The 270,367-nt window shown below is 39.5% G+C and overlaps 3 protein-coding genes across 6 annotated transcripts; 2 read left to right on the forward strand and 1 right to left on the reverse strand.

The window, feature by feature from the left end:
* Positions 1 to 7,316: 7,316 nt before the first annotated feature.
* On the reverse strand, positions 7,317 to 191,081 carry syne2 (spectrin repeat containing, nuclear envelope 2). 4 transcript variants are annotated; one of them, XM_002933717.4, is made up of 118 exons: positions 190,701 to 191,081; positions 168,866 to 168,982; positions 155,216 to 155,277; positions 154,413 to 154,508; positions 154,252 to 154,329; positions 154,063 to 154,155; positions 153,018 to 153,193; positions 152,153 to 152,349; positions 151,116 to 151,216; positions 148,905 to 149,006; positions 146,547 to 146,675; positions 145,093 to 145,257; positions 142,458 to 142,570; positions 142,088 to 142,250; positions 138,883 to 138,973; positions 138,501 to 138,685; positions 137,792 to 137,938; positions 136,701 to 136,844; positions 133,781 to 133,954; positions 133,147 to 133,305; positions 132,511 to 132,684; positions 131,391 to 131,525; positions 128,389 to 128,547; positions 126,541 to 126,758; positions 125,505 to 125,580; positions 125,206 to 125,276; positions 124,240 to 124,363; positions 123,224 to 123,381; positions 122,459 to 122,600; positions 121,376 to 122,005; positions 119,332 to 119,942; positions 118,122 to 118,292; positions 115,949 to 116,099; positions 113,270 to 113,428; positions 112,037 to 112,198; positions 110,255 to 110,356; positions 109,936 to 110,091; positions 108,894 to 109,033; positions 108,311 to 108,608; positions 107,727 to 107,891; positions 105,863 to 106,171; positions 104,636 to 104,737; positions 103,474 to 103,638; positions 102,252 to 102,421; positions 101,346 to 101,496; positions 100,545 to 100,685; positions 99,575 to 99,694; positions 97,570 to 97,788; positions 96,782 to 96,925; positions 96,114 to 96,343; positions 92,784 to 94,845; positions 90,915 to 91,243; positions 89,673 to 89,817; positions 89,146 to 89,364; positions 88,369 to 88,628; positions 87,999 to 88,167; positions 86,813 to 86,959; positions 86,171 to 86,311; positions 85,095 to 85,277; positions 84,222 to 84,359; positions 82,571 to 82,756; positions 81,731 to 81,853; positions 81,160 to 81,342; positions 80,974 to 81,066; positions 80,561 to 80,749; positions 78,965 to 79,036; positions 76,273 to 76,377; positions 68,993 to 69,172; positions 68,078 to 68,257; positions 66,867 to 66,962; positions 65,843 to 65,937; positions 65,536 to 65,683; positions 62,444 to 62,581; positions 61,485 to 61,622; positions 60,368 to 60,577; positions 59,292 to 59,387; positions 58,848 to 58,967; positions 58,551 to 58,751; positions 58,063 to 58,230; positions 57,683 to 57,814; positions 56,379 to 56,575; positions 55,653 to 55,785; positions 54,612 to 54,794; positions 53,610 to 53,756; positions 51,662 to 51,838; positions 49,751 to 49,906; positions 47,118 to 47,267; positions 45,961 to 46,131; positions 44,089 to 44,222; positions 43,014 to 43,218; positions 40,941 to 41,120; positions 40,353 to 40,487; positions 39,747 to 39,901; positions 39,297 to 39,444; positions 39,071 to 39,162; positions 38,039 to 38,273; positions 36,567 to 36,761; positions 34,885 to 35,010; positions 32,571 to 32,726; positions 30,407 to 30,565; positions 29,067 to 29,233; positions 21,723 to 21,885; positions 21,329 to 21,516; positions 20,067 to 20,217; positions 19,018 to 19,200; positions 17,881 to 18,018; positions 17,195 to 17,389; positions 16,098 to 16,377; positions 15,854 to 15,922; positions 14,876 to 15,012; positions 14,060 to 14,174; positions 13,346 to 13,557; positions 12,350 to 12,550; positions 11,784 to 11,912; positions 10,985 to 11,176; positions 9,356 to 9,412; positions 8,726 to 8,760; positions 7,317 to 8,206 (listed from the first exon to the last, which is right to left on the reverse strand). In XM_002933717.4, the coding sequence occupies exons 2-118, from the start codon at positions 168,948 to 168,950 to the stop codon at positions 7,981 to 7,983; spliced, it is 20,931 nt and encodes a 6,976-aa protein (XP_002933763.3). In that variant the 5' UTR covers positions 168,951 to 168,982; positions 190,701 to 191,081; the 3' UTR covers positions 7,317 to 7,980. The 4 variants fall into 4 exon arrangements, with proteins under 4 accessions (XP_002933763.3, XP_031747156.1, XP_031747155.1 ...); XM_031891296.1 differs by having other exon boundaries at positions 39,747 to 39,895; positions 125,496 to 125,580; XM_031891295.1 differs by having other exon boundaries at positions 125,496 to 125,580.
* Positions 191,082 to 238,043: 46,962 nt separating this feature from the next.
* sgpp1 (sphingosine-1-phosphate phosphatase 1) lies at positions 238,044 to 246,699 on the forward strand. The gene is given in 3 exon segments (NM_001016286.2): positions 238,044 to 238,746; positions 243,931 to 244,020; positions 244,699 to 246,699. Coding segments are annotated over 3 exon segments (1,227 nt in total). The 5' UTR covers positions 238,044 to 238,161; the 3' UTR covers positions 245,251 to 246,699.
* A 13,512-nt stretch (positions 246,700 to 260,211) lies between these two features.
* wdr89 (WD repeat domain 89) lies at positions 260,212 to 264,372 on the forward strand. Its single transcript, NM_001016604.2, is given in 2 exon segments — positions 260,212 to 260,242; positions 263,073 to 264,372. A coding segment is annotated over 1 exon segment (1,152 nt). The 5' UTR covers positions 260,212 to 260,242; positions 263,073 to 263,104; the 3' UTR covers positions 264,257 to 264,372.
* Positions 264,373 to 270,367: the final 5,995 nt, after the last annotated feature.

A 270,367-nucleotide genomic window follows, 5' to 3' on the forward strand; every position in this document is an offset into this window, starting at 1 on the left:
ATAATTGTATATGCAAACTTTTATACTTTGATATCTGTAATTGCATTTAGTGTTTTACCCGGTGTGGCATATATTTTTATTGCTTGTTCCTTTTGATCAGAGGACTGGCAGGGATTTAGGAAAACAAGACAAGAGAGCACTAAAGATAATGTTTTTTTTTATGACAATACATGGATCTGACAGTGGGCTGAGGCCAGAGGTTTGGTACATTTACCAACAGTAAATGTACAGTGTGATATTGTGATTCAAGCTGTTCATGGGCAGCTGTACTGAAGTACCTTAGGGGTTTGTCCTTGGTTCATTGTACACACAGGATATTTGAGCAATTTGAATAACCTTGTGAAGTAGGCAGCCAATTAATAAATTAGGTTAAATATTGATAAATGCAAGATGTTATGACACCCCCCCACGGGTCATAAATGACTCCTAGGGGCTAATTTACTAATCCACGAGTCCGAATCCTGAAAGGGAAAAAATCGTATTGGAAACAGAAATTTTGCCGTCACGATTTTTTGTATTTGTCACGACTTTTTCGTCGTCGTCGCGACTTTATCGTATTTTGCGTGTCTTTTTCGTCACCGTCACGATTTTTTCGTATTGAGCGATAGTAAACGGCGGAAAAACCAATCCGATTTTTTCGCGACGGCGACGAAAAAGTTGCATAAGATATATGAAAAGGTCGCGACGGCGGTGAAAAAATCGCAGGACATACGGACGGAAAAGTCGCAAAAATACCAATCATTACGAAAAAAACGCGTTTGGACGCTTTCGGCCCGTTCGTGGATTAGTAAATCTGCCCCCTAGTGTATGATAAAATACTATATTGCATACAAAGAGGCAGCCAATTAATAAATTAGGTTAAATATTGATAAATGCAAGATGTTATGACACCCCCCCACGGGTCATAAATGACTCCTAGGGGCTGATTTACTAATCCACTAGTCCGAATCCTGAAAGGGAAAAAATCGTATTGGAAACGGAAATTTTGCCGTCACGATTTTTCGTATTTGTCACAACTTTTTCGTTGTTGTCGCGACTTTATCGTATTTTGCGCAACTTTTTTGTCGCCGTCATGATTTTTTCGTATGGAGCGATTGTAAACGGCGGAAAAACCAATCCACTTTTTTCGCGACGAAAAAGTTGCATAAGATATACGAAAAGGTCGTGACGGCGGCGAAAAAATCGCAGGACATACGGACGGAAAAGTCGCAAAAATACCAATCATTATGAAAAAACGCGTTCGGACACTTTCGGTCCGTTCGTGGATTAGTAAATCTGCCCCCTAGTGTATGATAAAATACTATCTTGCATACAAAGAGGCATTATAGCTTCATTTTGCCTCTGTGGGGCCTTACTTTGGGTATGCAGTGCAATCTTGGGCACCAGTGCCCAGTAAGGATATTAAAAGGAGCTTAAAGTGGACCTGTCACCCAGACATAAAAAGCTGTATAATAAACGTCCTTTTCAAATTAAACATGTCAATCATATATTGCTTGCCCCGCCTCTATGCCTTGGGCATAGAGGCGGGGCAGACAATACCTTTAGCTTTCTGTTCAGCACTACCTAGATATCACTGCACATCTCACTTTCCCCTCCCTCCTCCTCATCTAATTGTGTAGCCAGTGCATGGGTATGGGCATCAGGTCCCCCATTCTGGCACAGAAACAAGATTTTGGCATGATACAAAGCTTGCCTTAATAACAGTGTCCACAAAATGGTGCCTGCCTGCTTGCTTTGATTGAGCAATTCCAAGACGGAAGGAAACAAGATTTATATTATTTATATAGAGTAAGTAAAATTTATTTTGCTTAACTAACAATATAGAAAATAATTTAGAGTTATTTCTTAGGGTGACAGGTCCGCTTTAAAAGAATGCATTCATAAACAACTGAACAATGAGTTGTTTATGTGTTTAGTATATCTTATTTGTGGCTTGTTTTTTATGGAGATGAGGTGCTTCAGGTGGCACATTATCAAACTACAAATATGTTAGAGGGCATTATAGACATAGGCCATCCTGTTATACTGAAGGATATGTATTTTTGTCTGGAGCAAGGCAAATGGTAATTCACTGTGAAGGAGGTGAGGCTACAAATGCTCTGTCTGGTTTTTGTGCCTATATAAATATATTTTACACAAGCAGCTGTATATGAGAGAGGCATCAACAATTGGTTGCTTTAGCTGAGGAGTTTTTTTCCCGAGGGTTGGTTCTGCTATTTTTTTCAACCCAAATGAACTATGAATGTTTCTGTCGATGGACAGCCAGACATAGTTTTGTGTAAGATAACTGCATAGCATAATTATTTGCTACCCTCAAAATGTGTTGCTTTAGAGTTTCACATATAAAGGTTTGGTTTCTAGCTGTGTAATAAATATTTAATATCCAATTCTTTATAACTGTGAGTAATATTTGCAAGTTGTAAATGGTTGTTTTTTCCCACTCTGTAACATATGGTGTGGGCAAACAAGTGTTGCTCTGAAGTCCAAAATGTTTGGGCATCTGTCAACCTGAGTTTCCATGACAAAATGGCTTTTTGTAATGTAATGTAGTGGATATGCCCTACAATTGATTTTGGGTAGGTTGGATACTATGTCAGGTCTATCAATATAAATCACGACTTGTCATAGCACCAGGTGAAAAACCAAAGATATATAGCAGTGTTTTTACTAGTGATGAGCGAATATTTTCAGCAGGCATGGGTTCGCAGCGAATTTCCGCATTTCATCATTGGCAAATTGTTTTGTGAAACTTCCGTGAAAATTTGTTGCGGAAAAATTTGTTGTGCGGAAATTTTTTTGTCGCGCGTCAAAAAAAGGCTTCGTCGTGTCAAATCAGGCGTGGCAGGGGCAAAATTGGGCGGGCGACAAAAAAGACGTGGGTGACAAAAAATTGCACGACAAATGCGTTTCACGAAGCGTTATTAGTCCAAAATCTTATTATCCGTATTAGAAACATGTTTCTGTGTTAAGACTTAGCAGCAATAATAAGCAAGTCAAAAAGTAACACAACTTATCTTGTAATTAGCTGTAAGTTACAAACTATGCTGGGTTGCCACTATTTCTGACCAGGGACTCCACTTAAGGGGGGCCCCTCACTGCAGTTTTTGAGAATTCAAAAAGCAACCTTTTATTCTATTCATGCAGCATGGTGTCTCTGAAAAAATTATAATAATAACAATAAAAACAAATGTGATGAAACACAACTCTGAGCACTCGTGAGTACAACCAGGCAGAATAGAATGGGATCAATGAGCTGATGGGTTTGATGCGCTCAAACCTGGGTCATGTCAAAAGCACCCATGTGTGTAAGAGCCCTTAAATTCCCAATGATACTGTATGTCAAATCTGCAACTCCTATCCCCAAATTAAACAGCCATTAACTTTAAAGCTCTGGCATATTTGTCTCTTAATTGAAAACTATGCCCCCGGAATGAATACTTAACTAACACTTTATATCATATGAAGTGACCTATTAAAAAGTTTTACCAAACTGGAATATATATCAGTAAATATTGCCCTTGTGCATCTTTTCACTTGAGCCGCCATTTAGTGATGGGCTGTATGCTCCCTCAGAGATCACATGACAGGAAATAATGCAGCTCTAACTGTAACAGGAAGTAGTGTGGGAGTAAAAGGCAAAACTCTGCCCATTAATTGGCTGATGGGGCCTAGCATGTATGTGTGCCTTGGCTTGTTTGTGTGCACTGTGAATCCTATGATCCCAGTAGATGGCCCTTAATTCTTAAAATGGCAATTTACTATTTAGAATTACCACATGGCACATACTACTAAAAAGTGTATTTTTATAAAAAAGACTTACATATGAGCTTGTTTATGCAATATGTTGTTTAGAAACCAACATTGGGGGGTATAGTTTTCCTTTAAGCATTATTCTGTGATGTTTCTGGCAGTTAGACAATAACCCCCCCAATCATGCCTTGAGTCCATCAGTCAGGCCTTGGGGAGCTTAGCAGACTGCTTAGTAGTTGTTCCAAAAAGGAATTCAATAAGTAATCAACATCATTTGAGCCACACTTTGCTAAAGAAGTGAAAAGCAGCTTTTATCCTTTTTCCCATTGCTGCCAGAGAAGAGAAACAGAAGAAACATCCCCATGTTTTTTATACTTTGTGTTGCATTATGTAAAGCACTTTGCAATGGCTACATCCCTTTTGTGGCACTGACATTTACAGACAATAAGAAATACCCTGTACTTACTTGGTTGACAGAAAGTGCTGTGATAAATCTACCTCTATTCTATGAATAAACTGTCGTCGATGATTCTTGGATGGAAATTGAATTGAAAAGTTTGTCATTTTGTATAGTAATTCTGTGATTGTTCTAAAAATAAAAACCTGTGTATTTTCATGCAAAATTTGACTTTAAATAATGTGGCTTTCCAGTACATATAAAATGTAAAGATTCATGGATTGGTGCCTTTGTCCCCAGATAATCTTTCATGTTGTTTTTATGACACAAAGTCTATGTAGAGAATCGTTTCTAGCCTGATGCTTGCACTGTAAAATAGGCATTAAAAGCTTTTTGTCTGAAATCCTGTCACCGTGTTTATCCATAAATTTGGAGAGAAATTAATCTGGAACATGTGCTAAAGGAAGGTTTTCTATCAAAATCCACACTGCCAAATATTTTCACTGTCATTTATATCAAGAAACCTAATTCATCAGTATAAAAGTGGCGTCGGTGATGCCAAGTCATTGCATTTGGTGCTGTAAACTGAAATGTGGGAATAATTAGCTCGGAACATGAGAAAGAATTAGCTGTTCCCTTTGCCATTGCAGATAAGGTTATGCTGCCCAAGGGCCAGGCCCAAACATTAGGAATTTGTTGGGGATTCAGACTACAACTTGAGCATATTATGTAAGCATGGGTATTACTACTGGCATCACTAGTCCAATTGTTGTCTCTACTGCTCATTTGCTTTCTCCAAAATAGTGTAAGGGTTAGGGAATTTATGTCAGGGAGAGAGGGTGGGAAAAGCATAAAGCCCAGCAAATCCAGGTATTTTCAACTAAACTTCTATAAACCTTACAACTACAGCAACAGCCAAAGGGATCACCTTGGATGCATAGAGATATATCCACCTAGTCAGCATTGCTTGCCTTTATTATTGACTATGGGGATACTGCAACATCCATTTGTATTGTTTACAGTTCACTTTAGCTAAAATACTGTTCCCCTATAGAAAAATCAAATGCTACACTTAAAGGAGAAGGAAAGGCTAAGTCACTTGGGGGTGCCAAAATGTTAGGCACCCCCAAGTGACTTAGATCCCTTACCTGTTCTCTTCGTTCAAGGGCACCAGCCCAGGGTAGCAGCGAGCGCTTCCTACTTCCTATTCGCATGCGCCGGCCCACGGATTTCGCCAGCAGAAGAGAGAGGAAGGAGGAAGCGCTCGCTACAGGTACCCCGGGCTGGTGCTGTTTTCTCCTAACAGGGGCACCAGCCCAGGGTACAAGGTTAGCGATCTAAGTCACTTGGGGGTGCCTAACATTTTGGCACCCCCAAGTGACTTAGCCTTTCCTTCTCCTTTAATTTATTTCAACCTTAACATGTAAGGATTAGGTTGATGGCATTCTAACAGGATCTGGCTTAAAGGAGAACTAAAACTTAACTAAACAGGCAAGACATGTTGTACATTATGTTTTGGCCTTCTGTACCAGCCCAAGGCAACCACAGCCCTTTAGCAGGGAAGATCTGGCCCTCTGAAGATGCCCCCAGTAGCTCCCCATCTTCTTTTCTGCTGATTCACTGCACATACTCTGTGCTGCTGTCACTTACTGAGCTTAGGGACCAACAATCAATATACTGTATAACTTATATATTAATACAGATAATTAGTACATGGCAGCTCAGAAACCAGTGCAATTAGCATCAGAATTCAATAATCAGAACAGTAGCATCAGTTTATATGACAGGCCAGCCTCATTTTCTGCTTGTTAATTTGCTCAGCTTCCTCACAGCTGCCCAGAGCTCACTGAGTATGTGCACCATCCAGGACAGTTCTAACAGAACCCAAGATGGGGAGGTGTGGATTTCCTTCAGTCTCGGATAAAAGTTGTCCACCTAACTGCACACAATGTTTCTTAGCAGAGCCATAGTTTTAATCAGCTGGGAGAGCTCTAAAATATGGTTTTCACTACTTTATGATGAAGATAGAGTAGAACCTGTTAGAAAAAGCTAATTTAAAAGAGTGATTGTGCTTTTTTCTCCTGGAAATGGCAGTGCTGTTAAAGAGACACAATGAAGCCAATTTAGGAAAACATTAATCCTAAAGAACAGGCAGTAACAGGAACCTTACCTTCATGTCATTTAACATGCTTCTTAAAAGTACACACTGGATATATGAATGTCATTTCCCACAGAGGCACAAGTTACGCCTTTTTTTGCTGTCTGTTTTATGCAGTCGGCTTTATTAACCTTTGAATTTTCAAGGTTTTCATATCTGATTGGCTACAGGTTTGTCTGACCCGGTGGACCTTGATTGTAAACAGACACAAACAGAGATTACAATGGATGGTCACACCTCAGAGAATGATGCTTACAACTATATTAAGGCTTACTTTAGAGAGTAGTTTCCTACCATTGTCTGTGGCAGCTGCAATGCTTTTACTTTAGAATATTTGTAAAACACTTTGTTGCACTGATTCACAATAAGGACATATACTTTGCAGGTTGAATGGTGCCAATAACTTTTTAATATAGTGGTCTGTTAGTGGTGGATCTCCCGTTTATTTCAACAGCTAGGGAGTGACAAGCTTCCCTAAAAGGGCAGGCAACCAAACAAACAAGAGCCTTTTTTCCCATTTGTGTGAGGTGCTACCTTTTGGAAGTTTGAATAAAAAATGTAGGTGTTGGAACATTGAAAGGTGAAAGGGATATTTATCTAAATCAGATCAAACCACAAAAGGGCAACCATTATGAATCCACTGGGTTAGCTGCAAGGGAAGACTGGCTCTCCAGCGGTAGCAAAAATACTCCCACTAAAGTCTGCCTATCCAAACCAGTAAGTCAGCAACATAAAAACACCTAAAGGTAGCATTTTGGAAATTCTAAGGCTGACCCCTGTGCTGTACTGCAAGTGCTCAGAATAAATGCCAGCAGTGCCACCTAACAAAAACCATTACTCTTATACTTATATATGTCTCAGATAGTTTACATTTAAATAGCCTGATTTTCACCTACTGTGTAGTAGAATATGCACCAATAATGTATGTGAAAATGAAACTAGTGGGTTGTATAGACTTATAGTTCGCTTTGCATTATTATCAGTTTCTTTAAAAAACAAATAGGCAAAATCTATTTATTAGAAAGAATATGGGACGTTTATTGAGATGCATTTCGATTCATATAAACATCTTTTTCTCTGCTGGTGGGATCTGCAGTAAATACTAGAAAGGACAGGAACTTGTTTTGGACAGGCAGAACCTCACCCAATACTTTTCAGTGTTGTTTCTAAATGGCTTGAAAGAGTAACATAAAACATCTGACTATTGTACAACCTGGAAGGAGAAAAACCTGAATAATAATAAAAAAAACAACAAATCAAACTGTACATCTAATTTTTTGGTAAAGATATATCCATATATAGCAAAATAGGAGCTAATTTACACAGTAATTAACATATTACAATTCTGCATAAATAAAAACACATTACAGCCATGTCCATGCAGTAAAATCTCCTTAGAGTCATTTACATAAAACTATGGAAAATTAAAAACAAAAACATGTTATTGCTTTGCTAGGCGTTTAACATGGCATTTGTGTGACTTGCCACCACTTATAAAGTTACTATGTGCATGCAGAACATGATTAGCTTCTTAGGGTCATTTCCTTGGAGCACTGTCGTTAGACAACAGTTTCATGGTATCCTACATGATATTGTTCAAGTCTGGCTAGAGACACGGATAGAATGTAACCTTGCTGGTTTGAAATTCACTTAATCCACTTGATTCTCTTGCATGTTATGTTGGGGGAGGTCCATTGGTGTATCTGAGCATTGGGTAAAAGGACCTGGCAAAGTTGTTTGCATGAGCACAGCTAAAGTCTTCTTCTGAGAATGGGATCATGCATGCAAGGAGCAACAGCAGAAGCAACAAAAGCTGGAATGGAAAAGCTGCTCTCAGCACTCGATAGAACAACGACCGCTTCTTGGGAACCTCTTGGACTGAGCTTGACTGTTCAGTAATCCTGCAAATAGAAACACAATGTTTGTCTTTGCACCAGACTTGAAGCTTAATTGAAATAGAAATAAATCAGGCATAAAGCTTTGTAAGATCAAGTGTTGAGTAAAGGTTGGGGATGCATATACTCTATCAAAACATGTAGATGTGGAAATGATAAAGTCTGTTAGTATTTAATACTAAGAGATTATTAAATCCTTATTAGAGACATAAATCTCCTACTGGGTTTATTTCATGTTTGAAGGCTTTTGAGCAGACTTGAGGTATGGTGATCTAAATAACAGAAAAATCCCCTAACTGGAAAACCCCAGGTCCCAAGCATTCTGGATAACAGATTTCATACATGTATTCGGATTCCTGCCACTGACAGTAAACGGACACACTGACCCAAAGTGCTGGTCTTTTGATACCCTGCTGTTTCACCACCATGTTTGTAAAAGCACAACATGTTCAGTCCCTAAAATGTGTCGCTAATTTCACTGGTGGCAGAAATGAATGTCAATTGTGTGCAACAAATTCTTAGTACCTTGCCGTGCTTTTTGATGCTGCTTCCACTTCAGCCTGAAATAAAAGGAATAAACAATATGATGCTAAAATCAATTCTATGGGTCTAAAAGAAGAAAAAGCATATAGAATTCTGCTTTGTGCAACCTCAGCGCAACGCAGAGAAAACGCACTGCTTCTTTTCTAGATAATAATGATTTGCGTTGAAGTGCAGTTCTGTCAATTTGAACTCAGTTGCAATTGCGTCAGGCACATCTTCCTCTGGCAACTGCAATTACACTGGTATTATGGTAAAAAAAAAAAAAACTAAAAGTAAAACCAAAACACTGCATTGTGAGAAAAACAAAGCGTTTGCGCTTGAATTGCAATAAGTAAATGACCCATAAGGTGTGAACCGTGCCTCAGTGGGAGATTTACAAGGGGAAGAGAAAAAGTGGTGTGGTAAAGCGCAGTAATGAGGGAGCGCCAACAGTGTCCCTGGATAGGCTACTGCTCTGACAAGACAAACTCTCTATCAAGCAAGAAACACAGTCTGGAAACCAAAATAAAATATACATAACTACTTAAATACAGGATCTATCATGGCACATACAGCGTAAATAGAAGAGTCCTTTTAATAAACATATAAAAGTTCAGTGCATTGCCTACTTACCTGACTCTCTGAGGGTCCTGAATCCAGGGAATCAATTCCATGATGTGGAGAATAATCCTAAACAAATAAAAAGAGATGATGCATTCTTAGTTTTTAGGGAATCCAGATTACATCATAGTTATCTGAGAAGAGCAGTAAGAAAGAAAAGAGAAACCCAAACCTTCAGCAAATAATGAAAGACATAAACGCAGTGAGGGAAATAATCAAAGGACTAAGCTGTTTAAACACAGTACAGTTCTGTTCATATCAGGTTCATGGGAGGAAATGAAATCCATTTTGGTTGTTGCTCCCAGCAGAGCTCAGAATGTCATCAGCTCATGAGGCTTCCAAATGCCAACTTGTTTCTTAATTATTAACAGGATTAAGGAACAAGATTTTGTTGCATTGCATAACAACAACAACATAAAAACTCACATAATCAACATCATGGAATCATATGTTTAATGGATTTGTTGCTAGTACATATTTTTAAGCAAAAGGATCCTACAATGTATAAAGGGGTAATGTATGGTAAAAATGCAGTGTGCAAAGTGTAAAAAAGGTTGCAGTTGGCCAGTGGCTGAACCCTTGAATAGACTGATGCCTGTGGCCGGCAGCAATCTATTCAAGAGGGGCAGGAGGGGAGGCACTTAGACACTCCTCTCTCCCCTTCAGCCTGCGCCGGGTCCCTGTTCTCACAGCCTGTCTCAAGATAGCAGAAAGGACAGGGCTCAGTTGCAACTCCTGATGCTGCTCTCTGTGCCGGATTTTTGGTCTATTGCTTGGTGCTGAGAGCAACATTGCCCAGGGTGCAAGTGCTTGCATCTCTTAGCACTCAAGTGTCTAATGAGACAAATGACTTATAATATATAGTAATGAGGGATTCCAATAAGAATCTGTGTCCAGGTGTCCAAGTGGAGCTGGGCCCCCACACCAAGAATCTTTGTAGGGGTCCGGTATGCACTGAAAATGATGTGCTTCCTCCTCAGTGCCTGATCACGTGTGCACTCCTGATCTCAGTTGAAAAGTGCCTATAGAGGAAGCTGACCCTGCGGTCCAGGTCCCGGGCCCCCCTACCCCCACCTTGCCCTGCCCCGACTGTGGCATCTAGTTCCTCTATAGTTACACAATTGTTAACACCTCAGACTATAGACTATAGCTCACAATGGAGCACTGTGGTCTAGGCATGCAGGAGATCTCTTCACGTCCTGTCTCCTGTGCTCTAGTGTAAGCTCAAAAGACGTGCTTGTGCCTGATCCTAGGGGGGCGGGGTGGGGGGTCGGTAGAGTATGCCAGCCTCTGGGCACCCAGTAGAGAAATCTAGCCCTGTCTATGCTGCCTGTGTGTTCCATACTCAGGCTGCCCTATGCTGCCCGTGGGAGGTAAAACTGGTGGTGGTGGGGGGGTTTGTCAGTATTCAGGAATAGTTGTTGGAGGGTCTCTAAGGTGTGTAATTATATGCTGGGGGTTGCTGTGCTATCCACTGGGGAGGAGGAGATATATGGATTTAAGGGTATGTCTGAATATGACAATGAACTTTTTTCACGAGTGATATCACGAGAGAGGTTCTAGTGATGTGATAAACACCTCAAATGCATACTGTATAAAATAGGAACCTCACTTCAGTGTGTGTCTCTGCTGGCTACTCACCAGGGCTTGCTGGGCAGTCTGCAACTCTTGAGAAACCCCTTTTAATAGCTGTCGCAGTTTCATTCCCACCACTCGAACCTTCTCTTCGGCTTCATTGTGCTCATCCCCTGCTGTTTTATTCAGCAGGCAACAGGAAATATCTTGTAAAGTGTTGACTTGCCCTTGCAGTCCTAGTAGATCATCTTCTAGTTGCTAAAGAGATTACAGGCATTTTAAAAGGTCCATAATATGTAGTTGTGCTTTAAAATATGTACTTTTTTAAATATCTGCTTGTAAACAATCTTTTAGCACTAAGTCAAGCAAGGCCAAACTTTAGATCTCCACTTGCTAAACTATTACTCCTATTAATATTAGCCAAGTAGCATTATAGGAGCTGGATTATAAAAAAAAACTCCTGGAGGCAGTGGAATATGTATAATATAGCAGAACCTGTACAATTAGTGGTTCTAGTCTGCCATCTCAGATGTTAATTTATAGGCTAATTTATAGGGTCACTGTAGCATAAGTTAAGGTGGGTCTATAGACATGTAGGATAAACGAAAAACCCTCTAACCTTGTAGGCAATTATGAATATTATATGGTGCTGGTTTCACTTTGCTCAGCAAATACTATCTGTAAAAATGGCCCCTTTATTGGAATTTAATGGTTAAAAACGTAACCAACAACACAGGTCTCCCAGCAAGAATCACCCTTCCCCATCTGCAGCCACTGCTTATTGCAGAATGTGGCATTGTCAGGCAGGGACTGCTTCAGTGTGCTCCTTCCCTGAGGCCACTAAATAATTATAGTTGATATTTACCAATAGCTCATTTTGTCTTTCCAGGAGTACATCTGGATCCACAGTGATGTCTGTGACTTTATTTCTTAGTCTCCTTTCTTCCGCTTTTGTTAGCCAAAGTAAGAGCTTATCAGTTGTTCCGTGAAACTCCTAAAAGGCATATTGCATGATATCTTAAACATATGATCTTCCAAAACTAAACTACACAGCAGGAAATGAAAAAATTATACTTTAATCAAATGGGGAGAGGCAGTATTGTTTGGCTGATAAATATAAATTATTATAAACTGGAGAATAACATAACTAGACTGGAATGTGTCTACTTACGTTATCAGCTGCTACGTTGCTGGTGTGATGAATTTATATATATATATATATATATATATATATATATATATATATATATATATATATATATATATATATATATATATATATATAGACATTTAATGGTCAGGTATTGGTTTGGGACAAAGGCTTTGTTATCTGCATGTGCCATTTATTGTTAAAGTTACAGGGTGAGAGATTATCATTGGCCTGTGTACGTGTATCTATCAAAAGAAGCATATTGCTTGAGTTTAGCCTACCTCACATTGCATTAGCTCTCTCTGTAAACTCTCCTTCCATTTGTCCCGTTCATGGCATGCTTTATCCCAGCGCAGGTTCACCCCATGAAGTCTGTTCAGAACATCTCCAGATTCTGAATCATTTTCATGTTGGAGTTCTTTACAGCTAAGGTTAGCGGAGATCACCAGAGCTTTAAAGTTATCAAATGCTTTTAGTGTATCCTGAAAAAATGCATAGAAATAACCTTCAGTCATTGGTTGAAATGCAGTTATCATTTCATTACTATCCCTTATAAAGGGAGTAAGTAAGTTAGACGTAGAGATTGCAGGAAGAATAATGCTTATCCAATTCTCTGGCCACAAGCCCAGTGAAGCAGTCACACAGCTGTGTCACCTGTGCAGATTTATTGGAAGCGGACTTAATCCACAGCCCCTTGGCGGTCTCCTGACAATCTATCAAAATCAGGGTCGGACTGTGGGGATCTGGTCTGGGCCGGTGGGGCCCACCAGGTTTTTTCCTGGTGCCCTGCAAGCACACTATGACCCTGATCAAAATCTGACCAAGTCCCAATCAAATATCTATCTGATAGGGTTGCACTTGTCTCCATAACTCTGTAGTCCTCTAACTTTTGGACTAGCAGCCTTCAGGATGGTTTCTTTGGGGATTCACTAGGTATTTAAAAATAAGCACCTTGTTTGAGGTTCCTAAAACAACATCAAACAGGTCAGTAAGCAATATGTTACTTGCGAGCCACTGGTTGGGGTGGGAACTGGTCAGGTGTGGCAGATCTGGTTGAGTACGGCCAACTTTACTTGATATAAAGCCATCATATTACAATGACGGAGACAGGAGCGGTCGGGAGCAAGGACTGCATTCATTGAGCCGATGTGGTTCCCTATCAGACTACAAAAAAAACAACCTGCCATATTTTTGGGCAAATATCAGTCAAGTAGGGATGCCAAATCAGTCTTAAGGACTCAAATCTGCCCCTAGACGCTTTCAATGTAATTACACACCTTTAGCTTTATTACTTTCTGTTGGAGTTCTTGTATGGTGCATGCCGGTTTCACTTTGCTCATACTGTTGAAATCAGTCTCCATCTTATCTAGCCACAGAGTGATATCACTGAAGTCAGAGTTTAATTGCTGCCATTGTTGTAAGCTTTGCTTCATTCGTAGTTCATCACTTAGGCTTTGAGCCTGGAAAATTTCCCATCGCTCGATCACACCTGTGTGTAGGGTGGAGGAAATCTTTGAAAAAACACTAGAAGACTATGTTGTTATAGCTACATAGAAATAATATGCTATTATTCAATTCACAGCAAGATCAAAGATGCACAATCATCCTAAGGACAAAAATAATAAATTATACTGCTGCATTTTAGAAATGAAATTTTATCCATTTTAATATGTCTGCAAATATCAATTCAGAATGTGCTATACATGCTTTGGGGATGATTTAATAACTATAGGTAAATCAGAAATAGTGCAGTAACCCATTGCAATCACTCAGCAATTATCTATGTTCAGCCTCCAGCAGGCAGAAAAGAAAATCTCTGGTTGCTATGGGGTATGGTACCAGGGCAAGTTGTCTCAGTGTTAGTAAATAAGCTCCTTTGCCTGCTGCAACTGATGTATAGTTAGTAAATTATGGGATTTTGCATCTTAACTCAAACCATAACATAGTATAATGTTGTTGATCCTGAAGCCTTACTCTGCCATTAACATTACCTGTATATGTCTCTGGACTTGCTGTACCCAAAAGGCCCTTCTCCTTACGTTGCTCATTTTCAGCACTTGATGCTGTATGTTGGCTGCCTTCTATGCCAGCAGTGCTCATTACGGACTACAAACAGATTGAAGAAAATCAGTCTAAATCTCTGATAAAAATACCACACTTAAAAAAGAGAACACACAAAATAGATTTGCAGTAGAAACATTCTGAAAATTATCTACATTTCGAACACATTACAAGGCGGATTCTTCTTCTTCTGCTCTGTGAAATTGTGGCACATGCAGTCCCAGGTTAGCATGTTGACTGTCCATGCACATACACAACAATCATGGTCATTGCAAGGCCTAGGTATTTGGTTTTAGGGGTTAAACACTTGTACACACAAGTTTGTCCAGCCAAACCTTTCTTTTAGTTTCCTGCCACACAGGGCAGATTCTCAGCCTGCAGATAAACGCAGGCAGAGAATCTGCCCCTATGTTTTACCTGACCCAGGGCAATTGCGTTGGCCCAGGTGTACGTACACAAAGCAGATTTCAGCACATAACTGCATAATCGGGCAGCTACATGCTGCAATCTGCTTGGTGTGTTTGCACCCGGGCCAACACAACTGCCCTAGGACAGACATAACAATAAGCTTTTTTGAGCATAGGAGCAGATTGGATAAACACAGGCCTGAGAGTCTGCCCTGTGTGGAGTTGACCTTAGGGTTAAAAAAGCATAAAATATGTTAACTGAAAGGCATAACTGCAACCAACACCCAATCTGATTTTGCAGACAAGATTCATGCAAATCATTGTTTTGGGAAGACTTACATCTGCCAGATCAAAAGTTGTGTTTGTTCCAGTTGTAGCTGTGACGGGTCCCTTTGTATGCTCGCGCTCTGAATGCTTTCTGTGAGACCTCCGTTTGCCAGGAGAATGCCAAGGAGTAACTTTGACATCAGGTTGACCTAATAAGTACATAATACATTTCTTATGATTGAAGAGACACAAATGTCAACATACAAGTTGTTCTTATATGAGACATTTAATGGCAAGATAAAATGACCAATATTCTGCCTTGTAAGGAGCCATGAAACAGTGAAAAGTGACAACAAGGCCTTACCCTCCTTCAACCTGCTGTAAAGAGCATTTGTCAAAAACACACCTCAGCATCTACTTTCATTTCAAAATGCGCTTTCATACAAGAACAAGATGTATTTTAGCCAACTATGCAATAAAAGGGTTCCAAGAAAGTTTATGTATGGTGCACCAAGAAGCCAGTCCAGCGCGTTAGTTGGCATCACATGCATCCCGCAATCTTCCCAGCCACAGCAATATTAAACATTATGCACATACAATGTTTATATGATAGTACTGTGAATAACGAAATATGGTATTTAAGAGATGGAGTTGTTATGGCAAGGGCACCATGATAGCTGCCATGGCAGCAGGGAACACAATTTATATATACAGATCATTAAATGTGTGAAAGAGGCAGTGTAGCCAAATCAACAAGAAAGAATACACAAGTGTCATCCATTGTGTATGTTAATATTTAGCACAGAGTAGGCCAATCTAATATGCATGTTCAAACATTTTCATATTTCCACAGCATAGAAACCACCATGCCACCTATCTTCTGTTAGAAACAAGGCAGATGTGTTTTTTTACACCATAGAATGTGGGTTTAGAAATATGGTGTTGACACAAAGCAATAGAGGAGATGCCATAAATGAAAGGACATGAGATGGGTAGCGTGCATCACAACCATGGTGCCAGGTTGAGACCCATGCAATGGCAGGTGCCTACCAGAAGATTCTTGAACAGATTTTGTGGTCATTATGAGATAAGCCTCAGGATTTTCTGGAATTTCTACATCTGAAAGACAATAATGTCATTTTCTGTGTATGCCATATACATTTTGGGAAGAACCAAGGTTTATAACAATTTATAGTTATAGACCAAGAACCAAGGTTTAAAAACCTCAAATAGAAGGCATATTTTTACAGACAAATTCAGCATTAATGCACTCAGCCTAACTATCTGGGTTTACCTGATAAAGCAGTGAAGTAAGTGCCTTCTTCATCATCTTCATGTGAAGATGACCCCCCAACATCGCCAGTATGGTCCCATTCAAGTGGAATTGAGTCCACGCTGACAGGAGTTTCACGGCCAGATCTATCATGAGGAAGGTTTGGAGGCATCAAGTGGCAGATGGACGGATGAGAAGTTTCAGATCCATGGATTGCCGAATGCCATGAAGAATTTTGCAGCTCTCTTGAATCTTCTGCATCTGTATCATTTTCAGAGGTTTCCCTTTCTTCATCTAACAGCTGGAAAGTAAAAAAACAAACTATTATGGAGAATATTTATCAATAAAGAGAATATAAACCTTTTGTAATCGGTTATCGTATTGTATGTACTGTACAGAACATCTTCACATAAGTACACATATCATATCATAGCTGTCACACTACTTTCCATATATATTTTCCTCTTCACTAGAGAAAGCATAGACCAGCTGATGATGGATGTTTCTAAGTTGCTCACTGAAATGCTCAGATAAGGCAAACAATTTGGAAAATCTATTAAGTCAGCAGAAGTTCAGGAACAAAACATTTAGTGTAAATAGCAAGCCTTGCCTACATATATTACCCTTTCTGCCATGAGCTCATTCAGTAGGGCTTGTGTAAAAAGGTGCATAAAAAAAACTTTCCAAACAGACTTTCCAGATTGAATGGAAACCATTTCTTCACCCGGCTTACAGTTCCATGCAACTCCGCCCTCATATTGTTCCATTGTAATGAATTCTGGGACTTGAAATCTCTCTGCTTTCTAGAAAGACTTTGCATCACCCACTTTGGAAAACTGACAGACCCAGAATCCATCACTTCACAATGGAACAACATGAGGGAGGAGTTGCATTACACTTTGACACAAAGGGGGCGAGGAACAGGTCCCTGCAAGCACAGAAAGATTATCATGGTTTCCTTTGAATCTGTTCAAACAGGTATTATTTTCTGAAGGTTCAGATAATTTTTATGCCCCTTTCTACATAATCCCAACTGCATGAGCTCATGTCAAAACGGGGGCTATTTCCTTGCTATACTGAATGAAAAATGCATGTATGGAAGACATGTTTATATCTACCAGATTTCTGGAGGTCAGTCTTTGGTGGAATCGAGACACCCGCCCAAAAACTTCTTGGCGGTATTTGAGCATTTCTTCTATTTCTTCTTCAATGACCACTGCATCCATCATCTCACTTTTCTGTATGAGGTGCTCTCCGGAAACAATAAGATCATCTATCTTGTTGATGTTCAGTGTGATCTGCTGCTGAAATTCCTACAAAACAAAAAGGCAAGATTAAATAAAGGAGACATTTTGTGGCAGATGATGCATTCATGCATATTTCTATTAAGACTGAAGGTTTTGTTTTTTTTCCTATATAATTCTAATGATGCCTACTGGACCATCCAGATTCCTCCAGATCTTGTCCTGTAATTAACTCACAGTTGCTCAAACAAATAGCACAATGAAAAGAGAAAAACTCCAACTCACACCTTTCTAAATCAAATGATAAAAGAAGCAACAATACCAACTCCTATTGTTTGATTTCAAGACCCACTGGTGACCCAAGATCTGGTCATAGACACCCTATGCCTCAAAACAAGGTTACAGATATAAGAAAGCATTGCTGTAGCTTCAGATTATCCGACTGTAAATAAAATAGATTACCCCTGTATTAGGTGTCAGGGTGGATTGTGGGAATATACACAAGAATCAGCAAATAAACCTTCACACACCCCAAATCTCATGGTACCGATAACACTTACATTTAACTGGCGCATCTTTTCTTCAATATCACTTTCAGAGAAATGCTCCACATTAGTAAGCTGAAGGTCCATCTCAGTCAGCCAGACAAGGATAGAGTCTCTTGTTCCCTCAAACTCTTCTCTTTGACTGGTAAAGTGCTAAAACACAAACAAATTGTAGCCAACTGAAAATGCCCATCTGGTTCCATACAAACAGTGACAATATCAACTGTAGAGTTGTGTTCGATAGTTAGAATATATACATTTTAACATATATAAAAAAGACAAAAAAACTTCTTTTGTATCATGAGCTGTTGAGACTTTGCATATTATAGTGAATGTCTAGTGCAAGTTAAACAAATGATTGGACATATGACTGATTAAAAATGAGTTTTTCATTTAAATTTCCCACCTTTTACAGAATACTGATTAAAGGAACTTTGTCAGTAGGTATATATTTGCCACCTGCAATTTAGCAATATAACTACTAATATCCTTCTATTTAAAAAGATACAATTGTTTGCTGTGTTGGTCCTAGAAGTAGGCGGAATGAGATATGGTACCAATCAATCTTTGCATAATTAAAGTGACTACCTACAGCAGTGACCCCAACCAGTGACTTATAAGCAACATGTTGCTCACCAACCCCTTGGATGTTGCTCCCAGTAGCCTTAAAGCAGGTGCTTATTTTTGGAAATTCTGGCTTGGAGGCATTTTCAGATGCATAAAAACCAGGTGCACTGCCAGTGCCAACAGAACCTCCTGTAGGCTAGCAGTCTATATAGGGGTTACAACATAGTCTATAACAGCCTTTATTTCTCACCCCCATGAAAGCTTTTTGCTCCCAATTTTAACATTTGAATGTGGCTCAAGGGTAGGGCTACACAAGCCAGAATGTTATCCTGTGTATGGTGGAAGCATTGAATCTGCCCAGGTGCAGGCACACTTAGCTATCCGCCTACTAATGCAAGACTTGGCATTTGCAGGGTCTGGGCATCTGAGTGCAGGCACAATTAGAAGATTTTTCAAGGGTGGGGGGGGGTTATCAGACTTTGCTTATACATAGGCTGACAATCTGCCTCATGGCGCCTTACACTTGTAAAAGTTGGGGACCTCTGATCTACACATACAATACATACAGCACATTTAGTCATTAACCTTGAGTCTTTTGAGAATGGCAGCCACTCGTTTCTGGAGGCTGTCCCATCGCTGATTTCCTTGGTGTACCATGTGCTTGAGCTTACTGGCGGCATCTGTACGGTTCTCCCGGGCCAGTCTCCTGTACTGCTTATTGACCAACTCAAGGTGAGTAAGGCGTTCATGGATTTGTCTCTGGAATGCCTAAAAGTCACAGATTGTAAAATGTCATAAATGCCATGTGCTCTGTACTACATTTTAATGTACACAGTGTGTTACAGGAAGCAAAGATAAAAACAATGTGGAGCTGCAAGACAGGAAATCACACTACCTTGTTTCAATGGCCATTGATTGCAATAGTGGTTAATCAAGGTGACAGAAAGCCAAAGAACAGGATATTTTTTAGGGATTCTGCCTTTTTCAGCAGGATTCAGATTTGGTCGAATCCATGCTCCTGGCCGAACTGAATCCTTAAAATCATGTGATTTTTTTGTCACAAACACACAATGCACGCACCCCTCTTTAATCCTTCCGTATCCTAATTTACATATGTAAATTAGGATTCAGATTCGGTTCGGTATTTGGCCAAATCCTTAACGAAGGATTCGGGGTTTGACCAAATCTGAAAAATAGTGGATTCGGTGCATCCCTAATAGTTTTGCACCCATATTTCATTACTTAGTACAGTTAATCCACTTATTACATCCTTATTTAGAACTAAAGTAAACTATATGCAACTGTACCTTTAATATCAGTTCTATCTCTGTACTCTGTAGAGATAGCAATATCACTGCACCCCCTAAATGTGGTGCCATTTTACATATACATGAATTTTTGATGTTTCTTACAGTGACTATATTTATCTCATCTTGGACCATCACGGATTCAAAGGCCTTTTAGGCAAGGTCTTCAGAATGTCAAAATGAATTTGTCAGCCAGAATGTTAATAAATGAATACAAGTACAAAATCAGCATTAGCTAAATATCTCTTGTAGACTATGCAAACTTAAATTTATCATCAAAAACAATCACTGACACAGGGAATAAGCAGAAAAACGTTAATGACTAACCTCAAACCTCTTCTGTTCTTCTTTTGCACGTGTATATAACACTTCAGAGGACTCAGGGGAAGCAGCTGTAGCTTCCGCTTCTTTAAGCCAATCGTCAAATCGTGAATAGTCTTCTAAGAATTTCTGCCATAAGCGCCAGGTTTCCTCAATTCTGCCAATAAATGTTTAATATTACAGACTGAACTTCACCTAGATAGGGTTCACAGGCCATACATGGTAATTTAGGATATTTTTATTGCCCCCATCTTTCCCAAGGGCTCAAAACACTTTGTTAGTATGACTTTATCAGTGTATAGTAATTGGACACCCTATGTGTTTTAGTAGAAAAATAGGAAAACCATTGGACTTTCCAGTTTTGTTTAAGAATCATTTTTGAAAGTTAATATGACTGATTAAAAGAGAGGATGATAAAAGTTAATGCTAAATACAGGCAAAGGGAAATAAACCACTGCATTTTATTTTGTGGACTTGAGATCTTAGAAAAAATTGCATAGCACTATAAGCTTACATAAAAAGTAGACTGGAAAATGCTAAGGCTTATACAATAATGAATCTAAAATTGATTCTCTCCAAGACATATATAAAAAAAACAAAACACTTTCCTTTAGCGAGACTGTCCAAAACCACCCGACAACAAAGCTTGGGATGCATCAAATTCCTAATTTTTGAATTCTGCCAAATATCAAATCATTCACATAATATTCCTTCAAATACAAAATCCAAGGCCAGAAGATTTTAAAAAAAAATTCCATTGTGATGTAAACACAAAATTGTCACATTCAGTTGTTCCGATCACTGAAGTGACATGAGTTTAAAGGTTTGGATACAGTTCATACAAATTCTGATCTGTACAAATCGAAAACCTGAAAAAAGTTCTTGGATTTGAATACCTAGATCCTAGATCCAGTGTCTTTCAAGACAAGATTAGTACCTTGCATGAAAAGCCTTCCGTGAAACGGCCAGCTCTCAAGAACCATCTGCTGAGAGCTTTTACCAAAAATAAAGTGCATCTTACATAATGAAGCCCTTATATATTTTATGCACATGCGGTTTTAGAAATACAACCTGTGTTCACAATTTTGGTTTGATCCAACATTTTACCTGGCTCCCAATAGTTTATGAGGATACAGATATATTGAATTTTAGTTTATGAATTTCCAACAGAAAATAACAGCCAAGACTGGGCTTGTACCCATCCACTGCTTTGGACCCCTCTAAGGCGAGAACTGCAGTGTGGAGACTTATAAATCTTAGAAGGATACCTCAGTCGTCTCTCCATGGACATTGCACAGATGTTTCGCCACCGTTTATCAAGACTCCTTGTTGTCTGCTGGATGGAGTCACACTCTGTTTCATTTGCACATGCATCAGTATCATGAAGAAGACGCTCACAAATATTTAACACAGAGGCAACACCAGAACTGTGCAGCTCAATATCTTTGTGTAGGTCCTGTTATAAAAAAAGAAAAAAGTTAAGCCTAAATCTTAAATTATTCGCCATAGTGTGTATACAAATATATCCCATGTAGATGTCAGAAAATCAGAACCCTGTAAGTGTCTTTTACCCTGTAAGTGTTCTTATACACTTCTGCTGATCAGTGGTTCTGTTCAGTCTAGCAAATCAGATGAAATGGTGCAGACAGAGGGATATCTAACCTGTTGCTCAGAAAGCTTCTTTTGTATTTCTTGGTCATTGCATATGCTGTAGATGACAGGCTTGGATAATTCAGATTCAATCTGGGCCAACCAGGTACGGAGGTTACTCATATTTTTGTCTAATTGCTGTATAATCACAAGTGTTTCTTTCAGTTTCTTTACCCTGTGAAGTCATATTAAGAACAGATAATGCAAATTAGAGTAGGAACCAGGATTTTATAATGTTCAGACCAGAGAGACATAGCTCGCAATACACCCAAAGATCCACTCGTTTGGAGGGGTTATCAAACCTCTGACACACTGGGCCAAATCGGGCCTGTAAGATTGTTTGGCCCTGGGCCAATGATTGGCTCATACAGCAAGCCTTCAGAGAGCCATTGGCAGGGGACTGCAACAGAATGACAATGAAATGCTGACATTTTCTGCCAGATATTGGTCATATTGGGAAGGCCCCATACACAGGCCTTTAAGCTGCCAACTCTGTCTGGGAGGGTCAAGATGTCAACTTTTATCAGGCCTTGTGTGGTTACCATAAGCCTCCCTGTCCGTTCATACAGGAGTATAATACTGATGAACTCCTGTACAGTGCTGCATATCCTAGAATCGCTTTATACATAAAGTTATTTATACATACTAACACACATGATCACAGTAATAACTAGCTTTAACCCATTAAACGTAATCCGTGCCTTTTTTTGAGGCCTATATTGCTGAATTTCTTCATTCCCTATGTGATACAGATGGCTGAAAATATTCTTAAAGGAGCATACACATATATACACATTTGCTCAACAGCAGCACAATAAATAGCAGCACAACCCCTAATCCTTTGCTATTATAAAGCACAAATATTGATTTACTCTGAACTCATTCCTCCCATTCCATTAAAAAAGGACTTTGTTGAACAAATAAAAGCAGCTCCCACCCTTCCCAAAGCTGCAGCCTTTATTAGGCTCTGAGATAAGGAGTATTTTTTTTATACAGAGAGCTGGTTACTTTTAATTCCTCATCAATGTTTCTCATTAAAATCAGAGGAACATACAGCTACACAGTAATGGGTTACTTCCCATGGGATACAATGAGAATTAATAGTAGGAACGCAGGTATGTTATATTGTGTGTCTTGCCTGTGAACCAATGGAGACTCACCTCTTTGAAATGAAAAGTAATCCCCAGCTATTTCCTGGGCCACAGCAATAAAATACTACAACAATCCCCTTAACAAAAACTCAAAAGTGGATTATTTCCAAACATGACTTTGCCTTCCACAATGCCATTTTAGCCACAAATAAAACAACTATTTTGAAGACAGTTTTCCTTTAAGTCTGACCAATGCACAGCAATATCAGTTAAGACACACATTTATTCACAATATCACTTTTGTGCAAGTCCCAACAATCACTGCTGCAAAACGTAACAATGCTATCTCTCCAAGGAGGTGTTACATAACATTAACAACATGCAGCGTAAATAGTAGCAGACAACACACTATTATAATTAAACCCTTAGTATTGGTTACCAGCACCAGACAATTTTCTGTATTTGTTGGGGGGGTTTATAGAGAGACACAATATTTTGGTGCAATTGTGACTAAAGGAAATAGCAGGTACATGCAGAAAACATCCCTACACCCACAGCATTGCCTGCCTCATTGGTAAAGGCCCCTTGCTGAAGTACAGGATACTGATACGCCAGTGACTGTAACGCCACAGCACTTAGCCATGAATCAGCTGCACAATATAGGGATATCGGCACAAACCTTGCTGCAGTGTCTGACTCACGGATGCTGCAAAGAGCTGCATCTCTACAGAGAACATGCCTTACCATAAAAGCAGAAAGGGAGCAGCATCCCTGATATACTGCCCTGAGAGGGTACAGCATTCTATTCCTTGCCTGATACCATGCAGGAACACAGCGTAGCCCCAAAGCACTTATATCTGTGTGTGAGCCAACACATAAAGGGCTCCTGATGGAATGAAGCAGCCTAATTAATCAGCTTCTCCCCTGAGCCAGCCATTCATACATCTGCACATAGTAGCCCACCCCCACCCCCCGACAGTGCCGTGCAGAATGTCTGCATGGTATATACTAGGGGAGAGCCATAACAATGTACTCACAGCTCCTCAGATTACAATTTCATCCATCTTCACGGGCAACCTTGATATCACTACAGGAACCATACAATTCTCGTAGAGAGTGAGCTCCTCCCACGGCCTAGTTATTCATTGGCTAGGGTAAAAAGACCACCTAACATCACACCAAGAATAGGATGCAAAATAGAAAATACCCAGAAATCCTAGGAAAACAACTTGTTTACATGAGGGAGTTAGGCGACCGAGATGGCTCAACACAAAACTAGATCATTTTAGGAAATAAATGTAACAATTGTATGCATTAAACCATAAAATATATAAAATCTTGCCCATATTCTCAGAAATATTGCACAGGTAATTTAGAGTGGTCATTCTGTATGTGTTTCACACTTTGCACTTCAATCTAACATGGTTTTATTAAGCCTTGCTGGGTTATAGCAGGTTCCAGCATGTTGTGTAAGGTAAAAGGACATTTTACCAAGAGGACAATTAAATACAATTTGCAATCAGAACACAAATTGTTTGCCTGGAAACAATATGTAATATCTGAAAACATTTTTATTTGCTGGTGAAAATGGTATTAGCACATTTTGTATATGCATTGGGAACCAATATATTGGTACTCATTGCCATTTGTCTTATTTTCCTGGCCAGCAGGGACACGTTTCTGTTCCTGTATCTCAGTTTGGGGGGGAACCTACATTAGGGCACAGGAACAGCTGAAGCTACTGGATACCATTCCAGGTATATCACACAGCTCTGCAATCCCAATGCACTTGTGTTAGTGCTGCTTCAACTTAAGAACTTGATTTCTTTTTAAAAGGAAGATACTGTATATCCAATATATTTTAATGTTCTGTATCTTTAATAAGATTGCTTGGTGGACTGAGTGCATGTTTGGCTGGTCTTACTCTGTCTGATCACTCCAAGTAAACACCTGCTGTGTATTTCTTCAACGGCAACAAAAGTGGCACTTGGCATTAAGCCTAATAAAGCTTTGCAGCCCTTAATCCCTGCAGTTGAAGGGCTGTGAGCTTAGCCTGGGTTTGTACCACAGAAATGCTCAAATATAGAACAGCCGACAGAATACCAGCACTGAGCTGCATTCAGTAAAATGCTATGGAAAGAAAATCAACCTTTTATGCCAGTAGCATTCACAGAGCTTGCAGAACTGGATAAAAAAAAAAAAAACAAATACACGGATACCCTGCAAACAAAATTGAGAAATACAGGTATGGGATCCACTATACAGAATGCTTGGGACCTGTGGTTTTTCAGACAATGGATCTTTCCGTAATTTGGATCACTATAACTTTTGTTCAGCTAAAAAATAATTTAAACATTAATTAAGCCCAACAGGATTGTTTTGCTACCAATATGTATTCACGAAGCTTAGTCACCATTAAATATTGTTTTATTATTACAGAGATAATGGTTTTATGGATAAGGGATCAATACCTATATTGATATTTAAATGTCTTGTCCAAGAAAGTTTTACTTACATGAAAACTAGGCTGACTACATACTGAGTAAGATGATCATCCACTTAGAGACATCTTTCATTCAAACTGGCCAGTTGTACCATGATTAGCTCTAGTTGTCTGCTTAGTCCCTTACACAGAGCTCAGCCATGGAGCTTTGGCACCCAATGCAAAGTTTGTACTCCACCTCCTCAAGGTACTACCGTGCCAGCTTTCTCACAAAGTTAGTGGCAGATACAGATTGCTGAATGCCAGTGAAACGGACGGTGCATGCAGTATGTCATCTGAGGGCGGGAAATAACAGTCTCCACCCCAGAAAATGCATGCAAGATATGTTCTAATTTCCAATCCAGGTTACGACACTGTACACGTTCCAGTCATTTGACTAGTGACTGAATTAAGAGTAAAGTGCTTATTTCCTGTCCTAAATATTAGTATGACTATAACAAAGCTACTTGTACTGGCCATGTCTTCCTATATCAGTAAATATATTTTGGAGCTTAGTGGGTGGCTTGACCAAAGGTCTGTATAGTAAAGCCAAACTTAAAGGAGAAGAAAAGGTAAAAACTAAGTAAGCTTTATCAGAAAGGTCTATGTAAATACAGCCATAAGCACTTACAGTAATGCTGCACTGAGTCCTCTATCAAAAGAAACAGGATTTCTTGTCTCTTTTTTGTAAACATGATATTCTATTGTCTGACTTCCTCTCTCAGAAACATCCTTAATTCCAGTGGCCAGAGTCTGCTCAGTTCTCTCCTCTCTCCTGCTCCCCCTCCCACCAGAATGCTAAGAACTTCCTCCCCCCTCCCTTAGGAATGTGTGATCTCAGCTATAACAGCTAGACTGCAGGCATGGAGCTACTTAAAATGGCAGTTGCTATCTTAAGCAAATGGAGAAAGCTTCTAAAGCTGTTTACTCAAGTATGTTAATGGTTTCTGCAGAATAAATATTTTGTTCTAGGTGACACTAATGTGGCAAATCTATTGGCAGTAAAATGCCAAAATGACTCTCCTTCTCCTTTAACATGTCTGAAACTCTTTTGCTTAGAGTAAAAAGTATAGAAATGTACTGAACAAAAGTGATGTTGCCACCATACAGCTAAGGACTAACCCCTATATGTAAAGGAGGCACTACATTTGCCCAGAAGCAGTAACCCATAGCAACCAACAAGATGTTTGCTTTAAACAGATGAACAGTAAATGTCTTCTGCTGATTGGTTGCTATGGGTTACTGCTCCTGGGCAAATTATTGTCTTTTATTACATAACCCCATAATTGTATTCATTATTTAATATAAAGACAGACTGGGTGGGGGCTCTATACAACCACTATTTAGAATGACCAATTCACAGAGTGTCCAACAAAATTCTACATTGAAGTCCACAGAAGGATGATGGGATTTCTGGTAGAGCCTTAATTGTGCATATGAAGAGTAGAAATGTTCCATGCATTAAATAAGCCATTTATTTTCTGAGTTAGAACAGTTTGCATCAAGAAATAATGATTCAGATGGACATTCATGCTCAGTGCAGTGCTCAGTATGTGAAATCAGCTAGTAACTGATGTACTGCTGATGTGTGTACATATAGTACACTAAAATTACTACTACCGTGTACAAATTTCAAATTTCTTGGAAATGTACAAAACCAGGAAGACCCACAAAAATATTTATTTTCTAATCATATATTTATAATCATTTATTTTCATGGAATATAACCACCCAAAAACAAATACATTTACATAGCCAAGCACAGGCTTCCACAGTGACCAGAAATCAGTACAAATGATGACTGAAACAAAAGGTGCTGTTGGTGAAACCTATTGTTGTGTTCTGTGTGTACCACAGAATGGGTCCCCCTCCCTTTCCTGGCTGCCTCACAAAGCTTCATCCCCAAATACAAATATAGTGTTATTCAAGGACCTATGGCGCTTGACAGTGTGATCTCCCCACCCAAATCCATTGTTAACAAGTTAAATTGGCCTCTGCAAAGAACATTTGGGGGGGGTGAAGAAAATGAATTGCTTTTTTTTTTTCTAAATATATATCTATAAAGTATATAAGTATACATATAAATATATACATTTGTAATGGATACAGCAGAAATATTCATTTACTAGGAACTGTATATAAAATAAAACATTTACAAACATTTTTTTTGTGATTCAACAGGACCAACATGTGCCATTGGTTTGAGTTTAAAATGGTGCTTAGAAAACCTGAATGTAAAGCATACAACTCAGTTTAAACACAAACACATGGCATAGCCGCTTCACATAACTACCCTAGTTTTGCCCATTATACTTCAGAAGAAGCAGATGCTTGACCTCAGCAGTTTGTACAGCGGATCTGCTCCCAACCCCCCCTTCATTCTGCATCAGGCTCCAGCCAGTAATCAGACCTGACAATGCTTTTTGAATGGCACAAGCCCTTACACACGCACACAATACATGTGAGGGGAAATGCGACTTGTAATGGTGCCATATGGCCGAGCTGAGCCTGATGTCATGGACTGAACCACTCACAGTAAGCCAATAGGAAGAGGGGACCAGTGCTCATCAGCTTTGCAACAGGCACTCTCACAGGTTATTTATACTCAGCATTTTTTTTGAGAGATAATACAGTGGGATATTTTTTTTTATCTAAAATGAAAAATTTTATTTGTATCAGACAAAAATGTTTGTCTGCATCTATACTTTTATTCCAAATTGTGTAGTTTATTCTTAGCCCACCATTAGCAATTAGGGACAAAGTGAAAATGCATTAGTTAAGTAAGTAATTGCACAGTACACTTGAACAGCCATATAATTAAAATAGGTATCAGACAGTTCCAGACAGGATTTGTCTAAGAAAAGCTTATGCAAGCTTTTTGTTCAGTGGGCAGGGACACAATTCACTAGGACAAAAGTAGTAAGAAGTTATAAAATAGGGTCATATTTACAGTAGAGCATATTAGAAGAGCAAAGCAGCTATGTCCAGCCCTGTATCTGCTGCTAAACTACCACCTTGAGCATTCTCAGATGTTTCTCACAAACTGTAGAGCAATGGCTTCCCCCCTTAGTGGGTCATATTGCAGCAGCTGAATTACCCAGCCTTGTGGCCATTTAGGGTGACATTGAAGACTGGCTATTTAGTCTCCTAAATACTCTTAGAAACCCAGCCTAAAAGCCACCTTTTCTTTTGTATATACGTGTATTTAAACAAGAAGGAAAGTTCTAATTCCTGAAGGAGGTGCGCCAAATGTTAACCATCCCGCAAGTGATTATACTGTAATTGCTTATACCCTGGGCCAGTGCTCCTGTTAGTAGAAAACTGCACCGGCCCAGGTACACCAGTAGGCGCACCAAACTGCGACCTTCTCTTCTTCCTTCTTCGTGCTAGGTATGTATGCTCAGTAGTGTGAAAAGCAGAAAGCTGGATTTTTCACTCTACTGTGTACACATGGGCCTTGGGCCTTCAAAGAAAGGAGCGGAAGAAGAGGATTGCTCTGTCATGCTCATACAAAACCACTCCAAAATCTCTGAAGTTGTGTTGCTTATATTACTTTTGCAGTAAAATAGTCTCTATTATTTATATTATACAGCGCCAACATATTATATATATATATATATAATAAATAGGTGTATACACTGAACAAACAGATTTATATACAAAAATAACCAATAACGATACAAGTGGTAAAAAGGGCTCTGCCAGATAGCTTACAATTTAAAAGAATGAGGCATAGGATGCGGGAACTGGTCAAGTCTTTAGAGACTTTTAGAGTTTCCTTACCGTGAGTTAATAATATCAAAGAGGTGCTGCCAACGTTCATTGATTTTATTGAGCTTGTTGTCAATTTCTGTAGCCCTTGCTTTGTTGCTTGCGATGATCAGCTGGTCACCTATTTGTTTCAAGTGATGCTTGTTCTCACTGAAAAGGTTAATTTCTTCCATACAGTCCTAGTATGAATAGGGAATAAAAAAAGAGTTTTAAGAAAAATCAATAAAATGTAGAAACTATTTTATTCCAATTGTAAGAGACAGGAAGTTTAAGAAGCATTGCTTAGCAGCTTATTATTAGTACTCGGGGGACAAGGAGTTAAAACAATGGGCATGTTTAATGCCAGTACCAGACACTGAACCATCTGCATTCATCTAATCTTATAAATTTGCTGTCTGGATCATTCAGGAGCACTGGGAGAAAGTGTTACGTAGCACAGAGGGTGGTAGGCTCAAGCAATATTCTTCCAGCTGGAATGGCATGGCCAAATGCAATGAAATTAAGTACACCAAATATGAAAGACAAGTCCATCCTGACTATGACTGAGCTCATCATTGTCACAAGAGAATATTGGGATTAGATGGGACAATTATTTCCTCTGTCTCATTACATTTACCCAATGCAAAGAGGTCTGCTTGCAATGGGTTAACAAGTAAATCTCTTGTAATGAAGTCATGTAATTGTTCAACCCATTATATTATTGCATCTTTACAGGAAATGCCTTTACAGACATAATGTATGAAATGGAGGTCCAGTGGGATTGTATTTATCACAGAATAATTCCCTCACATACTCTGGAATGGTTACATGATTCCTTGGAATGTATCCCATGTAATGTTAGAAAAGTATTTATTTTTCCCAGAAATTCTCCAAAGACTTTGTGCTGTGTCAGTATATAGTGGGGCTAAATATACATACAGTATATAGGCACACACAATGACTCTAAACTTAAAGATCATTGTTGGGATGTGAATGGGTGACTAAATGGGTGATATTTTGCCCAAGTATCATGTGAGAGCTCAGACGGCTCTGGACACTTGCTATGCAAACACTTGCTATAGCAGTTTCTCCCAATCTTCTGATTTTTTACTACAAAGTTGCACATCAACTTAAAATCTTCTATTACTTTTCAGCATTATTGGGGAATGAGAAGATGACAGCCTGAGCCGGTTGTTTAAACTACAACTCCCATCATTCTCAGATAGGAGATTATGATTATGGTCTGAGCTCCTGAGGGGCACAAGCTGGATCCATTTTGTTTAAGAATCTGAGATGTTTTATTATAACATACCTGCCACTATCCTACTAGTAATATGTACTTTTTTTGCAATACATACAGAAATTCACCTTACCTTCTGCAGTTTCTCTATCATTTCTTCGATGTTGACGTCTGCTGTTTGCAACACTTTGCTTTCCATTTGCGTCAGCCATTCACACAGCTCTTTATTCTTTTCATTGAACACATTCCAGGCATTCAACCTGTCCTCTATCTCCTGCTTCCGCACAGACACCTATACCATAGGAATGGTCACTATTGGTTAGCATTCAATATGTCATTTAAATCAACAACTAGTTACTTTCCCAAAACAAAGTACCCTTTCCAACGTTAGACTTGGTGCTATCACAGTATATAGAAGTTATTTTCTTCTGGACCCATATGGTAATAGTTTGGGAATTTCTAATGTCATGTGATAAACCATCTAAATTGCAATAAACAACTATTATTTAGACTCTTGCTGCAACAAAATCATATCAATAGCTTGCGCATTGGCAGAGTGCAGTTGCGGCCTAGTAGCTTGCAAAGGACAGATTTGTGGTTCAGTTGCCTGCAAGGGGGGACAGTTGCAACTTAACATCATGCAAATAGTAAAGGTGCACGCTGTCACCTTGCATGGAGCAAAGTGGCCAAGTACCCTGTGTAGAGTAGAAGACATGGAACCCATTAGGCTGTGTGTACAAGATAGACAGTAGTATATCACATGACATAGAAACTGCTGCCATACTTACCATACCCATGGCATTTCCTACTGGTATATGCCTTATTAGGTACATGGGAGGTTAAAAACTAATAGAACAGAGTTTGGTAAAAAAAAAAACAACAGGGCTGCAGTTCTAGATAATTACATACTGTAAGCAACAACCTGTCTGGACTATTTTTAGTATAGGCTATTGTTCAAAAAGGGAAATAAGCTGGTTCCCAATAGAGATTCTTTAACCACTGACAGTATGATCAGTAATACAGATAGGGTAATGATTCCCTTTGTAGGCAAAACATTTAAATGTATGTATATAATCAGTCATAAATAAAATAAATAGAAACGTTATATCATTTGACACATTCAAACAGAGTGATGTGTAAATTGGTGCAGTCAGTTTATATATGAATATGCTGCAGACAGACATGAGGACTGGATAACTATTGGTGCTTCCTGCATTTGACAGAATATTAATGATTAATCAGACTGTGCTAATTGATTGGATTGCTATGGAGCGGTGGTCCAACCCTGATCTTGGTTAGATTATGATCCATACAAGTGACAATAGTTACTTTGTTTTTTATTTGTGATCATTCAAATCTGGTGAAACCCTTAAGGTAATTGCTCAGGAGCCACACAAAATAACCAATGGTGAGTAAAGTTAGTTGGAAATATCAGGACTTTATAACCAGTTGCATGTGTGTGTGTACAGCTTTAATCTCTAACAAACTGCTATCAGATTTTAAAAAATGCAGTGCTGAATGGTGCTGAAAGACAAGGCACTTAGCCAGGAGTGCTAGAGATAAACTTAGTAAACAAAGGAAAACCAAACACATAGCAGGGAGGAAAACCACATTTCATGAAAACGTGGAACTAATAAATAGTGGTAAACTAGGTTCAAACTCAGGAGTAGAACAGTACTTGGCCCTATCATGCCACTCAAATAATTGAATAAATCATAACAGCACCCCAATTATATTAGGCCCCAATGGGACCTCATCATGACAGCCCTGTCAGTGGTAACCAGCTAATCCCCTCTAAGACCATGCCCTTACAAGTTAAATAAATGTACAGTGTATGTATCAGGAAACCAATACTATAAGCTTGTATTTGTGAAACAATGTCAGTAGTACATGCAATATTTCATTAGCATACAAACTCATGTCTGGAATTATCCTGATTAGTTAATAACCACCAACCAGTGCAAAAAAAGTCCAAAAGCACAAAAAATGAAAAGTTCTTGTTTACATTACACAAGCATTTGAGAAAATTAACTGTATTTATTAGAAATTACCAGCATCCAGCCTAATTACATGGGTTAAACAACCAGACGCAAGGTCTTTTCCCACTTTAAGTATCACATAGCTATACTATACCAAGCTATACTATACCAAGCTATACTATACCAAGCTATACTATACCAAGCTATACAATGCAGCATGCACTTTTGTGGCTCAGAAAGGGTTACCATCCCACAAAGTGTGCGCTGAAGGCGGCTAAGTGCTAGCCCAGACCCCAGGCATTTCCCCACAGTACTCACCCTGAGGCACAGCTCTTCCCACTGCACATGCAGAGCCTCAATCTGCTTCTTTAGAACCACTCCATCCTCAGCCAGGATATACTGGGATAAGTCTGATTTCATGTTGCTGAGCTCCTGTAAACTCTGCTTCCACTCAGCCAGCGACTCCTCCAGCTCCTGCATTAAAGCACAGGGAACAATCCCTCCAGCTTAGCACTGGCTGTTTTTTTTCCCCTTTGCAAACCTGTTTAATCTTCTGATTGGTCAGTGGGGGGAGGGGTGGCAGAAAGGGGCCGGCTATTTACACATGCCATATACAGAGTGACACACTGGGAGACTAAAGCCTGCTCTCCTCTTGTCCCACTGGCCGCATGACTGGCAACCAAGGCTAAAGGGCTGCGCTGCAAGAGTTAAGCCTGTGCAAATAATAGGGCCACTTTGCAGGAATAGGAAGCTTTAACAAACAAACAGCAAACTATATAAAATGCACAATGCTTTTTTAAAAAAAAAAACCAAAAAAACTATTCTTTCTATGTGTAAGCTCTTTGGGCCAGAGACCTTCTTCCTCCTCTGTCTCTTAGCATGTGACAATTTTTGTAACTCTGTATTTTTTATATTTATTTATTGCAATGTCTGACCTCCGTGTTTACACTTTAATGCTATTGCACAAATACACAAATATTCACATATGCATACAAATATAATTACATACGTGCATGAGATCTACTATCTGGAACCCTTGGGATTTCTGGTTGCAGGGACTTAAGTAATTTGAAGCACTATGCATTAATGTTACCAAAAAACTTTTGAATATTAAAAAAGTGTATGGTTTCGCCAAGAATGTGGATTTATGCTAGCTTAGTTTTCATCCAGTATGGTACTATGTTCTGTTTAACTATTACATAGAAAAAGCACATTTAAAAAAAAAAAAAAAAAAAGGGGGGGGAATGGCAGTGTTGTATTCTGGAGAGACAGTGGGGCTCATTTATTAACACTGGGCAAATTTGCCCATGGGCTGTAACCCATAGCAACCAATCAGTGATTGCCTTTTTTCAGCCAGCTGCATGTAGAACAATGAATGCAACAATTTGATTGGTTGCCATAGGTTAATACCTGTGGCCAAATTTGCCCAGTGTTGATAAATGACCCCCAGTGAGTGTTGAAGAAAGGGCTGTTCTTGGGCCTGGTGCTGCCCTAGGCACTGGACCTTTAGCCTGACTTGAGAATGCCCCAGTCACTGAAAATACAGGTACCCCCAGCTACCTGCTCATTGGATGCTATGGGTGATCAGACATGTAGCAAACTTTGAACCATTTATTACATATAAATTATAAAGGGCTTACAAGAGAAACATTGTCAGACTAGTACAGTATATTACTGCACTTTTAATTACTGTACAGTACTGCACATGTACTCAGCTTTAATCAGGGTGCTAAAAGAAAGTACTCTGAGCTGGTACAATTTTTAAGGAAGAGGTGCAACAGCCCTGGCCAAAAGGTCAGATATTTCCCTAACTGGAAGGCCATGAAATTGCTGTATGCAAGGTAGGTGAATCACATAATCGTACATTCTGCACAATTATACAATTCAAAATATAAGGTTTTTAGCTACAGTGACAGGTATCAGCTCTTATGGACCAAGCACATTTTGGGATGCCTAGATCTTTCTTTAGAGTGTGGAAAAGTTTCCCATGAGGTACAAAATAACCTGTATAGAGACAGAGCTCAATTTAAGGGGGTGGTCTTTTTCATCTGTCAGCCTCCATTTGCTGTATTACAACTCCCAGCATACACGAAAGGCTAAAAACTGAAGATCAACAAAAGCTAAAGAGCTATGGGATTGGCAACCCTGTGTTATAATGATAATATAATAAGATAATATAATCACACTATTTGCCCTATGCCTCTACCAACACTGCCTGTAGGCCACACCTCCTACTTTAACTTTTAATACTTTCCACTCTTTTGGAGATTTCACAAAAAAAAATAATTATGAACTATTTTTCCAGGTAAGCACCTGAAATTATTTCCACCTGGCAGTACATTGTGCGATGGTAGGTACAAGTTGTGTGTTATAAGCACATGGGGAGAGAGAGTTTTCTGCATATTTACAATAAAATGCGCTGTACCCTGTTGTAAAACTACTTAAATGTCACTTTAGGCACACAATGGACTCTGCAACAAAGCTGATACTGTTACTAGGAATATATTACAAATATGTTGCAGGGCAACTCAAGATGCAGAATGGGCCTGATTAACCCTTTGTGCAGCTGTGATGTATTTGTACACAGCCCAGAACACCTTCAATATAGAACCGTAAAAATGTGTCAAGGTACCTTTATGGATTCTTTAGCCTTCTGTAGCTCTTCATGCAGTATAGGAAGAGGTTCATTTATTCTGAGCTTCTGCTCGTGAAGACTGTTCCTTCTGTCCTCGGCAGTCCATGCAAAGCTCTGCCATTTCTAGACAACAACAATAAACAGACATTTGTGAAAACCTTCAACAATAGTTGGTCATCAATACTACAGTCCTATCCCTTAGGGCAGGTCACATGGGTGCTTCATTGTCCGGTGGGAAATCTCCTCTCCCATGGGTGATGATTGCCCAGTTATACCAGCCTGGTCACATTACTTGGATTCGCTGGATGTAAAACACATTACGTGTGGTGATCCTGAGTAATCGGCTGAAAATGTGAAATGAGGCATTTTTAAGCGTTTACTCGGCATCACCGCATTTAACAAGTGGTATTGTCCAGCGCTTCATCGCCTGTGGTAGAGGATATTTCCTGTCTGGCACTAAAGTGCCCCATGTCACAATGCCCTTAAATTACACAGTCAGAGGAGCTCTAATTCTGTGTTATGTCTTTGTTCAGAGGCTACATTGCAAGAAATATACAGATTATAACATCCCGGATCTGTACTCACACTCTCTCCTTTTAATCTGACCTTGGGCAGAAGAAACAATAATGAAAACAGTAAACTTTGTGTTTCTATATGGATAAATATATCAATATTTACTTATACTAATACATGTTAATAAATGAAGCCTTTATTATCACTTCCTGATGAGTTTAACATAACAGATCACAAGTTTCTGACCAGGAAAGGGGTCTCATTGTAGCAGAACCCAAGCTGACACACATCCTGTTGAATCTTTGCCAAAAAGATTGTATTAAATGTATAAACATGGGAGCTGGACAAACTCCAAAGAAGCACAGGCAAAATGTGCTTCCATAACATATACATAAGCCACAAGACATAAAGCCAGTGGAATTGCAATTGTGCACATAGAGAAATGCAACAGCAGAATACACTTTGAGCAGCCATTTTTATTCTTAGTTTAATCTAAGGGGCAGATTTATCAAAATGTGAGTTTAGAGCTTAATACAAAAAAACTCACCCACATTCTATTCATTCCTTTGGGATTTTTAGAAATGTATTTATCAATGGGTGAAAGTTAGAACTCACCATTTGATAAATATGCTTCTAAAAATCCCATAGGAATAAATAGAAAGTGGGTGATATTTTTTTGTATTAAGATCAAAACTCACATTTTGATAAATCTGCTCTTAACTGTTTCTTAACAAAGATGCTGACTTTAACACTCTGGCTTACAGGAAAAAACTGTGCAGTACAGAATTCCTCCTGCAGGTCAAACCTCTAAGTCATTCACTTACAGATGTTTTTCTGCTGTACAGACATCCAGGCACTGATTTACAAACATACACATTGGTACTAAATTATACCAGAGCGTTTGTCCACAGCAACCAATCAGATATTTGCTTTTTTTCTAACAGGTATTATTTAATTGCTCATTGGTTGCTACTGGCAACTGGTGGTTGGTACTGGTGCAATTTAGTACTTATAGTAGGTTTGTATATAAGCCATCCTTTGTATAAAGTAAATAAGTGTGCGGATGCTAACATTCTCTTTGGGACAAAATATGGAGTAGTCCATTGCATTTCAGAAATATATTTTTTCAATTCATATATTTTTCAAACCAAAAGTCTAATTCATACCTGAAGAGTGGCAGTGTTTTGGCTCAGAATTGCCTGTAACTGCTGCTGTGTGCTTTCCCATTGTTCCTGCAGTTGGGTGACATCATGTTTCAAGGCATTTTTGCTTTCAGGGTGAGCCACTGACACCAAGTCTTTGCCATGATCTAGAGCTGTGGAATAGATGTTCCTCCATCTGCTTAGGTGCAGTTCTTTACTCTGTAATGATTGAAATAAAGGACTTAGCTGTTACATACTAACAACATATTTACGTAGAGCTAATTACTGCAGCTAATTACTGCCAAGATAAGAGACTCAACAAAGTCTCTTAGCTTGTGTGTGCCATTTCTGGGGCACTGTGTTCCCTGCAGCTGTCTGCCTTGACGTTCTATGGATCTATGGATGTGATTCACCACCACAAGAAAGTGCTCTAAATTGTTTCAATGACACCCTCCACAGAATAAGTTTAGATAGGATCTGACTTATGATGACAGCCTTAGTTGCCAGAGGCAGTTATATTTATTGTCTTTATATAGTGCTATATGTAACATAACAAGTACACCCGTCCAGAGGAATTAAATGACTTAAACAAGGTCTCAGTGGATAAGGCACAATGTCATATATTTTTGCTTGATAAGAAAAACATGTAACAACTCTCAATAACAACAGCAATATCCATTTCTGTGGCATCTCTGACTGCTAATGAGATACTGTAGCATTATGGGGACATTAACCCATTGAGAAAGTGCAGCCCACCACGTCACTTTTGGCCTGTGGGTACATGACTCCTTGTGCTGCTGGTAATGGCTTTAACACACTATATCAAAATACTGAAGGGATCTTGCTTCACTGCAGCTGGCCTGCTGAACCCACTCATTCAGACCTTTAATCATCATGGTGTTCTACAATATTGACACTGCATCACCATATGTAAGCACTATACTTCCTGATTTCCTTTGCAGCCTTCTGCCCCCACTTCCCTGCCCACACACAAACCATTGCTCTGCTGGTTCCACTCACATTTTTTTTCTTGTCATCTTTATTTATATCATGCTGCTGACATGTAATGTATATATAACAAACCGGGAGACTACAATTCTCTCTTTATTACTTTGCCCCAGGGTGATTAGACCAGGGTCCCCCAACCAACATTAAATAAAAGTAACAACAATAAAGTTTTAGCCAAAATCAAGGAATCCCAATTTGAAATTAAAACAATACAAATAAAGACAAAGTGAAAAGTTGCTAAAACAGAATGTTCTACAATATACCAAACGTTAACCTAAAGGTGAGCTACCCCTTTACATTTTATAAAGAATTATTTATTGGATCTTAAAATGTATCTGCACTGCAAGTAGCCATGTTGTGTCCTTCAAAGTCAAAAAGGAGGCCAGTGATGGATACCAATTATAACTTATTAACACAAGCTATAATAAGAGTGTTTCCATATCAATGGGACACCATAGGTTTTCCCTAGCATAGTTTTTCTTTCTTACCTTGAAGTCATGTGTCATTTTTCTTGTCTGGAACAGACTGTGACATTTCTCATTGCTCACACTTGCCATATCATTTTGTATCTCAGCAAGGCTATTTCCAAGCCGCTGCCTGGAGCAGTTGAGGAAACACCACTGCTTGAGCAGGGCATCTATCTCCCTTTTTCTTTGATGGACCAGACTAATAACACTCTGCCATTTCTCTTTCAGGGCTGTGAGCTTTAAAATCAACTCAGAACTGCAAGAAAAAAGGGACTGTAGCTGTAAAAGTTTTAGAATAAAACAAACATTAATTATTTAAGGAAAATCTATTGCTCACTTTCAGATGCAGGTATGCAAGACTAAAGTCACCTAGGGTCCCTAGTTATCCATTGTTGTCTCCATGGCCATACATAGGCAGGTAAAAGCTGCTGATGGACCAAGTTGGCAGCTTATTGCCCATGTGTGGTGCCTTCAGATGGGCCAAACAATCATATCAATCTGCTGGCTCCCACCTCAAGGTGGACATATGGGGGAAAGATAAACTCAGTTTATGGCCACCTTTAGGTTATAAGGTGGTAACAATGTAACAGAGCTGTGTCAGGAAAAGGAGCTTAAAGGCTAATGCCAGACAAGGCTGATTCTTGGCCAGCTTATAAACGCAGACAGATGCTGGCATCATCCTTTCCCTGTGTCTGCATCCGGAGCCACTGAATCGGCCTGGTGCAGGCCTCCAAACGCAAGTATACATTCTGGAGCAGAAATCTGAGTGCAGGCACAGGGGTGCAGCGAAAGTTTGATGCCAACATAGGGGCTTATTCTTAGCCTGCATTTATCTACAAGCTAAAAATTAGCCCCATGTGGATATAGCCTAATTAAAGAACACCACCCCAATACCTATAAAAGACTAAACTGTAGAAAAGTAGCACAGTCTGGCCAAAGCTTTAGTAACAGTTCATCTATGTGACCTATTTTAGTAAGAGTACCTATAAACAGTCTATTCGACTAGAGCCGTTTGAACCTGTAAGTATATGTGGAACCACAATGTTGTATTACCTGTTTTCTTCTTCTGCTTCTAACAGCGTCAATGCTTTTCTTATGAAACAGGGTAAGATGTGTTCATTTATAGCAATTTCAGCCAGAAGTCTCTAAAGGGGTAAAAAGCATATATTAAGTCTGCTAATTAATTAGAAGTGGTCAATTTCATCAATGCCAGCTATGTGACTGCTGATACAGCAATGAAATAAAGATGGACATATTACTGCTATAGCAATTCACATACCTCATAAGTGCACTGTTGCTGCTTTAACTCTACAAAAGTTCCTGCTATTCCTCCAGTGAGATTGTCCTCCAGCTTCTCAAGAGAGTGCAACCAGGCTTTATAGTTTTGAACAAAGTTATTTTCTTCCATTTGATTTATCTGGTGTTCTCTGCAAAACCGAAATGTTAGATTAGTAACACTTATAACAATACCTACACACATAATTCTAAAAGTAGGTAAAAAACGGTAAAAATCTGTATTTATTCAGTATATCAGTATATATTTATATAGACACATTCCATAATATTGTATTTTTTTTTTATAATAGATCAATTCCATTAAAGCATCACTCATTTCCTTGTGTTCTTCATACAAACATAAATACAAACACACAAATAGCTCTATAAAGGAAACTGCAAAGATGACCGGATGAGATTCAGGCAAGAGAACTAATGCTGATTTGGGCCTAACCTGCATTCTTCCAGGGCACTTTCCGTAGTTTTTGTCCACAAACGATTTAGATTCAGCAGCAGCTTCAGAGTCGCATCATCAAGTGGAAGTGTGAAGCTCTCCTCATTCAAATGCTCAATGTCTGAAGATAATTCACTGAGCTCTAAAAGCTGTTGCTGTAAATAATATACATCAAGGGATGAAGATAATTTAATATTTTTCTGTTTTTGATTTGTCAACATGTCCAATTCTAATCTGCACACTTCCATGCAAGGGGCTCACCAGAAAACCTTAGACCATAGGCCCAATTTCCAAATGATTTTTCCTCCTGTCCTCAATTAATCTCTTTTTTTCTCTTACTCTCTTTTTTACATACTATAATTTCTCTTTCCATCTAGTTAGCTTATTTGTGTTCATACAGAAATAGGCCAAATGGCTAGAAGCAGAAGGACCCACTGACATCTTGGCCCATGGGGAGTTTTCCTGGTTTCCCAAAGAGCTGGTCTGCCACTGCTTCAAACACAGTTTTGGACCCCTACACACAAGTCGATGTGAACCAGTTTGAGATAAACTAGTTAAATTAGATCTACATGTACCTAGATTAAGTGACCATGAAAGAAACTGTACCTTTATTACATCTGATTTTTCTTCCCTCTCTTTCCCAGACAAGAAAATAGTGCTAACAATATTAGCAGATGACTGTACTTGTGCTTGAATGGTCTCCAGGTTTTTCTTGAATGCCTTAACATCATTCATAATCAACTAAAAGAAATGAAGGATGTTATTATTACACTGTATAGGAACAAAGAAATTGAGTTGTTGTATCAATTAAATGTACATGAAATCTTTCTTTAAGTATACAGTGTTAAAAGGACTTCTCATTATGCCTTGCCAAACAGGCCATTAAAGTATGTTGGGATTCAATTTAGTAGTCAATTTAGTATGCAAACATAATATAAGTTGTGTTGTTGCATATATGATCATAAGCAATAGGTATCTTCATGGAGTTTAGGCTAATTATGGTGTCCTGAAAGGTACCGCAAATAAACACCATGGCTTCTGACAATGCAAGATTATAGGGTTACATTCTAAATAACTATAGTAATTATAATAATTTTTTATTGAATGACCACCCTGTATTTTAATACATTTTGCTCTCTTAATTACACGAGGCTAAACAGTATATTTGTTCAAACCAAATATTTAATGAAATACCGTCAGTTCAGCAGATCTGGACGCTGCTCTTCTTTCCAAGGCAGCTATTCTCTGAGAAGAGTCTAATCTCTCAGAAAGAATAATATCGGAAGCGGCAGGATCTTGCTCTAACACTTTATCTGCCAGCTCTAACACCTGCGTGACACGTGATCTTAACTCCCGAAGAGCTTGATTATACTCCTATACAATAAGAAAGCACATAAATGTAAGTCTGCAAAAGTCTGCAAAATATCCCCAACCTGTAGTCTACTGAGTAGGGTACCAAGAATCTGGGAATACAAAGACCATTATCAACTGATCATGTGACTGTTTTAGTGGCAGGGGTCTCTTGAAAAATACTGTGATTTTTAAGTGATTTTTTGCAGCAAGCTTAAGAGTAATAGAAAATACAGTTGAAGCTCTAAAACAAAAACCTCAGCATTTGCAAAAGTACAAACCATTGGAATATGTGTATGTATAATTGCATAACAGAGTACTTTCATTTGCTGCATTACTAGTCCTAGAACAAAGCAATAACTCTGTATTAGAATATATTTTATTGACATCCATATCAACACTTTCATTGCAATGCGTTTCTCCTTTTGAACTGAAGTGTACACAGTAGGGAGATACCTGTTGTGTGCATTCAGAATAAAACCAAGAAAAAGCAGGATCTGGCTTCCTTGGAGAGGTGCATACACATTTTATTCAAATTAATAAGTAATAAGTGTTTGTAAAAACACATAATTTATCATTTAGGCTCTTAAACATGACCATTTTGCCCTGCGTTCTCCCGAGGTGGATTTCTCCTGCGTTCCACCACAGGGGAGCGCAGGATGAAACGCAGCATATTCTTTCTTATGACCCTGCACTGACACAAGCGCAGGGCAAAATGCTCATGTGCAAGCATGATTAAGGGGGGAATATACAAGATAAACCTTTAATATAAGATAGAAGTAGCCATTGAAAATTACTAATTCAACTTTAGATACATTTCACCTTATTAAAAATGGTTTCACATACTATAAAACATAGACGAAAAAGGCTAAAATGCATTTTAGCCTCAGGAATATAATAACTGGTACTGTATATGTAATTTCAGAATGCAGATCTGAAAGGTTCCTCAAACAAGAGCTAAATGCAATATCTACATTAAATCCTTGGTTACTAGAAAACAAACTCTCTAGAAATCAATTGAATACATGCAAACAGTCCTTAGGCAAGCCTGTGCTACAGGAATGGCAGGATAGTCTCCAAACAGCCTTCTTGTTACCTGTAATGCTTGGAACAAACTTTTTTAGGTAGCTATTATCTATGCAATTTCAGTGCGATCACAAATGCAGACATAAGTACAAAGCTCTCCAGGCTGCAATTCCATGTATTACAGAGTCTTGCCCAGTTGCCATTTCTGCCCTATTCATTTCTTCTTTACTTGAATACACAGATTGATTTTGGACTATGAAAGGAATAATTGGGTGCATCTTCTGATAACTTGCCCTTACATTTTTATGGAGGTGCAGCCCTACAGAGGCTGTCCACATTGCATCTACTTCAATAAATAAGTTCCTCTGACCATAGCCCATAGGCTCACATAATATGTATTTTCTGGTTGTTTGGGTTACTGACCCTGACTGATTAAAATGACCCAAATAGAGTATAAACACAACAGCATAAAACTACTTAATGGTGGCTGCCCATCTCAAAACATGAAACAAATGGAGCATTATATTTAACACCAAAATACAAGGCATAGAATACAAATATTTACCTTACTAAACCCCTAATGTAGCATAACTTGTCCTCCATATGAGTTCAGTGACTAAACAACAATAAAACTCTTACAAATTCAAAGCACACTGCCCCCTCCCCTTTAATTAGGTCTTAAAACCTGTTTGGCTGCTATACATAATGCCATACTACACTAAGTAACACAAGCCACAGAGTTATGCTAAAAACAAACAAGTGTCACAGGAATTTTTGGACTGGCACATCATTAAATTATGTTGAACAGATTAAAATATAACAGGGCATGCACTGCTCCCTGAGTGTTCCATATATTGGTTGTTTCAAATGAATTGAACCTTTTGCACAAACCTGCAGATCCTGTATCTTCCGCTGCAAGGTGTCAGTCTCCTTGTCTTCAGAAATCTTAGCATATACCAGCTCACTGCATTTTTCTTCAAGCTGCTCTAGCTTTTGTGTGTGTTCTAGGTAGGAATTGTGGTACTGCTCCCATAGCTGTAGTAAGATCTGTGCAGCCTGTATGTGGCACGCAAGTTCTTGATGTGCTGTGTCCCACCTAATAGCAATCAGCAGTTTACAGGTTAATGCATAAAGGAAAGATGCACATTGTGCTATAATGCAAAGCTTTATTATTGAAAAATTAAGGGCCAGATTTATCAAAGTGTAAAATTATAGCTCACCACTCTAATTCCTATGGGATTTTTAGAAGTGTGTTTATCAAAGAGTGAACTGCTACAATAAAAATCCTATAGGAATTAATAGAAAGTTTGTAAGTTTTTCTGTAGTGAGCTCTAATTTCACACTTTCACACTTTATCACAATGATAAATCTGCCCTAAGTTGCTACATTAACTGTTACATGCACTGTAACTGAATATGAAGAATACTTTTTGTTTTTTAGAATGCTAGGGGGAGAAGTTTTACTTCCTCTCCATATATTCTGCTTTACCCTAAGCAAAGAAAGTGCACATCATTATACTCTATGTAAAATATATTCTATGCACACATATCTCCATACTTTATATCCATGGTAATATGTAAATAATATATGTCCCTTAGTAATCCCAAGCAACAATATAATAACTTTGTGTGTGAACTACTGCATCACTGAGCAGTGGATGGAAGCAGAAGGCATGGAATCTGAAGCACTCGTCTAATTATGGGCTGCCAGAAGAGACTCAACTGGTACTTATATACCTATAGAAAAATCACACTGCTTATTATTCAGCTGCTGTTTCATAGCACATTCTACTCGTTTTAAATACTATGTGGGCCACAGAGTTCCCTTGTGCTTTAAAGACAGAGCGCACCAAGTGAAGTGGATATTTAGTAATATGACTCTTAATAATATACCACTGAGATTTCATTTTTAGTTTTTTGGTTTGAATAGGTTTTGTCATCTTCCATACAGACAAGCACAAACCCACCTTGCACGTGCCTCCGATTGCTTCTCCTGCAAGATAACTACAACTGATGGACTGCACAAGTCTGCCATGCTATCCATAGAAAGTCTGAGCTTGATCCATTTCTCTTCCTGTTGTTCCACCTCCTCCAACAGAGACTAATGGGGAAAGAATCAGTACATCATGCTATAAATCAAGAACCAAGTTCTGCAAACCAAGTAAATGTGGCTTCCCTCACTGTGCTTCCTATTCTATTTTACTTATCAAAGTGTGATTTTAGAGCTTACTGCAGAGAAACTTACCAATTTTCCATTTATTACCTACAGACAAATACACTTGAAAGTGGGTGAGTTTTTCTGTGGTGAGCTCTTATCTCACACTTTAATAAATCTGCCCCTATGTGTTAATGATGTGACTGGCAAAAGTGTGGTAACACAAAACTAACCAACTGGCAACTTATCAGTTCCTGCCAAAAGGCCATACCCAAATCCACCTGCTACTCAATACCTCCAGCATAGTGGGTACATTGAGTCACCCACCTAAGACCACCAAATACTGAAAAAAACCTCCCAGCGATATTAACCCCTTAGAGAGGAATCACTGTTCTAACACTTGAAAATACAACTGTAACACCAAGCAATTTAATTCAATTTTTACAGTTGTCAGGTACCCACTACTAACTTAACGTCTAGCTAATCTTGGGCCCTTTTAGTCTAACTGTTAACATTTTCCTTGTTATTTGGCCACTATCTTACAACACAGGATAAAAGTAAATAAAAGAGGGTGGGGTTTCTAAATTGTGCTACAAAATGTCTGCTCTGCCCCTAGCAATCTGCTTAGTAGTAAACCTAACCACTCTCAGACCCATTTGCCCTATTCCCCTCATAGACTGTTGTGCTCTAACCAGAGCTCTGTGGCTTCTTTTAAATGTTGCAGCCTTCTCACTGGAAAAGCCTACCCATATGTAACTACCATCATTATAAGCTGCACTCATCCCAAACTTCATGTGTTGGCTTTCTCAATATTTTGTTTCATTCATTTTTTTTTATCATTTTCAGTCATTTAAGGGAAAGTTAAATTTGTATATTTTTACAAACAGGAGTCAATACAATAACAAATATGATTAGTACACAGTACAGTTACATTTAACCTTAAGACCTAAGTGTCACAGAGACAAGAGGAAGGAGATCACTGTACCATAGCTTACAATCTAAGTGGGTGGCTGATTTAGAGAAAAAAATAGGAGGGTATAAAGTGCTGCAGGTTAAGGTGCTCCAAAAGGGAGACTGTGTTTGGTTCTGAAGAGACTAAGAATTCTCTACAGAGGAAGGGATGGGATGGCATTCCAAATGCAAGGAGCAGCAATGCAAAAGGGTTTAAGGTGGGAAACAGCAAAAGCAGTCGAGGGCGCAACAAAACATTTCTTCTGAGAGGAGTAGAGAATGTACGGAGACACAAGGGTAGAGATGTAGTGAGGTGCAGAGGAATGAAGAGCTTTAAAGGTTAGGGAAAGGAGGAGGGGCCTGTACCCTTTTGGATGAGAGGAGAAGAATTATAGCAGCAGTGTTGAATATAGACTGTAACAGATAGAGATGAGAGTCAGGAAGGCTGATTAGTAGAAGGTTGCAGTACTCTAGCCAGGAAAGGATGAGAGCATGCATGAGGGTCTTAGCTGTTGCTTAAGATTTCTAATTATTTTGTTTCACCTTCCCCTAACCTGAGTACACATAGATACAAGATATAAGTTAAAGTTAATTTTAATTATTAGAAAGATTAAAGACAGTAATGAACTGTATATGTGACTACATGAAAATAGAAAAATAAAATGAAATTAAATCCTACACCCTAGTTTAATCAGTTGTGTATACATTTCTGCACATAAACTAGGCCACTGACCTGCAGTCTTTTTAACCGGTTCCTTAGCATAGGCTGGGAGGACACAGATGGTTTGTTTTGTCCTAAAATATAAATTATTTTGACTGTCAACTTGTTCAAGTCTTCATAATTTTCATCATATGTTTTCCAGTGCTGTAGGATAGAGCCCATGTGGGATTTCAGTTCTGCAACCTGAAAAAGGAACCAGCAAATATCAACACTAGAGCAAGAATAATAAGACCAAACCTAAGCCAATGACAGAAATTAGATGAAAGGGTTTAATAATATAATATTTTGATACAAGCACAACTGTAATATGAAATCAATATGAAAGTTCAGAGACAGAGGTGGAGAAATATACTGGTCCCTGACAATGCTGGAAGGCTGTGGCCATGTGACGGGAGGGGGAGGATATTATTTATAACTGTAGTATGCTGAACTACAGCTGCCAGTATCCCCCACTGTTCAACAATATGTGAAGAATTATGGACTGGAAATCCATGTTAAATACAATGTACAACTATGAAAATATGTTCCAAATGTTGGACAAGCACATGCAGTTTAGGAACTACCCTAAAAGTAGACTCTGGCAGCCCAATGCAATTATAATGTAAGGAAAATTCCAGGACGAATTATTTGCATTACATTTAAAAAAATGTTGATTATTATTGTCAAATACAATGGTTTTGATCTAGAGCAGAGGATTTGTGCAGCTAGGAATTATCTACCAACACCTTCCCCCATCTGGCTAAGACTAATAATATTGTCACCAATGTTGAATTTCTACTTTCCAGCTTTAAAAAGGGCAAAGCTGCATTGCATTTATTATGAATCATAGGAATTGTATAAACATTTTTTTTCATAAGCAGTAAATCACATGTATTCTCCACCTTCAACACAGACACGAGTCTACAGCTAGATCCAATACCTAAGGATACCTTAGTCCTCCTCTAGTAGAGCCTCAAGATGCTTCATGGCATTACTGGTAATGGAAGACTGGTTTGCCAAAATGTCCCTTGGTCTTGGGCGTCATACTATTCTGGAAAAAATGTACTAGCTCTGGCATGTTCTGCTTTTCTAACATCTGGAAATATGGGGAAGTTTATATCTGGAAGTTTCTTTTGCTTTCTACTAGAAATGTGTCCTGTCCTAAACAAAAACTGGCAAAAAATACAGACCTGGCTGGTAATAGAGTCTCTCTTTTTTAATAAAGTTTCTGTCACAGCACAGCTTTCCTTTTGACTCTGGTCATCAATAACAATCGGCACCAAGTCCTTCTTCAGGTTTTCTACCGTTCTTGATTTCATAATAAGTTGCTTATCCAGCTCCTTTAATGAAACACATTCATCTGCATCATTATGATTATTTGAACTGAATATGAACAATCTTTCATGGAAAGGTTGCTAAATAGCCATTCAGTAAAGTTTCACTAAACGTTAAAATTAATTAAACTGCTGGATTCCTCAGTTTGATCTACATAAAATCAAATGTACAAGTCAAAGCATGTTTTTCTACATTTTTAAAAGCATGTAATCTTCAAGACGCCAGATATATTTTCAGAAGTTTACTTTTCCTGAGAACAATATTTGCCTGACATTTTTCTTCTAAAAAGTAGGGAGTATTTTGCAGCTTTTTGTGGAGAAAGACATTTGAACAGAACACCTAAGGGTACTCAGCAGAACTGAGGCTCTAGTTTGCCCTGTGCTATTAGCAAATTGATCACTGCATTAAAGCAACAGACTGCCCTACAGTGACTTTTCAAAGCTAAAAGCCAAATGGATTGCCATGGTAAAAATAATGGTTTAACGCATTAATCCCAAACTGCATTTAAAGCAAAACTATAGCCAAAATAAAAACTGCACTGGCTATTATTTGGTTGTTATTTCCTACAGCCCTAATTTTCTAGAAGGACCTTGAGCATAAGTAGAACTGAAGAATTAAAATTTGCCAAGAAAAATAGCTTCTTGCTGCTAAAAAAACATTTCACATGCTGACTTATATACCTGTCCTTATAATGGACAATTTTACGTTTTTTATTTTTCTAAAAAACTCAAAAACACTGAAAACATAATTTTACAATGTATCTGCCAAATTTCTAATTAACCTCAAAAACTCAAAATAGCTTGGATTTCGTTAAAACAACTGCATTCTACATGAACTCACCAGCTTCATATTTGTGTTTTTGCATTTACATTTATTACATTTTTTTGTACTTAATAAATCGTAAAGATTCGGGTTTCGGAGCCTCTAATATGAATCTGCAATTTCCAAAAAAAGTTGAATTTTAATGTTGATAAATCTGCCTGTGTTCTAGATTCTATGTATTTCCATTTGTACATAATAGATTTACACCTTTTAGGGAAGGTTAAATAATCCTTTAGCAAATCAGATTTCATTTATTATTGTAACCCTATTTTGGCTACTATGGTACTTATAATACGCAACTCCCTGCATGTGGCGCTACAGGAGCCCTGAGTCCCCGCTTATAATGGGGGACAGGTATGATATAAATGAATGGCGTGCCTCCACCCAGGGTAGGTATAGGTTGAACTATATGTCTCCTCCCTGGGAAAACTCTATGAGGTCCTCCTTGGACCCAGACTCCCAACAACTCCCGGTACCTTGCCCCTCCCTTGGGGTAGCTGCTTACCAGGCAGTTGAGGATCCTCTGTGTAAGAACAGCCAAGACACCAGTTAAAATGGTGAACCAGATGAACTTGTTTTTTGTTGATGCAGGCAGAACTTTCAGAGGATCTCACACAGACAGCTCAAGTCACAGTCTCTCTCTTGGGCTACCCCCGGTACTCTCGCCAGATGATCCCACCTAGGAAGTCACCCCGGTCCACGCGTAGGGCCCCTTCACCGGGAACACTCCCAGGTGCTGACTTGGCTCCCCTTACTACACACTACAGGTCCTGAACTCCAGCCATGAGTGCTGGGGGGTTTTAACCCCTCTCTCTCCTGTTGGGGCTATCTCTGCCCGTTCTCTCTAGCCTGCCTGTCACTCCTAGAGTGACCTATTACAGTACCTCCTGTACTAGAACACTTGCCTGTTGTACACCTCCTTACAGAGGCAGTCCCAGGACTAAGACCTCCACAAAATGGTCATCCCTTTTAATATTGCAGCACACTGCCACCTAGTGGTTGCTGCTTAACAACAGGGAAACTCCCTTTTCACACATAAACAGCTAGGACCACCTTTAGGTGTCCATAACCCAAAAGGCCACCCTCATGGTGCATGTTTAAAGGGGAACTCATCCTGAAGGGGCCCAATTCTTTGGGGTCCCACCATTATCATTATCATTGTGTATTTATAAAGCACAAACATATTCCACAGCGCTGTACAATAAACATACATATTTACTGTATATGCAAAACAACAAAAAACTGATACAAGAGGTAAAGTATACCCAGTCTAAAAGAGCTTACACTTTAAAACCTGATAAAACCACCTCTTCACAACTTGATAACCTGAGCCAAACACTCTACTGGAGCTTATTTGGAAACCTGATATGTTGAATCTGGTCCAAAGCAACAGCATTTCTCAATACCTTCAAGTGTGTCCAAAAATATCAACCCCCCCCCCTCCCCCCAAATGCACATTAACAGGCAGCTAAACAGGTGTGAAAGACTAAACAGTTAAAAGATTAAATATTCAGCTTTGTAAAACTCATTACCTAAGAAAATGCAACAGATATATCTACTGCTGAGAATAAACCTGCCCTTTGCTACAGCTCCTGTTCTTTTCTCATGGCTGGGTAAGGAAAGAGTGAGACAAGGCTGATGATCTCACAGCCACTGTGACACTTACCTTGCAGTCAGCCAGGGTGCACTCAGCAGCCAATTTACTTATTGGCCTTTTTAATTTCTCCACTCTCTGCTGTTGGACATCAAACCAGTTGCTTAAAGCTTTCATTTCATTTTCCTTTTCTGTTGTAATGTCCAGAGTACGTTCCAGTTGCTGAATCTAATAAAACATTGATGAAAATACTAAATATGCTGCTGCTGATGATAGTAACAGTCCTAATCACACAAAAAGCAGCTCTTCAGCGGTTCCTAACCACCACTACTCAGCTAGTACAGCAGGGAATAGGCACTAGGAATTATAGTTCAGCCCCAGCTATAAAGGTGGTACAAATTCTGTTTCACTTGTCTAATTTACCTGATGGAAATTAAACTGCTAGCTATGTATCAGGAATTTAACTCCCCTTTGTTACTATTATTATTAAGAGGTATTTATAAAGGGTGAACATATTTCACAGTGCTGTACAATAAGTGGGTTTATACATTGGACATACAGAATTACATACAAAGCAACCAGTAACTGGCACAAGAGGCGCCTGCCGAAAAAGAGCTTACAATTTTTCTCAATGCCCACCCTTTCAGACAACATTAGAGCAACTTCCTACATTTACAATAAATCAAAAGCAATGGTTCTGGTGCAAATGAACATATGTGCTTGATACACACAACAAATTCCAGTGCCTTTTCACCCCCTGTGAGCGATCACATAGTTTGTTTATGACAGTTGCCTCTAGATATTTATAAGCTATCCTTTTCACTAACAGTTTGACACTGCCACAAAGGACATAAAATGTGAAAGCAATTATTTTAATCATTAACAGATTTCTGTTTTGCCCATCAGCATAAGAGGATTCAGAATGCTTAAATACACACTATATAAATGTTATATTCTCAGTAGTTAACTCATTCCATTAAATGGCCAATATATGTTCCTTTTTTATTTGTCTTATTGGAATATTATGTAAATCATGTAAATTTAAAGTCACCTATTGGTCATGTTGACCATTTTTTCGCTGATGGGGCTGCTTATATAAGCAATTCTTACTTGAAGTTCCTAAACCTGACTGTTTTGCCAACCTGACTGTCCCTTCTCAGCCTGTCAGTTATAGCTTCTAATGCTAATGGCCTATTGCTGCACCAATATGGCTGCCCCCTCATAGAGGAACATGGGGATTGGAAAGTGCCATTATAGGGGCAGTATGTCCCATGTTTAACTTGAATTTAATAAAAAGGGCTTGTGCAGAATCTACTTTTTGCCTAATCATGTTATTTCTTAAACTAAATAGGGCAAACAGGGAAATTAAAGTTACTCCATGTTTGGTCCTTGCATCAATTTCCATTTGCCCTGTGTAGTTTAAGGAATAACACAAACCTTAGATTTGTCTTGCAATTAAAAAACAGGCAAAAGCCCTATTCATTAAACTCATGTTGAACAAGGAACACTTAACAAATAAAAGCAATATACTAGGTCAATACATTATTTTCTTCTCTGTGCTCCTTGCTGGCCGCTGCAGATTGCACAGGAAGGCTTCTGATGCCTGTAAATGAAATTAAACTATGGGACTGCATATCTATTAATGAGGCTGCTAATGCTAACTGAGCAAAATATGCAAAAACTGATCTGTATTTTTTGTAGTTTAAAAACAATTTTTAAACAAAACAAGTAAGTGGATATTGTTATATATGGCCACACTGGTAGATAGCCAAATTCCCCAGATCTGAGCAACTGTCTTACAGCTTGATTGTTCAGAAGACTATGTTGATCCCATAGATGAATACATGCCAATTTTAGTCAACTTTTGGCTGAAAGACTGAGGTGTCCAAAAAAATCAGGGAGAAATCAAAGTGCATTATAGAGATGGGATCTCCAGAGCAGGAATTCAAAAATATGCAAATATAAAGGTAGGGCAGATCATACCTTTCTATTGAGATTGCCTTGCATTTGGTGCCACTGTAGGTTCATGGTGCCCAGGCATTCTGCAAATTCTGTTTTCTCATACCTTTTACTTTCCACATCCCCAGCACTCAACTGAAGTAATGACTGGTTCACAAAATCAACAATGCACTGTTTGTGGTTCATTTCTTTTCTGAAGTCCTGCAACAGAATACATGAATACATTGTGTCCTTTTAGTAGAAGCATTTAAACTGTAATCCTATAGTCTGGCTGGCACTTTAGCACTTCTGGCAACTTTGCAACAAGAAGTTTGTGGTCTTCATAAATAACTAGTATAAAGACCACAGTTTGATCTAAGAACTGTTCAGCTGAAAGGTTAGAATGTTTACATTTCCAGTCCATTTCTCTTGGTAAATCAAGTATGTTAACTGTACAGCAGGCAACTCAATGAGAGCTCAAAGAACTCTAGTTTGGCTTCTAACATCCACACAAATTTTCCTGGCTGTGTATATTATCCATCTTAATACATACATTATACATTTGGAACTGATACTGCAATTAACATATTACCACTAGGCTTTATGCCTTTATAAGGGTCTCAGTCATGAAACTGAAACACTTGTTAGCTTTAAAAAACATAATAACAATAAATACGATCTAATTACACAAATATAAATATCCCAGATATAATCACGGTTATAAAAGTTATAAATGTCACCAGTTATAAAATGTGGTTAATGATATCACTGGTATTTGTCTATGTCTATTTTCTGAGCCAATACATGACGACTTAGCACATATTACTACAGAACGGGAGTGCTGCAATCCTTGTGAATCGGAGTCCAAAGGTATGTGAAGGTGACATATTATGTTGCGTGCAATCCTTTGAAAGTTAACTTACATGTGTGCTGGAAATCTACTGTGAATGTGGACTGCTATATTTGGTATTAGATAGATAGACAGACAGATAGACAGACAAACAGATAGATAGACAGACAGACACATATATAGATAGATAGATAGACAGACAGACAGACAGACAGATAGATAGATAGAGATATACATTGATATGCACTAATCTTTCAGTATGGTTCAAGGTAAAATCATGAAGCAGGAAATTAATCATTAGAAACAGGACTATTTCACCATCAGTACCTTTACAAAGTTTTTTTTTCTATTCCAAAAAAAAAAAATCATTAAATATAAGAACTGGCTTAAATTGGCTTACATAGGACTTTATGAAAAATGGCATACCTGTAAGTTTGAGCTGTCTAAATAATGGGTTTCTGCATAATTATTATCAAATGTATATTGTATACTTATTGTATAAGCTGGGTTACTACTTGTTGCATGAGATATTCCTATTTGTAGTTATCCTGTTACTATAAACAGAAACCGTTTTTAAGCCTTTAAAGGACAATGAAAGGTTAATATAAATTAAAAGTAAGTCTAAAGGCATTCTTTTTAAGTACTTACTGCATATCTAAATTCCCTGATCCCTGCTTGCTTCTCTGAGATATGGTGCTGGCAGCCTACAGCAGTGTGAAGACTACAGTGACATCACTGAAATCTCTCTAACCTTCCTGTAGGTGCCAGCGGCAGCCTTCCTATTCTCTGAGCATGTGTGTAACTTGATCCTGTCTCCTGTTCTGAGCTACACATGCCCACCAGCCAATCAGAAGCGGATCTGCCAGAGGGGAGGGGGGGGAGGGAATGAAACACATGTGCAGTATGGAGCAAGGAGGGAAAGGAAGGGAGAATACCTTTTTAGAGATGGCTGCCTGTTCTAGAAAATGTGAAATAAGTGTGACTGAGTAAATATTTGATTAGGTGAGCCAAAAGTGTGGCGTTTTTACTAAACAATAGGAGGACTATTGGGCAGTATGCTTTTTACATTTTGACTTGCATTCTCCTTTAAGCTTTAATTACCACAGTAGAACCATTTTGCTCCTAAAACTCTTTCGTTCTTACCTTACATTGCTGAAGAAATGAACGTACGTGAGATGCAGATTTCTGTTTTTTTTCTTTATCAACAGTATCCTTGGCATATTCTGCTTTATCCATCCAAAGCATCAATTCAAAAATAGCCTCTCGAGATGGGAGCTTTTCCATTAAAAGCTACAAGTTAAAGAAATATTTGTTTAGAGTTTTTTTTAGCAGTGCTCAGTTTTAGATATGTCCAGTAAAGATTTAGCAGTTAAAGGGATTCTGTCATGATTTTTATGGTGTACTTTTTGTTTCTACACTGTTTACATAGAAAATAATTCACTCTAGCATTTAAAATGTTATTCTTGAGCCAACAAATGTATTTTTCTAGCTGTAATATTGGTGTGTAGGCACCATCTCAGTGCATTGTGCCTGAGTCTGAGCTTTCAGAAGGAGCCAGCGCTACACAATAGAACTGCTTTCAGGTAACATATTATTTCCTCTACTCCCATGTAACTGGATGAGCCCAAGCTGGACATTATTTCTTTAAATAATGGCTAATGCAATTAAATTACAGTGTTACAGAAAAGGTACAAAAATGCATAGAACAAATAGCATGAATTTCACTTTCAAATCAGGTACGGCACAAGTGGGCACCTTGCTTCTCACACATGCTAGTAGTGGCTGCCACTCACTCCTTTATGTGGTCCATCTACATTGTGAACCTTATGCCAGATTTTTATTTGTTTATAAAAAAATGTCTCCTGGCTCTTTATTTTATACTACATTGTAGAGTAACGAGTTCAAATTTACTTGGATAACCTGGGTAGCATTATGGGATGCATGGCACTGGAGATCCATGAACATAATTCCAGTTTATAAAAGGCATTATTTATTGGCTTGCTTACATCCATGTGAGCTGTTCTCTGTAAGTGACTAGCGCCTATCAAAAGAACCAACGCATGTCTGGGCCCTAAGTGGTGTAATTTAGCATGTCTCAGAAATTCGGTACTTGTGTACATACCCATAAAATATGAGCAGTCTTACCTGCTGAAGTTTTTCTTGGACAGCTGGCAGCCCTGCCATGAGATCTGCCCACTTCTCCTCAAAATTTGCCAAGCTGACTTTCAGAACTGCAGTATCAGATTCCTTTAGGCGTAGGAGTTGGAAACCAGTGCTTAGCACCGAAGTCTTTAAGGAAGATTTCTGATCAATTTCATTTGTGAATTCCTTTAAGCAGACAAAGTCTGGATTTTAGTTGTGCATACAAATACAAGCTTTCACCATAACATTTCTGTTAACATGCAGCCCGAGCCTACTGAAGGATTTTAGACAACTTTTTTGTGTAGTTAGCATATGCTGTAAGTTTGAATTAGGGCAGCATGAAGTAGTCAGTAAAATCAGAAATTAGTCCTAACTTTTACATTCTTTGCGGTTTTATGAATGATCAACTTTTTGTTGTGTACCTCTTCAGTTTAAAAAAAAAATCAAACTGGTTATATGGTTGCTTGTTGGTACCTGTGTCAGGCACACCAGTTACTGGCTGCACTGCAGAAAGTGAACTTCAAGTGCTGTCTAACAATGATCAGTAGAAGAGATGATTAAAAACCACAGACTTTTTACATATAAACAGATGGAACTTTTTTTTAAAAAATAACCTGGGCAATGGGACCCTTGCTTATTTCTGGAAAAAAAACCATTTCTATCCTACTAAGGCTATAAGTTTTACAGGGTAGATACCTCTGGCCTCATGTGTGTATTAGCACATTAATCTCTCTAATTCTATATATTTATACTTATTAAATACAATGTTTGTCTACCCTGTACTGAATTGTAAAAATATACAGCACTCCTTATACAAGTAGTGCTATATAATACAGTATATAGAAAATTGCCCTGTCAGCAAACTGTTAATCTTAACCCATGGGTCAGTATCCAAAAATGTGGTTCTCTGGTTTTCTCCAGAGAAAAGATCTTAGAAACCACTGCTATAGATTATCTTTGCCAACTTTGTCCTTTCTGCCACGCTGTCTCTTACAAGTTTTGTGTTCCACATTGTGTTAAGTATGCAATTTGTTTGGCCCTTACAAAAAAATTGGTGAGATTGTTTCTGACAGTTTCTAAATCCTGAGAGACATCCAGGGATTGCAGCTTCCAGCTGTTCAACCTCTGATGAGCGGACTCAAACCATGCTGATAATTCTGCTGAATCCCTATTGTAGCTGTGGAAACATAAAAAAGCATTAACGCAACTAATAAAAAATCCATTACGTTGCCAATAAAAACAGATAAATATCAAGCATGAAAGAGAATGGAAGGCCAATAGCTGCAATGTGATTTATATTGCAAGGAAATTTAAAGATGGTTCTAAGGTTTTAAACAGAGTTGTGGTAGAATGTGATGAAGCAATATTTGGCCTAATTATATAAACAGGAATATAAAAAATTCCCCCACTCTTCCAAACAAATAACCCTTAAAATGCTTTTACCTTGCATCTTTGTTAGAAACTAAATGCCAGTGGGCTGGGCCACCAAACCAAAGGTGATTTTACCACAGAATTTAGCCTAATGCTACAGGAGAAAAAGCTGATCCCATGCACACCATGGTGTTGGCCTGTGTGCACACGCAGATTGCTAATAGCTGTGTTATCAGAAGCCTTGTACCTTGTCAGTTTGGACAACAAGTAAAGGCTCTTTGGATCAAGTCTCATGACCTGAATAGCAACTGTTGAATCAACTTAAGGCCCAATTTCACTACACAGGGTAATGTCTCTGTCAGCAATGCACATGTTCCTCAGAAAATTAGTAATACTCACCTGCCCAACTGTTTGAGGAGGGATTCCAGGCGATGCAACTCATGGGTGACTTTCTGAGTTAACTGAGACCATTGTTTTTCTAGTTTTTTAATTTGGGTTTCCAGCTTCGGACAATTTACCACAGTGATCAGTTTTTTCCCATCAGCAATAACCTGACGCAGCCTGGACTCTCCATCATCAATATGTCTTTGTATGTGCTGCAACCAAAAAGGGTCAGATACTGTACTAGGAAAATAACATGTTGCTCAACACCCCCTTTTATGTTGCTTCCAGCGGCTTAAAGTAGATGTCCATTTTAAATTTTGCACCGAAGTGAAACGGGACAGATTTGCTCATCACTAGTAATCATCTTAACTACTAACATAAACAACATAATACTCCTTAATTAAATTAGGGTTGCACCGAATCGAATTTGGTTCGGTATTCAGCCAGGATTCAGCCTTTTTCGACAGGGTTCGGATTCGGCCAAATCCACGGTCCTGGCCGAACCAAATCCTAATTAGCATATGCTAATTCGCATTTAGAAGGGTTAATGTTGCCACATAAACATGAAAGTGTAAAATTTTTCCAAATCTTTATTAGCATATGCTAATTAGGATTTGGATTCGGTTCAGTATTCGGGCGAATCCCTTAACATGGATTTGGGGGTTAGGCCGAACATGAAAAACTGCATCCCTAATTTAAATGATAACATGACTGAAATATAACATGTATTATTAACTTGCTTAAGTTGGCTTAATTGTGCCTGGTAAAAGGGTTATACCCCTATACAGATCCTTTACATCCTGCATTTTCTTTTATACACCTTGCCCATGACCCCCCAAAAGTTAACATTTTCCTGGGTCTTTCTACTCTGTTAAAGTTATCTGTCTAATACTGCAATTATTTTGAAATTAAAAAAAGAGCACTGGGGAATGTGCTTGTCCAAAAGTGCTTTAAGAGAACAATGCAAAATAGCAGGATACCCAAGGTACTCTGTGGGGCATAGATGTTAACATTATAAAACCTGTTCTGTGCTATCAGGAACAAGAATTGTGTCCATGTACATCCTTAAGAAGTAAATATGGTACTTGGTACAAGTAACAATTACTTGCCTTACGAACATAAGGAGGAGTGAGAATAAAATTGCCTAATCTCTTGATCCCAATGCAGTATGCTTGTTTAGTCCATGAACTATCTGAGGATTGGACATTATAGGGAATACCTCACTAGTTTACTAGTACTCATTTGCAGATAATATCCGTTTCCAAAGCATACTTTCCCTTAACTGCATTAACAAAAAACTCAAGACAGTGTTTACTTACCTGATATTGGTGGATCCTTTCTGTAACTCTTTCTTCTGACTCCTCCACCAAGCCAATAGCTGGGACAAGAGACATTAGATTTTCTAAATCTTTGTTGAAATGGTCATGCCTTAAATCAAAGTCTCTCCAGTTCTGTTGATATTAAAAGCTAGAGTTATTGTTGTGACATTTGAAAATGCATCAAAAATATAAAAATCGATGAATAAATGCAAATGGAGGGGGGTGGGTAGGTATTAAATTAAAATAAGTTTCTCTCATCTTAAATACTTATAACCCCACTGATTCCCAGGAAAGTCTCTTACACAGATACCCCTTATGTCAGCTCCTGTACAGGGAAAGGGGTTGGTAAAGTACATTATACATGGAAAAACCATTATTACCCTTAATGTGCTCTTCATATGAATTCCATGTGGCTCAGCTTCCTCCTGCAGTGATCTGGTATCATACACAAGGCTTTCTTGGATGTCCTTGCTGAGTTCTTCCTGAGGGATTTTTGAGAAGTAACTCTGCTCTAAAATTACCTGATTATCCAGCATGTTGAAAAAGTTCTGTTTTAAAACAAAATTCCAAAGGCAATTCACTGGCATGCTTTATTGAGGCATAAACATGACTTTAATCATTATTTTACTACAAGGAAGCATAAAGTATTGAATACTGGTCCAACATACAAGCTTATGGGTGAGAATTGGTTTACGTGCATTCACTACAGAGAAAACATCATCTGGATGATAAGTAATGTTTTAAAAAATATTAATTTAAAAGGTAAAGATGGGTATAAATACAGTAATTGTGGGACCAGAGAAACATATATCAGTAATGATCTACATTTCTGAATAAAGCAAAATATAGAAAAGAAAGCAAACCATACCCTATACTGTTCTAATTGTGAGGTAAGGGCTTCAATACACATTGGCTGATGGTCCTTACTGCTGGAAACCTTTTCTTTCCCAACTTCCAGTAGATCTACAATCCCACAACGCAGTGTGTTCCACTGGGATTTGTTTACAGAGGCACTCGTCCACTGTTCCTGTTTGGCTCGTAAAATCCTCCAAGTATCATTCAGCACTTCCTGCAAAGATAAAAGTCAACGGTACCTGTAAGAATATATTAAAAAAACTCTAAATTGGACCTGCCATTTTTTTGGGGTCAGGTTTGAGGTTCTTACCTCTACTTTGTGCATTTCTTGGTTCAAGGCCACAGGTAGAGAGAGCGTCTCTCCTTTTTCTTTAAGTAAAGGCAATTGACCGTCAAATTTTTTGAGCTCCAACTCAAATGTAACAGATTTCTGTTGGAAAAAATAACATTTAAAATGATTTCTGCCAATTTCTCTCATTGTTCACTCCTCTACATACCTTCTACTCCACTACTACTCCAGATACTACTATCTTCTCTCCTTTTTATTCCCACACTAGGCTCTCCTGCATTATGTACTTTTTTCCTGTTCTACACTTTTCTCTCCTATGTGTGCAAATATATTGTCTGCTCTCTGCTCCACTCTCTGCATTATTAGTATCAAAATCATAGAATATTAATTAGTTCATATGAAAATAAGGGAACTTTCAAACACTTGAATTATAAGAGCATAGTGCAAATCATTTAAGGAACTTACCTGAAGTAGCTCAGAAGTCTGTCCAGCATTTCTGGATTCTTTTGATATTTCAGACTTGATTTCAAGCAGAGACTCATATAACTGCTGTATATCGTTCTGCATTAAACAACAATTAAGTATTGTAAAATATATTATTACTGCTATATAGCAATCAGAGCCCACCATATAGACAGACAGATAGGAATCATTTTGTTAATTAAAAAAACAATGAAATGGGTAGTTTAACTAAAATGTAACATTTGTTACAAATGTTAAAATATTTTGCAAATTGTCTGTTATTTTTTTATTTCTTTTTGAGTTTAATGTTTTATAGTAGTCTACAGTTCAGTGGCTTGGAATTTATGCTATGCTATTTGGTTTCTATGACTTACCTACCTTAGTAACCAAGCAGCAGTATAGAAGATGGTGCATTTGAATGACATGCTAGCTCTCAAGGAGGGAGTTTGGACACCATCCCGCATTAATACAGTGCAGCGGAACACAGGCAGCTCAGTATTCACAGGTTCTTGGAAACAGAACACAGAGACCTATGCAGATGGGATATTACCCTCTGAGCCACCCTGAGGCAGCTTCCGCAAAGCTGCTTATTTTTTCTGTGCCAGGGGGAATCACGGGGGGCTGTATAACTAGTGTAGAGAGCTCTACTGCGCTCTCTGCACTACAAGAGTCAAATTTTTGATTTAATAAACAAAAATTTGGTTCTTAAATTTACCAGAAGTGGCTACATCCATTGCTGCTTTCAGCCTGGAAATTTTTAGAGCCACAATACTTTACAAGGCATATAATTTAGGAGGAGCTGGAAAAGTTTATTTAACTCGCTTGGAAGATGGCTTTGGTCTGGAACCTAAAAAATTACCCTAACCCTAAGCAGTGTCGGCTTTAGTACGGTCGGTGGCACAAGGCATGGCCAGATGTTCTCTTTGGAGCAAAGTGAGAATAAAGTGCTGGCCCAAACACTGTCTGCTGAACACAGAGTTTTGTAATACTTACAAACCCACTTACAACAATATACAAAAGCATTGCTAGGCATAGCATTAAGTGGCCAATCCTTATAGAGCCTGCTGAGACACACCCACCTGGTATAAGCTGTGTTTTTCCAGCTCTGTCTGTATACATTTTACTTTGGATTCAGCAGCAGTACGAGTCTGCAATAGCCAAGCCCACATATCACTGTAACACTGTGATAATACTGCTGCACTTTCATCATTATGGGAGACTGGCTTTAAGAGAGCTTCTTTATTATTTGTCATAGTTTCTTGCAGAGTATCTAATTCTTCTGTCAGTTTCTGGGAAGATGCAACAGAGCAAAGGTCATTAAAAATGATATATGGTGGTATAAATAGTAAAGAACTTCCAAAGAAAACACTATTGCCTTCATTTTTTTCAAAAATCCCAAAGATCTTTATTATAAATTCTGTCTCTTTAACCTACTATGTTAAAATGAAAAGAAATCCCTGCCATTTCCGAAGTGGAGGAGATTCCTCAATGCAGAGTGGGAATAAACAGCATGGCTATCTCTCAATATACATACAAGCAGGTAAAAAAAAGGTTTATAGAGGCACACAGAGTATTTGCTGTATAAATAAATACATTTCCCCAAAAATTAAAATATTATAGTGACTCTATTCTAACATTTAAAGACATCTTACAGCACCAATAAAAACTTTGAAGATACTATGAAAATGATCTGTGATTTTACACACACATTTTTTTATGTGGATACACATAAAACAGTCTCACTGTAGCGACCGAAACACTGGACTTTGCACATGATTAAATAAATGGTTTTTTTTCTGCTTATATATATATACAGGTATGGGGTCCCTTATCCGGAAACACATTATCCAGAAAGGCCATCTCCCACAGACTCCATTATAAGCAAATAATTCAAATTTTTAAAATGATTTCCCTTTTCTCTGTAATAATAAAACAGTGTCTTGTACTTGATCCCAACTAAGATATAATTAATCCTTATTGGAGGCAAACCATCCTATTGGGTTTATTCAATATTTAAATGATTTTTAGCAGACTTAAGTTCTGGAGATCCAAATTACAGAAAGATCCCTTATCCAGAAAACCCCAGGCCCGAGCATTCTGGATAACAGGTCCCATACCTGTACACACAAACGCTGTATAAAATTACATATGTGCAGTAAAACAAACAGGGACATAACAGCAAACCAATATGCTCACCTCATACAGGACCTGCTCTGACACTGCTTCCTCTTTGGAAAAAACCTCTCTGGCTAATATTTCATCTGTGTTTTGCAGCCATTGTGAAAAAGCATAAAGCCAGGAAAATAGTGATTCCAGGATATAACGTTCTTTTTCCTGAGTAAAACATAATTTATCAGTTAGAATGTTCTCTTCTACTGTTTGCCATGCAAAGCAGTGATTATTTTTTTACAGAGGTTGAGGAAGAGATGCTCTAACAATACAGTGATCCTTATGTTGGATCACACTAGTAAAATGCTGGACTTGAACATACTCACATACTTGGTCTAATGCAGAGCCCTGGAAAACTAAAGCTGTTATTTACCAGATGATCAGCTGGTGATTAAAAGTATTATTTAGGTCTAATCAAACTTTTTTGTCTTGGGTGTTTGAAATTGATATTTAACCTCTCTCTCCTGCTGTTCTGAGCTCCAAAATAAATAAGCCCTATCTCAATTACAGATAACGTTTGTGGAAATCACTTCCCAAATAAATGTATTTACAAATACCATGAACTTCTGAATGTGTACCATTGGAAGTTCCACTCCATTAATACAATCCACCTGAGACTAAACCAATGGGTACTTCAGCTCAGTTGAATCTTTTTTTAGTTTTGGTATTACTTGCCCTCTAACAAATGGCCCCCTTATGTTAGTTTCTCATTGTATATGAAGTACTGTTGTGCAATATATGTTGCCTGTCACTTGACATAGGCGTGTTCTGGATATAGATAATGTTGGGTGTTGAGAAAGATTACTGTGTGCCCAAAAAAGGCACCACATTGGAGCCAAGTTCAGTTTCCATTCACTGCAAGAAGTTAAGGTTGGTGAGAATGTTACTAGTGGTTGCTATTGGTTTTTACCTAATATCCAGTACTACTGCACATTTATTAGTGGAAGAATTAAATTCTCATTCTCAAAACTCATTCATTATATTACCTGACTACTGAGAGCAGAAACTTCTTTGGCCAGGGAGTTTAGCTGACTTGTCATATTATGCAGTTCTTCAGTAACTGGTGATTTTGTCCTTGTCATAGAAAACCTTGGTACAATGCTTATTTTAACTTCTTTGGCACACTAACAGTCAAAGGAAACAAACAGAAACATAATGAAAATAAAGCTCATGGTTACAAAGCATGAACATGTATAAATACAGTTCACAATTTATATAACAATTCATATTACAGTACATAGAATATTTTATTTTTTTTGCATGGTCTAACTTTTACAGTGATGATTATGGGGCCACTGAAAATTTCACCTACTTTCAATTCATTCCCATGTGATTTTTAGAAGTGTATGTATCAATGGGTGAAATATCACTATTTGATAAAAACCTTTCTAAAAATCCCATAGGAATGAATAGAATGTGGGTGAGTTTTTTGTGGTGAGTTTTAGGGCTCTAGCACACGGGGAGATTAGTCACCCGCGACAAAACTCCCTGTTCACGGGCGACTAATCTCCCCGGATTGCCATCCCACCGGCGAAAATGTAAATGGCATATGCGGCGGCGCAATTTCAGTGAAATCTATGCTATCCCACCGGCGATTTACATTTTTGCTGGTGGGATGGCAACCCGGGGAGATTAGTCGCCGAGACACGGGAGATTTGTCGCGGGTGACTAATCTCCCCGTGTGCCAGAGCCCTTAATCTCACATTTTGATAAATGGGCCACCTGGAATAGTCACCAGAAAAAACAAGTAAAAGCTAGTGAAGTTCAATAGAGGTCAATGGGAATTGTTTTAAAAAAATTAGTTTATTTATTTTCAATTTTAAAACATTTTTCTGCCATAAAACACACGCCAGAATATTCTGTTGTGTTTTATCTTGAATAAGCTAATGTCTAAGAAGAAAAGTTATACAAATTTTGACACGATTATTTTTTTCATGTCCGCATTTTTTTTCATGAACTTGAATATTTCTAAATCTGCCCCTTAGTGCCCCTCCAAAGACTGTCCCCTCTCCAGTCCATAATGAATACTGCTGCCAGGCTCATACACCTCTCCAACCGCTCCTCCTCTGCCATGCCACTCTGCCAAGCCCTGCACTGGCTTCCCCTACCATCCAGGATAAAATTCAAACTAATGACCCTCACATTTAAAGCAGTCCATAACTCTGCCCCACCCTACATCTCTGAACTCATCTCTAGATACCATTCCACCCGCTTGTTACGCTCCTCTACTGACCTGCTCCTCAACTCCTCTCTCATTCCCTCCTCACACGCTCGCATTCAAGACTTTGCAAGGGCTGCCCCCCTTCTCTGGAATTCACTCCCACAAACTGTCAGACTTTCTCCCAATCTCTCTGCCTTCAAGAGATCTCTAAAAACACATTTATTCAGAGAAGCTTACCCTAATCTAGTTTAGCAATACCCTGTGCCACACCTCTCACAACTCTGGTCATGCCCATTCCCACACCTTGTGTCTCAACCCTTTCTCCTTGTAGATTGTAAGCTCTTTTGGGCAGGGCCCTCTTCACCTCTTGTATCGGTTACTGATTGCTTTATATGTTACTCTGTATGTCCAATGTATGTAACCCACTTATTGTACAGCGCTGCGGAATATGTTGGCGCTTTATAAATAAATGTTAATGTAATGTAAATGTAATGTAGTTTAAGGGCCACTGTTTTAATGCACTTAAAGGAACAGTAACACCAAAAAATGTATATATTTCAAAGAAATTAAACTATAATGTACTGCTGCCCTGCACTGGTAAAAGTTTTGTGTTTGCTTCAGAAACATTACTAAAGTTTATATAAACCCTGGTGTGTAGCCATGGGGGCAGCCATTCAAAAGAAGAAAAGGCACAGGTTATATAGCAGCTAACAGATAAACCCTGTAGAATACAATGGTGTCTTATCTGTTATCTGCTATGTAACCTGTGCCTTTTCTCCTTTTTTCCAGCTTGAATGGCTGCCCCCATGGCTACACAGCAGCTTATTTATATAAACTATAGTAGTGTTCCTGAAGCAAACACACCAGTTTTACCAGTGCAGGGCCACAGTACATTATATTTCAATTACTTTAGAACACTTTCATTTTTTGGTGTTACTGTTCCTTTAAATATATATATTGGTATTATTATTTGGTATTATCCCCAACAAAGCCTGAAGTATTTAACAGGGACCAAGCCTAAAATCCATTTGTAATGATATTAGGCTCTTATATTGTGTCCTGGACACTGCTGGATATTGACTGTAACATTAAACATATCTGTAACTTTACTATGAGCTAAGAGGGATCGTGTATTAACCACAAAATTGGGCTTTAACATAAAAACTCCCATACTGTGGAGTGCTACTGCCCTTTTTTGTGGTTCTGGAATAGCACTCACAGTAATATATGCATGTTTCTGCTGTATGCTGATTGGAGGCAGGGGAAGGGATGAAACTACTTAATAAAATAGATCTGTGTCATGCAATCTAAATTGTTAAAAGTCGCTGATGTACAGTTACTGTTCAAGAGGCCATGTGCATGATCAGAAAGGGATGAGGGCAAGGAAAATGTTCCCGCTGCAGGTTTTTGTATATTAAAAAGTTGTTAATGACCAGTGGGGATGATTTTTACAAATTACAAAGGATTAGTTGTAATTTTTTGAAATGGGATTATGAAACTACAGTAAAGCTATGGGCATTTATAAAACATGGGATGTATTCTGCAGACAAAACACCCCTGTTTGTCTGTGATTGCTCCTAATAATATTGGATGGAAAGCCCCCAGCTCATGTACATGGAAGTGTAACAGATGGACCGTAAGGAACAGGGACGGCATTGGTGGACAAAATGACCTGTCTGTCAATGACATTGCAGTCAGACAGGCAGTGGAAGATCACACAAATATAAAATTGTCAGCAGAATAAGTGCATTTGTTTAAAAGACCAAATCATACATTCATCTATTCCAACAGGCAAATAAAAAGGGAAAATAAAAAGAAACTTGAAGTGGATCATTATTTTACAACAGGAAAATCTGACCCAATCTCTAGTAAGGAGCAAAATGTACTAAAAAGGTTGGGGAAAATTATTGTACTTACCACTGGCTTATTCATATAATTTATTCTACATGACAGTTCTTTTTGCAAATAACGCCACTTGCTCCAACATACACCCTTTTTTGCAGATATGGGTATATTGCTGTGGGGTGCAGCATTTATTTCTGATACTTGTCCCAAACTCTGACTCCTATGAATTAGAAATATTAAAGTTCATTAAAACATGGGATTAATATATAAATGCAATGCACTGTGGCATAAATTAAAAAAAATAAATTATTTTTTACTACACAACAATGGTAAAATACTTGAGATAGTTACATGTAAGAATCTATAAAGTATTAATTACCTTGAAGGTGATCCCATTATTACTTGCTCAGAGCTGACCTTGTCCCATGAGTGTGTTTCTCCAGGTACTTCTATAGATGCAGATGCGCCAGAGACCTACATAGAAGCAATACAGAGATCTGTCATAAATATGAGCCACTCTCTCACCCTACTTTCTATTAACCATGAAGAGGGAACATAATGAAGCCTGCCTACTGCCTACTGTAATTGTAACACATTCTTATCACTAGGCAGGGAGGCACATGTAAGCTACAAGTGTTTAGCAATATATTTCCTGGGCATGAATGTGACACAAGCTAAAGGGTGCCATGTAGCAGAAAAAGACACAGCAATAGATAGGCCGGAGGCAGGACAATTCCATGTGAGATGCACACAGAATGGAGTCTCAACAGCAAGAGAATCAGATAAAACATTATGGCGTTAGCAAAATGAGTATGGAAACTGGAATTTTCTTTTTGTGAGATGGCTATATATGTGGATAAATATGTGTAGAGTGGTTCTGTTCCTCCACATCAGAGCAAACTGGAGATTTATGGAACATTAACAACCAGTTTTTCACAATAAAATAGGAGATTTGTTCAGGAGAGACTGAAACATAATGTTATGGGACCATAGAAAGATTTAGTTGTTGTCTCAGACAGATGGTTCTGGGAGTTACAATAAAGCAGCATCTAAAAAGCTACACACCGAACATACCTAAATGACAGAATACAAAACATCAGGGCTCTACTTACAGGACACTGGGCATTTATTCAGGTCAGAGTCGCTCTCCTGTTTTTATCTGGCAGTCCTTAATTATTAATCTACATATCAGATGACATGTCCTTTCTCTTTTATCCAACATTAAAAACAAATATAGTGAATTGTGTGGCAATAATCCCTAATATTTCTTGCAATATTGTTGTGAATGCTCTAGACAGCAAACAGAGCCGGAAAACAAATGACTAAATGACAAATGCTTTTAGACAGAGCGAAATCGAGCTGGATAGAAAGAAATTGATATTCTAAAGGTCAGTTCAACTTACTCTGGGTTTGTCTATAGGGTCAGGCTGAGGGCCTCTCTGCTCCTCTGAATGAACAGCCTCCTCCATCCTTAATGACACATTCTCTTTATTTCGAACCTGTAATAATTAACATATAATTGATTAATTGATTCATTTAAGTGCCAGAAAGTGAGCTATTTATTGTCAACACTATTGTTATTAATACTTTTGATAAAGGGATATTTAATCAGTACAAAGTTTTTGTGCCTAAAAACAGTATATAATGCATATATACATACATACAGTATACAGTATATATATGTATAGACTTAAAATGCCTTAAGTGGGCATATCAGGAGAAAGAACAGCTCATTTGGCGACCTCACCAAATGAGCAGATCTAAATGTGTATGGCCACCTTTACACCCTTGCCATTGCATGACTAACTCAAATTCACTTGCATCTCCTTCTATAATCTGTACTATAACTATGTCCATAGGAATCCTTTACTGTATTTCTATACCTATGAAATGGTACATTGCCTACTACGGATGTTCACTCGGGTTAACCCAACAGGTCCTTTCACTTCTTTAGGCTCTCTCAGTTTGGTTATTCAGCTAAACCTTCACAAATACTGTTCTAAGAACAGCAAGTCTAAATTTCTTTCCCGTGAATATTCAACAAAATACCAGTGCTCTTTATGCTTGCTGGAACTAACATTTTCTTTCTACATTATATCAAATCTCTTGTTGAACATTACTGCAGTGCTGCAATTTTCTAGACAAGTAATACAGGTATAGGACCCGTTATCCAGAATGCTCGGGACCAGGGGTATTCCGGATAAGGGGTCTTTCCGTAATTTGCATCTCCATACCTTAAGTCTATTAAAAAATCAATAAAACATTAATTAAACTCAATAAGATTATTTTGCATCCAGTAAGGATTAATTATATCTTAATTGGGATCAAGTACAAGGCACTGTTTTATTTTTACAGAGAAAAAGGAAATCAATTTTTAAAATCTGAATTATTTGCTTATAATGGAGTCTATGGGAGACACGCTTTCCGTAATTCTGAGCTTTCTGGATATGGGGTTTCCGGATAAGGGACCCCATACCTGTATATTGAAAAAACTGGGAAAGATGAAGGATGGGTATCCATGCTATGTAGCACTCTACTTTTTTTGCATTCCTCTACTGTTTTCCATCAAACATAATAAAAATGAAAGCCATTTTGTTTATGTGGTTATTAATACCTGTTCGTTACTGGGTTTGACTTGCAGCATTGTCTGTACATTTTCTAAACTGCTTTTAAGTGACTTCAGCTTTAAGGACAAAGTTTCAGCCTCTTTGAACACTGCCCCATTTTCCAAGTTCCTGTGTTTGTCCCCTTCCAATAAAGCACAGATCTTCTTTTCAATCTCCTGTAACGTATTCTTGGGGAGATAAAGAAAACAGAAAAGTCAGAAAGTCAGAAAAAATAAATGGGCATGTGGGGGACTGTTTGGGCCTTTGTGTGCCCGAATTGCCAGATCCTATTTTGAATTCCAGTCTGGACCTGGACCACATCCATTGCTTTACTAGCTGTAGTAGACCAGCTCCTCTAATGATGTAAGATAACATCCTTAGAAGTACAGTATAATCAGTTCCTCTGTAGTTATGCTCCTGACTACAGCCCAGGAGTGATTGCTGGAAATTTAACAGTGGGAAAGATACAGATTGGGTACCCATGCTATGTAGCACTATACTTTTTTTTGCAATGTTTTTAAAGCAATTCGATTCCACACTGAATTTTCAGGCACACATACGTTTTTTGTATTCCCTTCCCTGCTTATTATTTTTATTATATAATCCAATCATGAATTAAACACATCTGCCCTCCAGGAAGTGAATTTTTGAAAATGGGGGTTATTTACTAGGGAATACACAAGCAATGTAGAACCTGTATCTGTTCATAAAGCCTGCAGGCTGGTGTCTTCACGCAAATCTTAACTGTGTTTTTTGCCTGCCTTGCACATTACTTCTGAAACTGGAATGTACTTGTGCTTCATGCACGGAACATTTCTGTTTGGTAAAGTCCTTCTTTGGTAGTGACATTGTGTGTTTAAGGCATATTGTATGGAGAAAGCCTTAAGTCTGCATTCTTGTTGAACTCTGGCCCCTTGTCTTACCTGGCAGTCTGCAAGTTGCTGTTCCACTATCTGCTGCATTTCACAGTCGTGTTTGCTTGATTCTAATGATAGATTTAACCTTTGCAGCCAGAGCTCAACCTCTGTTACCCTTTGCTGACACTCACACAGGATCATCTCCAAGTCTGTATGCATGTCACCCGAGGTGTTACCTTCTTCCCTCTGAAAGAAAATCCATAAGGAAGTCATGAAGATCGGAAGCAGCTGGCGAGTACAATAAACAAACAAGCTAGCACAAAGCACCGCAGCTTTCAGCCATGCTTACCCATAGCAGAACCAAGCCATTTACTTAGTCCCATGTGTGGCGAAAAAGAATCTCATGTGACCTAGTGTCAACAGGTTTCCTGGCAGCTAATCTACGTTTGCTCACGATTTTTTTTAGCAGAGAGTAAAGCCAGCTCAGTATATTAACTGCTTCAGGTACATTTGCAAATGAACAGTAAGGTGAATATTAGTTCAGCATCTTTATACTGTGCTGCATCCTCCATGTGCCAGGGGAAGAACCACTAACTAAATTCTGGTTCTTATGGTTAGTAATCCCTTGTGAGCCTGCTCCTATAGGAAGCCACTGGTAACAGTGTGGGCCTGCCTTACCTGGGATCATTAAACTCAAACATGTAACAGCGCATATGGTCTCTAAATAAGTGTACATAGCAGAATCCTTTCCTATATGTTATGTAATTTTTATTTTAAATATAATGGAATCTCATTTAGAAAAACTGGACTAGACAAACAGAAAAAAAAAAAAATCTTTATACTAAAATAAATCATCAATGAAACTTATGCATATTGAGCAGAGAGTACCTTAAACCAGAATGGTGTAGCTATAGCCAAATAACTGTTTTAGGAGGGTGCAGAAATCGATTAGAAAAGCAGCTCGATGTTAAGTTCAGTATATAAAATGAAACTGGTGTTTGTGGTCCTTCCCAATGCAGGAACACCGCGTGTGATATTATAGTAATTATAATTTATGTAAATGGGAGGATCCCAAACATCTTTATACAAAGTGGAATTGCAGCACATGCCTACCAGCTGTATGGCAGCTTTCTCTAACATGCTATGTAATGTTTGTTTGCAAGATACTTTTCCTTCCAGTTTGTATCATGTCAGTTCCTTCTGGGAATAAAAAGGAGTGTGCCAACCTATCTATACCCTTTGGTCTCAGGAGTGCCTCTTCCCTCTCAGCACTCCTCTTAATTGCCGCCTTGTTCCACCCCTGTGTATGCTTTCCCCAACTACACTGCTCTCAGTGCAGAATGTGCATACCTGCATGGGCAAAATCTTATTAGTATGCAGAAGCCATGATTCATGGGCGCACATAATAAAGAATGTGCACTGGCAACAGGAGAAAGGTGATCTTACCTTTCCATACTGACAGCCAGAAAGGGCGGGAAGCCAAATGATATAAACGAATGGCAGTCGAATAGGGCCTACCTACAGTCACAGCCAGTCGAAAATGGGTGGGGAAGTGATTGCTCACTGTAGGCTGAGCTAGGAAGGGAGGCTACTACATTTACATACAAGGCTCATCATTTTGCTCACTGGAGGGAGGGGGACGTGACTATATTTGCATATAGCTGTTAAATTATATATATATATATATATATATATAATAACACAAATATATAACTAAGTTGGCCTTTAACTGAAAAAAGAACCTGTTTCTAGTTGGCACTATTTAAGATGGCTTTTTCAATAATTTTTTCTAGATGCCTTAATCACTCACAATAAAAGTAAATGAGTAAACTTCCATGTTCTAGCTCCAGCTTCTGGAGAACTACCACACTCGGAAACTGGTAGCAGGGAATGCTGAGAGTGATAGTATTTGTCACTGCAAATATAACTCTCACTGTGTCTGTCCATTCAAACTTCACACATGCTATACAGTAATTCTTGTACTGTGGGAATTAACTCTATTTATAGCTGTTAGTCACACACAGACACAAACTGGTCAGACTGGATTGCTGTCAAATCATTTGATCCAGTTTAGCAACCACTGCTTACATTCAGTAAATAATTAACCACTCATTCTGAAAGGCAAGATCTGTAACACAATAACATACATTGGAGTTCTGCTAATAAAACTGTTACTCATTTCCATACAAAATATGGTAAAATACAGAGGAATTAATAACTATTGAATATTACATTTTTTTGAATGATCGTTTATTGAATCTGCTGCACAGGAATATTTTTTAATCTGGCCTATTGTTTTTAAAATTTAACATGTACCAAATCTGCCTTGCGAAAACATTACAAAACACACATGCAAAAAAAAGGGGGGCAGTACAGTACAGTCCACAATATTTGATGCCATTTCTGAATGCAGTCATAGACTGACTAATTACTGGCATCCCAGTAGTACAAGTCCCAAACTGTGAGGCTAGTGCCCCCAAGGGGTTAACAAATATAAAACTAAAATAACCCATGCTTAAAGCCTGTTAGGGAAACATTTAGCTTGAAAGCCTATTTTCTGTCCTTCATATTCATAAAAGCACATCTTTTAGAGCAATATTTTGGATGATTCCTTACTTGATGTCTTATATTTATTAGAACTATGGTTATGGCTAAAAAAGCAATGGTTTTTATATATTTGTAACCTTGATGGGTTCCAAAAGGGAGCTTCTATTAAATTAATCCAAAACCATTGGCATGGAGGGTACCTCAAAGGAATAGTCGACCAACACCATACTAAGGAACTGGCAGGTAACATCTGTCATTGGAATATGGGGTGCTGAGGCTGAATATTTGTACTACATAGTCTGTATGTGTTGATACCTGTGTTACACATCTAGATGTGTTGGCTCCATCAGTAACTCATTGGGGCTGATTTACTAATCCACGAACGTCCGAAAAGCGCCGGAATGCGTTTTTTTCGTAATGATCAGTATTTTGCGATTTTTCCGTCACCGTTGCGACTTTTTTGTAAATTGTCGCGACTTTTTCGTAGCCGTTACGACTTGCGCAAATTGTCGCGACTTTTTTGTAGCTGTCCCGAAAAAAATCGGAAAGGTTTGCCCGCCGTTTACTAACGCTCAATACGAAGTCGTAACGGCTACGAAAAAGTTGCGACAATTCGCGCAAGTCGTAACGGCTACGAAAAAGTTGCGACGGCGACGCAAAAAATACGAAAAAGTCGCAAAATGTTCGTTTCCAATCCGATTTTTTCCCATTCGGAATTCGGATTCGTGGATTAGTAAATCAGCCCCATTGTCATTGTCATTTACTGGCACCCCAGACAGAAGCGCAAGAGAATTAAGAAACATTAGTGCTCATTCAAAGATCACAATGTCCAGAGAGTGGCTGTATTCTATACCTTGTATCAGATAGAAAAAAATTGGGCAAGATGTGCACAGCACCATCAGGGGTGAAAGTCCTGTCCTTACTGGGCTCATTGAGGGGTGTGCCAACCAGCACTACCTAATTTGCACGTCTCAATGACACAAAAGTTAGCGGACAGATAAGGGGCAGGAAGGCGGAATCTATGTGCCTCCTCCTGCCAGCCCCTTGTGAATACAGCACTGCCAAACACAGGCAAGGCTGTATTAATCAGTGGAAGCAGGTTTCCCGACTTGGTTTTAGGGCAGTGGCACACTGGGAGATTAGTTGTCCACGATAAATCTTCAATATTGTGAGCGACTAATCTCCCTGACATGCCATCCCACCGGCAAGAATGTAAATCGCCGGTGGGATGGCATATGCGTTGCTTTTGTTTTCTAAAGTCACCTGAAGTTTCCTTGAGAGGCAACTTCTGGTGACTGTAGCAAGGCATTTACCATTTAGAATAGAAAAAAGTGTATGGACACTTACTAGGCTTTATAAGAGGATTGATGCTATTGTTCTATACATATTGCAGGTCTTTAGGAGTATCCCAGTAAAAGATTATATATATATGCATTATTGACATGTGTGTTATCACAGTTCCTTATACATCCCAGAGGGTGGACTCTAATACTTATAATTCTATACAGCACTAAAAAAGTACATTTTTCAATTAAATTACATGTGGGCTGTTATATGTGATATACACTTATATATATTTAGGGGTAAAGTTTCCCTTTAATAAAGGTAGTTACTTGATTCTTGTGTGTGTTGTCCATTAACCTTAGTGAGTGGTACCTCTACTCTATTTGGATCTTCATATGGCCATACACGCACCGATAATATCGTACGAAACCTCGTTTTGTAAGATATTCGGTGCGTGTATGGTATGTCGGCGAGTCGACCGATATTGCAGGAAGCTGCTGATATCGGCCGACTCGACCGATCGGACCAGTTGGAAAATTTTGATCGGGTGCCATAGAAGGCGCCTGACCAAAATCTCCCTTCAGCGCTGAATTGGCAGAAGGAGGTAGAAGTCCTATTGTTTCTACCTCCTTACCTGCCGATTCAGCCCTGAATGGTGTGTGGCACATCTGACGATGTTTCGTGCGACCGATGGTCGCACGAAACATCGTCAGATCGCCACGTGTATGGCCAGCTTAAGTCTACTAAAAATCACTTAAACATTAAGTACAACCAATAGGATTGTTTTGCCTCCAATAAGGATTAATTATATCAAGTACAAGGTACTGTTTTATTAGGAAATCCTTTTTAATGTTTTGAATTATTTGCTTAGAATGGAGTCTATGGGAGATGGCTTTACTGTAATTCAGGACTTTCTGGATAAGGGGTTTCCAGATAACAGATTGTGTACCTGCATATATTTTTGTCACCTAGTCAACTGTGGACATAATTTTTACTAAAAGAAGACACTAACCCCAAAATGTAGTGCACTTAATAAAATGTGCCTTCTATTCTTCTAGCCTGCACTGCTTGGTAATCCTTTCATGTTTTGTCTGTGTGACAGAGAGCACCTACTGCACTCTATAATTACTAGCCACTATGCCACTTAAAAATAATCAAAACTATCCTAAACATGGTGAAGGTGCATAAAGCGCATTTTACTATTTACCCCATTGGTTTCAGGGATATCTGGAGCATTCATCTGCTAATAAAAAGTGTCTGTTGTGACATCATCCTTTATCAGATACAAAAAAAAAACTCTCTTGGTAAGATAATTCTATTTTGCACAGATTTAGATAGATTCCGTATTTATCTAGATCTAAAGCCTGTAGGAGGAACACTCTCCCTTTGTTCTCAAGAAATATTTTAAAAAATGTGATTTTGAAAAAAATAATAATTGTAGTTATATAAAAATTGATAATGGTCTTTTGTGAAAAAGTGTTTCCCATCCATGTTATAAGGACAGGACTAAATTGTAAGGAACAGGTGTATGTCACAACGATCCTGCCATACCGGTAACAACTTTCTACAAGACGAGGCTCTAAGAGCAACCATTTGTATTCAGCTACACTTTAAAGCCCTTCATTGTCTCTATTTTTCCTCAGAAGCTCGGATGAAGCATCCTCATCATAGTTTCACAATGATCTTGTTAGCACATCTATGTACAGGATAAAAAAAAGTGTATGGTTCTTGTGTCAAGTTGGTCTCTCTTGTCAACTTCAGTCTTCCACTGGGAACAAAAGAAGCTTTGCTTTTAGCAGTGGTTTATTTGGTAAACCTCTCTATCTATGACTTAAGGCAAAAGGTGATGTGACCCAAATGTACCACCTATCCTAGAAAATACAGCACTTTCTCTTTAACCTGTTCATTTCTGAGTGTCTGTAAATGCAGCTGGCACTGTTGGCATAGAAAGGAGGTAAAAAGGGGCAGTTAAACCTATAATGATTTTTTTATTCAGAGAGAAAGGTATAAAAAAGACTACACTGAATTTTTTGAACAGTTCTCTCATAAGGCTGTACCCCTATGGCATCTTAAAGTATTTTAAGTTCAGGGAATAATAAATACATTTTACATACTCTGCTGGCATGGCCAAACACGGTGTCTTCGCCAGACACAGGACAACGCAGCATGCACCTCTCTGCATTTCTCTGAATCTGGCACAGGCATGTTTGTAATGTGTTACATGAACTCTGTGCTCATAGTGCTAAAAGCAGGCAACAATTTGACATGCCGCCATTACACTTTCATATGCAATCAGGGATTCAGCCTAAATCTTATGGCGCAAAAAGACTCATGTAATTAAACTTTGAGCTCTGTGGGACATGAACCAACTACAATTATTCCAAATTTGCTCTTAGCCACTCAGCGAATTAAACCAAATTTAAAATTCAATCAGCATTCGCTCACCCCTTCACAAAATTGTCCGGGACCTTCAGTTAGGGAAAATATTTCCACAACTATTTCTTCTTAGAAAAATTACATAAATCAAAGTTTTTCATGGACACTCACCACACTGATCCAATGGTCTGAGTGCAGCGCCCCAGACCCGTAGCAAAGGGAGACCCAGCAGTCACAAGCACAATTTCTCCGATGGGTGAGCACTCCAAACACAGGTGGTTAAGAAAAAGCTTTATTCACATTAATCCTGACATGTTTCGTGTCTTTCAACATGTAGTCATGACAAACGCATCAGGATTAATGTGTAAAGCTCTGTGGGACATTTGACTGAATGTGGTACTTAAATATTTGTAACTTTATATTTATTGCAATGTTTATTCCCCTTTAGTACTTGTATTGTAAAATTGTACAGCGATGCATATATGTAGTGGTATATAACATCTACATCAAGAGTCCTTTACAGATCCCGGTGCACACTTATCAGGCACTCAGGTGCGAGGAGAAGAGCACAGTGCCCCTTTGTGGCCTCTGCCTCCTGCTGCACCCTAAGTTGCACATGAATGATGCACATGTTATGGAAGGTGGCAGGGTGGGGGTGCATGTCTGACCCTCTTGAAAAGAGTAAACAGCACTCAATTGATGAAGAAGCTAACTACTCTGTTCTCTGAACCGGCCATTCTGCAACATCAAAACATTGTGTGCTATTGCAAAAAATGGCATTGCAGCCTTTTTTTTGTAATTTACACAACATGTTCTGCTCTGTAAAAGACCCTTATTGTCTTCCATTCAGGGACTTTTCTCATAACTTTCTGAAAACAATCATCTCTCTCTCTAAATACATGCAATTGTCATAGACTTTTTCAATTACTACTACTATTATACAGGGGATGGCCCAGTGGATATAGCCTTCCAACGTCTAAAAAAAAATGCATGAATTTGCTTTTATCTTTTTCATTTCTGTTTTATCTTTTTCAATCTACTTTGGAAAGTAGTACTGAGATAATTATATTTTAAAAATTACAATGAAAAATATTCAGTGAAATGATCATACAAATAACTGAAACCATCTGTGCTTTTACCTGGGAGGAGCCAAATAAGGGCAACTGGATCTTGCATACTTTATTTTCACCCTCAGATTCCTTATGGTCATCTTGTTGGCTGGGAACTGTTTCATCTTCTTCTGCCTAGCAAATGATGGTATTGGAAAGAGTCAGGGCTGCTATAATCAGGCCACTTTATGGAAGAAAAGCATACATTCCTCAAATGTGCAAACATGCTGTGACCTGTGTTCCAGCTTTTACAATTTTGTTTCTACAGGTATGGGATCCGTTATCCGGAAACAGAAAGCCCGTCTCCCATAGACTTAATTTTAATCAAATGGTTCAGAATTTTAAAACTGATTTGCTTTTTCTCTGTAGTAATAAAACAGTACCTTGTAATTGATTCCAACTAAGATATAATTAATCCTTTTTGGATTAAGTTTAATTAATGTTTTATTGATTTTTTAGTAGACTTAAAATATGGAGATCCAAATTACGGAAAGACCCCTTATCGGGAATAGCCTTGGTCCTGAGCATTCTGGATAATGGGTCCTACACCTGTATACTTAAAACATTATACATCACTACACAAATGATTTATTATAACAGTATAGTAGGTTCATTAATGAAACATGCCTCCCATGCATCACCTCTTTACTGTTTATTGGCTTAAAATGGCAATCAAAGACTTATGCAACAGTGTTTTATTGTACCTGTACTATTTTCTGATTATAATAAAAATACAAAGGCCTTCATATGTTTATAAACTCTCTCCAAAAATCACCAATGTGTAACCATAACTGTAGACACTGCAGCATATGACATTATGGGTCCTATTTATAACTGTCTAAAATCAGAATGACATATTTTTATCATTTATTTGGGGGCTAAAAAAAGAGTACCTTTTCCTAGATCTAAATCTGTAAATTTCTATGTCAAACATTCTCTTCATTTCCACCTATTTATAAAGAAATTTGGCTAAATCAAAACATTTTATCAGAATCATTAAAACACTAAAAAAGTAAAGAAACTTCAGGGACAATTAAAGGGGACCTGTCACCCTAAGAAATAATTCAAAATTTTTTCTATTGTGTTTTTCAAGCAAAATAAACTTAACTTACAGTATATAAATAATATTAATCTTGTTCCCTTCAGTCTTGGAATTACATAATCACAGCAAGCAGGCAGGCACCATTTTGTGGGCACTGTTATTAAGGCACACTTTGCATCTTGCTAAAATCTTGTGTCAGAATGGAGGACCTTATGCCCATGCACTGGCTACACAATTAGATGGTGCAGAGGGAGGGGGAAAGTGAGAACTGCAGTGACAACTACACAGTTCTAAATGAAAAGTGAGAGTAATTGTCTGTCCCCCTCTATGCCTAAAGCTGCCTATACACGCACCGATATCGCACCAATATTATCATACAAAACCTTCTATGATATTCGTTGTGTGTATATGGCGGATGGATGAGACGACTGATATTGCAAAGGCTATCGGTTGTCTCGTTGATTGGTGGGTTAAGCACCCAAGCAAAATCTACGTTTAGGGCTGAATCAGTAGGTGGAGGTAGAATCCCTATTGTTTCTACCTCCATATCTAATTATTCAGCCCTGAACGTCGTAATTGCTACTTGTATGGTCACCTTAAGGCATAGAGGCAAAGCAGGCAATATGTGATTGACAGCTGGGATTAAATGATTTTACAATGAGTATAGAGGTGTTAATAAAAAAGTGAATTTGGGTTTCATGTTTATTTTGAAAAGGACTTTAATTATATAGCTTTTTATTTGTGGGTGAAAGGTCCCCATACCGCAATAGAAAAATAGTTTCACTTTACATTAGTAATTTTTTAACATTTTATAAACATATGGACATTCATATTCTGCCACAAATGCAGCAAAATCCTGTTCTGTTACAGAGGTTGATCATTAGGGGCCACTCCATGGAGGGCTGAGTTTCTATTGAGGAGAGGTTTTTTTTTCAACATGTAATTAGTGTTACCACATTAACAATTAATTTTAAGAATATTGTGAATATTAAAATGTATAATGTGCCTTCTAAAGTAAACAAATCATAGCTATTTTGTTGATCATACGTTGGCCAGCTTATTCCATGTAAACCCTACAAGCTGATCCTATAAGGCTAGGGTTACAGATAATATAGACACAAATCACCAGATGCACGCAGATCCCTAAAGCACATGTTTTTTCACAGTTTATTGTGTTTCACTACCTTTGAGTCTAAAGCTGGCCATACACGTGGCGATCTGACGATGTTTCGTGCAACCATCGGTCGCACGAAACATCGTCAGATCCGCCACACACCATTCAGGACTGAATCGGCAGGTAAGGAGGTAGAAACAACAGGATTTCTACCTCCTTCTGCCGATTCAGCGCTGAAGGGAGATTTTGGTCAGGCGCCTTCTATGGCGCCCGATCAAAATTTTCCAACTGGTCCGATCGGCGAGTCGGACGATATCAGCAGCTTCCTGCGATATCGGTCGACTCGCCAACATCTATTATCGGTGCGTGTATGGCCACCTTTAATGAAGATATAATACTTTCCAGTGAAACCAAGGCCAAATATCCACATCTTATTCTCCTGCAATGACTTCTTTTTGGCAAAGCAGGCTTATATATTCCATAGCTCCAGTAATAGATGTCTAAGGTTTTGTCTCAGTTTCCTGAGGTTAAAATTAAAATGTTTGTGTCTTTGACTGTTTACTAACCTCAGAACTAAAAGAGACTTCTTCTGCTTCTTCAACCACTGATGGTAAAATGTAGTAATCTGCTCTTTGAACCTATAGTACAGAACAGCGTCAAAGCAAATAAACCATTAGTTGCAAACAAATGGATAATAAAAAACTATATAACTTAATACAACACTAAGGGGCACATTTACTAAGCAATTTTTTAACTTTTTCCCGATATTGTTTATCAAAAAATTCAAGTTTTTCAGAAATTTTCCTAGAAAAATTAGTTTTTCCGACAATAGCTCTCATAATTCGTGATTAAGGTTTAGTTAACTTTTTTTTTGGCAAAAAAAAGTTGGCAGGTTTGAAAATAGTCAGTGACAGCCTGTCCTTGACACATTTTCAAGCTGCAGTTAACCCCCATCACTGTAATCTATTTCACCCAGTTTCAAGGGGACGTTAATCCCATCATTATTTTATTTCATTTCACGCATATTCAAGAGGAAGTTACTCCCATTATTTTTTTCTATATACCCAGGCTCAAGTGAAACTTAAACACATTATTGTTTTGAATGAGCGCCAATGCTCCTAAAACGGCTGCTGGAGCAATTCCTGTATGGAAAAAATAAAGAGGATTCATGGAAATCAATGTCTGTTTCAACTCAAATTTTTCGAGTTTTAACAATACTTTTGGCTCGAAAATTTTGTGATTTTCAAATAAAAGCTCGAAATTTTCACACGACTGATAACAGCATTATTGTGACATTTTATAAATACAACAATGATCAAGTTTAATTTTAATTCATATCATGTCGAGTTTATATGACTTTGATGGCCAGAAAAAAATAAATTTTAGTAAATTGGCCATTTTAACATAAGATGTGCCTTTGCTGTATGCCAACATTCCGCTAAAGGGAATACAGTAAAGGTCAAAGTTTGCCATAGTCCAGTAGCCTGGCCTTCACTGTGTGCAAACAGCCAGCTAAGTGGTAGATTGCAACAGTCCACTAACCCACAGCAAACAACAAACACGCAGTTTTTCTTATAAATGAAAGAGAAGATATACCTGTCTAAAATGTTATGTTGTATTCAGAATATGGATATTTTACATTTTCACACATTTTATTACTATTAAGAAGTTATGTTACATGTACTACTGTTTAGTAGCATTTTTCTCATCTTGCTTCTCCGTGAACATTTCCAAGAAGATTAATGTATGCTCACTTGGGAATAATAAATATTTTGTAGATATATAGCTACAGCTACTATACCTACAGCACAGCTGAGTGAATCAGAGCTGTATTGCCCAAACTAGTCATCAGAAATTAATACCAGGAATAGAAACAGGAATCATACATCAGTAATAATTATCTATTCAGTTAGCCTAAAACTTTTCTGTTATATCTGATATACCTTACTGGATATTGCAAAGCTCCTTAAATATCTGGTTGTACATTTATGTGTTATTCTATGCACATAAAATATATATTGAAAAAACCTTATGAGTAGGATTATGACATATGGCACGCATAAATAGAACACATGGGATACATTTTAGGACCTTTAAATTAAGCTTTAGGTTGTGAACACCTCTTGACTGTTGATAATACTATCAAATAGAAAATCATTGACCTGGGTGTGCAGAGCCATACTGCTGCTGGTGTTTGTCTCTTCTGGTACTATAGAACTCTCTGCCTCCATCTCTTGTTCCAGCAGTAAATGTTCAAGCTGTTCATTGATCAAGGTCCGTGAAAGTGACAAAACTTCTTCTTTCTTTTGGTTTAATCCATCTAGTTTTTCCTTTATTGTTTCACATTTTTCCTAGAAAACAACAGAATAAAATAAAGGTTTTTAAAGTCACTAACCTTTGATTAGCCACTTTATTCTACTGTATGAGGTTAGAGGTGGCTTAACTGATATAGGATATTCAGTGTTCACAACTGTAGGGCTCTATAATTAACAACAGGTAGCCATGAGTTTTGTTATTCATACTGCAGATGGCCATTAAAACAAAAACGACTTTATATTTTATTTCTGTGCTTTACCTTTATATCCATGGCTTCAGTTGTGGAATGCTTGGGGCGGTGCTTAAATTTCTCCTGCTCCTGTTCCAGCTCTGTCATTTCAGTAATGATTGGCTGCAAAAGAAGAAAATAATTCTTGAGACAAATTTCCAGTGACATAATAAAATAGTAATATTTGAACATATTGCTATGCTAACAACTCCTTACCTCAAGGAGATTGTTTTGTTCTTTGGTTGCTTTTTCCAACACCTCTAGCTCTTTCATAAGCTGTCCTGTTTTTCTGAATGCAGATAGAGAGTGAACTCCAGCATCTATTAACGTGATACTTGGTCTATAATCTTCAATCTCAGCAACTGCCCTCTGCATTGACACAATGTTCTGTAGAATAACCTGAAATATATGTAGTATATATATATATTTACTGTAAAACACCACAGTTAAAGCCACACAGTACAGTTAAATTACAAAAAAATGTTACCAAAATTATTCCCATGGTTTGAGATATACTTAAAACCATAAACTAGAGATTTACCCTGACATAAGAAATTGTAGATGAATTGTTCTAAAATTCTTGGGTTAACAGCCCAGATATAGCAGTTAGTTCAGACTCATATATGAAGTCTGTTTCTGTCTTGTTGGCTATACAGTAATCTGTGCAATATACTATAGAGTGGTTTCTCAGGTGTAAGCCTTACACTGGCCAAACTTGTTCATTGTTTCCTCTCCAACTGAAACCCCTGAGAATCTGTTGCCCTCTACAACCTACAAAGATACTCACCTCTCCATTTTTATAATGTTCTTTGGGTGACATGTCAACAATATCATTAGATGTCAAAATAGTCTTTATTGTTTCTGTTTTTTTTGCCATTGCCTTCAACGATCCTTCAATAACGCCTGACTCCTAAAGATACAGAAAGAAAGACATTGTATGCCTATAACATTAACAGTTCCTTTTTAGATCTATTTGTTGTCCTAAAACAATGTGCACCAAAGGGAAATCTCCAATATTATTTGTCTGCATATTTTGATTTTTATATATTTGTGAGAGCTTCCATATTGTTTGCCCCAGCTAAGATAAACTGGAGCATTTCATTAATTTTCACGACTGGTGATTTACAACTGGTGCTTTCGTTATGGCTGCGGTGACATACAACACACAAATTTTAGCCCAATGGAAGGTTTGAATCAAATAGCAGAATGTAATTAAAAAAATACATAAAGTTCTATAATTTTTTAGTGTTCTGGTCCTTTAAGCAAATTTGTGGCATAGGTTTCACAAATCTCTAACCCGGTTATGACCAAGATGCTTTACAAGGTTAATAGCATGTGAGGTGGTAGTTTCCATTTAAGCCAAGGCTAGACAGCAAGGCCAAATTTAAGTGGTTCTCTGGCAGATTAAAAATGCCAGCAGAGAATATGCCCTATGTGCCTTTGCCTAAATGGGTTGACAGCGTACACCACTCCTGGTGAATCTTGCTGGCAACTGTAAAAAGAACAACTGAAGATGGATGCTGAGTTCAGCAAAATAATTTTTCTATTCTTCGCTCTAAATAATGTGCTTAATTACACACATGTAAACTAGTGAAAAAGGAGAAAAAAGTAATATGTATATTCTTACATCTGCCACATATTGGATCACAGGTAAAATGGCCACAATTCTTTTCTGAAGCTCAGTCACATGGCTGCTAATCTCACTTAGGCGTTTTGCTGTGCTGTCTGTTTCAAAGATCACTGCTAATTCACCCAGCTCAGTGTGTATATTCCCCAGAATACTCTGCCTCTGATCAGAATCATCCAAAGCCATCTGTTCAAAAAGGAGGAAGAAAGGTGTAAATAAAAACACTGGAAGGATCAGTGCAAGGTCCAAAATTGTGTCCATACAAAAGCTAATCACAAAGGTTTTACATCAGTACATGCTTCTTTATACTTCTAACTTGCACTAAATTGCCAGTTGCAGGCACTTTGCTGAAAGAGATGAAAGGCGCAAAGCATGGGGCAAAGGGATGCAAGGTAGCCCAAAAAACAACACCTGCCTTTGTGTTTTGTGTCTACACATGAGGCTGACTTGCACCTAATGAATTGTACACAATACGAACACACAGAAATTAAATACACACTGGTAAATTGCAACTATTATGCTGAAATTCTAGAAAACTAATCTGCTTTGTTGGTAAAAACATGGCAGATTTTATTCGACTTTTGCACAGTGAACTTGCTTCATAAATTAGCCCTTTTGTATGATTTAAACAGTAGTATTATTATTTTTTCTACATCTCTTGAGTTTCAAATTTCAATGGCTATTTGGTTGAAAGCCAACATTTTGGAATTTAGAATGGAGGATGAACAGGAGAGGATTGGGACACCTTAGAACAATAAGCAGTAAAAATTAAAATTCAATTGAAACCTAAGGGAGGTGACAGACGGGAAGAATTGTCGTGCCGCGACAAATCTTCGTTGCAACTTCGGGCGACTTCCGGAAATTGTAGTGACACATATGCCATCCCACTAGCGATTTACATGGCATTGGGATGGCATTGCGGGGAGATTAGTTGTGGGGCGACTAATCTCCTCGTCTGTAACCTCCCTAAGGGTGAAGACACACGGAGCTACTAGTAGCAGCTACTTGTCATGGCTACTAAAATAGACAATGCTGATCATTTACTGATAATTGACTCTACATGTGTTTTAGCAGAAGCAATTCTCAGCATTGTCAGGGTATTTTCTGGTGTTTAGTAGCTGTGACAAGTAGCTGCTACTAAGTAGCTCTGTGTGTCTTTGCCCTTAGCATATAATTTTTGCTTTGCGGTGTTGGTTATCCCAAAACCTAGGTAACACTTTAGGGTGAAGACACACAGAGCTACTAGTAGCAGCTACTTTTTCACGACTACTAAAATACTAGAAAATACCCTGCCATAGAAAATAGTGAGACAATAGAGACAATTATCAGTTAATGATCAGCATTGTCTAATTTAGTAGCTAAAACAAGTAGCTGCTACTAGTACCTCCGTGTGTCTTCACCTCTAAACTACTACTGGGATGAGGCCTAATAAAAATTCAAATTATTTATAGACCCTTAAATATAAATAACAAAGATCAGTTCAAATTCTGCCAATAAGAGGTTAGTCTATAATATATAAATATTCTCTTTAGTCTCGACCAGTAGAGGCCTACACAGTTACTTCCAACAACACACAACTAAATAGGACAACCGGCCTGATGGTAGGTATAGCTTTTTTTAAACAATTTTTTATGTTATTTGTAGTACTAACCTCTAGTGCAGCAACATGTTTGCTTAAAACTTTTGCAGAACAATTCTTCATTTCTTCATTCAACAGCTTATCAGTGTTTTGTATCCAGCATTCCATACTCTTTAATGTTTCTTCATACTCTTCTAGCTTGCTAGCTGCCTGTCAATATAATGGGCCAGAAAGGCATTTGGTTATCCAGCACACACTCATACTTTTTTTTAGCTTTTAGTAGATGTATATGTTTTCCCTTTACTGTACAAAACATGATTAGAATTCAGGATTCTTTAGAAGAGCTACAACATATAAGGGCCTTAGTTATTACTATATATTCCGTGGGTTAGTAAATGATGTCAGAAAACACAAAAGAGATTCTAATCTTTTTTTCTTCTTGGTGCAGAATTTCTTTCGCATCAGATGTTTAAAAAAAAAAAAAAAGCTAACTACCTAAAACCTGGCGAACTTTTCATATTTGAGAAAACCTGATCATTCAAAGATAATCCCACACAAAAAAAAAAAACCTGAAGAAAGAAAAGCAATTAATCTCATGTTTTCTGGCATCTTTTACTACAAATCAAGGGATAGAACTATGCCCCTAGGTGCTGTGATTCAGCACCAAACAGATTACTAAAGACTGTTTATCTATGTAATATAACATACACCAACAAACATTACTGTAAAGGCTTTAGACTCATCGGATTCTCAACAACAGTTATTTCTATGGTCAGAATTCGCATCTGCTCTTTTAGGTACAGACCAAGAGAGCAAAATTAGATCAGTTAACTGAGTTAAGCAAAGGAACAAATAAGAAATTTTGAGGTAAAAATTTGTATTTTTTACAGTTCATAGGAGCATTAGAAGCAGACAAACTCTAATCCAGATATCACTGCCCCTCACCTTGTTCAAGTTAGCGGTTCTGCGTTCCACAAGGTATGATACCTGCTGGCATTGGTTAAATGGCTCTGTTAGGTTGTCCATCCATTCTTGCATCAAGCTAGGGTCTTCTTCTCCCATATCATGAACCTCAGATTCCAATGCGTTCAGTTTGCCTCGCCATACATCCATTTCATCCCACATTTGCTGTGCAAAGTAAGTAATGTAACATATTATAATTTTTGAAGGTGGTGTCACAACTACACCTATTGCTATTCACATATTACTGAACAACTATATACTGTGGCACTAAAATCAACAAATTTTGTCAACTGGTATATTCTACCCTAGACACAAATATTTTCAAACCTGTAATTATAAATAACATTTTTTAGTGAGAAGTCGAGGCCTGAATTGGCAGTCTGAATGTTCTGGAAAATGCTAATGGGGCTGCTATATAATCACTATTTGTTGGGCCTGTGGGGGGTTGTTTGGGTTGTACAGGTATAGGACCCATTATCCAGAATGCTCGGGACCAAGGGTATTACGGATAAGGGGTCTTTCCGTAATTTGGATCTTCATACCTTAAGTCTATTAAAAAATCAATAAAACATTAATAAAACTCAATAAGATTATTTTGCATCCAGTAAGGATTAATTATATCTTAGTTTGGATCAAATACAAAGCACTGTTTTATTTTTACAGAGAAAAAGAAAATCAATTTTTAAAATCTGAATTATTTGCTTATAATGGAGTCTATGGGAGACAGGCTTTCCGTAATTCGGAGCTTTCTGGATATCGGGTTTCCAGATAAGGGATCCTATACCTGTACTTCAAATGCCAGGTCCTGCCTTGAATCTCAGTCTGGACAAGGAGATTGCCTATATAAATCTAGTACTTAAAAATAAAAACTCACCCATGTTTAATTCATTCCTATGTAATTTTTAGAACTGTATTTATCTATGGGTGAAAATTAGATTTCAACATTTGATAAATACACTTCCCTAAAATCCCATAGGACTGAATAGAGTGTGGGGGAGTTTTTATGTATTAGCTCTAAACTCAAATTTTGATATATCTGCCACTAAATGTTGTCTTACCTTCCCAAGATCTTTGGCTTTGCTAATGTTTTCACTTTTCTGTGCTAAGAGAATTTCAATGTTCTTCAGGCCAGACATTATCTCCTCTTTCTTCTTGGTCATAATGTAGTAAGGAGAGCTCTGTGCTATTTCCGTTTTGACCTTGCATGACAAAATGCATATAAACAGTCACTTTTCTGATTAAAGAGGTATTTTTGTATTTTTTGTACAACTATATAATCAAATACTTAAACATACTAACATATATAAATGTGTGGTTTACTGCATGTAACACAGCACAGCAACAGGGCAATTACTTGCTGTATTTGCTGCCCCAGTAACACTTGCAATCTAAGGTCCCTATCAAACACACACAACACACCTAGCTATTTAAAAATAAAACAAACAAAAAAACGTATTTAAATCCAAACATTTCTCTTGTAGGTTCTGTAAATTCCCTATAAGTTACATATCTTTGTGTAATATAGATTATTCTTGAAGTAGAAGCAACATTCATTTGCAGTTTAGGTTAGGTGCTTGCAGACTGTCGTTAACAGTACAAAGGATTTAGCAAACAAAGATATACATTTAGTCATCAGCATTGCTAAAAATGTTGCCTTTACCAACGCATCTTAGCTAGAGATATACTGTAAATAGATTTACCTTCTCTTCTGTTTCTTTCCAGTAGTCCTGGCAATCTTCAACCAGAGATAAAAGCTCATCAGGAATGGTCCCACAATACTGGATTCTGAGTTTTTCCATAAAACTATTTAATTTTTCCCCTTCTGAATCGATCACAGTCTGGAGTTTCTAAAATATAATCAGACAGACTTCCATTAACAGAGGGAACTTGTCCAACTTTTGAGCATGCCAAAAATCCAGACAGTGAGTAGAAAAGGGGCTGACTTTATTCCCACGAAATACCAGAATTAAACACCTCTGAGATCTTCTCTGCCGCTACAAATCAATCTCTAACCAATTAAATTATATGTTATACTTTACTCTGTCTTTTTGCGTTCTTAATGACTGTTGAATCAATTGCTTTTAAATACAAGAAAGAATATCTCACAAAATAAAGATGTTGCATTCTTCCAATAAGCAGCCAGGCCAGGCATTGCGGTGTCCTGTTTCATGTAATTATACAGCTCAACAGAGCAGAGACCCATTAAACAGTGGCTTTCTCTTCTATCATTTGAATAAGGGGGCTTCTTTTAATGAGAGCCAAAATGAGACTCGATCTCGGTTGTGCTAAAAACACAATCTAACCACTCTGAACAGACAGCTTCTATAAAAGATACTGAAATGCAAAAAGGATGTAAATATATTTCCTGTAAATGAGCCTTTTAGATAGACAAAAGCAGTTTAATGTAGAATGGACAATGCTTTTATGATCAGTACAAGGCTCATTGGCTTGTAATATTGTAATAAAGGGGGTGAACCTTTATTAATGCTACACATGTTAACATGTTTTACATAAGTACCTTTGCTCAATGTCAGTACAATTAATAGACTTAAAAATGTATTCTACCTATTCTTTCATTAAAAAAAAAAAAAAAAAGGGTCACTTTTAAATGAAAATAATTAGCTCTGTATTAACACACCCCTCCCTCCCCTTAGCTGCTGCACATTATACAAAGGGCTCATCTGCGGACTGGTTTCAGGAAATGTAAAAGTGACAATGATTTCGATTTAATGTTTAGTGCAAGGAATTTAAATAAAACGATATTGCTTATTTAAACAATATGCACAATGTATGTATATCATAGCCATATACATTGAGTTTATGTTAAGTTATGTTTCCTGCTCCTTTAAGGAATGCCAAAAATCACACCGACTACAATCTACAAACCTTGAGTTGCTCCTTTTTCTCAGCTGAATCTGCTGTCTCCATCCTCTCTATTGCAGATGAAGCTTCCTGCATTGATTTTCTTATGTTGGCAATGTCTTCTTTCACCATCTTTCTTTCCTGCAGCTCAGTGCGTAAACCTTGCTCTTTTACTGAAGCCTTGTGTTGCAGTCTACATTAAGAATAATATGTTGTTTAGACTATTAGCAGGGGTAACTAAAATGCAACCAAACAGATCTGAGACTTAAAAATCCCAGATGAATATATAACTGCTGAGAATAACAGACAACTGAAGTTCCCAAAAGCTAAATGAGCATCAAACTGACACCCAAGCTGCAGGTGAATAACACAGAATGAATACATAATGCCTTACTTTTCACACTTCTTCTTCATTGATTGAATTTCTTGGATAACTGGAATCAGTTCGATCTCTGTAGTATTTTCTGGAGTACTTTGGATATTTTGTATTCGAAACATAATAAGAGAAAGCTGGAGCTGCTGAATCTTCAGATTTTCCATAAAGTGTTTGAACTCCTGCACTGAATCTAGAAGATGACAAGTGTCTTCCTTCTTTTCCAGCTTATCTGGTGACTCCTCTTGGAATTTGTCCAGAAGTATCATCTCTCTTTCCATCTGCAAAAAAACAGCATTACAAGATAAGCTTGGGAAAAAATTATTTTCCTATTAGCGTGTGGGAAGGTAATTCTGGGTGAAGTACCACCTCTGGTAGACAGGACACAAGCCAACCATAAATGCTAAGACACCTTTCTTCACCTAGGGGGGTAAGCCAAATTAAGATGATCTGATTGCCTGGTCCCAAGGTTAATAATCAGATGACAGAAACTTTTAGCCCAATTTCCAGCAGTTCAAACTTTTTACATATTTACACTTTCCCTGACAAAAAAATGTTCTTGAAAGCCAGGAAAGTGTTAAACATATAGATCAAAGCACATTATTCTGTCAAATCCTTTAAATCTGTTCAGCACCATTCTGACTTATGGGGGTGTTAGAGCTCATAAGCAGCAATGAGCTCTAACACCCTTACAACTTGTGACATTTACTCATTTCAGAAATAAGTATTGAAAAGACAGTTCCCCCAATATTCTCCAAATGCCCAAATAATCATCCCTGCAATTTCCATTTTGATCACCTTTTCATGAATTAATTTCCATTCTTGTCTCTGTTCTTCACAATGCAGCTCCCAGTTTTGAGCAATATCAAGTAAATACAGCCATTTATCCCATAATGTCATCACTGTTTTTTCAACAAAGCGGAAGTCGTTTTCTTTGAACACTGAACCAAGTTCTCCAGCCACATGCCTGAGGTTCAGCAACTCCTCTTCACAGGTGTATAATTTTGTAACCAAAGCCTAAAAAATAAGCAGATACATTAACACTCAAATACAAAACTGTCCTAAGATATCTCCCAATAATCTAATTTTCATGCACAATAGTTCTCCTGGACCTTCGGTCAGGTTTTCTATATCTGGCTAAACTTTTCAACATTCAAACATTTCTTAGAAACCAATTTATAATGAATCCCTGATCTGGCAACAGATCAGAGGCCAGATAGAATATACATAGCTTCCTGATTGTGAAGTGAAAAGTTCAAAGCATAACACCAGCAAACAATATACCCTTTATGTCAATAAATGCAGACTGCTATGAGTGAACCTACCTTGCCTCTCTCCCAGCAAACTAGTGCTTCTTTGTAGGACACTGGCTTTTGGGAAGAAGTATCACTAATAACTGTTTCCAACTCTTTAAGATCATTGGAGATTTTATTTGATATTTCTTTATAGATCAGATATTTTCCTTGGCAGCTAAATTAACAAAAAAGCAAAAAAAAAGTAAATGTGATTAATAAAAAAACCCAATATCAATCTCATGCATGACTGGCTCATATATTCACTCTACCATTTAAACTTTCATTCTTGAACTAACAAATTATTTTTTTTAGCTGTAATATTGGTGTGTAGGCAGCCAGCTCAGTGCATTGTGCCTGATCCTGAGCTTTCAGAAGGAGACAGCAATAGAACTGCCTTCAGATAAGCTATTGTTTCTCCTGCTCAGTGTAACTGAAGGAGTCATGAATTGGGTGAGCCAGACTTGGATTTTTAACATTTAATGCCATCTTCAAATCTACCACTAGGCTGGGCATGGGAGCATTTTTAGCAATACAGGTGTCAGGGAGCTGCTATCCTGCTTCCTTCCCATTATTCTGCAGATCGATTGCTGGGGGGAAGGGAGGGCTGTAATATCCAACTTGCAGCTCAGCAGTAAAGAGAGACAAAAGTTTATTACAGCACACGTCACATGGCTGAGGGCACTTGGGAAACAAACAACATATCTAGCCCCATGTCAAATTCCAACATGAAATATAAAAAATCTGGTTGCACCTTTAAAAAATGGATTTTGGTGCAGAGTTCTGCTGAAGCAACACTATTAACTGGTGCATTTTGAAAAACACATATTTTCCTGTAACAGAATTCCTAATAAGGTATCTCTTATCCCTGTTTCCATACCAAAACAAAATAATAAAAAGGAAAATTACGTGTACAGAAATATCATGTAATAGGTACTAGGCTTTATGTGGCTCTAAATGCTTCATATTTAAATTCAGGGAATGTAATTAAAGTCATACATCTAATAATTTTTACACTGCAAATTGTTGTACTTGGTACTTTTAAAGGCCTGTTTCAGGGTAAAGATTTTTGTTTTGCAAAATAATAACTTAAAGTTATCTTACCTTTTGTGGATTTGCAAAATACAACTATGAAGCATTACTAAGGAACAAAGATCAATTGTTTGCACAAATGAAAAAAATGCTTTTGTTGCACTTGGCATCTTTTTAGTGTCTTTGTGGATCAATTTCCCAATGTGCAAATGTAGATCAATAAAGTTCCGTTTTAAAACATACCTTTCCAAGTGAGATTTCCTTCTGTCATACAATGTGGCCAGCAGAGCATTCCTGGTTATGATCTCTCTCATAATGTTATCCAGCAGTTCCTTTGCTTCTTGGTTACAACTTATTTTCGCCTGGTTGGACAGTGTTTGAATTTCAGCTATTAAGGAATTTAAATTCTCTTTCGAGGAAAGCACATTTTTGAGCTCTGATCCATCCGGAAGTGCAGTGAGATTCACAGAAGTGTCACACAGTTGAGTTTCAAACTGTATAAAGAGCTCCAGCACTTTGGCAATGGCGTTATGAAGTTTCTGAAGTGTATTGCAGGAATCTTGAACCATGTTCTGCCAAAGATATAACATATGTACTGTAAGTACTCACTGATCCTAACTAGGATCCCATGCATTGCATTTAGTTATGGAAGTCAACAGATGGGTGTTAGGATGAGTATGAGGATTTCAATGAGTGTAAGTGCACTGGTACATACAGAAAAATCAGTTAATCCTATGAGAAGCTGAGGTAATTTATAAGGAAAAGAGACAAAATAAGAGGGGCAGAAAGAAGGGTGTAAACAGGCATCTGGTCACCATTACAATGAACAAATAATTTAAATTATTGTAGGGACCCATAGGTTTAATAACCCCCTATGGCTTTAAATCCCTAGACTTCCTTACTCCTATAGTACTAGGTTGATGCCTTTGTATCCATTTTGCTTCTTTCCATATTTCTATTATTAGGCTTTAGGCTTATGTTGACTTCCTGCCACACTTTAATATAGTGTTTGGTAAGGTGTGGATCTTGCTCTTTGGCCTGCATCTGTTGAACCAGATAGATGTTCACTGAGCCAGAGATCAAGGCCTCAGTAATACTGTGCTGCTCTAGAGGGACCCTACCTCTAGTGAAGTCAGGGAGAAGGAAGGCTTTAGTCAGGTGACAGGTTAACATTTGTTATAGCACTTTATAGAAAAGTCAGTCAGATAGATCTAGCTAGCAAGAGTAGTCTGTGCTCCAACAAGGATTGATAGTAGGGAGTATCCCTCCCCCAAACTCTGCTTGCCTAACTGAAGGGAACCAGGGTACTAACGGATTTTCTCTATGGGATCCTGACCACATGAGACATTGAAACCCTACAAGGTCAACCTTAAAGTTCCCTAAGCTGTCTCCACATGGTGTCACATTGTGCTATCTCACTACACTGACATTTTATCATCTTCGCTGCTGCTAAATCACCTCTATGGATTTGTGGGTATATGCCAAACCCTGTGGAAATTATCTAGGACAATAAATTAGTTCTGTTAGAGTTGCAAAATAATCTTTTGGCATCCTTTATTTATTATTTTGGCACACAAGTTAGTTGTAGTTGCACTACACCTCCTCTTCCATCCTTTTACATAGCGAAGGCCCATTCTTGTGTCTAATTTAACTGACTCTAACTCTAGCTGGACAATGGTCTTTCTAGCCAAGGCTTATATTTTAAACAGTGATTAGAGGGTAACGTAGATAAAAAGCTCAGTTTAACCATGGCTCTGAAACCCATTGCAATCAATAAGCAGCTAACCCTACTGGCTATTTCCAGTTTGAATAATAACCTTAATTTTATGCTGGATTCTATGGGTTACTTTCTCAGAGTAAATGCGCTAATACATTACCTCCCCCCCAAACTGTACTTTTTTCCTTATCTGGGTACAGAGAAGAGCATCAATATTTTGTATTTCTTTTTATTCATGTATCACAACGTTCCTAAGAAATACCACATGCAAAGGAAATGTTTTTTTAAATGTGCATCTTTGTATGGTGAAATATGCCCTTCATACTAGAGCAGTATACAAATAATTCATACTTTAACCCCTGAGTGTAAAAGTTTATTTTATAACAAATACTTACAATGTGTAATGAGATGTTCTCCTCAATGCTTTTTTCAATACCATCTAATTCATGGAATTGCACATTGGTATTAGGCTGCACTGTGGACCTTATGTCATTTATTTCTGATTGGCATATTTTCTTTAGGGTTTCATATTTGATCAGTAGCTCTTGGGTCTTATTTATGTCCAACTCGATCACTAAAGGCTCCTTCAAATCTTTGTCAATTTTCTTTAGGTTTGACAATGGGAGGTGGGAATTTCCATTCTGTCCTCTCTCTCTTTGCATTTCAGCAATATGTTGGCAGAGATATTCATGTAACTGATTCAAATTTTCATTTAAACCTTTTAATTTTTGTTCTTCAGAATGAGTGACCTGGTCACTGGGAGGCATCTGGTCTTGCAGTGCAGAAACTGCTTCAGGAATAAGGCTGGTTATTTTCTTAATTTTTGCACATACAACTTGGGCTTCAACACAGTCAAACCCACTTAAGATGGAGGCTATTTCTTGTTCTACAGATAATGTCATGACTTTAATTTTTTTTACCAATTCTGAATATTTAATTTGTTCGGCTTTAGGTGGTTCTTTCGGGCCAACAGGCTTTTTGGCAAAACTTGAAAATTTGCTCTGTAACTTGCTGACAATAGAATCGTCCCACTGAAGTCCATTATCTTCGAACATTTCTTTGTACCTACTTATTTCAGATAAATGATCTTCATATAATGGGGCAGCATTTTGAGAAATTTCTACCTTGCTTCCAGAATCCTTCCCAATGCTTTCTACCTCATTGTTAAGAAGCTGTAACTCAAGACCTTGCACTAAATTTAATTCCTGACCCAAGGAGCTTGTCTTTTCTTGAAACTCACTGAAGATACTTAAAACTTTTTCAATGTAAGAAATCTTCCTCTCTTCTAGTCTACGAATTCTGTTAGCTCTGCTCTTCAGACTTCTTAATATATCATTTAAATACAACTGCTCAGCCATTTGCAGTTCACCATAAAAATTCTGGCTGCTTCTGAGAAGTGTCAAGGCAAGACCTTCAATTTCCTCACACTGCGTTATCCTGGCCTTCAAATAATTTAGCTGCTCACATAATTCTGAAGCTGTAAATATTCCCTTTTTGACTGGTGCCGCTTCTTTTTCCAGGTATTGCAGTAATTCCTTAAGCTTTTCAATTTCTGAAAAGAAGGTTTTTCTTTTTTTAAGCCCATTCTGTAACTGCTGTAATCTCTCTACTGAGAGCATATGTCGTTCCTGATATAATAGTTGCAATTGATGAAAGAATGAACTTAAAGCTTCAGAAACTGGTGGATCCATGCTTGGTAATATATGCTTTAGCTCCTCAATACTGGAGTCAACAGTCCTCTTTTTGTCCACAATTTTTTCTTGCAAGGTAATACAGTCTATGACCTGCTGTTCAACGGCATCTGGCAAAAGTGGAATATTATGATCCAACTTAGCATCACTATGTGATTTCTTCACCCATAAAAGAGCAAAATAGAATGGTTTTATTAAAGGATACTGCTCTACTAAGACAACTGGCATTCCAGACGATGTAATCTGACAGTCGCTTGTACAATGCTCCAAACTGTCTAGTTGATTTTGCAACTCATCCAAAGAACTTTCTAAACTTGCATAATCATATTGTTCACATGATCTCTTCATCTGAATATCATAGACATTCCTTAATGATGCAAGCAAATGTTTAGTAGTTTGTAAGTCTGCTGCCAAAAGAAGTGAAGTGTGGAGACACTCCTTTTCAGAAGGACCAACAGCAGTTTCCTGTTGTGCTTGTATCATTTGCTCCACCTGAGTTACTCTCTTCTTAAGAAATGTTAGTTGCTCAGTTTCTTTTATTAAAAGATCCTGTTTCTTTTGGAGAGTTGCTTCCGTTTGCTCCCAGTCTTGTTCAAGCTGATTCATTTCACTGTCTATTTTCTCCTTATCCATGGAAGAAATGAAAAGACAGCAGATATCTGGATATTCAGAAAGTAGGTTGTGCAGTTTTTCCTTTTCTTTCAGTACTCTGGCCATTAAATCATTTATTCTGTCCAAATGCTTGGTAAGACTCTCTGATGGCCCCCTGATAAAACAATATACCTTAAATTAGATCAGTTAAAATAACAGCCTTTGCAGTAGTATTTTATCTGAGTATTCTATTTACAGGTATGAGGATTTTTTTCAAATGAACTGCTGCTGATGTTACTTTTACTTGTGTTGGGGGTCTGGCTATGCTCTGCACCTAGCTCTGGACTAGAAATCTGGCACTTGGTGCGGAGCACAGTGCCTACAGGTGCAATGCATGCCTCCCCTTTCTGCTTGGCAGACCAAGCAGCAAATACAGGGTTTCATTTTGGCCTACGCCTGTTGGTGCTCCCTAACTTATGTCTAAATGACATGCAAGTTAGGGGAAGCGTAGGAGGGTAGGGCAGGTTATGCCTATGTGCCCCCCTCCACCTGCCCCTCCTGAATGCAGCACAAATGTAGTCAGTGTTGTATTAATGGGGGATGCAGTTCACTATGGAAAGTTTTCAAGAGGCAAAATGAAAAGTGCAAAAATATGGCAGATTGTGCCCATTTTTTGAACTCTGTACCCTGTCCTGTTATACAGGACAGGGTATGACCCCTCATAGGTTTTTCTAGGCTATATGGAGAACAGGCTCTATGTAGGCACACAACCAAAAAATATAATTTAAAAAGGATTTTCTAGGTCAGTGCTGTCCATAGACAACTATAGAGATTTTGGGCACATTTAATTTAAAGTGGACCTGTCACCCAGACATGAAAATCTGTATAATAAAAATCCTGTTCAAATTAAACATGAAACCCAAATTCATTTTTATATTAACACATCCAAACCGATTATAAAGGCATTTAAAAATCACAGCTGTCAATCATATATTGCTTGCCCCGCCTCTATGCCTTAGGCATAGAGGCGGGGCAGAAAATAACTTTAGCTTTCCATTCAGCACTTCCTAGATGTCACTGCACATCTCACTTTTCCCCTCCCTCCCCATCACCTAATTATGTAGCCAGTGCATGGGCTTGGGCATCTGGTCCCCCATTCTGGCACATAAACAAGATTTTGGCATGATACAAAGTTTGCCTTCATAACAGTGTCCACAAAATGGTGCCTGCCTGCTTGCTTTGATTGAGCAATTCCAAGACAGAAGAAAACAAGATTTATATTATTTATATAGCGTAAGTAAAGTTTATTTTGCTCAACTAACAATATAGAAAATAATTTGGACTTATTTCTTAGGGTGACAGGTCCGCTTTAACTTTCTAAACCTTTCAGACTTGGCAAAGCACAAAATGACAATTCCCAGGGTATAAACTAATATTACTTACATTTCCTTCTCCTTTAACAGCATCTGTAGAGACTGTTTGGCTGCATATAGCGCATTGTAAAATTCTCTGATCGACTGAGCATCCCTTTGCTTTTGTGTCCTAAGTGCCTCCAGATCAGAGAGTAAGCCTTCCCTTTTGGATTCAGCATTAAAACTGACAGCAGACATTGTTTCCAATTGGACTGTTGATGTTCCTTCCATTAAGGGCTGTCGTAAAATATCACAAAGTTTCTATGACAGAAGAACATAAAATTATGATATGAGGAAACACTAAGCATAAAGAAAGACCCACACTTGCAACATTACAATAAAGATATTTAAAACAAAACACAGTGAAAAATGTAAATGTTTTAGTATTTCTAGCAGTTTGCTTTTAACCATTAACATGGTTAATGGCTATGACTTGGGGCTCATCATCAATAGCGATTTTGTCAGGCATATATGATCCTCCAGCTGTTGACCAACAACACCAAGCTTTGGATAAAGTAAACTTTTAAAAGACATCAATTCATTATATGTGCAGCTGAATGGACAAGTTGTTAGACCTTTCCACGCCAACATCATTTAGTCTGACAGAATTATATGAGTACACCAAATATAATTTTTCATTCATTTGACTGCACAGCTACCTAAATCAAGTACATTTTCACATTTTCTTCCTAGTCTTACTTCAATTTCCTGAACTTGCCATTCTGTTTCCAAAACTACTGGCTGTTTTTTCAAGAAATTTACTTCCTTTACAACATTGGCAATGTCAAGTGGTTCTTGATTATCTTCTCTGTTCTGTTTAGTACCATCACCAGTTAACTGGACCTGAAATATAAATTAGAAACAAATGATCACGGCATCATTAATAGAGTGCCAGGATACCAAACATGCCCTCTAGCTGTTAAATAATGCCAGAAGCCAACAAATGGACACAAAACATGTAGTTTTTCCTAGTTCTTGAATGACTGTGACCAGAATAAACATATGTGTGTAAAAAAATTGTTCATTTATTATATGTGATTATATTTCTACACAATTGCTAAATGTAAATCTTTCAGAGAATGGCTTTGGCATTAATACATTAACTATGGTATAATGTAGATGCAGAGATTGTTCTGGATGCCAGACAAAGGAAAATATATCTTCTTTTAAGGCAAACTGAATACGGCTGGCAGAATGTTTTTTGTGTTGGTTAGGATCATTAAGATGATGAAAGGGAGTTTCAGGAACAATGTTCTGAATTGTATAAATGTGCCTTTTTTTCAACCTCAGTGCTTTTATGATATAACCTAGATAAAGCAAATATTACAATCAATTATAAATATCTTTATGGAGATGTGTTCCCCAGAGTTACTTACAGAAAGCTACCTTCTGCAGCACAAGGGTTAAAATAAAAACAGACTTATGAATATGAAAACATAATATTTAATATCATTTACAGCATGAAATATTCGAAGTGTTTGAAATACCTTACTCTGGTGAGCCAACCATTCCAAGGTTGTCTCCTTGGGTGGACTATGTACCTCCTCAATAGAATCAAATACTTGAATTCTGGAAAGAATATCTTCTAGGTTCTTCTGATATTGCTCATTAAGAGGTGTTAGTTCCTGAGCTGAGGTCCCATCTTCTGCCTGCATCTCATCTGAGGGCAACAGATTCCCACTCTCAGTTGGGCGATTGTCTGTTTTCTAGAAAGAGTTAAAAAATCTAATTTGGTGTACTATTGCAAATAATTTACACATGGAGAAAAGACATTCTTGACTGTTCAACCTACAAGGTGCATGCTGCACAAATGCCAATGGCACAAGTGCTCTGTGGATGGGTGCTAAAGGGTTTAAATTTGCTTCTATTTGCACTCCAGAACTTGTACCCATGGGACCCATGAGATTAAAAAATAAAGCCTCAGAGGTTTTAATCTTAAACATATTGTTAAAAATGTGTAGTTTAAAATAATGGAAATCCTTAAACAAAAACAAAAAAAAAAAAAATATATATATAGAGGTAGCACCCAGGTAATTTGAATTGGTTTGGTGTGCTGAAAGAGTTTTGGACTGTATATATATGTGTGTGTGTGTGTGTGTATATATATATATATATATATATTTATTAGCATTTTGTCATTTTTTTTGCTAGGTTAGGACTGACGCAAGGACACTGCCTTGACAGGGCTCGTCAGCTTATGCATACTTTGTACAAACCGTGTAACTAAACGTGTCTCTTTTCACTAAAATGCAGACATTTTTCCTTCAGTGTGTGCAAAATTGGTTTTAAATTTTCTCTTGAAGCTTTATAATTGGGTGCTGGGGTAATGTGTATAGTATATAATACAAGCCACTCACCTACGTGCACCCAATTAGTTTTGATTGATTCATGGGATAGAGCTGTATTTTTTGGATATATTTGTATGGTAAGGGGAAGTGGCTTTCCCCTAATTGAATACTTGCTCTCCCAACCCCGCCCCTTTAAGGATAGCCTTGCAGCTAAGAAGGTATTTATTCGCTTAATCGATGAATGGTTTCTTTGGAATAGGTCATGCCATATAGAGAGAAAAGCAGAAATGGTCTTTCTCCCCCCAAAGAAAATATATTCTCTTTTTTTGCTAGGTTAGGACTGACGCAATGACACTGCCTTGACGGGGCGCGTCAGCTTATGCATACTTTGTACAAACCATGTAACTAAACGTGTCTCTTTTCACTAAAATGCAGACATTTTTCCTTCAAATTGGTTTTTAATTTTGTCTTGAATCTTTATAATAGAGTGCTGGGGTAATGTGTATAGTATATATATATATATATAGCCATTCTATTGAAAGCACTCACGGCATAGGTGTCTAAAAAGTCAATCATGTATTTAAACATACTATCGACAACTATACTCTTGATAGTATTTTTAAATAAATTATTGACTTTTTGGACACCTATGCCTTGAGTGCTTTCTATAGATTGGATGTATTTTGTGGGTCAGCACCTGGGCGTTGCCCTTTGGACTGGTGAGTGACGATTTATGCAAAGTTATATATATATATACACACACATTTCATGATGTACAGTAAGGGGGCCTTAGCAACATTTAAGCTATGTAAGCTGTATTTAAGTTTTTTTTTTGTATTTAAGTTATTGTGCAGCCTGAGCTTCACATCATGGGCTGAATAAAGAGCAAGAAAGAGCAAAGAATACAAAAGCTACTTATTCCCCTTTTTATAAGGAAATAATGGTCCAATTTTCTAACGATACATATAGTAAAGTGCCCATTTTTTAAGCCTGTTTAAATATTACTGTATTTCAGGGTTGTTGGAGAGAATACTGTCACCTGCTAAACATATATATACATTTGTAGTTCTGGAAAAGGACTTGCCACACAATGTATGTGTTTATACGAGTAATTATAGATCTAACAATAACATTAAAATTTAATCTATGATAAATGGGGAAAAACTATAAAGGCTCAAAAAAACAGGATACTCCAAGAAATTACCTTTTTAGATGAACTTGCTTGTTTCTTCTTTAGAGTCTTTTTTCTAACACAGCTTTCTCCATTCTGAACTCTCTCGACTTTAAGCTTAAGTTCCGTGTCATCAGGTTTGGAAAAATACATCTTAAAAACAACAAAACAATTAAATTGAATGTCAAATAAGAAATTAGGTTATATTTTAATATACAAATTAATCCTCGGATTAGAAGTCAAGCAGTCAAGCCAAGATGTGAGCAGTTGTGCCTTGCCTATTAAATGTTTCCTAATAATCACAAAATATACTACAAAAGTTTGGCAAAGACCTTAAGCAGCGCAAAGGATTTTTACGATATCATACATACATCAGCGCTTCAGAATATGTTGGTGCTTTATAAATAAATGTTAATAATAATAATATGTATAACATACACAGCAGTCCATGTCAATGGATACAGTATACTTGCACCTACAGAATCATATGCAGATGTAATTTTGACACCAGGCACCAGAAATGACACAATCCCGACTGATTCACTCTTAAGAGCAATAGCAGGAGTTTTTGCCAGGTGCTCTAAGCAGTCATTACCATTATCACTTGTCCAAATCCTTGACCCCAATGCATAATGCATGCAGAGAGAAATGAGTCAGACTACTATCTAAATGTAAAACAACAGTTTAACAGAATGGTAACTATCATTAACAATGTATTGTAAAATTTACTATGCTATGATAAATCACCCCCTTATTAAGGCTTAGCTTTACAACTAAGAATGTGCTGAATGCTGGATGCACAAACTTCAGGAATCAGTTAAGTCAAATCCCAGTATGTGTTTAGCAAACTTACTCCAAACCCAATAGGTTGAATGCTTCAAAGCTCTGGGCAACAAAAAGCAACATATTTTTCATTTTTTTTCAAGTTTTAATGTGGGTCCTGGTGTATAACTATTTTAATTCTCCATTATTCTATGCTGTCTGGCTCTATAACTGTACCTACCATCTTTTTAGTTACTAGTTTAAATTTCTTGTTCAGATGTTTTCTCCCAGTGGAGGCCCTGCAGGAAATGTTCTGACAAACAGCCTGGTTATACACTTGGTCCAGACGTCCAATATAAGCCTTTACTTCTTCATAAAGTGGCTAAAACAGTAAATAAAACAGATCAAGGGGTTATTGGTGCTTCAGCAAGACACAAACAGTCCTGGGAACAAAATAAGTATTTCTTTCCTTAAAGTATGCAGTGTTGAGAATGCTATTTTCAGCACTGAGAAAATAATTTATTATGATAAACACAAAGATAATTATTAAAAATGCATATGTATAATATGTATAGTTAAATAATATGTATCGTACGTGGCATAAGGAACGCTCTATGTATTTTATACCATTGGTGGCGGTACGGTATCTTTACTACTGTAAGTATGTGCATTATAGGCAGGAATAGCGTAGGGGACTTTCTAAGAGCTGCTTCATTTATATTTTACTGTAGTGAATTCCATCAGTGTAGGCTAGAAAAATCTATTTAATTTCCCCCTAGCAGAAGAATCTGTTAAGCACCTCCGACTCATATCAGTAAATAAAAAATACAAACAAAGAGGACAGGACAACCTGTGACTATATTTTTATGGAACATTTACACCTAAAGTGAAAGTAACCCACATTGAATTGTGTAAATTGAAGGTAAGCCCTGCTAATTAAAAAGGTTATTTCTTTCTAAAGACACCAATCCTGTCACTGCATCTTTATCACATATTAAATGGGCCCATAACAATGTTCCAAAGAATGTAAAACAGTTCTTACCTGGATCTCATGCAGAAGGGAGGCTTTTTCTTTGTCATCTGAAATGGATTCACTGCTAATTAGCTTCTCTTCCACAGTGTTTAGTAGGCTTAAAATGTCATGGATTTCATTGGCACAGATGGCTAAATCAGTCAGTGATGTTTCCAATTGCCTAACCAATTTGAGAAAAACAGAAACAACTTTGGAAACAATTCCACTGACCTCAAAGCTAATCCCTAAGATGTAGGGTCAATGCTTTTGAGCAAGGTGAGACATAACAAACTGTATCTGACTTGTCTACTTATGCCTTGAGTTACACCACGGAAAAAGAACAAGAACTAGAACTCCAGGAATATAGCGTAAAGCCTTTGTCCTGTGCTTTCTGTAAGAGGTAGGTTGCAAAGGCATATCCAATTACTGTGAAACACACTCGGTATATAAGTTTAAAAATGCATTATAGGTCTAGAGTGCAATGTGCGATAAACATAAATCCTAGTGTCACTGCATATGCTGGAAAGCATGTTCTGTGGCTCAAGTGTTTATACAGGCAGTGGCTCCTGTGACCCAGGATGATTATGGGAATCATAACATGAAGGAGTGTAGGTAGAAAACCAGTCTGGGGCTGTTACATTTCACAAACCTTCGTATCTTTATACAATAAAGTAAAAAAGAAAAGATATATTTGATGCCACTGGCTCTGTAATGTAAAATCTCTCCATACTCAGCTTTCAGAATAATCACCCTACAAATATAATTCTCTTCCAGAATGCAATCATCTCCACTGCAGGTAGCTTCATTCAGTAGCAGAATGCAACAAATGAGACATTTTTATTATGCTTCTAATAGTCCTGCCATTCAGTCAGAAAATATTAAGAGAATTCTATTTAGTTAGTAGGTGACAGGCTGGGAAACGTGACTTACACTTACCTCTTGTATGCATCACAGTCAAGCAAAAGGTGCTCGAGTTGACCTGTGGCCTCTTGTTGCCACCTTTCTACTTCTTCGCTTTCTTTTAATGATTTTGTCTCCACTTTCTCACTTTTCTTGTCCATTGCTTGAAGATCAATTTTCTTCTGAACAATTTCATCGTACATATTCTGTCAGGTATTCCGAGAACAGATTTAATAACATTAACAAGCACAGTAATAGTCACTTCACCACAGCATTAAAATTTCCATCTGGATTATACTTTCAAACTGTGAAATTATTCTCTTTTCCCTCCTTGTATGTTAACTGAACTTCATGTCAGCTGAACTTAAACTCACAATATGAGATACAGAGATATATATGAAAAAAGGGTAGATTTAATTTCAGTAAAATTTCAGTTTAATTTGCACATGCTACATTGCAATAAACACAATAAAGTAGCAATATATTACAGCTAAAATCTCACAATGCAGCTGTCTATAAGGCAATGGCAACTAAGCTTACAAGAACAGTCTTCATCCTCAAGCAATGATGTTGAAGAAAAACAAGTTACACAAGCCATCTTCTAGATTTTGAAGTGGCAAAAAAAAATAAAATAGCATTTTAATAATTTTACTTATTTATCCATTTTTGGATTATGTGGAGGTTTGCACCACATGTAAAAAGTAAGCATGTGAAGCATTAGCCCTCGAGCCCATCACACACTCCAGCAGAACAAGGCGGCACCACACCACCCATACTGACCTATGGTCAGATTTACGATCCATAATTCATAAGGAGAATTTTCATTTACTAAATGCATCCAGTACATCATTGTCATACAATTATAAGTAAAAACATGTTTGTAATTGAGAAAATATGCTCTGCCAGTCATCAGTAAATAAGCCATGACCTGGGGGATGGCTAGAGTGTCATGGGTTCCAATGCAAAATCCAGGTCTTCTCCTTATCCTTTTACAACTTTGTCTCCACTGACAATGGAGATGGGACATATTCTTTTATTCAGCCTAACTACATTGCATTGCATGTAAGGTTGTAGCACCTTAATAAAAATGTCTAAATTTTCTTCATACAATGTCTGAATTTTCTTTGCAGTTCTGAACATCTAGTTGTTTGGGCCCATGGACTCCCCTTATGATTCAGGGCTCTAGTAAGGTCAAATGATCCCCTTGTATAAACATTGTATATATGTCTCTTGTAGTTACTGCCCCTGTGCCTCTTACCTGTACTGTGTCTATTTTCTCATTTAATCTTTCCTCATCGCATTGGCTGTTTTTGTACATTTGAAGCTTTATTCTTGAATTCTGAAGCCATTCCAAAAGATTCCTAAAAAAGTCTTCAGTCTGGTTAAAACCACTGTCACAAATGCTCAACATCACGGGAAAAGTCTAGAAAAAACAAGTGTAACGCGTAATGCAGTGAAAAATATAAGTAATATACCTCAACCTCTTGTGGCTCATTTATGAAAACCAGGCATTTTTTCACCAATGTAGGAACCCATAGCATTTAATTAATAAAAAGCTTTAATGGTCTTTTCTACAGACTTGGGGTCATTTATAAATGCTGGGCAACCCATTGAAACCAATCAAATTGTCGCATTCATTGTTCTACCTGCAGCTGGCTGAAAAAAGCTAATCACTAAATGGCTGCTATGGGTTACTGCACATAGGCAGCTGGGAAACTAATTCTGGTGTGGTTAATTAAAATACACATTTCAGAGCACCTTCCAACTAAAGTGTCATGTGACTACCAGTCAATATGCATCTCCATACATGATAAAAAACTGAACTTTACCGTTTAAAAATGAAAGTGTATAAATGTAAATTATAATAATTTTACCAAAAACGACAAAAGTAAAATGTTTTTATTTTGATGCCAACGTCCCTTTAATACACCAGCTGAGGTTAAGGTCAGCCCTAACATTAAGATCAGGGATAGGCATTCTGTAGCCCTCCAGATGTTCATGAACTAAAACTCATTTTTACACCATATGGAAGGACACAGGCTGTGACAGGTCAAAAACACCCCAATAGTTTTCCAGTATAACTAGCACTGGTTTTCAGTAAAGTGACAAGCTAGTTTAATCTTCTTTAATAGCAGAATAACATATACTCTTACTGATGTACCAAAAAATATTATTATTATTATTATCCAGTGAAAACATATTAGGGAGTATATGTTTCTGCATATAAATTGACACTTATGGTCTTGTTTATCAACTGGAAATAGTCCCTTGTAAATCAATATTTACAGAAATATCAAAAAATGACTTCCCATCCTTAAAAAAAAGGATTACTGGTCTAAGCACTGCTGCCACCTGCTGTTTACTCGGTAACCAGACAAATCAGTCCCACAAAACAAGAATGTCACTTTACTTATTATTACCTGCTCCTTTTGTTTTGTTGAGTCGTTGTTCTCTTGGGCTCTTGCTGAAATTTCCGCCTTTCCTGACTCTTCCGGCTCTTTGGGAGTGTGTTCAGCAGACAGCTGTGTGTGGAGAGAAGCAATGAGGTAGCAAGGTTTGAATAAATAAACCCTTGGCTAAACACTGAGAAAATGAGAATGAACTCTAACATGATAGTGTGATTTCTTCCTGCCTGTGACGCTCCCCTGAACTTACAGCAGCACTGTCAGCTAAAAGAACACTCTAGTGTGCACAAGATACACACAATAGTGGGTGCACCTGCACAACAATCTTTTGTATCATTCAGTACTCGGATGTGACATTTTAAAAAACACTTATAGGTATTTTAGTGCTGTGATGTTTTCAACAATAAATACTTTACCTCGTGTGCCTCAGGCTGTTTTTAGGATGCGAGTTAAACATATGCTATATTAATGGCTATAAAGCGCATTAATGTCCGAAGGTCTTGTGAGACACTAAGGTATTGTAGTGTAAAAGGGTGTAGTGTATTTATGTGGTTTGGAGGAGCCTATTTCCTGCTCAAAAAGAGACTTATCTATGTCACATACCTGTGAAAACATTCCAGCAGTCTAGTCACACTTTTTAATTGACTCCTTGCAGAGCTCTTAAAGTGACATTAACAATATCACATGGAGTATATGTGTATATATAGTACGTATATATTGTAATATTCACCAGCACACATGTAAAAGTTTTGGCACTGGTAAAATACACAATATTACAGGGAAATCCTTTTCAAGGGGAAAATAAGCCAATACTCACAGATTATTATCATCATTTAAAGAGAATGAACATATTATGCAGCAGTTTACAGTAAATGTTCATCACTTTCATCAATCTCTGCCTTGGGTGGCTTGTAATCTAATTTTCCTAACACATACAAACACACACATAAGGATCAGTTCCATCACAAAGAAAAATGATACAGACATGGGGACAGTGGTGGAATTAACAGTGAAGGGATGGACATTAACTTGTGACCCCATTGCACAATAGGGTGTTAACTGCAGTGGTAGGCACACATCTCTAGTCACACCACAGCACAGGGAGCAGTGATAACCCCTAAGATCTGTGATGGCCAGATGCACCTGCACTACTAACTGGCCCCCCTGTGCTGGTGTTGGTTCTCAAGGGAATGACCTACCATATAGGTATATTGATGCCAAGCATGTGCTACTCAAACTTACTTTTTTCTTTTTTCTTCCTTTTCCAACTTTTGTGACTGCTGTAACACTGTCAATTTGTATTGGAAGCACTGCCTCCGGAGCCATCTGTGCTAGTATCTCTTTATTGCCCTTGAGTGACGGAGGAGATGACCTATCATGCTTTAGACTTTGCAGCTTTTTTTCCAGATCTCCAATTTTAATCTGAAACTTCCTTGTTGCCTCTTGAATGCCCTTGACTCCTGGTGCAGATGTGCTCTGTTTAACCTGCTCCGCTAATTCCAGTATTTGCATTAGATCTGTGTCCATCTCTCTAATCCACACATGAAGCTTCTTAAAGGACAAAGATAAAACGAACAGGGTAATATTGTCAGCATTTTTTTCTTACTGTTGGATATATTGTAAAAATCAGTCAGGTAACTAAAATCAGCCATAGACATTATAGGATGTTAAAAAGCACATCTTTGCTGATATAACCAACCTAGTAGTTGTCAAAGTACGGTGGAGCCAACTGTTCAGCACTTTGGACAACAAAATGATTTGGGGTTTATAGAGTATCATTTGGCTGCATGCACATTCCTTACAGTTCTTGGTCAATGTATTGTACTTTAGTGGAGTACAATAATGGTGTAATTCTTGCTGTTAAACTGGATTAAAAAAAATATATGGGCTATATTATCTAAAATGATTAAACCATGAAGTTTTACAGATGTGGGGTATTTTCAAGATTTCAAGCACCAAGCCAAATATTTAAAATAAATAGGATTATTTTGCCACAATCATGGTTTTATGTAGATTTAGTTATCAAGTACAACATTTTAGGGATCATTCATGTACCCGAAATGCATTATGCAAGCGCATTGCGTTCGTGTGTGTGCAAATAACTTAAGGCCTGGCACTTGAAGTCTCTCTGCATACCATAGTGTATGGTGCACAGATTCTTTGGAAAGCAAAGTGACAAGTTGCAGAATCCATCACTTTACAATGGAACAAGATATAGGTAGGGTTGCATTACAATGAGTCTATGGGGGGGTGGGAATGGTAAACAGACAGACAGCAAACACACCGGCAGGATTTTATGGTTCCCTTTCAATCAGTGGAATCAGGTCTTTGTTAAATTTAATACATTTATATATCAGATAAAAATAGAATACATTTATATCTCTTACTGCTATCTGCGCTGAGCGCTGGATTCTTCATCTAGCACTCAGTTCGGAGCACAGCATTCAGGGTGCCACTAAGTACGCTAACACTTGCATCCCCAGGGGACATGAATGACCCATCTTGTCTTAATATAACAGAGAAAAGGGAAATCTCTGAAAATTAAGAGAAAATGGCTTTCAAGATATTAGATGCCATATTTGTACACTTGATTAAATATGGCAGTGAGCCATATTTAGTAGTGTAGTGTTTATTTTTGCAAGGCATTAATTCATGTGTAAGCACAACAGTGGAGCTTTACAAATATTACATTCCTTTTACAACATTTGCAGTGTTTTTATGCCTCTTAGAGTTGATGTCTCTTTAAAACTTTAACTGAAACTCTTCCATCTTAAATGGTGCTTTAGCATGATAACTGCTCTTCATTAAGTTGAATAACTCAGCAGACAGAAATGGATGTGTTAAGGAGCAAGCGCCATTGAATAAGATAAATGGAGCATTTGAAAAACATAAGGTGGCTTTTAACAAGAATAGGACTGAAGCTTTGGAATCTGCATTTGTGACTTTTTTTAGAATCCTTTTGGCTCAGGGTGCTTTACTTGAATTGAAACTATCCCAGTTCTAAGACAATTTTCTTTTGGAATATAGTATATTTTAAAGGTTACACACCCAGACACCTAATTGAGCAATGTTCTGCAGTGAAATTTATTACCACAGACAATTGTACCTGTAATTTCTGTCTCCTCTGCTCGCCTGCTGCGCTTTCCCAAGATGAGCCCGTAAAATTAAGAAGCTCTTGAGAAAAACCAGCCATTTTGCTATTTAGAGTGGTTATGAGGACTTCATATTGCTCATGTCTGTGAACTTGGTTTTCTAGTATTTGTCTTGTATCCTAGAAACATGCAAAGTAAAAAAATTGTTAAGTTCCAATAATGTTGGATATAGGAAAACTAGCATTTTGTATCTGGTCTCTACTTCAGGCAGAATTTCACATGAACCAAAAGGGTAGTATAAGATGTAACTGTTGCCCTATTTAACCCACAGCAACCAATTAAACGTAGGCTTTCATCATTCTAATTGCATTTAAAACTAAAATAATTTACTAATCCTTTAAGATCTGATGCTGCTGAAAGAGTAAAGTCTAACATTTTTTACCACCAGCAATACTTTTATAAAGTACATGGAGGATCCTGCAGGCAAATCTAAAAAAACCATGAACAACCATTGTTATTTTCATCCTGTGTTGATGTGCTAATAAACTGTGAAAATTTTTCATAAAAGATGACAAGGTGTCTAGAAATGATCACTTGCCTGTAGTTGTTTGATAAGGTGTTTGTGAACATATTGTATGTCTGCCCACTCATCTACACCAGAGTCAAGTGCAGCAGTAGAATCCTTTGGTTTCAACACCGCCAAGGTATCACTAAAATCATTTACTTCCTGCAAGAAGCACGTAAAGCTTTCCAGCTGTTCTACTTTCTCCTGTAACCCGGGCTGAAGATTGGAGAACAAATATTCCTTCCTCTTCATTAAATCAGACAGTTGCAGCCGTAAAGCTTCAATACCTTTATTTGGAATGGAGGTTTCAGATCCTTTCTGATGGGAAGCCCTGCAATACAGGAAAAACACAAGCAAATCACAGGAGGAAAGAAAGAGGTGAAAACATATTTACATATAAGTATATATGCTATTTCCTAATAGCCTAAGAGTCATCTAGATATAAATCTGCCCATTCCTAGAATTAGGCAAGTTAAACATAAAGCTCTATATGAGCCGTTTTGAATTTTTGTGTTGTGATGGACATGGGACCTACCTAAAGCATGTAGGATTGTGGCATATAAAGCAGTTATGGGGATAAAGAGGTTACAGATAAATGGTTAGATATAAACCATACCTTTGCAAAACTGCTGTAGTGTCTGAAGACATGGCATATACTTGCACATCAGTTTGCTGATCCTCCAGTTCGCCTTCCATAGCCCCGTTCTTCAAAGCATTACCCAGGCTTTCAAAGTCTTCTGTTTTATCTGCATTGTCCTGTATTGATCATAAAATCCATTAAATTCAAAATAAAACTAGCTATACCTCCAGTTAAAGGATAACAAATCTCTAGAAATGAATATGGGTAGCATTGCCATATTTTATACTGAACTTTCAATTAGGCGTATTAGATCATGTGCAGTGAGTCAGCAGAAAAGGAAATTGGGAATGGTGGTGGCACTTGATATAACCAAGGCTTTCAACACTGCTTAGTGGTCCTATCACTGGCTTGTGCTAGGAAAGTTTGGAATTGGCCACAACTTTATTCAAATGGTCAAATTATTGTACAAATACCCAAACACATCTATTAGAGTCAATGGTAAACTAAATGCACCTTTCCATGGATGTTCTCCATATCAACATGTACTGATATGGAGTACGTCCAGGAAAGGAAAATAATGGTAGTATGATACAATTTTCCCTTTTTACACTTGTGAGGGGTACCAGGCAGGGTTGCCCGCTCTCACCATTACTATTTGTTTTGCCCATTGAGGCATTTGCCCAGCATATCCGATCTCACCCAGGGATAACTGGTTTTAAGATTGGGCCCCTCAAAGAGCCAATCCAAATGTATGCTGATGATACCTTACTATACATTGGAGACAGGAGGAGATACAGTTCTAAGAATTATGGAGAAAGGTTTGGCTTAATTTCAGGCAAAAGAAGAAGTAAACCTTTTTTTCCCCATCTTTAAAAATACTCTAAACAACACCCAGAATAAAACACTTTAGTCCCTCCATTCAGTCTGATCCAGTTTCTAAATTAAAGTTCAATTTGAAGTTAAAATCTCCAGCTCCTTTAGTAAATTAAGGAATTAATAAGGAAAACAACCATTCAGAGTGAGAGAGGAAGAGGCAAGGTGCAAATATACACCAGGGTAAGCAAGCGATGGTACATACCCAAAATAAACCATTTGAATGGGGTGCATCCACCTGAGTTGATTCATTTGCTTTCAAGCCTTTCATTGACTGGGACCCATGGCTATCTCCTCCAGGTTCTCTTCCTGAATACTCGTGGATTTGGTCCATTTTTTTCAGAAGAGAGGTTTTAATCACCTAGAAAAAGAAACAAATGATCATTTAATACACGCAGTAAATGAAAATAATGTAAAAGATCAGTTAGCCTTATCAAAAATAATAATGCTGTGCTATATACAGTACCATTATCTCTTTTTTTATACTGACTCCTCACAAAGCTTAGGTCATACATGTGTTTTACCTGTAACTCTAGTGGAGGATCAGATAATTCCAAAATCTTCTGTATTTGAAAGGATTTTGCACTGACGTCTTCTATTTTTTCTACATGAAGCTGAAGTTCAGCCTGTATTAATGGAGCACAGCAAATGTAAATGCTCTATCAAATACCTTTTCCATACTTACTGTCGAGGCTATGTTTTGTTTATCGCTGAAAACCCTGGTTCAGGATCATGCTAACAAGAAGACTTCCATATTCTTTGCCTCAATTGCACTCTCCACAAACTGCAACAGCAACGCACCAGCACTAACTGACTACAGAATTTAGAACATATATTTTAGCAAAATATTTCTATAGCACCACATGATTCACATTCCTTTGCAAGGTTAGGCTCAATAGAGAAAGCCTAAACTAACAAAAGCAACTCAGAAACCCCCAGCCTAGGTATAAGTTATGTTCTGTACACACATTAAAGCTAGCCACACACCAAGCATGTCATCCAGGCTAAACAGTTAGGGGCATATTTATTATAGTGTGTAAACCAACATCACTGGTGATAGCAACCAATCAGCACTTAGATTTGAAGGGTCACCTACAAGTTAGAAAACAATGATCTATCACCGGTAATTTTGGTTCACATTCTAAAATAAATATTCCCCTAAGTGTTTATGTGGGACCCTAAGAAAGAATATTAAATGGTCAAATGATGGTGTAACTGCACCATAGCTGCTTATTTTATTAGAGACACGCATCAGGCCCTTGAAGAACATAGCAGGAATACATTTGTGGTCATACAGTGAAACTGCCTGTAGTCTAGATATTGGACCAGATAAATTTGAACATCCATGTGGATGTAGTGATGTTAGAAATCCCATGGCAGTATATAAGAAGAAATTCAGTGAATAACCAGTGCACACAGGTACACCACACTTAGGGCAGATTTATCACATCAGTTTTTTAATACATAAAAACTCACCCACTTCCTATTCATTCCTAAGGGATTTTAATAAGTGTATTTAGCAACTGGTGAACTCAAACTTTCAACCCTAATAAATATGCTTTTAAACATCCCATAGGAATGAATAGAACATGGTGAGTTTACATGTACTGAGCTCTTAACTCAAATTTTGCTAAGGACGAAAATACATGGAGCTACTAGTAGCAGATACTTGTCATGGCTACTAAAATAGACAATGCTGATCATTTACTTTCCTCTGAAGACAACTTTGGGCGACTGCGGGACATCGCAGCGATGCGTATGCCATCCCACAGGCAATTTACATTCTAGCCGGTGGGGAGATTAGTCGCCCGCGACAATGGAGATTTGTCGTGGCGCAACTAATCTCCCTGTGTACCCCTGCCCTTAATCTGCCCCCTCAGGGCAGTGGCAGACGGGGAGATTAGTCACCCCGCAACAAATCTTTGTTGCTGTGGGCAACTAATCTCCCCGCAATGCCATCCCACCGGCAAGAATGTAAATTGCTGGTGGGATGGAATACGCATCACTACGATTAGCCGAAGTCACTTGAAAGTTTCCTCTCGATGCAACTTTGGGCGACTTGGGCAAATCGTAGCGACACGTATGCCATCCCACCGGCGATTTACATTCTTGTCCCACGGGCGATTAATCTCCCCATCTGCCACTGCCCTTAGACTTCTGCTAACAGAGCAGATACTTTTCTATATATCCGACAAGTGCTGAAAATTATCCACGCCTGAAATGGTAAAATGTCAAACAGGTTTTATAAAAATGCAGTGCACAGACGTGTAGCACAGACGTGTTATATTAGTGCCTTGTGTACTTACTTTTAATGATAAAACATCATGCTCTGTTAGCACAGAACCTTTACAATATTTGATCTTGCACTCAGCCCACTGATCAATGTCCTCTGATAACTGAAGGATTTTATTCCATAGACAGGAAGCACTTTTCAGATTATCACTATAGCTGTCCAATTTTTCATTTGCCTGTGAATAAGTCACAAGGGGATAAACAGGTTAATTTAGTGCATATGGCAAGTACTACTTTGAGCAGAGGAAGACTTTCTCTTGAACTCACACACTCATGGCTTGGCATTACCAAAGGCAGTGGTTCAAAACTTTGGGGCTACCACCTGAATACTAATTAAGGTATTTAAGATACAATGAAGGCTAGATGTCAATTAGGGAGAGATTTGAGAAGAAAATGTATTTGCTGTCCTAGATATTCTTGAAACTATGACTGAATGATTAATATATTAGTGCATCTTTAACCCTGTTATGTGCAAAGGGGAGCCCTGACCAAGGGTCTGGCATCTAAGGGGGGTTCTGATCTGCAGAAGTATGACAACCACAGGTCTTCAGGGTTAGCTGCAATAAATACTCCATTAACATAGAATACAATGCTCACACAGGTTAAAGAAGAACTAAAGCTTAACAAGATAAGCTAGAAATGTTGCACATTATGTTTTGGGGTTTTATACCAGGCCAAGGTGACAACAGATCTGTGAATTCAATGCCCCTAGTAGTTCCTCAATCTTCTTTTCTGCAGATTGACAGTCAATTCTACTGTCAATCTACAATTGTACTGCTGTCAGTTACTGAGCTTAGGGACTGACTTACAATATACAGTATATATAGAATATAAATGCCACAATATAAGGCTGCCTAGTAATTCATTTTGATGTTTTGAAACCAGTTCAATTTGCTTCAAAATGTAATAATCAGCCCTGTATCATCAGGCAAACCTCATTTTCTGCTTAATGAATAAGATTAGCTTCTCAACAGCTGCCCACTGAGCATGAGAGTGTCACAGACACTTCCAGCAAAATCCTGTGCATAATTTGATTATTATTGATTTAAAAGGTGCTGAAACTTTAGGCTTTATATTATGGCATTTCTACCCATATTTGTTTTCATGGTTCAGTTCTCCTTTAAAAAATGTGTTCCTTCCAAAATCCATTGTTCCTCAGTAAAAGAACCTCAGTGGAAGCAATGCTGCTGTTTCTCAAGAATGGAAAGTATATCATGTTATTTAGCACATTAGATTAAGCCACCTACATCCAACCATTTGTCCACAATCATGTGGGCTTCATCCTGAAATGGTGGGTTTCCACAACTTTTCATTCTACTAAGGTGGAACTGCAGTTTTTTACAGATGCTGCTTAGCTCATCAATATTTTCTGAATGCTCATTAAATTCCTGCTTCACGGCATCGACCTGCCAAAAAAAAAACAAAAAAAACCCCACAAATATAAAATGCAATAACATAAACCAATGAACACAAAATTACCCAACCTAAAAACATCTTTCATTTAAATACAAATAAACTAGACCAAGAAGCTTGTTCTTCTCTCAGAGGGCCCATTCAACTAGCACAGGGAAGTGTACATAGACAGTTGGATTAACTATGGGGCTTCATGCGATTCAGGCGATTAGTAGCAGAGGCCATTAAAATGCATGTTCTGGGAAGTGCACAATCCAGGCTGCATCAGTTCCAAAACACACAGCACAACAACACTGCATCAGATACTAAACATTTTTTGTATATATCAGGGATTCTCAGTCAAGCAATTAATAGACTTCAACTTCCAAAACAACTCCAACAGCCAGAAGCTGGAGGTCCATAGATAGAACACCCCTTGACTTATGTAAAATTATGTATGTAAACATATAGGATGCCAGCCTTCCTGCACTGTCTGTGTTTAAATATATTGAGATTAAAAGGTTATGGCACGAGACAAACAATCCAAACAGGCTATGGCACCCCATCAAAGAGAAGCCATTCGTAACGGCTGCAGTGGGAAGCACAGTAAGAAAACTTTAGCACATAAAACACAAAAAAAGGTGACATGGCCAAAAGTGAAATTAATGGTCACAAAAACACCTTTTTTACTGTTAAGAAAATGGCGACCTCTGCTGTCAGAAAACAGAAACTGCCATTTACCTCTTACATACACAGGACCTCATTTAACAAAAAAACAAAAAAAAAAGAAACCACATGCCAAAAACTATGCTCAAATTCATGCATATAAAAAAAACGCAATGTTTTCTTATACCTATTTTTGTGATGTAAAACTAAGTTGAAGTCTGTAGAGGCAAAAGGCAGCCCTGTAAGTTAGACCTGCTATTGACTAGTTACATGGGTCTCTTTGCACATTGCCCCCACACTCACTATTTTTGTACACCTGTGAGAAAAAGTAAAATGTCTTATGGGCAAGAGATTCAAAGTATAGTCGCAAAAATTCTTAAGAAAATGCTAGCATTTGCAGTTAGCCTGGAATTCTGGGTAAATGCCTGGATTGCGGTAAACCATACCCACCAACTGTCCCGCTTTCCGTGGGACTGTCCCGGTTTTAATAGCGCATCCGGCTGTCACGGATAGTTGCATGAATGTCCCGCATTTCCGTAATAGATTACGAAACTGCGGGACATTCATTGAACTATCCGGGACAGCGGGATGCGCTGGCTGGAGCCAGGCGCTCCTGTTCCTTGTGCGGCTCATGCTCCTTATGCGGTGGCGACAGGCCCTTTTATAAGGTTGCATCCTGTGCGTATTGACATCACATGTACGCACGGTGCGCAACCTTATAAAAGGGCCTGTCGCTGCCGCATAAGGAGCAGGAGCCGCTGAAGAAGGAGGAGCATCTATGGGGGCACTGTGTATGGAGGGCACTGTGTATGGGGGGTACTATGTATGGGGGCACTGTGTATGGGGGGTACTGTCTATGGTTACACTGTGTATGGGGGGTACTGTCTATGGGGGCACTGTGTATGGGTGGGTACTATCTATGGGGGCAATTGGGGGCTCTTCCTATGGGAGGATTGTGTTTGGGGGGTACTTTCTATGGGGGCACTGTGTATGGGGGCTACTGTCTATGGGTCAATTGGGGGAACTTTCTATGGGGGGTACTGTCTTTGGGGGCACTTTCTATGGGGGGTACTGTCTATGGGGGCAATTGGGGGCACTTTCTATGTGGGGCACTGTGTATGGGGGGTACTGTTTATTGGGCCTTTGGGGGCACTGTGTATGGGGGAACAAAACTGGTACATAGTTATAACTCACTTATAACTGACTGCCTTCTCTCTATATTTGTATTTTATACGTAGGAGTTGCTATATTGTTTCCCTTAGGTAGTACAGTATGAGGGTATATTACATTTTGCATCTGATCCCACCATTTTAACTGTATAAAAGGAGTATTTAAAAAAAAAAAAACAGGGTGTGGTAATTTGGGCGTGGTCACAAAAGGGTGCAGCACTGCGCACGCCAAATCTTTTTGTCACTCTTATCATTTTTCAAATGTTGGGAGGTATGGGTAAACAACATTGCTAACTGTGCTGATTGTTTTAACTTGGCTTGTGAGACCATACCTCCCCAACATTTAGAAAATGGAAAGAGGTACAAAAAGAAATAGCGCAAGCAGCGCTGCAAATTTTTTTGACCAAGCCCATTTTTGTGACCACACAACCTAAATACCACTCCAATGCTATGCTTGTAACTATAATCATACAAAATAAGTAAATCTATTCTAATTCTATTATTACTTGTGTGTGCGTGTGTGTACGTTATTTCTCATTAACAGTTCACCAGATCATTGATCCTGCATTTTTTATTAATATTTGTTATGAATATTAGTTCATAGAAATTATTTACATTAATAAAGGTTCACCCCCTTTATTACATATATATATATATACACAGTATATTTATATACAAAAATAAATTTACAATCCTTACTTCAGTCAGCTTTTTGTGAACATTTTCTTTTCCCATGTAGGATGACTGCTGTGATACTGTGATTTCCCCTTTCTGAATTAAAGATGACAATGTTGCTTTGCATTTCTGAAATTTGCGCAGAAGTTCCATCACCTTCTCACATTGCTCTTTGCTGAAAAAAAGTAAATACATTTCTTTATGCTGAGGGATGTCTTGATGTATCTAACTGTATGCCTCAGCATACTGATGTAAAGGATAATCCAGACTGGGTATATATACTAGAATTGACAGGTAGAACCTCGCAGGTACAGGACCTTTACCACTGCTCAGAAAAGCACTATCCTTTACTCCCACCTGGGTCACAAGTGCACCCAATGAAGCGGTAGACCTTGCTGACCTACTCATTCAGACTAAAAAACACCTGTTTCTGTCTTTTCTGTCTTGAAATGAACTCAGGCACACAAAACTCGGATTAACACACAAGCTCTAAAACCTAATGTCATTACATAGGTTTTAGACACTTTTTAATGACTGGTAGGAAATGCTACCATGACACAGCCTAATTTTAGCTGTCTAGTTGATTTCTCCAGGTCAGGTTAGCAGCTTATTGGAGTGTGTATGGGGCCCACATATCTATGGAACAGGTTTAAAAATCGTGTCAGGAAAAAACCACATCAGAAAAAAAAGGGCACTGATGTGGTCTTCTCCCAGTGGGTGTACGGACCCTATTATGATGCCATCACTGGCCCTGGACCAAATGATTTATTCAGTCTAGATCAGGGCTGTCCAACTTGAGTACTGCAAGCCGGATGTGGCCCTACGAAGTATTTTTATTGTCCCCAGTCTACTTAGAGGCTCCATAGACTTCATTATATGATATCATCTCTTTAAATGAATCCAGCCCTCTAACATGCTATATAAGATACAATTGGCAGATTCTGTCACTACCCTAGCCGATTGTTTTAACAAATGATTCATCCATCAATGGTTAAAGATACGTAAGGAGACTTCTGTTGTATCATTATCGAGTTGGCTGCAAGATCAAACATACATTAACTCGTGGCTATCAGTTCCTTTATTTACTTTCAAATTTAAAACCAGCTCTAAAAAATTAAGGCATGCGCAGTGAACGTTTGTTTCATGATGATGATTTGTTTGTCCCATCCACTGACAGATTTGATAGTTTCACTACAAAAATGTTTAAACTTGTCCAGTTGACTGTTTGGATGATGTGGTTGGAACGATTATAAATTATAAGATTGTTTGCTTCTAATCAATGTGGTAAGTAGATTATTTAATTGTTGTTTCATGCGACGAAATCTGCTTGTGTATGGTCACCTTAAGGGCTCTGGCACACGGGGAGATTAGTCGCCATCCCACCGGCGATTTACATTTCGCCGGTGGGATGGCAATTCGGGGAGATTTGTCGCCCGCGAACAGGGAGATTTGTCGCGGGCGACTAATCTCCCCGTGTGCCAGAGCCCTAAGGCTGATGTATCAAGGAGCGGTCAGTCACCAGTGATAGAGCTCTGCTATCACAAGCAACTAAACACTCCGAAATGCCTTTCCATCATCAACTATAGGAGTGACCGGTGAAAAGGCCATTTCATTGCAAGTCATGTGATTTTTTTCTCCTGCAGTCAAGTTTGTGTGACTTTGGAAAACCAAAACTAATGTGAAGGGCTTTTCACCGTCGACTCCGCGATACCAGAGATCTAGCGCTGGCGACTGAACCACTCCGTGGGACATCAGTCTAAAGCTACTCCATGTTTGGTCCTTGCAAAGTAGATAATTTAATTACCTTAAACAGACTTTTCCCTTCCCCCTTTATTGTGCAGCAGTCCATTATACAGGGGGATTATCTGTGCACTCTACTTATCAGGTTACATTGCTCAGAGAGTCTAATGGTGGCCATACACATTACTTCCTGCGAAAGATCATAGTCATTCATACACTCCACTAATGTTCAGAGCTGGTAGAAATAAAAATAATTCTACCCCTATCTGATGATTCAACACTAAACGTTTGCCGGTGCTTGGGTACCTTCAAAGGTGCCTGATCAACCAGACGATCGATATCCAAGGCCTTTGTGATACTGGACGGCTCGTCTCCCGCCATACATGTACTGAATATCGATAATATCGGTACTTGTATAGCCACCTTAATTGTAATCATGCTATATGCAATGACTTACCAGTAAATAATATGCTGCCTTGCATCCTCCCACAAAGTCTCTGTGTCTTCATCTCCTATGAAATCTTTTCCTTGTGCAATTTGCAGAAGGTCAGTTAGGCCTTTAGAAATATCCATTTTCTCATTAACATGTGAATCCAATTCCTTTTCCAGCTCATCCAAATGTTTCAATCTATAATCAGATATAGACATAAAATGCATTAATCAGATGTTGATAAAAGGATTAATACTGATCTTTCACTAATTAATAAAGTGAAATAGACGGATTAAAGGAAGTAACTTGATTACTTTAACATTTAAGCTAATGGCACAAAAGGCTGTTTCTTTGCTTGATTAGTAACGCAGGCATAGAAAAAGCTGATCCAAGTCAATTCACTCTGCTCCTTGCGGTTAATGCTGCACAAGAATGGTGTTGGTCTTTGTGCACTCATAGAGTGGATTTTGGCACAAAATGCATACTATTTCAGTTCTGCATTGAAATCCACTCTGTGTGCGCACAGGCTGAAACTGTGCCTGTTGATACACTTACAGCACTGAACAGAATCATTTTGATTGGCTCTTTTTCCATTAGCATTTCTACTCAAGCAAAGAGACAGTCTGGTGAGCCAGTGGCCTTAAGTTTAAAACATAGCACTGGTACCTAGCAACAAATTGCAGAGGACTCAACTACTCTGCAATTAAAAAGAACAATGTGCATCAACTTAAGCTTTCACTGCTGCACCCTACCTTAGGCGAGTGACACATGAGGAGATTAGTTGCCCAGCAATCAATCTCCTCTAAGGGCTCTGGTACACGGGGAGATTAGTCGCCCGCGGCAAAACTCCCTGCTCGCGGGCGACTAATCTCCCCGAGTTGCCTTCCCTCTGCCATCCCACCGGCGAACATGTAAGTCGCCGGCGGGATGGCAGACGCGGCGGCGCGATTTCGCGCAAATCGCCGAAAAAGACTCGCGAGGCTTTTTCGGCGATTTCCCGAAATCGCCCCGCCGCGTCTGCCATCCCGCCGGCGACTTACATGTTCGCCGGTGGGATGGCAGAGGGAAGGCAACTCGGGGAGATTAGTCGCCCGCGAGCAGGGAGTTTTGCCGCGGGCGACTAATCTCCCCGTGTACCAGAGCCCTAAAGGTGGTGACTAATCTCCTCTAAATGTACACAAGTAGAGATAAAAAAATACAAACATACACACAATTATAAAATAACTGTAACAGATACCTTTGCTGTACAGAATGTATTGTTGGATCACTTAAGCCAATTTGATCAACCTTGTCATAAATGTCTTGGACACATTTGCAGAGCTCCTTTTGTCTAACAGCAAGCTTCTCTAAGTCTTCTCTCCACTGCAGGTTTCTGAGCTCCTGCAGAATATTTTCCTTTGCACTTCCAACTCTCTCTGAGAAGCCACCTATCAGGTCCTGGCAGGATGTTTTTCCTCCACTTACTGGATCCTCTAAATAGACACCTGCCATTTCTAGAGAACCATCCAGCAGCTGAGCTTCTTGCTCCAATCGAAATACTTCCTTCTCCAAGATTGTTAGATTAGTCTGCTTATCTTCTAAGGCTGGTCTGTCCCTTTCCAGCACTACAGACTGCTCTTCAATGTTTAACTTAGCAGTCTTCAGTGAAAAAAGGAACTTTTTCAAGACTTTCAATACAGCCTCTCGTTCTTTTACATCTTTGTTTGTTTCCTTTAAGTTTGCTTTGAAGTCATAGAGAGTAGAGTGAAATTCTTGAAAATCTACAGGGCTCAGGCTTTCACATAACTCTGCAGATGTTTGCAAATCCTCACATTTCCGAATTTCATCTTCAACGGAGCTTTGAACATCCTGCGAGGAATGTAGAAATTATATCTATCATATATATTTTTGAAGGAGAACTAAAGCTTCACAAGAATTAGGCAAGAAAAGGCAAACCTTAAGATTTGTGCTTCCATACAAGCCCAAAGATATCACAATTTTAGATGTATCATGCATTATGGATATAATAATGCAGATTCACATTACATAACTTGCTTTTTAGTTATTTTTTGATGATTTCTGATGACCCCTTAGCATGAGCATGTGTTGTGGCAGTTTAGAATTTGGATCAGCTATGGACAAATTTGAAGGCATGGATCACTTCAGTTAAGGGGCCACTGAACCCAAAAGTCTTCTACAGTGACTTTAGAACAAACAAATAGCATTTCTAATCATGTTATTTTTTAGGCATTAGTTCCCTCTCGAAAAACACCTAGAACTGTGAAAAAAGGTCTGTAACCCAAAAAAGGTAACCAGGCATTATGTGGAAAAAGGAGTGTGTCTGCAAGCAAGATTAGTGCTCATGCAGTAGTTCTAGTAAAGAATAGAAAAGAGAGCAATTAATTATTTTATCCCATAAAATTTCTGAAGATGGTTTATGCTAAGCAGTTATGTTTGTGAATAAAGGAAGTAAAGAGAAGTAGCTCCCAGAAGTTAGATTTAGGCAGTGCATCAGCCTCTTCTACCAAGTTTTCAAGTCAAGGACTATCTATATTACTGATAGGCCAAGATGTTAGAATACTCTGTTTGGACATTGTCTGGCATTATCGAGAAATATGTTTAATGGCATATACTAATAAAGTATTAGGCTAATCAATTGCATTATTGTTGCATGTTGTAAAATGTAGTAATCATCCACCCCCGAGTAGTAGAACGCACTGCTTGAGTACCAGGTTCCCAACCTCACAATGTGGATACATCGTCTTCAAACTGTAGGACCCCATGGCCTTAACTGGGAATATGATTTGCACTCAAAATTCAGTTGTTTTTAATTGGATTATTATTTTTGTTTTACAGATGTTTGGTTTTACAGACATATAATTATATGTATGTGCCTCATGAACAATGAATATTGTGCATTTTATCTGTAAAACTTTATTCTGTACTACAGCTATTTTTCATTATGCCACCAGGTGGCACTATGTGGGATCGTATAACTGACCATTTATGAACTAGAAGCTTGACAAAGGGCCGAGCACTGGCACTAAAATGTTGCAATGTCGGAGATATTAAGCCATGTGATACTTCTAAAGGCTTTTTAAGATATATTTTCTTATTGGTACTGTACTCTACATTTTGCTTACAACCTCACTATAAACTACAGTGGAGGGAATTTAAAAGTAAAAGCTGTCAACTAAAAAACAACTAAATAAAATACATCTTTGAGTCAAAATCAAAGGTACTAATGTGATTATTTAGTTAAAATTCAGTTTTCAGTTACATACCACAATTAGATTTTGTACCTTTATTTCTTGTAATACTGAATCCATATTTAATAGAGTGATCTGCTGCAGGGTTTGCTCCTGAGATAGCTGACTGGATTCACGTGCCAAAGTAACTTCTTTTTGAACTGGCAAAGCAACTTCAGATGGAAATATAGCCCCTGCCTCAACTTTCTGATGCAGGTTATTGAGTTCTTGAAGAACAGCTTGTTTTGCACTTTCAACTTTGTCTGGGAAACCAGCAATTAGCTTCTGACAGGAGGTTTCTCCACCATGTTCTGGATCTTCTAGAGAGATCTCTACCCCTTGGAGATGGTCATCAAGTTGTAGAGCCTCTTGATTCAAGTGGAAGATTTTATTTTCCAATACTGTAAGGTTTTTCTGTTTTTCTTCTAATGTTGCTTTGTCCATTCCCCAAACATTGGCCTGTGCAACTATGGAAACTCTGGTTGCCTCAAGGGAAGACAAGAACCTTTCCAAGGCTTTAAGAATGATCTCTTTTTCCCTCATGGTTTCACAAGTTGATTCTAGTTCTGCCTTAATAGACTCAACTGCTTCCATAGCTACATGGTTGAGTTTTTTCCCACTCTGTGATGCAGACTCCAAAATGTCAATTTGTTGGAGGCGATCTTCAACAGTATTCCTAGCATCCTATTGGAAAGACAAAGGATAACTTTCATTTATAAATAACAAAGCCTATAACACACAGGTACCTAAATAAATATAGCCAATAAGAATTATGAAACTAGAAATCGGAAACAAATACAAATCCTACCATACTAAGGAACCGCTCCTAAAGTATTTTGCACAATGGAATTTAACAGTAAATGTACATTATTTATGCCCAATGCTGAAAAAAGTATTAAAAAGATAAACTGAACCACAAAAATAAACATGAGCTAAAAACAAGTTGAAATTGATTAAGAAAAATAGTATTTTATGTTATCGACTGATGGGCCAATATCATTTGGGGTCACATTCGTTTTCTTTAACACCTTCAGAGAGAGTTGGGTTGATTTGGGTAAAAAAGTTTGACTCCAGATAGATACTTTGCTTTTATGTAGCAAACAATGAAATTCCAAGTTTATGGTGAATTTTAATCACCTTTAATTCTTGGCAAGTAGAATCTATATTTGATACGGTGAACTTCTCCAGCTCCTGATCTGACTTGTTTGATTGACAGAGCAAGTCAACCTCTTGTTGCACTGGTAGCAGAACATGTAATGTGACAGATAATAACTGGATCCTGTTTAAAGAGACAGAAAAAATAATTATGAACAAGCATTATAAATCACCATTGTGTTTTATAGCACATGTGCTGCAGTATCCAACATTACACAATAACATAGTAATATAGTGTAATAGTTTAAAATGTTAAACAAAAGACACATCAAGTTGAACCTTTTTGTCTTAAATGACTTTGTCCTTATGTTTGTAAAATAAAATGTAATTGTGCATTAACATTTGAAAATATTTTGCTTTTTAATGCACTGATTCCTGCAGTAGTCATTTCCTATTTTCACTTACAAAATTAACAAGATCCTTAATTTGACCAGGGGGTGCCAAGAATGTTGCATTCAAATGACTTTTTGTATTAAGCCCTGTCCTCAGACCAGCTGTGACAGCTCTCAGCCTGATGCTAGATGAATAACATTGTCACTATTATCATAGAGGGCTAGGTGAATTTTCAATTATCAAAATCCAAGAAAAATATTTCAGACCAAGTTAATGTGAGCAATGCAAAATTTTGCTGAACAAGACTAAGAAAATATTTCAACTGGAAGAAGAGTGCTACACTTCTAATAAAAACCTTCAAATAACTGTTCCAAAAATAAAAGTAAGAATTTGCTGTTTTGGCATCATTCATACCTGCTCTGCATTTCCTCTTTCATGATTTCCATGTTAGACTGAAGTTCAGCTCTTTTTTCACATAGTGTAATGTTATTAGGAATATCCAGCAATTTTTCTGCATCACATGACAATGTTTCAAAGCATCTCCAGTATGTGTTAGCTTGCGACTGTAACAGCTGTAATAGAGTTGAAGAGGAGAGTTTTCAAAACATTCACTGCTAGCAAGGGCCTAAGACCAACTTCCATACAAATGTTAGACAATCAGAGTGATTGTACTGAATCTTTTTCCTAAAAATCATTCAATTCAACACAAGTCTGTCAAATACAGAAAATATTAAAAAATTATGCCTTTATTTTTTTGCCATCAGTTCTAGGCCAAATAAGCGGTTTATATATTTTAAGCTAACAACAGTAGCTAAAGTATCTATGTGGTGTGTCCAACAGATTATATTAGATAAAGCTTCCTGTTCATACCCTAGAATTAGTCAGCACTGTTATTTTAATGATCACCATTATCAATCACTGTTATTCCTACCTGATGTCTTTTTCAAGACTTATGGTCCAGTAGACTAATCAGTAAGTTGTTAATTCAGATTCTCATTACATGATAGTTTGCTGACGTCCCCTAAGCTCAGCTTCTTAACAGTTGCCCAGAGCACACTCGGAATGCAAGTGTCACTGACACTCCTAACAAAGATCCAAGATGGGGAGCTCCTGTGACAAACTGGAAGGCCTGGATCATTACTTCTTATGGTGATGCTAAACCTTAAGACTGTTACAATAAGTTGAGAATATAAAATACAACATTTTTAGCCATATTCATTTTTAGGCTGATGCCTACGTAAAAATGCAGGCCAAGAATCCGCCCCTAAGCTCTATTGTTGTGAGACTCCTAGGGCTGCCTAGAGGGCTGCCTTAAATTGTTCTCCAGAACATTGCATTGGAATCTGTCTTATGGTTTTATGGAAGTACATTTCATAGCTTCACTAATACAAAGTACATATAACTGGTTATATCTTAATTCTCAGCTGTACCTGAAGTTCATGAAGTCTGGTTTGAAGAGAGGACACATCTTGACTATTCATTACATTATCAGTAGTAAAAGTCTGCCTGCAGCAATGCAGGAACTGCTCTAGGTTAGACTCCTCTTGATCGTACCTAAAAAAGCAATACAAATAAATGTTCACACATTATCCAAGTACCTTGCATTATTTCTTCAATTTAATCTGACAAAAAGCCAACAGATCGGTTAAGTGTTTTGTTAAAGCTTTGCTTAATTATTGTTATACTGATAAAAAAAATATTCACTGCAGCACACATATCAACTGTGTAATTGTGTAAACTGGGCTGTGATGAACCAGACCTCACTTTGAGATATCCTACAACACTGACACTGAGGCAAAAGCTTCAACCACAGCTTGAAAAAAATACTGTATGTACAAGCTGCAAATGCTGTACAGAGAAGAATGTCTGAGATGCATGCCATATTAAAATTATGAGGGATCAAGAGGGCATTCTATGCAGAATAGAGTCAGTGGTAATCCTTGCCACGGTACTGAACCAGGTGCCAGTCTACGGGCAACAATAGTTATAATATGTGTAGTTTGTTAGCAATGATATTAATAACATTCCTATAGCACGCATGATAATGTATGACTTTTCAATGTCTTGATGTATGCACTGCTCTCTAGGTACAAAGTGGGATTGCTTCACATAATTCACTGTCACAGCACTGGCTATCTATTGTCTTTTTTGTTGTTGTTGTGGTTTTGTTAATAAATAAAACCCTTTAAAAAAAATTTGACTAGATGTTCATTTAAAGACACAACTCAGAAACATCACCACTATAACTAACTAACAATTGACAAAACTGATCTCAACCTGGACACACTCATTCCATAAATTGTACAAAAGCTTGTATAAAACAACCCTAGCTATATGTGTATGGTCAGATTTAGAATATTATCAGTACAATTGTAAGATCAGTAATATAAATATACCTGTGCAACACAAAACTTAAATTTGTATTGCTTTCTTCATAAGGAATCCAACCACTATCTGTCTCCACAATCTAGTAAAAAACAAACAAACAAAAAAAACCCAAAGGTTATTATGAGGTTTAATGTACGACTGTGCAAAAAATTGACAGATACTCTTTCTAATGACACAGCGGCAGAAGAAATAGGGGCTTTAAAATAATCAAAATGGAGGAAAGGGTAAACCATGTGAACTTAGACAGGTTAGAAGGCCCCTTGTTCCCTAATACATACATACATTCATACATACATACATTCACTACCTCTTGTGATGCATAGGTACCAGTAGACTTGCAGGTTTTAGTTTTCAATCCATTTTCTAAACCAACTGATTTATTCCTGCAAAAAAAACAAATGTTATTTTATTCTCTTAATTGAATCATATATACAGTGTATATATATATATGTGTGTGAAGACTACTCCTGCCCATCCAGCAGATGTCAGTATTAAGCTGGATTGGCAAACATACTACAGGAATTGAATGTTACAAATCCACTTGCTTATGACCTAATACTAGACCAGAGTGCTGTCTAATAAAATATTGCTTTGATCCCTCTAGTATTCAGAGGGTATAACTCATGGGTCTTGTTTATGAACGCTAGGAAAATTTGACATGGGCAGTAACCCATAGCAACCAATCAGCGACTGACTTTTTCTAGGTAGCTACAGGCTAACAATGAAAGTAAACATTTCATTGGTTGCCCAGGTGCAAATCTGCCCATATTTTACTAATGAGCCCAATTGTGATCACTGCTGCCATTGAAAGTATTACTTAACATTATAATGTCAACATATAAAATAAACTGTTTATCCAGCAGACAGTTCCCCAATTACTGATTAGCTATATGTTCAAATTTTAATAAGAATATGACTGTAAAACTTTAACCACTATAAAGAGTATATGGTTTAACAAGCTACAATATAACTATCACAATTAGAAACTCTGAACCATATTATATATCCCCTGTTTACTACATAATCATTAGCTGCTAGATGCAAAATAACCCTGCATTATGTTTCCTCCTGTGACTGACAGGTCCTGCATATGGAATAAGACATTGGAAAAGTAATAAAATTATTTGGTGGTAACAGTTAATATACCTGGGAAAGAATTGGTTTCAGATCTCATAAGAAACCGCAGTAAACAGTGTTGCTTTTTAAACTGAGAATTAAGCTTTGATACCTGGTATGCCCAACCCTACTATAAGTTACCTGTGGCTCATGCTTATCGGGAGTCATATAACATAAAGAGATGAAAAAACTATGATGTAATTGCAACCTAACAATAGCAAACATACTCTTTCTCTGTTATTCTGCATGTTCCCTGGGGAGAGAGCAAATGAAGATAAATATTCCCAGCACGCTTTTCTATCTCTGCTTTCTTCCTCGTACACTCGGAAATGATTGCTTGAGCTGCAGAATTATCTTCTGTATTCCTGGGAGTAGCCAGTAGCAACTCCATGGCTTGTAAACATCTGCACAGCTGGCCTAGACAGCCATCCTCAGAAAAAATCCTCTGTGTCAGTAAATAAAGAAAAGGCATTATTGTGTGTGTGAAAAACAGTTCTTTGCATATACATTTTTACACCAAACCAAATGAAAGCTACCACAGTCAGTACAGTGTCGGACTAGCCCACCAGGATACCAGGAAAACTCCCAAAGGGCCCAGGTGTCAGTGGGCCCTCTTGTTTCTAACTATTTAGCCTATTTCATAGTTATTCCCTATTTTAGTATGGGACAAGGAAGCTTGATAGATAGAAGTATAGAGTATGCCATCTCAGTCCGACACTGAGTCAGTATATCAGCTAAGATATTCTTCAAACTGCAATAGAATATCATCTGGTTCTACAAAAGCTGCAAAATAAAATAGAAAACATAACCAGTTCTATTCTCAGTGATAAACTTATGTCACCTAGAAGTGCCCCATAACAAAGAAAACTTTGCATTTGAATCCAGCTTTGTCAGCTATAAAGACTGGTGAATCGAAGACTCAATGTAATGGTAAAATGTGTAACAATATGTACAGTTAGGTGATCCCTGCGTGTAGGCCAGACGATCTTGACCTATATCTATGTACCATGTTATTGGGCAGGTTCAAAAATTGAATCTGTTAATGCACCAGCGTGCATAAAAATTCCGAAACAAAACATAAATTAAATGATAAAAAAAGAGGGCATTTAGCAAATTTTACCACCCACACCTACATGCAAAAGGTACAGGATATAATAGAAAATGTAACTTTTATTATAAATAGTTAAAAGCATAGTCATATCTAAAATCATTGTAACCAATGTAACGGGGGAGTCAGTGGCAAAACTCAAGCTTTTACCATCTCACATTAAGGGTGACTACTGTCACGCCGCCATAAAAAAAATGCTGCCAAAAATGTGTAAGTATCTACAATGTAGCCACAAAGAGCTGGATAGATCTGATTCACTGGTGACTATGTGTGTATGTATATTTTTATTTATATAGCACTACTTATAGATGCAGCACTGTACAGTCAAACAATAAATTAATACAACAAACGGGGTCTTTAGTAATAATAGGTAAATAAAAACAAAGTACAATAATAAATACAAATGAATAAAAAGTACAGTTGCATTAAAGATTCCAATATAATTCTAAATGGGAGGGTAACTTACAGACACAAATAGAAGGGTATTTAGTGCTGCGGGTGGGTGACACTGGGATATAAGTGCTAAAAAATAATAAAAGACCAGTTATTGTTCGTAGCCAAAAAACTGTTTGGGACGACATTGCTAATAAAGTATATGATAAGCAGACATCCTTCACATTAAATAAAAAGATTGGCTTGAAAGATGAGTTGAAATGTTTTATCATATAGCTTGTACCTTTTGCAGTTCTGAGTAGGGCAGTGCAATTAGCTAAATTCCCCCTATGGCACATTTCCTCAACAATTGTTTGATTGATGTAACTATGCAATTGATTATTACCACATGAAGAATTAATGCTACTTTTCACTTTCCTCTGTTCCTATGATTCAGGATGTTGGCCAAAAAATGGAACAGTAGGAAGGTGGCCATACTATATTAATACTATAATGTATATCAGCAAACAGAATAACACGTACACAAAGAGCCAAGCTTACAGTTTACACATCTTATATATTATGTTTGTAGCACCTTATGTTGCCTTATAAGGTCTTCTCTGTCCCCAAGGCCAACACGTTCCTCTTCGATTCTGAGCCTCTCTTCTGCTTCGCAAAACAGATCATCACATTTCTTTTTCTCTGAATGCAGTTTTAACCGGAACACATAGGATTCCATTTCAGTATGAATTATCTGGAGAGGGGAGAAGGTGGAAGGAAAGTCAGTAACAGGACAAAGTTCATCCAATTCAGGCCAATTGACAATGAAATATAAAAACTCTGCATTCCTTTGCAATAACCATTTTTAAAGAGCAATTCATGTTTGTTTTAGGCTACTTTTCTAGGTGCCTCTGCCACCACCCTCAGAGATCTAGGCCCCAAAGTAGTGTTCCCTCTGATTTGTATCTTTGCAACTGTGCAACATTTAAAATGTTTCCATGTATGCCTTAGTGGGCAAAGCCAAGCAACTACTGAATAATAAATCCACTTCTGACTTACTCATACCATATTACAATCTGCATTGTAATAATAGGCAGTGTGCAGTAGCTGCTATTGTAATACTGTTTGCAATTTTTCCCATCGCTTAGCCTGAATCACAGGTGGCCAGAAGAAGCTTGCAATTCTACCACATGCAATTTTTTATGACAATAAAGCTGTAGAAAGACACTGGTGTTTCTCTGCAAGCATTAGAAACATTTCTGTGCCTATCAGTCTCCTTTTGTCCCATACTATCTGACATTTACAGATTTTTTATATAATAAATATATCTTAAAACTTTATTTTCATTTTATTTGCCAAAATGGAATTAAAACCTCTTTAAAAGTAAACACAAATGTGCACTTAAATATACAGCTCAAAGTTTTAACCGTCTTTAAGTTTATTCTAACCATATCTTGATATTTTGAAAAAAAGAATGCATACATAAATTGCCTCTTTTTGATTATAGCATTAATACTAATACTGTTAAGAAACAAATTGCATTTATGTATATGTGTCAGTGGCTTGGAGCTGTATTGTAGTTCAACAATGGAGAGCTAAGGGTTGGAAACCTCTGCTTCATTTTGTGAAACACATATAATTTTGTGCCCTCAGTAACTTCCTGCTTGATGCATTTTTATGTCTCTGAATAATGTTCATATATGCTGATTCAATCAATTAAGTAGAACCCTGTAAGTCATAAGGAGTCATAAAAACCCTGTTAGTCATAAGACTATGTAGAGAGTGCTTTTGTTGGCAGATAGTGAATCTTTGGCCAGTACGTATAAAACAAATAAAACTATAATTATTTAGTTGACATATAATGGACTACATTTCCATGGAGCTAGCCCTGGCCATTTTATAACCACAAGTAATATACAGTGGAGGAAATAATTATTTGACCCCTCACTGATTTTGTAAGTTTGTCCAATGACAAAGAAATGAAAAGTCTCAGAACAGTATCATTTCAATGGTAGGTTTATTTTAACAGTGGCAGATAGCACATCAAAAGGAAAATCGAAAAAATAACTTTAAATAAAAGATAGCAACTGATTTGCATTTCATTGAGTGAAATAAGTTTTTGAACCCTCTAACAAAAAAAGACTTAATACTTAGTGGAAAAACCCTTGTTTGCAAGCACAGAGGTCAAACGTTTCTTGTAATTGATGACCAAGTTTGCGCACATTTTAGGAGGAATGTTGGTCCACTCCTCTTTGCAGATCATCTCTAAATCCCTAAGGTTTCGAGGCTGTCTCTGTGCAACTCTGAGCTTGAGCTCCCTCCATAGGTTTTCTATTGGATTAAGGTCCGGAGACTGACTAGGCCACTCCATGACCTTAATGTGCTTCTTCTTGAGCCACTCCTTTGTTGCCTTTGCTGTATGTTTTGGGTCATTGTCGTGCTGGAACACCCATCCACGACCCATTTTCAGTTTCCTGGCAGAGGGAAGGAGGTTGTCGTTCAGGATTTCACGATACATGGCTCCGTCCATTTTCCCGTTAATGCGAATAAGTTGTCCTGTGCCCTTAGCAGAAAAACACCCCCAAAGCAAAATGTTTCCACCCCCATGCTTGACGGTGGGGACGGTGTTTTGGGGGTCATAGGCAGCATTTTTCTTCCTCCAAACACAGCGAGTTGAGTTAATGCCAAAGAGCTCTATTTTGGTCTCATCAGACCACAGCACCTTCTCCCAGTCACTCACAGAATCATTCAGGTGTTCATTGGCAAACTTCAGACGGGCCTGCACATGTGCCTTCTTGAGCAGGGGGACCTTGCGAGCCCTGCAGGATTTTAATCCATTGCGGTGTAATGTGTTTCCAATGGTTTTCTTGGTGACTGTGGTCCCTGCTAATTTGAGGTCATTAACTAACTCCTCCCGTGTAGTTCTAGGATGCTTTTTCACCTTTCTCAGAATCATTGACACCCCACGAGGTGAGATCTTGCGTGGAGCCCCAGAGCGAGGTCGATTGATGGTCATTTTGTGCTCCTTCCATTTTCGAACAATCGCACCAACAGTTGTCACCTTCTCTCCCAGCTTCTTGCTAATGGTTTTGTAGCCCATTCCAGCCTTGTGCAGGTCTACAATTTTGTCTCTGACATCCTTGGACAGCTCTTTGGTCTTTCCCATGTTGGAGAGTTTGGAGTCTGCTTGATTGATTGATTCTGTGGACAGGTGTCTTTTATACAGGTGACTAGTTAAGACAGGTGTCCTTAATGAGGTTGACTAATTGAGTAGAAGTGTCTAACCACTCTGTGGGAGCCAGAACTCTTAATGGTTGGTAGGGGTTCAAAAACTTATTTCACTCAATGAAATGCAAATCAGTTGCTATCTTTTATTTAAAGTTATTTTTTCGATTTTCCTTTTGATGTGCTATCTGCCACTGTTAAAATAAACCTACCATTGAAATGATACTGTTCTGAGACTTTTCATTTCTTTGTCATTGGACAAACTTACAAAATCAGTGAGGGGTCAAATAATTATTTCCTCCACTGTAGCTGAACAACTAACATCAGGTGCAGATTATGCTGCTATTCTATATCCAGCCAATATTTATTCACCTTCCACTGACTTCGAAGATCTACACTTAATTTATCCACCACTGACTTCTCATGAGCAGAGGAAATTCTTTTCATTTCATCAGCTGCTTTTAAAAACTCATCAAGATTGTGATTGTCAAACCCACTCAGAGTGTTCTGTAAAAGAAATACAAAAACAGAATGTAATTGAGCTATTCCTGTAGTTATTCCTGCTAATTTGCCACTTTGTTTCCAGACTAAGGCTAATGACACTCAGCAGTAATACATTTAAATTGAAAGTGGTCATCTCTCAGGGAAATGAACCATTAATTGTGCAGTTGCAGAGGCAATTGCACATTGAGCTCCTGCTTATATATTGCCTGTCCCTTTTCTTTACTCAGTTATGCAGTAAAATTTGGGAACTGATGTCCTGTTCCCTATGACATAAAAAGGGCAGCTCTGTTGTTCAGACCTCACAATAGGCAGCTAACTGGCCTCTGGTACTTTATAGAAATATAAAACCTAATTTAAAATCACCCTCCAAAGCTTGTGCATGTGTGAAAAAAGGGCATATGGCATCTCTGGAAAAACAGCTTCTCCTGCTTTAGGGTTTTGTATGTATGTATGTATGTATAACTTTATTTATAAAGCGCTACTTATGTATGCAGCGCTGTACAGTAGAATACATTAATATAAACAGGGGTATTAAAATAGATAGGGTTTTCCCCTTCTGAGGCAAATTTAGAGAGGCTTCAGAAGATTTTTTTGCCTTCCTTTGGATAAACTAGCAGTTAGCAGGTTTTATATAGACATAAAAGGTTAGACTTGAAGTGTGTCTTTTTTTAACCTAACTTACTATGTTACTATGCCAGAAGTAGACCCTATGAGAAATATAGTTAGCATTTGTTTTGCAATTCTCAGCCAGCTTCAAAACAATTCCACAAGGAATATAATACCCTTTAAATGTAAAACGTCTGCCCTGTTCCCAGCCAATAATAATTTGGAAGAGAAACCTCCTAGGAGGTATGCATTCCTACTTGTACACAATTTAATTGAGTGTCATGGTCATTGTTAAATAAATCTCTTCAGATACTGGGGGGAGATATATAATGCAATGCAGTTAAAAACCTCCTGACAGCAGGATAAATGGAGCACCACCAACCTCATACTGGGAAATGAACTCCTCAGGGGTGATTCTTTGTTCCATAAGACACATTGCTGATGTTATGTATGTCTCCAGTTTACTCTTTGAACTCTCAAACTTGTTTTTTATGTCGCTTTCAGATAAATGCAATTCTGAAGAGGTGAGGGTGCTGCCTGATCGAGACATCAGCTCCTGAAATGATCACATTCTGTGTTACCCTTGATTTGTTAGATTAACTGGTAAACTACAGACAAACAAAGCTTACATATACTCCACATGGTGAGCCCATTTTATTTCAACTGGGAATGAATGTTCAATTTTGCAGAATGGTGTTTAACTGTTGCACATAAATTATAAACTGAAACCTACTGTATATAATTAGATACCACAGACTGTAAGTATGATTCTCACAATACATAGTACTTTGGTGCAGTTATTAAAACTCAAATGTCAAATAAAAAAAACATAAGGCATAAGCAAAATGATCCGACAACTTAGTTGTTCAATATAGTACAGTTTAGAAATAGGGTAAATGCTCTCTCTGGTTTCTTTAACTACAAATTACATTATCATCTTGGAGCAGAGGATTCTCAGTATTGGAAGTATGCCTGAATACAATCAGGTTGTACCTTGGAACATGTATTGACTTATTACCTGGACTTGCTGCTGGATAAGTGCAAGCTTTTCCTGAATTCCATCTGTTTTAAAATGCTTTAATTCATCATGGCTGCGGATAACTTGTTGCACTGCTTTCAAATCCTTCTCTGCCATGGAAAGGTGCTTCTGGCAAATTGTCCCTTGTGCATACAGATTCTGGTGGGACACAGTAACAAAGACACTGTATAAACTATAAAGCACAACATAGTGTAATCTAAACCAGGGGTCGGAACTAGAGGTAGGCATAAGGCCTAGGGTGCAACGGTGGGGGGGGGGGGGCACCAGGCAGGTACCTCTTCTTTTACCTACCTCTAATTCCCGACCCTTTCCCTGCAGTAGGGGTGGGGGGGTGCTGGATGATATTAAAACCTCAAGAAACATATTCTACTATTATTATTTTTGACCCACACATTGCTTAGGTATATGGACTGATCCTACATCACATGCATGTGCATAATGAGAGATCTGGGGCACTCTGCTGCCCACACCAGAAGTTTTCTTTCGATGGGGGAAGCAGAATTCTCGCAAGGAGAATTTTATTGATACAATTGTTTCCCCCATCTGAAGAGGAGTAAATCATTTTGATATGATGTGTGCCTTTTAAATATGATGCTATGAGAGCTAACCGCACCTGGAGTTTATTTGTGAGGGACCCATCCATGAGTTTGAGCTGATCAATGCTCTGAAAAAATATCTCAGCAGTAGGAGGCCATTGTGCAGTAGAATCAATGAGGGAGTCAATCTTTTCCACACGGCTACAAATCTGCTTGCATACCTGCTGCAGCGCAGCATTCTCCTCTTGTCCCTACAAGTAACCAAAATGAATTATGCAAACCACTTTTAAATTGGTATACATGTTTTACTACATGCACTAGAATTATAAGTAAGTTGTCCTATGATAATTCTAATTCTACAAAAAGTCTTAAGTCACTAGGCCTAGCCATTTTTTAACAATATATTGGCTTTATTAAGGAAAAAGTCATTCCGTCTATCCAATTGATGGAAACTGCAGTTAATTATATTTATGCAATATACAAGTAACCAAACTTAGTTACGCAAACCATGTTTATAAATTGGTATATATGTTTTATTACATGCACTAGAATAATGAGTAAGTTCTCCTATGGTAATTATAATTCTAAAAAAAGGTACTAAGTCACTAGAAAGGAAGAAAACGCACTCCGCACTCCAAGCTTTAAGTTAAAAACGTAGATCTTTAAAACAGGATCAGACACCTTATGTGATTCAGGGCACATCTGCCTTTAATAATAGGCATATTAAGTCACTAGGCCTAGCCATTTTTTAACATTACATTGGCTTGATTAAGGAAAAAGTCATTGCATCTTTCTAATTGATGAAACTGCAGTTAAGTATATTTATGTAATACACAAGAGCCCTGAATATCATGTAAATAATATCTTTATAAATGGTACTTTGTGATGTCATTAGTTTTAATCAATTTTTAGTGAGGTAATTTCTATCACATGACTATCTGAAATTTGTGTATTATAATAAATGAAATATGAGGAATATCAGAAGTCGCCTTGCAGTTCCAGGACCTGTATAAAAGCACTTGGTCTTCGGCCTTGTGCTTTTTTAAGGTCATGAAACTCGGTGACTTATAATATCTTTCTTATAAGTCTCTTCGATTATCTTCATTATTCACTATATAAACTATTTCTTGGATGCAGGAATCTGTACTATTCACATGATCCCAAAACTCCTATTCAAATCGGTGGCATTTGTGTCCCTAACATTACAGAAGAAGATATAAATATTCTTGGGGTTTCCTTGCGAAAGTATTCAGACCAATTCTCATATTTTACTGAACAACAACTGCTATAATTACATTGTGTCCTTTGTGATTTTTATTGTACAAGTATGGGATCTGTTATCCAAAAACGCTTCTTCCAAAAAGCACAGACTTATGGCAAGAGAATCTCCCACAGACTAAATTTTAATTACATAATTGAAATATTTTAAACATATTTCCTTTTTTCCTGTAATAATAAAACAATGTCTTGTACTTGATCCCAACTTAGAAATAATTAATTCTTAGTAGAGGCAAAACAATTAGTAGAATTAAGGCATGGAGATCCAAATTACGGAAAGATTGCTTAACCAGGAAACCCCATGTCCCGAGCATTCTGAATCACAGGTTGCATTTCTTTACTACACAAAATCATAATGAAAAAAATGCATCCTTTAACATGAGTTAAAAAGATCTGTAAACACTACCTAAAATGCCAAAAATAAATATATTTCTCTTTTTATATAACATACCTGATTCCTCAGATTGAGAGGAAACCTGCCAAGCATGCCAGAGGGGTTTATATGAAATGACACCTAAGGGCTCATTTACCAATACTATAAGAGCAAGTGATGGAGCTCTAGGGCCAAATCATGGAGCACTTATAAGCAAGTATTTCTCTGCACTCATTTTTGGAGAACAGACACCTTTAGCTGCCCCTATGAAAACAGTGCTACCTGCAATTCATAGTGCAATTCATAGGCATCCCCCTTCCCACACCCAATTTGTGCATCATCCAGATGTAAAGTTATTGATCTGGTAAGGCCACAGGCTGCAATGGGACCCTCAACTTACCACCTAAGCTATAGCAGGCAATGAGAACATGGCCTACAACCCCTTGTGCTGAAGTCTGCACCTTGGGCTGATTTCTTTATCGTGCAGGGTGCAGCCAGACTAGGAGAAGAAGTGCTGCCTGAATAAAAGCACAAAGGGGTGCATTCTGAAACTCCATAGTGCTCTTCCACTTCTTTCCCCTAATCATTGTAAATAACCTCTAATCAGAGGCATAACTATGGAAGAGATTCTAGACCTACAAATCCCTCCTTCCTAGCTGCTTCCTTTCCTACCCGTGACCAGGAAGTGAGGAGCAGAAGCGGGAAGGTGCGCCCATGAGTGGATGGAGGGCTGGGTAGGTGTGTGCCAGGCCCTGCAAGGGGGCCCGAGGAAGTGTTGTTATAACACTAGCTCTAATGTCTTACTAAAGTGGCTATTTTTTTCTGTCATTTCTGACATTTTGCTAAACAACAAAGTTCAGGAAAGGTATCAAAAATATATTTAACACTGTATAATTCATAAAGTTACAGTTAACACACCCAAAAAATCTTGAATGACACAGCTCCTTATTAAAGGTGAACCAAAAAGTGTAAATATCTTTTATTACTTTTAAAATATGTTCATTTATAAACAACAAATAAACCATTTCTTGGAAACATATGTCTTGTTTTGTAAGAGGTATTCTTTTCACCCCTTGTGTAAGAATTAAACCCATACTGCTTTTTTATTATTTGCCGTGTAACCTACACAATCCCTTCTTTTTCAGACAGAATGGCTGCCCCCATGGCTACACAGCAGCTTATTTATATCAATTATAGTAGTCTTTCTGAAGCAAACACAGCAGTTGTACCAATGCAGAACACCAGTACATTATATTTTAATTACTTTTACTTTAATTTTTTGTGCTACTGTTAATTTAAGAAATGCTATTCCTTGCGAGAATATTCAGTGTCATTTGTTTTTTCACCTGCAAATTTTCAATTAATATCTTCAGTGAGTCAGCCGAAATAAGTAAAGGTTCGGTTAGCTTCTTCTCATGTTTGCCATCACTTGGCTCCAAGTGGGTTCCATTGAGTTCCTTCATTGGTTTTATCTTATCATGCCTTTTAACCTGAAACAGAAAATGAATTCAGAAAATACTTTGTTAATGATGGAAATGTGTATCATACAGTATTTACAGTTCTCTTACCATATCACAGGTACAAAAAATATGACTTTGGCATCCACAGATAAGTGCACACAAGAAATAACCCATAAAAAATATTGCTATATTTCTCTGATCCCACTTTCTTGTCCTGTCTTCTTTAACACAATATTTACCCACTTTCTGATTCTGGTTACACTGCAATTTCAGTTAATCTATAGACACTAAACCAACACAAGGCACATCTTTAGTGCATATCCTCCCTGTGCCACCTGTGAGACTGACTGATATAGGTGTGCCATTGTATAGATATAAAGAAAATTTGCACTGCTGGGAGCTTATTTTTGCAACAATAAAGATAAGGATGATTTGTGGTCTCTGAGTATAAAAAAACAAGCTGTTAATGAAAGACATTAGAGGTAACCTGACCTTCTAAACATTGAAATCTGTGATGGTTACTATTATTGCTATTGTATGCGTGTGTGTATCCATCTATGGGGTAAAGTGCTGTGGATATGAGAGAATCTGGTTCTCTGGTGTCCTGTTCTTTAACAAATAAGTGATTCTCTCACAGTCTCACCCCTGCTGTTCTTTCCCACTCAACTGACACGTTACAGCTGGACTACTAAGATTGTTCTAAAAAATTACAGATCTTCTTTATCTGCTACCTAATGAATTATGGATATGTCCTGCAGTCCTTCACAATTCACATCAGTCCCTTCACTTCACTAATGCCCTTATGCTCATCTCTCCTCCATTCCTGTATCTCTGAAACAACCAGCACCTATAATCCCAATTTTAGTGTTGATGCCCAGCTTCTATTTACATGTCCCACCCTTTCCTTTCTGCTCTGCAAGAAAATCAGCAGTGTGCAAGAGGGCGTATACTGGAGTAGCAAGGGTGAGTAAACATACAAATTGGGCCCATTGCGTATTGAAATGTTTCAGCTCAGCAGATATTTGTAGCCCAGTCTTTTCATGGAGTTGCTCTCGCAAGAACTTTGCATCAGTATTTAAGGAAGCATGTACGGATTTCCACTTGGATAAAATCTCTGAAGGAACCTAGATTGAAATATAATATAATTTCCCTTTAGCAAAGATCTAAAAATGTAAACACAAGTTTAAATTAGATTACATGGTAATCAGGGTTATAAAAAAACAAAAGTGAGTTGAGCTAAACTTTTCTCAAAAATTCCTTCACAACTACTATCTGATCCTAAAAAAAGGAAACTGCTATTCAGCTCCAAAATGGGGTTAGCCCAGTTCCTAGTTCAAAAATGTCTGTGAATAAAGTTATTTAAATGTTGCCGCCATCTGGAAGTCTTTGAAATGTGCGCCAAAGTTGTTACTTATCAATTCCTAGATCAACATCTATAAAGAACAACTACAGCTAACCTATAGATACTGTGGAACAACTGAAATTGTACTTTGCACTTTGGTAATTAAATAAGCCCTAATATTTCTTATTATTATAATTCATTGTTTATCCATGTAAATAAGTAACTGCATCAGAATTATTAATCCCTTCCAGAATACATATATGACTCTAATGTTTTTATTTTTGAAAAATGTTAAAAACAAGAAAACATAAAATATAAAGCCAAGCAATGCAACAGACACTTACTTTAGTGGGCGCTATCCTCCCCTGCTCTTCCAGCCAACCCCTAATAAGGTCAAAATTATTTTCATAATGTGTCCAAGTTGAAAGGAGTTTTTCCAGGTTGGAGCTTGCAAGGTGAACCAGATCCACAAACTCGTTATATTTCATTTTGATAATTTTGTACTCTTTTGAGATATCAGAATCATCCACTATAAATGTAAAAAAAGGATATATATTTTTATTATTTTCATCAGGCCTAGGATCTTTTGTGAACTACAATTCCCAACAACCAATCTACAGTCACAGACTGTCACTTGTACTCAAAACTGGGACTAGCAGCTAATGATTTGGTAGATAGATAGCATGACTTGCCATTCCATTCATAAGAGCAGTGACCAACACTTACAATATGCAGCTAATAATTTATCCTTGAGTTCTACGAAATTCTGAAAAGCCGCATCCAGGCGAATCAAAAATGCCATATCTTCAACAAATTCCTAAAAAAAAAATGTGAATATTTTTTAAATGTCTCATTTTTTTAATTGCCCTATAACAACCCTAAAGGTGGCCATACATGCTACAATTAAGATCTTTCCCACAACCACTGGTATTAGAAAAGATTGTTTGTTCACCCCACTATTGTTAAGAGACAAATCATCAGATATGCAGGTAAAAACAGAGGAAATTTTAACCCCTATCTAATGATTCAGTATTAACTTTATGATGTTCGGGCACCTTTAAAAATATTCAGTTGTGCCCGATCGATGAGACAGCCAATATCTAAGGCTTTTACCAATATTGGTCACTTTGTCTCCCACCATGACATGCACTGATTGTCGTTTAGTACAATAATATTGGTGTGTGTATGGCCACCTTTACAGCCCTCTAATAACCCTATAGCAATTGCTCAAAGCAAGAGACAATGCTTTTCCTTCACATTATCAGTATAATCTGGCCTTGTGGATGCAAAGGTGGAGAAGCAATGGTTTTACCCAAGGAACACTGTCTATAGTCCCATTCACATGAAGCACACTAAGGGGCCCATTTACTAGTGTTTTCTGAGAAAAGTTTGATTTACATATGTGTTTTTTTGGCAGTATACGATTGTTTCTATTTTTTCTGAAAAAGAGAGTATTTTCTTAAAAAATGTGTAGAGGAACAGAATAGTTGGTGACACCCTGTCCTTGACACATTTGAAGGGAACGTTAATCACATCATTTTTTTCTTTTTAACACATTTTCAAGTGAAACTTGAAAGATTATTATTTTCCAAGAATGAGCGCCAGTTCTCCTTAAATTGCCGCTGGAGCACTTCCATGGAAATTAACTACCATTTAAAATGTCATGAATTTCACAAATTTTTCGGCTCGAAAAAATTGATTTTCGGACAATTAACTTAATATTTTCAATTGACCCTACCAACATTTTCATGACATTTAATAAATGCAAGAATGATTGTGTTTTATTCAAAAAAATAATAAGTTCTAGTTATTAAATAATAAATTGTAGTTTTAGTAAATCAGCCCCTAATCACAGCGAGGATTTGTATCCTTTTTGCTGTACATTGTAGTTTTTAAAATAGTTAAAATAGTACCCACGATGGCCCAATAGACAGCACCCCCATACAGTGCCCCCATACACAGTGCCTTATTTGCCCCCATAAACAGTACCCCCCCATAGACAGTGTCCCCAATTGACCCCATAGACCATGCCCTCAATTGCCCCACAGACAGTAGCCCCCATAGAAAGTACCCTCCATACACAATGCCCCCATACACAGTGCCCCCCATACACAGTAGCCCTCCTTACACAGTGCCCCCCATACACAGTACCCCCCCATACACAGAGCCCCCCCATACACAGAGCCCCCCCATACACTGAGCCCCCCCATACACAGTAGCCCTCCTTACAGTGTCCCCCCATACAGTGCCCCCCATACACAGTACCCCCCCCATACACAGAGCCCCCCCAATTGCCCCCATAGAGAGTACCTCCAATAGAAAATTCCCCCACAGACTTCTTGCGGCTCCTGCTCCTTATTCGGCTCCTCATACGGTGGCGACAGGACCTTTTATAAGGTTGCGCCCGTGCGTACGTGTGACGTCACACGTGCGCACGGGCGCAACCTTATAAAAGGAACTGTCGCCGCCGTACGAGGAGCCGAATAAGAAGCAGGACCCGCAAGAAGAGACGGTGCCGGAGCGGTCTGAATGTTCTGCATTTCCGTAATACGGGACATCCATTGAACAATCCGGGACATCGGGACGCGCTGTAAAAACCGGGACTGTCGCGACCCCTGTGAAAGGGTCATTCGACCCCCAGGTTGAGAACCGCTGTAGTAGATGAATTTGTTGTAGCTTGCATCTGCCCACAAAGTTGCCCTATAATTCTGTTCTAGAAGTAAGGTCAAGGCTGCTACAGCAGCAGACATTGTTGTCTACTAAAGGAATGGCTTTCTGATGCAACACATATGTTTTCCTACTGGCGATTAACATTCTGGCTGATAGGAAAGCGTTTGAGGAGACTATTTATTGCCACTAGGGGTAACTAATCTCCTCATCTGTCATCGCCCTTACTTTACTTAAGGTCCCCATACACTATAAGATCCGCTCGCTTGGCGATGTCGGGTCGGGTGGGCGATATCGGGTAGGAAGTTGCTTTAAAAAAAAATAATCCGATCGTTTGGCCCTGAGGCCAAACGATCGGATTACATTTGTGGTCATGGGCAGTCGGTTCGGGGACCGCATCAACGAGCCGATGCGGTCCCCGATCCGACCGGATTTTCTAACCTGGCCGATCGATATCTGGCCAATTTCAGGCCAGATATCGGTCGGCCAGGCCACTTGTTTCTGCCCATACACGGGCCGATTAGCTGCCGAATCGGTCCAAAGGACCGATATCGGCAGCTTCTATTGGCCCGTGTATGGGGGCCTTTACTCTTTGCTAACTATACACCACTGCTTGAAGTCACATATTCACCAAGGCTATTGTGATACTAATATCTACAGTTAGTACTAGTGGTTGTATTTATAGTTTATGTATGTGAGTGTATAGATTGGTAGGTGTGGGTTAGGTGTGCTGGGTTTACTTGGATGGGTTGAACTTGATGGACACTGGTCTTTTTTGAACCCTATGTAACTATGTAACTTTGTAGATAAGGAAATGAGCTAACATTCCTTTCATCCCAGTATTTGAACAATTCTATTATTCAGGCAAAATACCTGATGGGGCAGAATTTTGGTCTGCAGATATCTGCAGGCAGGCCAAGAATCTTCTCCCTATGCTATGAAAATCTAAAAGCTGTGCCTGCACCCAGAAGCATTGCTTCAGTCCGGAGTTCAGACACATGCAGCATATTTCAGCCCAAACTGCATACTTAAACCGTTTCCAGCTGAAATACGCTGTGTGTGCCTTCACCTGGGCCAAAGCAATGCTTCTGAGTGTAGGCACAACTATAAGATCTTTCACGCATAGTAGGAAGATTTGTGTCCTGTGTGGCATAGCCCTTATACACCCACAAACACCACAGCATGTCTTTTCACATATGATGTGGCTGTAAGCTAAGGTACGTTATTAAAACTGGAATAGTAGGTATTATTGTCAAAAACTCACTTTCCAATCGGCAAGAAGGGATTCTGCCATCCCCTGCGTCTTGCACTTGGTATTCCATGTTTTGAGCTTTGGTCTGCCTTCATCTAGCAAAGCAAGAATGGAATGTCCAGAGCAGCGGTAATCTAGCATCAGGCTGAAGTCTGCAGCTGTAATCTTTTCCAACCTAAATAAACGCAAAAGTTTATCAGATTATTATTATTATAGGAAATTTAATTCTAGAATATTTATAGCCCTACTTGCCCTTACTGTGATGTTATAGTATCAAGAATAAATCATTTAACACTCAAACATATATTAAGCCAAATGCTTACAAATTAACTGTGGCACTTACAATCACAGTTTGACAACCTAAGCCACACAGAAATCATACCGTAATTTCATCTCCTCAATTTTATCAGTAGGAACAAGAACAAAGCCATTGTCGTCTAAATTTTTGAATGTCTGTAGAGTCTGTGAATGAGAATCAGCACTGGCCAACAGCTCCTAAGTGTAGAACACAAAGAAATCACGTGAGAACCTTTCAGCATCTAAACAGCATTCTATAAAGTTGTGTTCTTCTAGATTTATATAATATTAGAAAGTCAGAAGACACATATATACGTAAAATGATAAATTCCAGATCTTTTGCTGCTTGGGCATTTTACACGATTAAAACACAGCTTTAAAAAACAACCTTCACTGCTGTCTATGAAACCACAAAAACATGACTATAGCTTTAAGGAGGGGCCGGATGGATTCTTAGCAAGTGAGGGAATACAGGGTTATGGGAGCTAGCTCTTAGTACAAGTGAGGGAATACAGGGGTATGGGAGATAGCTCTCAGTACAAGTGAGGGAATACAGGGGTATGGGAGATAGCTCTCAGTACAAGTGAGGGAATACAGGGGTATGGGAGATAGCTCTCAGTACAAGTGAGGGAATACAGGGGTATGGGAGATAGCTCTCAGTACAAGTGAGGGAATACAGGGGTATGGGAGATAGCTCTCAGTACAAGTGAGGGAATACAGGGTTATGGGAGATAGCTCTCAGTACAAGTGAGGGAATACAGGGGTATGGGGGATAGCTCTCAGTACAAGTGAGGGAATACAGGGGTAGGGGAGATAGCTCTCAGTACAAGTGAGGGAATACAGGGGTAGGGGAGATAGCTCTCAGTACAAGTGAGGGAATACAGGGGTATGGGGGATAGCTCTCAGTACAAGTGAGGGAATACAGGGGTATGGGAGATAGCTCTCAGTACAAGTGAGGGAATACAGGGTTATGGGAGATAGCTCTCAGTACAAGTGAGGGAATACAGGGGTAGGGGAGATAGCTCTCAGTACAAGTGAGGGAATACAGGGGTATGGGAGATAGCTCTCAGTACAAGTGAGGGAATACAGGGGTAGGGGAGATAGCTCTCAGTACAAGTGAGGGAATACAGGGGTATGGGAGATAGCTCTCAGTACAAGTGAGGGAATACAGGGTTATGGGAGATAGCTCTCAGTACAAGTGAGGGAATACAGGGGTAGGGGAGATAGCTCTCAGTACAAGTGAGGGAATACAGGGGTAGGGGAGATAGCTCTCAGTACAAGTGAGGGAATACAGGGTTATGGGAGATAGCTCTCAGTACAAGTGAGGGAATACAGGGTTATGGGAGATAGCTCTCAGTACAAGTGAGGGAATACAGGGTTATGGGAGATAGCTCTCAGTACAAGTGAGGGAATACGGGGTTATGGGAGATAGCTCTCAGTACAAGTGAGGGAATACAGGGTTATGGGAGATAGCTCTTAGTACAAGTTGATCCAGGGACTGGTCCGATTGCCATCTTGGAGTCAGGAAGGAATTTTTTCCCCTCTGCGGCAAATTAGAGAGGCTTCAGATGGGTTTTTTTTGCCTTCCTCTGGATCAACTAGTAGTTAGGCAGGTTATATATAGGCATTATGGTTGAACGTGATGGATGGATGGATGCCTTTTTTCAACCCAACTTACTATGTTACTATGACAGCAGAGATGAGGGTCACATGAAAATCACACAATTTTCATAGGCAGCAATGGGATAAATGGAGAAGTTTCGGGGTGTTTTAGGCGTGGAAAAAAACAGGTGGCAAAAGTCTCAAAACCACCTTTTTACCTCTAGCCTTAATATCCTCTAAATAAACTCTATCACATAGGGGTTGTTCACCTTTAAGTTAACTTTTAACATGATGTAGAGAGTAATATTCTGAAACAATTTGCAATTGATCTTTATTTTGTATTATATGTAGTTTTTTAGTTATTTCATTTTTGGTTCAGGAGCTCTCCAATTTGTAGTTTCAGCGGTTATTTGGTTGCTAGGGTACAAGTTACCATAGAAACCAGGGAGTGGTTTGGATGCAAGACTGTTGTGTGACTAGGAGAGGGCCTGAATAGAAAAGAAAGTTACAAAAAGTAACAATAAGAATACAACTGTAGCCTCACAGAGCAATAGTTGTTTGGCTGCTGGGGTCAGTGACCCCCATTTAAAAGCTGCACAGATAAACTGCAAAGAGTTGCAAGGTAAATATTTAAAAAAAAAAAAAAAAGACCAATTGAAAAGTTGCTTAGAATAGGTCATTCTATAACATACCAAAAGTTAGCTTAAAGGTGAACCACCCCTTTGAATGAGAACATCCAAATCTAGAATCTATAACTTGACTACAAGCACTGTAAATTCCATGATCTGTGCCAGGTTTTCCAAGAGGTGTAAATTCTTACAGCACAGAATGGCATGGGGAGATATTAGAGCTGTCTCTATATCTGTCTGGAAGTCACAGTTGGGTAAGTAAATTGCATACTGAATATACAGGTGTTCAGGACATCGGTGCAGTTTCTGTAATTTCAGTTCCTTGACAAACAAGAAAATAAACTGGAATGCTTAACTGGAAGGAAGCAACCCATGGAAGTGTTCATTTGGTGCCAATGGCGACTCTCCAGCTAATGTTGCCTGTGTAAGTTATTCCTACCACAGCAGCTAACCTTTGGATTTACAATAAGAGAAATAACGGCTTCATACCTTAAAGGATGCAGATGAATTCTGAAGAAGAGACACAGCTTTGTTGTGCGTTTCTGTATCCAGTATTTTGTGTGACATCAGATCTTCACCCTTCAAAAGCCATGATTCCACATCACTGAGTGGAGACGGCAAGCTAAGATCCAGTTGCATTTTCCATTCTGCAATCTGTGAACAGCATTCACAATAACCAGTCACTCAGCATCTCCAGATTTAACATGAATAATAGAAAGCAGGAGATATGTCTCATGTGACCCGTGTATGTAATTGTGTGCTTGCATAAAATGATAACTCATAGGGGCAGATTTATCAAATCACAAGTTCGAATCCCAAATGGGAAAAATTTGGATTGGAAACGAAAATTTCTGAAGATCGCAAATATCACGAAAATGCTTACGAAAAAATCGTATTAGTCACGATAATATCGTATTGGCAATCCGAAAGTCCCGAAATTTTCGTACCGAACTATTGTAAACAGCGGCAGCGTTCGTGTCTAGGTAAATCTCCCCCATAGTGTTTACTGAACTTATTATGTAGGTACTTTCTTAAGTCCTCTGAAGAAAAAATTAGTTGACATGCTTCTTAAACTGAATGAATAATGAAATCTGAATATGTCTCTATTCAGAGAAGTGAAAATATCATTTAAAAAAAAAAGAAAGGTAATAACTAAGTAAGCTTTATCAGAAAGGTCTATGTAAATACAGCCATAAGCACTCACAGAAACACTGCACTGACTTCTCTGTGAAAAGATTTCTTGTGTCTGTAATTCATGTGCCAGAGACATGCAGTTCTCTGCTCTCTCCTGCTCCCCCCTCCCTCAAGAATGCTAAGAACTCACTCCCCCCCCTTAGGAATGTGGATCTGAGCCAATCAGCAGGAAGCTGACTCATAGTCTAACTAACTGAGCATGTACACAGGTCTTGCTTTTGGTGCAGGAGTGAGGCATTATGGGAACTTTCTTTACACAGCTCAACGTTTTTTCTTCCTGTTTGGCTTCTGATCATCTGAACAGGAGACATATGATGAGACTTAAGGGCACTATTGAGACAACTGAAGGTATGCCTGCAGCTTGAGATTAACTCTTTATTAGCCTTTCCTTCTCCTTTAAGTCTCTTCCCTAATGTAACAATCACAACTTCTTTCTCAGATCTTCATACCCTTTATGAGCTTAGTGCCCCTTCTCTAGACTCTCCTTATTTCAGTAACATTTATTTTGAATACTAAAGACTAAAACTGAACCGCATATTCTAGATGGGACCTTTATATAGGGTATGAATTACAGTACAATTTGGCCAAATTCCCATGCACGTCTGTACATTCTGCCCAGATACAAACAGCACTGCTACAATCAGTTAGTTACTTGCAAGCTAATTATAGTTATAGTAACACTGTTACTTGGAGTTGGTGAGAGTCCAGTAAAAACAGAATACAATAAGAAAGATTGCTCTGAATTTTACCTGAGATGTTATATTTTCCAGTGATTGTCTAATTAGCTGTTGTTCATTAGAGGGAAGAGACTTCAGCTCTAAACCAGACATGAAAGTTCGCTTTTGTTCATTAAACTTTCTCATGAATAGCAGCATTTCCTAATGGAAAAACCAACAAAATGTAGTTTTCCTTGCTTAACATATACAGTATCTCAGTAATAAACTGAACATACACAATTTAATACAAGTTGGTCCCATGTGAAACACAATGACATACATACCTTTTCGAAAGCATTTAACTTCAAGGAGCACTAAACAGACAATAAATTATATTTGCAGCATGGATTCAGTGGTGGCAGGCTTACTGTCACTGATATGTTAAAAGATGAGCAGTTCTTAGCAACTTTTAAACTGGGCTTCATTTAGTATTGTTTTTAATTATTTGCTTTCTTCTGACTGTTTTCTGCTTTCAAATGGGGGTCACTGACCCTGGCAGCCAGAAAACTGTTGTTCTGTGACGAATTCTGTTATTGGAATTGTTGCATTTCATTACAGGTATGGGACCTGTTATCCAGAATGCTCAGGACCTGTGGTTTTCCAAATAAGAAAGCTTTCTGTAATTTGGATCTCCATAACTTAAGTCTACCAAAAATTATTTAAATATTGAATAAACCCAATAGGATTGTTTTGCCTCCAGTAAGGGGTAATATCTTAGTTGGGATCAAGTACAAGGTACTGTTTTATTATTACAGGGAAAAAGGAAATCATTTTTAAAAATTAGAATTGTTTGCTTATAATGGAGTCTATGGGAGATGGCCTTTCTGTAATTCGGAACTTTCTGGATAACGGGTTTCCAGATAAGGGATCCCATACCTGTACTTATCTTTCTATTCAAGACTCCTTGTTCATATTTTGGTCTCTTGTTCACACTACTTCTTGGTTGTTTGGGTAATTTGAAACCTAGCAACCAGATAGCTGCAGAAATTCTAAACTTGATAACTTTTGAACAAAAACACAAATAATTCAAAAACCCACACATAATGAAAAATAAGCAATTACAAACTGTCTCAGAATATCACTCTTTACATCATACTAAAAGTTAATTTAAAGGTGAACACCTCCTTTAAGTGAATACAGCCTACCTGGCATGAAGGTATCTGTCAAGAAGGCATTCACATGTAATGTACTTGCATAAAATAAATAGGCATGGATGGTAAAGTAATCATTTATTTTTTCTAAAATACATTAAATTAGATTTAAATATTTATGTGGTAAAAATTATTGAAGACAAAGAGAACACACAAAATCTCCTTTATAACTGAGGCACTTCCTATGTAGGGCTGACTATTGTTAGGGGGGGTGCTATTTATTGTCTGGGCTCTTAACAATAGCAAGCATTCCCTGTGTCTTCCATATACAGTATAATGTACACTGTGAATGCAGTTTACATTGCTTGTCCAGTCTCCACGTTGTTAAATATTCCCCATATGGTTACCTTTTATTTCTTCCACTTCTAGTTTTGGGTCATTCATCTATTTTCTCAGTAAATCCCCAAAGTATTTTGCAGCATGTCCAACTTTACATAAACCCCAAAAGGGCATCACAGACTTACTCTCATTAACGTCTGCAAGGGATCACAGAATGCTCTGCTAATACAGGTATGAAATCTGTTATTTGGAAACCCATTATCCAGAAAGATCAGAATTTCGGTAAAGTAAACTCCCATAGACTCCATTTTAATCAAATAATTCTAATTTTTAAAAATTATATTCTTTTTCTCTGTAATACAGTACCTTGTACCTGATCCCAGCTTAGATATAATTTAATTAGAAATATTCCTTATTGGAGGCAAAATGTTGGGTTATAATGTTTAAATTATTTTTTAGTAGATGTAAGGTATGGAGATCAAAATTACAGAAAGATCCCTTATCTAGAAAACCACAGGTCCCCAGAATTCTTGTTATTGGGGAGGGGATCTGAGGACAAGGTTGGGAATCAGTGCTCCAGTTGGTGCTAAAAGGCACTTCTGAAGGCGCTCATTTCCTGGACATCTTCTCCAAGATACATTTGGCACAGGGAACTAAGGATTGATAGAGCTAAATTTTATAATAATGTTGTCATGATTTAGTTAGCTGGAGCTGAGCTATAAATGTCTAGGGAAAGGGCAGACAGTAGGAGGAAGCTGTTATACTCAAAGAGAGAATAACCGCTTGGATAGAACTTCAAATAACATCGGATACTTAATTAGATGTTGTGTGATAAAAGCTGGAAAGTAAGCTCTGTACAACAAAACAGACTGGGATGTCACAGAATGTAGACCTTATAATAGCTGACATTCATAGGCTTGGGTAATGAAAGAAGAACTTAAGTCAGGTAATTATCACTCACTTGATATTTTTTCGTGTAGGTCTCAGTTTTCATTTCAGAAAACAGCTTTTTTACTTTCTGTTCTTCCAAATTCAACCACTCTATGGTCTTCTTTACTTGTTCCTTAAAGCAAAACACAGACACGCCAGAATGAGTCAATGCTCAAATGCACATTTACTGGCTGAATTCACCTTTTTACTGGCTGAGACAAGAGAATTAGATGACAAGCTGCCATAGGCACACGTACATTGCCACTGAAGCACACATGACCACCTCCAGGGCTGTGCATACTAAGAGGCTCAGCATTGCATTCCCTTAATTTTACTAAAATAGAATAGTGATGCTAGGTCCCTGGATATATGCCAGAATCTCATCAACAGTTTAGATGCAGAAATAGAGACCACACAACGCAGGCAGGGTAACAGAGGGAGGATCTGCGGTTACACAGTGACACAATAAATAAGCTATGTACGTCTGCCTAATAGTAGGTATTGTATGGTCTCTTCTTATGCCTCCTTCCACTGACTTGAATGCCATACATACAGAAGTAACGGTTAAAGTAATTGTTCATCCTGAACCTTAGCTAATATGTAAAGAATGGGCAATTAGTCTAAACTAAATATGTACTTTTAAGAAGACCAGATATATTTATTAACAGACTTGCTAACAAATCCATGAATAGAAATAAGAGGTATTAGAAACAGGGAAATTTGAGAATTGTATTATGTTGTTATTTTAAAAGTATATTAGGTAACGTCATTATAGGATAAAGAGTCCTTCTGTGCAATAGTACAATATGTACTATAAGTTAAATGTTTGCTTTCTTCTGCTGGTTCATACTCATGGAAGGGTTCTAAGTTAAACAGAAGTATGTGATCTGATAGAGGCAAGAATTCTGAACACAACCAGCTGTTCTGGTTGTAAAAAAAAATGAATACACAGAGTCTTCACTGTGTTACTGTGAGTGGATTATAACAGCTGCAGTTACAACAAAGCCCTACACTAACAGAAGAAGGTTCAGAAAAAACACTCCTGTATCATTCAGGGTGAATAAATATTGCTATGAAGTGCGGTGTGAAGTGCTGAGGTGTAAATTAAGCTACTAAAGCAGTGGTGGCAGGGAGGACTATTTTCCTCATTTATTAAAACATAAAGTGTACAAGGTGCGAACAGCAGCACTGTTAGGTTCAAGGTAGCCTTGTTCTAAACCTTCCTTAGGCAGGGTTTTAAGGGAACATATGTCAGTTTGTTATTTGCCTGGTCTAACAAATTGAATTCAGCACAGTCAGAGATTAGCAATAACCAACGTCTAAATGGCATGACTGGGTTGTTTGGACCTTGAAAGAGACATTGAGTAAGGAAAAATATTAATAAACCTTTAAACTATTTTTAATATATCAGCTACTGTCTGTGTGCATTTTTAAAGCTATGCTACTCAAGTCCTAGAATCATAGTTGAATTTGTGTAATCCCTTTCATATGGGCACTACACATATTAACAGATACTTTGCATCTTCAAGAAGTAGGTACATGCAATTTCATTCCATGTTCTGGTAATTACAGTTTTAGTTGATATGGAAATGATCTTCTACCCACTGCTGCACACACTATTAAATGGGCATGAAGAGTAATTTTCTAATTGGAGGCAGGGTGTAAAGTGCAAAAGAACGGGTACAGTCAGCAAAGGGTTTGTACTTTGCACCTTGTCTTAAGGTGGCCATACACGTTGCAATCTGCTCCTTTTGCATATTGTGGGCAACATGCCCACCTCTATTGTGGGGCAATATTGGGCCAATTCAATTGTTTGGCCCTAAGGCCAAATGAGTGAATTAAAATGGCAGGCGTAGGTGCTGTCAGACCAAGGACCGCATCAACGAGCCGATGAGGTAACTGATCCAGTGGAAAACCAAATTGAGATCGAAGGGAACTCGAATAGGAAGCTGAAAATCTGCCTGTGTATGGCACCTTTACAAGCTTGATGAACTTCCAAAAGTATCTGCACTTCAAACTGGAGTGCAGAGCTGTATTCATGAGGTGTGGGCAGGGGGAGGCAAGTAGGCATGATATGAGCAACCCCTGGCAGAAAAGGAAAGGCAGCAGCACCAGAGGATGCAAGAAATGCAGTGGCCTGGGAAAAAAACAAATGCAGCACTAATGCAATTTTACTTACCTTTCCTAAGAGACTTGCACATGTGCAATTGAATAAAATCCAAAAATTTTAAGTGACATGTACCTGTACATCTTTTTTAGGTGCCTCAGCAGAATTTGCATATTGTAAGAACTGCGCCACATATGTCATAATGGATTTTTCATCTGGATTGGGAACATTTACATCTGGGGAGAAAAGGAGAAAATCTGTGAACCCTTCAACTATTAACTGTAAAAATATATAATAGATACATGTTCTACATTAAGAGATGATAGGAGATCCCATTGCTGGCAAGTCAGCATTAAAAGCAATATATACAAAAATAAAAACAAATTCTTGACATATAACTTTTTATAGCTTTCAAAGACACCAGAAGTTTCTTGTATTAGCAGTCACAAGAAGTATACAAATTAAACATCCTCAAAAAGAACATTCCTACTTGCCTTTCCATAGCAGTGATCATTTCATGGACATTGTTTATCATCCTGCTACTGACTAAGGCTACTGTCACATCTGGTACTCCAGGTAAAGGAAATCCCAAAAAGCACAGTTGTGAGTTTTTAGGTCAATATCTGCCCCATGTGAGGACTGACAGGCTTATAACGTATCAATGTTGAGGATGAAGGCAGATTCATGTTTGTATGTCAGTAGAGAAAATGCCACGTGTGACATTATTACACTTATAGACTGGCATATCTCTCCCAGGTCTGATTAATTATAACATTGCAGTAGCCAATCATACAATGATCAGTACTAATTTTAAGTAACAACTGGGCACTACAGGGGCGTTGTGCATATTTTCATTTTGAATCAGACTGCAGAAGATTTGTTTGCTGCAAGAGGAAAATCTGAGAGCTCACACTTGCTTCATGCAAACAAACCCATTCCCTTTATTGTATACCTTCCTTCTTATGCAATTACTTAAGCTGCAGCATACTGACATTATAAGGGGAAACTCCAGAAAAAGTGCAAACACATGCAAAAGCATCCCTAGAATTCAAATTCAACAAAAGTTAATGAAAGAAAACTCAGAGCCTGGGTGCATGCCAGTAAAGAAGGCCCTGCTTTTTAAAGCATAATTAAACAAGGAAGGCTAAGATGTATAATAATAATTGGCTTACCTTTTGGTTCCAGTAGTCTTGGAATTTTTAATTCTTGCTCTGCTAATCTGAATGCCTCCTGTAAATTTTCTTCACTGGATTTCCCCTTTAGTTTGTCCATGTCAACAATTTCAGGTCTTAGGGATTGGATGATAGCTAGGAAAGCCAGGCCGTTCTTCCAGCTTGATTTGAAGTCTGTCACACTGAGAGATCCATGCCTGCAAAGAACAATTCTCAACTGAACCCATAATAACATTAAAACATTTGCATAATAAAAGTGATTACAATTACACCACTAAACATCCTATACTTCTATGTTTAAAGGGACAGCCACACCAAAAAAGAAAAGATTCCATAAACATTGAAACATAATGGACTGTAAGATACTTACAAGCTCCTTTGTATAAATGTAGCCAAACCATATAGATCCTACGGTGCTTATAGGGACAATCTGCCAAGTGCTAGTAATAAGGGGTAATAAATCATTTATAGCTTCCTAGACACCACAAAAAAACTTTTTTTTCATAAAATAGGACTGCTGTTATCCTCAGCAGCTCAGCAGCACTTTCATTTTCTGGTGTAGGTCCAGTAGGTCCATTAAATGCAAATATGGAAAATAAAATGAAGGACAAACCCAATTTCTAATCATGATATATTTTCTCTTAATAATATCTTTGATTGTTTATGGTATGAAGAAAGATAATTAAAATTATTAGCATAAATAGTAATGGCCATTTATAAGTGTATTATAAAACATACAAGGAATAACCTGCTGTTAGCATCCCAGGCATACCATCCCCCTTCCTTCTGGAGGGCTAACATATGATAAACACAAAATGAAAGATCTGCATCAGCTATGTCCTATCTCCTGCTCCACTCTGCTTACCCAGCACACTGCTCATTTGCCCACTGGAGAAGCACCTTCCTAGCAGAACTCTTCCACCTGGACTTTGCGCTTCTCTTAGCTGGTGGACTTGCTGTTGGAGATGGCACAACTTTGCTTTCACTTTTACTCTGGTGTACGCTATCTGTGGCAGCTAATATATCAGCAAGGCTTTCAATCTATAAATAGAAAAAAATCTAATATGAATTGTGTATTTATAAGTTTTATGCAAAATAAGTATCAGACTTTCACACTACCATTTAATTTCAAGCCAATGTTAAGGTAGCCATACACATGCCGATTAAAGCTGCTGATGGTCAGCAGTTTGTCGACCTGTGTATGGGGCCCTCATGTATGGGGCCTGTCGATCAAGCAGGTTTAAAAATCACGTCAGGACGAGGAACGCATTGATGCAGTCCTCATTCCAATGGCCTGTATCCTGGCAATGCGATCCAATTATTTGGTCCAAGAGTCTAACGATTGGATAGCGATCCAATCCCACAAGTGGATCTTTCAGTGTGTGCCCACCTTTAGTAGGAGTAAGAGTGTAAGTACAGGAATAAGTCCTGTACTCCAATATAATATTGATATAGTATAAAACATACAGAACAATCTATGGCCTAATAGTCACCGTGAAAAAAATCCATTGACTGCTACTCATTTCGTGTTTTTTTACTGTTTTTCCAAATTTTTCAACAAAGCGAAACAGGGCAGATTCGCTCATCACTAGTCATAGGCAGTAAGAAATTTTTCATACACAAAGTTTTTAAAACCACATGCCCCCCCTAACAATGAAAAAGAACCATCATTAATGACACATAATTATTTTACATACTACAGGGTTAAGTCTTTTTAGTCTTTCTAATTCAATAAATAATCAACAGTTTCTCTGGTTCATGCTTTTCCGCAGATGAACATGCAGGTATATTTCATCCTGTTCCTGCTATTGTAAAATGGCTAAATCAGTAGATATTTCCTCACCTTTTCAGAAGGAGGAAATACCTTTGGTAAACTGAGCACACAGCATCTTTTTTGCTGGAACACTTACATGAAAATGCAAAATGATTTTCCAAATTAGGCCAAGAACAATGGAAGGCTTCCCACTAATGATGTCTGCAGCATGAATATTTATGAGTTTGATCTGGAAGAGGAATGCAGTGATTAGTTTCCATTTTTCGGTAGGATAAACTAATTGTTTTTGTAATTATTGCCATCCTGACAAATACTTTGTACTTACTGATCTTTGTTCTAGATAGGACAGAGCAGTGTTTATGTTGTTTGTGGCCTGAAATACATTGTTCCCTTTTTCTCGTGGCTGTGGAGGACAAAGTATTGCTTTAAACAAGAGCACATCTTGAACACAAGGACACGATAACAGACACATGGGCTCTATATTACCAGATCCTCCCCAGAAAGTATTTCTAGCAAGTCCAACAGCCTGTGTCCATCTTGGATATCGGTAAACAGATCTCTCAAAACAGAAGGACATGGATGCTGGAAAACAATGAAAGCCAAGCATAAAAAAAAGCCCACAGCAAATATGGGAACCTTTCTCATGCTGCTGAAGCAAGTCTTTGGAGAAGGAAATATTGACCATCCCAGTACTTTACAGAAACACGGGTTGTATTAAAAGTATGAAAAGTTATCACGTAAAATTCAATTTAGTTTTATTCCATACACTATCTATGCACATATGTAGGGGTTCAGAAGTTGCACCATTAGGAGAACCTTTGCTTAGTTGGCCAAATTCAAGCTTTGTATATCTGAAGTTTCAAGTTTCAAGTTTATTGTCATATACAAATAACAATGAAGCATCATTACTGTAATGAAATTTTTTTTGACCCGTGTTCCTCCCAACTTTACATAGACAAACAAAACAAAAAACAAAAAAAACAACAAAAAAAAACAAAAAAAAAATACAAATATTTGGATGAAGAATCTGTATAGCAGCCCTACCTTTTCACACACTAAATTGACACAGGTATTCTGATGCTCTTGGTTTCCAAGGTTTTTTGAGGTTTCAAACAGAATAAAAATGTTGTTGGCAGGCCTGACACAAAGGCTTATTGTCTGAGAACTGTAATAATGTTTTGTAGGTCAGATAAAAATATAGACAGTGTTGCAGCTACAGAACTGCTTTGCCTATCAGAATGATTCAGAGGCACATACTGGTAGTGATATTCTGAGAAAATGTTACCTACCTTTGATAACTGTGAATTAACCCAATTGGTAAATGTTCTTTTTTGTGTTCCCTCTTGCTCAGCTGTCAAAAGAGATACAACATTTAAATTAAAGGGGAACTGTGGCTACTGTAAAAAAAAAAAATCAATCACGTGTAGATGACTTTTACAAAATTTTACAAACAGTATTATTTTTTTCTTATACTTTTTGATATTTTTTTTTCTGATCTGTGAACAGTACTAACGAAAAGCATCTTCTATGCTTCTTCATAGAAGAAGCATGCTCATTAAATATGTATATAACAAGATCTATTAAAAATTAACAAATATGAATTAAACAGCCACAATTTGAGTGCATGTGTTTAGCAATAGCACTTGAACTTTTATGACAATATGATTGTATGGAGTTAAAATATAAATGTTATTTATCGTGAAAAATGCACTGGACTAAATATTGTAAGCCATACAGTTTTTCCAATTATTTATTTTCTAAAATGTTTGAAAGAAAATACCACAAGGAAGATAATGATTATGCTATGTTTGAAGGGGACATACAAGGGGCCAAACATGATGGCCTAAGATGCAAGTGCTACAGTTCAGAGGGACACAAAATCATGCCCCTTAGTTCTTGTGCACTTGTGTCTGGGACTTTTAAGCACTCCACATCTTGAGCGAGATTAAAAATCTAAAAGGCTGGTAGGTTAGCAGATGGGTAGGGTTTTGTAGTCGGTATACCTACATTCTTCCACCACTGTAAATGCAGCACTGAGTAGGGTACAATGTGCAAAATACATGTTGGCTTTTGCCTGTTTTTTGCACTTTGCACCATGCTCCTTGATTAATAACCCGTATAGTGTCAAGACCAATTATTTCCCAATGCATTATGCACCTCTACAAATAAAAAGCACTACTGCATTTCTATAACATAAATGCAAATTTTCCCAAAAAGCTTGCTAGAACCTGCCACCCATTCTATTACCCACTGCCTGCTTTCCCAGGCTGTTTAAGACACTTAGCATCTCTTATGACTATGCATTGTAGACACTTAAGTCAATCCCCATCTAGTGGGTGGGTAACTAGAAGCTTGAAGGACCTGGCAGGGAACCGCAGTTCATCTGCAGGGAGTGCCAATGCAGTCCCACACAAAATGCTGATAATTGGTGGATAGGAACCTTGGATTTACTGCCAGCCTGGATGTCTAAACTACAAGAAATTAACTAAAGGTGGCCATACAAAGGCAGATTTCGGCTGTTGATTCGGGTCCCTAAGACCAATTTGGTAGCTTATCTGTATGTGTATGGGGCCCTCTGACAGGCCTCCCAGACTGGTATCTGGGCAAAAATTGTGCAGTTATAAATTGGACGGGCTTGATTTTTTCATTGGATCGAGGACGGCATCAGTTCATTGATGTGGACCTTGCTCCGACTTTTCCTATCCCCTTCATTGCCATGTGATTGTTTGGCTCTAGGGCTAACCGATTGCATTAGCCCGATATCACCCACCCAAGGTGGACATCAGGGAGAGATTTGGTCCTTTGACAACCTCTCCAAACGATCAAATATTACCATGTATGGCCACCTTAAGTCTAACTTTACCCCATGCAGAGCTGTAAGAGCTCATTTGGCATGTTTCTCCAGCTTTCCTCAAAGGACCTGGAGAACAATGATATCGCAAGTGCTTACAACTAGAACAGAGCTGTTATTCTGAGATCTACATAAATTCAGGCTGCCAATAGATTTTGTGAAAGAACTGCATGATTTGCTACACTTGCTATGTACTGTATATAAGTGGCTTCTCTGGCTGGCCATTTCAGTAATATGCAGATACAGACCATGCATGAGTGAAACACACAGTGATAGCACAGTGATAGGTGGACCATAACATGATTTCATATAAAACACTACTGTTACAAATAAAGCCTTTACAAAACATTCCACAGCTATCTGTCAAGTACAAGTAATATGTCCTTAAAAAAGCTATATTAGCAAAGTGGAGTCTAACAAACAATAGGACCTCTGTCCTTAAACTGACTCATCTGAACATCTGCGACCAGCTTGTAACATTACATGGCACCAGATTTTGACAGGTTTTCTGGGGATAAAATTTGTCAAGACACTTGGATCATTCTACAGCAAAACAATCTGCATTGGAAAAATGCTTTTATGGTCCAAGCATTAAAGGGATACAGTTTTTGACATGCAAAACTTTTGCAAATGTGTTCATAAGAGCTTCTGTTTGTGCCAGAGAAGAAAAAAATAACAACAGTAACTTTGCCAATAACAAAAGTAAAACACATTTTTTTAGGATAAAAGTAAACATTTTATAATTATGACAACTGTATGCCACCTACAGCAGAGCACCTACATCAGCATAATGTGGGGAGCACAGAAATAACTCATTACATATCTTAATAGATGACAAAAACTCTTGCATGACCTTAAGAGACAGTTTCAAATATTTAACCGTGTCTTCTACCTATTGCTGTTGTAGTTAGCATCTGAGCTTTGAATTCCAATGCCATGACTGGCTACAAGCTATTTCAATTGAGTGATTTTCCATGGCATTTAAATGACAGATCTGCTTTATACATCTGTCTTAATGCTTAACAGGAGTTTACATCACAGATTAAAGTATTTGGACACAATATATTTTATTTACACTAATCCTAAAACCTACTCTAGGTACGTATTACTAATGCGTGCAGTGATGTTAAGCGATGCATGACATGCTGCGCATTGGGAAATTCTTAAAAAAATATACACTCCAAAAATAAAATGAAAAATAAACCTTTATAAATCCATTATCTAAAACATATCAGCCCTGCACATCTTAGCCTTTACACATTTCGAGCCTCTATGGAACTTAATCATAGGCAGTAATGAGTTTCACATACAGATCAATATTTAAAAGCATTAACCCCACCCAACCAATTAAAAACATCCAAGCAAAACAATTACTGTGATGACATAAAGTATGACAGCTGTTTTTTAAACATACAATAGCATCAGGGCCAGTAGAGTAATGTTTATACATCTTCCAGGGTTATGTTTATACCTCCAAAGTTATTCACATTAAAATATAAAAAAAATTGTATTATATTTATTGGGACCACTGTTGATACACACTGCCAATTTTCAAGGTCCACTCTAAGTACATGCAGCTAATCCTAGAAAACACTATACATACTTGTAGAAAGTAGCACCCCTTTAATACCTGCCATATAATGAATCCACATCCTGCATGGCTAATTAGCAATTAATTGAGATGCATACTGCCGACTGAACTGATTTATGTGCAGCCATGCAGCATACATCTAAATCAGTGATCCCCAACCAGTGGCTCGGGGGCAACATGTTGCTCACTAACCCCTTGGATGTTGCTCTCAGTGCCCCCAAACCAGGTAGTTATTTTTGCATTCCTGACTTGGGGGCAAGTTTTGGTTGAATAAAAACCAGATTTACTACCAAATAAAGCCCCCTGTAAGCTGATAGTGTGCATAGAGGCTGCCTAATAGACAATCTTAGCCCTTATTTGGCACCTCCATGAACTTTTATGGTGCTTGTGTTGCTCTCCAAGTCTTTTTACATTTGACTGTGGCTCACGAGTAAAGGTGGCCATACACGAGCAGATCCGCTCGCCTACGGGTGGGCGATATCGGGGAGCATTTAGGTAAAAAAAAAAATAATCCGATCGTTTGGCCCTGGGGCCAAACGATCGGATTATGTGGGCGGCAATGGGGCAGTCGGATCAGATTTTCTAACCTGGCCGATCGAGATCTGGCCAATTTCAGACCAGATATCGGTCGGCCAGGCCGCTCTGCTCTCCCCATACACGGGCCGATTAGCTGCCGAATCGGCCCGTGTATGGGGACCTTAAGAAAGGTTGGGGATCACTGATCTAAATTGATTGCCAACTATTATTCCAAATTTTTTTTCCAAATTAGAGTGTTATCTAAATACCAATACTAAGAGATAAGGACCACTTTCTATAGAAAGGGGCAAATTAAAAAGTATAACATTTATTTAGTATTTTTCTATTATCACATTAAAACCAGTTTAAAACTTAGCTGGCCAGCCTACCACCATTCACAATCACATATAATCAAATTACCATGTTATCTTACTTTAGACCATGAGTACTTTATATTCTAGGAGGTAAGAATTTAAAATTCAAAACAAAACAAAAAAGTCACTTAAAAGGTTATTCCTCCTAGAGGAGAGAGGCGTTACTTCTATCTGGTGGGAGAAAGTGACGGCTATCGGTGCAAGAGAAAGTAAACAGTAGGGTGAGATTGTTCTGTGTTCATCACTATATAATTTCTACGCTACACGGATATATAACGACTGGGGGACGCCCCATAGTAGTCACTGGTGTATTGCCATCGTGGTGGTGGTAGAAACGGATGGTTAAGTAACATCAGTTAATGTACCAACTTACCCAACTATTGGCCGCTAGAGACTGTGGTAACATTGCATTGTATATAGCACTATGGGTTATCAGAAGTGAATATTGCAACCAATAGTGAACCTTAAAAATCTTGCTGGATATAAAAGGATTTAAACTATGCAAATTAATGATCTCTATCTCCTGCTAACCCCACCAGGGTAACCAAAGTGGAACTTGTACATAAAACACAACAAAAAGTGTTTGTGGCTATAAATTGACGCCTCTCTCCTCTAGGAGGAATAACTTTTTAAGTGACTTGTTTTGTTTTCAAATTATTTTTTTTTAATTTGGCTATTTTTGGATTTTTAATTTTTACCTCCTTGTATATATATATATACTCATGGTCTAAAGTAAGATAACATGGTAATGTGATTATATGTAAATATAAAAGGTGTTAAGCTGGACAGTCAAGTTTTAAATTGATTGCCAACTAGCCATGAAGGATGTGGATTCCATATGTGGCCAGTATAAAAAGGACAAGGTGGCAAACCTAGTATCAAGTCCTACAAACTATTGCAGCTACACAAGTTAATCCTACAATGCATTGGGGGTAAACACAGGCAGTCCTAAAATCCCACTAAATGCAAACCCATCTGATCCTAGCATTTGATACAGGTATGCACAGCTAATGCTGGGAACTAATGAGGGTAATGCAAAACCAACAATTAAGGCACAAAATGACCAACAGTAAACAAAACTCACCAAGTAGAGGTGGTGGTCCAGGTGCACCAGACCCTCAGCATATGGTGCATAAAGCAAGAAGCAGCAACCACTGTGGGCATATAGGCACTCAGGGATCCCCACAGGGGTCACAAAGTTTAAAAGTAAAAAAAGACTTTATTCAAAGTTACATTAAACATCTCCATAAATACTACACGTTTCATGCCCTAGGGGCACTTAATCATGGGCTTAACTAATGAGGGTACACAAAGCCAGCACTACTAGTATAGGCATGACTGTACAGTAAATTACCTAATAGAACCTAACAACACCTAACGGCATAAGTACAAGTTATTGTGCCTTTGCATGTTCTAATTAATTAAGACAAAGTTAAAATAGTTAATATTATAATGCAAGCATGTAAAAGTAGCAAAAACTGAAATTATGTTGGCATAGGAAAATATAACACTGCATGGGCCCAATCATCTATAGGGTGTGGAGGCACAGGAAAAATCTCTTAAAGCATTTTGGCATCACAATAATAATTTATCAGCAGATCATTAATAGTTATTCGTGTCACTCCCAACTCATATATGATATGTGATTAGTAAGACTAAACACGTCTTTAAAAATGTTTATATCAGAATTGTTAAACCTCAAGCTTCAGCACATGAAAACAATTCAAAGTACAGGTATTAACTGATCTTAGCTGATCTTGGAAGGGGAAAAGGTGCTGAAAAGGATTTAACTGGCAGAACATATTTTTTAATGAACTGCACAGAATAAAACTTTGAACTAAACATTTTCATATACATCAAATACACCAGCCATTGTTTTAAGAATATCTAGTATAGCACATGTGTTTGTAAGTGTTTGTAACAAATTGCAACCCAACTGGACTTAAGGTTTGGCTTACAATAGAGTCTAGGACACCTAACTTGCATTCCCTCCACCAAAAATAAAGTGGAAAAAGTAAAGGTTGTGATTAGAACAATGTTTTCCTAAATATACAAAGAGGTCAAGTGGTTTTTATCTGTAGCCAAATTCCGTAACTCTAGGAGCTTAAGATATGCAAGATGCCAAAATGGAGAGTGACATGAAAGAAAACTGCTAGGTTTTCTATAAAAGGGCATGTTATAAGGTTGTTGTGGATCTATATTTGAATGCTGCATATTTAAAAAGTAAGGTATGCAATACCAGATACACTGATTAAAAGAAGGCCAGGAGAAACCAATTCCATTTGGAATCACTAAATATGGTTTCTGTAAATTGCACACTAAAGCTCCTTTAAAAAAATGGGAACTATTTCTATGACTTTCCAACACTGGAAAATGTAAACAATATTCTCTTTATTGTTACCCCATTAACATCAACTGAAATTTTGCTTTCACGCCTCATACAAGCTGCTAGGTCCCAACTGATACCCACCTGTGAGTCACATTGGAAAATGTTGGCAGCTCATTAAATAAATACAGGTGAAGCAGGGTATATATCTGCATGCGATAGCCCGTAGTATTGCTTAATACATACATACAGATTTCTTACTGATACCACCCACTGGTTTGCATTTGTATAAGACAATTATTTTTGCTTTCATAGAGTTACTTCACATTCTTTCTAGCACAATACTAACTCTATAAACAATAAACAAGACACATTGGAACTCTTAGTTGCAATCATGTACAAGGCACTGTTTTATTATTACAGAGAAAAAGGAAATCATTTTTAAAAATGTGAATTATTTGCATATAATGGAGTCTATGGGAGTTAGCCTCTCCGTAATTCAGAACCTTCTGGATAATGGGCTTCTGGATAAGGTATCCCATACCTGTAACTTATTTCCAAATATTATTTAGACCTTTTCACCAAGCTGCACTCATCCTCCTCCACTCAGTGAACTCACTGAGAGAGCAAGTGAGGCATTAAATTATGTCAAGCAGATTTACCTATTTTCTGCACATGTACACCACACTGGCCGTTTAAACAACTAACTTTGTGTCGTTCACCCAAAGAGAAAAGCTCAGATCACACAAACTGTCACACACATCCTTTCAGCCCACTAAGTGCCAAATAAAAGGACAGGAAAAGTCTGCTGGCAACTTTATCTTGACAAGGAACCTAGGGTCAATGCAGTGACCCATTTTACATTGAGAATCTAGTGTCAAATGCTTAAAATAAAGACAAGGCAAATGCAGTAAGGTTTGTATTATGTGTATCCTATTCATAATTGTTTTTAATGCATTCTTGAGAATGACATACTTATTTTCTTGCAGTTTTCAAAACAAACTAATTGAGCTCCAAAACATACAGGAATAACCTCACATGGGGCTACGTGTCCAAATTGATAATAATGTTGTAACTCTGATGTAAACTTACAATAATCCCATGAGTTTATTTCAATGAGTTTATTTCTATCACTAGGACATATGTATTATTCAAGCCTTGTAGTCGATGTGGATGTTGGTTTTAAGTAAAATGCTCATCTGGCATGTTTAAATAAATTGTTTTTTTATTATTCATTTACAGGAGAACTAAACCATAACAATTCATATGTCTACAAATTACATATTTTATATACTGTACCAACTGCACCAGCCTAAAGTTTCATCATCTCAATAGCAGCAATTCATCCAGGTCTTCAAACGTGTCACTTACTCCCTATCTTGGAAAGTGGGGCACTCAAATGCTCAGTGGGCTTTGAGCAGCTGTTGAGAAGCTGAGCTTAGGGATTGTAGCAAATTATCAAGCAGAAAAGGAGGTTGGCCTGTCATATAAGATTATGCTACAGGGCTGATGATTAAATTCTGATGCAAATTGCACTGTTTTCTTAGCTGCCATGTAGTTATTATCTGTATTAATTACTAGTCATCCTTAAATTGTGACATTTATATTCTATACATACAATATATTGTGTGCCGGTGTCTAAGTTCAGTAAGTGACAGCAGCAGTATGTGCAGTGAATCAGCAGAAAAGATAAGGGGGAGCTACTGGGGGCAGCTTTGAAGGCAAAAATCTTTTAGTTAAGCTTTAGTTTTCTTTAAGGGGAGAAACAATCACCTTTATTAAAGGACATCTCGTAAAACGTTGTGCACAATGTTCGCAAACAGCATGGGCTTATAGGCACTCAAAGTATCAACAAGGGTGGCAAAAAGTAACAAAAAAAAGTCTTTATCCAAAGTTACATTAAAATTGACATCTGAAAAGATTCCCAACAAATTTTGTGTCCTCTAGGTAACTTTGAATAAAGACATTTTTTTCATTTTAATTTTTACTTTTTGTGACCCTAGTGGATGCTTTGAGTGCCTATAAGCCCATGCTGTTTGTGATTTATGGATATCTGCCTCCTGAGTCTGGGGCACCTGAACTACTTTTTCTACTTGGTGAGTGCATCTACAGATTGATCCTTTATGCGCCGTGTATTGTGCACAATGTTGCCAGATAGTCTATTTAGCCCTACTCAGTCTCCTTACTACACTCACAGGTGCCAGTAAGAATTAAGCTGCTCGCCACAGATGGAGCCACCTCATTATTGGCCCACTATGTATAATACACCCAGGAACAAAATGTGTCCTTTCCTGGTGTAACCTTAGAACACTAATAATATTAAATCATCAAGTACAGACTGAAAAGCCTAAAATAGGGGTGTGAGGGACAATGCTATTTTTTAAGCACAGATAGCAAACATAATAAGCATTTGGAAATTTGCCCTGGGAAGATATAGTCACTTCCTTCCAGGGCAGCAGGAAGGCTGTAAGTTTCCATCCTGTCAACTACTACAAGGAGCCTCACGACACATTTGAAGGCATTATGAGATATTGAGAAAAATAGGATTCCCAAGTGTTCAAAAACATACAACATTATGTAGACTTTCTTTTAAACTTTTCTTTTGACCTGCAGTGTGGCAGCATTTTTTACTTTCTGTGTATAGTAACAAACATCTGTTTCCATTCCACTCCCAAGAAGATCCACATAATGGCTAGATCGAAAACAAGTATACACATAGTTACATAGGGTTGAAAAAAGACCAGAGTCCATCAAGTTCAACCCATCCAAGTAAACCCAGCACACACAACCCACACCTACCAATCTATACACTCACATACATAAACTATATATACAACCACTAGTACTAACTGTAGATATTAGTATCACAATAGCCTTGGATATTCTGATTGTTCAAGAACTCATCCAGGCCAGTCTCTGAACTTAGCATTAGTGTGCCGTCCTAACATTTGTATATTGCATTAGGATTTCAAATGAGGCAGAAAGAGGAGAACTGTTTTGCAGCTTGATTTCAGCATATAAAAATGGTATTTATCCAGAGTTCCCCATTAACATGGGACAATGTAAGTTACTAATGCCTTTTAAATGATTTCACCTTATACTGATGTACCAACAAACACCCAAATAATGAAACATCACCCTCCAAAGAACTGGAAATAGTGAATCGTGTCTCCATTAACACATTATGAAATAAAAGTTTAAGCAAACATTTAGCTTGGTTACCGTAGTGAAAATAAACAAGTTGTATTAGAACTTGGCAGGAAGAGCCAGGCAGAACAAAATCTGTTGCATCAGAATAGTGCTTTATTAGTCTTGTTAATTTTTAATCCCATCATCCCTTCCCAACCAATTACATTAATGAAAAGTTGATGTTTATGGTTGATATTGTACAAAACATACATTTATTAACACACCAGAGAAGACTCAGGATATTAATCACTATTGGGTGGGAGGGGAATTTAGCCCATTTACAACCTCTAAGATTTGCAGGTGTTTAAAGGAACAGTAACACCAAAAAATGTATATATTTTAAAGAAATTAAACTATAATGTACTGCTGCCCTGCACTGGTAAAAATTGTGTGTTTGCTTGAGAAACATTACTAGAGTTTATATAAACCCTGGTGTGTAGCCATGGGGGCAGCCATTCAAAAGAAGAAAAGGCACATGTTATATAGCAGCTAACAGATAAACCCTGTAGAATACAATGGTGTCTTATCTGTTATCTGCTATGTAACCTGTGCCTTTTCTCTTTTTTTTCCAGCTTGAATGGCTGCCCCCATAGCTACACAGCAGCGTATTTATATCAACTATAGTAGTGTTCCTGAAGCAAACACCCAGTTTTACCAGTGCAGGGCAACCGTACATTATATTTCAATTACTTTAAAACACTTTCATTTTTTAGTGTTACTGTTCCTTTAAGTGCACCATATGGTGCTTTTGCATACAGTGGGCATAACGTCTGACCCTCTGCCTTTCTCTCATATGCTTAAAGCATAAAGCTATGCTGTCACTGTTGCAAGGAACAACAGGAACCATTGAGTTACTGATTGCATGTAGCAGTTGGTAATTACAGATCCTCCGAGCGCTGTTTCAATATCCTTACAGACCAAGCTCATTTGGATGACATAGCTGGAAAGTGAAGGAAGTGGTGAGGCAAGCATGCAGCTGGTGAGGACAGTGTGGCCCTATAAATGCAGAGTGTCCCTTTAAATACTTTACACTTCTCATTAGTAAATATCTGATATCCCAGGCAGAATGTAGGGGTGTGAGGAGCTAACTGTGCAGCGTTCACCATTTGTTTAGTAAGAAGAAGTTTAAAAAAAAATTCCCTTCTCGTCCCACTTAAGTCCTAAATGTGAATATACTGCTCTTTTAATTAGCACCCATCTATAAAGCATTGCACAGTATGTCAGCTACACATAAGTAAAGGATGATAACAATAATAATATATCTATGGAAGAGCAAGGGTGTCTAATCAATGCACGGAAAAACAAAAATAAAGACATATAGGGGCTCATTTACTAACCATCGATTTTTAATTTTAAACTCGATTCAGATTCTTTTCTAAAAATTTGCAGAGAAAAAACGTTGCAACTTTTTTCGAGATTTACTATGCATCTATATGGCTAAAAACCCGAATTCGACAATTCGCCAGATTTAACTTGCCGAGTTTATGTAGAAGTCAATCGCAAATGTACCTTCCCATTCCTTGAAGTTTTTTTTTTGTCTCAAAACTTTACAGATTTTGCTGGAATGGCTCCGAAAGTCCCAAATTTTCAAATGATCACAGCAGCAATTTGAAAAACTCAAGTTTTTTTTACAACCTTTTTTTTCGCTTTTTTCCAGTTGGTGATAATATTGTGAAAGTGTCTTTTCATGTGATTCTTTCTGAAAAGAAGGGCTTAGATAATCAGTTGATTGAGTTGACTGAGGAATAGGCATGTTGAACATACTCAGCACAAAAATAAAACTGATGCAACACAAGCCACACAAAAAGTCACAACATACTGGTAATAAAGCCAAGTTGTGTCTGCGTGCCAGGGCCCACTTTATAAAACTGTCTAGGACCATTTGCTACTCTGGGTTACCAAAATAATTATGTGACAAGCTACGTGACACATGCATTCCAGAAAGACATAAACAACTATGATTACACAATATAAAGTGGGATTCAGGGGAATGGTGCTATTTTTCCAGGCAAGCAGAAATATATTTTTTTCCAATACTGCCTTTGCAAGTGCGAACAAGACTTTAGACCACACCTTATTCCCGTCCGCATTAGTCTAAATATATCATAAAGCATAGACTCACCGTGTGCCAAATTTATATAATCTTGCTGTCGGCAGTGAAAACAGGCAAGGCAAGATACAACGCTTAATAAGATCTGCACAATTTCAGCTGAGATTGCTAACCAGCTTGGGAAATATGTTTTCAATAAAGAGATTTTTGTCTTTTGCTCTCCGTGCTTAACTAGTTCATATCTGCATTAGTCATGTCTCATTTTTTCATTTGAGATAATAGGGCTCATTTTAATACTGGGGCCTAACTGCAAGGTAAAAAAAACAGTTGCAAACTTAGATTTTTTTGCACTTTGCATGTGTCCCCACTTGTTGCAACCCTCTAAGAATGCTGTGCTGCCTTCTGAGAAGGCAAGTATTGGACAGCACCCTGGTGTCCCACGGAATGCCAATTAATGTGTGCCTCATTCAGGTTATGTGCTCTGCAACTTGTGCTAATTAGCCCGATGCAAGTGCTCTGTTCACTCTTTTGATCTCCTGCTTTTGCCTGGGCAATAATAAATTAGCTCAAAGTATAGGTAATTTTGACATTATAATTTGGATAGCACCCACTAGCCTAAATATCTTTATAAACAGAACAACAGGACTCTTAGAAAGCATGTAAGAAATAAAATACAGAAAACAGCAGGATGGTGGAGATGTAGAGGCACTGAAAATAAGCTTGTCTGTATCCATGTAAGAAATAGAACAAAAGCATTTAAGCAACAAAAAACAATAAAACAGATATAGTGAAAAACACATGACATCAGTTGTGAATGCGGAAGGATACAGCCAAGAACAGCAAAGATAGGGGCAGCAGGAGCAGTGAAAAAAGAGAAAAATAGGAAGAAAATGCAATCACTGCATACATCATTTTAGAATCATGTTTCTTCACATTTCAAAATAAGTATTATTTCAAAATTGCTCAGTTCACTTACTACATAATGATTTTTTTTTTACTTCCTTATATTCAACATTGATAATACTTAGAAGTTACCAACTTACTTTTTTTTTTTTTACATGAGATTAACAACACTATGCTATTTGTAGGAAAAAGTCAATAGTTTTGATAAGGGCAGTATGCTGGGTGGTGAGATGTGATTCATTTCAGAATGCTAAAAAGATTCAAAGTAATTGTGCCAATTAAATCTGTGTTTATCATGAGTGCTGTTTTATCAAAAGGAGTGCTTCCTAAATAAATAAGGTGGCACACCTTGATACCAACAAGGTGTAAATAAAGGTGTATGATAGGTGTGAAGATTACTAAAAAATACAAGACTGGAACCAATACGTCATACAGATATATATATCTGTGATATCAAGGGAACATTTAGCCAAGTAAAGATGGAAAACTCTCTGGAATAAGAAAGTTTTACCTGCTCTAAGTGAAGATTAAATGCTGCATTTACTCTTGGCTGTTGCCCTCACCCTCCACCCCTAACCCCTGACCTCACAAGGAGCCTACTGTGCATGCCTGATTGATTTTCATTGGAGAAGTGAGCATGCATAGAAGACACCTTTATAGTCAGAGAGAGAATAAAATGTTCAGAAAGCGAAAGGGGACTAAGTTTAAAAAAAGTAAAGGGCTGTGGTTCAGCTGCTTGTAACAGATAAAATAAATTTACATGCAGAGAGAAAAGTATGTTTTTCTCAGGGGTGCACAGAGTAATTTTAGGGGATTTTAAAATAAAAAGCTTACTTATCCTTTACACAATGTAAACTCATGCTGATATAGGTGGATATTGGGAGGACTTATAATGGTTGCAAGGTTGAACAGGGCCGGCGGGACCCAGGAAAAAACCCTGGTGGGCCCGTCGGCCCAGAATCGATCCCGGTTGGGCGCTCCGGGGCCCACAGGTCCCCCTCTCCCGACATGCCTAACTATTCACTGCTTGGGGGAGGGCGTTAGGTGTGTGGCAGGGGCCCGGGGGTGTGGGAAACACAGCGGGGGTCACTTGGGGGGTCCTGTCCTACCCTATGTGTATAAAAGGCCAGACACAATACCTTGTAGCACCTGGTGCCGCTCATCTATCCTAAGCATTTGTTGATCTTCGCCCGGGGAGGAAGGGGACTCACTTTCGGAAGACATCTTGATGAATTCATAAGAAACATATGCAGAGTCTGCAATAAAAAAAAAGGATATGCTGCATTCAGATCCAGCTGTTACTATATCAGCATTTAATGGTGCAAATGCATTTGGCTTTCCAAAAATTAATCTATGATGGCAATGTAAGAAAACATATAGTTAACAGAATGATTTATATTTCATTACTATTAGCATATACATATTTTCTCCTAAGACAGTACCACACGAAACAGAGGCAAAAAAGCAATCTTTATGACCACTGGGGTTGCTATTAGAACTAGTGTATGCACACAATATACTATTATATCAATCATCTCTGTCAATTTAAGAGTAAATACATTTATACTTTTAGTTTCACAAGCTCCTCCCTTCAACAACTGCTAAAAGAAACATTTTCCAGAATTTTTTTTTGATTGTTTACTAGGCACTTCCCTAACCCTTTTCTGAACTTCCTGCTGTTCAGCATCAGCATAAGTGACGAGCGGAAGCATGTATGCTCATTAATGTTACAAAAGACTCTTAACACAGGAGCTAACATTACTCATCACTTTTTCTGGTCACTCACATGTAAATAATGCTGGGTATTTAATAACATTATATATACTATGCTAATGCACTCACAATGGCTTACCTATTAGGCTAATTACAAAAATTGTGGATTCATGGTCTCAAAACATAATCAAACAGTTCTGTGGTTGATGTCAAGAATTGTTAAAACAAATTCTCCATTGAATTCTCTTGAATTGTATAACAAGTTATAATTGTACATTGAGCAGTTATTTCAAGACAGTAATTACTTTCTCTGCCCAATCAGTTATCCTAAATATGGTGTAAAGGCACAGATGGATGATGCACTCTGTTTACATGACTCTTAGCCCACAAGGCATAAGCAATTTCCAGCAGCCTGTCTTGTTTCTCCAGAATGATAGGCCACTCCCCATACCCCCGGGCTTCAGCCATGAGTCCTTCATCCTCCCAAGTTTAATAAAGTGCCACTGACAGTACACGTCGCTAATTCTCAGAAAATCCCTTTCGGATTCCTATCTTTCATCCCAGACCCAACTTCCACTTGTAAAACACAAGGAAATTAGTAATTAACACACTGCCACACTAGTCCAAAAAAGTCTTTAATTAAAGGCATACCCTGTATAATGGGTTTAAATAACTAAATTACTTCTTAAATATCTGAACTACAGATTAGATATAACAAGTATGTCTGGCACAGACAATCCAACGATAAACTGGATGCATTCATTGTTCTGTATTGTGTTTGTTTGCTTGTGAGGACATTGTGTCTGACAGAACCTGTAAATACAAAACAGGAAACAGACTAATAGGAAACCACCTCCTCTCATGGCTGAATAGCTTTTTCCACTAGTGTGATAAAGAAATCAGCAGATTTTAAAAATATTCAGATGCATTAACATTTAAAGACAAACTACAGTGTAAGCTGGATGCAAAAAGGTAAATATAACAAGGCCAAGGGCCAAACTGACCCACAACTTCCGATATGTATGGATCAAAACAACCCAAATTATAATTAAAATAAGCCAAGAATCGTGTAGACTCTATCAGACATACTGGTAAATCCATTTGGGCCTGTAATACCCAACAACCAATCTGTGTATTTAGCCATTCTGCCCACTGATCTGCCCATCTGTCCATCAGGCCAAAAATATCTAAGCATCTGGAACATACAAGTGTTTTTTATATCTATAAATCTGTTCCATCTAGTCATTACTATTGTCATCACACTTGAAGTATAAAGCAGTCTGTCAAGGGTCATGCATGAATTTATGCATTCATGGGAATCATGCAATTTTGGGAAATACAAACCTTTTCATCATAAAACATCACAAAATTAGTGGGTGCTTTAAGCTTCCACCTATGTGCACACACCATCTTAAACTGCCTGATTATGGTACAGAACTCCAAAACATTGTGCACTGTCATAATAAACTTTTAACATCTTTCAGCCTGAGTTGCCATTTGGCTCCTATCCTAGGTACTTCATACACTCAAATTACAACAAATGACACCCCCGGCAGCACAAGCAGAGACGCATAGAGAGGGAGGGGTTTTCCCTGCTGCTGCTGAGTAAAGCCTGTCAGTCAGTGCTGTGACCAGTTCCTGTGGGAGACTGAAGCGACACTCCCATGTCTCATTTGGCTCTGGCTTCAGACTGGAGAGCTTGTGTATGCAGCTCACATATAATGGCAGTTTTAGGGGGTAAAATGCTTTCAAAACATCTTTCTTTCTGCATCATTTCACATTTGATGAATTGATGAATATTATAACTGAATATGAACTTTATATAAAATGTCTCCTTTAAAGAAAGGAAAATACTATTTTTATATGTGATGCAAAATATTGTATTATTTTTCATTTTTTAGTTTGAGAACTACAAAAATTCAGTATTTGTATGTGTTTCAGACACTATTTTTTTCTAAGCACAATAAAAATAAACATATACTTTGCCTTAAAGGAACTGTGGTCCCTTTATTGAAGAAAGCAATAAGTCAACAACCTAAAATGTTCCTGCTGAATTTGCATGCACTGTTTTCACAGTGAGCCATGACAGACCACAACCACAGGGTTAATGCTGCAAGTATCCCAGGAGATTGCTGGTCCATTTCAGTCTCAGACAATTCCCAAGGTCCCTACTGAATTTTAGCTAAGGGGAAACACTAGCTGTCGGCTATGTGTAGAGAGAACAGGCAGCCAGCTTATAGACTCTTCTCTTTCTCCAGGGGAATTCATTGTCATGAATATTGCGCTTTTTTTAAGCTTGGTCCTGTTCCAAGGAAATTTGCAACTTAGCTTTAATGTTTATATAGAACAAACTAACTGCTTTAACTTTTGCTGGGCTATGTGTGGCACCTATGCCACTATCAGCCCACCTTACCCTTATTATCACACTGCTCTTGGTACTCTTGTAACAAGTTTTTTGCCACAATGACCTTGCAGAAAACTGCACTACTTTTCATTGACACCTTGGTAACACATTTACCTTTAATTATGTAAGAATCTCTTTAACAATAAAAGGATATCTAAAGGCAATATTGACAAAAGGTAGAGAATTAACACATGCATTGTTACAGCCCTGCAGCTATTAATTAAAAATAACTAAAAGATTTTATTTCAATGGATATTTAAAAAAAAATGCCTCTTGACATTAATGTTCATACAAATAGATTTCCATATTTTAAAATACACATTAGTGCATATGCTCCTATACAGCTGCCTCTGATGAAGATTGTGGACCACCCATTATCTGGGCCAGTCACTGACCCATTACCAAAATGTTTGAAGCCCTGAAAGCAGCACAATTCCGTTCCTGGTTACTCATTTAGGGGTTAATTTGTGATATATATATATATATATTGTGAAGTTATGCGGAAAAACACAGGACAATAATCATCAAGAACTAGCCCCTCTGCTGGCATCAGCCTCCTGCCTTGCCTGCACTTGGAACCACTGTGTTGGCCCAGTTGTAGGCAGATATTGGAGGTTCTGATTCTGATGCAGGCACATGCGCTGATACCAGTGGAGTGGCTGACTCTTGGACTGCGTTTTTCTGCAGCCCCATGTGACATCAGCCCTTAATTTCTCCCCAGTAGCTGTTTACAGAGTAGGTGTTAAACAAAGAATATTTTCTCTGTTTAAGGAATTTTGTTGTCAGGTCCTCGAACATGAAGTGTCCTAGAAGAAACAGGACTGAAAAACATACCATTCCAATAGTCCAGCTCATATACTGGAGCAGACTTTTCACAGAAATGCGGTCCTGTGGAAAGGTATTTCATTGTAGTGGAAATCATAGGAAGATATCTCTGATCAGGACACAGGGCAGAAAGGCTCTCTGCCTGTCTAAGGAACCCCTATAGGGGTTGGGAGAGCTGCCTGCCCCTACAAGGAAAAGAGGGAGCATATGACAAAGCGACTGAAAGATTGCTTGTCTGAGGAATCAAGAAGAAAGTTAGGAGGCTGTACAATCTCCTAAATACATGGGTTCTTGGATGCGGTTCAGAATTAAGCCAAATCTTTCACGAAGGATTCAAGGTTCAGCCAAATCCTAAAATAGTGGATTCAGTGTACCCCTAGACCCCAACATATGTGTGGACTCACCTGCCCAGATGGCAAGATTTATTTTTTATAATTCGTAAATTGTATACTGATTCGGGTACAACTGTGTTTTTGTGTGTGGGTGTAAAAATAGTTATTCTTTGGCTGACAGAAACAGATACTGGCTGGTGGTCATATATGGCCTTTATGACTCCCTGAATGATGACCTCACAGATATCTTTTGTATTATTTCATAGTTGTGATGCTGCCAGCAAAATGTGGGCACAACAGACAATGAATACACTACTTGTATTTAATGTGTGCGCCATGCTGAGTGCTCTACAACAATACATTAGACTGAAACCCTACTTCAAAAAGGCAACAACTGTTGCACCCCAAAATGAAGTCCTTTAAACTATATAGAGCCGGGATCTCCAGATGATACTTCTCAACAAATTCAGCAGATGCTGAGACTTGTATAGCAGACAGATTCAGACAATCTGTGGCAGAATAAACTTCTGAAATTCTTAGAGTAATGTTCATCTGATATACATACTCTTGTCAAAACATGCTTAATTTACAAGCTTCACTGCGGATATCTTACAAATGAATAAAATATTTTATAATCAATTTGGATAATAAGAAAGTACGATTTATATTAGCCAGAAGTCATATAAACAATTGCACTGGATTAATTCACAGTGCTGCAGGCATTAAAGAGAAATATAAACTACAGCAGTAGTTGTCTTGCTAATTCATTTTAAGGTCCCTCCCTTTGGAATTACAGCTTCTGGACAGGGAACCCCTTAGCACATAGCAAGGTTACAGATATAGGAAAACATTGGCCAATCAAATTCAAAGAATATCCAAGACACCAAATAGGTTTTCACCACAAATGCCCTCAAGCTTGACTTGGGGGTATATTTAGGACAAAAAAATTGTCATGAACAGGTAGACTTGAAGAACAGATTTATTTTGTTACATGACCTTATTCCACAATGCAAACTGTGCCACACTGCGCCAAAAAACGAAAGGGTAACAAATTCACATGGTGGCTCAGTGCTTAAAGGGCACCTATCACCCCTATTGTTTCCCCACCAGAGGTGCAGGCTAATAGAGCCTGGGGAAACAATAGTTTTAAATAGCAGATAATATACTGTACTTGTGACGGTCTTTACTTCTTTTGTGGTAAAAACATCATCTTGTTTACAGCAACTAGAACAGAATAAATGAAAGCAGCGGAACAAATTGTTTTGTTTTCAAAATACAAAATGGAGAAAATATGATATGCTAATGTCAGAAAATAACAGAACAATGTGAAAATGTTTGTTAAAAAATTAAATAAAATCTTGTAAAGGAAAAGTATACCCCCAGAATGTGGGAGTAAAATACAGAACTCTGCCCATTAATTGGCTGATGGGGCCTAGCACGTACGTGTGCCTTGGCTTGTTTGTGTGCACTGTGAATCCCATGATCCCAGGAGGCGGCCCTTAATTCTTAATAATTTTCTATTTAGGAGTACCCAATAGCACATACTACTAAAATAGTATATTTTTATGAAAACGATTTATTTAGATGAAGCAGGGTTTTACATATGAGCTTGTTTATGCAATATATTTTTGTGTACAAACCTCACTAAATAATTCAGCCCATTATGCCAATGAGTTTCTTCTTCTGACGTCAGTACAGTTGCTCACTAATGCAGCATCAAGTGCCTCATCATGCCTTTTAGTTGCCTTTAAACTAAACTAATAAACTTCACCAAAACATATATGGGGTCCTTAGCCAATAGAACCAGTAGGCTCATTATATTAGTGCACCAAAGGCAAATCACCATTACCTGGTATAATGCCTGCTTGTAACTGTAATTGTTTCTAACATTTATGAAACCAGACAATTACTTTTGGAACAAATCAGTAACTAAAGGAAGCTCATAACTGTGCCACTTGCTCTCCCTTCCTTGGTTTCTCTTAGATGCTGCAAAAGCTTTGCTTCCAGGTAGTGCTGGGCGGTAAAAAAAAAACGGTATGAGTTTTAAACATACCGCTATACCGGTATGCGCGCCTCCTGCTGTTTTTCTCCTATTACTTCCGGGTTGCGCCTGTGCGTACGTGACGTCGGCGCGCATGTGACGTCAGCGCGCACGCGACGTCGCTAGGACGCATCGCTGGAGCTGGAGGAACCACAAGTTGGGTAAGTTCTGCTGGGGGGTTGTGGCTGGGGTTGGGGGGGCTGGGGGGGTTGTGGCTGGGGTTGGGGGCTGGGGGGGTTGTGGCTGGGGTTGGGGGGGGTTGTGGCTGGGGTTGGGGGGGTTGTGGCTGGGGTTGGGGGGGTTGTGGCTGGGGGGGTTGGGGTTGTTGTGGGGGGCTGGGGTTGTTGGGGGTTGGGGGCTGGGGGGGTGGGGGGCCACCAATATTTATTATTTATTTTTTTATTTATATACCGTCAAATACCGTGATACCGATATAATTTTGAAAAATACCGTGATATAAATTTTTGGTCATACCGCCCAGCTCTACTTCCAGGCAGGTGCAATGCAATCACAATAGGGATTTTCTTTTAGGGAAAGTCACACTATTGTGTGTATGGCAGTTTTGCACACAAAGCACTTATCCCACATTACAATGCTTGCTTTACAGATGCTTGTGTCATATATGGGCCTGGGCTAAGACTGAACTCAAAGTTACCCTGCTAAAGCAACTGCTGACAGACAGGTATTGAATTTGAAAAAAATATTTAATAACTGCCTTGGGTCATGTTTGTTATGCACAGTCTTAACTTTTCTTGCATAATGTGATCTATAAAGCTTGAACTCCCTGAGGCCCAGGGAGTTACCAAAGGGACAAGGAGCTGACAAAAGAATCAAACTGCAATTAGCCTTCATTTTTTATTATTTGTAGATTTTTAGTTATTTAATTTTCAGTTCAGGAGCTCTACAATATGGAGTTTCAACAGTTTTTTGTTGCTAGGGTCTAAGTGACCTTAGCAACCAGGGAATAGTTTGGATTAGAGACTGTTATATGAAAAGGTAAGGGCCTGAATAGAAAATAAAGTAACAAAAACAACAAAACTGTAGCCTCACAGATCAATAGTTTTCTAGCTGCTTGGGTCAGCGACTCCCATTTAAAAACTACAAAGAATTACAAGAAGAAGGCAAATAATTCAAAAACTATAATAAATAAATACTGAAGAAAAATTAAAAAAGCTTCTTAGAATAGGTCATTCTATAACAGTGATCCCCAACCAGCAGCTTGTGAGCAACATGTTGCTCACCAACCCTTGGCTGTTGCTCTCAGTGCCCCAAACCAGGTAGCTATTTTTGTATTCCTGACTTGGGGGCAAGTTTTGGTTGAATAAAAGCAAGATTTACTGCCAAATAAAGCCCCCTGTAAGCTGATAGTGAGCATAGAGGCTACCTAATAGCCAATCCTAGCCCTTATTTGGCACCTCCATTAACTTTTATGATGCTTGTGTTACTCTCCATGTTTTTTTACATGTGGCTGTGGCTCAGGAGTAAGAAAGGTTGGGGACCCCTGTTTTATAACATACTAAAAGTTAGCTTAACGGTGAACCACACCTTTGATGTGTATGGCTAGCTTAAAAGAAAATAGAGATACCATTGTATCAAATTAAAACAGTTTAGATATTCCACAACCAGGCTTGCTTAGCTGCTCCTGTTAAAATTTTTCATTTAAAAAACACATAGATTTTAGGATAAGAGTAAAAAATGAAAATAAAAGTAATTGTAAAAACTCATTATTTGTGAGGTTATACAGGTATAGTTATGCACAAAGCTGTGAATTATGGGAAAGCCATTTTCAATAGACTCAACTTTAATGCAATAATTAAAATATTTTTACAAATATTTTCTTTTTCTCTGTAATAATAAAACAGTACCTTGTACTTACTAAGGATATAATTATTATTATTATATTCCTTATTGGAAGCAAAACAATTCTATTGGGTATATTTAATGTGTACATTATTACTGTTATTATGTTACAACATACTGTTCTTCGACTTTGGCTTCTTCTTCTTCTTATTCTTAGCGCCCTCCATTTTCTAAACGCTACTCCTCCTACAGTTTTAGGGGTACAACACCCAAACTCCCCACACATCTTCGCCCTATAGCGGAGCAGGTTGCTTGTGCTTTTCTAAGCGATTGCGCCCCCCGACTTTTTGTGGCGCCGCTCCGAACCCCTCGATTTTCCCATTGACTTTGACAGGGAAGATTTTCAAACTGCTGCCACACTTACAGCTTTGAAGCTACACCCCCAAACTTGAATAACATAATCATGGGGTCACCCCGAATGAAGCAGCAACATTTGTTGGATGACCCCAAAGTGGCAGGGGCCAACAACAGCCAATCAAATTTTAATCATTGACTTTAATGGGGAAATTGAAACTGCTGCCAATCTTACAGCTTTGAGGCTACTCTCCCCAAACTTGAATCACATAGTCATGGGCTCAGCCTGAATGAAAATAGGATGATTATTGGATGCCCAAAAGTGGGTGGAGCTGTGAACCGCCAATCAGATTTTACCTATTTATTTGGCGGAAATTCAACCTGCTGCCATTCTCACAGTACACCACGGTCCCCAAACTTTTTACACTTGGTCACTAGGGGACTGCAGTTTAAGTTTTGAAAAGTGGGCGGAGCCACCAACAGCCAATCAAATTTCACCTATTGATTTTTATTGGTTTGATGAAAGATTTTCCAAACTTTGCACAGTCAGTCACTGGGTGACTACGCATTCAGGTTTTTGTTTTTTTTTTTTAAACCACAAAGTGGGAGGGGCCAACAACAGCCAATCATATTGTACCCATTGACTTTTATTGGGAAATTGAAACTGCTGCCAAACTTACAGCTTTGAGGCCACACTCCCCAAACTTGAATCACACCATCATGGGCTCAGCCTGAATGAAAATATGATGATTGTTGGATGCCCAAAAGTGGTTGGAGATGTGAACAGCCAATCAGATTTTACCTACTGACTTGGCAGAAATCCAACCTGCTGCCATTCTCACAGTAATAACACCGGGGTCCCCAAACTTTGCAGAGTTAGGCACCAGGTAACTGTGGTTCAAGGTAAGAAAAAGTGGGCGGAGCCACCAACAGCCAATCAGAGTTTACCTATTGACTTTCAATGGGGAAATCCAACCTGCTGCCATTCTCACAGAATTAACACCAGGGTCCCCAAACTTTTCACAGTTGGTCACTAGGGGACTGCAATTTTAGTTTTGAAAAGTGGGCGGAGCCACAAACAACCAATCACATTTCACCTATTGATTTTTATTGGTTTGTTGCCAGGGTTCCCAAACTTTGCATAGTCAGACACTGGGTGACTACGCATTTAAGGTTTTTTGTATTTTTGTAAGTCGGTGGAGCTACCAACAGCCAATCAGATTTTACCTATTGACTCTAAATGGGGAAATTCAACCTGCTGCCATTCTCACAGTATTAACCCCAGGGTCCCCAAACTTTTCACAGTTGGTCACTAGAGGACTACAGTTTTAGTTTTGAAAAAGTGGGCGGGGCCACCAACAGCCAATCAGATTTCACCTATTGAATTTTATTGGTTTGATGCCAGAGTTCGCAAACTTTGCACAGTCAGTCACTGGGTGACTTTGTACTCAAGGTTAGAAAAAGTGATTTCACCTATAGACTTCATATGTTTAAATTTAAACTGCGGCCATTCTTTAAATATTAATACTAAGGTCTCCAAACTTTGCAGAGCTAGTCACCTGGTAACTGCAGTTCAGAGTTAGAAAAAGTGGGTGGAGCCAACAACAGCCAATCAGATTTTACCTATTGATTTTCAATGGGAAAATCAACCTGCTGCCATTCTCACAGTATTAACACCAGGGTCACTAGGGAACTGCATTTTTAGGTTTTAAAAAGTGGGTGGAGCCACCAACAGCCAATCAGACTTCACCTATTGAATTTTTTTGGTTTATATTTAAAATGTTGCTTTGCTCACACTATTTATGTCAGGGTTCTTAAACAAGTCGGAGGAGCTACCAACAGCCAATCCATTTCCACCCATTAGATTTCATTGGTTTATATTTAAACTGATGCCATTATTTAAATATTAATTCCAGGGTTGTTAAAGTTTCCAGAGTTAGTCACTGGGTATTTGCCATTCAAAGTTAGAAAAAAGTGGGCGGAGCCACCAACAGCCAATAACATTTCACTTATTTACTTTCAATGGTGAAGTGTAAAATGCTGTCAGCCTCACAATTTTTATGCCTGAGTCCCCAAAATTTGGTCCTGGGGGACTGCAGTTCAAAAATAGGAAAAGTAGGTTGGGCCACTAACAGCCAATCAGATTTCATCCATTGAATTTTATTGGTTTAAATTTAAAATGCTGTCATTCAACTATTTATGCCAGGGTGCCCACTGTTTGTCACTGGGTGACTTCCACTCAAGGTTAGAAAAAGTGGGCAGAGCCACCAACCACCAATCACAATTCACCTATTGACTTTTATTGGTTTCAATTTTAATTTCTGCCGTTCTTCAACTATTAATCCTAGGGCCCCTAAACTTCGCAGAGTTAGTCACTGGGTAACTGCAGTTCCAGGTTAGAAAAAGGGGGTGGAGCCACCAACCGCCAATCAGATGTCGTTGACTTTCAGTGGGGAAATTTAAGTTGCTGCCATTCAGACACTATTAAAACCAGGGTCCCCAAACTTTGCACAGTGGTTTTTACTGTATAACTGTGGTCCAAGGTTAGAGAAAGTGGGCAGAGCCCATTCAGTGACTTCATGTTTTTCAACCCAACATGAAGTTTGTTCTCAAACTTCCATTTCCAATTTATTATTATTTTTTTTTTAATCAAACCATCTTTGTTAACTTTTTTCATCACAATACAAATAGAAAAGCAAAAACACAACATTTAAATGAGTTATACCGCTTTTGCAGGTTTAGCAAGGTATAATTATTGCTGTCAATTTTAGTCAGTGGAGGAAGGGGGGGGGGTACAAAAAAAAGGGTGGGGGAGGGAAGAATGTTAGAGGGAGAATGTTAGTCATTGTAGTCTTACATATTCAGCAAGCAAATATGATTTGGATTGTCTCATGACCTGTTAAGTGTGATTATTTCTCACTTGTCATGGTTTAGTTAGGTACTCTATTGATGTTTACATTATTTTTTAGTAGACATATGGGGTTATATAATCAAAGACACAAAGTTTTCCCAGGAGCAGTGACCAATAGCAACCAATCAGCAGGAAGCATTTACTGGTCACCTGTTTAAAAGCAAACATCTTATTAGTTGCTATGGGTTACTGCTCCTGGACAAACTTAGTGCCTTTTATTACATACTGGGTTAAAGTATTGTGTGGTGTTGCCTTATCTGGAAAAAAACAAGGTTCCAAACATTCTGGATAACAGGTCCGAAACCTGTATTTGAAAAGATTGTGAAGGTTAACTATTTCTTTAACACTTTTCATACATCAGAGAATCTATGGGACTGACACCTAAGCACTGGGGAGCTAGTATCACAGACTCTATGCTTCCAGGTCCTTTATTTTATAGCAATTGCCTGTTGCATAGCATTGCCTTGCGTGGCCCTAAAAGTTTACAAATATTTATTCTTGGTTACTGTCATTATTAATGGCATAACGCAAAAGGGACAATTTAAGCAATGAGAAAATAAATAAGCAAAATGAACTAGTTCTACATAGTGCCCATTACAGTGGGAACAATCATTATTCTGAGTGTTCAGGTTTATAGGACAGAGCAGTTTGCCTGCAGGGGAGTGGAGTTAATGTCATTCTGTGTATAAAAGAGCTGCTGTATGTACAGGGTGCTGCAGGCAGAATGTTTCAGGTAAAGCAAGTCTCCCAGCGCAAACTCCAATGTAAATCCCTGCGGCACATCGAAGTGAAGGCCTTCTTCAACTAAAGGGAGGTGACACACATATCAAACTAGACTGCCTATTCAGAACTCTGAACCCTAACTGGACCCCACCCTCACCATGGTGACATCAAGGAGATACAAACCACACTGCTGACACATAAGCAAATTATAATAAAGAGATCAAATACAGAATTGTATTTGCAGAGTAATCAATTTTCCCTTGTAGTCTGCAAAGACAAATTCCCTGGTTAATGCACATAGAGTAGCAACAGGTGTGCCATAGCCCTACCATACTATGTAAGTGGTTTCCACTCTGTTGCCCCAGCAGACCCACTGATATCTAAAATTCTGGTAAAAAATATCTGTTTTTTCACAGGCCCCACCACCACAAGTGATGACCTAATTCCAACATCTACTAAATAGTTTAAACCTTGCAAGATAGCTAATGCAGATGACATAGAGTGTACTAGTAAAATAAGGTAAGCTTGCTATGAGAGGTGTAGAGATAGTAACAAAGTTTACTGCTCAGTAAAGTAGACCAACATGTAGAAAAATGGTTTACTTTTTTTTTTTTTAACTTTCATATGAAAGTGTACTGAAATGGTTACGAATATATCCCCTATCTCTGTTATGCTTTATGGCAAAGATTCTAGCCATCTTTATAAGACTGCATTCAGACCACATTGGGTCCTATCTGAACTCTGAAATAAAGATAGGGCCCTATTATGGAATGACATTCCCATCAGAGCTTTTTAGATACAGTGGTGTGAAAAACTATTTGCCCCCTTCCTGATTTCTTATTTTTTTGCATGTTTGTCACACTTAAATGTTTCTGCTCATCAAAAACCGTTAACTATTAGTCAAAGATAACATAATTGAACACAAAATGCAGTTTTTAAATGAAGGTTTACGTTATTAAGGGAGAAAAAAAACTCCAAATCTACATGGCCCTGTGTGAAAAAGTGATTGCCCCCCTTGTTAAAAAATAACTTAACTGTGGTTTATCAATTTCAATTTTCAATTTCAATATCAATTTCTGTAGTCACCCCCAGGCCTGATTACTGCCACACCTGTTTCAATCAAGAAATCACTTAAATAGGAGCTACCTGACACAGAGAAGTAGACCAAAAGCACCTCAAAAGCTACACATCATGCCAAGATCCAAAGAAATTCAGGAACAAATGAGAACAAAAGTAATTGAGATCTATCAGTCTGGTAAAGGTTATAAAGCCATTTCTAAAGCTTTGGGACTCCAGCGAACCACAGTGAGAGCCATTATCCACAAATGGCAAAAACATGGAACAGTGGTGAACCTTCCCAGGAGTGGCCGGCCAACCAAAATTACCCCAAGAGCGCAGAGACAAAAGACCCCAGGATAACATCTAAAGAACTGCAGGCCTCACTTGCCTCAATTAAGGTCAGTGTTCACGACTCCACCATAAGAAAGAGACTGGGCAAAAACGGCCTGCATGGCAGATTTCCAAGGCGCAAACCACTTTTCAGCAAAAAGAACATTATGGCTCGTCTCAATTTTGCTAAAAAACATCTCAATGATTGCCAAGACTTTTGGGAAAATACCGTGTGGACCGACGAGAGAAAAGTTGAACTTTTTGGAAGGTGCGTGTCCCGTTACATCTGGCGTAAAAGTAACACAGCATTTCAGAAAAAGAACATCATACCAACAGTAAAATATGGTGGTGGTAGTGTGATGGTCTGGGGTTGTTTTGCTGCTTCAGGACCTGGAAGGCTTGCTGTGATAGATGGAACCATGAATTCTACTGTCTACCAAAAAATCCTGAAGGAGAATGTCCGGCCATCTGTTCGTCAACTCAAGCTGAAGCGATCTTGGGTGCTGCAGCAGGACAATGACCCAAAACACACCAGCAAATCCACCTCTGAATGGCTGAAGAAAAACAAAATGAAGACTTTGGAGTGGCCTAGTCAAAGTCCTGACCTGAATCCTATTGAGATGTTGTGGCATGACCTTAAAAAGGCGGTTCATGCGAGAAAACCCTCAAATAAAGCTGAATTACAACAATTCTGCAAAGATGAGTGGGCCAAAATTCCTCCAGAGCGCTGTAAAAGACTCGTTGCAAGTTATCGCAAATGCTTGATTGCAGTTATTGCTGCTAAGGGTGGCCCAACCAGTTATTAGGTTCAGGGGGCAATTACTTTTTCACACAGGGCCATGTAGGTTTGGATTTTTTTTCTCTCTAAATAATAAAAACCCTCATTTAAAAACTGCATTTTGTGTTTACTTGTGTTATCTTTGACTAATAGTTAAATGTGTTTGATGATCAGAAACATTTTGTGTGACAAACATGCAAAAGAATAAGAAATCAGGAAGGGGGCAAATAGTTTTTCACACCACTGTATGTATATAAACGTGCAACTGGGTGAGGGACAAAAGGTTTAATATTATTTTAAGACAGCTCAGATAAATACACATAGACATAAACAGACAAAAGCTCTCAACCATATACAGAACAGAACAACATGTATTAAATTACTTAGGCAGGTTTTTTTTAAAGTGTAATTGATAGTATCCTGATAGCAAAAGGTACAAAGGACAAAAGGCAAAAAGGGGGGGGGGGGGGGGCAGGTTCTGCACTTCGCTTCTATACATTGAGATAAGACATTTACAGACATTGTTTTAGTGCTATAAACCAGACAGATCCATAATAAAATATATACTACTATACGTAGGGAGATATTTTTTATATAGGCCCTCCAGAGCCAGTGGCAAGGGTGTCAGCTTTTGAGGGATTCAAATGCCTGTATGAAAACTTGAAAAAAAAAAAAATATATATATATTTATTTTTTATTTTTTTTAAAGCCCACGTCAGAAACTTGCTGCAAAAGGCGGTCAGTTAAACTGGATTAGTGAGAAAGGGAAGAAGTGCCCATGACAGTGCTACCTGTAGGCCAACCTGGGGCCACACAGCAACTCGACTGCCTAAGGCAGACAGCCAGCACATATTTTTGGGCTACTCTGACATCATAGTTTTTTTGGGGGGGGAAATGCGTCACACTCTGTTGACGGCACTGCATAAATAATGACATTGGGTTTAACTGGTGTCAGTATACCTAAAGTTTGTCTCTAATTTACAAATTTTGCTAATTTTTTTCTTCTTTGGAATATGCATTAAATAACAAGAATGTGAAAAAGGGGCCTCGGTGGAGAGAGATAGAAAGGGTGAGAGTGACATAAAGAGAAATTATGCCTTGTTAATTGGTGCCAGTTTTGACAAGATGGGAAAAAAAAAGCTGGTGCTTTAGCTTAACAGAAGTAATTTATTTATGCCCCAACTGCAAACCCCTAGCGGCATGGACAGATCAGCTTTCTGCATCTTGTGGCAAATAAACTACAGCTAAACTGCAAACAATAGGACACAAACTTCAGCAACAGTTGGGGGCCTCCAGTGTTTTATGCCAGATTCACTGGCCCATAATTTGCCCTTATTTAAACTTAAATAAAATCATATTTTTCTTTTTTTTAAGTTATACCACTGGCAGCAGTGATCAAAACACCTCACGTGCCATTAGCCTCAAATGTCACTGGTTGTTGGCTGAGAACAGCTACCAGACAGTGATTATAGTTATTCTTACCCTGTCCATCATTCATTTTGAAATGCAGACAGATTCCAGGTCACTATGACTAATGAGCCTGGCTATAAAGCATCAGTTTCAATACCAAACGTGAGATCAATTAAGAAGTTAAATAACACATAACATCAATAAGAATAAAGTATAAACACCAGATTTAAAGGAAACATATGATATAAAAACTAAGAATGTACCAGTGAATTATACTCCTCAAAATATAGAAGGATTGTGCTTAAAATAGTTGTGTTTCAGATTGATTTATTGAGATATTCCACCTAAACCCCACTAGTCCCGCCCATTTGTTCAACTTCATCTGGCTGAATTCTCTGGATGTGCAGGGGAGCTGGCGGCTCTCAGTACATGACACTGTAGGATAGGAACCAATAAGCAGCTAGGCTGACCTGAGAGGGAACTGAAGCCTGTGTCTACTTATGTGCAAGGCTGTGATTGGCTATCCCTCTTCTGAGGTGCTTCTGGCAGGGACTGTTAGGACACGCCCACCCTTCATTTGCAACACGGACAGAGAACTGGTAGGATCTATAGGGAGCTCCGATAAAGGGGCCATTTTTACAGATAGGATTAATATTTAGCCCAAAGTGAAACCAGCACCATATATTATTCATAACTGCCTACAAAATTAGGGTTTTTTTCCTTTTATCCAATATGTCTCCTTTAACCTTTGTTACACCTACATTATATGAAAAGTTTACTGTAAGGTAAACTTTCCCTTGAAAGACTAGAGTCCACTATAGTGTGTCCTCTTACCCTGCACAAATAGGCACATTTCACACAAATACCATCTGGATGTCCCTAAGCTTTAATGACACCTGTTTCCAAACACCTAGCAATTAACTCTTTGTTGCTAGCATCTAAAAAAAATACATAAAATGTATTGGCATGCTGTTCTTACCTAATTTCCAAATTCAAAAGTTATTACAATATAACCCTGTTCTGAATTAGTCATGGTGGCTTGTTGACATTATAGCCAGGAAGTGGATGCTCCTATATGCTGGAGTGTTTGTTTAACTAAAGTATGTCAACACATGTGTGCTTCTACACCGCCCAGATCAAATACTTTTACTGAAATTAGCTTTAAACAAAGTAGATTGTAACTTATATTTTGATTTATTATCATTAAACAGTCAAGGATGTTTCATAAATCTTTCTAATTTTTTTTACAGTTTTTATTGATTTTTCTGTAAATTGCTCAATCTAACATTTTTTCCAACCAACACATTAATGCTTCCACTGACAGATTTTACCAGGTTCAACTGGCTGATTACAGCAAATTTGCAAGGCACTACTTACTCACATCATGGTTGGGTTTGTAGGTGGTTAAAAATAATGTTAAGTTGAGGAAACCAATTAATAAACCATTCATATCTAAAAAGCTATAATAAAACATTTGTTAAAAAGAATGATTAAGCCTCCATTACATACTTACTAGTGGGGTTATGTAATAAAAAAACACTATTGTAGCAGATTTAAGAATGCCGGAGCCTTCATGCTCAAGCATTCGGATACAAAAACCAAATACCGTATATACTCGAGTATAAGCCGATCCGAGTATAAGCCGAGGTACCTAATTTTACCTAAAAAAACTGGAAAAACGTATTGACTCAAGTATAAGCCTAGGGTGGGAAATGTAGCCGCTACTGCTAAGTTTCAATAATCAAATAAATAATAAAAGGACACTCAGCGTGACCCCCTGTGAACAGCCCCCCACCAGCCTGATAAATAGTGACTGTCTATAGCATCTTACAGCAGCCCCTATGGCCAACACTTAGCATTACTCTCCCCACCTTTCTCTACTGACCCCATCTTGCTCTATTATGTGCTTAAGTCACTACTCTTTCTAAAATCCTACCTACCACCTGCAGGGCCCTGAGACATTGACCCTATTTGCAACCCACCAAACACTTCTGAGCCCAGATATTAAACAAGAGGTGTTGAATCTGGGCCCTAAGTTCAACCCTATACTACTTATATTGCATCAGTGCATATACGTGCACTTCTTTGGCCACCCTTATTCCTCACCCCAACGAACATTATTTACAGTTGCATAACCATAGAGATCACAGGGTTGGGGCCTCGACAGCAGTGTCTGCTTCCTATATAGTTTTTATAAATCCCCCCTTCCCAGCTGCTCTCTTATCTACTCTGGAGAATTGCCAAGAAGTAGTATACTACTCACATTGTATCAGTGCATATATGTACAGGCTGCTTTCATTTGGCACAACAAAGCATACACGGGGAAGTTGCCGTATCATATCCATGCTTGATCGGCGCAGCGCTCACCGCAGACTTACACGCGCGCGCAACTATATACGGTATGTATATGTTTAAGTTTTATGTTTTCCTCGCTCGCATTCCAACCCCCGGCCCGTTCGTAATGAGCAAAATAAAAATAAAAGGAATATCACACGAGTACCACCCCTTCCATGCGCTGGCCCAGCACGCACACAAGTCGCGTCTTGCGAGTACGCGCCGTGTGTGCTTGCTGGGGCTAAACTCGGGGCGCCGCGTCACGACAAAGGGATTCTCCAGGTTGAACAAGGATGCGTCGGGTGATATTGGTGATATTGCTGTTATTTTTATTTTGCGCAGTACGAACGGGCAGGGGGATGGAATGCGAGCGAGTGCAGAACAGACGTCCACGGGCTGGGGGGGTTGGGGGGGATGCGAGCGATGGCACGCTCCAGGGCACTCGTGTATATACTCGTGTATAAGCCGAGGGTGCCTTTTTGAGCACATTATTGGTGTTGAAAAACTCGGCTTATACTCGAGTATATACGGTAGCATGCTTTGTGCAAACCAGCTTTTTATTTTCCCCAACCAAAAAAATAAAAAGCTTGCCACTTAAAACCTGCCAAGCTTTTTACTTTTTGTGTGAGAAAAAGAAAAACCCGATTTGCGCAAAACATATTAAAAAACCACGAAAGAGTTTGGGAACTCTTGCATGCTTTTAGTACCAGAATGCTTGAGCATTCTTAAATGTGCCCCCAAGATTGCCCAGGAGCAGTAACCTATTGCAACCAATTAGCAGGAAGCATTAACTAGTCTAAAAGCAAACATCTTATTGGTTTCTATGGGTTACTGCTCCTGGGCAAACTTGGTGCCTTTGATTACATATAGGGGTAGGTGTTTTAACCTGTGTTTGGAGTAATTATTATTATTAACACATATTTATAAACTGCCATTATATTCAGCAGTGCTGTAAATACAAAGCAATCGATAACCAATACAAGAGGTGAAGAAGGCCCTGCCCAAAAGAGCCTACAATCTAAAAGTAAGTTATAAAGTTGTATTGAAAGCAGTAACTGTGGCTAAAATGTATTAGGACTCTGATGTTCTGTGGCATCCTATGAAAAAGACCTGGCTAATGGTGAAAACTGGTATTGCAACCAAGTGCTAATAAAGCAGTCAATGCTTATTTGCAAATCCCATATATTTCTGATTAAGACACATGGAAAATTGAGTATTTTGACCATCACTGTGGTCAGTTGGAAAACAACAGCAGTTAACATGCCTCTGCCTGTCACCACTTCCCAAAGAGATATCTGGGAAATGTTCTTTGTATAGCAGCCCTGGCCATAACAGGAGGACCACCAATAAGAAATGCAGAAGCTATTTTTTCTCTATAACATGTCGCTTAACTTCAGTTAAGAAATTTTTATTTTAAGTTGCTAGTTTTCACTGTTTCCTTGAGGACTGTCTTTTTCATTACATTATTTGATGTAATGATTTTATGTGACACAATAATAACTAGTACTCCACAATAGCCTTTCAGTGAGTGATAAGGAGCAACTTCACGCTGTACAGAAATGAAAAGAGCACAAAGGAAAATCTACTTACCAAGGCATAGCAACACAAAAGAAATTTCAGGTGCAACTCTGAATATCCAAAGGTCTTTTAATGTACAAAACCATAATGTAAATAGTACTTATTAGTGAGAATAATGAGTCTACAGCAACCTGAAAATGTTTCATCATTCATCCTAGCAGCTTCCTCTGTTGTAAATATGAGGAAATTATCTTTGATATAGGTGTGCTATTATTAAAGATTTTAATTTTAATTCTGCCACAGAACAAAAAAACCCCAAATGACTGGTGCTTAGAACATAATAGAACTCTGCACGTCTGACAGTTCTTTTCACTGACTGACCACTGCAATTAAAATAATTAGGGTGAGCTAGAATTTCAGGAAGTTTCTCTTAAACTTCATTCATCAGGGAACGATAGTCCAACAAGTCAGATATTGCAATCTCTTTAGATGTTCTCATTTTTAAAGAAAGGAAACACCCACAATTTAATGGAATATGGACTTTTATTGCAACACATAGGATATATAGGCAAAGGATGGCTTTTATAGGATTGCTTCTTATCCTCACAGCCATTGTTAGTAAGGACAATGGACACTTAAAGGATTCAAAGGTAGCAATGTGAGTCTTTGTATCCAATAAGTCGGAACCAACTGACTCATTTGACAGATGAAAGTTGTTTTAGTGAGCAATGCCTCAGTTAACTGATAAACTGCTATAAAAACATCACACGTGAAAGCTCTATTCACTGTGCAAAATCTAGATATAAGCAAGGTTTTCTAGGCGATCTCTGTGAACATGCACACACCTATCCCCATCTACAATTCCTTTATTTTGCATAGTCATATGAAATTGTGACAGCTGAACACACCCTTACAGTCACAAAGGACCAGAAACACACAAAGATTCAGTACACTCTGGGTAAGAGGTTACATGGCAGTCACATTGTGCAATGTGTTCAAAAAAAGACAGAGGGAAGACGACAAACTGCTCGTGTGAGCAACATAAAGCATATTTGGCCATTCTGTGGACCAACTACAAATTCCAACTCTGAGAGTGTCTTGTAGTTACACAGCAACTACAAAACATGCAGGCTGGCCGTCATCCTTTGCCATGATTTACAGAATGACAATCGAGGACATATAGACTAGGCTTGCCATTGAAGCAGAGAAGGAGGCATGGGAATCTGTTTAGGGGTTTGTACACATCTGTGCAAAGAAATTAACTCTGGTGTGCAGCGGTTTGGATGTGTTTAGTGAGTGGGTAACACAAAGACTAAACAGGATGGGGCACAGGGGAGGGCAGAGCTGTATGAGACACTCACTGGCGCACACTTCAGATTTCAGTGTTTGTGTGGGAGTCACCCTGTTCCTAGCACATACTGTACATTTAGAGGCCCACTGACAGCTTGTAATCTACAGTAGGAACACATCCATTTCGTCTCTCACTCTATACTTAAGCAGAAAGGGTGAAGACACACAGAGCTACTAGTAGCAGCTACTTGTCACAGCTACAAAAATAGACAATGCTGATTATATACTGACGTGTTTTAGCAGGGGCAGTTCTCAGTATTGTCTATGGCAGGGTATTTTCTAGTGTTTAGTAGTGGTGACAAATAGTTGCTACTAAGTAGCTCTATGTGTCTTCACCCTAAAGCTGGCCATACACGTGGCGATCCGACGATGTTTCGTACGACCATCGGTCGCACGAAACATCGTCAGATCCGCCACACACCATTCAGGGCTGAATCGGCAGGTAAGGAGGTAGAAACAATAGGATTTCTACCTCCCTCTGCCGATTCAGCTCTGAAGGGAGAATTTTGGTCAGGCGCCTTCTATGGCGCCCGATCAAAATTTTCTAACTTGGCCGATCGGCGAGCCGACCGATTTCAGCAGCTTCCTGCGATATCGGTCGGCTCGCTGACATGCCATACACGCACCGATTATCGTACGAAACGAGGTTTCGTACGATAATATCGGTGCGTGTATGGCCACCTTAAGACCTTCATCTAGGACTAGCTGCTGTGAAACACATTTGGCGGGTGCTGCTCCCAGTCATTATGAAGTTCCTGATGGTTAAGTGCAGGGTGGTTCTTGGGTAGGGCAGAAAGGGAATTTTCCTGTGCCACCCAGAATTACAGGGAGACAGTAACAGCAGGGGTTACTGCAGCATGGCAATCCCTAATCTTCCAGATGAGGACCCCTGTCCTCCTTTGGGCATCAAAGCTTGGGTCAAGAGAATGGCAGAAGCAAACTATGACTTGCCAAGAGTTGCTGCAGCAGCAGTCAAGTAAAAGTAATGTTGTACAAGTGAAGGCGTGTGACAAATTCCCAATATCCCCGCATTATTACATTATTAGGGCAGTGCTCGCTTTTAGCCAGTGCAGGAGGCAAGAGGGTACTTACATGCAGTGCCAGATGCTCAGCCCTCACTGGGGGGCGGCGGGGGAGGGGCGTGTCTGAGCGAACCCCTCTCTGTCGCACACACAGATGTGATGGTTTCTTCTGCGCCCCGGGACAGTTGCACTATAATATTCCCTCCTAAATGTCTCTTTTTCCCAGCGCCTTCCAGCTCTACTCCCTCCTTCCCGGACTATTTCTCCACCCCTTGTTTCGCTTCCTAATAACTCTCCTCCCCACTCATGTGCCTGCTCCCAAATGCCTTAGTCTCAGCCCTACGACTCTCCACCCTTTCCTAATAGCTTCCCTCCTTCGCCCATCAGTGGCCGCCCCCGCCCTGCCTGTTACATGGGAGTCCCCTGCTGTGTGACTCCCACCCCGCTGCCTTCTGCAACTCCTGTGGGAAAAGCACGCTGGGCGCTCCGGGATTGTTAGAACTGTGGGTCCCCCTACGGGTCAGCCCTCAAATGGCTTCAACCATACTGTCTACTTGTATTAAACCCTGGGCTGCTCTTATATGTGTGCCTTATCTCTTATATGTGTGCTACATTCTGAGATTATATCAAAGCAATGTAAGTTACAAAAGAGAACATGGGTAACAGTCGCAGGAACATTTTTTGTTCTATTGCAGCTCATTTGTTTCACTTGTTTACTGGGTTACTTTACCTTACTATGCCATACCTCCCAACCATCCCACTTTCAGCAGGACAGTCCCGATATTTATAGCACTGCCCACTGTCCCGGATTCACTGTTAGATGTCCCGCTTCTCAGCATTGCCATTTAATTGGTTGCTGTGCCTGCTCTGCTCCAGGAATAAAGCCCGCCCCCACAGAGGCTGCTGCCTTTATTTGTGTGCTGGACAGTTTCACCTTTCCAGCCCTAAGGGCTCTGGCACACGGGGAGATTAGTCGCCTGCGACAAATCTCCCTTGTCACAGGCGACTAATCTCCCCAAACTACCATCCCACCGGCGAAAATGTAAGTCGCCGGTAGGATGGCACACGCTGCGCAGGCAATTTCGGCTTGATAATTTTACTGGCATGTCTGGGGTTAATATGCCCTTTATCAATTTAATGTAGTCATACTGACATGTTTGAAGTTACTATGTCCTTTATTCTTTTTATTTAGCTATTATACTGGCACATCTGGGGCATGTAAAGTGGGTGTGGCATGTGGGGGTGGTCACAAAGCAGGTGTGGGCAAAAAATGTTTGCCGCACTACCCACGTCACATATTTTTGTCCCTATTTCTCTTAATGAAATGTTGGGAGGTATGAAATATACCCCTGCGCCCTCCCTACTTATTCCTAAGGGCAGCCTAACCCCCCCCCCATGTTATATCCAACACACTCCTACAGCTGGTGTTTTTTTGGTACAGAAACCCTACTATAGTTTATATAAATACCCCGCTGTGTAGCCCTGGGGGCAGCCATTCCTGCACCGGTACAGCTGGGGCGTTTGGTACAGAAACCCTACTATAGTTTATATAAATACCCCGCTGTGTAGCCCCGGGGGCAGCCATTCCTGCACTGGTACAGCTGGGGTGTTTGCTACAGAAACCCTACTATAGTTTATATAAATACCCTGCTGTGTAGCCCCGGGGACAGCCATTCCTGCACTGGTACAGCTGGGGTGTTTGCTACAGAAACCCTACTATAGTTTATATAAATACCCTGCTGTGTAGCCATGGGGGCAGCCATTCCTGCACTGGTACAGCTGGGGTGTTTGCTACAGAAACCCTACTATAGTTTATATAAATACCCTGCTGTGTAGCCCTGGGGGCAGCCATTCCTGCACTGGTACAGCTGGGGTGTTTGCTACAGAAACCCTACTATAGTTTATATAAATACCCCGCTGTGTAGCCCCGGGGGCAGCCATTCCTGCACTGGTACAGCTGGGGTGTTTGCTACAGAAACCCTACTATAGTTTATATAAATACCCTGCTGTGTAGCCCTGGAGGCAGCCATTCCTGCACTGGTACAGCGGGGGTGTTTGCTACAGAAACCCTACTATAGTTTATATAAATACCCTGCTGTGTAGCCCTGGGGGAAGCCATTCCTGCACTGGTACAGCTGGGGTGTTTGGTACAGAAACCCTACTATAGTTTATATAAATACCCCGCTGTTTAGCCCTGGGGGAAGCCATTCCTGCACCGGTACAGCTGGGGTGTTTGCTACAGAAACCCTACTATAGTTGATATAAATACCCCGCTGTGTAGCCCCGGGGGCAGCCATTCCTGCACTGGTACAGCTGGGGTGTTTGGTACAGAAACCCTACTATAGTTTATATAAATACCCCGCTGTGTAGCCCTGGGGGCAGCCATTCCTGCACTGGTACAGTTGGGGTGTTTGGTACAGAAACCCTACTATAGTTTATATAAATACCCTGCTGTGTAGCCCCGGGGACAGCCATTCCTGCACTGGTACAGCTGGGGTGTTTGCTACAGAAACCCTACTATAGTTTATATAAATACCCTGCTGTGTAGCCCTGGGGGCAGCCATTCCTGCACTGGTACAGCTGGGGTGTTTGCTACAGAAACCCTACTATAGTTTATATAAATACCCTGCTGTGTAGCCCTGGGGGCAGCCATTCCTGCACTGGTACAGCTGGGGTGTTTGCTACAGAAACCCTACTATAGTTTATATAAATACCCCGCTGTGTAGCCCTGGGGGCAGCCATTCCTGTACTGGTACAGCTGGGGTGTTTGGTACAGAAACCCTACTATAGTTTATATAAATACCCCGCTGTGTAGCCCTGGGGGCAGCCATTCCTGTACTGGTACAGCTGGGGTGTTTGGTACAGAAACCCTACTATAGTTTATATAAATACCCTGCTGTGTAGCCCTGGGGGCAGCCATTCCTGCACTGGTACAGCTGGGGTGTTTGCTACAGAAACCCTACTATAGTTTATATAAATACCCTGCTGTGTAGCCCTGGGGGCAGCCATTCCTGCATTGGTACAGCTGGGGTGTTTGCTACAGAAACCCTACTATAGTTTATATAAATACCCTGCTGTGTAGCCCCGGGGGCAGCCATTCCTGCAGTGGTACAGCTGGGGTGCTTGCTACAGAAACCCTACTATAGTTTATATAAATACCCTGCTGTGTAGCCCCGGGGGCAGCCATTCCTGCACTGGTACAGATGGGGTGTTTTCTACAGAAACCCTACTATAGTTTATATAAATACCCTGCTGTGTAGCCCCGGGGGGAGCCATTCCTGCACTGGTACAGCTGGGGTGTTTGCTACAGAAACCCTTCTATAGTTTATATAAATACCCTGCTGTGTAGCCCTGGGGGCAGCCATTCCTGCATTGGTACAGATGGGGTGTTTGCTACAGAAACCCTACTATAGTTTATATAAATACCCTGCTGTGTAGCCCCGGGGGCAGCCATTCCTGCACTGGTACAGCTGGGGTGTTTGCTACAGAAACCCTACTATAGTTTATATAAATACCCTGCTGTGTAGCCCCGGGGGCAGCCATTCCTGCACTGGTACAGATGGGGTGTTTGCTACAGAAACCCTACTATAGTTTATATAAATACCCCACTGTGTAGCCCCGGGAGAAGCCATTCCTGCACTGGTACAGCTGGGGTGTTTGCTACAGAAACCCTACTATAGTTTATATAAATACTCCGCTGTGTAGACCCAGGGGCAGCCATTCCTGCACTGTTACAATCGGGGTGTTTGGTACAGAAACCCTACTATAGTTTATATAAATACCCTGCTGTGTAGCCCCAGGGGGAGGCATTCCTGCACTGGTACAACTGGGGTGTTTGCTACAGAAACCCTACTATAGTTTATATAAATACTCCGCTGTGTAGACCCAGGGGCAGCCATTCCTGCACTGTTACAATCGGGGTGTTTGGTACAGAAACCCTACTATAGTTTATATAAATACCCTGCTGTGTAGCCCCAGGGGGAGGCATTCCTGCACTGGTACAACTGGGGTGTTTGCTACAGAAACCCTACTATAGTTTATATAAATGGCCTGTGTAGCCCCGGGGGCAGCCATTCCTAGTACCACTAGCACCGATTATAACTGATACATACTCCCAACTGTCCCAACTGATTTTTGCAGGACAGTCCCTCTTTTAACAGCACAGCCTGCAGTCCCAAGCATCCTCCTGCTTCCTCTAGCTCCCCCCCAGCATCCTCCAGGGCCCCCACAGCATCCTCCAGCTCCCTCCAGGCCCCCCCCAGCATCCTCCAGCTCCCTCCAGGCCCCCTCCCAAGCATCCTCCAGCTCCCTCCAGGGCCCCCCCAAGCTTCCTCCAGCTCCATCCAGGGCCCCCTCCCCCAAGCATCCTCCAGCGCCCCCCCCCCAAGCATCCTCCAGCTCCCTCCAGGGCCCCCTCCCCCAAGCTTCCTCCAGCTCCCCCCAGCATCCTCCTGCTTCCTCCAGCTCCCCCAGCATCCTCCAGCTCCCCCCCAGCATCCTCCAGCTCCCTCCCAGCATCCTCCAGCTCCTCCCCAGCATCCTCCTGCTTCCTCCAGGGCCCCCCCAAGCATCCTCCTGCTTCCTCCAAGGCCCCCAAACATCCTCCAGCTCCTCCTGCTTCCTCCAGCTCCCCCAGCATACTCTAGCCCCCCCATCATCCTCCAGCTCCCCAGCAGCATCCTCCTGCTTCCTCCAGGGCCCCCCAAGCATCCTTCTGCTTCCTCCAAGGCCCCCAAGCATCCTCCTGTTTCCTCCAAAGCCCCCAAGCATCCTCCTGCATCCTCCAGTTCCCCCCAAGCATCCTCCTGCTTCCTCCAGGGCCCCCCAAGCATCCTCCAACTCCCCCCAAGCATCCTCCTGCTTCCTCCGGCTCCCCCTGCGTCTGCTATGTCCCGCTCCATCTTCACTTTTATAAGTTTGCGCCCCGTGCGTACTGACGTCACACGTACACACAGGGCGCGACCAATAGGAGTACCCGCTGACAGGGCCCAGAGTTGATTAAAGGGGGCCCGAGCTACTAAGAAAACTATAGCAGAGAAATGCTATTATATAAACTCACCACTAGATAGGACTATGTACTATGAGAGACTAGATAGGACTATGTACTATGAGAGATTACATAGCATATATCCATCCTTTTGCAAGATGTGCTGGAGGTGTAACTCAGAAGTGGGCTCGTTTAGGCATATCTGGTTTACTTGCCCTTTAATGACACAATACTGGGTCAAAACTGGGTCTGCACCACTATCACCAGACTAAAGGGCATAAATATTCCTGACAATGATCTGATATTGCTGCTATTTTATCCCGACAGTAAGAGAAACATAACTATAATAGACAGACTAACCCTCCATCTGCTAAATGCAGCCAAAGCCTCATCCCCAGGGCCTGGAAAAATACAAATCCCCCAACTTACATAGAATGGAAATACTTAGTTAGGTATCAGTGTATCGGGCAATATGGTCACCGTGGATAGAATTTAACAAGTTAACAAACTAACCCGGAAAGAAACTGTTACTGTATATACAATGCCCCCCCCCCCCACACACACACACTTTAAATGCAAAATCAATAATTAAAGATTATTTAAAAAGATCTATAATAAGTATATATTTGTAGCAAAGGGTATTGTACAATGGGAAGGACAAATATGGAGGTTTCCTACACAGCTGCTCTATACCCTGTGGGAACCCGTTAGGGAGACATTGTCAGTGGCTTTCTTTTCCCTTTCATGGTCATGGGACTTTTTCTGCAGTTTGGCTTTGATTAATGAGCCTTCCTGTAGCGGAGAGGTCCCAGTACCAAAGCCACAGAATAGAAACTTCTCACAAAAATGCACAGAGTTGCTAGTTACCCACATGCATAGTGAATACATACTGCATGGCTGCATGGAAACCAGTGTGGGCTGCACTCGGATACAGGAGGCCTCATTTATCAAACCAAACTGCAGAAAATATCCCATGGCCAAGATATGAGCAGATGTGTACTAAATAGGTATCCTGTATTGAAAGGGAAAAACTTGCTGGGCTGGGCCCTGCAGGGACAGAACATGTTCTCCTTCTATCCCCTTTAAAGGGGCTGTTCACTGAGTTAACATTTAGTATGATGTAGAGAGTAATATTCAGAGACAATTTGTAATTGGTCTTCATTTTTTTATTATTTGTAGTTTTAAATTACTTCAATAATTGTTCAGCAGCTCTCCAGTTTGGTGTTAGAACAGCTATCGGGTTGCTAAGGTCCAAATTACCTTAGCAACCAGGGAGGGGCTTGAATGAGAGACTGATATATGACTAGGAGAGGGACTGAATAGAAATAAAAAGTTATCAAAAGTAACAATAACACTGTAGCCTCACAGAGGAAAGCTTTTGGCTGCCGGGGTCACCGACCCCCATTTGAAAGCTGCAAGGAGTTTGAAGAAGTAATTCAAATTGCAAATAATTCAAAATTTATATGAATAAGTCCAAAGGAAAAGTTGCTTAGAACTGGTCAATCTATAAAACATACTAAAAGCTAAAAGTGAGCCACCCCTTTAAAGGGCAATGCATCCCAAAGCAGAAATGAACATGTTACTGTAAGTGTCTCTGGGATAAAATCCCTAATCTGGTGCTCATTCCTGGCGCTGCGTGCAGCGTCTCCTTAATCTCAGTGGGTTGTATGCCATGTACAAAATGGCCTCTCAGTCTCTGTCGTTGATCACTTTATATTGAACAAGGGGCAGTGAAAAGTACTGTCTATGGCAGGGGATTTTCTGGCCTTTAGTAGCTGCTACTAAGTAGTTCCGTGTGTCTTCGCCCTAAAGGGAACTGCTTAAGGTTACAATTCTATTTTTACTTTTTATTACACATCTATTCAGGTCTCTCCTATTCTTCTACCAATCTGTCATTGAAACCACTGCCTGGTTGCTAAGGTAAATCTGACCTTAGTAATGGAAAACACTGAACAAAAATCAAGATCATTTAAAAACCACAACATTTTTTTTTAATTTAAAGGTGAACTACCCCTTTATAGTGCCCAATTAATGAGAGAATGAGACAGTGTAGGACCCTGAGCCAAAAAGTGCTGCATAGTAAATCACAGTCAATAGGGGGGAGGAATTAAAGCAATTTTTGCCCGTGTGTGGAGCCATAGTTGCCCAGGCAACTAGATGCTTGCAATCACCCTGTGAGGGGTAAGTGCATCCCAACAACACAGGGCATTTAGAAGGAACAGTGGGAATGGCACTGCGCCCAGTCTCTTATTATAGCTAAACCCAAAAACATCCCGTAGCAGATATTTATATATCATTCCCTCTCGGAATATCCCCCGCTGTGTAACACTTACAGGTGCTGAACTGGAGTTTCTGAATGGCACAATGGGAAGGTGTTATGACTGCCACATTTCTCAGCACAGGAAAGCCAGTGAGACGGCTGGTGCGACGCACCTACACGGGGCACAAGTGGGGTTAATGCAATTTCCCACACACAGGCACTTTAGCTGCTCTTCCTATTGCCCATTGCGCCTAATTTAGTAAATGTCCCATTGCCCTAGAGGCACTTTGTTCCTGCCCTGGGAGAAATATGGGTGGTGGGTATAATAGGGCATTGTTATCTACTGAGGGGCTTTTATTCTCTATTTAGTTGGCAGGGCCCACCCCCTAAATAGCCTAGGCAGGCAGTTAATTACCTAGGACCCCTGAGGCAAGGGCCCTGCTAATGAAATAGCATAGGACCCCGTTATTTCTAATGGTGGCCCTTTTGCAGTACAGTCAATGCTATATGCAGCCACAGACACTGGACAGCACTGTGTTCATAGATACCCTTAATTATGTATGGGTGCCAGTGTGCCTGTGCTGTTTGCTGGGACTTTTCTCACAGCGGATGGAAGTGCAGTGTCTGTGATTTGTGGGATAATCTGGGGCTCAGTATGACAGGTGGTGGCGCCATCCTCTATGGAACACGTTACTGTGATGGCAGCAGAGGGAATAACCACGCGTTACAACACTGCCAAGAAACAGGCTACTACTTAGCAGTGAAACTGGGCACCATCATTCACGCCCAATGGAGCTGGTCAATTCTGCACCAAAGAACTGCTGTCCTTACTCTTACTCTGTCCTATTGGTAGCATTCTGTTAGTGGGCATGTAGGGGTGGAAATGTTGCACAGCTACACATCACAGGCTGCCGAGAGTTGTATTTTATCAGTGAATTCTGGGTGATTGAGGGAGTGTATACAGTATATGCCTGTTCCTAGTAGTACAGTAACACAGGATTTGTCTGTTTAAATAGGAAAGTGATTGTTTTGGGCACAGTGCAAGGCGAGTACAATTAGGCATCAGGATGTAGGTACAGTGTGATAAGCAATACTTAATAAGATCCCTAATGGGCATTGTACTAGATCTGTGCCATACATTTTATTTGGGCATTAAATGATAAATGGTACTTATTTTCTGTCTCATCAGAGCCAAGCTTGGACATGGCCTGTTATCTGGGAATACTCAAAGAGAGCTCTAAAGCAAGATAGTGACACAGCTCCAGAACATGAGGTAACATTTATTTCCTCATGTGCTAAATATGGGAATTTATAAGCAAAATAACTGCCTTTCCACTTCGCCACACCTTTGTATATATCAGTAAGCTGTAGATCAGGCGGCTTGTCATACAGCAGATCACAATGTATTGGGTGCAATATGGTTACAAGCCTCTCCAATGGATATTAAGCATTGTGTTATGTACCCTGATGTGTCTGTGCATTGTTTCCCAACCTACATATCTTGATGTTTCAGAATTCTGGATAACTCTGTACTCTTTCCTTGCTGTATACATTATATCATTGAGTACAGGGCATGTCACCTGGGGCTCTCCATATGCCCTGTCCCATTTACATTCACTCTCTCTTTCTTCTGTATAGGAAGTGCTTGCTTTTGTGCAAGGTCTTTAGGATGGGATCGCTCCGAGAATGTTTAAAGGAGAAGGAAAGGCTAATACATACCTCCCAACATTTCATTAAGAGAAAGAGGGTCAAAAATTTTTTTGGCCACACCTGCTTTGTGACCACGCCCCACATGTCACACCCACTTTACATGCCCCAGATGTGCCAGTATAATCGCTAAATAAAAAGAATAAAGGACATATTAACTTCAAACATGCCAGTATGACTACATTAAATTGATAAAGGGCATATTAACCCCAGACATGCCAGTAAAATTACCAATCAACTTCAGACATGCCAAAAGTTCTGTGCATTTTCCAAAGTTATAAATAGGGCCAATTCCTTCCATTCTTAATCAGTTGAAAGCAAAACAATATTGATGTACCACTAGAATTTCTAGCCATGTTAACAAGGCCTAAGGTTCCCAAACTTATAAGGGCCCATTTTAAATGTCTGCTATATTTTATGAACGGATCAGCAATACCTCTGTTTTCTATTGTGCATGCTGTGCTCCCAGGAGTGAGAGATATATGTTAGGGGTGGAAAGGTGAAACAGTCCAGCACACAAATAAAGACAGCAGCCTCTTCTGCCTGATAAAAGACAGAGGCACCCTCAGCCCCTGACCTGGTAAGCAGGAGCAGGGAGAGGGATTCCGCCAATGCCGATAGTTGACCCTTGCCTGTCACAAATGCTCCTCCCAGGACAATTAAACATCAAGGTAAACCTGTGAACTTGAGGTAGAAGGAGATTCAAGAGTTAAGGGGGCGGGCTTTATTCCTGGAGCAGAGCAGGCACAGCAATCAATTAAATGGCAATGCTGAGAAGCGGGACATCTAACAGTGAATCCGGGACAGCGGGCAGTGCTATAAATATTGGGACTGTCCCGCTGAAAGCAGGACGGTTGGGAGGTATGCTATGCTTCAGGTAAGATTCAAATCCTTACAGGACAGTGCTCCCACATAGAAAGCAAATTTACAAGGCGTTATGAGGTACATTTTAACACCTGTTGTAGTTCAGTGCTACAGTTTATCATGTTATCATTTTATTTGTCACATTAGAATTAGTACATCGTCAATGATTGCAAACAGATCCAGACCAGAGATGAGGGCTGATTTAATAAATTGGTTATAAAGGGAATTGCCAATCTGCCAGTTTCCCACTTGGCCCATTACCCACTCTGTGGCATCACTGCCCCACCCTATGACTTCACCCCCGGCCTACATGCCACATGCCAGCCAGTAACTTATGTCAATTATGTGGCAACCCTACCACCAGGACTGGGGGCCCAGCAGCAGACTTTTTGCCTGGTATAACTTTTGACAGAATAAAAGAGATGGCAGACCCCTTATTTTCACCAGCTGAAACAGTTGCATCGCATGGATATTTTAATTTTTTTCTTCTGGTGTGCCAATCCTCCCATTTATCTGCTCCCATAGCTTTTGCAGCACTCCTGAGAATAAGGTTGTCATATGTCCGGGTTTTGAACCGAACAATCTGGTTTTTAGATTGGCTGCCTGGTTCAAATTTTGCTGCTGTCATAATGTTTATTGACTTCATGTACAGGTATGGGATCCCTTATCTGGAAACCCATTATCCAGAAAGTTCTGAATTGGGGAAAGGCCATCTCCCATAGACTTTATTATAAGTAAATAATTCGAAGTTTTAAAAATGATTTCCTTTTTCTCTGTAATTCTAAAACAGTACCTTGTACCTGATCCTAACTAAGATTTAATTAATCCTTATTGCAGGCAAACCAGTCCTATTGGGTTTATTTAATATTTAAATAATTTTTAGCAGACTTAAGTTATAGAGATCCAAATTACGGAAAGATCCCTTATCCAGAAACCCCCAGGTCCCGAGCATTCTGGATTACAGGTCCAGTAGGTGTATATGGAAATCCCATAATTCATAATATAATGACATTTTGATGTCTCTTTTAAGACTAAGCAAATAACCTACTGCACAATCAGACACAATAATACAGTGTAAAAAGAACCAAGAACCTTTGGCAAGGGTCTGGGATCTGCAATGGTCCTACCAACTCATTGCCCATGTCTCGAAGGGTTAATGGTGGACACAGACCAATTGCCGCAGGAATGGTGAGGAGAGAATAGGAGTTGTTCCAATGATGAACTACTCATGTCTGCAGCATGAAATCTAACTAAGGGTCATTTTCTACACCCAATAATAAAACACATATGTTTTTCCAAAGTGTGCAGCTGTAGACCTGGAGTAATTATCATTTTTTAAACTGGCTCTTAAATGTTATATCCCTACATAACAAGCCAAACAACATTTTTACATACTAAGTAATATTTTTGTCAAAGCATGCCCTGTTCACATAAACAGCAAAACATCTTTTCACTGACAAGTCTTTTTATATTGCAGAAAATGGTTTCTGTGGCTTTCGTTTGTTGCCCATGGCTAACATTAGAAACTCAGAGGAACCAGGTTCACTTACCCCTCACTGCGGAGCTCTAATGAAACCAGCAAGGAGGCTTTTGGCTAATGCCACACCATGCGTATGGCATATATTTTCAGCAAGCCGGATTTCGACTATATCCCAAGGACTAAATGGCAGCTAGAAGAAATACAGGTATGGGGTTCATTATCCTTAAAGTTCCAAATCCCATAGACTAAATTTTAATCAAAGAATTCACAATTTCAAAAAATACTTGATCCCAGCTAAGATATCATTAGTCCTTATTGGAAGCATTAAAAATGTAATTTTTTAATGATTTTTCTGTAGACTTAAGGTCCCCATACACGGGCCGATTCTAGCTGCCGATATCGGTCCCTTAGACCGATTCAGCAGCTAATCGGCCCGTGTATGGGGACTACCGACGGGCCTGCCCGACCAATATCTCGATCGGGCAGGTTAGAAAATCTAGTCGGATTGGGGACCGCATGTTGATGCGGTCCCAGAACCGACTGCCCCGTTGCCGCCAATATAATTCAATATTGGCCAAACGATCGAATTAGCCTACACACTCCCCGATATCACCCACCCAAAGGTGGGGATATTGGGTGAAGATCCGCTCGCTTGGCAATCTCGCCAAGCGAGCAAATCTTAACGTGTATCGGCACCTTAAAGGTACAAAGATTCAAATTACAGAAATACCCTTTATCTAGAAAACCCCTGGTCTCAAGAATTCAATATAATAACTAAGGAAGAATATTTTATTATGAGATTTTTGATATCCCTTTTTATGTCTTTTATTGCCACACTATTGAGGTAGGACAGAAGCACCTGCCTCCAAGGACTGCCTACAGACAAGAATTATTGTTGCAGGGCTTGGGCAGTGGAGAAGAAGTCTAAAGCAAATGAAGGTAGCAATTAGAGGTAAATAAAGGGAAGGGTGTATGAAGAAGAAAGAGAACCATGGTGAGAAAAGAAAACAACATAGATAGAAAAGTAGTTTGGCAGAACAAAAAAGGGAAATGGTGCAAGGGAAGGTAAAGGGCAGGCGGTAAGAAAAAACTGGAAAAGAAGGTACAGCAATAAATAAAGTAGAGGTAGATGGGGAGAAGAAGGAAATGTTATCATGAAAAACAATAGCAGGAGGCAATAAAATGCCTAGAGAGCAAAGAAAGTAAAGAGGAGAAATTGAGGACAAAAGAAAAGCAGAATAAAGGTGTAAACAGTAATAGTGGAATTGGACAACAAGTAAACTAGATAAGAGGAGAGATGAGAAGGTGATTGTAAGGGTACCTGGTGGTCTAGGGGCCCGGCGGGGACGCCCGCCGATGCCCGTGCGGGGACGCCCGCCCTCCGGTTCTCTTACGCGCGCGCACGTCCGTCACCTTTTTGACGTGCGCTCGCATCTGCGCATGCGCCTTCTCTCCTGTGCTGCGCGCGCATGCGCACTTTCCTTCTTCCGCATTGCGCTGCGTATGACGTTATTTTGGCGCGAGATTAAAGCTGTTCTTAGAGCAAAATCATTGCCCAACGTAGGTTTTCCTCCTGTGAGTTCCTGGGTGTGTTTTTCCTGTTCTGCTGATCTGTTTTGACCTCTGCCTGTCCTTGACCTTCCTGTACTGCTGCCTGAACCGACCCTTGCCTGTATTTTGACTACTCTTCCGGATTCTGTTTGGTACCGCGCTGCCTTTTGTTGTTGACCCTGGCCTGACCTCTGACTACCCTTTTGGACTCTGATTTGGTACTTTACTCTCTGTACGTTGCTGACCCCGGCCTGATCTCCGACTGTGTTTTCTTGTGCCCATTCTCCCTTTAGAACGGTTCTGGTTCCCCTGCCTGCTCAGAACTCTTTCCTTGGGCTCCTCACTGTAAGACCTGGCGGCATCCGAGTAGCGAAGGGCTCCTCCCGACGTGAAAGGCGGCGGTTATAGGCAGAAGTGTGAGCCGAGACCAAGCCCTTGGAAACTGTTCTGAGTTTTGGGATACCGACCGTGACATTACGTTGGGCCTGATATGGATGCTGAAGGGCCTGCTGGGTCTCCTACTTCCTCCAAGGCATTTCGGGCGAGCCTCCTTCAGCATATTGGGCAACAAGAGATTCAACAGGATCAAATCATCCAATGCCTTCAGAGACTCTCTGCGAGGTTAGATGAGCTCCAGCAACAGCCGTCCGCTGCTACTCCTGCTCTTCCTGAAAGCCGATCCCCGTCTCCCGCTCCAGGGATGCAAGTACTGGAGCCAAAGGTACCGTTCCCCGAAAAGTTTTCCGGGGAGCGAAGTAAATTTTTTGCCTTCCAGGAGGCTTGTAAATTGTATTTTGGGTTCCTCCCTCGCTCTTTTCCCACTGAGGAGCTTAAAGTTAGCTTTGTCATGACTCTTCTTATTGGGGATCCTCAATTATGGGCATTCTCCTTATCCCCTTCTGATCCAGCCCGTACATCCCTAGACTCCTTTTTTAAGGCCATGGCAATAATCTATGATGATCCCGATCGTACTGCCTCTGCTGATTCGGCTATTCGTAACCTCAGACAAGGCAAACGACGGGTTGAGGATTATTGTTCTGAGTTCCGCCGCTGGGCGGTTGAAACGGGCTGGAATGATACTGCCTTACGTAGTCAGTTTAGGATTGGGCTATCTGATGCTGTAAAAGATAGTCTGGTAAATTTTCCTGCTCAACCTTCTTTAGACTCCCTGATGCATCTTGTCATTCAGATCGATAGGAGACATAGGGAGAGACGTCTAGAGCGGGTCCCAGTAGTCACTCCCCACACCATTCCTGCAGAGTATATGCCCAAACCTGAAGCGGTTTTCTCTAGGTCCTCTGAAGAGCCTATGCAGTTGGGTTCAACCCGTTTATCTTCTGAGGAAAAAGCTCGCAGGCGGTCTAATGGGTTGTGTCTTTACTGTGGGGATAGGGGTCACTTCCGTGGTACCTGTCCCAAAAGGCCGGGAAACGACAGAGCCTAAGCAGGTCTGGGGAGTTCTGCTTGGGCAATGTCATTTCTACTCCCCAACAATGTTCTTCTAAAGTCATGGTTCCGGTCCTTTTGGGATGGGGTACGCACTCTGTGGAAACCCTAGCTTTCATTGATTCTGGGGCAGAAAGGAACTTTCTGGATGGTGATTTTGCTCATAGGTGCAGTATACCCACGGTTCCTTTATTCCCTTCAGTTAAGGTGCTTGCTATTGACGGAACTTCTCTAGGCTCCGGTTTTATTTCCTCCAAATCAGTAGAATGTTCTATGTCTTTGAACCCTTGCCATGCAGAGTCAATCTCTTTTTTCATCATTAATTGTCCCATTACCCCTGTGATTTTAGGTCTCCCCTGGTTACGTAAGCATAATCCGCAAATCGATTGGCCAACTAGTAAAATACTCCAATGGGGAGATAAGTGCCAGTATTTTTGTACCCAGCCTTCTCAAATGCTTGCTACTACCTCTATTGAGGGGTTACCTGCTCATTACTCCCCTTTTTCGGACGTCTTTTCCAAAAAGGCAGCCGAAACCCTTCCCCCTCATAGACCTTACGATTGTGCCATAGATTTGGTTTCTGGTTCTACTCCCCCTAGAGGTAGAACCTACCCCTTATCTCTTCCCGAGACTCAGGCTATGGAAGAGTACATTAAAGAAAACTTAGAAAGAGGATTCATAAGACCCTCCTCTTCTCCTGCTGGCGCAGGCTTCTTCTTCGTGGAGAAGAAGGATGGGGGGCTCAGGCCATGCATCGATTACAGGGGTCTAAACAAAATCACTGTCAAAAATCGTTATCCCCTTCCTTTGATTTCAGAACTCTTTGACAGGGTGAAGGGAGCCACTGTCTTCTCTAAACTTGATCTTAGAGGAGCTTACAATTTAATACGAATTCGGGAGGGGGACGAGTGGAAAACGGCCTTTAATACCCGTGATGGGCACTACGAATATCTAGTAATGCCCTTTGGTTTATGTAACGCTCCCGCAGTTTTCCAGGAATTAGTAAATGACATTTTCCGTGATCTCTTAGGCCGAACTGTGGTAGTTTACTTGGACGATATTCTGATTTATTCTAACAATTTGTCTGATCATCGTGCCCATGTCCAGGAAGTTTTATTAAGATTGAGACAAAATCATCTGTATGCTAAAATTGAAAAATGTGTTTTTGAGGTCTCGTCAGTTCATTTTTTGGGGTATATTATTTCCAAAAGGGGTCTGGAAATGGATCCTGCTAAGGTTCAAGCTATTCTAGATTGGGTGCAACCTTTGTCTTTGCGTGCCATACAAAGATTTTTGGGTTTTGCTAATTACTACAGACAATTTATTAAGAACTATTCCTCCCTCATGGCTCCAATCACTGCCCTTACTAAGAGAGGTGCTGATCCGACTATGTGGGCTGAGGAGGCCTTGCTTGCCTTCAAAAAACTAAAGGAAGCTTTCATTTCTGCTCCTGTACTGCAGCATCCAGATACTACTCTCCCATTTTTGGTAGAGGTGGATGCTTCTGAGATTGGGGCAGGAGCAGTTCTGTCCCAGCGTCACCCAGTCACCAATAAGGTCCATCCTTGTGGTTACTTTTCTAAAAAATTCTCTCCTACTGAGATGAATTATGATATTGGTAATAGGGAGTTATTGGCCATAAAGTTGGCATTTGAAGAGTGGAGACACCTTCTGGAGGGGGCTAAACATATGGTTACAGTGTTTACAGATCATAAGAATCTCCTATATATTGAGTCTGCTAAGCGCCTAAATCCTAGGCAGGCCAGATGGGCTCTATTCTTTTCTCGTTTTAATTTTATCATAACTTATAGACCAGGGGACAAAAATGTCAAAGCAGATGCCCTGTCCAGGAGTTTTGACTCCAACCCACGGGAAGAGGGGAACCCTGGTCCTATTATCTCTAAAACTGTGATTATTGCAGGCCTGAGTCCGGATTTACATTCTTCCTTGTCCAAAGCCCAGGGTAATCCACCTCCTAATTTACCTCCAGGAAAATTATTTGTGCCTGAAAACCTTCGTGAGGCGGTTTTGTTGGAGACCCATGATTCTAGGGTGGCCGGGCACCCGGGTCGCAACAAAACCTGTTCTCTCCTATCCCGTACCCTCTGGTGGCCTACTTTGAAACAAGACGTTGGTAATTATGTTGACTCCTGCCCAGTCTGTCAACGTTCCAAACCATCCAGGTCTTTGCCCCAGGGTCTGCTGCACTCACTTCCTATTCCTGAAAAGCCATGGACTCACATCTCCATGGATTTTATTGTAGATTTACCCCCTTCCAATGGGAATACGGTCATATGGGTGGTAGTAGACCGGTTTAGTAAAATGTCGCATTTTATTCCCCTTCCCGCCCTCCCATCTGCCAAGTCCCTCACTGAACGGTTCTTGTCCGATATTTTTAGGCTCCATGGTGCCCCGCTGAATATTGTCTCTGATAGGGGGGTTCAGTTTGTTTCTAGGTTTTGGCGGGCCTTCTGCTCTTTAATGGGTACAGATCTGTCCTTCTCCTCAGCCTATCATCCACAGACTAATGGGCAGACGGAAAGGACAAATCAATCTCTGGAACAGTACCTCAGATGTTATGTTTCCAGTAATCAATCCCTTTGGGCAGATTTCCTTCCATGGGCTGAATTTGCATTCAATAATTCCACTCACTCATCCACTGGGGAATCCCCATTTTATATTGTTTTTGGGTATCATCCCAGGGCATTCTCTTTTTCTACCGCATCTTCGGATGTGCCTGCGGTTAATTCTTTAGTCGGTCAGTTCTCCAACATTTGGCAAAAGGTTCAAAAATCATTATCCACCGCAATAGCTGCTCAAAAGAAAGCCTTTGATAAGCATCATAAAGCATCGCCTGAATATCAGGTTGGTGATAGAGTGTGGCTTTCCTCAAAAAATGTTCCCTTAAAAGTTCCATCCACTAAATTTGGTCCCAAATTTATTGGTCCTTTTTCAGTGTCCGAAGTTATAAACCCCAACACTGTCCGTTTAGAGCTTCCTCCCGAACTCAAAATTTCTAACTCTTTTCATGTTTCTTTGTTAAAACCCGCTAGAGTAGTTCGACAGAGGACTCCTCCTCCTCCAATATCTGTGGAAGGTCAGTCCGAGTATGTAGTACAAAGGATAGTGGACTCTAGCTTCTCCAGGGGTAAACTTCAATATCTGGTGCATTGGAAAGGGTATGGCCCGGAGGAAAGGTCTTGGATTCCAGCACCTGATATTCGGGCAGATCGTCTTGTACGACTGTTTCATACCAAGTTTCCTGATAAACCTAGGGGTCCGGTGGCCCCCTCTGGAGGGGGGGGTAATGTAAGGGTACCTGGTGGTCTAGGGGCCCGGCGGGGACGCCCGCCGCTGCCCGTGCGGGGACGCCCGCCGCTGCCCGTGCGGGGACGCCCGCCCTCCGGTTCTCTTACGCGCGCGCACGTCCGTCACCTTTTTGACGTGCGCTCGCATCTGCGCATGCGCCTTCTCTCCTGTGCTGCGTGCGCGTGCGCACTTTCCTTCTTCCGCGTTGCGCTGCGTATGACGTCATTTTGGCGCGAGATTCGAATATTTAAAGCTGTTCTTAGAGCAAAATCATTGCCCAACGTAGGTTTTCCTCCTGTGAGTTCCTGGGTGTGTTTTTCCTGTTCTGCTGATCTGTTTTGACCTCTGCCTGTCCTTGACCTTCCTGTACTGCTGCCTGAACCGACCCTTGCCTGTATTTTGACTACTCTTCCGGATTCTGTTTGGTACCGCGCTGCCTTTTGTTGTTGACCCCGGCCTGACCTCTGACTACCCTTTTGGACTCTGATTTGGTACTTTACTCTCTGTACGTTGCTGACCCCGGCCTGATCTCCGACTGTGTTTTCTTGTGCCCATTCTCCCTTTAGAACGGTTCTGGTTCCCCTGCCTGCTCAGAACTCTTTCCTTGGGCTCCTCACTGTAAGACCTGGCGGCATCCGAGTAGCGAAGGGCTCCTCCCGACGTGAAAGGCGGCGGTTATAGGCAGAAGCGTGAGCCGAGACCAAGCCCTTGGAAACTGTTCTGAGTTTTGGGATACCGACCGTGACAGTGATATTGAGAGAAAAAATGAATGGGGTTAAGTCATATATAAACCTTCAAAACAATTTAATGTAAAACTGCTCAGAGTGCTCTTGTAACAACAATGACCTGCTGGTCATTTTGGGTAACTGTCTACTTACTGCTCTACAGTAGCAGGCCCTGCAGCCAATTGCATGAAAAATCACATCAACATGTGCTCCTTGCAAGTATAGTTTCTCTCGCTGCCAGTTCCTCCTGTTTCCTGTTCTGAACTAGATGCTCCTGTGCCTACTGACACAGGGGAACGTTGGAGCTACCACCAGTTTCAAACCAGGCAGTAGAGCCAGAGTTCTCACAGCAGCCTGTGTCAATGGGCCAAACACCTGAAATGACCATTTAATTTGCATCAAAACATCCGTACAACTACAAAATTGATTCACCAGATGTAATTGTGTCAGACTAGACTGCTGAAAAACTAGAGGAAAACAGCATTATGGGTAAAAAAAACATGGTGATTGCTTTGGGAAGTACACTTTCCTTAAGGTAAATGTCCCCTTAAGTCTGACAAGAGAAAACCTGTTGTGATGCTGGTCTTGTTACAATTGACCAGAGAAACATTATATAACTTTTGGGTTGTTCACCTACCAAACACTTTTTTTTCAGTTCAGTTGTTTCAGATAGTACACCAAAAAGAAACACTTTTTTTGTATTTTAAAGAATAAATAGAAAAAAGGAAAAACAAATAAACTAAGATGAAAAGAAGAAGTGGAAATTACAGAAAGGTAATGTAGGAAAACAGGAGAAAGAGGCATAACATTTTCAAGAAATGAATGAGGACAAAAGGAAAAATGTTGATGCTTTCTTTGTTACAGGGTAACCCTTTTGAAATAAAAAATAACAAAAGTGGTATAAAGGTGATACCTTTATTGGCTAACTAAGATAACCATAGCAAGCTTTCAGAACATTCTAGTTCCCTTTTCAAGCTGATGCTTTCTTTAAAAACCTTATGCTTTGCTTCTTAACAGCAGCCCAGCGCACACTATGCATGAATATTTAAAAGTTAAATATTTTATGGTTAAGCAATGTGAACTAGGGAAAGTTCAAAGTGAATACATATTAAATTGAGATTTGGGGAAGTTGGTGGTTACAGGTTGTATACGTGCGCTGCTGTGGTTAACATTGTTGCACCACTGGCATCCTGGGTTCAATCTTGACCAAGGCTCAAACTGCATAGATAGAGAGTGTGTATATTCCCTCAATGATTATGTGGGTCTCTTCTGGGTTCTCCAGGTTTCCTCCCATACTCCAAAATCTTGTAGGCCGGGTAACTTGCTCCTGATGAGCTTTACCATAGCGTGTACATGAAAGGGAACTTAAACTGGCCACATACTGTAAGATCCGCTCATTTGGTGAGGTCGCCAAGTGAGCAGATCTTCTCCCGATATGATCATCTATGGGAGGCATAGGTGCCATCGGATCAGGGACCACATCAACGAGCCAATGTGGTGCCCGAACTGACTGAAAAATCAAACCTGCCCAATCAAGATCTGGCCAATTTCATGCCAGATGTTAGTCAGGGAGGCCCATTGGTAAAAACCCTACTGGGGTAGGGACTGATATGAATAAACACATTCAAGCAATATATATATATATATATATATATATATATATATATATATATATATATATATAAAAGGGATAATAGGAATAATGACAAACTATTCAGATTTGCTCCAGTTGTGCAGCTTTGCCTGTTAATAGAGTATAAGCAGATTCATGTTAGTAATTTGAGCCAAAGTCAAAACAAGATATGCAAAAATGGATTATTCTAAGGAAAGAGGGCAGCTAAATTTAGACTTGATTTAAAGATCACAAACAGAACAAGAATGTTTTACTGATTACTGGAAAGATTACAGTGCAGTGATTTAAACAAGAACAATAAAAAGACTGAATAAAACAGTGCTTTTATAAAGATGCCTGCCATTGGGAAACATTTTCCTGGATTTCCAGACTCACATATATAACCAGCTCTGTACAACCTGGTATGGCATAAACCCAATCAATACCATTGTATTGTACTCAGCTTTTTAGTGTTGATCTAAAATAATTGCTTTTAAAGGTGCATGCACTTTACATTATTTTTTTATGGATTCCTGGACACTTTTTACAGTTTTTTTGCCCAACTGGTTAGAATAAAATAAAGTTTGTCAGAAAAGGTACATCTTATGATGTTTCTCTGCTCAGAACATAAATAGAGGCTTTATATTTCCCTTAATTAAAAAAATTTAAATTAAAAATAATACACACTGCAGGCCCTAATTAAGTAGGGTATTTCACTGCCACTCACTTCCCTACTGACCATCATTGCCTGCTGTTTTTATTACTATTCATACCGGAGCTGCGTTTCTGTTGATGGTTCGGCTGTTTAGGAACCACCATGGAAATTGTTACCTGGAAAAGTGAAAGGAAGCTAGGGATGGGTAATAAAATGAGTGTAATGTGCCAACCACTTTTTTTGTGAATAGCTGAAGGATGAATAAGGCTGTATATAAAATTATTTATGTGGCCTAACATGCTATATATTTATATAATGTTTTATTGGATCCTGGGGTTCTACAAGTAGGTGGTAAGTACAGAGTGCCTTAGCAAAGCCGGCAAGCTACGTTCTGCCAGGAGATGCTTATGTGGCCCCCTTACATTAAATTAAATGGACAGCCTCTGCAGTTTGCCCATCATAAGCATGATTCAAAAACAATGTTTGGAAAATGACAGTATGTTCATATGCAAGGGTGATCATAGTACAGCATTCATTTTCACCAGCAGAGGGAGACAAACCTCACTGATTGTCACTGGAGGAAGTGCACCACAAACTGCATGCCATGCTCTGGGTTACTGTCCATGTATGAATGCACCAGTTCAAAAACTACTGAGCATATTGTGTGAATGGGGTAGACTGTAAATTCTACTGAGGCAGTGACTAATGTGAATGATGTATAATGTCTGTAATGTGAGCATAGAAGTTGGCACAATATACACAAACAAACGTACATTTAAAAAAATAACACAATTCTAAGTAACAATCTGCATTGCATCTGCTCCCAAAACAATTAAATACAAACACCAGGGAACATATATGAGTATGTATAGTTTTATCCCTAGGAAAATACTCCAGACATAAAGGTACACGCACTAATACAATCACCTAATGTAATTTATATTAGGTAAAAGTGTCTTGCTATACTAAAGCAGCTTGTAAGGCCCTAGAGACAGCAGCTTGTAAGGCCCTAGAGATAGCAGAAGGAGAGAGAGTGGGCAGGGAATGTTAAAATGCAGGAGGGACATTTGTTTTGGCTCCCCAGCATCAGAGACCCTAGAGAGGAGAAGTGTAGATGTACAGGGGACACATTGGGGTAGAAGTGTACAGTTATATATAGGCACAATGCAACTTAGGTTCCACTGGGCATTGGGTAAAACAGAGGTACAGAGAATCTTTGGTGATGCTTGAACATCTCCATTCCCTGATCTTTGTTAGTGCAGCTAAGTATATCATCTAACACCGATGGGTTGTCAGGGGGGTGCAAGGGGGTTATAACAACTGGATCCCTGCAGTTTGGGCATGTAATCACCACACTTCCTACATTTCCCTCCTACCACAATAATGTAATTTTTTGCACCTACTTCTATTTGTTTTGACACAGTCACATGACTTCCAACTAACAAGAAAGGTCATCCGTACTGTAATAAAACCGCTTTTTGGTGTCCTTTTTTTATCCAGGCCCATGCTACTCCTGTACCAAGGTGTAACACAACAAGGGATCTTGCTAGCACATCCAGGAGTCCCCAGAAGTGCAGGGTTAATATTGACTCTTTAGGGACAGGAAACATATAGGCTAAAAAATGTTTTAAAAAATAAAACATAGATCGTTTATAAGTAGTATAAAAAGTCATTTTCTATAAATGTTATGTAAAAAAATCATATTAATATGGCTTATTCTCCATTTGTTGGCATATATGCATTTCTATAAATGGGAGCAGCCAGTTTTATTTTAACCTCTAGAAGAGGCTTTCTCCTCTCTGGAGATACCACCTGGTATGGAGGAAAGGAGAAAATTAAAATCATACTTACCGGGATTTTCTTTTCCTGGCCATCCCTTTGGGCAGCATAGAACGAAAGGGTTAACCCCTCACTGACCTAACTAGACACGTCACAAAGCAAGCTGTTAAGAGCCCAGCTACCCCCCTCCTCCATGTCTTTGTAATCGGGTGGGTATGCTGCCCAAAGGGATGGCCAGGAAAAGAAAATCACGGTAAGTATGATTTTAATTTTCTCCTTTCCTGGCCATCCCTGGGCAGCATAGAACGAAAGGGTTAGTGCCCAAGCAATACAAATACTTCAGGGAGGGAAAAACGACTACCAAAAGGGTGCTTCAAAAATTTAATTCACTAGTACAGAGCTGCCCGAAGGACTTTCTGTCCAAAAGAGGCTGAGGCTGAAGCTCTAAGGTCTAGTTTATAGTGTTTGATAAACGTAGTAGGATTTGCCCAAGTTGCTGCCTTGCAAATGGTTTCTGACGAGGCCCCTGCTTCTGCCGCCCAGGACGACGCAATCCCTCTGGTCGAATGAGCCCGAGCTCCAAACGGCCCTAGAACACCCTGCTCCAAGTAGGCCTTCTTGATTGCCAACACAATCCACCTCCTAATTGTGGCCACTGAGGCTGCCTCACCTCTCCTTGAACCAGCTGGTATGACAAAAAGCTTCTCTGTCTTTCTGACAGATCTCGTCCTCTGGATATAATCCTGAAGGCAACTCTTGACATCTAGTGCACCTAAGTTGCGAACTGTCGCTTCTTCTGTCAATGGCTGAAAACCCGGGAGGATAATAGGCTCCTGTATGTGAAATCTGGAGACTACTTTAGGCAGGAACTGTGGGACGGGGTGCAATACAACCGAATCCGCTTGAAAGGAGGTATAATCCGGATTCACCGACAAGGCCTGGAGCTCACAGGCACGTCTTGCTGAAGTTAGGGCAACCAGTAAAATAGTCTTCAATGTTAAGTTCCAGAGGGAGACCCTCTCCGGAGGCCAAAAGGGTGACGATCTGAAAGCTCGTAGTACTAGGGGAAGGTCCCATGTTGGCGCACAGCTCTTAGTTGGTGGTCTCAGCCTGATGGCTGCCCTAAAGAACCTTACTATCAGTGGTTCTTTTGCGTAGGCCTGCCCCAGGATGGCGGATAACGCAGAAACCTGAACTCTTAAAGTGCTGACACTGAAGTTCTTCTCCAAACCTGTTTGAAGGAAATGCAGAATTTCTGGAACAGAAGGCTGCATTACATCCACCGAATTCTCCTCTGCCCAGATCTGAAACTGTTCCCAAATCTTCTGGTACCTTAGAGAAGTAACAGATTTCCTAGATTTAGACAAAGTCTCTATGATTGGTGAAGAGCAGCCCTGACTCTTCAGCCTAGCCCTCTCAACTTCCAAGCCGCTAATTTTAAGCGATGCGGAGCTGGATGCAAGAATGTCCTCTGACTTAACAGATTCCTCCTGAGAGGAAGGCGTATCTGGTCGCAGACTGCTAGACTCTTTAGCAGGGGATACCATGGCCTGCGTGGCCAATCCGGAACTATGGCTATTACGTCCATCCGAGATCTCTGAATCTTTCGGAGGACTCGAGTAATTAGAGGTAGAGGAGGAAAGATATAAGCCCAGAGGCCTGTCCAGGACTGGGCGAGAGCATCTGTCGCTTGAGCCTGATGACACCAATTCCTGGAAAAAAAGGTCTCGCTTTTCGAATTGTGAGGAGTCGCCATCAAGTCTATCTGGGGTTGTCCCCAAATAGTTGTCAACCAGAAGAAGGTCTCCCTGTTCAGGCTCCACTCCGTCGGATCTAGCCTCTCTCTGCTCAACAGATCTGCTTGAGAATTCAATATTTCCGGTATATAAACTGCTGTTATGTCCACCAGGTTTGCTAAGGCAAATTCCATTATTGGCTCCAATTCTACCATCATCGCTCTGCTTCCAGTGCCCCCCTGATGCTTCACGTATGACACTGGTGCTAAGTTGTCCAATCTGATTCGGATTGCTTCGCCCTTCAAGCTTTTCCCTAGGACTGAAAGTGCTTCTGCAACCTCTCTTAGCTCTAGCTGATTGGAAGGTAAGTGACTCAGATCCCTCGGCCAGAAACCCTGGATCGCCGTATCGAGAAGGTGAGCTCCCCAACCCAGACCTGAAGCGTCTGTGAATAAATCGAGCCAATCTGGATCTAGTATCTGAGTTCCTTGACGTAAATTCGCTGGATTCATCCACCATCGCAGTTGATGCCTCACAGCCTGAGACAAGACGATTTTCTGACCTAGGTCCTGGTGCTGGCCCGACCACTGGTCTAGGAAGAGGAGCTGCGCGGGTCTCATTTTCCATCTTGCCCAGCGCACTAGGCCAATCGTTGAGGCCAGAAACCCCAAAAATCTCATAAAGTTTCTGGCTGATAAGACTTTCACTCGGACTGTTGAAGTCACAATCTGTGCAATCTTCTGTATTTTTTCTTGAGGTAGAGAAATGATGCCTAGTCTGGAATCCAGCTGAGCCCCTAGGAAGACAATCCTTTGGGTTGGGGTAAGCTGACTTTTCTCCAGGTTCAGAATCCACCCAAACTCGACAAGAGTCCTCTTGACTTCCTCTCTGTGAAGCAGTAGAATCTCCCTTGTCTTTGCCACAATTAACAGATCGTCTAAATACTGGTAGATCTGGATTCCTCTCTCCCGGAGAAGCGCTATCACGACTACCAGGACCTTCGTAAAAGTCCTGGGAGATGTAGACAACCCGAACGGGAGGCACCGGAACTGGAGATGCCATGGGCCATAAGCGAACCTGAGAAAGCGTTGGTGACTCTCGGCTACTGGAACATGCAGGTAAGCGTCCTTCAAATCTAATGTCATCATCCAGTCTCCCGAGCCGATGACCGCTCTGATGGTCTGGACTGTCTCCATCTTGAAGGTCCGCACCCTCACGTTCATGTTGAGCTCTCTGAGATCTAGAATTGGGCGAAAATCTCCTGAGGCCTTTCGAACTAAAAAGAGAGGGGAGTAATGCCCTCTGCCTCTTTGCCCTTCTGGTACATGGCAAACTGCCTGCTTGATCAGCAACTGGGAAATATATTCCTCTAATACTTGTCTCTTGTCTCCTCTTGCCGGAATAGTGGTTTGGATAAAGTGATCCTGACATGGAGTGTCTGAAAATTCTATATGGTAGCCCTGAGACACTACAGAGTTCACCCAGGCATCCTGGATATTTCCTGCCCACACCTCTGCAAACCTTAACAGTCTGGCCCCGACTGGCAGAAGCGCGGCAGGCAAGTCCTCATTGAGGTTTAGCCTGAGATTTCGGGGATCTAGGTAGCCTGGCCTTGTTCCCCCGAAAAAAAGAGGTCTGACCTGACTTCCAGGTTGTGGATCTGAAATTTTCTCTTCCAGGCCTATAAGCTCTGGAATCCTCCTTGCGTCTAGGAGCAAATCTGTCCGAGCGCCTCTTAGAAGATTCTCTGAACCTCCTGGGATTCTGAGGCAAAAAGGTACTTTTCCCTCCAGAGGATTTTGAAATTATATCGTCTAATGACGCTCCAAACAGCCTTTTTCCCTCAAAGGGCAATTTACATAGAGCATTCTTAGAGGCTGTGTCAGCAAACCAATTTTTTAGCCACAGAGCCCTTCTGGCTAAAACTGAAATAAGCATATTTCTAGATGCCAGCTTCGTCAGGTCAGCTGCTGCCTCCAACGAAAAAGATGCTGTGGTCTTCAGCTGGTCCACGTACTCCAGGATATTTTGCCTGCTAACTCCTGACCTTAAGGCTTGCTCGAGTTTCTCCAAGAGCAAGGATGAGGTCTTAGCAACTGCTATCAGGGCTGTAGAAGGCTTACACATTGTACCAGAAGTGATGTACAGCTTCTTGAGCTCTGTCTCTATTTTCCTCTCCATAGGATGTTTAAGATTAGTGACATCATCAATGGGAATAGCAGTTTTCTTGGACAATCTCGCGACTGGAGCGTCCACTATCGGAGGAGTCTCCCACAAACCTGCTGTCTCCGACGAAAAGGGATATAATTTCTCAAATTTTGGTTCAATAGGAACCTTCCTTGTGGTCTTTTGCCACTCTGAAGAAATTAGATCCTGTACTTCCTTATGAACAGGAAAAGTATGGGATTTCTTTCTAGAAAAGAACATTGAAGTAGGTTCTTCCTGCTCCTGCAAGACCAGGTTTTGCCTAACTAACTTGGTCAGGTTAGGGACCATCTTGAAATCAAAAGCAAGGGGAGTATTTTCTTCCTCAGCCGACTCGGACTCGGACTCGGACTCTTCAGAAGTGTCTGAGGACTCGTCCTCTCTGGATAGTACTGGGGTAGACTGACCCTGCTAGCTTCCTTGATTCCTTGCGAGACTGCTTGTCTAATCCATGAAAGGATATCAGCGGGTTGCACCTCTGATGTGGAGGGCATCTCAGTAACAGGAGAGGCAGGAACCCGAGGCTGACGTACCTGAGCCGCAACTGCCCTTCTAGGAGGTGACAGAGAGTCCTCACTAGCCGCATCCACAATGCATTTATTGCAAAATCTTTTGTTTCTCTCAGTTGGGGCTTTACAGGCTCTACACGTGGGAATCCCCTCCTCCTTCTCCGCAGATCTCTTCCTTTTATGGAACGTAGGATCATCAGGGTGTCTGAAAAAATGAATACCCCTTTTAGCACTCCTTACTTTCGTAGTAGGTAAGCTTACCTGCATAGAGGACTCACCTAGTAGCTTTAGGAGCAGCACCCTTCTCGGCAGCCGGATCCATATCTGGGGCCAACAAAGCAAAAGGCAGAGTGGGCACCCACAGACACCGGCGCCGGAAATAAATAATCTCTGCCGCAAGGCACCCTCAGGCGCCCCGCCCGACGCTACCTGCTCGCTCCCCACCCTGACCGGCGCATGCTTATGACGTCAGCAGAGGCGCGCGCCGCCACACAGCGGGACGAGCAGAAGCTGCTACGGAGAGGGAAGAGCCGCAGCTACAACATAGCCCCCGGTGCTAGAGGGGTTCCGGACTGAGAGAGCACTATGGCAGTCACAGGAGCCCGGATCTTCAGGCAGAGGAAGGAGTGCGTAAAAGACTGTGCCTGGAATCTAGCCCATTGGGGCTAAGGTGAGCCCTAAAAGAAAAATTCATGTCCAATTAGGTCGCCAGTGAGAGATAAAAAAAAAGACATGGAGGAGGGGGGTAGCTGGGCTCTTAACAGCTTGCTTTGTGACGTGTCTAGTTAGGTCAGTGGGGGGTTAACCCTTTCGTTCTATGCTGCCCAGGGATGGCCAGGAAATGGTAGCTAAGGGGTTCCCTTGTGTCAATAAGTACAGCTGAGCCCGATTCGAAACATGAGGCAGGAAGGGCTGAATGTCACTGCATGCAACTATATGGAAGTGCAAAGATTGCATTTTGATGCTGGTATCTTTGAAAATTATTTTATGTGCAACTAACTGAGAAAAGTGCAAGTTGCCCACTGTGCTTGCGGATGTAAGGCTGATGCCACACGAGGCGTAGGGCTGATATTTTCGGCAAGCGGAAAAATGCTTGGCGAAAATTCAGCCCTACGCCTGCTACTTGTGCCTGCACCGGAATGAATGGAATACGCTCGGGTGCAGGCACATGTAGCCGATATATGCATGAAAACGCGAGAGAATGCAAAGTCACGCATTTTCATGCGTATATCGGCTACATGTGCCTGCACCCGAGCGTATTCCATTCATTCCGGTGCAGGCACAAGTAGCAGGCGTAGGGCTGAATTTTCGCCAAGCGTTTTTCCTCTTGCCGAAAATATCAGCCCTATGCCTCGTGTGGCATCAGCCTAAAGCCCTATTGTTTTTTGATACCCTGAACCGTGGAGGCAAATGGATCAGGAGCTCTGAAAGTTGTATGTTTTAATAATGGCTTGTTTGTGCCTCTTATCTGTTTTATAATAAATGAGACTTTAAATAACTCCATTAGTAAAACTTTGATCCAGTCCTAACCCATATGCAGCTAGCATAAAGCAGATGTGATAAGCATCCCAGGAATTGATCATTATCTCACTGATGGATCTAGTTGATGCCATCATTGTAGTAATTACCTTTCAGCAGGGACACTAGACTTGCTTTCATCTTCCTTTTGTTGTGTTATAGCCCCCAGCATGGTTATAATTCCCTTAGATTTCCCTTAGATTTTCAGAACAATATGTGTTTTATGGGGCTTTTCTTTCCCAAAATATGCTGTCCCATGCCAGAGACCCTTTGTTTAGAAGAATTCACCACTTTTGTTTAGGGCAATAGAACCCAGGGCATTTTGTCCCTGTGGAATATGACTCAGCCCACAAATTGAAAATCATTGAAATCAAACCATTTATCTGCTAATTTAAGCGATTAGCAAAATGTGACAAAGCGCCCTATGTGCCTTTAGATCTGAAAGGCCAATGTTACCTGAATGTTTGTGTAACAGAAGAACAGGAACAGCACCTCTTGTCTTCGTAGATTAAAATGCCTTTATTGCAAAGTTTTCTGGGGCAAACAACAACAGCAGCAACGTTTCAGGTCACATAAGACCTTTTATCAAGCTAATTGGCAATTACACACAGCACCTTTTATACCCTGTGCACCATCTAGTGGAAATGTTCCTATATTACAACAATGTATCAAACAACAGTGTAGCTAAGTAGACACTCATGTGTTTCAAAATTTATAAGGGTATTGTGTTGCAGTTCAACTAACACTTGAAGATACACATTGATCACTTAATTGTAATTAAGTGATCAATGTGTATCTTCAAGTGTTAGTTGAACTGCAACACAATACCCTTATAAATTTTGAAAAACATAAAAATGAAATTAAAAACAAAGGCCAGGACAAGAGGAGAATAAGGAAGAAAGAGAGAAAACATTTTTTAATCTAAAGATTGGTCTTAAGTCATATTCTTTATTCAGCCCTAAAGGACTTAACGTTTCTTGTATCAGGATATGCTGATGGAAAGTGGCCATTGGGGAACCTGCACTACTTCTAACTAATCACAAGGCTTGGTGCTGACTACTACTCTCCAAAATGAATGTTTGTGTAAGACCACATCAGGTCTACCATGGCTGCTCCCACTATAAAACAGCCAAATCAAAACTATTCAGATAAAGATTTTTCCATGGGCAGAATAACCTTTGGCAGTAGGTGTTACCCTGTATTTGAGAACATTAAAGTAAATGTAGATATAGGATTATGTTATAGAGGTATTCATCATTAAATGATGCTCAGAAGCGCTGGCTTATAAGGCTGATGTCCCACGCAAAGATTTGTCACACACGATAGATCTCTCCTAGTTCTTGAACAAGCATAGTATGCAAGGCTATTGTGATACTAATATCTACAGTTAGTATTAGTGGTTGTATATATAGTTTATGTATGTGATAGTATAGATTGGTAAGTATAGGTTGTGTGTGCTGGGTTTACTTGGAAGGGTTGAACTTGATGGACTCTGGTCTTTTTTCAACCCTATGTAACTATGTAACATGCCTTTCCACTGGCAACATAGGAAATTGCCTGTGGAAAGGTCTATGCATCGCTTCGATTTTCCAAAGTCGTGCAAATTTGCCTGCAGGAGGAAACTATGCACGACTTTGGAAAAACGAAGCAATGCATAGGCCTTTCCTCCAGTCTAAGGCCATATGACTGCTTGCATATTAACACACAATAAATACCTTGCCCATGGCATAATAAAATGCAGCTTTATTGTATAGTTTCGTCTGAAATTCAAATATCCAGGCATTACAGAAACAAGGCCATGTAGTTTTCTATATAAAGGATTGCTTGCACCCCACTTTAGCATGCAGTAGGAATGTCAAAAACACCTAACCACTTTGGCTGGATGATAGAGTCATGTTACATTTGGGGGGGGGGGGGGGGGGTGGCACATTTTGGGAATCTGGGAAATAATACCTTACAATAATCCAGATGTTAACAGAGGATTAAGGGTTTAGTCTAAATTGCCCTGCTTGCTAATATTCAAACATTGGGATGCATGTAATATTAAAAAAATTTACATTGTATGGGTAATAATTTTGCTAAGAATGCTATATAGTTTATGGGAATCTTTGCCAATGTAGCTGAAATAACCCAGTGGGGGTTTACAGGTCAACCTAGCAACAGTCATAAATGAACTCCTTCTGAGCCAAGAGTCATCAGAAAAAGCATTTTAGGCCACCTCCTTGCTTTTCTGTCTTATTTGTCTGACTCCAGTTATTTGTAAGTTTAATACTCTCTACACAACCCACATTTCTCCAAGAAGTGATCTTTGGATACCTGTTAAAGATTGATTTCTGCAGGTTGTGCTGATTATTCTTTTATTACTTTTTTTTAAATTAAGTGCTATCTTTATTATAACATGCAGACTGGCTGGCAGTATTTGTTAGATATTACCTATAAGTACTATTTTCTGTTCTTGCATAACCATTAAAAAGGAGAAATCAGCCTTACAACAAATATTCTTTACTCCAGTAATGCTAGTGCTCTGCTGCATGGTTTTAATTATTTTCTTACCCATCCTTTTGTAACTCTTCCCTTCAGTTCTTTTCGTTGACTTACTTCTGATGGAGCAACAACAGCAAAGAAAAGCTGACAATACACGCACCAATATAATCGTATGAAACTATGTTTCTAGCCCTTAGCTAACTCCAGACAAGAGGAAGGTGGGGTCATTTTACCTGTATTCAACAGCACTGTATTTATAGAGGAGATACAGGGGCCCGGTCATCCCATCCTCTTCCTGTCCTCCAACTATTTTGTTGCAAAGTAGCCATGTCCTTTGAGTAGGTTTTTTTAAGGACATGTAAATAAATATAGATACTTTCCTTTTACTCTTATGACCTGCTATGTTGGGCTAGCAGGGGATTTTCGGGCCTTTGTGTACTTGAAATGCCATGCTGTATTTTGAATCCTAGTCCAGACCTGATACTCCCCTAAAATGCATCAGGAGTTTAATGCTGCTGCTAATTTTGTGTTTGGAAATAAAGTTGCAAGCCTTTGGAGCTGCAGTCACCTTCTTCTACTACTATGCCATGAAGACTATGCACCTGTGATATACAAGGAGTTTCTTATTTGTTTGTTAAATCAGCAAGTGGTGGTGAGTCTGAGTGGTGTTTCCTTCTTGCATATATTTCCCTTCCCTAGTGCCATGGCAATGCCATTATCAGAAGTATCAGTGACTGAAGGCAGTGCTTACAGTGTGAAGCTGCTGTATTGTCACAAGTGAGCACTAAATATTATCATCACTGGCAAGCAGGAAAGTGATTCCAGGGAAGTGATTCCTTATCTCAGTAGTTTAGGAGATACTGACCTCAGAATACTTCTTTAGGGCTGTGACAGACGGGGAGTCGCGGGCGACTAATCTCCCCGAAATGCCATCCCACCGGCTAGAATGTAAACTGCCGGTGGGATGGCATACGCGGCTCCGCGTTTTGCCGAAGTTGTGGAAGTTTCCTCTCACGGCGGGAGTTTTGACGCGCTGTGACTAATCACCCCGTCTGTCACACCCTTACAGACAACATGTAATTCAGTGTCAAATTGAACCAAAATGCAATCTGTGGCATGGAAATGTTTTATCAATGAGAATTATTTAATGCCATGCCTCCAATCCACACAGAGCTTTCTCCATTACACTAGTCATGTGCATTTCCTCCCACACTTTCAGAAACAAACAGGTTAACTGGTTCCTTGTGATTAACGTCACACTGTGTGTTGTGTGTGTGTGAATGCAACAAGGAGCTGGTAACCTCTCCTGGGGCAGTGTAAAATGACTAACCTCTAAGTAGTGCATAACACAACAGCATTATATACAGTAAATAGTCATTGCTCTGTTTAGCATCTGAATTGTTTTACTGATCTCTGTAGAGATGGATATCATGTTGGTGCTAAAACTAGTGATGAGCAAATCTGTACCATTTTGTTTCATCAGAAAATTTGCAAAACTGCTAGAAAATTTGCAAAATTCCTAAAAATTTGCAAAATGCAGCTACTGCTTATCTTTTGATGCGTGTGGCTTTTTTGACGTGACTGTGTCTGCAACTATTTTACACAACAGCAACTTTTTCCTCACTCAGCAAATTTTTGTTGCCAGTTTTGCAACAAAAAATAAATTCACCAATAGAGAAATGCGGAGTTTCCCAGCGAAACAATGCCTGCCTAAAAAAATTTGCTCATCACTAGCTATAAAAGTAAAGGATAATAAAACAATTGCTTATTGACTTATTCATTATTTAATTGCCAAAGAAGTACCAAACACCGTGAGCTTTTCAAAATGTGCCAGATCATTGCTGATCTAAAATATTTGGCGCATTTTGCCTTCCTGGAAAAATTGTGGTACCTCTTAAAGGGGTTGTTGACCTTTAACTTTTTAACATTGGGATGCTGACTTTTAACTTTTTAGCAACTATATGGTTGCTAGGCTCCAAATTACCAGTCAGTGCTTTGAATGGAAAACTGGAATATTGTAAATAGCAGTGGGTCTGAATAGAAATATACGTAATGAAAAGTAACAATAACAATGAAATTTTAGCCTCAGAGAGCAATAGTTTTTTGGCTGCCAAAGTCAGTTACCCCCTTTTGAAAGCTGGAAAGAATCAGAAGAAAGCAAATAATTAAAAAATAAAAAAATATTTAAAATGAAGACCAACTGCAAAGTTGCTAAGAACTTGCCATTCTATAACTAAAAGTAATCAATGCAGCGCAAATGGAGCGCAATTAGTCGCAGTGACTTGTATACAAACCCAGGGTTGGGCTGGGTCACCGGGGCACCGTGAAAACACCCGGTGGTCCCCAGCAGCCCAGACCCGATGCCGGCAGGGCACTCCATTGATTCGCTGGTCTCCCAACCCTGACGTGCTGCAGGTACGTATGCTCGGGGGATCGGGGCGGTCGGGTGGTGGGGGCCCCTGCTGGGGGGGGTGAAGGCGGTGGGGACCATTGGGGGGTGCAGGGCCCCTAAGGCAGAAACCCCAGTGGGCCCTGCACCCCCCTAGTCCGACACTGTACAAATTATGGTGGGTAAGTCACCACAATTAGTCATGGAGATTAACCTCCCGTGTGTCTTCGCCCTAAGGGTATTGGCACATGAGGCTGGTTTTACTCCAGCCCCAGACTGTGATTCAAAATAGGCCCTGTCATTTCAAGTACACAGAAGTACCCAAACAGCCCCCACTGTCCCAATAAATAGTGACTGCCTATGGCATCTTACAGCAGCATTTTCCAGAATCCACAATCCATTCAGATTGTCTGTCCCAGCCTGTTTGACTCCATGTGGCTATCTCAGCTTCATGTTTGTGCTACTTATGGGTGTAGTTGTTCTAACAGTCAGTCATTCCTTAGACTAATGTCACATGTGGTTTGATTCTTGGCCTGCAGGTAAATGCAGGTCAAGAATCAGCCCCTATGCTGGCATCAGCCTTTTCCTGTGCTTGTACATGAAGCCATTGCGTCAACCTGGGTGCAGGCACATACTGTGGATTTTGGCACAAAATGCATAATTGTGCATTGGCTCCAGGTGCAGGTGCCTACCACTGTAGGGGCTGAATTTTGGCCTGTGTTTATCTGCAGGCCCAGAAGCAGACCCATGGGGTTCTAAAAATGACAGAAGCACAGATGTGGGTACACATGTGGGTAGCTCCCTATCACACGTGTGGGTAGCTCCCTATCAAGTCTGCATAGCTGCTGGATGCCCAGCCATCAGCTATAATTCATATCAAATAATACTTTTCCCTCCATATGTAATAAAAGGCACTAAGTTTTCCCCGGTGCAGTAACTTATAGCAACCAATTAGATATTTTAAACAGGTGACAGTTATCTGCTACCTGCTGATTGGTTGCTATGGGTAACTCTACCTGGGAACATTTAGCATTTTATTACATAAAACCCATGGTTTTTCCCTGAGCCAGTAGAAAACAACACTGGCCAATGGATAAACATTCTAATTGCACCTCATTCAGTGAAATGCAATTTTCTTATCCTCTAAACATCTTCTCAAGGCAGGCATTAAGTACAGTACTCAGTTGCTCCCTGTTTTTCACTGCATTCCATGATTTTCATACAATGTGGTATGTTGGTAGAGGGAACAAATACTTTGCGTATGGAATATACAAGACTTTGTTTAGAACCCTGAAGCCATCAGTACTGGACCCCGATGAAAGCCCTTAATATTCATGCTTCATCTCTATCTACACTATTTACAGTAGAGTTAAACAATAAGGTTTTACCATACTGCACTTTTAATGTGTCAAGAAAGGGACCCGGTATGCCATTATATTAGTACCTATTACTTCTTTATCTATAGCTCCCTACATTTAAATTAGAAAGTGCAATTTAGACCTCACTCCCAGTGCTCCAAGACATGACCAGATAAGCCCAGACACAACCCAACTTTCTAAAAGGCTAAAATTAGAACCTATTCAGTTGAAAAATTCCACTGGTCAAGGATCATATAGGAATATATAGATGTCATTAATGACCATTAGCCCACATGGGAGATGGGAAGGTAATTCCATATATTTTGATTGACAGTACAGTGGCCAAATGAAGAGATCACCCTGATCTTGCCCCTAAAATGGGTGAACAAATCAGATTTCTCGTTTTGTGACCTCCAAAAATCCAAATCCAAAAAGCATGATTTTTTACAGTTCTGACATGTCTTTAATTCACAGTTTCCAAACAATCAATAGGTCAAATTGGGGTAAGAATGGTGCTGAGTACATTAGCCAGACATTCCAGGTAGCCCGAGACCATGAAGAGGTTTATGATGAACATTAATTTAAGGTGGCCACACACGTGGCGATCTGACGATCTTTCATGCGACCATCGGATCCGCCACTAACCTTCAGCGCTGAAACAGGCAGATAAGGAGGTAGAAACAATAGGATTTCTACCTCCTTCTGACGATTCAGCGCTGAAGGCAGATTTTGGTCAGGCGCCTTCTATGGCGCCCGATCAAAATCTTTTAACTGGCCTGATCGGCGAGTCGACCGATATCAGCAGGTTCCTGCAATATCGGTCGACTCGCCATACACGCACCGAATATCGTACGAAACGAGGTTTCATACGATATTATCGGTGCGTGTATGGCCAGCTTTACTCTCTTAGATTGTCTTGGAACTATAACAGGATGGCTGTATCTATGTGTATTTTTATAAGTAAGAGTGGCCCTAAATAAATATTGGAGTACAAAGGCAGGCTTACATCCGCTTTCTAATCTATCCCTTTACTCTCTTCTGTGTATGCCACTTCACTCAAGTGGCATACAAGGAAGAGAATAGGTATTTAAAAATCTTGGTGACAAATAGATCAAAGCCCTTGCAAGGTCAAGAGAGAAATTCTAACAAACAGTAGGACAGGACCAGTCTTAGGGCTCTGGCACACGGGGAGATTAGTTGCCTGTGAAATGCCATCCCACCGGCGAAAATGTAAATCGCCGGTGGGATGGCATATGCGGCAGCGCGATTTCAGTGAAATCGCGCAAGTTTCCTCGAGAGGAATGCATACACCATCCCACCGGCGATTACACAGGAGATTTGTCGCGGGCGACTAATCTCCCCGTGTGCCAGAGCCCTTAGGGTAAATAATGTTCTGAGCAAAATAGTGCATTAGGAGCCTTTCAGTCATTTTAAAAGCGCTGCACAATGTGATTCCTTGTTCTACCACCAGCTTCAAACAGAGGGAAAAGCTAGCTAGACTGGTGTTTACTTATAGGCTGAAATTAAAATGTATAGATGATTGGTGTATGGCAAGTGTTTATATAGAAGATGATGGTCAGTCTGTTGCCCCCGCCCTTTCCATATAGCAGCCTGTGGGGCTTTACACATTGCACACACCAAACAAAGGCTAGTCCTGAAGCTAGTTTCTTAATTCTTTCCAACCAAAGGACTAATTGGGACCAGATGACTGAAAAACATTGAGAGTATTTTTTCATTTGTTTCTGATTTTTGGAAATGACTGTCAGTTTGTTTTTCCTCATCCTGTATCTGCATTTGTGGGGCACAGTCCCAAAGCCAAATAGAGCCAAAGGATTGTCCTGGGGGACAATGGATTGTAAAATATGTTGGTTGAAAAAAGATACTGTTTAATTTAGAAATGTCTACATTCTGCACAGACTCTGTATGCATTGTGCTAATTTAAATTGTGTATCCACATTTCACAAAACCCAGAGTGCACAGCAAATTCATTCTTAAATGTTTTTGAAACATTGATCCTACATGCCAGGAACCTCAATCTCTGATAACTTTATTGAGGCAACAAAACACTGCACTTTATTTTTTGTTTGCAATAAATAACCTTAATTATTATCTGTCCCCTATTACATTCCTTTGTGAATGTTGCCCTAGGTCAGAAGCTTGGATATTGCCAGCACAGAAACTGCACACAACCAGAATGCATAACCATCTGCAAAAAGGACACGTTCAGACTAGTATTCTAAAGCTGAATGTAGATATTATTGGTATCTGAATGCATGCATTCATACATTAACACCCGCACCAACTGAAAATGAATTTGCACGCAGTTGTCACTATGCCATTCCACTCAGAATATCGAACAATGTTTCAGCAGCAGAAACTTTGGTTTAACAGTGTGATTAGGACTGCATGTGTTTGCCTAGCCAGAATGTAAATGCAACCTTGAGAAAAGTCTGATTGTTTTCTAAAACCCTTGTTGTGTGAACTAAGTTGGGATAGGATCTGATAAATGGGCAGGAGACTCTATTAACCTGCATAGGTTTAATTTATACCTTCCTGACTGTAGAATGGGTCATTACTCTAATGAACAAAATCCATTGTACACAGATACTTCTGTAATAAAAGGATGCAAATAATAAGCTATATTTTCCATGAAAAAAATATCCCTGTACTGTCACACACAAACTAGTCTTGTTGACACTAAGGGGTATATTTATCATGCTGTGTAAAAAGTGGAGTGAAACATTACCAGTGATGTAGCCTAGGGCAGCCAATCAGCAATTAAAATGTCAACAGTTAGAAAACCAAAACAAAGCATCTGATCGCCCGCTATGAGCAACATCACGGATAATGTTTTATTCCACTTTTTACACAGCATGATAAATATACCCCTATGCAAAACAGATGCATACATTTATGCAGTTATCTATAGCATGCCTGAAAAAACATGACTAGAGGAGTCATTTATGAAAACACCCACAAGTGCAAACTAGGGCATAACTACAAAAGATAAAGGGCGATGCACAATTGTGCTAAACACAACTGACTATCACTGCAAAATGACCTCACTACTCAGTGATAGCAATACCTATGAACCTTTAAGGAGAGACCCAAGCAGCAGTTACAAGAAAAAGGTGATAGATTGCCTACAACAACTTGAAAAGGAGGAAGCCATTGATCGAGCTTTATACCACCGCTTGTACCCCAGAGAAGCTACACCATGCTTATATGGACTCCCCAAGATACATAAAGTTGGAGCACCACTCAGGCCTATTGTCAGCAGCATCAATTCAGTGACTTACAGCATTGCAAAATACTTGGCCAACATCTTAGCCCCATTGGTAGGTAAAACAGTGCATCATATCCAAAATGCCAAAGAGTTTGTCACCAAGATTCAAGGAGTTAAACTAGAGGCAGAATAAACTATGGTATCATATGATGTCACTTCACTATTCACATGTATACCTACAGCAGAGGCTACTGAGACTGTAAGAAATCGACTGCAGAAAGATAACACCCTCGGCAGCAGAACGAAACTCAGTCCCAACCAAGTATGTTTATTGTTAGATTTGTGCCTTAACACTACATACTTCAGATACAAGGACCAATTTTACAGGCAAAAACATGGCTGTGCAATGGGTTCACCAGTTTCTCCCATTGTAGCAAATTGTTTATGGAGGAAGTGGAAAGGAAGGCCCTACTCACATTCAATGGAACTACACCAAGTCACTGGTTCAGGTATGTAGATGACACGTGGGTTAAAATCAGATCCAACGAAGTGGCGGCCTTTTCAGAACACATTAACTCAGTGGACAACAATATCAAGTTCACAAGGGAGGATGTCCATGAGAACAAACTTGCTTTTTTGGACTGTTTGATATCCATTCAAGAGGGGGGTATCTTGAAAACAGAAATATACAGGAAACCCACTCACACGGATCAATATCTGTTGTTCGATTCCCACCATCCACTGGAACACAAACTGGGTGTCATTAGAACTCTACACCACAGGGCGGAAAGTGTGACAACTGATACAGAGTCCAAGGACAAGGAATGTAAACATCTCAGAGGAGCACTGAAAGCTTGTGGCTACCCAGACTGGGCCTTTGTCAAGACAGGAGCAACTAAGCCCAACAGGAACACCAAAAGGAATAACCGTCCTGAGGCAGAGAGAAGGCACAATATAGTCATCCCATATGTAGCAGGAGTGTCGGAGAAACTCAGGAGAATTTTCAACAAACACCACATCCCTGTGTTTTTCAAACCTAGCAACACACTGAGACAAAAACTTGTACACCCAAAGGATCCAACACCAAAGGAAAAACAAAGCAATGTTGTATACGCAGTCCAGTGTAGCGAGGAGTGCACCGACCTTTACATTGGTGAGACAAAGCAACTGCTCTCCAAGCGAATGGCTCAGCATAGGAGGGCGAACACTACAGGCCAGGACTCTGCTGTATTTCTACACCTAAAAGACAAGGAACACTCCTTTGAAAACAGCAACGTCCAAATTTTGGACAAAGAAGACCGCTGGTTTGAAAGAGGTGTAAAAGAGGCCATTCATGTCAAAGTGGAGAAACCATCCCTTAACAGAGGCGGGGGACTTCGACACCATCTGTCTGCTACATACAATGCTGTTCTAACATCTGTACCCCGGCAGATTAAGAACTCTTCGCATATCCATTCATGCAACTCCAAAAAGTAACACCTGTTTGAAGAGTTGCATGATACTTTGGTAATCCTTTCAAAGTAACTCCACAGCATTCACACCTCTGTGAGTTTCAGATGTCACCTTTCTGAAGAGTTACAAAGTGCCATTGTGATTGGATTAGTGGAAGAGTATATATGCTGAGGACTTCCCATACCAGTCAGTTGAACTGAAGAAGCTGCTCGGATGAGTAGTGAAACGTCTTCAATGATTACTAAACAAGTCCAGTTGCTTTAAATTTATTTATACTAGATAACTACAAAAGAAGCAGACCCTGCGGTTGCTGGTGGGGGAAGCAGGAGTGTAAGGGACCCAGTAAGGTCCTAAATAATGAGCAGTTTGCAACCAAACAAGCTCTTGCACTTCCACATATATAATCCTGCTTCTTCTGGGAAACCCTGCTGGTAGCTTCAGTGTCTCCACAGCAGGTTGCATCAAGAGGTACATCATACTTATGCCCAATTAATTTGATGCAAATGCTGTTTGTCAATTTCATATAGTCAGCTCTTAGGCCAGGGGTCTCAAACTCGCGGCCCGCGGGCCATTTGCGGCCCTCGGTACAATATTTTGTGGCCCGCACCAACGCCTTCTCAAAAACAATGAATGGATCGCGATTTTATTGCGATTCAAGGGATAATGCAAGGCACGGCGGGCGGGAGCTGCTGATTGCGGAAATGACGTTATGCCATCATAACAGTTATTATGGGAAGACGTTCTGTGTGCACAATTAGCTGCTAAGGAGCTAATTGTGCACACAGAACATCTTCCCATAATAACTGTTATGATGGCATAACGTCATTTCCGCAATCAACAGCTCCCGCCCGCCGTGCCTTGCATCATCCCTTGAAAGCCAATTTTTTGTGAAATCCCTTATGCGGCCCAGCCTCATCCTGACTTTGCCTCCTGCGGCCCCCAGGTAAATTGAGTTTGAGCCCCCTGTCTTAGGCTAATGCCACACCATGCGTATGGCGTATATTTTCGGCAAGCTGAAAAACGTTTGCCGAAAATACGCGCCATATGCTCGGGTGCAGACACATGTAGCCAAAATAAAAACCCGAGAGAATTCAAAGTCTCCTGTTTTTATGTTGATATACATGTGCCTGCGCCCGAGAGTATTCCATTCATTTGGGTGCAGGCAAACGTTGGAGCTTGCCGAAACTATAAATCATACACATGGTATGGCATTAGCCTAATGTCTCTCTCCTTATCTAAAGCAGGTGCATGTATATTTAATGGCCACAATCCATTCCAGTAATAAATGAGATGAACAGCATACAGCAACTTGATATCAGCATTAAAAAGCCTTTATTGGATACACATGGCTTAAACTTGGATACAGCAATGTTTCAGGTCTCACTTGTTCTTTTTTTCAAGCTTCTGCAAATGCTGTTTGGAAAACATGCTCCAGATGTGAGACAAACCTACTAGGTGCTACTTTCACCATATTGCTTTACACTTCATTCAATCATTTTGACGTGGTAGTGGTGGGTGCAGCTTGGAACATTGACATATTATCCTGGAATTATGGAGGGGAAGCTGCATTATAGGTAAAAAAACATGGAAATTTGCATCTTCAGCATTTTTAGGTACAAACCAGACACTGGAATAGATAACTAATAATAATGTGGCGCTCAGTTTTAGTGCTTGTCCTGGAATTTACAAAAGAATGGGATAGAACCCAACCCATATGAAGATTTTATATATATATATATATATATTTACAATAGTGACGGTTATGTTCCATATTCATTACAAGAAAATAGTGGCAATATATGGAGTGTTTTTAATAGTCAATAAAGGATTCACAGTTACTTGCAGTATCCACCAGGGTCGAACTAGGGGTAGGCAGAAGAGGCACCTGCCTAGGGCGCAACAGTGAAGGGGTGCCAGGCAGGTACCTCTGTTGCAACCCCTAGTCTGGGATCTCTTACCCCGATACTTCATTTCCTGGCGCTCCCTCCAATACCAGCGTCCCTGTATGTGCACACTTTCCTGCATGCGTGGGGGCGGCGGGCGGTTTGGGGCAGGGGGAAGCAGTGGGGGCGAGGTGGACCACCTAGGTTGCCCAGCCGACGTGGCCGCCTCTGGTATCCACAGCTATCCACAGAAATCTACAGCTTATTTTTTATGTTCCTCAGTTTTACATTAAACTTAGGGGTGTAGCCTGTCTAATTAGTATTTACCTTTGAGGGTTCTACAGTATTCACTTTTTAGGGGTGTGACAGATGGGGAGATTAGTTTTTACCGGTGGGATGGCATACGCGGCGCACCGATTTCAGAAATTGCCGAAGTTGCCTTGAGAGGAAACTTCGGCGATTCTGGTGCCACGTATGCCATCCCACCGGCAATTTACATTCTAGCCGGTGGGATGGCATTTCGGGGAGATTAGTTGCCCGCGACAAGGGAGATTTGTCACACAGCGACTAATCTCCCCTTCTGCCATGGCCCTTACTCATCTTTTGGACATCTGGATTAAATCCAGATGGGATTTTTATACAAAGCAACCAAGCCCTTGGCTTTAAAGGAGAAGGAAAGTCAAAATCTATTAAGCACACTATTAAATAGTACTACTATTGCTGTGTAAAAACGCTATATTCCTGGCTTGCCTAATGAAAGATTTACAGAGATACACATACTAGAACCTACATACTTGTTTCAGTGAACGGCACCGCCATCTTGTCCAGCATGTCTATATGGGCTGAAAAGCACAAGCCAGCCCCCCCTCCGCTCCTGCCACAAAGCCTCCGCCGCTCCCCGCTCCTGCCACAAACCCCCCCAAGCTCCCCATTCCTGCCACAAACCCTCCGCCGCTCGCCGCACCTGCCCCCCGCTCCCCCCACCTGCTTGTCACAGAGTTCTCAGATGCTGCGTCGCCATGGCAACCGGACGCTCCTGCTGTGTGCGCATGCGCTGCCTGCAGTAACAAGTCGCCAAGTCTTGAAGGAGCGATGCATTATGGGAATCTTCTCTACCCAACTCAGCGTTTTTTTTTCCTGTTTGGCTTCTGATCTTCTGAACGGGTGAAGTATGGGGAGACTTAAGGGCACTATTGAGAGACTGAAGCTATGCCTGCAGCTTGAGATTAACACTTTATTAGCCTTTCCTTCTCCTTTAAAGTCTCTAAGATAACTTCCTCCTTTTTGTGTTTTGTAAGAAACTGTAAATCAGCTGTTGGTAACTAAAACACTTCATGTATATTTAGGAAATGCATATGCAACAAGCTGGAATTGAGGTTTTTAAGTTCCTCTTCTGTGAATTCTTGCAAACAATTCATATTTTATTTTACAACAAGACAAAGTACAGTGCTGCTGTTTCAGTTTGATAAGGAAACTGTTGTGTTACCTTCAAGGTTATAGAGTCTACTCTTTTTTTTATCAAATACATCGCACATCATGTGATGACTTTAAATTGTCCTTTGGTTAATGTAATATTTTCAACCTAAGATTTGTGTGCTTGTAATTTATAATCTTGAGTTCAGACTACTGAACCTTAATATAATGAATTGCTTTTAATATGTGAATCATGATACAGCTAATACTGTTTTTATCTGTTTAATTATAACAAACTGGTACAATTACACCTTTGTAATGATTATAAAATGTTAATAAACAGTATGTTACAAGGTCTAATGAACTTTTACCCCTTAAGATTTATAGCTGATATCACCCATAAGCCTACAGAGGGTTTTAATTCAGCTATGGCAGTAAAATCATGAAAAGTAATGATCCATTGCTAGGGTTTAAATGCTTGGGTGGGTAAGATTAAATACCATGCATTAAGTCAATAAAATCAGTGATGATTGATCCAGGGGAATTGTGTCCCTTGAGATGGTTAACTGGCAATTGGTTGTTGTTAGCCTTTATCTGAATAAACCATGAGAGGTAGAACTTTGTGGATTAATATAGTTTTTAACCACACATACTATGTAATTAAATACAATTTAGCAATTAATTGCTACAGTTTGTGCTATAAGGTAGAATTGTGGTTCCCATAGCACAGAATTCTTTTTAGTGTCCTAAAGTAACAGTTTCCTCAACAACTGGCAACACTGCCCATCACTGACCCTTTGTTGGATTCTATATATGGTGGTGGGTGTTCCTTTGGAAATAGACATTTTTCAAATCCATGTTTTAATAAAAAACTTGCTACTTTTTTACAGTATGTTTTGTATTTTAAGAAAACTAATATGACTCAGACCCTGCAGATTACCCTGTGTGTTAGTTAAGACAGTTCCTTAGTAGCAGTGGCTAAAGGTCCCCATACACGGGCCGATAGAAGCTGCCGATATCGGTCCCTTGGACCGACTAGGCAGCTTATCGGCCCGTGTAGGGGCAGAAACGATCGGATTGGCCAGATATCGGTCGGCCAGGTGAGCGGATCTGCCCGTGTATGTCCACTTTTAAGCAGCAGTTAGTGGGTTGCAGTTAGGCCAGGACTGGCAATTTGTGGATTTTGGCAAACTCCAGAGGGGCTGCTTCAAGATGCCATAGAGAGTCAATATTTATTTGGCATGTGTGGGGGGGGGCTCTTTGGGCTTCAGTGTACTTGAAATGCCAGGGCCTATTTTCAGTCCAAGTCCAGACATGTTTTCCAGACCTGTTTGTTGTAGACCACTCTGATAGAGAGTTTTAAATGACTGATAGTTCATGGTGATTTAAAACTCAGTAGTTGTGAAATATCATCATCAAAATGTATTTATATAGTGCCAGCAAGTTACACAGCGCTTTACATTAATTTATAACAAACAGGGGTCTTACAATATTTTAACAAACAAGAGTTACAGAGTAAAAATGGGATCAGAGGGATTTTTTCACAGAGCTTACAATCAAAGGATTAGGTTAAATTAATAGAGCCTTATTTCAGCACTCTCCAGTAGTGATGGGTGGAATTTTTCGTCCAGGCATGGATATGCAGGGAATCTCTATCAAAAAAAATTGTTGCACCTGTTATTTTTTGCCACACACAACTATTTTTTTGCCACGTCACATTTTCGCCATTTCACAAATTTGTTCTCAGTTTCACAAATCTGTTGAAAGATTTGCACATTTTTTGCAATTGAAAATAACACTATATAATACAAACAAACAGGGGTCTTACAATAATTTAGCAATGGTTACAGAGTAAAAATAGCATCAGAGGGTTAGGGTAAATTTGAATAAAATGATTATTGGTGATTTTTGATAAGTTGATGTCTGATCAATTCATTTACATTTAATAAGCTTCCTTAAACAGGTGGGTTTTTACGGGGTGTTTGAAAGTTTGAAAGGAAGGGGAGAGTCTGATGGCTGGAAGCAGAGAGTTCCAGAGACACACAGAAGCCTGAGAGAAGTCTTGCAGTAGAAGAGGCAAATTATGAAAAAATAAATATTTGCTGATGCTAAATAAATGCATTACTTTTAACTGAACCTAATATTAGTTTGGTCAGAAACCATGTGATGATTTCACAATTTCCTTACAGTGAGCGTTGTCACAGAGGAAAGTATGTTTTAGGTTATAACTGTTTCTTTGCTTTAGTCATACGAGTGTGCACTGATAAACTAACAACTGATTAATTTCATCATGAAAGCTCGCTAAGGCTGCAAGAGAGCTCCCACCTCCCACACAGTCAAACAGCTATTTAATATAAGGGCTCATTTACATCCACAAATACAGTTGTTGCCCTTGCCTTCTCCCTGCAGTCAGTTGCACATTTATTACCAGGTACTTGCATCAAAATGCTTTTTTACTCCAATCTATAGTTTCACTCAGTGCCGCTCAGTCCTTCTTGCCCTTCATTCCAAATTGGGCACTACTGATGCAGGGAAATGTTGGCACTACCGTTATCTCCTGACCTGTTGGTAGCTTCAGGGTTCCCTTAGAGCTCAGCATTAATCATTGCAGTTCATTTGTTCCAAAAGAATAAGACACAAATCACTCACGTTATAAATGACAGCAGCAAACACTGTAAATTCAGCCAGGCAGACATTGAGAATATTGGCCACTGGAATATTAAACAGAACAGTATTTCTAAACAGCATGACAGAATCCCTTTATAAAATCAAATGCCACTGGTTTCCCTGTCAGACTGATATCTGACATCTGGCAGATATTGATAGGGCAGGTTTAAAAATATTAATCCTGTCTGGACGAGAAATCAGGATGGCATTTGCCATCGTTGTGATCAGAACAATATTGCCCCCCTCAAGGTAAACATATTGAGGAAAGGGGAAGATAAACAGATATTTAGTTGTATGGCCTGATTAACTGGAGAGTTAATTGTTCACTAATAGAGTTCTACAACAGGGCTCATTAGCCAGAGGAAATCTTAAACCCTACACCCTACTATTTTTGCTTTGCTTGTGTGTTAAATTGGACTGCCTGAGGTTCATCTCTTGGCACCAACACACATATGAGTAACAGGCTTCTCACAGGAGGCTTCCTAGTTTACTTGAGAATAAGCAGGGCCGTATGTAGGTCCAGGGCCATCCTAGGCACCAAACCTAAATATGCTCCCCAACATTGTGAGCGTAACATAACACGCAGCATGTGTGTGATGTCACATGCACCTACGTTGCAGAAGTGAAGTAACACAGCGTCACTTCAGAGTGACCTGACCTCCTCAGCCCCCAGCTCTGTCACCGGATATCCTATGGAAATTCATTTTTTAATTAAAAAACAAATATATAGGGCAGCCCCAGGCACAGGTTCTTGGGTACTTTAATATAAATATGGCCCCGAGCATAAGTGGGTAAAGGCTCATTTATGTCCAGAAGTGCAGAGGGCAACTTGTACGTTTCCATGCAGTCAGTTATGTGTAAAACCACTTTCATTAAAGGTACTTGCAGCAAAATATGCTCCTTGCCCCTCTGTATAGTTGCGCCATATTGTGCCACTCAGTACTCCATGCCTTCTATTTTGAATCGGGCGCTGATGCACCTATTGATGCATGGGAACCCTGGAGCATCTGCTACCTCCTGTTCAGGCGTTAGCTCTAGAGTTCCCACAGCATCCTGCATCTAATGCAGCACCGATTCTGCGGCTGCTGCTCCTCACTTCCAATCCCCGCTTAGAACTTTAGCATCGGAGCGGGTCCAGAGGGGGCCGTATTGCTAGTTTTAAAAAATGAAATTTGTAAAATATGCAGCACAACTGCACTCAATTTGCAACAAAGCGTATGCAAAATTGCATTCATTTTGGTAAACTGGATGCAGCTGCAGTTGGTGGAATGCAGTTGTTTCATGAGAATCCCTCATTGTGCCCACCATGATGCCCAGGGACGCTGCTGCCAGTAGCCTAGCTGAGAAACTCACCTTAGGCGGCAGTGCCCCCCAAGTAACCAAAAAGCTGCTCCTGGTAACTTCAAGAGCCGAAAGTCTGATTTTTAAATTCAAATTTCAGCTCTTCTGGTGCAGCACCCGCTCAGACACGAAAAAACTGGGCATGGGGGGATGGACTCCACTAGGCCACCTCAGCACTCACTGCCAAATCAGCTTTGAAGATGCCAGAATTGTGGGAAAAAATGCTACTGTGGGGAAAAACAGGACAATTGTTCTAGAAATTGCATTTTTTAAACTGCATCAAAATAAGTGACTGTGCTCTATAAGGGTGCCACCCTTATAGTATATGTAATATAGTAAAGTATAGTGATATAGTAATGGTGTGAGCCTCCCAGTCTCTTACCTACCTTCCATATTAATGACATTCACATCAAGCATCATTTTTAATACAAATATCATTGCCACCCGGGGAGGAGGTTAAATTGTGCTAGGTATCAATACAATTAATGGGGAAGAAAGTTTACAGCGCTAGGAAGGCGGGCAAATGTTTGGCAGGGAAACAAGGCTAAAATTGCATATTAGTTAAAGTGAAACTAACTGGAGCGAAAAGCAACAGGTATAACATTACCCTTCAATATTTCAGGAGTTCCCGGGGGGTGAGGAACAGTCACATGACCAGCGAGGCCGCGCCCAACCCCCTTTCGCTTGTGACACATTCCCGGGTCCCGGCCCACGGTCCGGACTTTCCCCTATCGCTCAGCGTGCGGCGGCGGTGGAAGTTTGAGTGTATTCGGGCGGATTTTCCCAGCAAGGGGCTGTAACTGCTCTGTAGAGAGATAAGGCGGGCAGGGAGAGTGGCTAGCGAAGCCACAGAGAGGAGGCGCTGTGATTGAGCCGCTGCGGTGTCAGGGGTACGAAGGTTGGTACGAGGCTGCATGGCGCCTGCGGGGATTGGCTCCCTGTCAGTGTAAGGACAAGTCCGCTGTTAGAGGCGACATGGGCTCCGGGTGGCGGCGGGTGTGTGACTCTTTGCAAGACCCATGGAAGGTGGCTCGTTTCCAGCAGCTGTGCGGGGTGGAATCGTACTTCCCCAGCGGCGAGGCGCAACCTAACGGGACTTTCCCCGGGGAGCCTGAGGACGCCGGGCCCAGGCACCGTAAGGACTGCCAAGCCAATGGCACCGCGCACCCAGCGCTCCCGCAGGACAAGAAGAAGCCCCAGCGCCGCAATTCCCTCACCGGCGAAGTGGGCCAGGAATTCCTCATCCGGAACCGGTTCTTGTATTATCTCTTCTGCCTGGGCACGGAGCTGGGCAATGAGCTCTTCTACATCTCATTCTTCCCTCTCTGCATATGGAACATAGACCCGGTGGTGGGCCGCAAGGTGATCGTCATCTGGGTGTGGGTCATGTACCTGGGCCAGTGCACCAAAGACCTCATCCGGTGGCCACGGCCCCCTTCCCCGCCCGTGGTGAAGCTAGAGGTTTTCTATAACACGGAGTACGGTATGCCCTCTACTCACGCCATGTCTGGCACTGCCATCCCCATCTCCATCCTCCTGCTCACATACGGCAGATGGCAGGTAACTCACAGCTTCGGGCAACCTTTGCCAACTCTTCCCTTTCTCTGCGAGTCAGTCTAGGTGGGGGGCTACTTGCCCCTGAGTTTAGCGCATTTTGGGTACATCTTCCCCACACCCAGAGAGTATGCGATTTCTTCTGGTCCATCACTTTTAGTAAGGCTGGAAATGCAGAAAAAAATCCCCCAAAATAGCAAAAAGATTTGTTTCCTTTCTACCTTTTTTTAATTCAAATTCAAGAATTCTGTGGTTACTATTTGGAACCCAAAGATTTTTCAAATTAATATTGTATCTTCCTCTCATCATCATTGTGTGTTGTAAAAAGACATCTTGATATATCAAAGGGAATCATGGTGACCTGCTTTATTCTGGTGGGGCCAACACCACACTTGGGAACCTTTGTTTTATCATGGGACAGTGTTTTAGGTGTTATAGGTTCTCAAACCCACCTCCAGGCCTCATAAAAAGGGCAGTTACTTTAGACATTTACAAAGCGACATAGATGGAGCTGCCAGCATATCTCATCCATTTACTTACTGCTTGTAAGATAACCTCTGGGCCATTCGTGCTGGTTGAGGTTGGAACCAATTTTCCACCGTTTATTATCATGAGGTCTAGAGTGCACTTTATGGTGTAAATTTGTGCTTTTTTTTTTTTTTTTTTTTTTTTTTTTTTTAAATATACACACATTTTTAATGAGTTTTAATGATGTCTTCCTCCTGTCTCACATGCTGCAGTTGGGGCTGTGTTGGATTTTTAAGGCAGTAGGCACTAGGGCTTATTTAATAAAGTACATGCTATTTTGCACAACTGCAACCAGCAACCAGTCAGGTCTTATCTTTCATTTTTTATTTTTTAACCTTTAGTCTAGTGTCCCATACTAGTTGTGCAATAGTTGCTACTGGCAACTGCACTTGTGCAAGTTTGCACTTACAGTGGTGCTTGAAAGTTTGGGAACCCTTTCAAATTGTCTATATTTTTATATGAATGTAACCAAAAACATCATCTGTTTTGTCATAAACCTAGTTGAAATCAAACAATAATATTTTGTCATGCATTTATTGAAGAAAATGATCCAATAACATAACTGTGTGTGGCAAATGTAAGTAGATCATGCTCTCAGTATTTGGTGTGACCCCCTTGTGCAGCAATTACTGCAACTAAACATTTGTGGTAACTGTTGATCAGTCCTGCACATCAACTTGGAGGAATTTTAGCCCATTCCTCTACACAGAACAGCTTCAGCTCTTGGATGTTGGTGGTTCCCACATGAACTGCTCGCTTTTGGTCTTTCCACAACATTTCAGTTGCATTATGGTCAGGACTTGGACATTCCAGAACATTCACTTTATTCTTCTTTAACCATTATTTGTTAGAATGACTTGTGTGTTTAGGATCATTTAGCGATGCAGCTCCCTCTGGACCACTCCAACGCTAATGTTGAAAGCATGGAGCGGGAGAGAGGGGATGGCATCAGGGGCTGCTTCCTCAGAATTGCCACTACATGATACACATATATGTTGCATGTGTGATCAGGCTTTGCCGGATCCCTGTTCATTTATTAAAACAGGGTCTCTCACGCACACCTGATTGTCAGCCCATTGACTAAAAACACCAGACTCTGATTTCACCATCAAATGATATGATAATCCTAAGGATTCACTAACATTTGCCACATGCAGATATGTTATTGGATCATTTTTTTTTCAATAAGTACATGACCAAATATAATAATTTGTTTCATTTGTTGAGGCTTTCTTCATCTACTTTTAGGACTTGTTTGGAAATCGGATGATGTTTTAGGTCACATTCATATAAAAATATAGAACATTTTAAAAGGTTCACAAACTTTCAAGTACCACTGTATGTTCAAAATTTAGCCCACTGCCCCTGGTTGTGGTATTTTTTACAAATGCTTTGCATACTTTTGTACTTTTGTATTGTGCATGTTGGTATTTATGTTACTCAGTCCTAGTATCTAAGTTCTAAGCATCCTAGTTCTAAATATGACCCGAACTGCAGGGCAAGAGCAGATAGTGTTGCAGTTTCTGTAGCCTGAGTAAAGATGCAAACAAGAACTCATTCATAATGTAGAATTGAATGTCCTGTATGTCTCCAACTGCAGCAGCAGTAAAATCATTGCTGATTGCAATGCCATGTGATTGACATAGCTCAGCAAAATTTAGTTTTATTACAAAGCTATTAATGCTTAATAAATTGCATCCTGCCAGATAGATGGAAATTGGAAGTACATTTTTTCATGGCACTGAGTTGAGATATAATACATCTAGTGTGTGAGAGCCCTGGTTGGAACATTGAGTTGCTTGTTGAAAATGTGGCCTGTGCATGTGTCAGTCAGCTGATGGCGTAATACAGGGGCTGAATTGGTTTACTGGGCTGCTCTGTTTTTTGTTTGACCCTGTTGGGAGATAGGGAGCTGCATTCTCAGGCATTGCATGAGCAGGTTTGTAAATGGGTGGCATTGTTAGAATTATGAAGCTCACACCTACTACACTGTGCCAGTATTGGCAGCTTCAGGGAGTTTGTATTCCCTGATAGCTTAGTTGCAGATGAGGTTTTATGCAAGATGTGTAATTACCATCTATATGAACATATTTATTTAAAAAAAAAAAATTCTATTTCAGACTATGTTATTGTTTTTGGTTATTTCTGATTGTTGTTGCCTCATTCAGTTGAGCTCTTGTCATAATGTGAGGCTGATGGAGATTTTTTCAAAAGCCCAGTAGTGGTAAGTGAGTTTTTCCCATTTCACTTCACCAAGCAAAATGGCAAGAATTTGTGAAACACATTGAAGTCAATGGGGATTCTGGGAACAAATACTTTAAGGCTCTTAGAAAATTCCCATGCACATGGGTTTATCCTATAGGCCAGTGCTGTCCAACTTCTACGGTGCCGAGGGCCGGAATTTCTCTAGCATACATGGTGGAGGGCCGCTAATGGAAGCCAGTTTTGACCAATCCCCTTTTTGAAACCACACCCACTTCAAACCACACCCATTTTATCACAATGGTGGTAGCACAGCAAAATCCCAAATGCTTGGTCCTTACTGTGGGGATATCAACCATCATTCATATGTGAAAGAATTATGTCATATTAAGATATACCCTTAAATTCCATATGCCTCCTCCTCCCCTGTGGATAGCACAGCAACCCCCAGTACATAATTACACACCTTAGGGACCATTTAATGGCTATTTCCAACTGCTAACAAACTCCCACAACAAACCCCTGCCAGGTTCACCTCCCACAAGCAGCATATGGCAAGCAGAGTATGGCACACAAAGGCAGCATTCTGCCTGTCCTGTGCTGTCTGTGTGTGCCATACTCTGCCTGTCCTACCCTGCCTGTGTGTGCCATACTCTGCCTGCCCTACCCTGACTGTGTGTGCCATACTCTGCCTGCCCTACCCTGACTGTGTGCCATACTCTGCCTGCCCTACCCTTCCTGTGTGTGCCATACCCTCCGTGACCTATGCTGCCTGTGTGTGCCATACTCTACCTGCCCTATGCTGGCTGTATGTGCCATACTCTGCCTACAGTACCTATGTCTGAGGTGTGAAGAAGTGAACAATGGGAGTGATTACAGTCTGAGCCTGAGGTGTGAACACTGCAGGGGGTGAACAATGCAGGTATTAAAAGGTGTGAACAACACAGGGGATTACATTTTTAAACAATACAGAGGGATTACAGCCTGAATCTGAGGCGAGAACCATGCAGGGGGCCAGTTAATCTCAGTACTGATACCATTTAATGCTTACTCAAAGGTAAACCATCAAAGCAGCCAGACAGGTGGGGGGCCACACAGAGGGGCGGGCCGCCAGTTGGACAGCACTGCTATAGGCTAAAGCTCACCCACTGGGTTTATAAAGCAAAAGCCAGGATAATAGCTGATCAGACTCCCATCTACAGGCCAGTTGTGCCCTTCTTTGGGCTCATCAGTGTAGTGCAGGGTTTCCTAATCAGCTTAGGGAGAGCCAGGAGTGGGGATTCACGAACAAGTTAAAAGGGTTAAGGGATCATAATGTAATGGCCATTGTTCTGTCATTTCGAAAATACTGTTGATCAATGCTACTTACTAGTCAGCAAGTGACAGGGGCTGCATTTCCTTACTACTTTATACTCTTTGATGCTGTGGCATCTGACCAGAAATAGCTGGATACCTGTAAGTGGCTGAATCTCAATATCCTTGAGGTATTTGATTCTAAGTATGGATGTATATATTGTTTCAGCTGAACTTAGCGTTTTTTTTCCCTTCAAAAGCAAATTAGGTACATTTTAGTTATACTTATTATTGCCTTGTTCTTGGATATTACACACTGTTTGCTGCCTGCACTTTAGCAAGCATACAACTCCAATACCCACTGGTAATATGCTATAGCAGCTGTTGTCACTCAAGTAGAAACACTCACTACATAGAAACGTACATAGAAATACTGTGGGTTGTGTTAACATAAAACTAATAAGTAACTTTATGAACACACCATGGTTCTGTAATTTGTTTTGCAGAGGTTTGCTCTCTTTGTTCTAGCTTTCTCTTGAACTTTAACGGGTCAATATACACATATGTACAGGTATGGGATCCGTTATCCGGAAACACATTACCCAGAAAGTTCAGAATTACTGAAAGGCTGTCTTCCATAGACTCCATTATAAGCTGATAATTCTAATTTTTAAAAATGATTTCCCTTTTCTCTGTAATTATAAAACAGTACCTTGTACTTGATCTCAACTAAGATATAATCAATCCTTATTGAAGGCAAAACAAGCCTATTGGGTTTATTCAATATTGAAATAATTTTTTAGCAGACTTAAGGTATGGAGATCCAAATTACGGAACAATCCCTTATCCGGAAAACCCCAGGTCCCAAGCATTCTGGTAATAGGTCCTATACCTGTACACCTTTATTCGGCATGAGCAAAATACTTTTGTATAGAAAATGTATTTCATGTAGGGTCAAGTAGATCAAGTTACAACTTCCTAGATTCTGTGTTTTCCTGGGTCTTTTTGAGCTTATGGGAAAAAGTGTATTACTTTTAAATTTACGGTCATGGCCACCATGACCAAGACTTGCCTAGATGGTGTTGGTATTAGTGTGCCCAACAATACACCACTGTTCAATTGTTTTATTATATTCCCTCCTTATAATTTGTTTTTTCTTTTTCCTAGTATCCATTTACATTTGGGCTGATCCTTGCCTTAATATGGTGTTCCTTGGTGTGCCTTAGTCGTGTTTATATGGGAATGCATTCTATACTGGTAAGGTAATTTATTTCTAAGCAGTAGCTTTTAATCCTAATCATAGCGCCATGATATATATATAGTAAATACTCTCTGCTTTATCAAAGAATTCCCTCTTTGGTACCTTCTCAATACATATAGTAAATAACTGTAAGTATCCAAATCCACCCACTCGCCCACTGTAGCCATGATTCGCCATTGTCATTGTAGTGGCATTCCAGTTTGGGGATGGTAGAGCTTCCTCAACCCAAATACTAATTTTTGCATTGTGAAATAGCTTTAAAGTTTTTTTTAAACATAATTGCTATTAAATGCAGTATGTCTGACTGTTTACATTAGCTGTACCCCCTTCAATGTCTCAGGTGTGACATTGTGCTGGAAAACCAATAGACAGGGCCACTGTTTTTATCTGTTTTTATATTCTGTTCAGTAATGTTACCTAATTGATGAATTAGTTAATGCATAAACGTAATTGTTTTACAAAAACATTAGTCCAATATTTTTTATCAGAAGCAACTTTGCGCCTTACTGAGCATGATTCCTAACTTAAACCTTTCCCAGCAAGTAATGTATCATCACCAATTAATTTTAAAAATGTACATTTTAGGTAAAGAGTAGAGAATAGATTAGGCATGGTCTAATTGATAAATAAGATACAAATATAAATGTACTAATTAATTGTTTGTTCTTTTCCAGGATGTCATTGCTGGCTTTTTGTATGCAATTCTCATTTTAATTGTCTTCCATCCAGCTCTGGAGATTATTGATAATTTCAATTTAACGTACAAATATGCCCCTTTAATTATAATAAGCCTTCACCTAGCAATGGGAATCTTCTCTTTTACCCTGGACACCTGGAGCACTTCCAGAGGAGATACCGCTCAGATTCTGGGTAGTGGCGCTGGAGTTGCATGTGGATCACATTTTAATTACATGCTGGGCTTAATGGTAGATCCAACCCCCAAAGAACTGCCTTTCATTCCTCCATCTATCACTGTGACACTGATAGGAAAAGCCATGCTCAAATTTTTGATTGGAGTGGTGGTTCTCTTACTACTTAGGGCAGCTATGAAGAAAATCTCCATTCCTCTGGCTTGCAAGGTGTTTGGCATTCCATGTGATGATATTCGGAAGGCGAGGCAAAGAATGGAGGTTGAACTGCCCTATCGCTATATAACATATGGATTTGTTGGCTTTGGGGCCATGGTTATTGTCCCTTATTTGTTAACCTGCATTGGTCTCCATTGACTTGAATAAATGTTTTTGGGCAGAAGACTTTTAACAGATAACTCAAAAAATGGAAGTGCTTGTGGCAAGCAATTCTCTTTCTTCCTTTATACAGACTTATTTTATTTCCTAGGAATACTACTTTATGCAAAGGCTTCTTTAGACCCTTTTGGTTGTTAAATGTTTCACAGAGCAGGTATATTTCCAGACCAAATTTTCAGTTTCATTACTGTCATGCGTCCATTACATGCCTTGTGTAAAAAAGCTAAAACATTGCTGAGAAATCTAATACGGATGTTTTTTCGGTACAATGTATATAACATTGCTTAACTGTGCCTTTTTTTTAGTTTAAACAAAAAAAAATTAATGCCATGCAAACTGTGATGTAAAGATATATTCCAGAGAATAATTTTGAATATGGGCATTGTGCGTATTTCTGAGGACTTGTGATTTTGTAATTTAACTTCTGTGTGATGAAATTTAATGTAAGAAATGTGCCTATCAGTGTCTGCCAACATGCTGCACTTTTCAAAATGTTATTTCCCTTTAACTTCTATGTTGTTGCAGCCTTGCATCGGGTACAAAGGAACTGGCTTTGCTCTTTTGTTTTAAGCTCTCTGTTCTATAACAGAAAAGAGGAGCTACAGATGCCAGGTGTGCACACAAATGTACAAAGTGTATAATTGTAGGGGCCTTTTGGCAAAACTTCTTTATAAACCAAAAACGTTAGAAGCAATATAAAAAAAACTAGAGCCGTGGCTACCTTAACCCTGGAATTTGTGAAGTCCTGCATGTAATAGTGTATACTACCTGTATAAAATAATAATCCTAGAAAATTGCACAGCTGTAAATTGTGGACAACAAGATTGTAGTCACTGTTGTGCATTTCTTAAAATAGATATAATACACACAAAACTTAAAGGGGAACAATCATGAAAATGTGCTGTCTGAAAATCTTATATAGAATAAGGCATTTTCCTAAATATGTTGCTTTATTTATTTATTTTTTTTGCACCATGCAGAGCAAGCCAGGTTCAAGCCAGGTTTAAGCCAGATTCAGAGCTCTGCACAGTGTAAAGAGGCATGGATAGCTATAGATGTGTGATGCTGGTCTATGATGTCAGGAACAAGGAAGGACCAAGTAAAAGTTAGAAGAGCAATGATTGGTCCTTTAAAGTGGTTCCTCTAATGCAGTCATCCCCAACCAGTGCCTCATGAGCAACATGTTACTCCCAGTGACCTCAAAGCAGGTACTTATTTTTAAATTTCTAGCTTGGAGGCAAGTTTTGGTTGCGTAGAAACCCAGTGTACTGCAAAACAGAGTCTTGTATAGGCTGCCATATATATTGCCATGACATAAGGGCTACCAAATAGCCAATCATAGCACGTATTTGGCACCCCCAGGAATGTTTTCCATGCTTGTGTTGCTACCCAACTCCCAACTCTTTTTACACTCATAAAAAAAAAAAAGGTTGGGACCCCTTCTCTGTTGACTCAAGCATAAGTCTTTTCACAAGGAATTTGGCAAGCTGCCAGAAGCAAGGTAGGAAAGTGAAGGAGGGGAGTCGATGCTGAAAAACTAATATAATATAATATCACTCAAATGGGGAAAAAAAAAATAAATAAAGCAACATGTTTTGGAACTTGTCTTATTCTATATAAGCTTTTCAGACGGTAGTTGTTGATTTCATGATTGTTCCCTTTTAATGTAAAGTTGCTTAGAATGGTCCTTTGAGCACTCTCGCATTTTACAATAATACTTTTTTTTTGTCATTTTTGTTGCTCAGTGACGTGATAGAACTTAGATTAGAACTTAGGGGAGAGAACTTGATAGAATTTAGCAGTGAAACAGAGAGAGATGCCCCCTGCATGAGTAATTTATTTTTGCTCTTCTGTCCAACCAGTTGCCAGGTCAGAACAGCACTGGGCGCTTGTGTTATACCTTTATGATGTTTGCTAATGGCCGTGAAAACAAATTGGAAAAAAAATACTACATAAAGCTGCTCAAAGTTCCCTATAAGCTTTTTTTGCGAAAAACACAAGCAAAATTAAAGTGTAGCAGAGTAATTAAAATATAATTTACTGTTTCCCTGCATTGGTAAAAGTTGTATGTTTGCTTCAGAAAGACTGGTATAGTTTATATAAACAAACTGCTGTGTAGTCATGGGGTAGCTGTTCAAATTGAAATAGGACTAAATGGCACAGGTTACATAGAAGATAACAGATAAGCTCTGTATAACATCTTTATATTCTATAGAGCTTGTCTGTTATTTACTACATAACCCGTGCTTTTTATCCTTTTTTCCAGCTTGAATAGCTGCCACCTTGGCTACACAGCAGCTTATTTATATACACTATAGTACTTTTTGTGAAGCAAACTTACATCTTATCAGTGCAGGGCAACAGTACAAAATGAAAAAGCAGTTGGTCTCCTGTTAAAAAGAGCTCATTGCATAGTCCTTTAGTAGTCCCTTTCTTTAAGGTACTGTAGAACTAAAAATGGCATGCCATTGCTATACCGTAAGTTGTAACAGTTTGATTGCCACAGTTTTAATAAGGTTACTTGGAAGCATGTGGTACATTAGGTTGTTGCCCCCATAACACAGCACTGTACTTCCTTTTTTTTTTTTTTTTTTTTTAGATGATAAGTCACCCATGTGGACATGCACTTACTCAGTATAAACTGAGTGTGTGTGAGAGACACACACAAGTGTTTATTTTCTGTTCCTTAATACAAATGGACAAGTTAAGCATGAGGAGTATCTGTTTAAGAAATTTGTTCTAGCGCATGGTGGTTAGACACTGATTTGCATTTTCTAGTTGTTTGTGACATGTATGGTACGATAGCATTTCAGAGTGTAAACCTGTTATTCATAGTGTAAAAAAAATGTTTAAGGACCACTAAGGGCAGTGGCACATGGGGAGATTAAAATGGCCAATCATTGCTTGCAATGGCAGTGAAATGGCCTTTGTGCACTAGTGCCAGGTGATTGTGAGTTGACAAATTGGTGGTGGTATGGGGGCTTTTAAGAAAGTTTGGCATAGCTCCTTGAGCTAAAATGTCTAAATTCTTCCTTAATTCCATTGCCCTACTAGTTTGTAATTTGTAACTAAATTTATATTGTTAATCCTAACTATTTTTTTTTCTACACCCCCCCTCCTTTTTTTGATTTTGTTTTATTTTTATCTGCCTTTAAGTTCTTTGTGTTCAATTAGCAGATTGCCTAAACAATCAGAGAAAAGACAGTAGTTTATTGTGCAGGTATTAGATAAACTTTATATGTTGTTTCTGGGGGCACCAGAGGAACTGCACATTCGGCCAGATCTCGATCGGGCAGGTTAGAAAATCTAGTCTGATCAGGGACCGCATCGGCTCATTGATGCGGTCCCCGGACTGACTTTTCCTATACCTGCCATTATAATTGGATCGTTTGGCCCCAGGGCCAAATGATTGAATTACCCTGGATTCTCCCAATATCGCCCACCCGTAGGTGGGAGATATTGGGAGAAGATCCGCTCGCTTGGCGACATCGCCAAATGAGCAGATCTTATGGTGTATGGGGACCTTTAGGCTAGTACAGAATCCCAAAACACAATTTACAACATTTCTAGCCTAGTTCATCTTCAGTTCTCATAAACAGCAGTGTAGATCTTGTATTGTTGATTATAGATTAAATCATTTATATATTAATTTACAAAACAAAGAGAGAATATGTTGTTTCCAAAATATCTCAGTCCAGGCATGCATAATGTACAGGAACAACATGTGAGGTTTGCACTGCTGCTATGCTCTTAGGGAGGGAACCAGTGTGGTGTAAACTCATTCTTTGTTATTGCATCCCCTTTATAGACAGGACCACTTAGGAATAGTGGTGCCCACTTGTTACTATCAGCTTTTGCCATAGGTAGGGTGTTTTGATCCCATCACCGATTCCCAACAACAAAAAAGTTGTTACCACTGTACTTCCCCTAATTAGCATGTTGCTAAGCTAAATGTAACACGCTATCGGCATGAATGCCTCACCTTGGCCAGTGTCTGTATGCACATAGCCTTACCAATATACTCTTGCATCTTCTTGGCTGCCACTTTGCATTTTTAGCCTTATGTTATTGGGATTTTAGTGTCGTCTTTCAATAAATTATTTTGTGTAGAAAGCTTTTAACAAAGTGGATACTGAAGGAGATTCTATATTGTGTGTGTTTGGGAGGGTTCAGTAGAGAACTATATTGGGTTATACTATATAAAGCACTGAAGTATTTTTTATTATGTGAGGTGTCCTCATTCATTTGATTTGGGGGAAAATGCAATCTAGGTTCTACTTTTAATATCCCCACTGCTTCCCAATCTGTTCATATTGCATAAAAATACACACATTGCAATGAAATCTAAGGGTTAGCTTTGTAAATCTTTTTTTTTAACACCAGTATTAATGCACTATATGGATAGCGTAAATAACTATTTCTTTGATCTGATAAATTACTATAGTTGTTATGTTTATCTAAGCACAAACTCTTTAAATCTACATTCATTTCATCAAAGGAAAGCTCCACTTCTGCTTAACCTGCCTGAAGAGTGATGACATATGTAGTGTTTTTCAAGCATAGGTGGCCAGCTGTACCCTTCTTGCAGTGCTGTCATTGGAAAGGGTTCTTTAATGTTCTGATTACATGTGTTTGGTTGCTGTGATGAAAGCTCTGAATGTGGCACAGCCATAAAGGCCTACTGGGTAATGTAAAGATTATCAACAATCTTACCCATGGTAAGGCTTGTTTGAAATGGCCTTGAAATAATAATAGCTGCCAACCACTTGCCAGTATATTATGTCCCTCTAGAATATTTGTAAGAATTAATTTCCTGACCATCACTAAAAGTGAGGGACCCTCAGGCTATATTTCTGAGCAGCTTGCAGTGAAAAGGCATTGGCTGTCTATAGGCTAGACAAATGAGCTAAACAATGTTTCCATTCAAATGCTGGGTAAGCAAATTGTAACAGGCCTGTAGAGGCTATGCTTAAGGACTGGTAAAGTCGGAAACATATCAGGTGAAATAGTCCTGCTCCAAAACTGTTGTATGATGTTTTAAATTGCCTAAAATAAAAGTCAAGTTTTACGAAGCTGGAAGTGCAGCCTGCCTACAATTTGCTCCCTGGTAGAGATTCTGGAGAATGTTTGTGGGTCAGCTTGGTTAGAGCGGCAGAGGTGTTATAAATTTCTATATGCTTTGTTGAAATTTCACATGATCTATCCTTTTCCCTACAGGATGCCTGAATACCTGATGTGGGCAGTAAAATAGGCAAATGTGTTTGGCTGATCTCCATCAGGAAACCCTAGAAAAAGGATACAATTGATATTGTAAAGTTCATATTGTAATTTCCATTGTACAGTTCCATTGTACAGTTACAAATTAGTAAACTATGGTCAGAGAAATGCTGACTGTCGCAATTCTGAGTGGGCCTTGCCCATGCCTGCTATAGATAGGGTAATTTCCATGCTTCTGTACAGAACCTGTGCCAGATGGATAAAGTCTACTGTTGTTTTCAAGGAAAGCATCACTATAAACAAAATGCTTTGTGCGCTATAGGCCATAAAGCGATTCTGTCAAGTTCCTATCAGTGGTGGGAACACTTAGAAACACACCCAGCAGTTTTGTTTATATTTGAAATAGCTCTGCCTTACCTGCAGCTTCTGACTCTGCTTATATTTCAATGAGAATTGGGTTTGAGAGTCACATTGAGCTGAGAGGAGTACAAATGCAAACCCTACTCAAGCCTTCCCCAGTGCAGCACTGACAGAGCTAATTCTCCCTAAAAGCAGCTTCTTGTTTGAAGCTGGCGGAAACGAGGCTGTTTAACAGATAACCCTTCAGTGGTAGCAACACAATTCCTATCATTGGTAGAAAGGTGTCATGGTACAGAAGTACAATGTAACTAGCACGTTGCTGTGTGAGTCACTTAGAGCAGGGCTAAGTGCAGTGCCGAACAGGAGGTTTGAGTCACAGCTGGGTGAATTTATATGTGCTTTCTGTGACTTTATTGTAAAGTCTAAGCTGGATAGCTAAGAACAATGCTTTTGTAATGCTTGGCTTATCCTTAGTCACACTGTAAAATATTCATACTTATTTGAAGCTGTATTGGCTGTTCATGCATACATCATGTTTTGCTTTCACATCAACTTGTTTACATAGCCTGCATTTACTAGTTCCTTATTCTGAGCTACGTGTTCTTACCCATGCTGCTGGAAGTGTTGTGGCTCCTCGCTTGAAGCAGGCCAGCATAGTTACTCATACCGCTTGCCCCATGGCACTTCCCATTCAAGTGACTATATAGTGGTTCTTTAATGGCTGCAGTCTTTACATAGCCAAAGGGTACCTACAGTGTAAGTCAGCGCTCTGCTTATGCATGAAATTTAAATTTGAAGCATTGGGATTCTGGAAAGAAATATATTGGTTACAGTGTATGTAAGGTAGAATGGGAGCAGGATACGGTACTTATCTATGGATATTTACATTTAACTGACCTAAGGTTAAGTATATATCTACTTGAGCTCAATTTACAGGGGTGGCCCAAAGCCCACAAACCACGCTTTCCACTTTGGCATTAAAGCGTAGCTCTATTAAAATGTTTCTTGGTGTAATTTAATATATGCTCCAGTGATCCCATCCAGACCTCTTGGATTTCTGTGATTCAGAAGGCAGTACAGCCACCCTATGCAATAATACTTAAGTACAACACTTGCTTAGAGGTTATAGTTCTACTGAATGTTTGTCAGTGATCAGCTCCCTGACTAAAAGTGGACTTTTTAGAGCTTTTATAAATGTTTTGTCCTGCATTCCCCATCGGGTGGAGTCTGTACTTACTGTGATGCACCAAACCACCAAATGTAGGTAGAGCGCAACTTGCTACTTTTTACCTGCATAAAATGTAGGATGTAAGACAAAGGGGTCTTACTGAAGAACATTATCAAGCCTGTACCTTCACATCATTAGAGGCAAGAAGTTCAGTTGCAAAACAACCCTATTTAATTCATAAGTACTGATGAGGCTAAATACTCCACTAAGAAATGTAACACAGCGCTCAACTTTTTTGGTATCTTCTTTCTATTACTAACAGGCCTGGATTTAAACACTTGTTTTTCCATGTGGTGATATTCTTAAATCCAGTGTAAAGTATCCACTTTGTTCCAAAAATATATGCAGACATGCAACCTAGTGTTCTGCTCTGTTCTTCCATAAAGGCAAGCTATAAATAGAAGCATAAATAATACAAGCTGAATACAATAAATGAGCGACTGCTTATTTAATAGAATGGTAGAAATTCTGACTCCTCCTGAATAATAAATTGCTTTACTACTAATGCATTTCAGCATCTGTCTTGGCTCATTAAAAGAAGAATTGCAACCGCTGGGTTTTCTTCAGCCCCTAGCTAGCTCTATAATAACATGGCACTGTACAGGGCTAAGCTACGTATGCTGCATGTATCTGACAGCAGTTTCTGTATGCACATGCCCATGCATTAGAGAATTTCTTGCTGCAAATGTTCAACTTCGGTACAGATTTACTTTGCACCCCCACCCAATCTTGCTTGTCATATACTGATTTCTCTGGGATGTCTGAGACGTGTAACTGGCACTGCACTGCTTAGTAAATGAAACCTCTGGCCTTAAATGAATGGGCTTGGCTTCAGACTTCTGGGAACTGCGCATAAGAAACAAAACTGCAATTGCATGTTTCTAATGTAAAAAAAAAAAAAAAAGTTTGAAGAGTTCATGCCTTGTGTTTTTGCTTTGCACCTTCAGAGCTGCTAATTGATGCTGGGATGTTTCCTTAAACCACTGCAATATGTAATCTGTGAGAATGATTGTCGGAGGGTTAGCATTTCTAGTCATTGAAAACAAAGGATATTTAAGTATTTTACACTGCTTGTAACAATGCTTCGTTACTTGTCTGCTAATGAGATAGTGCTGCAGCTTATGAGACCACTATACACAAGTATAATATCAATACTGGCAAATGATTGTGTTCACTCAAAATAAACTTGTTTACATACAAAAATGGTGTTTGCTTCCAGTCATTTAAGTTCTATACTCTGAAGACAACACATTTTATTACAGTGCATTAAAGTACTCTAAATGCAAGAAATGTGAATAGATACAGCTAATTTGGTACAAATAAGCCCCCCTCACTGTTTGGTATTCAGGACCTAAGAAATGATCAACAGTTCCTGGCATCCTTTTAAAGGGTCCAAGATGAGGCTTCTCAACCCTGGTTGAAGCTCTCTTCTTATACCAAAGAGTTAACTTGTGCCAGAGAAAAATGGAAATTCCAGCCAGTCATTGCGTGCTTTGTACATGTTTTTACTACTGAACAACACGTGTTTGTGTTTGCACATGGCCTGTATTTACTATGGAGTTTCTGGCTACTGCCACACCAGATTGATTCTCAGCTTGCGGATAAACCCACAAATCAGCCCCTATGCTTGCCTTAGCCTGACTGCACCCAGAACAGATTTTGCCACAAAGATCTGTTCTGTGTGCCTACACCCAAGCCAATGCAGAATAAATAGGGTTCAGAAAACCATAGCACATGCCAAACATTCCAAGGAATTGATCATAATGGAAAGCAGCTTAGTATTAATATCAGGAAATCAGCTTCACAAGCCAAACACCGATTTAGAAATCTTTCTTTAATTGCTATTTTTTATTTTTTATGAAAATGTCACTGTGTTTAGAGAGACCATTGTGACCCACCAGTGTGCTAGAGAAGGGGTATACTGAGCAGATCAACTTTTCTCAGCCTGTGCTTTGTACACAAGCAGAGAAAAGCAAATCCACTGTCAACTGTTTTTTGTGTGATCATAGTAACATAGTAAGTTAGGTTGAAAAAAAGACGTATGTTCAACCATAATGCCTATATATAATCTGCCTAACTGCTAGTTGATCCAGAGGAAGGCAAAAAACTCCATCTGATGCCTCTCTAATATGCTTCAGAGGGTTTAGTTCTCCTTTAACAAAACAGTATAACGGAGACATTTGGCTATCATGGTGTTAAACCCTACACCCTATGAGCATTTGTAACCAAGCTTTAGGATTTAATATGCTCTATTGCAAATCTCTAAGCCCCCAATACCATGCATAGTGTTCATTTTAGCACAGGGCTCGTCCAATTCCTGGGGCTGCTAGAGAGCTTTAACCCCCACAGAACAGTGACTATCTTGCTTGAAAGTGCTATGGAAACCTGTCCTCACATAAGTCACAGCTGTCAACTTCCCTGTTTTTTGGGGAGTCTATAATGCTTCTTGCCCAATTTAGAGCCTTTCCTCCCTGGCCTCCCATCACTCCCATCTGAATGCTCATTGTGCATGTTCAGTGAATATTCAGTTTCATGGAAAAGCTTGTGCATGTGAGCAGTAAGCATTCCTTGATATTATCAGGGCTTTGTGTGCACACACAGTGATGTCATTGGGGACCCTAAACAAGCAACACTAACAATTTTTGGCAAGTTCGGGGTTGACATCTGTGATAACTAAGCTTCAGACAGTGCAGGGCAACCTTACATATTTTTTGGGAACATGCAAGAGACACATACAGCAGAGGCAGAAGCATTGCTGCAATGAAGCAAGTTGAGAAACCTACCTCTAGTAGCAGCACTGCAGAAGTTACCAGGGTGGAAAAAAGCCATTCCTGGTAACTTTAAGAGGCAAGTTTCTGATTATTAAACTGGAAATTCAGCTCTTCTAGTGCAAAAAGTGCAATTGCACTTAAGGTGGCTCTGTGCACAGAAATGCCCCTGATCAGAGTATGCAAACATTAAAAGGGCTATGTATATTGCTAAGCGAAATCCATAGAGTTGCTAAGCATTTGTAGCAAGAGGTAGCTATAAAATCTGCACTGGCCATAGAACAACATAGGGACATGCAGTGTCTATATGGTGCTATGCAGACCTTTCTCCAGCAGGTGGCTCATTGGTACAGATAATCATTACAATCTTGGCTTTCCACATTATATGTATAGGAGGCCAGTAGAGGAAAACAAGCCAAGCACATAGAGTGCCTTGTCCATCAGTGATTTTCAGACAGCGGAGAAGTGCCCTAAACTCTACCAGTGGCTTCTTGCTGAACCTATCTTGCTCCTAAGTTCCCTCATTAAATTTTGAACATAATATTATGGCCAAACACAAGGTAGAAACAAATCTTGGGTCATCTTCTTGGGTCTTGGGTCACATAGCAGCCCTCCTTCTGGACCTGCAGGTAACACACACTTTTATTTATGCTGACACCCATTTTAGCAATCATTTGCAATATAGTAGTTTGATTTTGTAGTAGAAAGACATTTCTATGGATTTTTCCTGGTGTCATTTTACTTTGAGGGGCTCTTGTAACATACAGGCAGTGTACATTTTTTTGCAGACACCAGGGGGTCTCTACATAATTTGGTAATCCTATACATATTATGCATCAAATTGTTAAGAATTGTTCAGAATTATATATATATAATAAGGTAAGGCCTTTATTCAGGCATAATATCTATGCGTTTCTATGCACAGGGGATCGAAACTCTGCTACTTCTTTCCTGAGCTCACCCTTTTCACATGCCAGGTCCTGAGTACTCAGTGAGGGGCGTTGGGGAAAGTCCTTTACCACAGAGCCTCCAAGATTCCTGAGGAGCATAACTTTTAAAATACATGTGTGTCACATGTATTTTAACCTTCATTAAACTATTCATGATGATTTAACTTCTAAATGGAAAGCTTATACCATACTGGATTGAATCTGCATTGAAATAATTTGAAGAACTATTTTTGCGATAAGAGCCATAGAGCCAGGAACTGGTACTGGAAGTAACAGTGGAACATGTAGCAGCCACTAACCACTTTGCACAGCACAAAAATGCAAAATATAGAGAACAAAAAATAAAAATAAAAAAAGAATATTATGCATATATAGCATATAGGCAGTGTGACCCGCACCCAACTTGAACCTGCAGTGGGCCCCCAACCCTAACCTACCTGACCTAAGGATAAACCTGCGGATCAACCCACACATCACTGGAATGCAGTGACATCCAGAGCTATCAACCCCCACCCAATTATCCTGGTTACTTATTTTAAAGGTCCATTCCCTGGTCTCCCAACAATTTGAGCAATTCCCCCTGATATTTTAGCTAATCCTTTGCATTATTATATACACTTAAAAAACTAGAGGGGATATGCCATTTAATGTTACTTTTTGTACTGTTGTTATGAAACTTTACCCTAGAACTACTACTACTACAGGTCAGCTATTCCACTTCCTGTTAGTAACTTTCCCAAGCTGTTTGAGAGAACAACGGCAAAAATGTAAATTTCAGGTGGGATGCAATGCTATCTACTGGCAACAATAGGAGCCGTCAGTGGAAAGGTCTACACATCACTTCAGCTTTCCAAAGTTGCACAAAGTTTCCTCTTGCAACTTTGCACTCCGTGGGACATTTACCTAACAGCTGCAAAAATGGGCAATGCTGATAATTTACTAATTAACTCTTCGTGTGTTTTAGCAGAGACAATTCTCATTATTGTCTATGGCGGGGTATTTTCTGGTGTTTAGTAACTAAGTAGCTCTAAGGGTGAAGACAACAGGGCAATTAGTCCTCACGATTTTTAAAAATCCAGTTGCGGCGAATAATAGCCATGGCTATAACGATGGGAATTTGTCAAGAACGGAATATTTCTCTTGCAGCGACTTGTACATTCGCCTATGGAATTTGCAGTAAAATTTCGGCGATTAATTGCCCCGTTTGTCCTTACCCTAAAGGGTTACAATAATTTCTTTATCCCAAAGATAAATCAGGTGCCATAAATGTATCTCTAGTTATATAATAAGGGTGATTAAAACAAAAAACCTGTGTCCCCTTTAGGATGAGAATTATATAGTATTTTGTCGGTTTCACAGAAAAAAATACATAATAATGCCATGTAATGTTTTGGTATATTATTAAACTTTGTATCAACAATATTACGAGGTGTCTTTTGTTACTTGTTACTGATAATAAATTGTACCAACGCTAGGTGACGTGTGTTTTTACCTGCTTAATAGAAAGCACTTTAATCCTGGCAGATAGGTGAAGCAGATAAAGGGAACATGCAAATGGCATATGTAATGCATACTGTGAGTCTAACATTAGTTCCAGAGCCACCCTGACCTGACCCCAAGCTGGATCAGAGCCCAAGCTTTTCCTAAGGTTGAGCTGCTCACATTTCAAGGCATAGGGCTTGCTACTCAGCAAATGTTTGTGGATGTAGTATTTAAGTGCTATGTTCATCATACCTATGGCCAGTGTGTAATACTTTGTTTTAAAGGCTGGTTTTGGTACATCATTCTGCTGCTAGCACTGATAAGCTTTCCCGAAGTCTGAATTTCAGTCAGACCTTTCTCTTAAAAAAAAGGTTTGCAACTTAACAGTAAGTTACAGTCTAACACCACAGTTGAATCAATATGCAAGTACAAGGAATCCATCGATACAGCAATTTATGCAATTATGTATTTGTGATTCTTTCAGTATTACTATAGTGCAGAATTTACAGAATCCAAAGTCAACTGATGCTGTATCTTTTTAACAAAATGCAGGTGTATAATATTTGTGATAACATTTATGTTTTAGATTGGGATTTAATCACTGTATTGGTATTGATTAATTACTTGCACCTTTATTGATTTAACTGTGGTGTTGTGGTGTATAACTTTAACTGTCAAGTTGCAAACTTGCAAATTACATTTGCAGAACAATTTATAGGCATTATTAAACATGGAACACTGGTATGAGGTTTTCAACAGATATGAACTGGTGATGTATACCAGCACTTATTGCTATGAGAAAGAAATAGCAGAGGTTCTAAAGACAGAGCACACATAGTAGCAGCAGTTATTTTTTTGCAGCTGCAGCTTAAATTTTTTTTGTAACTTTGCTTCTCCTTTAATGTAATAGCCTAGCGCATGGATCACCAACCCTTTTTACTCGTGAGCCACACTCAGATGTAAAAAAAAGTGTTGGTGAGCTACACAAGCATGAAAAAAGTTCCTTGAGGATGCCAAATAAGAGCTGTGCTTGGCTATTTGGTAGCCCCATATGGACTGCTGGCCTGCAGGAGGCTCTGCTTGAAGAAATTTAAAGATGGGCACCTACATTGAGTCCACTGGGAGTAACTACTCGCCCCGAGCCACTGGTTAGAAATCACTGGCCTAGAGCTTCAGCAGTCCTTGGACAGTAAAGCTACAGGCTTTTAATGCTGTTCACAGAAGCTCCCCATCTTGGATCTTGTTAGGAAATCTTTTCCAGTGACAAATACAGGCTAGAACTGGCAATTTGCTTATTTGCCAGAGGGGCCACTGTACAATGCCATAAACATTCACAGATTTGTAAAAAAAATGACAAATGGAAGCTGCAAGAAACATGAAGCATTATGTGTTATGAATAAAGTTTTAGGACAGTGTTTTAACACCAAGAGAAAATGACTGTCCTTTTGCTTTTAAAGACCCTGCTTGATAATGTGGAGTTGAGGCTAGCCGGGAATCAGCCCCATTTGCACATGCTCAAGCAGGGCCGTGTCGGTTGTGAGACCCGAAGCATTTTCTAATGGCACCTAGGTACGATGCTGCACTGCTCTGCTTTTTAGCTTGTTTTTTTTCCATATGAAAGAAGACAAAGTGACTTTCCACACATGTGGAAATAAGATATTTTTGAAACTGCAGTATTAAGCTAAAGTTGCCCTTTCTGTAAATGCATTACATACACAATATATACATCAACAAGGGCAGTAAGAAAACTGAAATTTCAAACCCTATAATCATGTTTTTTCCCCCCACAATGCAATGCCTAGAATTCCGGTGTCATTGCAGTTACAAAGGAAAGTGTTACCTACTGAAATTGCATCCAATTCACCAAAATTAATGAAACTGAACATGCTATCTTGCAAATTGGGCACATTTGCACTGTACCTTTTCAGTCTGCCTGGTGTCATTTCCTGTATTTAGTGTTTGAGTTGTGTGTACACCATATACTTTTGGCACAACTAAACTGCAGTGTTTGACACAGGAACCATGGAACAACTGCCTGGGCCAGAGATGGCAGTAGCTCTAGGGTTTCCTTGCGGTAATAGGTGCAACAGTGGGTGCCCCACCTGCACAATCCAATACTGTGTGTAAGCGCAAGGAGTGCATTTTTACTTGATGGGGAAGGGGGGGATATATGCTGGGGCCTACCCAGTTTATTCTGGGTGCCCCACCCGCACAATCCAATACTGTGTGTAAGGAGTGCGTTTTTACTTGAAAGTGGCTTTATGTGGGCAGCATGGTGGCTCAGAGGCTAGCACATCTCAGAGGTCCTGAGATTCATTCCAGCTTGGCCACTAAGTATGTCCTCCCTGTATCTGAGGGGTTTAATCCGCATACTCTGGATTCCTTGCACACTCCAATAAAACCATACAGGCAGTGTATATGTAATGTGTATAAAAGTGATAGGGAACGAAGACTGTAAGCTCCACCGGGGCATGAACTGACATCAATTAAGTATAAGCTCTTTAAAGTGCTGGAAAAAAGTTAAGTGCTACATATATATAACAGCTCTAAAAGCTCCCAAGCCTTGCGTTGTCATGATTGGCTAAAAACAAACAGCAAGTGTCCAACCATCTAATAGCTGCTATTGATCCGTCCGCCCCTCACTTAGCGAAGAGCGGCTATTATGATTAAAACGATGCAAGGATCGGCTACAATAGGCTAGCTATGGGGGCGGCAAGAAACGAGGGAAACTTTTATCGGTTTTGTGCGAAGAAACACACGCCTGTTGCCAGCGTAAAGAGGCCTTAGCCCAAATAAGGTGACAGAGATTCAGTAACTGCGTCCCTGCTCGCCGCACCCACAAGGCGGCTACGTGCTACGTCACTGCGCTACGTCCAGTCGTGACGCCTCGGTCTCGCGTGATGAGTCGGGATTTTGTGTGGCAAGGAGCGTGCGATTTACATGCGATTTACAGTTTCGCTGAACGTGTAAGTAGCGATCCGGGACTGCGGGTTGTGTAAGAAACTGCTGGGCAGTATGCATTCGGCATGACTGTACTTGCAAACTGATCCCCCGTGTGGCAAGCAGCCATTTCAAAGAACTAAATAATAAGTAACATATAAATAAGTGCTTTATAATTTCATTTCTTGCCCAGTGACTATGCATTGCAGGTCTGGTGGCCAAAAGTCTTCACAGACTTTTTTTTTTTAACTTAAATACCATATGGTATATAAGCCTTTCTGTGATTTTGCGCTGTTTAATGGATGGCACTCTTTATTTTAACCAGTGCAGTAACTGAGAACAATTGCCTGTAGAACATTTAGAGTTGTGCTTACTGCAGCACTTTGCTATATATTTACTATTGCCTATATATGCTGCTCAAAAGATTAAAGGGAACACTTAAGGGCTCTGGCACACGGGGAGATTAGTCGCCCGCGGCAAAACTCCCTGTTCGCGCGGGCGACTAATCTCCCCGAGTTGCCTTCCCCTGCCATCCCACCGGCGAACATGTAAGTCGCCGGCGGGATGGCAGACTCGCAAGGCTTTTTCGGCGATTTCCTGAAATCGCCCCCCGCGTCTGCCATCCCACCAGCGACTTACATTGTCGACGATGGGATGACAGGTGAAGGCAACTCGGGGAGATTAGTCGCCCGCGAACAGGGAGTTTTGCCGCGGGCGACTAATCTCCCCGTGTGCCAGAGCCCTAAATGACACAATGTAACTCCAAGTCAATCACACTTCTGTAATATTAAACTATCCACATAGGTAGCAACACTGATTGACAATCAATTTCACATGTGCAAATGGCATAGACAACAGGTGGAAATTATAAGCAATTAGCAAGACATCCCCAATAAAGGAGTGGTTGTGCTGGTGGTGACCACAGACCACTTCTCAGTTCCTATGCTTTCTGGCTGATGTTTTGTCCCTTTTGAATGCTGGCGGTGCTTTCACTCTAGTGGTAGCATGAGACAGAGTCTGCAACCCACACAACTGGCTCAGGTAGTGCAGCTCATCCAGAATGGCACATCAATGGAGGGCAACAACCCAGGAGCAGGACCGCTGTCTCCGCCTTTGTGCAAGGAGGAACAGGGGAGCACTGCCAGAGCCCGGCAAAATTACCTCCAGCGGGCCACAAATGTGCATGTGTCTGCTCAAACGGTCAGAAGCAGACTCCATGAGGGTGGTATGAGGGCCTACGTCCACAGGTGGGGGTTGTGCTTACAGCCCAACACCGTGCAGGACGTTTGGCATTTGCCAGAGAACACCAAGATTGGCAAATTCGCCACTGGCGCCCTGTGCTCTTCACAGATGAAAGCAGGTTCACACTGAGCAGATGTGACAGAGTGGAGAACGTTCTGCTGCCTGCAACATCCTCCAGCATGACTGGTTTGGCAGTGGGTCAGTAATGGTGTGGGGTGGCATTTCTTTGGGGGGCCGCACAGCCCTCCATGTGCACGCCAGAGGTAGCCTGACTGCCATTAGATACCGACATGAGATCCTCAGACACCTTGTGAGACCATATGCTGGTGCGGTTGGCCCTGGGTTCCTCCTAATGCAAGACAATGCTAGACCTCATGTGGCTGGAGTGTGTCAGCAGTTCCTGCAAGATGAAGGCATTGATGCTAGGGACTGGCCTGCCCATTCCCCAGACCTGAATTGAGCACATCTGGGACATCATGTCTTGCTACATCCACCAACGCCACGTTGCACCACAGACTGTCCAGGACTTGGTGGATGCTTTAGTCCAGGTCTGGGAGGAGATCCCTCAGGAGACCATCCGCCACCTCATCAGGAGCATGCCCAGGCGTTGTAGGGAGGTCATACAGGCACGTGGAGGCCACACACACTACTGAGCCTCATTTTGACTTGTTTTAAGGACATTACATCAAAGTTGGATCAGCCTGTAGTGTTTTTTTCCACTTTAATTTTGAGTGTGACTCCAAATCCAGACCTCCATGGGTTGACAAATTTGATTTACATTGATAATTTTTGTGTTATTTTGTTGTCAGCACATTGTAAATGTAAAGAACTAAGTATTTAATAAGAATATTTCATTCATTCAGATCTAGGATGTCTTGTTATTGTGTTCCCTTTATTTTTTTGAGCAGTGTAGCACTGACATATTCTTTAGTGCTTTATAGAGTTTGTACATCATAGGAGTTAGTCCCTGCAACAGTTGAGCTTACAGCTGAGTTCAGTCTATCACACTCTTGCACGGTATGGTTAATATTCACAGAACACTGTATATATTGAATAGTTCCCACACACAGATGTGCCTGATCAGTGGTGGTGCAGAAGCTCCCTGGATACCGGTTAAAAACGGGAGCTGCAAATACAAGCTGGATTTCAAATGGTGCTTTACTCATTTAATAGGGAAATGGAAACATTTTGGGTATACGGGCTAATCTAATAAATGGAGGCTTGTCCACCTGAGATATTATTTGCTTTTTTGTTCACACTCTATGACCTAATATATTGGTAAAGCACTATTTTAAACACAGCTTGTATGTGTGGCCCCTATTTTGCTTTCTTAATGTTTAAAGGCTACTTGGGGGCATCTTTGGAGGCACAGATCTCTGCTAAAGGGCTGTGATTGCCTTGGGTTGGTACAGAAGACCAAAACATTATGTACAACATTTCCAGCTTAATGTAAAGCTTTAGTTCTAGTTTAACTGTGTTGAATGATGAATTAACTCCAATAAGAGCTTTAAATGTTTTTTATGCACATCTTTGTGTCTTGTGTAGTGGACATAAATACTTGATGTGGGTGTTTTAAGTTTGAAACCTTTTAATTATTTTTTTTTTTAACTGCAGATCACAAATTGAACTGGTGAGTGTATATAACCATGGAAGCTTTAGAGGAACAGCTTTCTCATCTTCACCTAGCCAGACGATGTGCTGTGAAAGATAAGCAGACTTATGTGGTTGACATTGATTTATCAAAACCTACAGAGGGAGAAAATGATGAAAAAATTGCAATTTTATGCTCAAATAAATCAGTTCAATTATATGATAAGGGAACTATGACTTTTATTCGAGAATATAATGGGCATCCTGGGGTTCTTAGTGAAGTAAAATTCTCTCACTCAAATAGACTTATATTATCTTCAGCATGCAGTGATGGTACAGTAAAAAGTTGGGACACAAGGGTGTCTGGAACAGATGCTATTCAAATATTTACTGGTTATCCCTCCAATGCCTTCATCAGCTTTGACATAAGTTGCAATGATTTTGTTGTTTGTGCTGGTACAGAAAAAGTTGAAGAGGATGCCTTTCTAGTTTTTTGGGATGCCAGGTACAATTCTGAAAACAAGTCTGCACGCCAAGATCCGCTTGGAGTTTATGCAGAGTCTCATTTTGATGACATCACCAAAGTGTGCTTTCATCCCACAAATCCAAGCATGGTAGCATCCGGATCCACTGATGGACTTGTCAATGTATTTAATATCAGCAAAGATAATGAGGATGATGCTTTAGATTCTACATGCAACTCTGACTCTTCAGTAAGTTCCCTTGGATGGGCAGGAAAAGATTCGAATCAGATTTTTTGCCTCACACACGATGAAGGTTTTTATTGGTGGGACCTTGCTCAGATAGACACCAACAAACCAATTACCCTGTCCAAAATTCAAGATGTGAGAGAGGAATTTGGCATGCATAATGTTGACTACCTGATTGGTGGTATCTATCATAAAAAGGAAGATACATTGTTTCTTGTTGGAGGATCTCACAGTGGCAATGTTAACCTATTAAAATGTAGCAATGATGGAGTTAAGCACTTAAAAACCTTACATGGTGGGCATTCTGCTACCATACGATCTTTTTATTGGGATTTTGGAGATGACTCACTTTTGACTGGTGGAGAAGATGCTCAACTGCTAATTTGGAAACAAGAAAGTCAGGGTGCATCACCTCTAAAAAAAGACTCAATGAAAATTGCATCATCCGTGCAGCAGCGAGTACGAGTACACAATAAGAAGTCCTACAGGACTAAATAAAAATGCCTGGAATTGTTTTGAAGATTTATTTACATTTTCTGTTTTTATTAAGTGATAGCTCATGTTTTTAACACAAAGTAATAAAATTTGCTGTTACAGGTAACAGTTCAGCAATATAAAATGTAATTATTATTTTTTCCACTCGTTTTAGCATATTGTAATTTTATAGCTGTCTTTCTGATTTTAAAAATGATTGTAATATTTACAAGGACAGGTTACCTTCAGATAATTTGTTTTCAAATCACACACTGCAAATTACTTTTTTCTTAAAAAATGTTTCCAAATTAATTGGATTAATCTGACTTACTAAAATAAGAATCTGAGATATTAGTTGATACATTTCTCAGTAGTAGTATCAGCACGTACTGTACTTGCTCCCTGAGCTTTACTAAGGTCTGTGACAGACCAGTTACAAATTGATGAAATGCAATGACATATAGAGCTGCCATTGGCAAAAATGAGTGGGGGAGAAATAAAACACTTTATTTTAAAACTTACAGTTTAGAAAATAAAGTGAAAAATACAAAAATGCCCTTATTTTCTGCCCTTTTAGCATTTATTTAAATTTTAGGCTCAATAAGTAAATCCCACTTGCAGTCCTCCAGCTTAACTACAGTTGTAGTTCATCCCTCAAAGTAGTAATGTACCAACCAGAATTTATTAAGGCTGTAAGACACAATATCCAATCTTCAAAAAAGATTTGCACTTTTCGCTGCTACTGGTCTCTTAATACAATTCTCTTGTTACAGCAATGACTGTTCTTGCCGTGGTGCACACCTTATATAGGGAAACATCCTTTAGCTTTTAGAGCGGTCTCTGGTATTACTGGCCCTTTTGATATGTTGTTCAATGGACATAAGACTCCTTATGAGTAAAGGTGGCCGTACATGGGCAGATTTCAGCTTCTATCAGTCCTTTAGACTGATTTGGCAGCTTATCTCCCAGTGTACGGGCTCCACCAACGGGCCTCCCCGAGTCTAAAATCATACAGATCTCGATTAGGCAGGTTTGATTTTTCCACCGGATTGGAGACCGCATAAATGATGAGGTCCCCGAACTGATGGAGCCTTTGCCTGGCGTTTTAATTGAATTAATTAATCAAATGGATCCGATATCGCCCACCTGTAGGTGGGCATATCAGGAGAAGTTCCGTTCGCTTGGCAACCTCGCCAAATTAGAGGATCTTACCATGTATGGCCACCTTTAGTCTTAGGGTAATGGCACATGGGGCATGCTGTAGTACCAAAATGCAGCAAAACCTCCCAAATTGTCCCCCATAGACTCTTAGGGGCAAATTTATCAAAATGTGAGTTTAGAGCTTAATACATAAAAACTCACCCACATTCTATTCATTCCTATGGGATTTTTGGAAGCGTATTTCTCAAATTCCAATTGATAAATACACTTCTTAAAATCCCATAGGAATGAACAGAATGTGAGTGAGTTTTTATGTGTTGAGCTCTAACCTTACATTTTGATAAATCTGCCCCTTAGAGTGCTTTTGCACATGTTGCCTGGAAACACCAACTGCTGTTTTTTTGACAATGACTGGCTGGCACACGTGCTGACTGTTTAAGGTGCTTCTGTGTAACTTTCTTGGGCTACTAGAAAAAGCAATGCTTATAGTGCACAAAATGCTACTGTTTACCACTGACCTTAATGGGCTACTTATAAGCACAGCAGCAAAGTGCCCCAAACCGGCCCTACAGACTTGCATATGCATTGCCTGCAGAAGTTCTGAGCAGTATGTTCTGAGAATACCTGACCAACCCTGGCACAAACATTTGCAAGCAATTTACAATAAAGTAAATAGGATCTCTGCCTGATTTAACAGATAATGGGTCTAATGGGACTAAGGCAAGTGCACGGTGCAAAGTGCAATTTTAGATGCAAAGCATACATTTCCACAGAAGTCCACAGACTGTGCCCATTCATAATTAGAGGTGGTATTGCGCTTGCGATTTGAATCAATTATGGAGCAACTACATCACCTCCAAAGCATTTGTTCAAAAGTCTGGTGTGAATATTCCCACAACCAGCGGTGGTAATTCTGGAGCTACTGCTAGATTCAGGGTGGCAGTAGCTTTAGGATTCCCCAGTGCAAAATATTCAGTATTCTTTTTGCCACATGAGATACCTTTGTCACTTAAGGCAGGGAGGCATTGTTGTATACAGTAGGTGCTGCCCATTGTAAGCTCTGCCAGTTGATTAAAGGAATGCTAATTTCAAAACTTTAATTTTTTACCTAATAGATTAAATGACTGGGGCACAAGAGGGGTTTCTTTAAATATCTTGGATTTCAAATGCATATCTACCCTAACTCTTACCCTAACTCTCCATTTAAATTCAGGGACAAGAAAACAATAGCATAGCCCTCCTAAAACAAGGCATGAAATTAAGCATAAACAGAATCTTCCTGGAGAGACCCTCTTCTCTTTAGGCAGGCAGAATCCTTTAGTATTTTATGACCGAGGTGTCTTTCCCTTCTGTTAGAATCCAGAGTGGTGTGTGCAATCTAGCAATGCATGTACAAGATGTATGTGGTTCCATATCTGTGTTGACTGTATAGAACAGTTCTGCTGATAATGTTCTGCACTAACTAAAACACGTGCCATTTTGGATAAGGGCTTATGGCAGAGTACATCCAATAAATAATAACATAGCAAACAAACAGAAGATGGGCTGTGGAGGATTACAAAGTTCAGAATGTGAAAAGGGAATAGCTATTAGCATGTACTGTTATCATTGGATATTTTAGCTCACTCACAGCCCCTTTCAGCTATTCTAGGCAGAAATCGATACTGACAACATCTCATTTTACTTGTGCCTCTTTTTTTCCTTAAGGCTCACTCAGAAGTCTTTTCTGGAAATTCTCAAATGGGTTGCTCAGCAATATGTATACATGAAATACTAACTTCTGCTAAAGGACCTATTACAGGATTGCCAGTTCTCTCAGTGGCTAAACCTTGTTCGTTCTTTTGCCTATACAAAACACTTAATTACAAGTGTATTGTTAATTTTTTTGCTGGTGTGGGGACCTAGGAATTAGACCTCTTGTAAAAAGAGCAAACATAAATGCACACATGCCATAGCTGAAAGATATTGGTAGATGTGGGGGATTGAAAATCTGATGATATCACAATATACTGAATGCATCTCCCATGTGGTGAATGCATTTAATGCCCTGCAGAACAACTAATAGTTTACCCAAATGAGGCTCACATAACTCTCCAACTGAAGCTCAACATAAACCCAGAAGATCCAGGTCGGTATAGGCCTATCTCTAATTAACTCTGACATTACTTTTCTAGCCAAGATAGTTGCAACCAGAATACAAACAGTCTTAGGGCAATTGATAGATTTGGACCAAGTTGGGTTTATGCCAGGGATAATACTTATAAACTAATTAACATTCTCTACTACTCTAAAGTAAAAAAAAAAAAGTCACCCTTAATGTTACAAACGTGGTAAAGGCATTTAACAGGGTGAGTTGGCCGTATATATGCCTTCTAAATAGATCTGGGGTTTGGTTACAAAAATAGATAGAATCATTATACAGTACAATTAGTACCTTGTGTAAGAGTAAAGGGCACACTTTCAGATTATATACACATCACTCCTGGATGAACCGACGCCAGCTCAAACTTAACCTAGCTAAAACAGAGCTCATGGTCTTCCTGCCCAAACCTGGCCCTCCTCCTCCTTTCACCATTACTATTGATGGCATGACCATCAACCCTGTAAATTCTGCACGCTGCCTTGGGGTTATCTTTGACCAGTCCCACTCCTTCTCTAACCATATTAATAACACTGCCAAAAGCTGCCGCTTTTTCCTCCGCAATATTGCCAAGATACGGCCCTTTCTTTCACAAGCGACAGCTAAAACACTAATCCATGCCCTTATCCTTTCCCGCTTAGATTACTGCAATCTCCTGTTAACCGGCCTCCCAGACTCCCACCTCTCTCTCCTGCAATCAATTTTAAACTCTGCTGCCAGGATCCTCCTGCTCTCTCCTAAGAGGGAACCTGCTCAGCCTCAATTAAGCTCTCTTGCATGGCTGCCTGTTAAGCAAAGGATAGCTTACAAAATCCTTCTGCTGACATTCAAAGCCCTTCACTCCTCTGCTCCTCACTACATTTCTTCACTGGTCTCCCTACATGTTCCTGGTCGTCTCCTCCGCTCCTCTCAGAGCCTCAGTCTTTTTACACCATCCACACCCATTGCGCTCTCTCGTCTTAAACCTTTCTATCTCGCTGCTCCTTACCTCTGGAACTCTATCCCTGAATCCCTCCATAGGGAAAACTCACCCACTCTATTTTAGAAAAAGCTCAGCTGTTACCTTCTGGAGCACTAAAACATTATTTTGCCCAGTCCTGCGCTTAAGGGCAAATGCCCATACCTTGTGCACTCTTACCTTCCAGTTTGTGCCTGTATGTTACCCAACCACTTAGATTGTAAGCTCTATGGGGCAGGGACCTCCTTCCTACTGTGTCTCATACCACATGGCACTTACATATATACATATATGTATTTATTGTATTTATTTATTTTATCACTTGTCCTCCCTGTGTGTAATTTTGTATTCTGTAAGATTGTACAGCTCTGCGTACCCTTGTGGCGCTTTATAAATAAAGTTATACATACATACATACATCAAAAATGGTACCCAGCGGGGTCCCCACCCTCCCCCATGCTTTTTATATTGGCACTGCGGGCCTTTTTAGCGCATATTTGAGTTCAGATGTCTCAGGGATCCCCATGTGCTAGTCAAGTACTACAAAATAGCAGCCTATGCAGATGACTTTTTTTTTTTTGTAACATATTTTACAAACTGCAATTGTCATGACCAAATAGGAAACTTCAAAAATATCAATATCGCCAACTCACATATTTTTAAAATTTACAAAGCCCCTGGGAACAATTATTTTAGGAAAAGGAAGGTAAAAGCAATACCAGGAATGATTTTTGATTATTGTAGTTTACTGCTGTTTTTATTGTCAGAATCCAGTTAACTATCAGTACCAGCTCCACATATCGTTGAATGTCTACTACTGCTCGTCTGGTGTCCCACATGCCGGGCAACTAGTAGATTTACCTGAACCTGGAGACCTCTCTGAAAAATACTGTATCTGTTTACATTTTGATTGTGGTGCTAAAATGTCACAAAATAATATGACAGCACGTGGTCAGGATAAGCAGAATGCACACAGAGAGTATAAGTGCTTGAGAACAAGACACAGCACCAGTATGAAGCCCAACATAGGAGTAAGGGATTAAGTATGTGTATAGGTAAAACCAAATTTGCTCACTTTGTTAACACAGTAATCTCCAAAGGGAATTACCTGAGGTATATGCTAGGAGACCAGTCTCTAAATCATGGATTTATAGCTAAATAAGATACAGAAAAAATAGGTTGTGAGTTAATGGGAAAGAGAGTTTGGTACCAAAGTACTGTACAGGTATTGGACCTGTTATCCAGAATGCTTGGGACCAAAGGTATTTCGGATAAGGGGTCTTTCTGTAACTTGGATCTCTATACCTTAAGTCTACTAAAAGATCAATAAAACATTAATTAAACCTAGTAGGCTTGTTTTGCATCCAATAAGGATGACATATCTTAACTGGAGTCAAGTACAAGATACAGTTTTATTACTACAGGGGAAAAGGAAATCATTTTTAAAATTCTGAATTATTTGATTAAAATGAATTCTATGGGAGACTGGCGTTCCGTAATTCGGAGCTTTCTGGATAACAGGTTTCCGGATAACGGATCCCATACCTGTATTAGGGATTCCAATTGAGAAGGAGCCAATGTATGTATGTATGTATGTATAACTTTATTTATAAAGCACCACAAGGGTACGCAGCGCTGTACAATCTTATAAAACACAAAATTACACACAGGGAGGACAAGTGTTATAATAAATACAATAACTATATATAAATGCACAGGGAATAAGTGCCATGTGGTATGAGACACAGTAGGAAGGAGGTCCCTGCCCCGTCGAGCTTACAATCTAAGTGGTTGGGTAGCATACAGGTACAAATTGAAAGGTAAGAGTGCACAAGGTATGGGCATTTGCCCTTAAGCACAGGACTAGGCAAAATAA

The sequence above is a fragment of the Xenopus tropicalis genome, chromosome 8 (assembly GCF_000004195.4).
Source record: "Xenopus tropicalis strain Nigerian chromosome 8, UCB_Xtro_10.0, whole genome shotgun sequence".
NCBI classification, from domain to species: Eukaryota; Metazoa; Chordata; class Amphibia; order Anura; family Pipidae; genus Xenopus; species Xenopus tropicalis.

What these genes read in the sequence shown, in the direction of transcription:
- syne2 (XM_031891295.1), bottom strand. Translation starts at nt 168,950, where the DNA reads ATGTCTTCCGAAAGTGAGTCCCCTTCCTCCCCGGGCGAAGATCAACAA. An exon ending in GGTTGGCTCACCAGAGTAAG is followed by an intron (nt 96,926 to 97,569) that starts GTATTTCAAACA and finishes TTTATATTTCAG; the next exon opens with GTCCAGTTAACTGGTGATGG. An exon ending in ATCTGTTCAAGAATCTTCTG is followed by an intron (nt 15,013 to 15,853) that starts GTAGGCACCTGC and finishes TGTACTTATTAG; the next exon opens with GTCAACCTGATGTCAAAGTT.